The 231200-nt window shown below is 36.7% G+C and overlaps 2 protein-coding genes across 2 annotated transcripts; one reads left to right on the top strand and one right to left on the bottom strand.

The window, feature by feature from the left end:
* Positions 1 to 24747: 24747 nt before the first annotated feature.
* On the top strand, positions 24748 to 120656 carry LOC150077816 (uncharacterized). The gene is made up of 10 exons (XM_090384370.1): positions 24748 to 24801; positions 43050 to 43155; positions 53146 to 53200; positions 63364 to 63473; positions 73309 to 73348; positions 86541 to 87901; positions 100640 to 100688; positions 106461 to 106572; positions 113743 to 113884; positions 120487 to 120656. The coding sequence occupies exons 1-10, from the start codon at positions 24748 to 24750 to the stop codon at positions 120591 to 120593; spliced, it is 2136 nt and encodes a 711-aa protein (XP_090240496.1). The 3' UTR covers positions 120594 to 120656.
* Positions 120657 to 120852: 196 nt separating this feature from the next.
* On the bottom strand, positions 120853 to 230558 carry LOC150077815 (WD repeat-containing protein 48). The gene is made up of 19 exons (XM_090385297.1): positions 230505 to 230558; positions 205955 to 206095; positions 205780 to 205858; positions 200136 to 200218; positions 198508 to 198637; positions 195114 to 195304; positions 186728 to 186832; positions 186446 to 186565; positions 181248 to 181313; positions 174346 to 174433; positions 171261 to 171358; positions 170892 to 170999; positions 167212 to 167308; positions 158374 to 158454; positions 153981 to 154083; positions 144422 to 144536; positions 135210 to 135289; positions 128732 to 128939; positions 120853 to 121144 (listed from the first exon to the last, which is right to left on the bottom strand). Exons 1-19 carry the CDS (start codon positions 230556 to 230558, stop codon positions 121052 to 121054), a joined length of 2040 nt encoding a protein of 679 aa, XP_090241423.1. The 3' UTR covers positions 120853 to 121051.
* Positions 230559 to 231200: the final 642 nt, after the last annotated feature.

The following is a 231200-nucleotide window of genomic DNA, read 5'->3' as shown; positions in this document are numbered from 1 at the left end:
TCAGGAATCTTCTACAATATTCTACCACATTCAGGAGTCTTCTACATCTTTCTGAAATATTCCAGAATATTCTAGAAATTTCATAAATATTAAGTGTTTGGATTTTTATACATAACATAAAATATTTTAATAAAAATTTATGAACAAGTTGGTCCTATTTTAATAAAAACTTTGAAAATTAAGAAAAATGAAACGTGATTCCAAACTTTTAGGTGGGAGTGTATTTCAGTACTGACTGATACCTCTTGGGGCTCCAATTAACGACTGTTTGGAATTTGGAGACTTAAAAATTAAGGAATGGAGAATCCACGTGAAAGACAAAAGAAAATCCCAATTACAGTTAGCACTTCAATACCAATTTTAATTTCTAAAAAGGTTCGCAGCAACAAAAAGGGACACATATAAAATCGAGATCAGTAGCTCATCGTAAGGTAATTCATACAAACGTCAGATCAATGACCGCAAAAAGGCGCAACGAATATATTACGAAACTCCAGTGGCAACAGCCAATGACGAAATCACCTCTCATGGAGAAGTAACAGCTTGGAGGACAGCTGTTTGGAAGTTGTCTTCTGAAAAGGGATTTCGGTTGAGATTTGAACAAATAAGTACATTTTTAAAACGCTTTCTCCATATAATGTTATCGTATTTGTATAAAAAGTCATTAGCTGAGCAATTTAATGGCCCTCTGGATCCATGAACTTGGTCTATGGAAGCGTTTTTGATAGTGCTAGGAACGAGTTTCGAAAGTTAAGTATTGACTGATTTTAATTTCAAATGCAAGAACTTGGTCAAGGGTAGAAAGAAAACAGTTGCTTCTCCATGCTTAATTATGAAACTATTCTCTAAGGAGGACGCAATCTTCTTCCGAAATATGAATAAACCAGGACAAATCTCTCAATTTTGAACCCTAAAATACTGGTTGGAAACCAGTTGGATTGTGGGTCCATAGCAGTTTCTGCAAAATATGATTAATAAATATTGAACTTCGATATCTATACAACTTTTGAATCGAGATTCAATTGGACGTTGTATTATATGCTGTACAGAAAGCCATGTTTGATGTTCTGAATTCTGTTTGAGCGAAGATATTAGTCGGTGACAATACCAACATCATAGAAAAATGAATTTTTTTTATACAGTATATATAATTATTTTAAAACCAGAATAGTAAGGATGAGCCCATTTTACTTTTAAAAAAATGAGAACGAACTTGCAGTCTAGTTGGGACGAAGTCTGAGGAATTGATCTCTCAATCCAGGATATGGTGCAAAAACCCTAGCAACCGTCCTGACAGGTTTTTGCATCCCCCCCCAGAGGGTGGGTATGCACCCCACCAATGCATCACTTGATAGGTCAGTGAAGATTTAATTCGCACGATTAGGATTGTCAAATAGTGATCCAATAAAATGAAAAATAAAGAATTTAAAGAGCTTTTTTTCAAACAGTATATTTATGGTCAGTGCTGAATTCGGGGAAAGGAATGATTGAGGAAGAACTCCTATGAGCACCACCCCCCAACAATCCCAGAGTGCATAATGAAAACAGCTTCAACCAGAACTGAAATAATATTAACTTTAAAATCAACAAGTTAGTTAGTGTACAAAGTTTCCAGGCTTGTTGTCGGACAATCACATGGACTACAAGAAAGCAGTCGCAGCTGACTTGTTCGAAAAATTTACGCAGGATCCGAGCTTCCTAAGAAAAGTGGTCATTGGAGATGGGAGTTCGCTTACGACCCAGAGACCAAGGTGGAATCATCTGAATGGCACGCAAAGATTTCCCTAGGACCCAAGAAGTCTCGTGCAACAAAATCCAACGTCAAAATCATGCTGATCGTTTTTTTTTTTTTCGATGACAAGAGCATATCCACCACGAATTTCTAAGTGGGATGGGGGGGGGGGGGAGAAGCATTACTGCTGCTTACTACGTTGAGGTTTTGAAAACTGTGTGAGAATGTGAGGCGAAGGCGACCTCAAAAATGGAAAGATGGCTGGGTCCTACACCATGACAACGCACCCGGTCACACGGTGATGACAATTCAGCAGTTCTTGGCTGCAAAAATAAATCACAGTCATACAGCAGCCTTCCTACTCCCCCGACCTTGTATCGTCTAACTTCTGGCTGTTCCCTAAACTAAAAATGGGGATTCGGGGTCATCGCTTCGCTACAATGGATGACATCAAAGAAAACGCCGAAGTGGCTCTATGTGCGCTAAAAAAAATACGATTTTAAAGAATGTTTCAAAGCTTGGAAAGACAGATGGAAAAAGTGTGCCCGTGCGCAGAAGGAAGCTACTTTGAAGGTTGGACATTTAACTGCTTTTAAAGTACAGGCGAACAAAAAATTTATTTTGTTAACAATTTTATTTTTAGTAATTTAAAAACAATCATCGCTTGAGGTATTCGTTCAGGGATTTCCCCCTCCTCCCACCGCTGTTCGCATTGTAACGAGCAGTCAAATAAAGGAAGTTCATTGGGAGATAACCTTGAGGAAGACAGAACAATTTCTTCAACATGTGGCACTAATATAAGGAGGCAGATTACACAACCGAAGCTATGAAGCAACGTCTATCCGGAGAGAAAGAAAAAAGATAATAAGCATATCGCAGCTCAAGGCCTAGCACTTGCGAGTTGTCTCCACTCAGAGTGTTATCACAGGAAGCAGTTATCGAAGGGTTCTCCCCTCTTCCCCCCTCGGCACCATGTTGTTTTGTCTAGCCTTTTTGAGATGAGGATCGAGTGGCATAACTCGTCACGAACGCGAATGATAACGTTGCGGACGGAGACACCAAAGGCGGGGCAAGAGGGGCAGTGGCCCCAAGAGCAAACTACGGGAATGGAAGAATTTCCTGTTAACAAGTTGCTGCTGATTTTTTTTTTTACCCTCTACCTTTTACAAGATGAAAGGGCAGTGTTCAGCTTGGTGAGCACCTTTTATAATAAGGTAAAAAAAAAAAAAGTAATGAGACTGAATTTAAATAAGACAAAATGTGGATAAGGAAAATATTTTCCTATTCGTCTCCCTCAAAATAAGGGACCGATTACATTTGTTAGAGCCTTCATACAAGCTTTGGAAAGACATGGAAAACTCATCTGCTGTGATGGTATTTATTGCTGATGTCACATTTTTCTGAATGTCAAACTATATCAAATCGGAGTCCTTCCATTCTCAATTTCAACTTGGGAAACAGAAAGTCTGCTGGAGCCAAATCCTAGGAGTAAGGAGGATGACGAAGAATCCATGCGATCACCATGGATTGTATAAGCGATCATACTGGAAGCACCAACTCTCGTTCCCAGTAATAATGCGGTTTAAGAAACCAGGTTCATTATCAGCTGTTTGAACAAAATCCTTGCAAGCATTGAATCGTTTGAGTTTTCCTTCATCACGCAAAGAGTGGAGAACTCACTGGAACTTTTCTCCCAGCTTTACACAACTTGACGTTGATCTGTTGTTCCATTCTTTATCCAATGGTGATGTTAGACACTATGCACCTTAAAGCCAACTGGTTGGGGTTGGCGAGACTACCAAGGTCACAATTCTCTGCTTCTCTAGTGCCCATTCCTGGAGCGATACTCGCGATAGATATTTTTTTTTTTTTTTTTTTTAATTCAGTGATTACTTCTTTTTCCGCACTATAGTTGATGTCCAAAATCTAAGAAGGGTAAATTCCGTGTCCTCACCAAATTTATTATTTAAATAAATAATTTTAACAATATTATTTTTATACTTTGATCATAAAAGTAACTACAACTCAAAATGGAAATGTTAAAAGCCTTACAGTGAGAAAATGTCCAATTCCTGTAAAATTTCCTCAATCAGAATTATTTATTCCCCCATCTCCTCACGACTGAATCAATTTCTGCGAATGCCCCTGAATTTGATATGGTAATAAACTGAAAAAATCACTCACCTAAAGACTGGGTATTCGAGTTTTGAACATCCAAGTTGGGCACTCCATTAAAATCCGGATCGTCGGGATCGGGGTCAAAAATAAATACTTCCGCGTCGTAGTTAGGGTAGACAGACCTTCCTATCATCATCATCAGGTCGAAATCGAGTTAAAACTAAAACCTCGGCTTAGTTCGCTTACAGCAGCAACCTCTGATACTGTCAGATTTACTGATTCGATGGAAAGCTAAAACAAAACAAGGTAGAACAAATTTATCCAGTCTATGGTAACAGGTGGACAATAGCTACATATTGAATGCAATTCAACGTATACGAAGGTAGTTTACGTCATTTATTGTGAAACGCAGGCCAAACTATTACAAAACATTATGAAATGTAGCGTGTTTCGCATCCAAATCTATAAATCTTCATAAATCTATCCATAGGATGGAGACAAAAAGTAAGTGGAGTGTCGTTTTGCTCTATCATTCTATGACAATTTGTTGGTTTTATTTTAAACATAAGCAAATATGTTTATAAAACTCTACAGTGTTTGAATCCCAATATAGAAATGGGATATTCCTAATAATTTAATTTTAATAAATCAGTATAACTTTTTTTGTATTCCAAATAATGTGTCAAAATCGTGACAAATTAAGTATATTATCTTTCTTCCCCTAACTAGCAGTTTCCTTGACCCTTACAGTATCCTCAGTGATACTGGCAAAAATCCTTACACCACCTTTGTTCAAAAAAAAAATTGTGACAAATGAGGTATATTTTGAATTATAATTTAAGGTGATTTTTTTCTCCAAAATGGGAGAGAAAAGTAACAAATTGAAAGCGAACAGTTTCAGTTATATTATTTTGAAACAACTTCTAATATTCTTTCATCTAAATTGATAACCCAGTTGAAAAAATAAAAAGGATTATAATAATAGGTGAGATCACATGAGGCGTCTGTATAAAAGTATCTGTAAACTGCTTCTAGAGACACTTCATATCGTACACTGCTCGACAGAATTTACAAAACAAGTAGAAAACGTGCTGTAACTCGTACAGCTTGCGATAAAGCTGGACAAAACATGGTGTACCACAGAATAACGATGAAATGAGAAGACAGTGAAAACTTCGGACACGAATAAGGGAGATTTATAGAGGTTGTATAAGAATTACCAAAAAGGTCACATTGCAAAAAAGTCGACAGAAGATGCTCGAAAATATGGTCACATCACATCAGTACGGTGTATGATCCCTTCCAGAAGCTAAACAGGCCTGGCAACGGTAAGCCATCTCGATATAAGGGTGAATACAAGATTCTGTGGCAACCAATCCCATTCTTCCACCAGCGCAGACCTTAGTTGACCAAATGACCAAGGAGTTGGCTGTCGGCGTACAATGTGATGCCCAAGGATGCCTTACACATGTTCGATTAGATTAAGTCTGTGGTCGTGCTGGCCACGGCAGTCGTTGAATATCTTCAGTTTCAAGATATTTTCTACCAATTGGGCTCTAGGTGCAGTGGTGTTCTTGTACATATAAAGAAATTTTGGGCAAACCACGCCCCTAAAAAGTCGCAACATGAAAAGAAAAATATGGGTCAACCGCACCCTTAAAAAGTTGCACATAGGGTTCGAGGATCTGATCTGCTCGGTACCTCTGCGCAAAAACATGAAGAGGAGTTCGGCCGTTGATCATTATTCCGCCCCACAAGAGAACACCGCCTCCACTGTAAGTCTCCCTTTCTCTGATGTTGGAGGGATGGTATCGCATTTCTCGTGGTCTTCGGATGAAATAACGTCTAGAATATGTTTGTAGGCTAAGACGGGACTCATCAGAGAACAGAACTATTCCATTTGTAAGGGCTCCAAGTCACATGTTCATGGCGCCAGTTTCGACGAGCTGTCTGCTGTTTGGTTTTAATGGAATACAAACCACTGGCATTGAGCCTTCTTAACACAGTCCGGTTGGAAATGTTTTTACCTATGGTCGCTGCAACCTCAAGAGACAGTTGATGACAGGGCACTGTAGAGTTCCATCTTGCTGTTAGAGCTAGATAGCTGTCTGTTCGGCCGACCTTGGTGAGACCTTCTTGTAATGGTAGCTGTAAAAATGCTTCCATAAAGTGTAAAGTGGAAGCAATTTTACAGCTACCATTGCTTCCATAGTGCCAAGGCGTGTGACACATTAAGCCAAAGTGCCACCTCCGCCTGCAACCACCCGGCTTCAAGTCCTCCAACGGTCCGCCATCTCAGAGTCATCTAAACGAAGATTACTTGCCATCCTGCGTACCGGAGATGTGGCTATCCCACTGAGCAAGCCAAAAAATGGGAATGAAATGATGTGGTGTTTTTATAGGCATGAATAATTTGCGGCTATGTAAGTGGTAGATCAATTTCTATTGGACACTCTGAATTTGCATTCCAGGATGCCTATGATATCAAATATTCCCCTTCGGCGACGCCGTTCAAAATAAAATATTCATGATAAATATTTTATTCTGTTAAGTTTGTCGAGCAGTGTAGTTAAGAAAAACCAATTAATTTTTTTTTTTTTTTTTTTTTACTTGTGTTATTGGAAATAAAACAGAAGGCACAAGCAATTCAAAAATTTCTTTGGGGAACCTAGAATTTATAGTTATGATCAGCGGCGCGTTTACTGCTTCAAATTTATGTATCTGGACGGTTAAAGTTCAGAATATTGTGTTTACCCATGGATCTTTGCGACTAGAAGCAATCAGCATGTCAAGCTCCGCCATTATTGGCTTCTAATCACTGTTACTTTGAGTTAGAGGGAATGCCATTCTGCAAGCGTGTAGAGCAGACAGGAATACGCTGGACAGGCAAGGAAATCTGACCTTCGTTTGTAGTTGAAGTTTTTTAAGAGACTTTCATATCGACTAGTGGAAAAGAGGTTAGGTTAGTTACGTCACCAATTCGGGACGGATTCAAGCGAAAAACGGTGTCCATAATCCAAGGATTACGGACACCTGTGGAATCAACGTAATCTAAAGAGACTGTTTTTATTCTATTCTGGTCATTCTGTCCAGCCTATTCCTGCAGCCTCTACTCTTTTAGAATGGTATTCACTGTAATGCAAAGTCTGTGATTAGCAGCCAATCATGGCGAAGCAATGGGAGGAACTAACCGTGCCTATCACTTCTGGTCACAAAGATCCATGGGAAAGCACCATATTCTAAAGTCAACCATTTAAAATGTATATTTATTCCATCCCCCACTCAAATAGGCGGAATGGACTTTCGTTCTGGGGCCGCCCTACATTAAAGATTTACGGACGATTTATCCCCCCCATCTTCGCGGATAGCAAAGCGGTTATAATCACCATTCTCCCACACCAGGTAGAAAAGGCCCAGGTTCGAACCCTGTCAATGATGCGAGGAACTTATGGGCTTTTTTCACTTCGTGGCTGAGTTAGTCGTATGGCCTCGTATATTTTGGTCCACCAAATATACGAGGTAACCGCCTAGTGCGTCCATTCGTACCAGAAGTTAGGACTATTTCGAAAATTAAATACTCGCACTTGTTGAACAACAACAGAAGTACAGTATCGTCACTGATTAAACACCGATTTATTTTCAGTAAATGAGGAATATGAATTGGTTAATCTACGTTCTTTCATGAGAGATGAGTACTAATCATAAAATTAAACAGTTATGATACCGTTTAAAATAGAAATCGCGTCTGTCACTTTGTCAGTATCAGTTAGAGTTGTTTCATTTTCAGATGGAAATAGAGGATGGAATACAATTTGATAACATTTAATACGGCTCCATAAATGACGCTGATCATCATGAAAAACAAACAAAACACTCCAGGCATCAATTACGACGGATTTTCACTAGCCAAGTCGACTGGCCAATTCACAGCTCTTTAGGTATCGTCCTGTTCTAATATCAGTTCCTGTGTCCTCCCTAAACTCCTAGTTGACAATATTTGATGAGGGCTGATGGATTTACTTCCCACTCTTTTTTAACTTTATTGATAAACTCACGTATGGTGCAACTTAACTAAGATTTCAGTCTTATACAATATCAACAGATGTTTATGTTCCTTGTATTTATAAGAAGTTGCAGTCTCATAACACAGCAGCGACGCAGCATAGTGGCCCGGCTAACTAACCATACCCAATACAACGTAGGAACAGCAAAACCAATATTCATATGGACTATGCAATAGACATTAGCTCATATAGGCTATGGCAGTCATGCTTACTGCGAGATACAAAAGAGTGCACCTTGCATAGACACGTCAGCACCAACACCGGACCACTGAAATATGGAAATCTGTCTCTTGGTCTGTCGAATTTTGTTTCTAACTTTGTCATGCTGATGTGTATCTGCATTTTTTGAAGAAAGAAACGAAGCGATGGCACCTGAATGCACTGTTGGTGTTCTGCAGGCTAGAGGTATTATGGTTTGGGGACTGTTTGCATGGTATGCCCTGGGTTCTCTGATCACAGTTAATCAAGTGTTCGATGGGAAGGCTTGCCTTTCTATTGTTGCCGACTAAGTACACCCCTTTATGATGATAGGGCAGTGTATCTAGACAACATCGGCGTTTAAGAACACGACAACGCAACATGCCAAAGGGCCAAGCAAGTGGCAACTGGTTTCGGGAACACGATAATGGTTAATGAATTCTTCATCCTCCCATGGCCGCCCAACTCAGCCGATCTTAACCCCAATTGAGTGTTTGGAATCTACTGGAAAAGGACATTCGATGTTACAACCATCCACCAGTCAATGTGCGGTCATTATTGGACACAGTGCTAATCATGCGTTGCACAAATACAGAACACTAACAATAGCTTGTGGAGTCCATGCCAATTAAAGCTGTATTAAGGGCAAAAGTTGGCCCCCACGAGGTATTAGGCAGGTGTTGCTAATGCAAAGCCAGCTCAGGATATTTTAGCTGGCTGATCGGTCGATTGAATTCCTTTGTATGGATGAATATACGTTTAACTTAAAAAAAAAAAAAAAAAAAAAATCAACTGACTTGAAAGGTAGGGTATCACTGCACTGGAGAGCAGAGCGCCAATATTTGCTTTCAAAAATTATCTTCACTTTTAAGATCGGCTTCAGCAAGTCCCAGACAGACATTTCAAGTGTTTATATTTCTGTCTTCAATGAGAATTGATAAGGATTAAGAAACATAAATATCTATTTGTATGAATGGTATTAGCAATAGGAGGCCCAGTCATTATTAATAATGACGCATCCACTGCCTGAAAACGCAGGTCAAATATTGCAGGCTCGGATCCAATATGTGGAACTATTCACTTTTATCTCTATACCTGCACAATACTCCGAAGCAGTGATTGGTTCCTACTACTTTATGAAAAAAATTCACGCGTAGTGATATGTTAAATTTTAGATGAATTGCGGTTGAAATAAATCACGCGCACACAAATAATCGCCACATGCTTTTGCTCTTATCTTTGAGATTAGCTCTTAATTGATATGAGATCATTCAATGATAGATAAAAATCATATACATCATTTTAATCAGTTGTTTAATATGAACAATAATGAATTTTGGGTTATTTTTAAGTTGCAGTGAACTGTGTAAATTGTCTGTAATCATTGGTTTGTTTTGGGGGATGAAAAACTCCATTATCGAGAAAGGAGAGAGCGGTCATACAAATCTGTTGTTATCGGGTTTTTGGAGCATCAAAAGGCCATATTGCTCCGTATTTGCTGTCTGTAAATTGCGTGTGTCCTGTGGTCGATTGTGTTTGCTGTATGAAAATACCATGCTACCCTGTCCTGAGAGGGACCACTCAACCATGTTGTGAAAAAGGCCACTAAAATTCCTCTCGTCATCGATGAGACTCGAACTGAGGTCTTTTCCACCCAGTGTGAGAATGACTTGATTCTACCAACTGTGCTACCCATGAGGGCTGCAAATCTGTTCGAGATTATTATTAGCCATATGGCGCAAGGAAATCTGAAGCTTATGCTGAACAGCAAAAAAAATTTCCTGAGTTACTCAGAGAGAGAGAGAGAGAGAGAGAGAGAGAGAGAGAGAGAGAGAGAGAGAGAGAGATCACCAAGAAAATGAATGATCATATCCAGCTCGGGACCCTGGGTGTGCCAAGCCCATACTCACCAGATGTGAGCCCCTGGGATTAATCACGAAGGGGGCGATTCACCAACACATCACAGTCTCAAAAAGAATGTGAAATGTTTGCTGACTTCCTAAAACAGGACACCTTTGTGTGTGCTAGGTGTTTAGAATGCAAGAAATTAGGCGCCAACTCAGCGTTCTGATGGGCGTCTATGAGAGCTTGAGGTGTAGGGTTAATGCCATTGAAGAAATTAATATGAGGGACCCATGAAGCTCTGAGCTGCCCAGCTCAACGGCAGAGCTCACCCCTGTGCATCAGGCAACACAGAGGCAATCTCCAAGGCAAAATGCGCTGGTCCCAAAGGAATTAGTTATCGTTGGTGACTATGTCAGGGAGACGGGGAAGATATAAATCGTCAACACAAATATTTATCGTATTTAGTAGTCACGGGCTTGAACACCGGTCCACTCAAGGAACACGTGCTATGCACTCTCGCTCCTGACCAGTCGGCTACGTCAGGCCAAATCTGCAGATTTACTCAACAAGTACAGATCAACGTTGAAAAAAAGTCGCGAGTTAGGTTTGAGTGCGAGTGTCTGCAATTCTGCCCAAACACGATAGGAGGGAGTATATGATGACAGCCTTGTCGATCAATTCGGCCCTGGAGAGACTGTGCAAGGCTCAAGGGGTAGAATTTTTTTCAGCCTGGTCTGTGCTTGTTGACAGGAGAGACTGCTTCTACAGGGATGGGGTACACTTAAAAAGAAAGGGTGCAAGAATATTTGCTGATGCTATGGAGGCAGTGTTAGGTGGGTCGGAAAACTGCTAGCTGGGGGGGATACACAGACTAAAAAGGTTAACAGTGGCTGCAGGCAGAGTGATTCTAATAGACACTGCTTCGATTAGAATGAGCATTCAGCCAGCGAGTAGTTGATTGGTGGAATAGACTTCCATCTTTTGTTGTGGAAGTTGATAGCCTAAATAAATTTAAGGCTGAGCTGGACAGGCATTTGGAAGGAATGGAGGGATGAAATGGGAGGGTTTTTTTTTTGGCTGATGCTGAATAAGCTTGCTTTCTTGCATCGTATGCCTCTAGTAATGCTAATGCTCGGGTCGCATGCCACTGCCCTATAATGGATCTGAATCCAGTTGGATAACTATTTCAACATTTATTAAACCATTCTGTGAGTTATGCCTATCACCCACTGATAAGCAATGTAGAAACACATATTATATTTATTTTATTTTTTTTTGCATAGAATTCTTATTAGAAACAATTTCTCAAACAAATAAGTAAATATCGAGAAACTGGTAAAATGTTTTAATAAAATTTAAGCAACGTTTGGTGCGATAAATAAAGTATATTGCACTGCAAAGCTATTTCAATCACATCAAGAATATGTATAGTTATATCAAAAGGCAGTGTGCAAATAAGTAAATTTGCATTACTTAATATCGCAAACAGGAAAACAGTTCCCTATTTTACTGCCGTCCTCTCCACACCGGGTGGAAAAGACTTGAGTTCGAGTTCCGTCGATGAAGGGAGGTATTTTTATGGGCCTTTTTCACAACGTAGTTGAGTTTGTCGGTCTCAAGCGAGGGTATCATGGTTTTAACTCCGGGAAACAAGAAAATCAAAACAGCAAAGAAAACATCGACCTCATAAATCGACCCCAGAACACACGCAATTTACAGATAATATACACGGAAGAAATGCCTTAGTTGCTGATGCTCCTAAAACCCTACCATAACTACAACAGTATTTTCTAGATCATAAGGAATATGGATTTATAGTGGGTTTGCCTCTTTTCGGAGAGAGAGACTCTGGAATAACTCACTTGGAAAACCCCCACACCACCGCAATAAGATTGGCTGATCCAGACTTAAAACTCCACTAGGGATTCGAACCCAGACTGTTCCAAATGGGTCAAAAGTGACTAATCCATTATACCGATACGGAGCCTTCGTGGGTAGCACAATTGGTAGAATCGTCGTCTTCTCCACACTGGGTGGAAAAGACTTGAGTTCGAGTCCCGTCGATGATGTGAGGAATATTTATGGGCCTTTTTGGCAAGGTGGCTGAATTAGTCGATCGAAGGGTTGCATGGATTTTTCTCCCGGAAACTCGCGTTTTTCGTCCTGCAAATACAAAATCGGCTACAGAACACACGCAATTACAGAGAGTATATACGGAGCAACATGGCTTTAGTCGCTGATGCTGCAAAAACCCCGCTGCTACTACCAATAAGGAAGCCAATATCCTATAACCTCCTAATGAGTAATATTTTAATTAAGGTAACGTATTTAGGAATTCAACTTTTCCGTTGGCTCATGTAGCATTTTACTGCAGTAATCAGTTTGTGGAGCATTCGAATTTCTAGTTGAATTTCATAACACAAGGTTACAGAGTGCCATTAGATGTCGCATTCATCTGATATCGTCCTACTTTATGGTAAGTTCTCCAGATGTCTCTAAACAGATGAAGTCTGCGATAAGGCATCACAAAGAAAAGACATTTAAACAGTCAAGGTTAGATTATACTTAGTATTCAGTAACGTTGTTCTAAAGCAAGTTCCCAATCCGAATATGGACGAAAGGTAAATGAAATGAAAGATTTTTGCTTTCTCTGAATCAGCGGCGATTTAGCAGTTAAACCGATGGCATGATTTAAAATGGTATAAACCCCGATTTACGCGAAGGGTGTGTCTTGAGATGTCCTCGTGTGATTATATATATCATGTGAACTAATAATACGTAAGAAAAAGAATGGGGAAGCATTTCACACCAACTGTCCTCTAACCAAGTTTTAAATTACAGAAACTTTATACGGTTAGGAAAATTCAAGGCAATTGCTTGTTTAAGCAGGTTTTTAATTGTAGTAGTAGGGTTTTTTTTGGAGCACTAAGGCCATATCGCTCCATGTTTTTCTCCAGTTTCCGGGAGGAAAATCCATGCTACCCTCGCCTGAAACCGACTAACCCAGTCACGTTGTGAAAAACACCCATAAAAATTCCTCCCGTCATCAATGGGATTCGAATTCGCATCTCTTCCACCATATGGGGAGGACGACGATCCTATGAAAATACAACTACTTTTCGAGTAGTGGTATTTTCACAGCTGACTGCCGTGAAAGCATTATTTTTTCATGGTGAGATTATAGCCAGATGCTCGATTAGGGACGAGGTTAAATCTAAATTTGACAGATTTAATTAGAATTAGCAATGGCAAATTTACGGGAGAAAAAACCAAGCAACCCTTGCCTGAGACAGACTACTCACCACGTTGTGAAAAAAGCCCATAAAAACTCCTAGACAAAGTAATTGAGACGTTAGCTGAACTATTGAGTTCAGCTTCAGTTATTGGAAGTATAGTGTTAAAATTAGTCTAAATCTGAGGGATGTAAGTAGAAACTGGCAATGTACAAATTGATGTTTCATAATTGTAGTACGATCTTTAACCAAATAAAAAAAAAAAAAGCCAATTTTCAGACTAAGGGCAGCTACCAATCAGTGTGAAAAAAAAATTCTGATTATATATGAAAGTTCAGAATACAATTTAACACCAACGAAAACAAACATAACAAATGACAAGTTATCACCGTTATATCAATAGATAAACTATCAATACAAAATGTACTGGTCTCGACAGTAGCGCCTTATTGCGGCCATTCCTGGAACTTTCTACCACCTCTTATAATGCGTATTATTATTGTTACTGGAGAGAACTCTTGAATAATCAGGAACTTTAGCAACTTCCTGATTATTCAGTAGTTCGTCTCCAATTAAAGATACATTTTTGGCGCGAATATCGTACTATGCAACTAGTAGAGCAATGGAATAGAAGGGTTCAACTGTGATAAATAAGTTGCTCGAAGGTTCTGGGCAGGTTGGCATATTTTTTTTGTTTTTAGTAAGGATATAACTAATTTAAAACTGCAATCGTAATGGTATATTTTGAACTTGAAAGCATATGGTATAACGTAAAACTTGATAGCATAATAAGTATCGCTACATTTAGGAAAATATTGGCTTAGCGTAGTATTGTCAGTTAATCAATTAATGTTATTAATATTCACTGTTGATCGTTTAAATTGAATTTAAATGTAAAATCTTACCCCAGACTATAGTAGAAAAGCAATGGACACAAAGCCTGAGTGCTGTGGCTTGGGATATTATCGAAGGGGGAAATTCTCCAATGAATCACAGCCTAACAAAATGTGCAACTTGTGAATATTCGCCGATTCTTCTGGAACAGGACATTATACAGCAGAGGTGTATAAACGTGTTCGGTGCAGAGAGTATGAAGAATTTAGGCGCAAACTCGACGTTCAGATGGGCCTTTATGAGAGTTTGAAGAGTAGGGTAGATGCCTCGAAGGAATTAAAATGGGGGGCATCAAGCTCTCAGCTGCCCAACTCAATGCCACAGTTCACACTTATGCATCGGGAAACACAGCGGCGATCTCAAAGGCAGAATGCACTGACTCCAGAGGTGATTATTGTCAGGAAAATGGGAAATCTATTGTGCACGGATAGGTGTCTGCACGGATAGCACAGTGGTATCGTCACCATCCTTCCCACACAGGGTGGAAAAGGCCCGAGTTCGAATCGCGTCGATGACGCGAGGAACTTTGATGGGCTTTTTTTCATTCCGTGGCTGAGTTAGTCGATCTTAGGAGTCGATAGCAAGTTCCCCCCAGAAATTGGGGGGGATTCGTCCAGAGAACACACGCAATTTACAAACAAAACAAATATATGAATAGATCTAACCATTTATGGGTGACCCTAATATCAAAATTTGGTCTGCAGATAAAAACTTTTAATGGCATATAAAAGGAGGTTAGGCAGATTACGAGAAATCTTCGGGGAAGGATGCAAAGAAAAACATCTAATCCAAGACTACTTTATTTATGTAGACACTAGAAGGAAGGGGTTGAACCGAATTGGTCCACTTGATATTGATGGTTCGATGTTGATAATCCTGCTCACAATGCGGACAAACTGAATGAGTATTTTTCATCTGCATTCCACACAAGAAATTCTTTAGGGAAGTGGATGCAAAAGGTTTATCAAATTTCAACAGAGCTAAATGATTTTGTGATAAGTGAGAAGAAAGTGGAAGAGAAATTGTTAAAAGTTAAACATAAGAAAGGCACCTGGGGATGATGGGATCTATCCAATCATATTAAGCGAGGCAGCAAATGAGGTAAACAAGCCTTTAGCCATTTATATTAAAACATCCTCGGGTACACAGGAGGTCCCTATGGGCTGGGACTGTGCGAATGTATCCCCAATTCATAAAGGGGGTCAAAAGGTGATACGAGTAATTACAGATCCGTTAATTTAACATCTGTTCCTGGCAAAATAATGGCGACACTGGTTAAAGAAGTAATGGAGGACAATCTGGACTGGAATGAAATTATACTAGTAACAGTATGGATTTGTTAAGAGGCTGTCTTGTCTAACCAATCTGACAGGTTACTATGGTACAAGTCACTATGATGAACAGGATGCAAAAAATAATTTTGATATCATATACAGTACTTGGATTTCAGGAAGACTTTTGATACTGTTGCAAACGAAATACTGATGTATAAACTGAAGCAATATGGTATTAAGGGCAAGTTACTGCTATGGATAAAGGGATGGTTAAGTGGAAGAAGACAGTGGTTATCAACGAGCACCGCTCTTCGTGAACTAATGTTATTAGTGGAGTCTCAAGGTTGGTGACGGGTCCCATGTTGTTTTCAATAATTATTGCTGATATCTATCAAGGTTAATGTCAAAGTTTGTAGATTATTATTAATATTAGCCATATGGTGCAAGGAAGACCGAGGCTTATGCTGTGCCAGCCAAAAAAAAAAAAAATTTTTTTGAATTACCCAGAGAGAGAGAGAGAAAAGTAGAAGGGAATCACCAAGAAAAAGAAGAATGATGATATCCAGCTCAGAACCCTAGGTGTGCCAAGCCCATACTCACCAGATGTGAGCCCCTGGTGTTAAATATGATGCAAGATCTAAAAAAATTATGTCGATGGGATGAGAAATGGCAGTTGAAGTTTAACACTGAGAAATGCAAGGTACTGCATTTGTCAATGATATACAAAAAGTTTTTTTAGCCGGATACGGAGGTGATCACCCCTTTTGTACACGGCCATGGTTAGGCCGCATCTTGAGTATTGTATATAGGTTTGGAGGCCTCCCTTTAGGAAGGATGTAGATCTGCTGGAACGGGCGCAGAGAAGGGCAACGAGATTGGTGAAGGGAACAAACAGGCGCTCTTACCTAGAAAGGCTCCAATTCTGCAAATTGCAGCTTCTGGAGACCAAGCACCTGTGGGATAATCTGATTGGGGTGTTTAAGACCTTGAATGGATTAAGTGTTTTGAATGTGAATTTCATTCTTCCTCTTGCTTGACTGCACACAAGAGGGGGCATAAATTTAAAATTTAATTGAGGAAGGATGGTTGAGGATAGATGTGCTGAAGTTTGTCTTCAGCTGGGGGGGGGGGGGTCGTTGATTATTCGAAGAGGCTTCCACCAATTCAAGGAAGACTAAATAAACGCGTGGAGAGTACGGATGGGAGAAGTGTGTAGTTTTTTTTTTTTTTTTTTTTTTGACTGATGCTATATAAGCTTGTTTTTTTGCATCATTTGCCACTATTACTACATCAGTTGTAGTTCAGCATTACAAATGATTGCCTTTTCTGAGGAAGGCGAATAAGTTGTCAACCTCTTTATATAAGGCCAGTTAGTTGTTCTCATATAGACAAGTTCCAGCAGAAATGGTTTTTCCAATAAGCATTATCACTGCCTTCTAGATGCTGATTGAATCCGTGCCACGAAGTGCACAAGTAAGCTTTTAGAATAAAGTTGCAAAGAAAACAAGAGAAACTATCATAGAATTTGTAAATTCATTAGAATAATCAAATTAAGTTATCGGTATTTTTTCTATCGCTTAAGAAATTAGTCTACTGTAATGTTTGTAGGAACAGCCAAGGACGGATGTACACATCATGTGTACATCCGTATATATCTCCAAATATATTTTTTAAAGAAACTGTGGAGCTCTGTTGTACCTTCTCTAAAAGTAAATCGGAAGCAAAGAACACTATAATAATGATAGAACACAAGCACTTAGATAAAATTTTACTTCGTCCAGGATTATTTGAAATCACTAAAAATAACGTCGCAGAGAACCCCCCCCCCACCCCCAGATGAACAGTAATTGTACTGTTCTGAGGATGGGGAGTGAATACCTGCAACCTTGGAGGTTCCTAGAACAAATACGCCACTGCACTTCATTAAATACTGAAGTTAAGATTTATAATTTCATCAAGCATTGAAAAATGCTTTTAAAAGAGATCAAACTTAAAACCACATATTTAAGTTACACTGTGCTCCTCCCAAACTAAAATTCTACATTAAATCATTGGTGAGGAACAATGTAAATTATAATCCACAAAATTCATTACGGAAATTTTACCGTTATAAAGATACGAGTATATCAAAATAAGATAAACAATAGGAAGAGTGGAAACCAAAATCAGCCTATAAACATAAAAGTAAAAAAAAAAAAAAACTATATTAGTTATTCGAGAACTTCATACACCCATGTACCAGGAGCATTTGAAAAGTTTGTGGCCTGAGTATGAAAGGTAGTGGTACAGTGTTAATTTCAGTACTTAATGTACAATACTTCAAATAGTAACCTTCAAGTTTCATGAAGTTTTAATAACGTATGTTTTTTTCAATTATAGGTTCTGAAGTCAACAAACTTGCGTGAATGAGGAAAGATCGGCAAAATAAGTCATTGTGCAGTCATCCAGTAGTTGGAGAAAAAGGGACTAACCCCAAAAGGCAATACAACATTGGGGATAGATGCCCCTTCTTTCATGGTTAAGAACTGGGCAGCAGAATTCAAGTTGACCGTTAAAGGTGTGGAACACCTTTAACGGTCAGCAGTCTAGAAGTTGTTGATAGTGTGCATGACTTGAAGATGGGTGATCAACGAGTGTTGTTTGTTATTTGGTTTTTAGGAGCATTAGAAAATAAGGCCATATTGCTCCGAATCAACGAGTGACAGTTCGGTACATTGCCAGACTCTTGGGCATCTCATTTGAAAGTGTGTACCACATAATACAATGGGTCCCAAAAGTTGATCACAACAGATCAAAAAGGCACACACGAGTTGATAACTCAAGCGAAAATTTGCAGGGTTTGTTATCAATGGTGAGACGTGAGTCCATCACTTTCAGCCACGAACAAAGGAGCAGTCCAAACATTGGAAATACAGCTCTTCCCCTCGAAAGAAAGCCAAGTCGGTTCCTTCTGCTGGCAAAGTGATCGCATCGGTTTTTTGGGATGCTAGTGTTGCTATTGGATTATCTTCAGAACGCCATAAAAGAACATATTACACACACCTTGTGAGGCGTTTGTGAAAATATCAAAGAAACGCCGAGGAAAACTCAGCAAAGGAGTCTTGTTCCACCAAGACAACGCGCCTGCTCACAAATAAGTCTATCTTTGCGACATGGCTGCACAGCACGAGTTCAGCTTTCAAATCTTGGAAACATACCTCATATTCATCAGATCTAACAGCATAGGACTTTTATCTGTTTCCTAATTTGAAAAAATAAGTAGCTGGCATCCATTTTCCCAACGACAGTGACGTCATTGCTGCAGTGGTTGCATTCTGGAGGCCCAAGAGAAAACGCAGCTAGAACGAACACATCGCAGCGTCGATGGCAAAAGTGTATTTTGAAATGTAACACGTTACCAGACTCTTCAAATAAGCCCTTCATACTCGGATCAAGAACTTTTCAAACGCCTCTCGCATATTATGTTCATAAATTGCGTGCATTCTGTGGTCGGCTTGCCTGTTTTTCTGGATGAAAAATCGAGTTACCGGGCAGGGAAAAAAAAAAAAAAAAAAAACCTTTGCTGTTCCTCGTCTGAAACCGACTAACTCAGCCACGTTGTGGAAAAAACCCATAAAAGTTCCTCGCGTAACTGACGGGATTCGAACTCTGACATTTTTATACGAAGTATGGGGAGGGCAGTAATTATAACCACTATGCTACCGAGAAGGATGCCCATAAACGTTAGACGAAGGGACCGCTATCAAGATGGACCGAGTAGTCGATGATACTGAGCTCCACATCTTCAAAAGAGGAACTGCCTATAGGATCGAAATCACTGAACCACGGTTTACATTTCAGTGGTACAATAAACTTCGCCCAGGGCTGAATTTTCACCTGGATAAATAAAACTATTTTTTATAGGCCAGAACTCAATAAAAATCCCCACGTTCTGTTGCAATAATTTGATCATTTTTAAGTAACCCCCCCCCCCTTCCACTGAGGTAACCTTTTGTAAATCCTAGTGCGCATGTATGGGATGCTCTTGGGAGACAAATTGCGATTCGTCAAGAAACTCCCAGAGCCTTCACATCAATACACCAGTGCTCTTGAATAAATCATTGGCAATATGAAAGTTCATCGCATACTGCATGGGGTTAGACCCTATCCTAATACTGTAACTGCTATGATGGATTTTCGGGAAATGCATCACCAGATTTACATAATATACAAATATACAGTTTTAAATTTACAAATGAGGCAATGCGTACAAATGGTACGCAATAATAGAGTATACACTTTCATGACTTGAACTTACTCGTACTTGAATCATAATAATCATTCTGCTAATTATTGTACTTTTTTTCTCCATTAGAGTTCGTTCATGAACTCTAATGGCGAAAATTGAGCAAAGCAAGAGAGAATAACTAGTAAAATATGGGAATTAGTTGCACGAATATCACTCAATAGATTATTCATTAAAAAAATATCATTAAAAAAAAAAAGGGATTTTAACTGAGAAGTCAAAAATTTAAAGTATCATAAGGCAATTTGTGACTGGTCCCCCTGTTTTGAATATCTGCGTAAAGTTACAAAACGAAGAGAACAGCAGATAAAATTACGAATTTCTAACCTAAGTACCAATGCACAGAGTTTTTCTTAAAAAAAAAAAAAAAAAAAATTTGCATTCTTTTTAAATAAAGGTTTTGGAACATTACTCGTAGAAAAATTCGAAAAAAATAGTTCTATACGCGACTACGATTAGCCACCACGAGGTGGCGCTCAGGGCGTATCATTCAAAATCTTCGTTTATTTGCATAGCGTTAACAAATAACTTTTAACCACGAGGACTTGTTTTTTTGAAACCTTAGTGAACTAGTGCATGGAAAGTAAAATCCAGAACATTCTACGGTGTAGTCTAAATTCGAATCGAACGGTACAAAGTTTTGTAAACATCAATTAAACGAGCATGTTAAAATGGTGTTTTTAAAAGCTGCTGGTTTTTGTAAGCAGTGCCAAAATTAAAAAAAGGAAAACTACTCTGAAAAACAAAAACTGTTCCGAGTTCTCTAAAACAGGACAATCCTGTTTATTCAGGATGTCTAGTAAATAACCTTAGGAGAAGCGAGTCAAGAACTAGTTGAACTATGACTAGCGAGTGATAAACAAACCTAACAAGTTTAGGCCAAATTAAAATGCAAAAATTTTATTGCATACGTTTCTTGCATATAATATATGCAAGAAACTTCCATATTAAATAAATACAGACTCCAGTATTAAAACCAAAATCTATTGGAATATTCCTGAATTACTGTACTTTTATTTTATTTTTTTTTACTATCTAAAACTATTTTATTAATAGATATCAGAGCTGCAATGGCTCAATATGTTCTACGTTACATATCAATGAGATAAGAAAATGAGGAATTACCTCTATGTTGGCTCTTAGAATATTTCTGTGCTGATTGATACTCTCCATTTGAATCAACTATACAAATCATTTACATGTATTCCCACACTCGCAGACAAAATTAATGATCGAATGTACCCCGTAACAAAATCCTTTTTGTAAATTGGTTTCAAATTATTTGTTGTCTTCTTATTGTCTTCTCTCACTCAAATTATGGTTGGTGGTTCGATGTATTTTGGGAGTCAAGCTTGGGGTCCGCGGGCTTCTGATTCAGGAGTGCATTCGATTATTAATTTTGTCTGCGCCTGCAAGGAATACACGTAAACTATTTGTATAGTTGATTCGCAACGGAGAGTATCAACAGTGTTCTACAAGACATCACTGAGGTAATTTCTCCTTTTCTTATCTAATATATATACACAACCCAAAATCATTTATTCCGTTATTCACTGAAATAAAATGTTTCCTCATTTACATTATACGATTTTACCCTCAGCGTCTACACAAATATTACTACAAACCATCAAATAACAAGACGGATACTTACCGCTTGATAATCAGCACACTTGAATCCCTGAAGATAAACCGAACAGAGGTAACTCCACCGTCCCTTCCTGCCGGGTCACCTACGTACGGTGATATGACGGCATGTAAAGAAGTATAATAACACGTGTAATCCCTAGAGCAGACAACAGGTGTTACGCTAAAAAAAAAAAACGATTTAAGGACTGCGATTTTCAATCACGCGTTCAAAGTATGGTGCTGATATGACGTCATTGGACGCCACTAGGTGACGGTAGTTATCGATGCACGGAAACTTAGTTGTTTTCCTATAACGGGATTGGAGAAAAATGTCGCCGTAGACGGTTTCTGACTGCGATTCACAAAAAGAAAGTTTAGTCAAAGTTAGTGTGGAACGAATGCCAATATGTTGATGTAGTAACATAAAGTGTGCATATATAGAAATAGAATAACAGGAAAATGGCAAAAAAAAAAAAACAGCGAAACGCCCTTTGCAGGCGGCTTACGGTTTCCAAAAATGAAACGCTGGAATGAGCGGAAGGAAATTTTTCAGACGACAACTCCAGAACGCCAGTGAGACGATCTCCTGGCTATAATTGTCGCAAATTGAAATAAATAATAAATAAATAAAATGACGAATAAATGAAAATACACTTCTGTGGAAGTACTGGTAAATGGGCAAAAATCTAAAAAAATAATTTGTGTTGTACATTTTATTTATTTTTTTCGTTTAAATAAACAAAGCGAATAGCGACACTAATTTGAAATAGATGGCGCAATTGTGCAATCCAAAATTATTGAATAATACTGTATTTAGAAACAGGAAGTACAGTATTTAAAATTTGCTCTTTTATTTCTTTCTTTGGCAATAATACCGATTATTTAATTTTGAAAATTCTCCCAAAATAGTGTGGCATATATTTTCCGCAGAATTGAATATGTCATATATGTTTTGTAATACATTGAAGTATGGGCTTGGCACATCCAGGGTCCTGAGTTGGATATCATCATTCTTCTCTTTCTTGGTGATTCCTTTCTACTTCTCTCTCTCTCACAGGAGAACTCGGAATTTTTTTTTGGCCGGTGCAGTCTAAGCCTCAGATACAATTTAGCATTTCTATTAAGTGAAAAAAAAAAAAAAAAAAAGCAGTACTGTTTTGATAAAAAAGATTTGTTTATGCATGGTTACTGCACTTGCATCATTACTACTACCCAGTGCAAGTGCATCAATTCTACTATGCATTATTCATACTATCTGGCCCCTGGGTAGTAGAAATTATGAAAGTACAGTAATTGCATCATTTCTAGTACCCAGTGCAAGTGCATCATTTCTGCTACCCAGGTAGTATGAATGCATCGTTTAATTATATCTCATATTGTGAATCAACCTTCACAATATGAGATATAATTAAACGATGCATTCATACTACCTGGGTGGCAACAATGATGTAAGTGCAGTAACCATGCATAAACAAATATTTCACACTCTTAGGCATTTAGCCAAGAAATATTTTTAGATGTTTTGATATACTTTGTTATTAGTTCCCCTGAAAGGTAAATTTTGTTTCGCTAAATACTGAATTATATGAATGATTCTTTCTTTCTTTTATTTATTACTTTATACCAACTTTCTTTTTATTTCTTCTACAAGTAATATTTGATTTAAATTATCGATTGTATTTCCGGTTTTTCAAAGAAGATATTAATTCTATCTGTTTTCTATAAAACTCAAGATTTTGACATACAGATTTTTCATATTATTTTATAATACATTAACTTATCAAAATAAACTATTCCATAATTTATTAATACATTTTATATACCTTGTTCCCAGAACTTTTTGACCTACCTTCGTGGATCATTTACGTACTCTCCTGCCAAAAGCAATTTTTGCATATCTATCCTGCAACCATCTTTTTTCAATTTAAATGTATATTCAATTGCGGGGCATCGCCTGATAAAGAGCAAGGATACCATCAGCATTTATCTTACTCAATCTGCATAAAGTCTTGAACACTTCAGTCAAGTTACCTAGGTTGTAGACGCTGCAGTTTACAGAACCTAAGTCTTCATTGGTAAGACTAATCTTGTTGCTCTTCTTGCACCTGTTCAATCAGATCCACATCCTTCTAAAACGAGACTTACAGAGGTGTATGAAGTACTCAAGAAGTGGCCCAACCATTCCCTTATATCGCGAGAGAATGGTTCCTTGTTCTTGCTAACAAAGTTACTGTATATTATGGACAGAACTTCCGTCAGCTATCCTAGCAGCCTGCTACACTGCTCAGAGAACTTCGTGTCTGAATTACCGCTAGGTCTCTTTCGTTTTTCACTACCTTAAGTGTGATATTACTAGTTGGTATGTTCTTTTTGAGGTTACTGAAACTCGAATTAAGTACATTGCATTTATTATTGTAAAATTTGTTTTTTTTTAAAGTAATTAACAGTATTCTGATGGGGAAAAAAGAATATGCAGTACAAATTAACATAGCTTTATCATACAAAAAAAAAAAAAAAAAAATCTTCATTCTTTTACATACGTAGGATTACGATAATAATTTGGTAACTCAAGATGTGTTAGCGTATTGTCTTCTCCATGCCCGTCAGTTTGTTCACATGTAATAATTAGACTCCCAGTAAATGATATTAATGTTTTAGGAGCATTAGCGACTAAGACTGCATTGCTCCGTGTACACTGTTTGTAAATTGCCGGCGTTCTGTGGTCGATTTTCTGTTTGCTGAATGAAAAATCGGAGTTTCCGGGAAAAAAAACATGCTACCCTCTCCTGAGAACAGCTAACTCAGCCACGTTGTAAAAAAGGCCCATAAAAATTCCTCACGTCGGGATGCAAACTTAGATCTTTTCCAGCATGTGCGGGGAAGACGACAATTCTGCCAACTGTGCTAACCACTAGGTCCGCAATGGATGTGTTTTCTTGGACTTTTATATTTGACTCTTTTGGAACCATTTTGTGCTCATTCAAATTTCATTCAAATCACCAATAGAAATGTGGGAAATTATTATTTAAATTTTCGTGTGTCGGAAAATTACTTTTATATATTATCAGTTAATCAATAAGTAATTAATTGGTAACAAGGTTAGATACTTTTCATTCTTATTAATCACAGAAGAGAAGAAAAATTCAATTTTTCCTCTTTTTTGTGATTCAATTAAATTTTTCTTCTTTTTTGTGATTAATAGGACTAGAAATAGGGAAGACCTGAGTTCGAGTCCCTTCCATGCCATGAGGAATTTTTATGAGCCTTTTTCACAACATGGTTGAGCCAGTTGATCACAGGCGGGGAAAGCATGGGTTTTTCTCCAGGAAACTATGGTTTTTCGTTCAGTAAACAGGAAAAATCAACCACAGAACACACGCAATTTACAGACAGTATACAAAAATTCTGTCCAATTAAAGTTATGGTACGTTCATTCTGCGAATAAGTGATTAATCTGTGTATAAAAAACGAAGCATACATGAGAGATTCACATGCACGCTACTCATGTGAATTGCAACCATCTGACTGCTGGGTAAGTGAATTTAGAAATATGGAATGTACTGTATAACACAAATGACTTTGACTTACGTTTCTTTTGTACATTACAAACTGGTTTCTATTGGGAACAGATGCTGAATCAGCAAACATTATTTTATTATGATTCTGTTCTCTAGATACTTCTAAGCTGAAACATTACGTGTATAATACGTCTTACTTATAAATAAAATTCCAGAGACAATAAATTATGTGTTTCAGTTACAGCAGTGTCAATGATTATTTAATGTTGTGCAATGAATTCACTCAAAATCTAATAAAACTGAAAAGAGTATAAAACATATACACTAACTGATCACTAAATTATGACCACCCATCTGTCACATCTAATACTGTATTGGGTCACTGTACACTCGCATAGCAGTCACTATTCGCCAAGGTACTGACTCTATTAAATATGAGAAGACGTCCGTAGGGATCTGTAGCCATGCTGCCTGCAAGGTTGTCTGCAGTGTCGGAAAAGATGAAAGCTCGTGTCCATATGACTCTTTTCTCCTTCCAAAACAATCCACAGATGTTCGGTTAGATTGAGGGCAGGCGAATTGTAGGCCAATCTCCTGGGGAAAGAATGCAACATAGCAGAGTGCTCATAGTCTCATAAGAGCTGTTGATGCACTTCACCAGCGAAACGTTGGTCCGTACCCACCAGGGATCCTAATAATTGCTAGAAAAACATGTGTCATATTAACCAACCACCGCCACCTGCTTGGACAGTGGGCACCAATGCACGATGGATTCAAGTTGCTTGCGCCACACACTAAGGCATCTGTTGGGGTGTTGCTCCAGGTATCTTTTTGGGAGCAATGTCCCAAATTGCACCATCGTCGTTTGGCATATTGTTTTTGCAGTCAGTATATTGTATTTGAGAGGTCAACTGACGAACAGTAACCTACCATTGAGCCCGTACAACGCGCTGTACCCTTCGATCACCACGAACGCCACCTTATGTAATCGTTTACGAATCTGTCGGCGGAAGTTTGTTTGACACTATTCTTTGTACACCTTAACCACACTGGGCTCTGAGCTACCGACAAGACACAAGGAGTACAGTTTCGGATATAGAAGCGCCGGATCATGAATCCCACAATCATGCCCTTTTGAAACTCCATGATATCTTTACTACGTTCCATTACTACTATCTTATTACTTTGACTGCACGACCAGTTGTAAATTACTGTTGTTTTACCGTACGAAGCTGTTTGGCATTTTACACTTCTAGCTATGCAGCATAACCCATTGTGGATGCGATGGTCACAATTCAGTGATCAGTGAGTGTGTATTCTAAATTTTTACAAATTTTAACTAGATAATTATTTTTATTATTTTTTTTTTAACTAGACAAAGTAAAAATCGCACAGTGCATTAGAGATCAAAGTGATCTAAATGCCTTACTGGCCTTAGCATAATTAATATTATCACACACATCAGTAGAACATTTCATAACGTGGGGCAAAAAGTATGTCTAATAATAAAATAAGAGTTGTGGTTACGTTTATTACTAATTTATTATTATTTCTTTTTATTATCAATGAAACATATTTTTCACATAATATTGCATCGGATATGTGTCAAGAATCTTGATACCTTTCGCTATACCTGTGGAAATGTTTTACGATGAGATGAGTTGTTGTTGTAGTAGGCTTTCAGGAGAATCACCGATTAAAGCCATATTGAAAAACCGGATATTCCGGCATAATAAACCATGCAACCCTCGCCTGAGATTGACTAATTCAGCCACGCTGTGAAAAATGCCCATAAACATTCTTCCCGTCAACGACGGACTCGAACTCAGATCTCTTCCACCCGGTATGGGGAAGACGACGATCGTACCAACTGTGCTACCCACAAAGGCCATGAGATGAGAAAAGAATCATTGACTTTTTTCAAGATAACATTCAATTTTGTTATCAGCTATTCGTGTTGTCCTCCAAAGTGAAGGTTGCCAACTCCAGCAGAACCTTAGAACTTTATTATTTCCAGGAGAGACTGTGGACTGATTGTTCCCTATGGAATCATGGTGAATTTAAAAGTACTGCTCAAGTACTTTTAAATTCTAACGTAAAAGTACAGCCACGTAAAAGATGAGAAATTAATTTACTCAAGTAGAAGCGAACGAAGGTGTCGAGGATTTAAAGAAACAAGTACGTTCATGGAACAAATAACTACATTGGTTGTGTAAGGGTAGAAAAGATTAAGAATAAGTACATGAATACTTGAATGCGCACTAATGCTAGGAGCATAGTAAATAAGTTTGACGAATTTGAGATACTGGTTAAGGCATCGAATGTGAATATTGTAGGGATATCCCAGACGTGGTATCTCCTAGATATAAGAAATGCAGTATTTGAATGTGGCAGGTACAATGCCTACAGAGAGGACAAAAAATCGGTCATATTTGGACCACCAGGGAGCAACTATTTTTCTGTGTGTAAGAAGTCCATAAATTGCATGTGTTCTCTGGTCCATTTGTCTGTTTTGTTTGGTAAAACCAGAATTTCCGAGAGAAAACCTTGCTGACCATTTAAAGACCGACTAATTCAGATACATAGTGAAAAAGTACAAAATAGTTCCTTGTGTCATTGATTGGATTGCAACCCGAACCCTTTCCACCTGGTCTAGATAGAGACAGCGATTATAACCACTGTGACACGCAGACTACAGAAACAACAGACAGGATATGAGAAAGGGAGGGATTATTTTCTTAGTGAAGAAACATTTTAAATCTAATGCGTTGCATCCAGAATACATAGATGGGCAGTGCAATTTTGAATTAGTTTGGTGTGGCATAAGCACTGGGAAAACAAAATTGAGCGTAGGAATGTTATGTGTCTATTGACTGTGATGAGCATAACGATCAACTATACAGAAAAACAGAGCAGGCCACAAATTAAGAATGTCTTATAATGAGGTGTCTTAACTTTCAAGATGATGAATGCAACTTGTGGTTGGTCACTCATACACTAGAAAGACTTTTGTAGATTCATTGGATGACGTTTTCTACAGCAACAAGAGAGACAACAAGAAAGAGCAATATTCTTGATCTGATTATCAGCAGTGATTAGTAGTGGCATGTGATGCAAGAAAGCAAGTGTATGAGCTTATGCAGCATCAGCCAAAAAAAAAAAAAAAAAAAAAAATCACACCATTCCCTCCAAATTCCTGTCCAGTTCCTCCTTAAATTTATTTAACCTATCAAATTCCACAACGACAGATGGAAGTTTGTTCCATCAATTAACCACCCGCTGGCTAAAGGCAAATTTCTGCACATCTATTCTACATCTGTCCTTTCTTAATTTGAATTTTTGCCCCCTTAGGTTCGTAATATGAACAAGTGGAAGGATCCCATCAGAATTCAGCACGCTGAACCCATTCAAGGCCTTATACACCTCAATCAAATCACCGCGTAGGTGCCTAGTCTCCAGCCACTGCAATTTGCAGAACTTAAGCCTCTCTTGGTAAGAGGATCCCTTCATTCCCCTCGCCAATCTTGCTGCCCTTCTCTGTACACGCTCAAGTAAATCTGCATCCTTCCTAAAATGAGGCCTCCAGACCTGTACGCATCAAGACGTGGCCTGACCATTGCCTTATACAGAGGGATAATCACCTCCTTTTCCCTGCTAGCAAAGTTCCTATATATCATTGACAAAACCCCATGACCTGCCCTGGCAGCCTGTCTGCATTGCTCAGAAAACTTCATATCTGCCTGCACAATTACTCCCAGGTCTTTTTAATTTTATATCACCTTAAGTGTAGTACAACACAGTTGGTACGTTTCTCTGGGGTTACTTCTACCCATATGCAGTACTTTGCATTTGTCAAGGTTAAACTTCAGTTGCCACTCCTTAGCCCATCTGCCCAAATTATCTAGATCCTGTTGCAGTAGCACACTGCCATTACTGTCATTAACAACCCTGCCAACCTTTTTATCATCTACAAACTTCGACATTAAGCCTGATATATCTTCATCAATATCATTAATAAATATATAAAACAACAGTGGACCTAACACCGAACCCTGTGGGACTCCACTAATAACATTAGTCCATGAAGAGCAGCACCCATTGATTACCACCCTCTGTCTTCTCCCACTTAACCATCCTTTTACCCATTGTAGCAACTTACCCTTAATACCATTCTGCTCCAATTTGTACAATAGTCTTTCATGCGTAACAGTGTCAAAAGCTTTCCTGAAATCCAAAATATATGATATCAATATTATTTTTTGCATCCAGTTCCTTTGTAACCACATCATAATATCCTATCAAATTTGTCACACAAGTCTTTCCCTTAACAAACCCATGCTGTGTCTGAATTATTTGCTGCAGTCTTGTCTAGATGATCCTGCAATGCATCTTTAACCAGTGACTCCATTATTTTACCTGGAACAGAAGTTAAACTAACTTGTCTGTAATTACTCGTGTCACCCTTCGATCCCCCTTTATGAATTGGGGATGCATTTGCACATCTCTAGTCCGTGGGAACGTCCCCTGAGTCCAAGGATGCTCTCATAATTATGGCTAAGGGTTTAATTATGAGAGTATCCTTGGACTCAGGGGAGATTCTTCAGGCATTATGAATTTGTAGATAAAAGAACCATTAGGTGGCAAATATCAAAGTGTTTTGATGTGGAATTTACTTAAAGATGCAACTAACCTCAAAGATAAATGGAAGAGTATTTGCTTTCATAAAGGTTGTTATTGCTTTCTCAGGCAGGTTTCAAATTCTATGCAATGGGGCTAACTGCTGAAGTTATCAATAACATTAGAACTAAATAGAGGTCAAATGAACTTATGAGGCTCGTGACAGAGATGAAAAATGCACGTGATGAATTTAAATTCATCACGTGCATTTTTAAAATTATAATATAGATAATTTTAAAAAGTTTATGGTAGATGTGAACTAGCCTGCAATCAAGTCAGAGAGCAGGTTCGGTAGGCTATGAGGTAGGGTGTATTGAGTTTCTCAAGAATGCAAAGAATCAATACAAGCAGCAAAGCCTTCGTTACATATATAACAGTGCAAACTTATATAACTTATACACTGTGCTGCCACTTTATTAGGTACACCCCTGCTGTGCACACAAATGGTTTGCCCACAGAGTTGCAAGTTACATGACCACAGTTGTGGATATAAATGCAGCAGAACAATCTTTCTAGTATCAGTTAAGTGTACAAACCGTAACAAGAATGGGAAATGGAGTGATCTAACGGACTTCGAACGTGGCATGGTAGTAGGTTAAAGATGTGCTGGACAAAGCATCTCTGAAACAGCAGTTCTCCTGAACTTTTCACTCACCACGGTTTCAAGGGTGTTGAGAATGATGCAACAAACAGAAAACATCCTCTCAACGGCACTCTTGTGGAAGAAAATCGCTTGTTGATGAAAGGGGGTCAGAGGAGGATGGCTAGAATTGTGCAAGCTAACAGATGGCCACAATGTCGCACATCACGTCAGAACCTTGATGCGCAGAACAAAATATCGCAACGGACCATTAGTCGCACTTTTTTGTTGAGTGGTCTAAATGTTGATGGCATTCTTCCTCTTGCTCAGACTATGCATACGAGGGAAAATAAATTAAAATTGAGGAAGTATGGTTGCTGACTATATGTGCAGAAGTTTTCCCTTCATCTGTTGTGGTTGAAGTGGATAGCTTGATAAATTCAAGGCAGAAGTAGATTAAGGATTGGAGGGGATGGACAGGTGATATTTATTTATTTATTATTATTTTTTGTTCTTTTTTGCTCATGCCGTAGTAACTTGCTTTCTTGCATCATTTTCCACTACTAATATTAATACGAATCTGTACTGAAATTGTATGTACCAAAGATTTTTGCACAGATGATAGGCTCCACATTGACTGAGAAGAAAATGTTTACATCATGCACTTAAGTTTCTTGGTACAAGTATACAGAAAAATAATTCATTCCCTTTTACTTCAAGGAGGGATCCTTGAGCTGTATACTGAGATAAATGCTTTAATGAATTACTTCTTACGTATGACTTTTCCATAAAATGGGTTTTACTTATGATCAATCGAAATGGAGATTTTTAATTGACCACTCAAAGATGACTAGCTTAGAAATAGTTCTGCTACGTAGGAAGGTGGAATGCTGAGAGCATGATTAGAAATTTGCAGTAGTCAAAAGACTTAGCATTAGCATTAGCATTAGCAGAGGCATATGATGCAAGAAAGCAAGCTTATTCAGCATCAGCCAAAAAAAAAAAAAAAAAACCCACTCCCATTTCACCCCTCCGTTCGTTCGAAATACCTGTCCAGTTGAGCTTTAAATTTGTTTAGGCTATCAACTTCAACAACAAGTGATGGAATTCGGTTCCACCAACCAACCACCCGCTGGCCAAAGGCAAATTTCCGCACATCTATCCGACATCCGTCCTTCCTCAATTTGAATTTATGCCCTCTGAGGTGATTATTCTGAGAAAGATGAAGAATCCCATTGGCATTGAGCATGCTCAAACCATTCAAAGCCTTGTACACCTCTATCAGATCACCTCGCCGGTGCCTAGTCTCCAAACTCTGTAATTTGCAAAACTTAAGCCTTTCTTCGTAAGAGCAACCCTTTGTTCCATTTACTAATCTTGTTGCCCTTCTCTGTACCCGTTCCAGCAGCTCTACATCCTTCTTGAAATGAGGCCTCCAGACCTGTATACAGTACTCAAGATGTGGCCTTACCATTGCCTTATACAAGGGAATAATCACCTCCTTATCCCTGCTAGAAAAATTCCTGTATATCATTGACAAGACACCATGAGCTACTCTTGCAGCTCGTCTGCACTGCTCAGAGAACTTCATATCTGCCTGCACAATTACCCCCAGGTCCTTTTCATTCTCCACCACTGTCAGTGTAGTACCGCAGAGTTGATACGTTGCTCTGGGGTTACTGTTTCCCATATGCAGCACTTTACATTTGTCGATGTTAAACCTCATTTGCCACCTCTCAGCCCATCTGTTCAACCTTTCCAGATCCTGTTGCAGCAGCATAGCGTCAGTATTGTCCTTAACGACCCTGCCAACCTTTGTATCATCTGCAAACTTGGACATTAAACTTGATATCCCATCATCAATATCATTCATAAACACCGAAAACAACAATGGACCCAACACTGAACCTTGAGGAACTCCACTAATAACATTAGTCCACGTTGAGCAGTGTCCATTGATTACCACTCTCTGTCTTCTGCCACTCAACCATCCCCTTATCCATAGCAGCAATTTGCCTCCAATGCCACACTGCTCCAATTTGTGCAGCAGTCTTCCATGTGCAACAGTATCAAAAGCCTTTCTAAGATCCAAATATATAATATCAAAGTTATTCCCTGCATCCAGTTCTTTTGTGACTACATCATAGTATCCAATCAAATTGGTCAGGCAAGACCTGCCCTTAACAAAACCATGCTGCGTCTGAGCTATAACTGAATTCTTGTCTAGATGATCCTGCAGTGCTTCTTTAACCAGTGCCTCCATTAATTTACCTGGAACAGAAGTTAAACTAACAGGTCTATAATTACTTGTGTCAGCCTTTGATCCTCCTTTGTGAATTGGGGTTGCATTTGCACATCTCCAGTCTATGGGTACCTCCCCTGAGTCCAAAGAAGCTCTCATAATTATGGCTAGGACTAATAGACTCTATATATATATATATAGAGAGAGAGAGAGAGAGACTTATCACTTTAATTTATCAGTGTACACTCTTAAGACAAATTTGGATCGATTAATAGCATGGAACGTAAGATAGTACTAATCACAAAATATGTATAAGTATGAAATGCATCAAGCAACATTTATCTTGAAATAAATAAATATAGTTATAGAAATGTACACTATGACAAACCAGTGAATGATTAATTACTTATATATTAACCATTAAAATCCATATTAAAACATTTAAAATTAATCATTCTTAAAAATTGAAAGATTAATTTTTATTGTCACGTGATACCATCTGAATGTATGTCACAGAATTCCTCGATTTGGAGTTGCATAAGAAACGCTATTTGTTATGAAGCAAATGGCGGTAATTTAAAAGGAAATGGGTTGTATACAGCTGTAAAAAAACAATAAGCGTTTTCCGAGGAATTTTTGAGTATATTATCAGCACAGGGAATTAAAAACAAGTTGAGAATGATAACTGCGTGATTATTAAATCCCAGCTATGCGCTTGAAACATGACTCATGTTTGTGTATCATTATTATGGTTGATGGCTATGTGAAGTTGTTTTTAAAGGTACTTGTTATGTTTCATTAGTTTTCTTGTGTTACGTAGGTTCGAATATTTTTATATACTATTTCGTATATTTTGCGACGATTAGTTGTCATCTGTAAATATTGCTAAAAGATTTCCCTTTTAGTCTAGTTCGATGGTGTGTGTTTGTAGCGATTTGTTTTGTTAATCTTTGGTAATTGAATTAGTTTCCTTTTTCTGCTTTACAACAAAACTCATGTGGTTACACTCATGTGTTTTCACATAATCAAAATCATATAAATATCTCGTTTTAGGAGATTAGTTGACACTACCATCAATGTGCATAACAGCTGTCCCACAGAGTTAGTCATCTGTGAAAAAATCAGAGAATGAGAAAGTGACTATCTATGTATTAAGGATAAGCAGAGGTAATAGAATACACAGTGATGATTAAATTCAATGAAAACAATTGATTTTCCAGCAATATAAATTTAAAAGCTCAGAATTTTCACAGTATTATATTAGAAATCTGATATTTCACTTCAAGGCACACCCAGGGTCCTCAGCTGGATATCATCATTATTTTCTTTCTTGGTGATTTCCTTCTACTTTTGACTCTCTCCCTCTCTCTCAGAGTAACTTGGGAATTTCATTTTTTGGCTGGTGCAGCATAAGCTTCAGGCTTCCTTGCACCATATAGCTAATAATAATAATAAGCTAATATTAATAAGATATGATTAAAATAAGGTAGACACAAAATCAAAGATAATTATCTATGATTTTGTGTCATCTGATTTTAAATGGGACAAAAGTATCTTAATCCATTAATTGTAGTCAATCAGATGATGAATGCAGAAATGTAGTGATTGCATTTTTGAGGGTATTAAGAGTGTGGAGAATTTAAAAAACAGTTGAGAATGATAACGTGAATAACAGAAATGATAAGAAAGTATACTCAACATACTTTTGAGTTTCAGTAATTGGAGAGTTCTCCGTACTGTGGGTTGAAAGTTAAATAAATGAAATAAATTTTATGTTTTAATTTTCTTTGAGCATATAAATTTTATATCTAAAGGGTTGGTTTCTAGTCTTTGGTAGTGGGGTTTTAAGGCTCCATCAGTACCAGACAGGTATTTCCGTGTCCTGGGCAGAATTATATTTCAGTGCTCTTTACTAAGTATATATATTTTTGCCTCATTGTTCTTCTGTTTTTGTTGCCCCTTAAAGAATGGCACCCCAGGCTAGGCATGGCCTTTGTTGCTAGCTAATTTAATGTGTCAGTAATCTCCCACCCCCTGTTTTTGATAGATTGCACTCTAACTTAATTCATAAGAATCCAAAATTCAGATAGTTCTGTTTTTTTTTTTTTTAATCTATTTTTTTTATCCTGCTTTTTCAAATAATATTCTACTTGCATCTTTTATTCATGGATCAGTGATCTTGTCATTTTCATAACTCCAGGGGCTTGCATCTGGTGAGTATGGGCTTGGCACACCCAGGGTCCTGAGCTGGATATCATCATTCTTCTCTTCCTTGGTGATTCCCTTCTACTTCTCTCTCTCTCTTTTAGGGTAACAGAATTTTTTTTTTTTTTTTTTGGCTGGTGCAGCGAAAGCCTCAGGCTTCCTTGCACCATATGGCTAATGATAATGTAATAACTTATGTACATAAAATATTTTTTTTTATTTCATGATTTTTAGAAGTTGTTTTTAGCTGCATTTCACTTCCTTGAATTGGCAATAATGATCTAACTAAATGAACTCTTTTTCTGTGATCATACAAGTAGGAGATATCTGGAATCTAATCTCCAAGGATCATGGTTGAGGAAGAGATGCCGACCGGGCTAGCCGAGTGGGTAAAGTACCTGCCCGGTAACCCAAAGGTCGCGGGTTCGATTCCCGCTTCGGGCTTGGATCAAAGTACTGCAAAAACCTTGGGAGGTGCAATATGGCCACAGAAGCCGATGCGCCAACAACTACCAAATCAAAAAAAAAAAAAAAAATCAAAAGAGGAAGAGATCTATGATTCCCTAAGTTTCAGCACTAGTTTATATACTTATTTGTTGCATAGTACAGGTCTATTAATGGAGCTCTAATCCTTAGCATTCCATTAATTTATCAGTAGTTTCATTAACTGTCAAAAAAAAAAAGAAAAGAAAATTAGTGTGAATTTTATTATTCCTCAAGTATAGTACTTGACTCCAGTTTACATCATTAATTATCATTTTTTTTTTCGAAAAATATTGCCATAAAAATTTCCTAAGGCCCCATGTTGGTTGGTAGTAGATAACAATTTGATCAGGCTGTCGTGGGAATGCAATTAGCTGGTTAAAACATTGACTTTGTCCATGTTTTGTACACAGTGCTACACAAGTCAGCTGACAAATGGGGAAAAAAGACAATTTCCCTGAAATCTTTATTTTTGAACTAGTGAAAGTGGCCAAAACGTTTTCTTTATTGTGGTTTCCAGGGTGTGTTTCGAACATTTCTACTAGTTCATAAATGAAGACTTTAAACAAACTGTTTTTTTCCCCCTCATTTGTCAACCGACTTTTATATCATATACTGTAATAATACACTGCAACAAGTATGAGGCTTTAATAGCTTTATCTCTTATTAATTTGTCTAAATGTTATATTCTATTACACTATGGATTTTGTAATAGAATTTAGCATGGAATATAACTTTCTGGCTTTAGCCATCTTGAGAATGAATGAAAATTTATTTTTAACTTCTACCCTATTATTAAACATTTATGAAAAATTTAAAAATTCCTTTTGGTATTGATGCAACTAGTAGTGGCAAAATATTATTTTAATAGAAAGCAATTATTATTTTATCGAATCAAATTATTATTTGATTAATCCTATCAACTTCACTTTGTGCCATATATTGTTATTAGTTGTATTGTTGTATTATCAGTAGTGTTTTATTGTGATAAAAATTTCATAGTTATCTCAGTTTAGGAGATTAATTGACACTACCATCAATGTAAATAACAGCAGTCTCACAGAGTTAGTCATTTAAAATCTGGAAAAAGCAGAGAGTAAGGAAAAAGTGCTTCTAGCTATGTATTAAGGATAATCAGAGGTATTAGTATGCATAGTGCAGCAATAATAGGAAAGAGCCAATTTTTAATGTTTAAATATCAAAATAAAAAAAAACAAATTACTATTTATTCTTGTGACAACAGAGGTTAGAACAGTTTACATATTCAGTGCAACTGTATATACATATGGAATTAAAGGGAATCAGAATTTTCTGTGACTGTGTTCCATACAACTTGCATGGTCACACAGGCTTGAGCCTGCAACTGCCTTACTTGTGACAGCAAACTCTAACAAGCGAAGCACTGGGGCATGATGTGTAGACTGCGCATAAATAGTAGTGTTTGAAAGAGGGAAAAAAAAATTTTACGACTACAGCTTTTTGTAGTCATAAAAATTGTACTTAATTGATAATAATAATTGATTTCATTGACTTAATTGATTAATAATTGGTTTAGATAACAATCATAGTCACATTTATAAAAAAAATAATAAGTTCAGTTATTCTGAGCCTTTAACTCAGATGGTGCTTATAGCTGGTGCCACATTTGCCCTGGTTAAGTTAAATCAGTGAACAGTTAAACCTGTTCACTGATTTAAAGAGGTTTTATGAAAATATTTCCTTACTTTCATTCTTGATATCAAGGTTAATCATTTCACTTCTCCAGCTAGCTGCAATAATTTACAGATCTATAGAGAAAATACGGCATGAAGAATGGAATGTTTATTCTGGCAACTTTCCATCTGTAGATGCAAGACGTAGATGATGGAACATTTCACATCATTTATGTCTTGCTGATGTAGATGGGAGGGATTTTTTTTTTCAGATATCTTCCTGGAGTTTTTTCATCCTGAATAGCCAGAGTAGTATTAGAATGCACAGTGCACTGATGTTTGTGATCTGAATGGCATTGACTCTAATCTGCAACAACCTAATTTGATTTAACCCAACCTGTTTGTCTTTCCTACACAAATATAGGAAAGGCTGAAACAGTTATAAGTACCATCTGCATCAGATGCTAGTATCATAGATTTTCTTTTGGATTATTAGTAATGGCTATATGGTGCAAGGATGCCTAAGGCTTATGCTGTACCAGCCAAAATGCTTTGTTGAAATCTAAATAAACAATGTCAAAATTATTCCCTAAATCCAGCTGATGAGTAACCCTGTCAAAATAGCTAATCAGATTTGTTAAATATGCTTTTCCTTTTATAAAACCATGCTGTGTATCCTTCAGAATTCCATTTCTATGTAAATGATCCTGAATTCTATCCTTGATAATTGCCTCCATGATCTTCCATACTACTGAAGTTAGATTGACCAGTTGGTAATTTCCCACTATGCCCTTAGAACTCTTATAGCACAATACACTGTATTGTGAAAGTGAGCACCCAGTATATGAATGTAGCTGTAAATCCAGTTTCATATGTTTGTGCATAGCTAAATGTAATATCTGAAGTGCCAATGATTTCTTAACAGATTGCTAAACTGACATTATCCATGATAGTTTTCTAATTCTTGGTTTATCTTTTACAGATACTGCCATAAAAAGTTATTTTATCCTGTATGAGAAGGTCTTTTGATGGAGCTGCACATTCAAAGTGTTGCTGAAGTATTGTCCAAATGTAGCCAGTAGTTTTATCATTGTGGGATCATATGGATTTAAGTACTTAACACTGTGTTCTTTGAATTGTATAAGCACTAGTATTATGCATTTTCAACCTAGGTTAATAGGAAATTTTGGCCAAGTCCATAAACTGTAGTATAGACAGATTTGAGCTAAAAGTATCTAGGTTAGTAAAAAATTTTATTTTTTATTTTATTTTTTAATTTTTAAAATACAGGTAGTCTTATGGCAGGTTACATTCTTACAAAAGGGCTATAACAAAAGTTCTACGTTTACTCATAAAAAAATTATGTAATAGGAAAGTACATTCCTGACCAAATGACCAATATTCAATGTTTTGTGGTTATGAATACATACTGCATGTTTAATCAGTTTGCAACCATATATAAAGTAAGTAGTAGTGCTCATTATAATTACTTGGACAACTACTCGTATTAAGTGTTATCACTTTTCGTTTCACTTCTAATGTAAATGGCCTTGTTATTATATTTCTTTAAAATTGTCATCATTGTGGCACTAACTTTTCCTTTTATCAGCCATTTTTAAATGTATTTGCATATATGTGTACAGTTCCGTTTGTCTTCACAATGTCTGTCTGCATATAATAACTTGACTCTTGTTGGATGGATTTTCATAAAATTGTACATTTGCTTCCTTTAGAAAGATCTGTAGAACTATCCCAAATTTCACTAAAATCAGATCAATAGAAATAAAAAAAATTTCTTTTTCTCTTACATATCACATACACAATCTATGTACTGTATGTTGGAACTGAAGTACTGGATGTTTGTTGCACTGATTTTTTTTCTTTTTTATGAATACCCAAAGTATGAAAGGTATTTGAACTTTTATAGTACTTAGTACCATGCAGGGGTTAAGGACAGAAGGTACTTGAATTAAACCTGAATTTCTGTAGGTTGTAATTTTTGGAAGGTTGTTCAGAAGTAGAAGGGATAAAAGGGCATTTGGTAGATGCCCAGAAATGAATTGTTCTTGGTTTGCATGTAAAAGTTACTTTTTGTTGTTTTTTATTATAAATCACGACTATTACTATTTTCTAATATGCCTGAAAAATAACTTGTTAATCCCCTAGTGGGTGCATTTTAATCCTTTAAAACAAAAAAAAAAAAAAAAAACTTAAAATGTCTATAAGAATTGTGACACTCCAAATTTTAGTATTCTTACAATATGGTCTTTATTAACTAACTTGTTAATTCCTTAGTGGGTGCATTTTAGTACTTAAAAAAAAAAAAAAAAAAAAAAAAAACTGACTGGTAACCAACACACATGAAGCATGCCTGCCAGTTTTTTTTTTTTTTTAATATGCACTTTCTGTGGAATTTAAGCAATAACTCAAATGCCATCACATCAGTCACATCACCAAAAATTTATTGTACACAGATATTTAGCCCTGGAGTACTTCGGGAAGCAGACTCACTGTGTGACATTTGTTTCTTTGTGTGCAGAACTAAGTCAGCATCATGTCATAAATGTACATCAGTCTACTGTTATTATATTTTTAAAAATTGTTTTTGTCTATTTGTTACATAATATGGTTTGATTTGTTTAAAAAAGACTTTCACATATAAATTTTGCAATTTAATATCAAAACAGGGTACTTACTGTTTCAATGCAGGTATTGAAATAGTTTGAAAAAATAATGCTACTTTGCATTATGTTTTTTTGTCGTGACTATCTCGGGACACTTTTATCTCTCTAGTGATAGCTTGAGCTTAGCATTATTTTCTCAAGCTATGTAAATTTTATTCTTATTTTTCTTGTACTAGTGCTGTTTGGTGAAATATAATGAAAATAAGTGAGAGTCAGACTGCTATAAATAATAACATACCATAATAATAAGGCTATAATAATAACATAATAATATGGCTCTAAGTGGGGATAGTAAAATGTATGAAGGCAAAATTTTCACTCTTTTAATTCTAGAATTAGAGGCCATAAATTCAAATTACAAGGAAAAAGATTTAAAGATTTAGTGGGATTGTAGGACATTTTCTTTTAACCAATGAGTTGTTAATTATTGGATTGGGGAATTTCAAAGGTCATCTGGAAAAACGCAAGTTGTTTATTTTCTTTTTATTTTTTATATATGTATTCCTTATTTTTATTATTTTTTATATGTTTTTAATTTTATTTATTTATATTTTTTGGCCAATGCAGCAAAAGCCTATGGCTTTCTTGTACTGTATGGCTAATACTGATGTGGGTGGCAATTTCACTAAGTGCAGATTGATATAAGTTGAGGATCACTTGTATGATCTTTGTGTTGGCAAGTGTAATTAGTGTAATTTTATTTTGATCTGGCATCCTGAAAGAATATTGAAATAGGTTTCAACATACACCATGTTGAAAGAAACATTTTGATTATTTTCATTGCTAAATTTTTATTTTATATTGTATTAAAGTACAAAAATGCTTAAAATTCTTGATATTGTGTGGTTAATGGTGTATTAAAATATGAAAATCTTTTGAGTAATACCAATTTGATGTCTTTAATGTAATTAAATTTTGGTATTTTCAATTATGGTACTATAATTCAATTTTACCTAAGTAATATGATTTGTAATTTTTTAATTTTTAAAAAAAATTACAGTATCACGTTGGAATAATTTTTAGAGTAATTGTATTTTAACATTTCAATAGATTTTATTCTTCTGAGTGGTGGACCAGAAGGGGCTAAAATTTAAAGTAATTTTGGTTGCGTACTATAATAAATGTGATTCTACTTTATCTCAACTTGAAATATACTGAAGGAACACAGAGGCCTTATATTACCGTAGTATTTGTAACAAACAAAATAGCAGGTTGGACTTTAAACCAACTGATAAATCTTAATTTATAGAATTTGTCTTTTTATAGAAGAGTTTTATTTTTTTTCTGTTACTCAGAGCAGTAAAATTTTATATTATATTATTTTATATTTATTTTTTAAATATCACATTTTAGCATAGAGCCTTCTTCCTGTTCATCACTTGAGTACTGAATATTGTTATAAAAAAAATCTCTGTTTCTGCAGAGTCAACTGGTGAAATACCACCACTTTGCCTATTGGAGGCTTGAAGTGGCGAAACCCATGTTTAGTCTCTAGAGCAAAGTTTCCGGCATCCCCCTCCCCCATACTTCTCCTTCAACCCATGCACGGTACTAAGTACTATAGGTTTTGATACCTTTCATATTTGGGGTTTTCATTAAAAAAAAAAAAAAAAAGTCCTTCCCATGAAACGCTTATATTTTTTTTGCTTATATAGACCAGAAATATAGATATTTTAATACTGAAGTAATAAACAATAAAATTTAAAAGTACTTACTAAAAATTTGTATAACCAGCAAGTTGCCATGATTAAGTAAATGCTAACTTATGGGTGTTGTCAACCTTTTTAGCCCTTGTGGGTAGCACAGTTGGTAGAATCGCTTTCCTCTTCCATACGGGGCGGAAAAGATCAGAGTTCGAGTCCTGTTGATGATTTGAGGAATTTTATGGGCTTTTTTCACAACATGGCTGAGTTGGTCAGTCTCAGGTGAGGGTAGGATGGCTTTTTCTCCTGGAAACTCAGGTTTTTTGTCCAGCAAACAGAAAAGCAACCACATAACACTTGCAATTTACAGACAGTATATACAGAGCAATATGGCCTTAGTCGCTGATGCACCTTAAAAACCCTATTACAATAACAACCAACCTTTTTAACCACCTTCTTATTGACAACCACTGCTCTTCTTATTACTTCATTTTTTTTCATTCTTCTGGCACAATGTCATGTTAGTTTTAATCACATCGAGAATAACAGAATAATTGTGGATGGGATACAATTTGGTCCCATTTAATTTTCTTGTGTTTTGTTGTAGGTGTTTGTTAAGTACAATACAGTTGAACTTCTCAAATCAGGCAGTCATTGCCTTGCCAACAATTTTCTGTCCATTTTTAAGAAAAATGAGGAAATCCAGTTAACCACCTGAGAATTGGCAAGTTTAGGTTTCAGCTTAGTTATTTGTCAAAGCAGTTCATCAGAGATGATTGTGCAGGGCTGAGATTTAACCTTAAAAACATAAGTTTTTTTCTGTGCTCTAATTTAAAATGTTATTAGAATAAAATTGGCTATTTGTGAATAAAATTAGTGACTCATTGATAAGGATGTTTATAAGGATTAGCTAGATTACATGAAGAGTTTCTGCAGTATTACTTCTTGCAATTCATACATGATGCATTCAGCTGATGTAACCCATTCAGTGGATATTAAAGAACATTCAGATTGTCATGTTTGTAAACAATATCAGCATGGCAACTTTCATCCATCTGTATTTATTTTCAATCAAGTATATCATCTAAAAAAACCAAGTGGCCTAGAGGATTTGTGGCAGTTCAAAATGCAAATAGAGATTATTATTTATTGTGGGAAAGATTTCATTGTTCAAGAAATATGAGAATGGTACTCAGTTGAAGCAAAATAATTATTTTTATTGCATTTTACTATAATACTTTTTCATTACTATATATTATCTTTTTCTTGTGGAGGATATGCCAGTAGGTACTGTATACAGCAAGTTTGTGTGTGTATGTTTTTTTAATGACTATATTTTTTAATGATGACTCAAAATCTGGAGGATTCAAAGAATTGGAAAGGACCAGGTCCTAATATTCCAAGATTTTGAATTAAACCTGAACCACAAATATGGAGCTCCAGCTTGAGAAAAAAACAAAACAGGCATGAAGAAGTAATACTGGCAAGATTGCGCATAGGGCACACACACCTGACCCACTTGTTCCTGCTCATGGGTGATGACCCTCCTATATGCACACATTGTTCATATAATAATATGAACAGTCTGACAGAATATGTCAGACTGTTCATATTATTTCCATATCAGAAATACTACCTTCCTCTCTCTGACTCAAATGCAAGAACCTTTATCACTAACCCACCTATTGGGAAACAATGCCAATCTGGATGAGCTTTTTGCTTATCTCAAACAAATTAGACTTTATAAATATATCTAATATCAAATAAGGCAAACTCTGATACCATTTCAAATATTTGAATAGGCACATTTTGGCTTCAGTTACCCTTGTGTCGCTAAACGTCTACACCACCACCAAGATTTTGGAGGTCTGACTCTATACACATAAGGAAATTAAAAGCAGTTAATCATCATGTCCATAAATTTGAAAAACACAGATACCTTGTTAATAATAATAATAGCAACATATAACAATTTTTATTAAATTAGTTTTATAATAATAACTTTAATACAATGCAACAGAAATTTATATCAGCAAAACGTATAATAAAATAAAAATTTATTAGTGATTTAAAAATTAAAAATTTTGTTTATGTAGATGTCAGATAAGGCTGGAGTAAAGAAAATTCCTTCCATTGTGGAAGCACCTTCGGTGGAATTCCTTCTAAAGCAAGTGTATGTGGCTCATCGGCAAAAGGTTAAAGGTAAATTTTTTCCAATTCTTAAGTAGAAATTGTTGCTTATATAAAATTTAAATGGCTATTATTAGAGCAGCTATTTTGGGTGCACAGAATTAAATGTGAAATCATAAAATAAAACAGTATAAATGGCAGTTTGATAATAACGGTTTATAATACCCTTCTAGCATATTAATGTGTCTTCCTTGTCGAGTAGTATTATTATTTAAATGACATACATGAAAATTATTAAAGAAGGAAATTGACCGAGTCACATAAACAGTGTAATTTTAGAATTTGTTTTTGCCAATGACATATTTGTACACACCTGTAGCTCTAACTTTACACTTTGTACAATTGGCTTTTTTTTTTTTTTTTTTCATGTTTTGTCCTGATTACAGGATCTTTACTAGTTCCTGTTATATAAAAAAAAAAAAAGAAGGAAAAAAAAAAAAAAGGTACAGTCGATTCTGGTTAATTGGGACACATCGGGACTAGTGCATTTTGTCCCGATTAAGTGGCTGCCCCAATTATCCGAAGTTTCATGTAAAAAAAAAGTTAAAAATACAATGGACCCCTGCTTTACAATTGGTTCACTATACATTCAAATCACGTTACTATGGAGTCACCTAAGTAAAGTACCGTTCACTATAAGATGTGTAGTAAGTGCTGTTCATTGTGATCACGTTTGTGAATTGAATTTTAGCTATTAAACAGCGATTCTAATTAGCAAAAATAGGAGGAATATTATCCACAGGCTATAAAAGTAAAGATATATTAAGCAAAAATTTACCCTTTATTACCTTACCAATTAAAAAATTAAATGATACGTGAAAATTGGAATTAATATGTACTGTAATATGTACATACTAACTAGTTGACATTTCTGTTCACTGACATAAAAATTTAAAACAGTAAAAAGATAAGCAATCAATAACAAAGAACACGTCACACACAAATTGCAAGTAACACGATACGCGCAAGTGAGAACGGAATAACAAGTTACGAATCTTTAAAAATAGGAACGAAGAGAAGATTATGAAAATTAATTTTTTTATATGATTGAAGATTTCATGGAAGTGTAAACACATTTTACCATAATAACCCACAGAATTCCAGCTGTCGGTATTATCACAAATTCAATAAGAGAGTTTACTATCTGTTTATGATAGATTGCACTAACAGAAAGCCCAATAAACAGGTGGCTGCTAATTGTTTTTATTGTTTTATGGTTGTGACCTGCAGAAATCGGACTGAACCACGTGGTAAGGTCGGAGACAATCGTACGGTGATCTCCAGTGCTGCGGTCTCCTGCTCCGATTAAACGGCATGTTGCCCCAATTAAGCGAAGTAAACCCTGGCTATTTTCTTGATTGGGTTCTATTTTTTAAGATTTTCCCCAAATAAATGGCTTCCCTGATTAACCAGTGGCCCAAATAACCAGAATCCACTGTATATGTTCAGTTAATTCCGGCTCTGATCATATCTCACAAAGAACTGAGGATTTTTAAATTTTTTGTGTTCATGATAAGAGTTAACGTTAACTGAATATACTCCATTCTTCTTTTCTAATATCATCATTCTTATTTTCCTTGGTAATTCCCTTATACTTCTCTCTCTATCTCTCTCTCTCTCTCTCTGGGTAATTCAGAAATTTTTTTTGGCTGGTTCAGCAGGCTTCCTTGCACCATATGGCTAATAATTGTACTAATTTTGGAGTTGTTATAGAGCTTGAGGTGTGTATGAATACTTCATTAGTAAACACAGTAATTTCATAAGTTTATTTATCACTATTAACATGGATATACATGGCTTACCTTCTTTAATCATTAATATTGTTATTGTTCTTATTAGTAAGAGCCAGTGGAAAATGGTTTCAATTTTTTCAGATTAAAGAGAATCCTCACTTTGTGTTAGTGATGCAGTTGAAATTATCAGTTAAATAGTGTTGATAATTTTGACATCCAGTGAAATAAAGTTCCACCATTACTGCTCTCTATTTGGTCTGCTACTACTAGCACACGTGTGCACACACACACACACACACACACACACACACACACACATGGGTGCCTCCGTAGCTAGGTGGGAAGGAACAGCAGTGCGTAGCACACGCTTCTTGATTAGACCGGGGTTCGAGCCCGTTGCCACCAAATACGGAGGATGCGGAAAGGTCAGGGAATGACCACCGCATATCCCCGAGCAATATGGCCTTAGTCGCTAATGCTCCTAAAAACCAAAAATAACAATAAATAACACACACACACACACACACACACACACACACACACACACACACACACACACACACACACACACACACACACACACACAAGCATTGTAAATAAATTTGATGAATTTGAAGTACTGATTAAGTCATCAAATGCAGACATTGTAGGGATAATTGAAACATAGTGTCACTCAGACGTAAGTGATGCTGAATTTGAATATGGGGAGTACAATGTATACACAGGTGACTTCGTAGCCAGGTGGGCAGGAGCAGCAGTGCGTAGCACACACTTCTTGATTAGACTGGGGTTCGAGCCCATGACCACCAAATATGGAGGATGCGGAAAGGTCAGGGAATGACCACCGCATATCCCCGGAGCAATATGACCTTAGTTGCTAATGCTCCTAAAAACCAAATAACAACAAACAATGTATACATGAAGGACAGGAGAGGTAGAGGGATTATGTCTTAGTTAAGAAGCATATTAAATCTAAGGCAGTGCATCCAGTTGACATGGGCGATGAGTGAAATGTTGAGTCAGTTTGGTGTGATATAAGCATTGGGAAAACAAAATTGAGTGTAGGAGTCTGTTATAGGCTTAATGACTGTGATGAGTATACCAAACAGCAATACAGAGAAATATAGTGGACTAGCAAATCAAAATGTCTCATAATGGGAGATTTTTACTTTCTAGATATTGACTGAAATTTGTGGCTCATTTTTGGTCACTCACATACTAGTGGACTTTTGTGGATTTCTTGGATGACTGTTTTCTACAGCAGCATGTTTGAGAGGCAACAAGAGGAAGGAATACTCTTGATCTGGTTATCGGCAGTGATTCTTCATGCATTAAGAATCTACAGGTAAAAATCTCATTTGTTTTTTACCTGTACATTCTTAATAGTTGCAGCTATCATAGTGTATTAATGTGGAATTTAATTAAAGACATAACTACTGTCAAGGGTAAAGGGAAAGGCTTTTGCTTTCATAAAGGTGACTACAGGGGTCTCAGACAGTTTTTAAGTTCTGTGCAGTGGGACCAACTGATGATGTTAAAAACAGCAAATTCTAGATGGCAAGTAGTCTGGGAAGTAATCAAAGAAGTCACTAGGCTTTTCATATCATCGAAGAAATGCAGTTCATGGCTTAGACCTAAATGGATGTCAGATAAACTATTGATACACATGGCAGAGAAGAAAAGTGCATGGGATGCATATAAATTATCAGGTGATACATAAGCCTACAGTAGATATAAATTAGCCTGTAATCAAGTCAGAAATGAGGTTAGGCAAGCTAAGGCAGATTATGAGAAGTCTCTGACAAAGAATGAAAAGAAAAATAGCAAAGACTTCGCTTATATTAACAGTAGAAGAAAGGGATTGAATCATATTAGGTCACTTGATGTCTATGGGTTAACCTGTTGAACTGTTGGTAGCCCTGCCCAGGTTGTGGACAAATTGAATAGGTATTTTGCATTTATATCACACATGAGGAATTCTTTAGGGAAGGTTGTTGTTGTTACTTGGTTTTTAGGAGCATTAGCAACTAAGGCCATATTGCTCCTGGATATGCAGTGGTCTTTCCCTGACCGTTCCGCATCCTCCCTATTTGGTGGTCATGGGCTCGAACCCCGGTCTAATCAAAAAGCGTGTGCTACGCACTGCTGCTCCTGCCCACCTGGCTATGGAGGCGCCCTTTAGGGAAGGGGATGCCATAAGTTTATGAATCTCTTAATGAGGAGGAGCTAAATGACTCTGTGATAACTGAAAGGAAAGTGGAGGAGAAATTGTTGAAGCTGGACATAAAAAAGGCACCTGGAGTGGATGGAATCTATCCAATTATAATAAGGGAGGCAGCAAAGGAGGTAAGCAAACCCTTAGCTATAATTATGAGGGCATCCTTGGATTCAGAGGATGTCCTTATGGATAGATGTACAAATGTATCTCCAATTCATAAAGGGGGAATCAAAAGGCAGTGTGAGTAATTACAGACTTGTTAGCTTAACATCTGTTCCAGGGAAAATAATGGAATCACTGGGTAAAGAGTAATGCAGGACCATCTGGACAGGCATGCAATTATACTGCAATCACAGCATGGATTTGTTAAGGAACAGTCTTGTCTAACCAACCTGATAGATTACTATGACGCAGTGACCAAAGAACTGGATGCAAAAAATAATTTTTACATCGTAAACTTGGATTTCAGGAAGGCTTTTGATACTGTTGCACATAAAAGACTGCTATACAAACTGGAGCAATAAGGCATTAAAGTCAAGTTACTGTTATGGATAAAGGGATGGTTAAGTGGAAGAAGACAGAGAGTGGTTAACAATAGGCACTGCTCTTCGTGGACTAATGCTATTAGTGGAGTTCCCCAGGGTTCATTGCTGGGTACATTATTATTTTCATTATTTATCCATGTTATTGACGAAGGTATATCAGGTTTAATGCTTAAGTTTGCAGATTATACAAAGGTTGGCAGGGGGGTTAGCGACAGTCATCAGGTTGAGCTACTGCAACAAGATATAGCAAAATTGGGATGATATGCTGAGAAATTCTGAGAAAATTTGGCAGATTGAGACATTTTTGGCAAAGGATGCAAAGAAAAACAGCAAAGACTTCTTTACTTATATAAACTCTAAAAGAAAGGGGATAAATCAGATTGGTCAGCTCGATATCGATGGTTTGACTGTAGATGATCCTGCTCAGATAGCTGCCAAACTGAATGAGTATTTTCCATCTACATTGACACATGAGGAGTTATTCAGGGATGGGAAAGGCCAGAAGTTTATCAAACTCTAACAGAGTTAAATGATTTTGTAACTGAGAACAAAGTGGAGCAGAAATTGAACGTAAGAAAGGCACCTGGGGTGGATGGGATCTATCCATTTATATTAAAGGAGGCTGCAAAGGATGTAAGCAAACCATTAGCGATAATTATGAGAGCATATTTGGACTCACGGAGGTCCCCACGGATGGGAGATGTGCAAATGTATCTCCAATTCACAAAGGGGGATTAAAGAGTGACACGAGTAATTATAGACCTGTTAGAAGAATAATGTTCACGGGAAAATAATGGAGTCACTGGTTAAAGAACCATTGCAGGATCATCTAGATAAGACTGCAGTAATAATTAAGACACAGCATTGGTTTGTTAAGGGGAAGTCTTGTCTGACCAGTTTGATGGTTACTATGATGTGGTACAAAGGAACTGGATGCAAAAAATAATACAGGTAGCCCTCGTTTTGCGCTGGTCCGATTTGCACTGATTCGCAATAGCGCCGATCACTAACCACAACGCCATTTTTATTTATTTATATTTGCTTCTTTAACCAGTGCCTCCATTAATTTTTCAAAACAGAAGTTAAACTAACAGGTCTATAATTACTTGTGTCGCCCTTTGATCCTCCTTTGTGAATTGGGGTCACATTTGCACATCTCCAGTCCATGGGTACTTCCCCTGAGTCCAAAACTTTTCATATTTTTCGGGCTTAATGTCCATGTTTGCAGACGATACAAAGGTTGGCAGGGTTGTCAAGGACACTACTGACTCTATGCTGCTGCAACAGGATCTGGAAAGGTTGAGCAGATGGGCTGAGAGGTGGCAAATGAAGTTTAACATTGATAAATGTAAAGTACTACACATGGGAAACAGCAACCCCAGAGCAACGTATCAACTCTGTGGTACTACACTGACAGTGGCAGAGAATGAAAGGGACTTAGGGGTGGTTGTGCAGGCAGATATGAAGTTCTCTGAGCAGTGCAGACGGGCTGCAAGAGTAGCTCATGGAGTATTGTCAATGATATACAGGAATTTTTCCAGCAGGGATAAGGAGGTGATTATTCCATTGTATAAGGCGATGGTCAGGCCACACCTAGAGTACTGTATACAGGTCTGGAGGCCTCATTTCAAGAAGGATGTAGAGCTGCTGGAACGAGTACAGAGAAGGGCAACAAGATTAGTGAATGGAACAAAGGAGTGCTCTTACGAAGAAAGGCTTAAGTTTTGCAAATTACAGTGTCTGGAGACTAGGCACCAGCGAGGTGATCTGATAGAGGTGTATAAAGCCTTGAATGGTTTAAGCATGCTCAATGCTGATGGGATTCTTCCTCTAGCTCAGAAAAATCACCTGAGAGGGCATAAATTCAGATTGAGGAAAGACAGATGTAGGATAGACGTGCGGAAATTTGCCTTTAGCCAGCGGGTGGTTGGTTGGTGGAACAGACTTCCATCCCTTGTGGTGGAGGTTGATAGCCTAAATAAGTTTAAGGCTCAGCTGGACAGGTATTTTGAACGAACAGAGGGGTGAAGTGGAAGTGGGTTTTTTTTTGGCTGATGCTGCATAAGCTTGCTTTCTTGCTTCAAATGCCTCTACTAATGCTAATGCTAATATTATCAACAAAAAAGGGCAGCTGTTCCTGACAGCCACTTTCATTTTGTTGTGGTAGACATTATTATTTGGATTTATAACTGCTTTATATAATTAATAAAGGAAGCTTTAAACTAATACCTTATGGTAACCTTGTTACCATAAGGCATTATATCTTTACATCAGTAAGTAAATCCCACATCAGTACACTGTGATCACTGCCACCTAGTTTTTCTTTTATCTGCAAATTCTTTATATATGAATAATCACTGCTGATAAACAGATCAAGAGTATTACCTCTCTGGTTCCCTCTCGAACATGCTGCTGCAGAAAACAATCATCCCATAAATCCACAAATGTCTTGCTAGTGTGCAAGTGACCAACCCAGTGCGTCCGTAGCCAGGTGGGAAGGAGCAGCAGTGCGTAGCGCACGCTTCTTGATTAGACCGGGGTTCGAGTCTGTCACTACCAAATACGGAGGATGTGGAAAGGTCAGGGAATGACCACCGCATATTCCGGAGCAATATGGCCTTAGTTGCTAATGCTCCTAAAAACCAAAACAACAAACAACAAGTGACCAACCCACAAGTTCCAGTCAATATCTGGAAAGTAAAAATCCCCCATTATAACACAATCTGATTTACTGGCCCATTCTATTTCTCTGTTAAATTGTTCGTTGTACTCATTAGAGTAAGCGTATAACACACTCCTACTGTTATTTTTGCTTTCCCAGTGCTTATGTCACACGAAACTGACTCAACATTGCACTGTTAATTTATGTCAACTGGATGCATTTATTTAGATTTTGTTTTTCTTAATAATCACAAGTTTTAGGAACTTCCTTAATTAACAGTTTTTCTTAATTAACAGCATAACCTCTCCTCCCATCCTATCCTGTATATCCTTTCTGTACACCAATTCATTACAGAGATTGACCATTGTTATGGTCAGTCTGTGTAATGAATTGGTGTCTGTGTAGCGAAAAGCAAGGCATACACAAAATGATATGCTACAATGTTAAATGAGAGTTACTGTGGTATACCACATTACTCCGTAGCCGAGTGGGCAGGAGCGGGAGTGCAGTAGCACACGCTCTTTGAGTAGACCGGGGTTCAAGCCCCTGACTGCTGAATATGGTCGATCTGCCAACCCGCACTGGACCAGCGTGGCAGATTATGGTCCATTTCCCTCAGCATGAATTGTTGAGGAGGCTTCCACCCTGCACTGGGTTGATAATGGCTGCACTTTACTTTACTTTTTACCACATTACTGAGGTAATGCGGTGGCATCTATTGACAAATCTTAAACTGGGTCCACATGCCGAAACACAAGATTACCACATTTTCTTCCCTTATATTTTTTTCTTTAATTCCGTTTATTAGCTCTGTTAATTACAAGCTTGCCCCAGGACAACTAATGAAACAGTTGTAAGGGCTTAAATTATATGAGAACAAATGTACAAAAGTCCAACTCATAGGAAAACAAATAAATTAATGACACATGCAATGGCTAATACATAATATTGCAGATGTTAACATTGCTGATGCAATCAATGTAGTTCATAAGCACATAAAGCTGGATTATGGTATGTGGAGCCAATTGCTGTTGAGTCAGACGACAAGATCATTTGTTCATTGCTGTAGCTTTATGGCTTTTGGAAGTAGTGATTCCAGTGTTCTTTTTCTTCTTCAGCTCTAGGATTGTAGATGTGAATTTGAGATTTTCATAATTTTCAATTTAGAACATTGTTGGTTACCTGGAGGAGAGTTTTTGCAGAGTGGTTGATGGTTTGCAAGGCAGCAGAGTCTGGTTCAGCAAGGTTTGTCAGTAGAAGGTGCCTCCGTAGCCAGGTGGGAAGGACACGCTTCTTGATTAGACCGGGGTTCGAGCCCATCACCACCAAATACGGAGGATGCAGAAAGGTCAGGGAATGACTACCGCATATTCCCGGAGCAATATGACTTTAGTTGCTAATGCTCCTAAAAAAAAAAAAAAAAAAAAAAAAAAAAACCAAACAAAAAAAAAAAAAAAGTCAGTAGAATGCTACGCTTAGCACTACCAAGTGGGACAAAGCAATTAGGCTTGAAGGTTTGAGGATGAGCATTCCTTTATATAGTAGACTCTCAATTTTCTGGGATAGATGGTAAAAAAAAATTCCCAAATAATCGATTCCTCGGTTAATCCAAAAATACAGTAAATCCCCGACATACGTAAGAGATATGTTCCAGGAATTCTTATGTAGTTGAGTTTTACGTAACTCGGGAATGACAAATAAAATATTGCTACTATATCCCTGATATGTCAAAATTTTAAAAACTGCATAATACCTCCAGAAGAAAAATAGTTATATATTTTTAATTTGTTCAATTAAAAACTTTATCTGGAGACAGTGGTGAAGTAGCCAGAGTGGCACATAAGAAAAGAAAACATAAAAGGAAGAAGAAACACGATTTTGTACTGTCTTTTGTCTATGGTGTTTTTTACACCGATATTTTATATTTTTTTTTGGTACTGTAAAAACTGATGTATATTTCGTAGCCTTGGTTATTATAGTTGATGACTTCATTGGTGCCGATCGATTCACCGCTTCTCGTATTCTGTCTTTCTCCTTTATTGTGTTCACCGTTGCCACTGACAAATCTGAATTCCACACGATACTGTTGGCCATTTTCTTACATCCTTATTGTTTTAATTTTCTGTGAAGACAGCAGGGGTTGCAAGATAATAGGCACACAAATCTTCCAATGCTGACAATCTTCCAAGTTATTACTTGAATTTTATGATTTCTGGTTGATTGTTTTTTTTTTTTAAATTTGGAATCTTGAAGTGTCTGGTTAATCTGATCCCGGTAAATCGAGAGTGCTCTATTTCAAAACAGTACTTGCATTATTTCGCCATCAACTTACAGGGATATAAGAGCCATCAGAACTGCGCACTTCCATATATTTAACTATTAACATCAATTGCATAGCCACGTAAAAACTGAAAAATTTAGCATGATGGGACACAGCACATATAAAAAAACCTCCATAACAAACTAGCGCCATCTGGATTTATTCATTAATCCAAAGAGAACTTATTCCAAGCATATAAAGCATATTATTTATTTGTAGTTCAACACTGAGCCAGTTCATTTCAATAGTCTCACAAAGTGAGAGATCAAAGACTTATGAAAAAATATATATTTTTTGATGGTATATGGAATAAAAACTGAACCAAGTTGTGCTGTTTATAATTTCTTTGTATAAATACAATAAGAAAATTATAATTAATAATAGTAAAAGATAAATAATAATGCATCTGAACACTCATGTAAAATATATATATATATATATCAATACATGCATGCATGATTATTTATTTTTTGCTGTTGTATGTATTTATTTATTTTTATTTTTTAATTTTTTTCTCCCCCTAGATTTAGAAGCTGAGATTCAAAAGTTGGAAGCAGAATTAAGTAATGAGAAGAGCAGGTAACTATGAATATAATCTTAATATATAATTTTTTTTATGTGATTGTATAAACAAAGGTGTGATGTTACTCTGATGGTATTTTTCTCATTATTGATGCTCAGATGGTTTTGATATTTATGATGAATTCTAATTATCTTATATCTTGTCATCTCTATCCAAATGGGTTGGGGTTAATTAATGGTTACTAAGGCCACGTTAACTGATGATCCCCTCCCTCTCTTACAAACTGATTCCAGTCCTTTTCGTACAGAATTCAGTTTCTGCAGCATGCTTTTCTACAGATATTTCCATGGGCACTATTCATCTGAATAGCATCTGTAGTGCCACTTGTTTCTTCCAAACCTTGGTCCTTGAGGTTGTCACAGACATTCTCTCAGATATGCCAGACAAGCTGTACTTGCTACCTGGGAGTCTAAAACGCTGATGGAACTGATATTCGGGTGACACTCAAGTCAAGTGGACCCAATTTCGGCGAAGTCCGGACGGTCTGTGGTCAGCCAAATCCTCTGCTTGCACCTTCATGATGGTGGGACTGTTAGTAATCCTGGGTATAACCTCCATACACAAGTACATGGTGGGTGACCACCCAGGTGTGAACCAACGTAAGCAGGGGTCGAGGTGTGGCGTCCACACCACATGGAGGAACACCGCCCCTCTATGTTACCAGGCAGTACTAGGTGGTAGATGATTCTCATCAACCGGTGAAATACCACCACTTTGCTTATTGGAGGCTTGAAGTGGTGGAACCCATGTTTAGTCTCTAGAGCTAAGTTCCGGTCAACCCTTCCCTATCTCTTCCATCATGCAGTATGATTGATGACTTTTGAGGTTATGATGAACATCGTGGCGAGATCCAATATTCCTTACATTTCGAGGGTACAGCTCTAAAACGGTGTTCGCAGGCCGGCCACTAGTTAGTACACCGGACTGAACCTATTGGTAACTCTCTAATAAGCTTCCGGATCAGCTAGTGTATAATCTTGCTACCTCTACTCTGCCAGATAGTGACTGGAGGGAGTCCGAGTAGTGTGTATGTGGGGAGCATTGTCGAGGCCATGTTATGTCAAGGATTTGGGTACATTCTTACCACGTGTACGCCATATCCAAAAATTTCATTACTTCATACAGTATGTCCCACCCACTTTTTCTTACTATTGAATACACCATGAATTGTCAAACTAATAGAGCAAGCTTATCTGCGAAAAGGTCTAAACCTCCCAAGGACTTCCTAATTCATTTCACAAATATACGTGGTCTCAATTCTAATCTCAACGATGTCCATTTCCACTTGCAGTCTGCCAAACCCCATGTACTTTTTCTGACAGAATCTCAGTTATCGGTTGATTCAACTACTGTTCATCTCAGATGCCCAAATTATTCGCTGTATGATTCCTTTCGCCTCAAAGGTGGTACTTGTGCATATGTCCGTTCTGATATTCCCTGTCAGAGACTTGGAAATTTGGAATCTCCTCTCTTTGATCTTCTCTGGCTTAAAATCTCTCTACCTCATTGTATCAAATTCATCTGTTGTCTCTACCGTTCTCCCAACTCCACTAATCACTTGGATCTGTTTGACTTCCTCTCTTTGCAACTTGACTTTCTCCAGTCCAACTTTCCTAACAGTGAGGTAATTTTCCTTGGTGATTTTAATGTTCACAACTCCAGCTGGCTTCCGTTTTCTAGTCATACCGACCTAGCTGGTCGAGATGCTGAGGCTTTTGCAATTACTAATGACCTAGCACAGATTGTTCATTTACCTACAAGAATACCGGACAATCCTAATCATACAGCCAATACGCTTGATCTTTTTCTCACAAACAACCCTTTTAAGTACACGGTCGAAGTGAGAGGTCCCTTAGCACTTCAGTTCACAACTTGGTGATTGTCTCTTCTCCAATGGAACCTTTATCTCATGGCTATTCCCAACCTCATGTTGTTTGGCATTACAAGAATGCAAAATGGGATGACCTGCGAAACTTCTTTTCTTCTTTTCCTTGGTCGGATTACTGTTTCAAAAGTTCTGATGTCAACGTTTGCTCAGATCATGTCAGTGAAATTATTCTTGCAGGAATGGAATCCTTTATCCCACACTCCACTTTAAAATCTCGTCCCTTATCTAAACCTTGGTTTTCCAATAAATGTGCTAAGGCTGTTCACGAGAAGAATGTTGCATATCGTAATTGGCTTGTTTCTAATTCTTCAGTTTCATTTTCTGCCTACATCAAAGCTCGCAACAATTGTAAAGCAGTTATTAATCAGTCCAAACTAGAGTTTGAACAGGCTAAGAGGAAAAAACTTGCTTCTTGCCCTAATGGTAGTCGAGCATTCTGGTCGCTTGCCAAAGCTATTGGCCGCAACTTTTGCCCATCTCTGCTCCCACCTCTGTCCAAACCAGATGGTTCTGTTGTCACTTCAGCCAAGGATAAAGCTGACCTGCTAGCTTCCCATTTTTCTTCCAGCTCATGTATTAATGATCTTGGTAAAACACCTCCCACCATTCCCAACACGCTCCATTCAATGCCTCCTGTGGTCTTCCGTCAAAAGGATATCAGAAGGATTCTGATGAATCTTGATGCTAAGAAAGCTCCAGGTCCTGATGGTATTTCTCCACTTGTTCTCAAAACCTGTGCTCCTGAACTTACTCCTATTCTTTGTCGCCTTTTTTCACTTTCTTATTCCAAAGGTGTTTTTCCTTCTGCTTGGAAATTTGCTCATATCCAGCCAGTTCCTAAAAAGGGTGACAAATCCCTCCCATCCAATTATCGTCCCATTGCAATTACTTCTACTCTTTCTAAAGTAATGGAGAAATCAATTAACCGCCAACTCTTAAACTACCTAGAAACCTTCCGTCTGATCAACGATCGCCAGTATGGATTCCGTCAGTGTCGATCCACTGGTGATATTCTGGCTTATGTTACCCATTTATGGACTAATTCAATGGAAAGGTTCAGTGAAACACAAGTAGTTGCTCTTGACATCTCAAAGGCTTTTGATCGTGTTTGGCATAAAGGTCTTCTAAACAAGCTTCCATCTTATGGTTTGCCAACTGTTTTTAGTAATTGGTTATCCAGTTTTCTCTCTGATCGCTCACTGAGGGTGATGGTAGATGGCTCTCTGTCTTCTAACTTCTCCACTAATGCCGGTGTCCCCCAAGGTTCAGTTCTTTCCCCCACTCTTTTCCTTTTGTATATCAATGACGTTCTTCCATTGACTGGAAATCCTATCCATAGTTTTGCCGATGATAGCACATTGCATTCAACTTTCCATTTTGAGATACCTCGTCCTGCTCAATCAGCTTCAACTTATCAAAAATCTGCTACCAATTCCTTAAATGCCGATCTTCAGGTAATTCTCCAGTGGGGCAAAGACAACTTAGTTGATTTCAACCCCTCTAAAACTCAGTCTTGTCTTATATCTCGCAAAAAGGATTCTTCTGCTCCTATGCTTATCTTTAGTGACACTCCGATTTCTAGGCAAAATGATATATCTCTTTTGGGGATTACCCTGACTTCTAATCTCTCTTGGCACAAGCACATTACAAATATTGCTTCCTCTGCATCTAAAAAACTTGGTTTTCTCTTTTGCTCTCGTCGTTACTTTTCTTCCAAACAGCTGCTCACTCTGTATAAATCGCAAATCCGCCCTGCCATGGAATATTGTTCCCACATCTGGGGTGGTGCCCCCAAAACCTCTCTCAGGCTTCTTGATTCCATTCAGAAGAGGGCAGTTAGGTTAATTAATGATTCATCTCTAACAGCGTCTCTCCACTCGCTTTCTCATAGACGTACTGTTTCTGCTGCATGCCTCTTCTACAGATACTTCCATGGGCACTGTTCTTCTGAACTGGCTTCTATAATTCCCACTCTCTCTTTCAAAACAGTCCAAACACGTGCTCCCACCAGCCAACATCCATTTACTGTCCAACTTCAAACCCACAGAACCAACTTTTCATCTTCCTCATCTATTCATTCAACTGCCGTTTTCTGGAACAACCTTCCTTCATTCGTATTTCCTGAAAATTACAATCTACAGAAGTTCAAGTCCAGTGTCAACAAATATCTTCTTTCGTCTTCTTAACCTCCAACCCAGCACGGTACTAAGTACTATAGGTTCTAATACCTCTCGTGTTTGGGGTTCACATAAAAAAAAAAAAAAACATAGGCATCAGCTAGTCAATATTCATTCACAGTTCAACTCCTAACTCGTCAAAGTAAGTTTTCTTTGTTTATTTCTTCTACTTTTTTCCTTTGAGGAAGAAAATATCTTCCTCATATGTTTTCTAAAATTTTTCCTGATATTCATTAAGGATATTGGTGAATGTAGTATAAGTTTGATGTCCAAGTTTGCCAACAGTATGAAGCTTGATTGATTTTTTAATAAATTAGTTTTTATTCATTTTTAATAAATGAGTTTAATTTTCTAATATATTAGCATTAGCAGAGGCATACGATGCAAGAAAGCAAACTTTTATGCAGCATTAGCCAAAAAAAAAAAAAAACCCTCCCATTTCACCCCTCCATTCATTCCAAATGCCTGTCCAGCTCGGCCTTAAATTTATTTAGGCTATCAACTTCAGCAACAAAAGATGGAAGTCTATTAGTGGGTTTGAAAGCCATAACATTATAAGTGCTAACATTTCTTTTTTTTCCCCTCTTGTTTTGGTTTTTTCCCATTTGTAGATGACAGGTGATTAGTAAAAAATGTCACAACAAGCTAATTCATTATGACTTAAAACCAAAAAAACAAAGCAACCAGTAAGAAACAAATAAAATAAAAGATTCACAATTACGTAATAAATTATATACATGGTTTTTAATTAAAATGTTTATATTGTTAATATCTGCCATCACAGATATTAACAATATTCAAAGTTAATATCTGCTATCACAAATGCAAAGGAAGTGCATACTTGTTTCATCATGGAAACGAGAGTAGCCTTGTTCAGGCAAAGTTTTTACGACTTAGGAAAACAGAAAAGTTTTTTCTGTTTTATTAACTTAAATTGGCTTAAATTGGCATATTAACTTATTTTCTAGAGTAGCTTTATAATCCTAGTTATGATACTTAGTTTAAATTTTAACTTAGAGATTTTGTAGGTTATTACTGAGTAACGGTAAGGGTATCCAATCCACGTGGTTTACAAATTTTGCAGAGCTGGCGAATGGGAAGGTTTTTAGCTATATTTAGCTGCTTTATTGACTAATTGTTATATTAAATTATTTTCTATAAGTAGCTTATAGACCTAGTCAAGATCCTTGGTTTATTCTGAATTTAGACAGCGAGATTTTGGAAGTTAGCATTAGTAGAGGCACATGATGCAAGAAAGCAAGCTTATGCAGCATCAGACAAAAAAAAAAAAAAAAAAAACCCACTTCCATTTCACCCCTCTGTTCGTTCGAAATACCTGTCCAGCTGAGCCTTAAATTTATTTAGGCTATCAACTTCCACAACAAGGGATGGAAGTCTGTTCCACCAACCAAATACCTGCTGGCTAAAGGCAAATTTCCGCACATCTATCCTACTTCTGTCTTTCCTCAATTTGAATTTATGCCCTCTCAGGTGATTATTCTGAGCAAGAGGATGAATACCAACAGCATTGAGCATGCTCAAACCATTCAAGGCTTTATACACCTTGATCAGATCACCTTGCTGGTGCCTAGTCTCCAGACACTGTAATTTGCAAAACTTAAGCCTTTCTTCGTAAGAGCAACCCTTTGTTCCATTCACTAATCTTGTTGCTCTTCTCTGTACTCGTTCCAGCAGCTCTACATCCTTCTTGAAATGAGGCCTCCAGACCTCTATACAGTACTCAAGGTGTGGCCTGACCATTGCCTTATACAAGGGAATAATCACCTCCTTATCCCGGCTAGAAATTTTCCTGTATATCATTGACAAGACACCACGAGCTACTCTTGCAGCCTGTCTGCACTTCTCAGAGAACTTCATATCTGCCTGCACAATTATCCCCAGGTCCTTTTCATTCTCTACCACTGTCAGTGTAGTACCACAGAGTTGATACGTTGCTCTGGGGTTCAGAGGCGAATTAAGGTAGGTTGAGGCCCCGGGCGCAGAAGAAAATATTGGGCCCCTTAAAAAAGAGAGAGAGACAAGGAAAAAAAATACATTTTAACTATTTTTTTTAAATAAATAAAAAATATTATGTACTATTAATGTTTTATTTCCAATAAAATTTGAATATAATATATGTATAATATAATTAATAATAGCATAATAACAATCACAAAGTTTTGAACTAATAGTTGAACATATGTAAAAGTATAATTAATGATAGTATACGTATAATAGGAGTAACAATCAGAAATTTGAACAAAAAAATCATAGAATTTTACTTGAAATTAAAATTATAAATGTGAAAATATTTAAATAAATTAAAGTGGAAAGTGAAAAAGGCCTTGGGGTAATTGTGCAGCCAAATATGAAGTTCGCTGAGCAGTTCAGACGGACTGCCAGGGCAGGTCATGGAGTCTTGTCAATGATATATAGGAATTTTGCTAGCAGGGACAGGGAGGTGATAATCCCATTATACAAGGCAGTGGTCAGGCCACACCTAGAGTATTGTGTACATGTCTGGAGGCCTCATTTTAGGAAGGATGTAGAGTTGCTGGAACGAGTACAAAGAAGGGCAACAAGATTGGTGAAGAGAACAAAGGGGTGCCTTACCAAGAAAGGCTTAAGTTCTGCAAATTGCAGCACCTGGAGAGTAGGCACCTGTGAGGTGATCTGATTGAGGTGTATAAGACCTTGAATGGGTTGAGCAAGCTGAATGCTGATGGGATTCTTTGTCTTGCTTGTAGAATTCTTCGTCAAGTAGGTAGTTGATTGGTGGAACAGGCTTCCATCTTTTGTTGTGGAAGCTAATAGCCTAAATAAATTTAAGGCTGAGCTGGACAGGCATTTGGAATGAATGGGAGGATATTTTTTTTTTTTTTTACTGATGTTGCATAAGCTTGCTTCCTTGCATCGTATGCCTCTACTAATGCTAATGAGAATGATCAAAAATTCCAGACATCAAGTGATGTGTGATACAACACATTGTTTCATCAGATTGCATCTTGTGACCATTTTAAAGCTTCTTGTTAGTAGGCTGTATTAGCAGTGACACCTTGTGACATGAATTATAATAACACAATCCTTTTATTATCAAAGAATAGAACTAGCATGATCTTTATGTGTGATTTTGACTGCCATGCCTTTCTTATCCTTGGTGAGGAAGTTGTTTTCCACTGGAAGATTTGAATCATTGTTGCTGAGCCAAATCCATACACCTAAGACTGATCATATGCTATAATTTTTTTTAGATAGTATGAACCAGAGCTGTAATGCTCAATACTGAGGTAAACTTCTCATGAGAACTCGGTTTTGTTTTTAATTTCAAGTTAGAATGTGTAGAAAAAAATCGGCACTCACTTTTTGCATGCCAAATCCTCATTCAAAAGGGTCTCAGTTGAACTGAATGAAGGACCCCCTCCCCTCAGCAGTTTCTTGAATGATCAGTGATCAATCTGATTAAATAATGGTGTGGATTTCACTGATATTTTGGTGATATTGGGGGGTGACCACATCTTTCTTCATCTTCAATTTAAAAAATTTGTTGTGTGACACTTCTGAAACCACTTGAAAACAGTTTTTTTTTTTTTGTGATAGCATCATCTCCATGCATAATGAGCATTTCGTGTTTACATGGCTAATTTTCCAAATTTACAAAAAATTTAATGTTTTGATTAGCTTTTTTAGAATTTGCAACATCATGCTCAGACGATGTCTTTGTAAGCTTTTAGCTACTGCTATGCATTGAAGAATTATAAAATCATTCACTGAGCATTTTGATTGAAAAATATATTCTTTAGATACAGTCATGAGCCAAAACATTGACCACCCCTCTCCACGAGTGGATATACCTCACACCACCTAGAAGACGTCACCGATCACCGACAGACCTAGCATATATACTGACAACATGGGTAGGGCCTGTCAGTTCATCAGTACAAAGCCAATTGGGGGAAGGGAAGAACCTGACAGAGTTTGAATGTGGAATGATTTTTGGTGCTAGGAAGGTGGGGGTGGAACATTTCAGCAACAGCAGTGATTGTTAGCTGTTTAACGACTGCCGTAGTTATAATCTACTGGGAATGATCTGAAGAGAGAGGGGCAGACCACCACTGATTGACAGTTAAAGCAAATGGTGGTTGGCAGGACATGCTGTCTGGGACAACAGACAGCTCATGATCCCTCAATTAATGGAAGACTAAAACCAGGTCACATAAAGATACATTTCTGAACACACCATCTGGCAGACACTCTTGCAGATAGGCTTAGAGAGTAGGTGACCTGTTCATGTGCCCATGTCCACTGATCATCATGGATACTTCTGCCTGCAGTGGGTATTGGAGCACTGTTCCTTGACATGACTGGAAAAGAGTTGCCTGGCCTGATGAATCAAGTTTCCAGTTCCATCATGTTGATGGATGGCTGCATATTTGACTGCAAGCGGGTGAAGAGGTGCAACTAGAGTGCACAGTTGGAGGAAAGGCTGGCAGCAGTGGCATCATGGCTGTGGGATGTTTTCGTGGGTAGTTGGTTGGTGGAACAGACTTCCATCCCTTGTTGTGGAAGTTGATAGCCTAAATAAATTTAAGGCCCAGCTGGACAGGTATTTCGAACGAACGGAGGGGTGAAATGGAAGTTTTTTTTTTTTTTTTTTTTTTTGGCTGATGCTGCATAAGCTTACTTTCTTGCATCATATGCCTTTACTAATGCTAATATCACTGTGAAAAACCCCTTATCACAAGTGAATACACCTTCACTGTCAGATCCTACCTCGGCATTGTTTCGGACTAAGTTTTGCTCTATATGGTGACTGTATATCCAGATATCACTGGACTCCTTTAACAACACCCCATGTCAAAGGCCTAAATTCCACAGACATCAATCCTGCCAAACATTTGTGGGATGCAGTATTCACTAGTCCATACCAGTGCCTTGCTCCATTGCTCTGGGATATCCTTTTGTCCAGCCAATCCAGCATACGTGAGGACATCTTCTGCAGTCTTGGAGTCAGTGCCACACCAGGTCCAAATGGTTATCACAGCGAACAGCTGCGATAACCATTTGCACCCGGTCAGGCAGTCAGCTCAACACTCTACTAGGTATGGGGCATAATGTTTTGGTTTGTGGGTGTACATGTACATTATTTGATATATGGATTGGATCGAATTATTATGCAGAAATAAATTATTAATAAATGAAAACACTTCTTCTTGAAACTTTACAATTCACTGAAAACTAAAAATCTGCTCATGACAAAGTGAAGTCTTTTTCATTTATTGAAATAATAATTATGATATTGCAAATGCAATATACATTACTTTCAGAAAGATACGATTTTTATATTTTCACAAACACAATGAAAAGCTTAGGCAGAAACCTTAACTATTTTAATAAGAAATTTGCTGCTTTTTCTGATTAATACAGCATGTTCTTTCATTTGTATTTTACATGTTTCATCTTATGGAAGAGCTGACTTTACCAATTTATTAAAGCACAATACAGGCTGAACATATTTTAGATCCCAAGGCTTGTATAGGTAGTCCTTGCCTAATGTCATTTCACTTAATATTGTTTTGCCACTTTATTGCCAACCATTAGGAGATTGTATATTTGCCCGACATTACTGAATTCATTATTAGATCTGATTCATGCTAATGGGTCTCACCAAATAGCTTTATGGGTTGCACAATGCCTATGTGTTGTGGATTGAAGATTCCTACTTTAGAGTATTTATAATAAAGTTTTGGAGTCCTACATAAAATGATTGCTATTTTCTGCCTCTGTACCATTCTGTATCTGTGCTTTTCTGTATACAGTGGTGATATTGTCCTGTAGCCTTCCTCTTGTTGTTTTTGTAAAATCTTACTCCTCCCCCCCCCCACACACACATGCATATATAAGTGTATGTACTCAAATATTAGTGCAATGTGATTATAAAAATTATTTTTAGAGACATGCTAATTAAGTTTTTTAACTTATGGTCAGATTAATTAAAGTCTACAGTAATATTATTATATTCACTTGAATGTTATTTATCTTATTAATATTTACAACTATTTGGTATATGATTTAATATATGCATTTTATTTTAAAGATGCAAGGAAATCAGCAGTCAGTGTGAAGCGATAAAGCAGGAATATGAACAGAACAAACTGAAGTATGAAGAAACATTGCAAGAGCAAAGTCAGAAGATTAAATCCTTAGGTTGGCTTATAAGTGCTTAATCACTTATATATTTGATTATGCAAGCTTTTCTTTAATTGAAATGTGCTCTCTTCTATTAAAATTAATAAATGTGAACATCTTATCTAATTATGATCTAATTAATCAGTTGTTCCCTAAGGTTGAGATGAGGTATCATTATATCAGGGAAAGAGTGTTGACAAAGAATAGTTATAAAAGTTTTAAAGTAATAGTCAGATGCCAGTCATATATATGTTTCCATGATTATTCCTGTGGAGGTAAGAATTCTCAGTCAGATTCTCATCTACCAATATAACATAACTGAATAACAATCAGAGCTGGGAGCCTAAACCAGTGCTTTGCAACTTCTCTGATATTTTGCCACAATGACAATTTTATGACTTATTATTGTGCCTGCCTCTATGTGATGCAGAGGCAATATGCCCAGCCTGTTGTAACTTAACAGTTTGTATATTTTGCAATTCATAAATAGAACTTGCACATGCAGTGTTTGGCCATATATCATGTGGGATTCTTGGTTAAACATTTCATGTATATAAGGAAAATTTGTAAATTGTCACTGTGGCTAAAGATCATAGAACATTTCAAGGCACTGTTTTTTAATATTTAAAAATCCACAAGCAATTACAAGGCTTGTGCAAAAGTTTTGCCCTTTAATTATAAAAGCCGTAAAAAAGAAGGTCAGTTGAAAAACACTGGCAATAAACAGCTATTTTTCTGAATCCAGTTGGGAATTACTGGCTTTTAGTCAGATGGTTTTGAATGGAGCCATGAGGTAAAGTGGCCCCTCGACGTGGGCACCTGTACGTGGTGAGGGGACCTCCCAGTGACGCTGCTGGACTTCCAGACTAGCATCACTGGGATCCAACGCCCACAGCCTAGGTTCCGGGCTTACATCAATGGAATCCGGCGTGTTTGCCGTGCGCTGCGACCCGTGGAAATTCGGAAAGGGGGATCCTGGTGGTTGAGGGGCCCAGCTTCAATACACCACTTTGGCCCCTGCTTCGACAAGACGGGTGGTCCTGGAAGGCCCGGCTAGGATCAATCGGCTAGTAGGCTCGCCTGCGAGGGTCAACCGTGTCAATGCCATGCCCCTACCCTCATGGTCCGAGGGACAGGATTCAGGCTGGCGGCGGTGCGGGTACAGTGTCTGGGTAGCCCTGGCGTCCCACTCCCGAGCGCATTTATTGCATGCCGGGTAGTGGGCGTCCCTTTGGGCTCCGTGGTGGGTGGGGAGCCCGGGCACTGAACAAATAAAAAACCTCTATGAATCCTGAGAAACTTACTCCTTCAGGGGCCCCAACCCGGTCCCTATCTGAAAATTTAGACAGAGAATCAGATAGCATTATTGCTAATAAGAGGCAGCGAACCGAATTACCATCAGGGCCAGTCCCAAGGTTCCTAATCATGCACTCAACCGGTGAAAAACCGATTGGTAAAATGTCGCCCTTTTTCATTCAAAAAGGGTTAGATGGGTTAGTAGGTTCTCCCAAATCAGTTAAGAGGCTCCGTTCTGGAGACCTCTTAATTGAAACAAAAAATGACAAGCAATCCGAACATCTACTCCGAGTAACATCAATCGGAGGAATCCCTATAACAGTGACACCACACAGAACACTCAATTCATCGAGAGGTGTCATTTCGGAGTGGGACCTTCTCGACGTGACCGAGGAGGAAATCTGCTCCGAATTAAAACCACAGGGAGTCATTGCCGTCAAGAGAATCACTGCGCGAAGGGATGGAAAAATTGTTAAAACCAGGAGCGTAATCCTGACTTTTAACACTCCTAAACCTCCTGACGAGATTAAAGCTGGATACATCAACTGTTCAGTGCGTCCATACGTTCCGAACCCTTTACGGTGCTTTAAGTGCCAGAAGTATGGACATTCTCAAATGGCCTGCCGTGGAGTCCTTGCATGCGCTCGATGCGGTGCAAAGGACCACGAAACAACAGCTTGTTCAGCCGCAAAACCCACCTGTATTAACTGTGAGGGCGAACATCCGGCCTACTCACGAGCATGCCAGAGGTGGAAAGAAGAAAAAGAAATTCAACGGCTGAAGGCACAGCTAAATATATCATACCAGGAGGCAAGGAAATCGGTCAAACCCCTGAATATCAACAGACCTACCTACGCCCAGAAGGTAGCAGGGAGATGTTCCGTCGGAACTCAGACGGACATGACCATTCCTCCAAAGGAGTCTTTCACTCCCATCGTGCGGTATCTCTTAAGTTCGCAAAAACCTACACAGAAGGACCAATCAGCTGCCACTCCTATATCGGTACCTCCTAATGCTCCACAAATTACAAAGGTAGTTATGAAAGAAAAGAATAAGAAAGGGGAAGTCCCCCCTAGTACCCAAGAAAAGATGGATGTCGAGCAGAAGGAGGTACCCGAAGAGTCAGTCTTGGAACTCTTTGCGGAGGAGGAAATGGACACGGGACAGCGTCCTTTCTTCCCCAAAAAAGATAAATCCAAGACTGACAAAAGTAAGCCCTCAGCACCTCGGAAGCCGTCTGATGGACCCACCAAGCCAAAATAATGGCTAAATTCCTACAATGGAATTGTCGTGGATTCAGGCGAAATATAGATGACATCAAGGCCCTCCTGCAAAAGCCCGAGCCAGTTTGCTTTTGCTTGCAGGAGACATATCTAAAGGCAAATGATGATCCCACCATGCACAACATCACAGTTTTTCGAAAGGATAGAATTGCGGACGGCTCTGTACATGGGGGAGTGGCTATCCTTGTGGGTAACCATACCCCAGTGCAGCCCTTGCTAATTACAACCAGCATAGAGGCTGTTGCAATTCGCCTTTCAGTGGGATTCTTATTAACTGTATGCTCTATTTATTTGCCACCTGGGACTGACATCTCCCAGGCAGACCTTGATGATCTTCTAACGCAGTTGCCTCCCCCTTTATTACTTCTCGGGGATATGAATGGACATAACACCCTGTGGGGTAGTGCTAACATCAACGGAAGGGGACGAGTCATAGAGCGTATGCTCAATGACAATGACCTTTCCCTTCTAAATACTGGAACAAACACCTTTTTCCACATGCCTACCCGTACCTTTTCTGCCATTGATCTCTCTATCTGCTCCCCTTCTCTGCTCCCTTCACTCACTTGGGAAGTGGAGGAGAATCCATACGGAAGTGATCACTTCCCTGTGATAACCTTGTTACACAGTGGGAGACCATGTCTTCCCTTCAGGTTACCACGGTGGAAGTTTGATCAGGCTGACTGGACTGCCTTCCAACATCAGGAAAATTTTAATCTTAGTACAGTCAGTCAAGAGCCTATCAATGATGCAGTTAAGTACATCACAGAAAATATTGTCCAAGCAGCTGCGAATACTGTTCCAAAAACATCTGCCCGGTTTCCACCATTTCCCAAACCCTGGTGGAATTCACAATGCACAGCAGGAAAAAAGGCTCAAAACAAAGCGTGGGGGATATTCCGCTGATATCCTACCACGATCAACCTTATAGCCTTTAAACGTGCACGAGCCAAAGCACGCTACATCCGTCGTCAGAGTCAAAAGGAATCGTGGATCCGTTTTACATCATCTATTAACCAGTCTACCAACTCTAAGGTAGTCTGGGATAAAATCCGGAAAATGAAGGGAAAATACACAGCGCACCCCTCATCGGTCCTTGAATATAATGGATGTACTATTGCAGACTTTACTGCAATAGCGAATGCTCTTGGGGAAACTTTTTCTAACATCTCCGCAACATCATCTTACTCCCCAGAGTTTCTGGTCCTAAAGCGCAACGCTGAAAAACAGGCCCTTAAATTCACATCGAAGGGATCCCACCCATACAATGGGCCATTTAATATCCATGAGCTGAAAACAGCACTCGCCCGTACAAAGGCTACCGCTGTTGGACCAGACAACATCATTATGAAATGATCAAACATCTTTCACCAGAATCCATGGACCGTCTGCTCCTCCTGTACAACAGAGTCTTCCTCGAGGAGCACTTTCCGGAAACCTGGCGCAAGGCAACTATTCTTGCTTTTGCTAAGCCAGGAAAGGATCCTAAATATCCAAAAAACTATCGTCCTATTGCTCTGACCAGCTGTCTGTGCAAAATATTGGAGAGAATGGTCAATGCTCGGCTCTTATGGTATTTAGAATCGAATGACCTTCTCTCCCGCTTTCAGTGCGGCTTCCGAAGAAATAGGTCCACATTGGACCACTTAGTTAGACTGGAAACATCTATCCGAGATGCTTTCCTAAAAAGAGAACATTTGGTGTCGGTGTTCTTTGACATGGAAAAAGCGTACGACACAACTTGGAGATTTGGTATTTTAAGAGACCTATACAATCTCGGTCTGAGAGGCCACCTTCCCATTTTTATTAAAAATTTTTTTATCCTGCCGTTATTTCCAAGTTCGTGTAGGATCCTCCCTTTCGCGGCCTTTTTGCCAAGAGGAGGGGGTACCACAAGGATCTGTCTTAAGTGTTACGCTTTTTGCCATTAAAATAAATTCTATTTCAGAACAACTTCCTCCAACTGTAAACAGTGCACTCTATGTCGATGACTTCAGCATATTCTCTCAATCATGCAATATGAGGGTTATTGAGAGACAACTGCAACAAGCTATTGACCGTGTTAACATCTGGGCCACGGCCAGTGGTTTCAGGTTCTCACCGGAGAAGACCGTTTGCGTCCATTTTTGTCGCAAACGTAACCTCCACCCTGAGCCTGAATTACGACTTGGACAAAGCACCATCCCAGTTGTATCAGAGGCAAAATTCCTGGGACTCATTTTTGACAAAAAGTTGACATTTGTTCAACACATTCGTCAGCTACGTACGAAGTGTACGAGAGGGCTTAACATCCTCCGCTCTCTCTCTTCTACCTCTTGGGGTGCAGACCGATGCACTCTACTACGTCTGTACCGTGCACTTGTACGCTCAAAATTAGATTATGGGTCTCAGGTGTATGCATCTGCCAGAAATAGCGCCGTTCGTTGGCTTGACCCCATCCATCACCAAGCCATTCGTATCGCTACTGGTGCATTCCGAACATCACCTGTCCAAAGTCTGTATGTCGAAGCAAATGAACCATCGTTGTCGCTTCGACGAATGCAGTTGTCTCTACAATATGCCTTCAAGCTGAAGTCCCTGCCGGACCATTCCACGTGGACATCCGTTTTCGAGCCACGATGGGAAAATCTTTATAACACACGGCGGACCGCCAATCGCCCATTCGGCATTCGTGTTCAAGAGCTACTCAATGAGCTTAACATCTCGGTAGACAAGGTCGCTCGATCACCAAAGGAGCCCCTTCCACCCTGGCATGCACAAACACCAGCATGTGACTTCTCGTTCAAACTTGCGACGAAGTCTAATACTCCAGCCTCTGTCTACCTTCAGCTCTATTCACAACACCGTGCAGAACATTCTGACTTCTTGCCAGTTTACACAGACGGCTCGAAGTCAGAATCGTATGTGGGATCTGCTGCTGTCTTTCCAAATAATACTGTATCAGAGCAGATACCCCTTGACTGCAGCATTTACACTGCAGAGCTGCATGCCATAGAGTTAGCTCTAGATCACATAAGAAAACACCGTTACGCATATATAAACACCGTATTATATATGCCGACTCAATGAGTGCACTACAGGCTTTATCAGCGATGTCACACACTAATCATCCAACCCTGTCCCGAATCCAGCAGATAATATACAGCCTCTTTGTAAGTGGATTCGATATCCGATTCTGCTGGATCCCCAGTCACATCGGGATTAGAGGAAATGATTTGGCTGACACTGCAGCCAAATCGGCAGCCCTGACGGATAATCTTGACCTGTTAGTCCCCTATACAGACTACAGGCAAGTGATCCGTAGTAACCTACAATCTCAGTGGCAAGATTCGTGGCATCGACTGATTACTACAAACAAACTATGTCGAATTAAGCCTATGATCCATCCATGGCGGTCCAGCTTACGCAGGGATCGCAAAGAGGAAGTTGTTCTTGCTCGGCTCCGCATAGGACACTGTCATCTAACACACTCCTTTTTGCTGAGGGCTGATGACCCTCCTATGTGCGAGCAGTGCGACACCATTTTATCCATCAAACATATTTTATGTGACTGTACCAATTTTAGAAATGCTCGTTATACCGCTTTTAACCATCTGACTGAGCCATATACACTCAGTCAGATTTTATCTGACAATGACCATGTGTCTGCTATTTTTAGTTTCCTAAAAACAGTAAACCTTTTTACTCGTATTTAAAAAAAAAAAAAAAAATCTTATTATTTTAAGGTTTACTATTGTTACTCGTTTACAGATATTTGTCTTTTACAGTTTACAATTGTTTTTATACTCTGACTTAGTGACCTAATTAATTAGGTCACTGAATGTTTTACTAATTTTGTTGACAAAGTTTTGGCGCATTATAGCCTAAGTTGCTGATGCGCCAATAAAACTCAACTAACTAACTAACTAACGAGGTAAAGTGGACAATAAATGCATTGGTACAGTTACTTGTATTACTTTACTATTAGGGTGTGCAGAACATTATCAATCTCAATTTATAAATGGTCATCGGTATTTCACATACAGTGCTCCATCAATTTAGTAGTAAATATTTTGATGCTTTCAACATGTATAATTTTTTTAACAAATTTTTTGATTTCATATATTGCATGAACAAAAAAATAAGCTTCCTGCATTCCAGTGGGTTCCAGCAGAAAAAAAAAAAAGTGTATGTGTGTGTTCATTTTTCTCTCTCAGAGCTTGAATATTCTGTGCTAAATATTTAGTATTCATTTTGAAATTATAGTAAACTATACATTACATTTAGATTACCAGATATTCAAGACCCCCCCCCCCCCAAAGAAAAAAGCTTCATGTTTTAGTCCTGCATTGAACATATCCTTTGTAGGCCATATCATAGCAGCCCTGGATTTTAATTAGGTTTACATAATACACAAATCAGTATGGTGCTTTTGTGTAATAATGTGGTGATGTGGAAGAGAATGAATGTAGTCTCTTTGTCCTTGTGCATTTTATTCGTAAAATTTTTACGTCACTAGATACGCACCCTCCCATCTGCTCGAAATAACTGGAAATGGGACTCACCAGACCAGGAGGCCCGTCTCGAATCATCCAAGGTCCAGTGCCGATGTTCTTTTGCCCAGTTGAGGCATAGAGTCCTGTGTCGTAGTAGTAGTAGTGGCATTTGATGCAAGAAAGCAAGTGTATGAGCTTATGCAGCATCAGCCAAAAAAAAAAAAAAATCGCACCATTCCCTCCAAATGCCTGTCCAGTTCCTCCTTAAATTTATTCAACCTATCAACTTCCACAACGACAGATGGAAGTTTGTTCCAGCAATTAACCACCCGCTGGCTAAAGGCAAATTTTCGCACATCTATTCTGCATCTGTACTGTCTTTTCTTAATTTGAATTTATGCCCCCTTAGGTTCGTAATCTGAACAAGTGGAAGGATCCCATCAGAATTCAGCGTGCTCAACCCATTCAAGGCCTTATATACCTCAATCAGATCACCGCGCAGGTGCCTAGTCTCCAGCCACTGCAATTTGCAGAACTTAAGCCTCTCTTGGTAAGAGGATCCCTTCATTCCCCTCACCAATCTTGTTGCCCTTCTCTGTACACACTCAAGTAAATCTACATCCTTCCTAAAATGAGGCCTCTAGACCTGTACGCAGTACTCAAGGCGTGGCCTGACCATTGCCTTATACAGAGGGATAATCACCTCCTTTTCCCTGCTAACAAAATTCCTATATATCATTGACAAAACCCCATGACCTGCCCTGGCAGCTTGTCTGCGTTGCTCAGAAAACTTCATATCTGCCTGCACAATTACTCCCAGGTCTTTTTCATTTTCTACCACCTTAAGTGTAGTACCACACAGTTGGTACGTTTCTCTGGGGTTACTTCTACCCATATGCAGTACTTTGCATTTGTCAAGGTTAAACTTCAGTTGCCACTTCTTAGCCCATCTGCCCAAATTATCTAGATCCTGTTGCAGTAGCACACTGCCATTACTGTCATTAACAACCCTGCCAACCTTTGTATCATCTGCAAACTTCGACATTAAGCCTGATATACCTTCATCAATATCATTGATAAATATACAAAACAATAGTGGACCTAACACCGAACCCTGTGGGACCCCACTAATAACATTAGTCCAAGAAGAGCAGCCCATTGATTACCACCCTCTGTCTTCTCCCATTTAACCATCGTTTTATCCATTGTAGCAACTTACCCTTAATACCATTCTGCTACAATTTGTACAATAGTCTTCCATGCGCAACAGTGTCAAAAGCTTTCCTGAAATCCAAATATATGATATCAAAATTATTTTTTGCATCCAGTTCCTTTGTAACCACATCATAATATCCTATAAAATTTGTCAGACAAGACTTTCCCTTAACAAACCCATGCTGTGTCTGAATTATTGCTGCAGTCTTGTCTAGATGATCTTGCAATGCATCTTTAACCAGTGACTCCATTATTTTACCCGGAACAGAAGTTAAACTAACTGGTCTGTAATTACTCGTGTCACCCTTCGATCCCCCTTTGTGAATTTGGGATACATTTGCACATCTCCAGTCCGTGGGAACCTCCCCTGAGTCCAAGGATGCTCTCATAATTATGGCTAAGGGTTTGCTTAGTTGCTTTGCCGCCTCCTTTAATATAACTGGAGAGATCCCATCTTCCCCAGGTGCTTTTCTTATGTTTAACTTCAACAATTTTTCCTGCACTTTGCTTTCAGTTATTACAAAATCATTAAGTATCCTGCTACAATTTGATAACCTTCTGCCATTTTCAAACCTTAATAATTCCTCATGTGTGAATGTAGATGCAAAATACTCATTCAGTTTGTTTGCTATCTGAGCAGGATCATCAACAGTCGAACCATCGATGTCAAGTGGACCAATCAGATTCATCCCCTTCCTTTTAGAGTTTATATAAGTAAAGAAATCCTTGCTGTTTTTCTTAGCATCTTTTGCCAAAGATTTCTCGTAATCTGCCTTTGCCTGCCTAACCTCCTTTGTCACCTGATTACAGACTAGCTTATATTTCCCATAGGCTTCTGAGTCGCTTGATAATTTATATGCATCCCATGCATTTTTCTTCTCTGTTAGCAATGGGACTCTGGTTGGGTTGGCTGCTCCCATAACCTATAGCGGCTAATGATTGCCTGATGGTCTTGGTGGAGATATTTCTGGCACCTTCCTTGTTGAAGTCAGCAGTGATTTGTGCCACTGTCGCTCTTCGGTTGGCTGAAACAATGTGAAACAGATATCGACGGCCACATTCATCCACCACGTTTCTCCTTCCACAGTGCTGTCTATGATGAGATGTTATTCTGGAAATGGTGTATTCCTGATACACTGATACTGTCAAATGGGGATAATGCAATTCTGTACCACTTCCACGATAGAGTTACACATGTGTCGGGCACCCACTGTCATCCCTCTTTCAAAGTCGGTTAAATCACGACATTTATCCATACTGGTAACAAATACCATCTATGTGAATGCAATGATGCACTGTACCTATATACCTGCCAAGTGGTGGGTTCGTCCACTAAGGAGAGGGGTGACAGTGTCGCATTGCCCAGGAACCAGGTATCCCATGAATTCTGTCCTTTCTGTGTAGTTGTGCTGAGAGTATTAATTTTTACCTTATTTTACATTGCTGTTTAAAATTTGCTTGGTGATGCTTAGAAGAAAACATTAATTTTTCCATTCTTAGCATTTAAGAAAATAAAATTAATTGTTTTTAAATAGAAGATTTTTGTTTATGATTTTTTATGGACTTGGTACTCAAATTTTTCAGAGGTTGAACTCCTGGCTCTTCGGGAAAAGAATATAATCAAGTAAGTAATAAAAACAAATTTTTTTTTATCAGTTTTATAAAATCCAAACAGTTTTACTTTAGTTTTCAGTATGAAGTTTTACTTGTTTGGAGAGTATTAGTATTAATATTGGCGATACCCTGCAAGGAAGCTTTTGTTGCTGCACCAAGGGATGAGAGGAAGAAGCTACCGATGTGTTTCCCTCCTCCTCCCATAGGTTCTAATCCAGCTGGCATTTCAATTTATCCAGGAAATTGGCCTCAATTAATCATGGGGATAACTTATTCCAGTAATTAACAATTCCCTCAGTGGCTGTGGGGAAAGAGTTATAGGCTAGATTGTCGGAATGCTTTTTACAATCTAGTCTAACTCTTTCCTTCTAGTTTGAATTTATGTCCCCTCGTTTTAGCAAAATTTAGCTTTGTTCACCTTTTGTTAATTTGTGATTTGTTCACCTTTTTTTAATTTATTATGCTTTGTTCACTTTTTGTTACATTGAAACAGTTGTCAGAAAGAGCCCATATAATCCTGAGAAACATTAATGGTTCATCAAAAAGAAATCTTGTTTTTTTAAAAAAATTACTATTGCTATATCATGAATAACAGTTATTCTTAAATCAATGTTTGAATACTGGTTTCTTTGAAATTTATTAGTTCTGGGAAGGATTGCTAGGCATGTGAACTAGAAAATTTTTATTACATGAGCCAGCATTTCTCTAGCTATGGGTCTTGAGCCAAACTTGGGTCACTGACACATTCATATTGTGCCATCTAGGACTCTGTATAAAGTTCAAAAACAGAAAGAAAAGCTTTAGTGATATAATTAAAAACATGTGAAACTGTGGTCATGAAGTTTTTATTGGTGACTATAACTTCACAATGTGATTATCACTAGTCATGCAGCATACATCCTAGTGAAAGTCGTTGTTCCATGAAATCCACTCTGATATGTTGGGTTGTACGTGATTTGTATTATCTTTAATTCTGGTCTTTGTATTTTATAAATTGGCTGGTAATGGTAGCTGATAGACTTGATCCTTAACATTTCCCAGAATCAAAGATCCAGTGGGTCGAGGTTTGTAGATTGCTTCACTTTGGCCATTGAATTGTACCATCTCATCCCATGTTTGAGGCATGGAAAGAAATGATGGGGTGTGTTATCTTGTTGGTATATGACTGATCTGAATTATTGTTAATGATCTGTTGATGGAAGAAAGTTTTCTAACATGTAAGATACACAGCCATGTTTTTCATTCAGTGTTTGGTGTTGTTTTACTAAGTTTAAAATACATAATGTTCTATGCTTAGAAAGTTGTGAAACTTCTTTTTTAATTGTCCTGTATGATAAAAAATTAAATTGAAATTTGTGCATGTGAGTGTTTTAAATTGCTAAATTAGATAGTGTTCAATCCAGTTTATCCAGTGCAATATATCTTAAGTACTTGAGTATAAGTCAAGAAATTTTGGAAATTTACAAAAATCAGAAAGTACAGGGTTGCCTTATATGTGGGCCATGTCAAGTTTCTGCACATTCAGAAAAATTTTTGTTAATAATGTAAAATAATTTGTAAAATTATTTTTCAAACTTTCTGGCAAAAATCCATTTTCTTCTCAGTTCTTTATAGAGTGAGTGTGATGCATAGATTATTGCATACCTAGTTACTACTAATTTTTATTATGCAGTTTTGCACAACAAATCCATATGACATATCTCAGCTTTTACAATACCTACATCTGTTGTTGTGCATTAGTCTGAAATTGATATTGAAGAGCCTTTGCTTCGGTACTATAAGCTGGTAGCACCGATAATCATGTAAAACCAGTTTTTTTAATTCTTTCATGAAAAGTGAAAGTATGGATGAAATGAATGTAATTGATAATGTAATTGAAAATGAATGTAATTGAAAATGAATGAACGCAATTGAAAATGAAAGTAATTCATCTTACAGTTGTTAATCATTTTCAGATAGTTTCTCTATTATTTAATATTAGGGTAAGTAATAAATTATCTTTCGTTTTATAAAATACATTAATGTAAATATTCCATTCATTTTCTGTTCAAAAAAAAAAAAAAAAAAAACTCGAAGTTAAGTTGTACTTAGTATGTATAAAGAGGAATAATGATAATAATTGGACTCAACACTTTTCTAAATGTCTATAAATTTACTGACAGTCCATAAAAAGATCTAAAATTAGATTCTCATAGAAAATGCTTAGATGTTGATGGAAATTTCATATTGTTTAAAGATTATATCTATTCAACTTATATTGTAGAAACTAGTTATTGTTGGTGACACTATTGTCAGGGAGATGGGGAATATACTATGCAAAAAGGCACAGGACCAGGGTATGTCGTCTGCCAGGGGCAAAAGTTGATGATGTTGTGTATCATCTTTTCAGGGTGCAAAAGGTGATATTGTTGTACATGTTGGAACTAATGACATTTAGAGCAAGAGATCTGCAGATTTACTCAACAAATACAGGTCAGTGTTGAAAAAAATCGCAAGTTAGGGTTGAATGTGAAAGTGTCTGCAATTCTGCCCAGACATGATAGGAGGGAGTATATGATGAGAGCCTTGTCAATCAATTCGGCCCTGGACAGTCTGTGCAAGGCTCAAGGGGTAGAATTTATTTCAGCCTGGTATGTGCTTGTTGACAGGAGAGACTGCTTCTACAGGGATGGGATACACTTAAATAGAAAGAGTGCAAAAATATTTTCTGATGCTATCGAGGCAGTGTTAGGTGGGTCAAAAAACTTCTAGCATGGGGGGATACACAGACTAAAAGGTTAACAGTGGCAGCAGGCAGAGACAAAAGTGATTCTTGCACTGCTTCTATTAGAATGGCCAGCATACTGGAAAGCAAGGTAATGGAGATTTCCAGGACTGCTGGGAGTCATAGTGGAACAAGTAAATACATGGACTTGTTAGGGTCGCTAGGAACAGGTGCATGTACACCAATGCTAGGAATATAGTTAATAAATTTGATGAGCTTGAAGTGCTAGTCAAGACATCAATTGTTCAGATATCAGAGATGTGGTGTCACACTGATATAGGCAGTGAAGAGTTGGAATTTGGGGAGTACAATGTGTATAGGAAGGATAGACAGGGTAGGAAGGGAGGAGGGGTTATGCTGTTATTTAAGAAACACATAAAATCTAAGGAAGTGCATCCAATTGATGTTGGTGGACAATGCAGTGTTGAGTCTGTTTGGTGTGAAATAATCACTGGGAAAGCAAAAATGAGAGTAGGTGTTTGTTATAGGCCTGATGAGTATAATGAGCAATGGCGCCTCCGTAGCCAGGTGGGCAGGAGCAGCAGTGCGTAGCACATGCTTCTTGATTAGACCGGGGTTCGAGCCCATGAGCCACCAAATACGGAGGATGTGGCAGGTCAGGGAATGACCACTGCATATCCCCGGAGCAATATGGCTTTAGTTGCTAATGCTCCTAAATAATAATAATAACAACAACATAATGAGCAATTGTGTAGAGAAATAGAGTGGGCCAGTAAATCAGAATGTCTTATAATGGGAGATTTTAACTTTCCAGGTATTGACTGGAACTTGTGGGTTGGTCACTCACACACTAGCAAGACTTTTGTGGATTTATTGGATTACTGTTTTCTACAGCAGCATGTTCGAGAGGCAACCAGAGGGAGTAATACTCTTGATTTGATTATCAGTAGTGATTCTTCATGCATTAAGAATCTGCAGTGATGACAATGTATTGATGTGGGAATTATTTAAAGATGTAACTACTATCAAGGCTAAAGGGAAGGGCTTTTGCTTTTGTAAAGGTGACTACAGAGGTCTCAGAGAGTTTTTAAATTGTGTACAGTGGGATCAACTGATAAATAAATAAATAAATAAATAAATTCTTTATTGCTAATAAGTACAGGACATGTACTAGACAATAATACTCAACACGGCGACATAGCCAGGAGTTTTACATTATAAATGAAATTAATTGGCAAAACCGTTACTTGGAAATGATGAGTTACAAACATGTAAATTATAATAATGAAAAATGAGGACTAAACGTCATATGGAGGAAATTATCCCAGTTCCGCAGATGGAATCCACTCGAGGAGCATGTGACGGTATTTGTAGTCGGTAGCTAATTTCTGAAGGTCGACTCCAAGACGGAGCAGTGCCTGAATTTTGGGCATGTAGGAACCGACTACACAGTTTCAACCGGTTGTATTTCAGGATTACTGTGGGCTCTGACCTCAAGGATGGCGTAGGATTGTGCCACTGACAGAAATCCCAGATGTTTGGGGCGTTTATTACTCCTGTGTACATTTTTACTGAAGTCATTAAACGCCTGCTGTCAATTAACCTCGGGAGCCTGGGTACATTTAGCTGCTCAGCCATGTCAGTTGTTCTCAATTGAGGGGGTCGGCGATGTTTATTTGTGGCCCATTTCAGGGTCCAGTATTCACACGAGAACACCGGTTTTTGATGTAAAGGCGACGCAGATGCCCAAATTTCAGCAGCGTATAAAATAGCCGGATAAACAGTGGCTTGAAGATATCTGGTAGTGGTTGCGGCATCGTTGGAATGAAGTAAGTGTTGTTTCGCTTTCCAGCATAGGGTGTTAAAATGCTTCCGGAGGTATTCTGTGTGATCATTAAATTTCAGCTTCGGATCAAAATAGACCCCGAGATCTTTATGGCAGGTAACCACTGGAATTAGAGTACCTAAAACTGAAGGTTGAATTATTGTTGGTTGCTGTTTCAATGAGTAAGTCATTATTGCAGATTTTGATGGGTTAAGGTTTAATCCAAACATCTTCAAGTAAGTTGAAAGAGTGGTCAAGTTCTCTGTGATGGAAGACGTAATTTCCATTGGGTTTGCAGACGGTGGGATTAAGGTAAGAAACTTTATATTGTCGGCATATATTAGAGCATCATCACGATGACTCACGAAAGGAATCAGAATCGCTGAGAAGAGAAGGCCAGACAGGACACCACCTTGTGGGACTCCTGCATTAATTTTTCTTGTAAAGTGGGTTTTTTTCAAAGTGAGGTGGACACTTCTATTCTTCAATAAGGCGGTGAGGAAAGCTAGTAGGTTTCCATTAATCCTGAAGAAGAATTGCAGGAGTCTGAGAAGGGCTGTGACGTCTAGGCTGTCAAAAGCAGCTTCAATGTCAGCGTATACTATAGCTAATTCAGATTAATTTCGAAGGCTTGAAGAATTGATGTCTGTGCAGCCATGAGGTTTGTTATGGTGGATCTATTTTCGACTGCGAAATGGAACTGTTTCGGCTTCTGTGGCATCAGCTGTTTGTTTAATGCTGGAAGGGGTACCTTTTCTAGAAGTTTGAGGAAGGTGGAAGAAGTTGAAATTGGTCTGAAATCTTTTAGGCTTGTTGGTGCTTTGACCTTAGGCAGTGGCCTCACAGAGTATTCATTCCACTGAGCAGGGAAAACTCGTGTGGAAAGAATAGAGTTGTAGATTGAGAGTAATGCATCTAGGATATAGGGGCTAAGGCATTTATTTATGAAATGAGGTATCTTATCACGGCCTGCGGTACTAGATGGTCGCAGGGAGTTAATAGCATATATCAGTTGCTGTCTTGTGATGGAAATTATGGAAAGGTCATCAGTAGGAGCAAATTGGGAGTTTTGGAGAGGAATTTCAGCAGAGGTGGAATTGGTATTGATGATGTTACCAACAGTGAATTCTAAATGGGAAGCCTTCATGGACTTAATATTGGAGGCTACTAGGCTTTTTATTCCACCTAAGAAATACTGTTCAAGGTTTAGGCCTAAATGGATGTCAGATGAATTAATGAGTCTAGTGGCAGAGAAGAAGAAGAATGTATGGGATGCATATAAAGTATCAGGCAACACAGAAGCTTATGGCAGGTATAAACTAGTCTGTAGTCGAGTCACAAAGGAGGTTAGGCAGGCGAAGGCAGATTATGAGAAATCTTTGAAAACAGCAAGGAGTTCTTTACTTATGTAAACTCTAGAAGGAAAGGGATGAATCAGATTGGACCACTTAACATAGATGGGTTGACTATTAATGATCATGCTCAGGTAGCTGATAAACTGAATGAGGATTGCGCATCTACATTCACACATGAGGAGTTATTCAAAGAGGGGAGTGCTAGAAGTTTATCAAACGCTAACAGGGAGCTAAGTGATTTTGTAATAACTGAGATCAAAGTAGAGGAGAAATTGTTGAAGTTAAACATAAGGAAGGCACCTGGGGTGGATGGGATCTATCCAGTTATATTAAAGGAGGCAGCAAAGGAAGTAAGGAAGTAAGCAAACCCTTAGCCATAATTATGAGAGCTTTCTTGGACTCAGAGGAGGTCCCCATGGACTGGAAGTGTGCAAATGTATCACCAATTCACAAAGGAGGTTCAAAAGGTGACACAAGTAACTAGACCTGTTAGTTTAACTTGTGTTACGGAGAAAATAATGGAATCAAATAATGGGATCATCTAGACAAGACTGCAGTAATAGTTAAGACACAGCATGGGTTTGTGAAAGGGAGGTCTTGTCTGACCACTTTGATTGCTTACTGTGATGTGGTCACAAAGGAACTGAATGCCAAAAATAATTTTGATATCATATACTTGGATTTCAGGAAAGCTTTTGATACTGTTATACATGGAAGACTGCTGTACAAATTGGAGAGGTATGGCATCAAGGGTAAGCTGCTACAATGAATAAAGGGTTGGTTGAGTGTGAGACAAGAGAGAGTGGTAATCAATGGACACTGCTCATTGTGGACAAATGTTATTAGTGGAGTTCCCCAGGGTTCGGTGTTGGGTCCATTGTTGTTTTGTATATTTATCAATGATATTGATGAAGGTATATCAGGTTTAATGTCCAAATTTGCAGATGATACAAAGGTTGGCAGGGTTGTTAACAACAGTAATGATGGTATGCTACTCCAACTGGATCTAGATAAGTTGGGAAAATGGGCTGAGAAGTGGCAACTGGAGTTTAACATTTACAAATGCAAAGCACTGCATATGGGTAACAATAACCGAAGAGAAACTTGCCAACTGGGTGGTACTACACTCAGGGAAGTGGAAAGTGAAAAAGACTTGGTGTAATTGTTCAGCCAAATATGAAGTTTGGTGAGCAGTGCAGATGGGCTGCCAGGGCAGATCATGGAATCTTGTCAATGATATAATGGAATTTTGCTAGCAGGGAAAGGGAGGTGATAATCCTGTTATACAAGGCAATGGTCAGGTCACACCTAGAGTACTGTGTACAGGTCTGGAGGTCTCATTTTAGGAAGGATGCAGAGTTGCTAGAACGAATAAAGGGCAACAAGATTGGTGAGGGGAACAAAGGGGTGCTCTTACCAAGAAAGGCTTAAGTTCTGCAAATTGCAGCGCGTGGAGAGGAGGCACCTGAGAGGTGATCTGATTGAGGTGAATAAGGCCTTGAATGGGTTGAGCAAGTTGAATGTTGATGGGATTCTTCATCTTGCTCAGACTAAGAACCTAAGGGGCCACTGTTTCAAATTGAGGAAAGATAGTTGTAGAATAGATGTTTGGAAATTTGCCTTTGGCCAGCGGGTAGTTGATTGGTGGAACAGGCTTCCATCTCTTGTTGTGGAAGCTAATAGCCGAAATAAATTTAAGGCTGAGCTGGACAGGCATTTGGAACGAATGGAGGGATGAAATAGGAGGGAGTTTTTTTAGGTGATGCTGCATAAGCTTGCTTTCTTGCATTGTATGCCTCTACTAATGTTAATGCTTACCTCAAAAATCTGACATTTTTGGAATGTTTCTCCAATGGTGATTGACTGTACAAGGACAGGAGGGGAAATAGGTTAGACATAAAAAAAACAAAAACACTGCAGGCATTTTTTTATGCATTATGTTTCAATGATAATTTCCAAACACCAATTTATGTCTGTTTTACATACAGCAATACCTCACACAGTGTGGTTAATGCATTTGAAAAAGATATTGCACTCACTGAATCAGCACTAAATGGGGAACAGTTTTAATGGAAAAAATAATGATATGTGGGTATCGTAAGGATTTTTTTATAGTAGAAATAATTATGCATGATTAGTTAGAAAAATAATAAATACAAATAGTAATGAGGTAGACTAAGAATGAAATTAATTGATAAACTTTATTTCGAAAAAAGGAAAACAATGACAATTTTATTTTTAAAAAATGAAAGCTAGAAAATTTTACCATTAAAGAAAAATCAATCTAATCTAAGTTGCACCATTTTGTTTTTCTTCTTTCTTTGTGGAGTTCTCGGTAACATTGAATGGCATCTTCTAATGCTCGTTGGACATCATTGCTACACTCTGTCTGGATCATGATTCATAATTAAGTCTGAAGCAGTTTCTACTGCCCTAAACATTTTTTCAAGTCCTTGTATGGGAAATTCTTTTTCTCACACTTTACTAGCTCCTTTGTTATGCTCTGGACTTTCTTCTGCTTCCTCATATGCCCGTTCTTGATCTAAAATCTCCAGATGCATTTAGGACGATCTTTTGATGACTCGTAACCTGGTTGAGTTTTTTCATTTTCTGATAGAAAAGTTCTAGAAGGTATTTTTTCCAAAACAAACCCGTTTCATCAACATTAAATATTTGGTTATAATTGTACCCACCTTTTTCAATAATTTCTATAAATTCTTTAGGAAATTTTTCAGCATCATCTTTGTTTGCACTTGCACTTTCGCCTACAATATGGACATTATGAATCCCTGAGCTTTTTTTAAAACGAAAGAACCAACCACGAATTGCTGAAAATGTTTCATCAGTTGCCTTTTCTCCGTAACTTTCTTCCGTTACATTTTCTTTAAGTATGTTGAAAAGACTTGTAGCTTTCGTTTGAATTTCCATTTGACTTAATGGAATTCACTTCTGATTGCAATCTTCTATCCCTGTCGATAGCAGATGTTCCATATTTACCATTAGAGAGCTCCTTTTCTTTATGATTGTTTTTAAGGCAAAAGCATTGGTAGTTATTCCATACTCCTTGTACTGATTCTTTTCTTTTACAATTATAGATAATTCATTTATTTCTTTGTCTCATGCGAGTTTGGCAAACAAAGTGCCTTCTTCATGGCATTTGGTGATTTTAAGTTTCTAGTTTCTCTTCTAATTTCAATCATTTACATACCACACAATGCACTATAGTGAATCCCATACTGATTGAAGCTGCACCATGTGAGGTATTACTGTATTTACTAGAATGCATGTCATTGTTTTTGCAACATATGAAATGATTAATTTTGCAAGATATTCAATACTATTTCACAGCATAGTACTTAGCAGTACAGTGGCATGTATTTGGTTAAAGTGATTCGATTGCTGAAATCAAATTGCACTATTTGTACTTCACATTAAAAAATATTGGACCATCGCATACTCATACCAGAGGCAGCATTCAAACCTGCAACCTTTATTTCTTAGGCAAGCATGTTACCTACTAGAGCAATCCAGCAGTATGGGTTAACATTTTAGCTTAATACTAGTGACTGTCATTCTGTGCACATTATAGGGATCAGTGCTATTGTATTATCTAATAAAATTAACAAATTATCTTTTAATACTTAAGCCAAACGAATAGCTTCAAAAATCCAACATGTGCTAGATCCCGAGGATGCTACATTTATGAGGTTCTGTGGTACGTACATTCTGATTTTGACTAAATTTTGAAAAGAATTTAGTCAAAATCAGAATTTGACAGAGCTGAATTGGGGTTTAGAAAATGATAAAAATGTACTGGAGTAGCTTTGTTTAATCATGTCTTTTTTACACATATTGGATGCTACATTTATGAGGCATTTATTAATACTCATGAATGAGTCACTTCCCACCACTGCATTTCAGCTGCCTTCTGTAGTAATATACATCTATTATCTATTTGAGGTAGTGATCACTACCACCTTCCATCACTTTGAAACAATTTTTATATTATATAAACATGCCTGTTAATTTTTGTCTACAAAAATCAATTTTAGTGGTTAGCAACCTTTGAACCCACTCTACTTCTTGCAACTATATTCAGTTGATATGATGTACACCTTGAAATCCAGCAGTATGGGTTAACATTTTAGCTTAATACTAGTGACTGTCATTCTGTGCACATTATAGGGATCAGTGCTATTGTATTGACTGAATTTTGTTCATTTATTTTCATTGTTATTAATTATTTAATCCAGGATGTCAGTATTTTTGTAATTTTATATTGGGTTAGGAATCTCTTCATTAAGCCATTTTATTATGATGGTTCTTTGAACCTAGATTTCTATAATGACCACTCTTACACCACGTGAATATTAAGATAGTTTATTTAGTTATTAACTAAATCACTATACATTAAGGCAATGTTTCAGGAACCTTGCTAGAACTCATCCTCAGACCATACATAGGCTGTTGCCTGGCCTCCTGCTTTCCAAATGTCTCAATTCTGACTCCATGTTCTCTTTCTGCAAGCAAGAGGCTGGCAAGAGCCTATGTATGGTCTGAGGATGGGTTCTGGCAAGGTTCCTGAAGCGTTACCTTAATGTAGCATTTCCCAAACTGTGTTTTGCGGAACACTAATGTTCTGTGAGATGTGAACAAGTGTTCTGTGAAAAACTTTAATTAATAATTAAAAAAATAGTAATAATAAAATAAATAAATTTTGTATATTTGTGGGGTACACTACTTTTGTATCATTATTATTTTTAACATTTTTTTTAATCAAATAGACCACGAAACACTTCACTTTATCCGTAGAGGTAATGACATCTACGAAAAGTAGCAATGTAGTGATCTAATATGCCATTCGTATGCGATTTAGCCTGGAGTACAGGGGGTTGAAGGAGAGGAGAAAGCGAATCGATATCATAACTAAACTCACTTCCTTGTATAAATTTTTTTTGATAATTATCATTATTTTGAAATATTATTATTAAAATAAATGACCATGGATTTGTGGTTGAAAAAAGGAACTTTAAAAGGAGAAGCGAGTACTTCTAGTATTGCAACTGTGTTCGATGAAAATGAACACAGTATTTTCAACACTTCAAAGTGAGGATGAACAATCGCAGCCTTTTGTTCCGCAAAAAATCCGAAGTGAAAAAACGGGAACCAACTAATAAAAGATCAAAGCGAAAGTATGATGACAGTTATTTGAATTTTGGCTTTACATGTGTTGGAAATAAAGATGCTCCTGATGCACAGTGCACTGTATGTAATAAAATAATATTAGCAAACAGTTCTTCGGCTCTTGCTAAATGTGTTTCATAAGTGTTCCGTAAATATATTGTGAGATGAAAAGTGTTCTGTGACTAAAAAAGTTTGGGAAACGCTGCCTTAATGTATAATGATTTAGTTAATAGTCTAGATTCCATGGAAAACCATCACATAATGTCTTTCTCTAACTATCTTTGTCTAACTTTCTCTAGTTCTTTGAGCTTTATTATAGTTAAACATATTCTTGAAATATACATATTAAGATATCTAAGATACTAAGTGCTATAGGTTCTAATATCTCTTGTGTTTGGGGTCTTCATAAAAAAAAAAAAAAGTTATATTTGTATGTATTTTAGCAGCATGTGTGTGTACTATATATAATGTGGTTATTACGTTTTGATGTATGTATTCTTTTAGATTTGTGAGTTCTTCTGTGCTGCGTTAATGCCATTGTATTTTTGCCAATTGTACATTATACGCGCCGGTATATATTCGTTTAATTGTAGATTGTTACCGATTATTGGTGTTTTTCATATAAGTATTAGTGTTCATACAAATTTGTAATCAAGTTAACCTAGTTTGGTTATCTTCATTCCATATGGCCTATACATTTTGAGTTAAGATAAAAAGTATAATGCTAAATGATAATGATTTTTCATAACATTTTACTAATAAAAACATTTTATCTGTAGCAAGATAATTATTAAATCTTAATTTCTGTATAAATTTATATAATAATATAACGTACTGCATTACACCATGTGGCCGTTAATCCCCTACTTCATCGGGGGCTTTGAGTGGATTGACAGCCCTTTTCGAAGTAATGCCTCATACTTACTCGTTTCTGTCTGTACCTATACCAGTTTTGCTATTTTAGTTTATATTTTCTTAAATTTTTTTTTTTTTTAATTAAATATTATTTATTTGCCTAATTTCTTCTATTTTTAGGTTAATTTTCTTAAATTTTTTAATTAATACTTAATTTTTATTTATTTAAATATTACTAGTTTATTTTTTATCAATTTCTTCAGCAAACTGTGATAGAGTACACAAAGCCCAACGAGTAAGTATTCTATATACAACACTATGTAAGTAGTAGTATTACAATATAATCCGATAATAAAAAATAAACTAGTAATATTTAAATAAATAAAAATTAAGTATTAATTAAAAAATTTAAGAAAATTAACCTAAAAATAGAAGAAATTAGGAAAATAAATAATATTTAATTTAAAAAAAAAAAAAATTTAAGAAAATGAACCTGAAAATATAAACTAAAATAGCAAAACTGGTATAGGTACAGACAGAAACGAGTAAGTATGAGGCATTACGTCGAAAAGGGCTGTCAATCCACTCAAAGCCCCCGATGAAGTAGGGGGATTGATGGCCATGTGGTGTAGTGCAGTACGTTATATTATTATATAAATTTGTACAGTCTTTAAGATTTAATATTATTATATAAATTTATACAGAAATTAAGATTTAATAATTATCTTGCTACAGATAAAATGTTTTCATTAGTAAAATGTTATGAAAAATCATTATCATTTAGCATTATACTTTTTATCTTAACTCAAAATGTATAGGCCATATGGAATGAAGATAAACAAACTAGGTTAACTTGATTACAAATTTGTATGAACACTAATAGTTATATGAAAAACACCAATAATTGGTAACAATCTACAATTAAACGTGTGTGTGTGTGTGTGTGTGTGTGTGTGTGTGTGTGTGTATATATATATATATATATATATATATATGTGTGTTATTATACATATATTTGAATAGCGTTTAAAATAATTGGAAATGGAATCTTTCATAATAAAATAAAATAAAAAGGGGGGCATACATATACATGTATGTATATGTACTTCATAATTGGTCTAAGTAATGTTCTAATTTTCTGTAATTTTAAAGATTATTATATATATCTTTTACTTAACAATTCAAATTCAAGCTGTTCTCAAACATTTTACCAAATGTTAGAAAGTGTTCCTTACTAATGTTTGTATATTTATTTTAGGAAAGATAACATTTACAGTAATTTGGGATCAGATGAAATTGATAGATTGGCAGATGATGATTTTTTTGGTGTTCATAAACCAGTCTCAAATGCACAGAACCAGTCTTTTGATAAAGCATTTCAGGAATCTTGTATCTTATCTCCTAAAAAGAAAAAAGAATCGAGGAAAAATTTAGAAAGGAATCCCAGTCGTTTAAATCACTGTCATTTTCCTAACAGGGAAGCTCACATCATTGTCCCTGAAACAGAACCAGTAGAGCTGGATGCATCAAATGAACAAACAGATATAATTGTTGAAGAAAGTCCTGAAGTTGTTCATATTAAATCAAAATGGAAGCAACAACAAACACGTAAGGTCCAAGAATGGTTGGAAACTGTGGAAGTTCCTGAGACTTTAGAATGTTCCATGCTTTCTACAGGAATAAATGAAGATGAAAATCAGGATTTAGATGATGTTTTTGAATGCAGTATGTCAGAAAAATGCAAAACTAAGACAAAGGAAAATATATCTCCTTGTGCCATGTCAAATGAAATCCCTAAACAGAAAAATATATTAAATAAATTTGTGTCAGGTTCTGTTGGAGACCAAGTGAATACTGAACATGGAAAATTGACTACTGATAAAAACATTTCAAAAGTTGACAGTACTTTTTTCCAAGGTTCATCACCATCACTCTTAGCAGAGTTTAAAAATTCTCCATCACATTCATCTGTGATTCGTGATAAACACCATTCAATAAGTGAAACTCTTTTATCAAAATCTAATGCTAAAAGCTTTCATTTTGAAAAATACAAATCCTCTTCAAACTCTCAGTCTTTGCCTCAGTTACTGAAAAATGTTCGGTTAGAAATTGAGCTTTCCAGTGGAAGAAGAAAACGAGTAAAGCTGAAGCAAACAACATTACCAGATGCAAACTTTAGCTCTGAAAATATGGAGTGTGTTGCTAATTTAAACAATATTACTAAAGTTGAGGGATTCCCTGATGAACTTTGCCTTTCACCACATTCTTTAGCAAACAAAAAGAAAAAATTTAGTCACTTGCAGTCATTACACAATAAACATCTTGGATCTCCATCATTATTAGTAGGTGCTGAAAAAATAAAGGAAGAAGAGAGTTCCAAGGTAGATTTAGATGAAACAGTTTTACCTAGCAGCTTGAAATGGAAACTTTTTGGTGATCCAGTCCAGAAAATAGTTGTCAGTAATACTCATGACAGTAATTCAGAGCATGCAGATGAAGAGGAAAGAAAATCTGTGATAGAACTGGGGGATGATGATGATGATGATGACTGTAACGAGGATAATTTCATACTTTCAGTATCGGGAAATCCCTTTTCAGAACAAAAAAAAGTCACATCTGGTAAGTTAGAAAAAAATACATGTTAATATTTTTTGTTTTGGTGTGTTTATTTTTTCTGTTAGTTAAATTTTAAACATATATATCCTAGTAAATGACTACACTTACTTTTGACTGCATTATGTTCTTTGTACTTTGCAAGAGAATGAACTTCATATACCCAAGAGTTTTCTCAAAATATATAACTTTTAAAGAAATAGCATTTTTGTATGAATTTATTCCTAAAGCCCTAATGGCTTATGCTGTATTAAGTTTTATATATATGCTTTATTATATTTACTTTATTAAGTTGCATTGCAACTCATAGGATAATCCTTTGTTTGCAGAATTTATTCCTTAGGCCATATGTTGATATTGTCTTTTTAGAATTCAAATAAAAGACTTTCATTCGTTAAAGCTGTCTTTAATGCAGATTTTAGAATTTTAATCAGAATAATAAGAATGTTATAATTATTGCTTGGAAGTTACAATGTTTACCTTATAATTTTTACACATGGGTTTCAAACTCTTGGGAAATTTCCTTTAACTTTTTAATTTCTCTTTAGAATTTAAAATTCGTCTAATTGAAATTAATTTCAAATTTTATAATTTCACGTAATATTAATAACTTGCAGGTACGTTATAGTTTTAAGAAATGAATATTTGTAAGCAGTGATTCTTCATGCATTAAGAATCTGCAGATAAAGGAACCACTAGGTGGCAGTGATCACTTGTACTGATATGGGATTTACTTAAAGATGTAACTACCATCAGAGGTAAGGGTTTTTGCTTTCGTAAAGGTGACTACAGTGGTCACAAAGTTTTTAAATTATATACAGTGGGATCAACTGATGATGTTACCAATGATAAATTCTAAATGGGAAGCCTTCAGGGATATAATGTTGGAGGGTACTAGGCTTTTCATACCAACTAAGAAATACTGTTCAATGTTTAGGCCTAAATGGATGTCAGATGAATTAATGAGGCTCATGGCAGAGAAGAGAAATGCATGGGATGCATATAAATTATCAGGTGACACAGAAGCCTATGGCAGATATAAACTTGTCTGTAATCAAGTCACAAAGGAGGTTAGGCAGGTGAAGCCAGGTTATGAGAAATCTTTGGCAAAGGATGAAAAGAAAAACAGCAGAGTTCTTTACTTATATAAACTCTAAAAGGAAGGGGATGAATCAGATTGGTTCACTTAACATAGATGGGTTGACTATTGATGATAATGCTCATTTAGCTGATAAACTGAATGAATATTTTGCATCTACATTCACACATGAGGAGTTATTCAAGGAATGCCAGAAGTTTATCAAACTCTAACAGGAAGCTATCTGATTTTGTAATAACTGAGAGCATAGTGGAGGAAAAATTGTTGAAGTTAAATATAAGGAAGGTGACTGGGGTGGATGGGATCTATCCAGTTACATTAAAGGAGGCAGCAAAGGAAGTAAGCAAACCCTTAGCCATAATTATGAAAGCCTCCTTAGACTCAGGAGAGGTCCCTATGGACTGCAGATGTGCAAATGAGATCCCAATTCACAAAGGGGGATCAAAGGGTGACACATGTAATTATACACCTGTTAGTCTAATTTCTGTTCCAGGGAAAATAATGGAGTCACTGGTTAAGGAAGCGATGCAGGATCATCTAGACAAGACTGCAGTTATAGTATAGGCACAGCATGGGTTTGTTAATGGGAAGTCTTGTCTGACAAATTTGATTGGATACTCTGTTGTGGTCACAAAGGAACTGGATGCAAAGAATAATTTTGATGTCACATACTTGGATTTTAGGAAAGATTTTGATACTGTGGCACATGGAAGACTACTGTACAAATTGGAGTAGTATGGCATTAAGGGCAAGTTGCTACAATGGATAAAAGGATGGTTGAGTGGGAGAAGACAGAGAGTGGTTATCAATGGATGCTGCTCTTCATGGAGTAATGTTATTAGCAGAGTCCCCCAGGGTTTGGTGCTGGGTCCATTGTTGTTTTCAGTATTTATCAGTGATATTGATGATGGTATATCAGGGTTAATGTCTAAGTTTGCAGACGATACGAAAGTTAGCAGGCTTGTTAATGACAATAATGATAGTGTGCTACTGAAACAGGATCTGAAAAGTTGAGCAGATGGTCTGAGAGGTGGCAACTGAAGTTTAACATTGACAGATGTAAAGTATTTCATATGGGTCGGAGTAATCCCAGAGTAATGTACCAACTGGATAGTAATACACTCAGGGTAGTGGAGAATGAAAAGGACCTGTGGTAATTGTGCAGTTAGATATGATGTTTTCTGAGCAGTACAAAAAGCCTGCAAGAGTAGACATGGTGTTTTTGCTAGCAGGAATAAGGGGGTGATTGTTCCCTTGTATAAGGAAATGGTTAGGACAAACCTTGAGTACTGTATACAGGTCTGGAGGCCTCATTTTAGGAAAGATGTAGAGCTGCTGGTACGAGTACAGAGAAGGGCAACGAGATCAATGTGGAACAAAGGTTTGCCTTACTAAGAAAGCATTAGTAAAGGCATATGATGCTAGAAAGCAAGCTTATACAGCATCAGCCAAAAAAAAAAAAGCCTAAGTTCTAAAGAAAGGCTTAAGTTCTGCAAATTGCAGCATCTGGAGACTAGGTACCTGCAAGGTGATCTGATTGAGGTGTATAAGGCCTTGAATGGATTGAGCAGGCTCAATGCTGATGGGATTCTTCCTCTTGCTCAGAATAATCACCTGAGAGGGCATAAATTCAAATTGAGGAAAGACAGATGTAGGATAGATGTGTGGAAATTTGCCTTTAGCCAGCGGGTGGTTGTTAGTTCGAACAAACTTCCACCTGGTGTAGTGGAGGTCAGCAACTTAAATAAGTTCAAGGCAGAATTAGACAAACATTTGGAGTGAATGGATGGGTGAAATGAGAAGGGGTTTTCTTTGCCTGATGCTATATAAGCTTGCTTTCTTGCATCATATGCCTCTGCTAATGCTTTAACCATGGTGTGGAAATTGTTTCATTTAACTTTATAATTTCTCCGTGAAAAAGGGTTGGTTGCATAATTGGTGTAAGATAAATGAAAAACAAGTGTTCAAATAGTAACACTAATTAATTTTAAAATTCTGTTCAAATAAATAATGCTCATTAAGCACTTTAAAAATAATTTGTTACTAAATACCATTAATTAAAAAAAAATTGTGTTCAAATAATTAAAATAAATGAAATAATTCTGCTCATTAATTTGTTGGTTAAAAATAATTAAAAAAAAAATAAATAAAAAGCCACACACTGTGAGGCTTTTTCAAAATAATTATGAAAGCTTCCTTGGACTCAGGGGAGGCCCCCATGGACTGGAGCTGTGCCAATGTGATCCAATTCACAAAGGGGTATCAAAGGGTGACAAGTGTAATTATGCACCTGTTAGTCTAACTTCTGTTCCAGGGAAAATAATGGAGTCAGTGGTTAAGGAGGAGATGCAGGATCATCTAGACAAGACTGCAGTTATAGTTTAGACACAGCATGGGTTTGTTAATGGGAAGTCTTTATGCATTTGGTAATTTAAAAAAAATTGAGTTCTAGTTGCATTCTAATACTAGTTTTGCAGTCTTGTAAGTAAATATCTAGGTAGATCAATGGTTAAGGCACTTGCCTTTAAGTTCAGAGACCCAAGTTCAAATCCCACCAAATTATTTTAATGAAAAAAAAAACACTAGCACTGTCCATTAGCAAAATTTAAAATAAAAAAATAAGTTCAACCAGTGCAGAGCATCATGGGAGAATCCCGTGCAAAGCATCTTGGGAGCTAGATATCGGAGTCTGGCCATATGTAAAGGAGCATGAGAGGTAGACAGCACCTGTGGCTGTGAAGAATATCAGAGCCTGTGAGAGGAGAGTCATGTGATTGAAGGGAAACATGCAGCTCCCCTGGTGACAAAAAGAACAGCAATGAAACACTCAACATTCACATTTGGATTTTTATTTCTAAGACTGATTTCAACTTAGTTTTCTGAGACTGAGAATCAGTCTGAATGGAAGTACTTTGCAAATTGTTTCAAAAAAAATTAACATTTATCTGTATTTTGATATTTTGATGTACTGTACTTTAAAATAACAATTACTTGTACTTAATATATCTATACTAAAAAGAAATTCTTGTGATGTAATTAATTTGAATTATTTTGTTTCTAGTCACAAACACAAAGATTCTTGTGCTGAAGACTGAGTGAAATAAAGTTTATATTTAAATAGTTTAATTTACAAGGAGTGATCAAAAAGTTCAGTGAATGTTGAAAAAAAATTAATTTTATTCAATGATAAATGTTTACATTATTTTTCAATATAATCTCATGGAAAATCATATGGTTCCATCATGCCTGCCCAAACAAAACATTTTTGTTTTGTTTTGGAAAGCATAAATATTAAACATTTTTGGATATCTTCTGTTATGAATGCCTTTATGCAGACTGCTTTGTTTGATTGAATTTCTTGAATCAACTGAAATCATTTTCCTGTTTTAATTTTGGGAATAGCCAAAAATTACATGATTCCAAATCAGGCAAATAAGGTGGGTGCAGAACAATGGAAATGTTTTGGTTGCTGGACAGTAAGTGATGTGTGGCACAGCATGTCAGTGAAGGAGCCAACCATTTAATTTCATATTTTGGATTGCTTACAGCAGATTACATCTCTTAATTCTTTTAAAACTTCGTGGAAGTAGGTTGCATTAACAGTAACAATTTGCTGAATGAATTCTGATAACACCATCCACTCATTATCCAAAAATACAAGCAGCATGTTCTTCATGTGTGATTCTGAATTCTGCATCTATTTTTTTTTTTTTTTTTTTTTTTTTGCCTTGGTAATGATGCTTTCCATATTGAGAGCTTTGAACTTTGGTCTCTGGGTCATATTCATATATCCAGTATGTTTGAATGTCACCTAGATATTCCAGTGTTTTTCTACTCAAAATGAATTGTAAATCACTGTTATGTGGGTGCTGAATTACCTGTTATAGTTTTTGTTGAAAATGCAGGATCTTGCACAGCTTACCTGAAACAGACTCGATGCTGTCTTTGATTTCAAGTGAGAATGTGCAGAACAGACTTCATGCTTTCTCACCTCATGCTCAAATCCTCAGTCAAAATGGTTTGAATGAAATCAAATGAGACTTCTTCTCAGCAATTTCTCAAATGAGCATGGGGCAGCGATTTAATCAAATGATGCTCTGGACTTCATTGATGTTTTGATAGTTTCAGATATTAATGTGCAGCCACTTCTTTCTTCATGTTCAAGTAAAAAAAAATTCCCTCACAAAACCTTTGAAACCACTTGAAAGCTGTTTTATCATCATAGCATCATCTTCATAAACTGTAACAAACATTACTTGTGTTTTCATGGCATACTTTCAAATTTTAAATGTTCTCACATTTTTAGATTTCATTATTTTCAGTACACACAACAAATAAGAAAAACTGCCAGTCTAGCTGAGTGTTCTTTGAGCGCTTTGAGTGTTCACTCAAAGTAGCTTTCAGTTAGACTGGCAGATGGCGAGAAGGTTAAACTTAATGTGTGCATGTTCATGCATTCAAGAATTATAATATCATTTAACAAACTTTTTAATGAAACTTTGTATGTACATATATAGTATTTCACCAATTTCTTACCATTCCAATGTCTGTCTACTCAGAAAGGGTTGTAAAACAGCATTGTATAGAATGCTGAAATTATTCCAACACCGTTATAAATGGCAAAAAATATTATACGTGTCTGAGAGTTGAGAAGATAATTATTAGTATTAGAATGGTGACGTGGTGTAAAGAAGTGGACTTTTTATGTCTGCTAAAAAACTTTCCTAGTGATTCATACATTTTTTTCTATCACCAAAAAGTTGCTGTCCATTTCTGCATTCAATTTTACCAAATTCTCCACTTTTGCTACATTGAGAGGCAACTTGCAAGGTGTGGCAGTAAAGGTCCCAGATTGTTGTTGGCACGTTCGATGAGTTTGAAAATAAACAGAAGTTATTAGCATTAGCATTAGTAGAGGCATTTGATGCAAGAAAGCAAGCTTATGCAGCATCAGCCAAAAAAAAAAAAAAAAACACTTCCACTTCACCCCTCTGTTCGTTCAAACTACCTGTCCAGCTGAGCCTTAAACTTATTTAGGCTATCAACTTCCACGACAAGGGATGGAAGTCTGTTCCACCAACCAACCACTCGCTGGCTAAAGGCAAATTTCTGCACGTCTATCCTACATCTGTCTTTCCTCAATTTGAATTTATGCCCTCTCAGGTGATTATTCTGAGCAAGAGTAAGAATCCCATCAGCATTGAGCATGCTCAAACCATTCAATGCTTTATACAAAGGGTACTAGGAAAGTTTTGCAATATGACGCAACAGTGAATCACAGGAAGCTGCTTGTTGCTGCATGTTGAAACATGTTCATACGTGCATAGTAGCCGCCGCGCCAAGTCGATGGGCTCAGTTATTCATTAGTAGTGAGAGTGTAAAGTGCTTGCGATGGCATTGTGGTCATGAAATGAGATAAGGACAGTTTTGCGGTATAATTTCGTGCATGGTTTAACCATAGACCAGTGCTTAGAAGAAATGACTCTTGCACTAGATGATGATTGTCCACATCGTACAACGATATTCAGGTGGTATAGAGAATTCCAAAGGGGAAATTTCACTCTGGAGGATTCTGAGAGGCCGGGAAGGCCACAAACGTCAGTTACGGAGGAAAACGTTACTGCTGTGAGGAAAATGCTTGACGAAAACAGGCGAGTGACCTACCAACAGATAGAGGATACTTTGGGCCTAAATGCACCAGCAATTCGTTCGATTCTACAAGATCATTTGCACGTGAAGAAACTTTGTTCTCTCTGGGTGCCGCATCAACTGACTGAAGAGCAGATGACACGACGTGTGACTTGGTGCCGGGAGATGTTAAAAAAGTTTGATAAGGGACAATCTCGGTATGTGAACAACATCGTGACAGGTGACGAGACTTGGTTGTACTATTACGATCTGCCGACCAAGGCTCAAAACAAAGTTTGGGTCTTTGATGATGACGACACACCCGTAATTGTCAGAAAATCCCAATCTGTATTTTTCAAATCGAGTGGAATTGTGGAACGTGTCGTTTTGGACACGCAGAAGACAGTCACAGCTAAGTGGTATACTGAACAATGCCTGCCTAAAGTCATTGGATCTATGAAGAACCTGCGGCCAAAGTCAAGAATGGACACCTGGTACCTCCATCACGATAATGCTCCAGCTCACCGCGCCAAAGCCTGCACCGAATATTTGACCACGACAGGACTGAAACTTCTCGAGCACCCTCCCTACAGCCCAGACCTTGCTCCCTGCTACTTTGCACTGTTCCCGCATGTGAAAATGAAGCTAAAAGGGAGGCGGTTGTCCAGTGATGAGGACCTTCTACGGGCTTGGGACAACGAGTGTGCTTTACTCCCTAGTGAAACTTGGCAGAACTGGTTTAAAGATTGGTTTTGGAGGATGGAGAGGTGTATTGAATGTAGAGGAAATTATTTTGAAAAAATTAAATAAACAAAGCTGTATTGCAAAACTTTCCTAGTACCCTTTGTACACCTCTATCAGATCACCTCGCTGGTGCCTAGTCTCCAGACACTGTAATTTGCAAAACTTAAGCATTTCTACGTAAGAGCACCCCTTTGTTCCATTCACTAATCTTGTTGCCCTTCTCTGTACTCGTTCCAGCAGCTCTACATCCTTCTTGAAATGAGGCCTCCAGACCTGTATACAGTACTCTAGGTGTGGCCTGACCATTGCCTTATACAAGGGAATAATCACCTCCTTATCCCTGCTAGAAAAATTCCTATATATCTTTGACAATAAACCATGAGCTACTCTTGCAGCCTGTCTGCACTGCTCAGAGAACTTCATATCTCCCTGCACAACCACCCCCAGATCCCTTTCATTCTCTACCACTGTCAGTGTAGTACCACAGAGTTGATACGTTGCTCTGGGGTTGCTGTTTCCCATGTGTAGTACTTTACATTTGTCAATGTTAAACTTCATTTGCCACCTCTCAGCCCATCTGCTCAACTTTCCAGATCCTGTTGCAGCAGCATAGTGTCAGTAGTGTCCTTGACAACCCTGCCTACCTTTGTATCGTCTGCAAACTTGGACATTAAGCTTGATATACCATCATCAATATCATTTATGAATACAGAAAACAATAATGGACCCAACACTGAGCCCTGAGGGACTCCACTAATAACATTAGTCCATGACGAGCAGTGTCCATTGATTACCACTCTCTGTCTTCTCCCCCTCAGCCACCCCTTTATCCACAGCAGCAATTTGCCTCCAATGTCACAATGGACCAATTTGTGCAGCAGTCTTCCATGTGCAACAGTATCAAAAGCCTTTCTAAGATCCAAGTATGTAATATCAAAGTTATTCCCTGCATCCAGTTCCTTTGTGACTGCATCATAGTATCCAATCAAATTGGTCAGGCAAGACTTCCCCTTAACAAAACCATGCTGTGTCCGAGCTATAACTGAAGTCTTGTCTAAATGATCCTGCAGTACTTCTTTAACTAGTGCCTCCATTAATATTCCTGGAACAGAAGTTAAACTCACAGGTCTATAATTACTTGTGTCAGCCTTTGATCCTCCTTTGTGAATTGGGGTCACATTTGCACATCTCCAGTCTGTGGCCTCCCCTGAGTCCAAGGAAGCTCTCATAATTATGGCTAAGGGTTTGCTTACTTCCTCTGCTGCCTCCTTTAATATAACTGGATAGATCCCATCCACCCCGGGTGCCTTTCTTGTGTTTATCTTCAACAATTTCTCCTCCACTTTACTCTCAGTTATTACAAGATTCTCTATCTTACTGCTAGAGTTGAATACACCTCTGGCTTTTCCCTCACTGAATAACTCCTCATGTGTGAATGTCGATGCAAAATATTCATTCAGTTTGTTAGCTACCTGAGCAGGATCATCAACAGTTGACCCATCGATATCAAGTGGACCAATCTGATTCATCCCCGTCCTTCTAGAGTTTACATAAGTAAAGAACTCTTTGCTGTTTTTCTTTGCATCCCTTGCCAAAGATTTCTCGTAATCTGCCTTCGCCTGCCTAACCTCCTTTGTAACTTGGTTACAGATCAACTTGTATCTATCATAGGCTTCTGTGTCATGTGTTAATTTGTATGTTCCCATGCATGTTTCTTCTCTGCCATATGCCTCATCAGTTCATCTGACATCCATTTAGGCCTAAATCTTGAACAATATTTCTTAGTTGGTATGTAAAGCCTAGTAGCTTCCAAGATAAGTTCTTTGAATGCTTCCCATTTTGCATTTGCTGTTGGTATCATCATCAGTTGGTCCCATTGTATAGAATTTAAATACTGTCTCAGTCCATCGTAGTCGCCTTTACGAAAGCAATAACCCTTCCCTTTACCCCTAATGGTAGTTACCTCTTTGAGTAAATCCCACTTCAGCACACTGTGATCACTGCCACCTAGTGGTTCATTTATCTGCAGATTCTTAATGCATGAAGAGTCACTGCTGATAATCAAATCAAGAGTATTCCTCCCTCTAGTTGCCTCCCGAACGTGCTGATGTAGAAAACAATCATCCAATAAATCCACAAAAGCCCTGCTAGTGTGTGAGTGACCAGCCCCCAAATTCCAGTCAATACCTGGGAAATTAAAATCTCCCATTATAAGACTCTCTGATTTATTGGCCCACTCTATTTTCCTGTACAGTTTCTTATTATACTCATCAGAGTCATTAGGACTATAGCACACTCCTACTCTCAATTTTGATCTCTCAATGCTTATATCACACCAAACTGACTCGACACTGTACCGTCCAGCGATGTCCACTGGCTTCACTTCCTTGGATTTTATGTATTTCTTAACTAATAGCATAACCCCTCCTCCCTTCCTATCCAGTCTATCCTTTCTGTAGACGTTGTACTCCCCAAATTCCAGTTCTGCATTCCTTATATCTGTGTGACACCAAGTCTCTGATATCCCAACAATATCTGCCTTTGATGTTTTGAGCAATACCTCAAATTCACGGCGCCTCCGTAGCCAGGTGGGAAGGAGCAGCAGTGCGTAGCACATGCTTCTTGATTAAACCGGGGTTCGAGCCCATCACCACCAAATAGGGAGGATGCGGAAAGGTCAGGGAATGACCACCGCATTTTCCGGAGCAATATGGCCTTAGTTGCTAATGCTCCTAAAAATCAAATAACAAACAAACCTCAAATTCATCAAATTTATTTACTAAACTCCTAGCATTGGTGTACACGCACGTATACATGCACCTATTTCTATTCTTAGCTACCCTAACACAACCCGTGTGTTTACTTGTACCGTAATGACTCCCAGCAGTCTCTGAAATATCGTGAATCTTGTTTTTCAGGCTTCTGCTCATTCCAATAGAAGCAATGCAAGAATCTCTTTCACCTCTGCCAGTGGCTACTGTTAATCTATTTGTCTTTGTATCCCCCCCCCAAGCTAGCAGTTTTCCGACCCACCTAACACTGCCTCGATAGCATCAGCAAATATTCTTGCACCCTTTCTATTTAAGTGTATCCCATCCCTGTAGAAGCAATCTCTCTTGTTAACAAGTACAGTCCAGGCTGAAAAAAATTCTACCCCTTGAGCCTTGCACAATCTTTCCAGGGCCGAAATTGATCGACAAGGCTCTCATCATATACTCCCTCCTATCGTGTCTGGGCAGAATTGCAGACACTTTCAAATTCAACCCTATTTCACCGCTTTTTTACAACAGTGACCTGTACTTGTTAAGCAATTCTGCCAGTCTCCTACAAAATTATTATTTTGCATAATAAATGTCACGCCAGGGGTGGGATTCGAACCCACGACCACAACAAGTGTGGACCAGACCTCTGTCATTGTGTTGTGGCTTTTACTGTATTGCACTTCTGGTAATATATTCGAATGCTGGTTCGGCAGGTTCTGGCGCCTTAACCACTCGGCCACCCTGTCACTTATGTTGTACTTCAAACTTCCTCCAACAGATGGTGGTACAGATTGTCCAGTAGGCTGGTAGGTTGTAAGTAACAACCAGTCTCATTAGTAGTTTTAATGTTCCATGTCAAGATTTTACAATGGAGCAACGAAGAATATTAAAATTTTGCTTTAAACTGGGAAATCTGCAGCAGAAATGTATGAAATGTTAAAAACTATTTATGGTGATGAAATGTTAAGTCATACCAAGTGTGTTTGAAAGATATAAGTGGTTCAAAGATGGACATGAGGATGTTGAGAGTGACTCAAGAAGTTGACATCGGTGAACCTCTCGAAATGAGGATAGAGTTGTAAAAGTTCATAAAATTGTGACAAGAGATTGTCGTTCAACGCTCATAATGATGGCTGATGAGTTGGATATGAATTTGGAGATGATTCGTTAAATTCTTTGATTTCAAGTGAGAATGGGCAGAACACAGAAGGAAGGCCTTTGCAAAATTTGTGCTGCACAGTCTCACAGATGAGTACCTCATAGAGAAACAATGAAGTGTCAGCATGCGAAGATTTCATTCAGACTTGTCAAGGTAGTCCTAATTTCCTTGATTGTATTGTCACTGGAAATGAGTGTTGGTTATTTCACTATGATCCAGAGACAAAGCATCAGAGCAAGCAGTGGACTTCAAGATCACCAAGGCTCAAAAAAGTTTTTACAGAAGTCCATGATCAAGATGATGCTGATCATGTTTTTTTATAACCAGAGTGTCATTCAAAGGAATTCGTACCTGAAGGGAGAGAGCCAGTGTGTACTGTTATTACTCATTTATGTTCTTTCAGCTATTATAACATTAGCTGCTAGTATATAAACAAAATACTGTATACTTCTCATTCATTTTACTCAACTCCTTCAGGGCTTAAGCACTTCAATCCCTCTCCCTCCTGAACAAAGTGCTTTGTTGTGAAGCTCTGCAGCCTACCTTTCTAAGTTGTTCTTCATAGGAACAATGATTAGTGCTCCTCACCAATCTGGTTACCCATCTTTGATTGTCTCTGAATATCCTGTGTCTTTTTATAGGTGTGGCTTCAGATCAGAATACAATATTTCAAGGTCAGAGGAGAGTGGTTTCGCTGTTGTCTTATATAGTGGAATAAAGACATTTTGTCCCTACTTATAAAGGTTTGATAAAGGATACCATGTGCCTTCCTGGTCACCTATTGACACTACATGATAAATTTCATGTCTGATTGCATCATAATCCCTAATTCATCTTTTTTTGTCCTGTATCATCTTTAACCTCCCTCTAAGTTATAAGCTTCTATTTCCCTTGTGCAAGACCCTATGCTTAATAGTGTTAAACTTGTTACTACTTTTCCTATATAAAAAATGGTAACATTATTCACATATAGTATGAATATACCACATTATGCAATATGCAACTGGTCCAAATCATTTTGTAACAACTTAGCCTTGATCTACTCATTAACCACTCTTTTGTTATGTCAAAATCAGTGACTTGATAATTAAATTACCTCACTAGATAACTGTAATATATTACAATCCTTTCAGTTAAATAATTTTTGAAGGTTTGTGTTTTTACGAAATTGAAGGGGAGGGGACTTTATTTTTAATTTTGTAAGAAATTTTTTTTTAATGTGTTCCATTTTTACTATTACTGCTGTTGTGAAATAACTATACTTTAATGTTACCAACAGTTATATTAATCAGTATGTAGAATAATATGTTTATTACTGTCTGTAAATAAATATCTTAATTCTAATTATGTAGTGGAAGAGGCATTAAAACAGTCGCCAGCTGAAGAAAATAGCTTTGATGTGTAAGTACCAGTTTTGGATGGCACAAAATTATGTCATTAAAATTGAGGCTAGTTGGGAAAACTATTAAAATGATCATGCTTACAAGCATGCTTTTTACGAGGTTGTATTTTTTGCTCTATGTGTTTTAAACTTAATAATGGTGTTTAACCTATCAACTAGGTGGGAAAAAGGTATCATTGAAATCCTTGTACCATCACTCCCCTAAATACAACCTTATCGTGAACCATGTTGATACAGATAAATAGATATTTTACTATTTGTATATTTCATATTTAAGTGGTCTTAGCAGCTGTTGTTAGTATATCCCCTGAATAGTGCTGTACTCAGTAATCATAACCTGAAATGATCTTAGAATATTCCCTGCCAAGAAAAGACAAAGTGATGTGAGCAGTAAACTAAATTGTATTTTGTTTTCATTTTGACATAACTTTGACATTCATCTCTTATTGTTTTTGAATATTCACAAATTGGTGGTTAATTAATTTTTGTAAGTCAGTTACTAAAAAAAAATAAGAAAAGATACATTATTGATTTTTTTTCTTACAAGCAATATTTTTGAAATTTAAAAATTTTTTACTTAAACTGAATAAACAATAATTCATGAAATTAAAAATTGGGATTCTGTGCAAAATACCGAATTCAATATTTGCTTTATATCAGTTATTACTATATACCTTCACAGGGCAGAAAATCTGAGTCAAAAAATAACATTGCAAGGTTATATTTTGACTTATTTGTGCTACTGCTTTGTAGTGTAATAGAAATTATAGCTAATGTAGCTCAAAATTCCTTTACCCATTTGACATTTTTTAAAAATTTTTTAAATAACTAAAAATTTCAACCACTTTTATTTTATATAAAGTAGTCCTTGGAAAAATGAAGTTCAGCAATGAGCAAAAGTGATAGAATATTAATTCAGAAATGACTGTTTCAGTGTGCATACTCAAAGTGCTTATCACCATTTCTGCACATTCAGAAATACTGTTATTTGGAGGCCTGTTGCCTGATTTTATGGCGAAGGTACAGTTGAGGATGCAAGACATAGTGGACAGGCAATCAATCAGATCTCCAGCAACTATTGAGTGAGTTATGGGTATGTAAATGTTGAAACATCAACTCCTACTTAGCTCAGTTATACAAAGATAATTTTTGCAGTGAATTTTGAGGGATTTAATTAAGGATTAGTACAAGAATTAAGGCCAGTAAAACAGACTAGAATTTATGCACACTCTTGTGGGTAGCACAGTTGGTAGCTTGGGCACTGGCAGCATGGGGCAAGGCACCACCACCTTTGGATTTTGAATTAATACACAATTTTTAATATTTTAAATAATTTATTGAAACATAAGATATTGCATGTATTTGAAAATTTATTCCCACATCACCACCACCACCTTGCAAAATATCCAGCTGGCACCCATGGAGTATGTTATAGGCCTAATGATGCTGATGAGTATAATGAACAGTTGTGCAGAGAAATAGAATGGGCCAGTAAATCAGAATGTCTTGTAATGGGGGATTTTAACTTTCCAGATATTGACTGGAACTTGTGGGTTGGTCACTTGCATGCTAGCAAGACTTTTTTGGATTTATTGGAGGATTGTTTTCTACAGCAACATGTTCGAGGGGAAACCAGAGGGAGTAATACCCATCATCTGATTATCAGCAGTGATGAAGCATGCATTAGGAATTTGCAGATAAAGGAACCACTATGTGACAGTGATCACAGTGTACTGTTGTGGATTTACTTAAAGATGTAACTACAATCAAGGGTAAAGGGAAGGATTTTTGTAAAGGTGACTACAGAGGTCTCAGACAGTTTTTAAATTCTATACAGCTAAATGGAAAGCCTTCAGGGACTTAATCTTGGAGGCCTAGGCTTTTCATACCAACTAAGAAATACTGTTCAAGGTTCAGGCCTAAATGGATGTCGGATGAATTAATGAGGCTCGTGGCAGAGAAGAAAAATGCATGGGATGCATATAAATTATCAGGCAACGCAGAGAAGCCTACGACAGATATAAACTAAACTAGTATGCAATCAAGTCACAAAGGAGGTAGTAGTAGTAGTGGCATGTGATGCAAGAAAGCAAATGTATGAGCTTATGCAGCATCAGCCAAAAAAAAAAAAAAAAATCACACTATTCCTTCCAAATGCCTGTCCAGTTCCTCCTTAAATTTATTCAACCTATCAACTTCCACAACGACAGATGGAAGTTTGTTCCAGCAATTAACCACCCACTGGCTAAAGGCAAATTTCCGCACATCTATTCTACATCTGTCTTTTCTTAATTTGAATTTATGCCCCCTTAGGTTCGTAATCTGAACAAGTGGAAGGATCCCATCAGAATTCAGCATGCTGAACCCATTCAATGCCTTATATACCTCAATCAGATCACCGCGCAGGTGCCTAGTCTCCAGCCACTGCAATTTGCAGAACTTAAGCCTCTCTTGGTAAGAGGATCCCTTCATTCCCCTCACCAATCTTGTTGCTGTTCTCTGTACACGCTCAAGTAAATCTACATCCTTCCTAAAATGAGGCCTCCAGACCTGTACGCATTACTCAAGGCATGGCCTGACCATTGCCGTATATAGAGGGATAATCACCTCCTTTTCCCTGCTAGCAAAATTCCTACATATCATTGACAAAACCCCATGACCTGCCCTGGCAGCCTGTCTGCATTGCTCAGAAAACTTCATATCTGCCTGCACAATTACTCCCAGGTCTTTTTCCCAGGTTAGGCAGGTGAAGGCAAATTACAAGAAATCTTTGGCAAAGGAAGCAAAGAAAAACAGCAAAGAGTTCTTTACTTATGTAAACTCTAGAAGGAAGGGGATGAATCAGATTGGTCCACTTAACATAGATGATTTGACTATTGATGATCCTGCTCAAGTAGCTGATAAACTGAATGAGTATTTTGCATCTACATTCACACGAGGAGTTATTCAAGAAGGGGAATGCCAGAAGTTTATCAAGCTCTAAGAGGGAGCTAAGTGATTTTGTGATAACTGAGAGCAAAGTGGAGGAGAAATTATTTAAGTTGAACATAAAAAAGGCACCTGAGGTAGATGGAATCTATCCAGTTATAATGAAGGAGGCAGCAAGGGAAGTAAGCAAACCCTTAGCCATAATTATGAGAGCATCCTTAGAGTCAGGGGAGGTCCCCATGGACTGGAGATGTGCAAATGTATCCCCAGTTCACAAAGGGGGTTCAAAGAGTGACACAAATAATTATAGACCTGTTAGTTTAACTTCTGTTCAGGAGAAAATAATGAAGTCACTGGTTAAAGAGGTGATACAGGATCACCTAGATAAGACAGCAGCAATAGTTCAGACACAGTATGGGTTTGTTAAGGGACAGTCATGTTTAACCAGTTTGATTGGATACTATGATGTGGTCACAAAGGAACTAAAAATAATTTTGATATCATATACTTGGATTTCAGGAAAGCTTTTGATACTGTTGCACATGGAAGACTACTGTACAAATTGGAGTGGTATGGTATTAAGGGCAAGTTACTGCAATGGATAAAGGGATGGTTTTATTGAGAAATGGCAGAGAGTGGTATTAAATGGACGCTACTCTATGTGGACTAATGTTATTAGCGGAGTCCCCCAGGGTTTGGTGCTGGGTCCATTGTTTTGTGTATTTATCAATGAAGGTATATCAGGCTTAATGTCGAAGTTTGCAGATGATACAAAGGTTGGCAGGGTTGATAATGACAGTAATGACAGTATGCTACTGCAACAGGATCTAGAAAAATTTGCCAGATGGGCTGAGAAGTGCCAACTGAAGTTTAACCTTGACAAATGCAAAGTACTACATATGGGTAGCAGTAACCCAAGAGAAACATACCAACTCTGTGGTACTACACTACTACACTCAGAGAGGTGGAGAATGAAAAAGACCTGGGGTAATTGTACAGTCAGATATGAAGTTCTCTGAGCAGTGCAGACGGGCTGCCACAGCAGATCATGCAGTTTTGTCAATGATATATATGAATTTTGATAGCAGAGACAAGGAGGTGATTATCCCTTTGTATAAGGCAATGGTCAGGCCACACCTTGAGTACTGTATACAGGTCTGGAGGCCTCATTTTAGGAAGAATGTAGATTTACTTGAGCATGTACAGAGAAGGACAACAAGATTGGTGATAGGAACAAAGGGATGTGCTTATGAAGAAAGGCTTAAGTTCTGCAAGTTGCAGCTTCTGGAGACTAGGCACCTGCAAGGTGATCTGATTGAGGTGTATAAGGCCTTGAATGGTTTGAGCAGGCTCAATGCTGATGGGATACTTCCACCTTCTCAGACTAACAACCTGAGGGGGCATAGATTCAAATTGAGGAAAGACAGTTGTAGAATAGATGTGTGGAAGTTTGCCTTTAGCCAATGTGTAGTTGACTGCTGGAACAGATTTCCATCTGTTGTGGAAGTTGATAGCTTAAATAAATTTAAGGCTGAACTAGACCAAAAATATTTGGTGACTGGATGGGTAAAATGGGAAGGTTTTTTTTTTTTTTTTTTTTTTGGCTTATGCTGTATAAGCTTGCTTTCTTGCATCATATGCCTCAACTAATGGTAATGGTTTGTAGGATCACTGTCCTCTCCACATCAGGTGGAAAAGACCTGAGTTTGATAGATGTTGATGATGTGAAGAAGTTTTATGGACCTTTTTCACAACATGGCTAAGTTAGTCAGTGTCAGGTGAGGGTAGCATAGTTTTTTTTCCTGGAAACAGAAAATTGATTACAGAACACACAATTTATAGACAATATAAATGGAGCAATATGGCCTTAGTTGCTGATGCTCCTAAAACCCTACTATAACAACTCTTGGGTATTGCAGCTGAAGATAATGCTTTCATATTGAAATTGATAATGAGTGTAAAAGCACATTTTCATTTTGCAAGGATGTTAATAAGCAAAATTGTAGATTATGGGTTATTGAGAACCACAGAATAATCATTAAATGACAAATGCAACCAGTCCATGCCACTCTTTGGTGTGCCATTTCTTCTCAATTATCAGTCCTTACTTCCTTGTGGCTGACAATGGCCATACAGAAACTGTTAATGGATAAAGTTACAGTACAATGATGTTTGGAACCCACTTTGCAACAGTTAGGCCAAGGAAACACAAAGTTTCAATGAGATGTGTCCACAGCCTACACAGCAAAAAAAAACAGTGAAGATTTTAAACATCTTTTCCCCAACAACCTAATCTCATTTAAAGGACATTAATGGCCAGCTTTATTTAACATCCCTTTTTCTGGGGGTTTTTTTTTTTTTTTTGCTAAGTTACCTAAAAGAATCTGGTTGGTAACTATCCACGAAACATTAACAAGTTAAAAGACATTATAAACAAAATTAACCAATTAACATGAGAGATATTAATATTAGTAGTGGCAAATGATGCAAGGATTTCTAATGAAGATCATAATTGTGGCTAAAGATCTGCTTACCTCTTTTGCTGCCTCCTTTAATATATTTGGATAGATACTGGCCACCCAAGGTGCCTTTTTTGTATTGACTAAAATTATGGAGGTGTTGTCATTAGAGCAAACATTTGTTGCAACAGTGATGGCAGACATTTAAATGTTATTTTTCATAAATTCTATGTAATAAAACATCCAATAAACAAAAATTATGTTCAGTTTTTGTTTTAATTAAAAATTTAGTTATTTCAAATGGGTAAAAGATTTTTGAGGTGCCCTGTATGATTATTGTAGAATTATAACCCCTCTTATAAATATGTTTTATACTATTTGAAGCATTCCTAAAGTGTTCCAGCAGATGACCAATTACAAATATAAAGAGGATCCTGTTAGAAAAAGGAGGGAGAGAAGACATTTGGATGCTTATCAATGTAATATGTGTGAAAAGGTATGTTACAACTAGCTTTTTTTTTTTTTTTTATAAGCAGTGTCATTTTTAAGTGACAACTTTCAGTTCTGTAATTTAGTTCATAATGAGTAGAGAGAGTGCTTTTTAATGTTTTCTCATGGGAGTGAAATGAATTGTATGGAAGCTTTTCCTATAGCCTTCCAGAGAAATCTATTTTGAAGGTTTATTTTCATGCAATTCAGTGTAGAAAAGTTATTAGTATTAAAATGGCAGAATGATGCTAGGAAGAAAAGCTTATGTAACCTGTGTCTTTAAAAAAATATATACGAAATGAGATAAAGTAAAATGTTGCCCAAGTTTTATATTTTATTTACTTCTTCCAAATATTTATTTGAACACTCCTTAAAAACTACATAAGAATCTTTCATCTCTAAAAACTTGTTCCAGCAGTTGATTAATATGACTAAAGGTCAACTTTCTTACATCCTGTCTACATTTGAATATATTAATAGCAAAATCTTTAAGTCTCAGAGGAAACCATCTAATTAGTGATTACTTTTGTAATTTTTTAAGAGATGTCTCATTTTTAACCAAAGATTTGATGCATTTGCAAAATTAAATACATTGCATCCTCAGGGACGTAGATGGACCTTTTTCGTTCTGATTTTTTTTTTTTTTTTTTTTTGAAGGTTATATATAATAGCCTAAATATTCAGGGTTATTTTTTTTTTATTTTTATTAGATAATACAGTAGCTCTGATCCCTATAATCTCCACAGTATGACAGTTGTCGTCATTAAGCCCAACTGTTAATCTGTACTTCCAGAGTCGAGTGGGTAATGTACTTGCTTAAGGTTGTGGGTTTGAATGCTGTCTCTGGTGTGGATGTTGCAAATGTCCATATTTTTTAATATGAGGTGTGCGGTACAATTTCAGCAATTAAATCATGTTAAATACATACTACTATACTGTTAAGTCATGTACTGTAAAGTAGTATTGAATGTCTTTAAAAATGAATGATTTTATTTGTTGAAAATACACTATAACAATGATCTACAGTCTAGAAAATATGTAAAACAGAAAGAAATTATTAATGAAACACAATGCATAAACTTGTTGCCTGCATTGCTTATTTCAAGTCTGACAAGTTTGCCTTTCTCTGCCTTTGAACTCAACTACCCTCTGAGAAATATTCAAAAAGTTCTCCATTTTTGAGGTTCTACTGTATTTTAATATTTTCTTTATAATTTATTTTTAATTTAATCATTCCGAATGCATTAAACATTATAAAAAAAAGGAAATGCTGCATAAAAATCATAGAAGCAATTGCCAAGCACTTATTAGTCCTATCTACAATTATCTCTCCTTAATTTGGATCTCTCTCGCTCTCATTGCTTGCATCATCATAGATGGAGAAAATATGCCTCTATCCAGGGACTGTCCCAGGCAAGAGCTATAGCCCCTCCCCTTATGATCAAAATAATGCAATTTTTTTACCACTACATGATGATTAAAGGTTAATCACTATGTAGCAGTAAAAACCAGGAATGCCGCTTTAGGTTCAACCAGGGCTGTAGTGGAGGGTATACGCCATATACCCTCTGGATTTTTTTAGGTGAATAGCTTCTGGATTTATATATATATATATATATATATATATATAAGTTAAATAAAGAAATGGTAAAGAGAATGAAATGTATAAAAGATTATAGCTCTAGATTACTACATTAATAGTAGAAAGAACCCGGCAACTATAAGGAATGTAGATAATAATATAGACTTTAAGTATGGGGTAAAGTATAGTCTGAGGAACCATCTGTCGAACCCATAGTAAAAAATGTACATCAGTACCTGTAAAGAAAATATTTTGAAATAAGTTAAGTGAAAGTACTTAGTGTTGCAAATATGATGATTTTGGCGTTTTCTTCAGGAGTCAGCCTCCAAAACCAAGGGAAATGCAACAAATAAGTAAGGCCTCTGTTTCGAACACCAGATATACTCAGAACATAGTAAATTATAAAGTTTTAAGAAATTAACGAAAGTGAGGAAAGCGTATAATAACTGATATATATCTCGTGGCTGACCCTACAGAGGCAGAGATAAAAAGTAATAACCAGTGTACAAAATAACGAAATAATTTACGAAGCAAGAAAGAAATGAAGTGGATTAAGTTTTGAAGAAAGAATGAAATGAAGTTAAGATAAATCAGTGAGCCAAAGTGGTACTTACTATCATGCCACGACGATGCTGGAATCTGTGCCATGAGGCATAAGCCAACACGCTGTGTAGGAGAATAAGAGAAATTTTCTGCTCTTGAGATAGCATATATATGTGGAGGTGAAGCGACCTCATGTGTTGGGAAGTGGAAAGAATAAAAAGTAGAATTATGATTGGATGAGAACGAATTAAACGCATGTAATATGCTTCCCAGGAAAGCATAGAGAATTGACTGTAAAAGTAACGTGATATGGATGCTGAATTTTTAGTGTAAGACGAAAACAGTAAATATAGTAGAATGTAGCATCTTGATTGCTTTCGAAAACCTAATTGCACTCCAGAAGGAAATGTAAATAGATGCATATGGAAGAGTGACAAAGGTAGTGCTTGGGCAGCACAACCTTTGTCACTCTTCCTCAAAAGAAGGAATAAGAAATCAATTGTGTGTTAATGAAGCTAAAGGTGTATCTGAACTTGGTTCAGTGGGAATACGACAAAAGCATGACCTCTCATAACACAGTGGGACAAATGCCTGAATATAATTGCTCAAATGCTCAACTTTCCCATACAGATACTTAGGTTTCATCCTTTGTGGCTTACAGAATTTTAATCTCTTCCTGTGTATTTCATTGCATCCACAGCTTGTTGCCCTCCTTCATCCCATTTAAAGCATATCTATATCATTCAGCCTCCAGAAATGCATACAGAATTTAAACTGTTGTCTAACCACTGATTTGTACAGTAGGATAATTACTCTTTTTCCATTAGTAAAATTTCTGTATATTGACAGCAGTGTGATGTCCTTGCAACCTTACTGTATTATTGTTGAGAACTTCATGTTGAATTGTATTGCAATACCAAGATGATTTTGGAAATGAGTTTTATTTCATATAGGTTTTAACTGTTAATTTTTTTTGGAGAGTGCGGGGGATAAATACACTTCCATTCATGTGGGCACTTTTTGACATTCCTTTAATGTAAGTCTGTCAGCCATGACAGACTTACGAGACAGAGTTGCTTTGAGTTAAATGATAGACTTGTGAGAGTTGCTTTGAGTTAAATGATTTAACTCAAAGCAACTCTCACAAGTGGTAAAATACTTGTGAATGATCCTGTATTATACACATAATGCTGTATATGGTTGCAGGGAAGGAGGCAGAGACAGACTGGGCTAACCTAAGTAGAGTTCTCCAAGAATTGGTACTGGGATCACTCTTGTTTCTGATTTTCAACAAAGAGATAGAAGGCATGGTGACAAAATTTGTGGATATCAAGATTGGTAGAGTAGTTAATGACCAGCACTTCTTAACTTCACAGATGGTCAGAAAAGTGGCAGATATCTTTTAACACAGCAAAATGCAAGGTCTTGAGGAATAGCAAACCCAAATTAACTTACACACTTGATGGGGCTGAACTAACAGTAGAGGAAGAAAGAGAATGAGGATTATGGTATGGTTGGATATGAAGTTTTCTGAGCACTGTAGACAGGTGGCAAGGAGGGGGTCATGGTGTCCTGTCAATTTATTGAACAATATCCTGTAGAGATAGGGAGCTCATAACACTGCAGTATAAGGCAATTGTGATTCCCCACTTTGAATACTTTGTCCAGGTATAGGAACAGCAACTAAAAAAAGACATTGATTTACTTGAAAGCATCCAAATATGGGAATTATGCTTGGTGATATCAAAAAATGGGCATCCATATGAGTAGATTTTTAATATGTGGGCTGCAGAGCTAAACACCTTAGAGGAGGTTTGATTCAGATTTTTAAGTCTCTGAGAGGTGAAAGCAACACGAATAAGGATGGAATTTTCACTGTTATAAATGGTTCAAGTAAGCAAACCCTTAGCCATAATTATGAGAGCATCCTTGCACTCAGGGGAAGTCCCCACGGACTGGAGATGTGTAAATGTATCTCCAATTCACAAAAGGGATCTAAGGGTGACATGAGTAATTACGGATCAGTTAGTTTAACTTCCGTTCCAGAGAAAATAATGGAGTCACTGGTTAAAGATGCATTGCAGGTTCATCTGGACAAGACTACAGTAATAATTCAGACAGAGCATGGGTTTGTTAAGGGAAAGTCTTGTCTGACAAATTTGATTGGATATTATGATGTTGTTACAAAGGAATTGGATGCAAAAAATAATTTCGATATCATATACTTGGATTTCAGAAAAGCTTTTGACACTGTTGTGCATGGAAGACTACTGTACAAATTGGAGCAGTGTGGTATTAAGGGTAAGTTGCTACAATGGATAAAAGGATGGTTAAGTGGGAGAAGACAGAGGGTGGTAATCAATGGGTGCTGCTCTTCGTGGACTAATGTTATTAGTGGAGTCCCACAGAGTTCGGTGTTGGGCCCAATGTTGTTTTGTATATTTATCAATGATATTGACTATATCAGGCTTAATGTCCAAGTACGCAGATATAAAGATACAAAGGTTGGCAGGGTTGTTAATGACAATAATGGCAGTGTGCTACTGCAATAGGATCTTGAGAAGTGGCAACTGAAGTTTAACATTGACAAATGCAAAGTTCTGCATATGAGTAGAAGTAACCCCAGAGGAATGTACCAACTGTGTGGTACTACACTCAGGGTGGAGAAAATGAAAAAGACCTGGGAGTGATTGTGCAGTCAGATATGAAGTTTTCTGAGCAATGCAGACAAGCTGCCAGAGCAGTTCATGGGGGATTGTCAATGATATACAGGAATTTGCTAGCATGGAAAAGGTGATTATCCCTTTGTATAAGGCAATGGTCAGGCCACGCCTTGAGTACTGCATTTTCACTAGAGGCCTCATTTTAGTCAGGATGTAGAAGGGCAACAAGATTGGTGAGTGGAACGAAGGGGTCTTCTTACCAAGAAAGGCTTATGTTCTGCAAATTGCAGTGGCTGGAGACTAGACACCTGTAAGGTAATCTGATTGAGGTGTATGGGGACACTGAATTCTGATGGGATTCTTCCACTTGCTCAGATTATGAACCTGAGGGGGCATAAATTTAAATTGAGAAAAGGAAGTTGTACAATAGATATGTGGAAATTTGCCTTTAGCCAGTGGGTATTTAATTGCTGGAACAAACTTTCATCTGTTTTTATGGAAGTTGATAGCTTTTAAATAAATTCAAGGATGAACTTGATAAACTTTTATAGGGAATGGATGTGTGAAATTGATTTTTTTTTTTTTTCCCTCCCTTGGGCTGATGCTACATAAGCTCATATGCTTGCTTTCTTGCATCACATATCTCCATTACTACTACTACTTCAAATTGGTGGGATGGGGGGAAGATTTAAATCAGATTACAGGAAGTTTTCTTTTAGCCAGCAAGTTGTTTAATTGTTGGGATATTGCTTCCATGGGTGGTTGAAGCTGACAGCTTGGGGGAACTGAACTGTCAGCCTCAACTTACTTGAGGAGGGATCATTTTTCCCCCTTTTCTTTTTGGCTGATGCAGCAAACGTGTAGGGCTTCTAATGCTACTAATACTATATATAACATACAGTATTAAATTTGAAGCCAAAATTTAATGATGGAGGCATATTTTCTCCTCAGATGATACAAACATATATTGAAATTAAGGAAAGATAACTGTAGACTGGACATGTGAAAATTTACCCTTTGATTTTTGTAATAAACTATTGAAACAAGCTATATATATATATATATATATATTCAGCATCTGAAAAATTTGCATAACAGATTTGCATATATATTTGCATATATAATTTGCATATATAAATTTGCATATATAAATATAAATGCATAAAATTTGCATATATAAATGGGTGGTCAAACAGGCTATAAGTTGGAAGGAAATATAACCTGGAGCTATTGGAGTGGTTAGTATGACAGTTGCAAAAGAAGACCAAATAGTGATGTCAGAAAGACCATTTAAGATGCTCAAATCACATGCACAAGTAGCATGTCTTGAATGAGGTAACATAGTTGGGTCCCATGAGACTAGCGGTCCACTCAGCAAATAGCTGTTTGTGTTAGATGAGATCCTAAGACAATTGGCCAATGTATAGCAACATATTTACAACTACTGTTCCAGGTTTTGGAGTACTGAGACCAAACACATGGCAGCAAGCTGACTGACTAAATTAAATGCAAAGCACTAGAGAGTGCTGAGCGATACTGGGTGTGTTGAAAGCCTTTACTGCATAAAGAGGCAGATGATCTTAGTCTCTCTACAGATTTGCTTATAAAGTTTGCCTCCCTGCAGATAATGTGGACATCCAGTGTCAAGAAGCACCACTGATGAGTGTACTCATGAAATGCATTTTGTGAAACAAGACAGATGAAGACACATTAGAACACTACTTTTCAATATTATATTCAGGCATTTGTCCCACTTTGTTACGAGAGGTCATGCTTTTGTTATAAAACGGGGACATTCCCAGAGGCCCAAATAGATGAAAGTCAGGAAGGACAATACTGGGACTTTGGTGAATGGGTAAGACCCCCCCATACATAATGCTGATGCACCACATAAATCCAAATGAACCATGCTATAAATAAGTCATATGCAGGGGTGGTAGTGTGAGATGCTTGGCCTTATATGAACTGATTGCTCCAACTACTTTTCTCTTGGATATAATTGTTGGACCATATGCAGCTTGCAATTACTATGAATTTCTTAGTTCCTTTGGCATTTAGAAATTTGATAACTGTGCATGTTGCTTCATTTGCCCGTCAAGTTGGGCAGCAATTTTGGTTTAGTCACCTAATGCAAACAAAGGTGTACAACCAGTAACAAGAAGAAAATGTTATGTACATGGTGAAATATTTCTTTCATACAAAATTTTCATAAGGGAAAATTAAGGGAGGAATTTTTTTATTATGATTGTTTTATTCACCCCTAGAATTAGTCTTAAACTTCAGTAAATAAATGTGCTTTAATCTTTCATGGTTGAATTTTATTTTTATACAATTAAAAATGAAAATATAAAAATTATCTTATTAATTGGATTTATTATTTTTTTTAAAGTACTTTAATGACCTCCCAGATGATGAAAAAAAAGCAAGGTTAAAACTGTGTTCCAGACACAGGGCCATCACTGCTCCTCCAGCCACACCTGAGCACTATTGGGAGGTGGATTTTCCTGACACGGCAGAATGTGAAGCTCGAGGTAAATGAAGGTGTTACTAACTGATGTATTTTAAACCTTTCTTATTCCTTTTTTTCCCTTTATTATCCAAAGTTGGCTGTAGCCTTGATTATGTGCAGGCATGAAATTCCACAGGCACACTTATTGCATGGCAAAAGTGCAGCCATTATCAACCCACTGCAGGATGGAACCCGCCTCAACAATTCATGCTGAGGGAAATGGACCATAATCTGCCACGCTGGTCCAGTGCAGGTTGGCAGATCGACCATATTTAGCAGTCAGGGGCTTGAACCCCGGTCTACTCAAAGAGCGTATACTATTGCACTCCCTCTCCTGACCAATCAGCTACGGATATATTGCATGGCAAACGGACTACAAAAATTAGTGTTTGATAGCAAGTTAGTCATTAATTTCCTCTCCTTGTTAACTGTTCCAAATTATTGGGACACAAAAACTTGATACCCCTCTCACTAGTAAGGAGTAATACTTATTCAAACTGCAGCACTCCTTATTAGTGGTATCATACAGGTAAGCTTTTATTTTTTTGTTACTTGTACTTATAAAATATGAGGTGTGATCAAATGTATCTCCTTTGAAGTAATCTCCTTGATGTTGTTCACACAGGTTCCAGTTCTTTGAATAGGTTCTTTTAGAATTGTTACTAATAGTTCTTGTGTCACATTCTGAAATAATTTTCTTAATCACTGCAAATCTGACTTTTCAAAGGGACTGTAAGCTTGCTAAAAAAAATGGAGGAAGCTAAATTTTGTAAGTATGTTGAACCACAATAATGGAGTGCTTTGTAAGAAATTCTTGATTGGGGAGTGCTGTTGTGATGTGAGGACCAATTCCCTGAAGTCCACTTTTCTTCTGAACAGTCACGCAATTGTCATAAAACTGTTTTATAATATCCTTGGTTTGCTGTTTAAACATATGGGGCATATTCACAATGCTCTGCTTGTCAAAAATATAAGCATGATCTTTGCATCATTTGATGAATGATATTAAGAGTAAGATACCGGCGGAATTACTTAACAAGTATTAGCATTAGTAGAGGCATTTGATGCAAGCTTATGTGCAGCATCAGCCAAAAAAAAAAAAAAAAAAAAAAAAAAACCCACTTCCACTTCACCCCTCTGTTCGTTCTAAATACCTGTCCAGCTGAGCCTTAAACTTATTTAGGCTATCAACCTCCACCACAAGGGATGGCAGTCTGTTCCACCAACCAACCACCCGCTGGCTAAAGGCAAATTTCCGCACGTTTATCCTACATCTGTCTTTCCTCAATTTGAATTTATGCCCTCTCAGGTGATTTTTCTGAGCTAGAGGAAGAATCCCATCAGCATTGAGCATGCTTAAACCATTCAAGGCTTTATACACCTCTATCAGATCACCTCGCTGGTGCCTAGTCTCCAGACACTGTAATTTGCAAAACTTAAGCCTTTCTTCGTAAGAGCACCCCTTTGTTCCATTCACTAATCTTATTGCCCTTCTCTGTACTTGTTCCAGCAGCTCTACATCCTTCTTGAAATGAGGCCTCCAGACCTGTATACAGTACTCTAGGTGTGGCCTGACCATTGCCTTATACAATGGAATAATCACCTCCTTATCCCTGCTGGAAAAATTCCTGTATATCATTGACAATACTCCATGAGCTACTCTTGCAGCCTGTCTGCACTGCTCAGAGAACTTCATATCTGCCTGCACAACCACCCCCAAGTCCCTTTCATTCTCTACCACTGTCAGTGTAATACCACAGAGTTGATATGTTGCTCTGGGGTTGCTGTTTCCCATGTGTAGTACTTTACATTTGTCAATGTTAAACTTCATTTGCCACCTCTCAGCCCATCTGCTCAACCTTTTCAGATCCTGTTGCAGCAGCGTAGTGTCCTTGACAACCCTGCCAACCTTTGTATCATCTGCAAACTTGGACATTAAGCCCGATATACCATCATCAATATCATTTATAAATACAGAAAACAATGGACCCAACACTGAGCCCTGAGGGACTCCACTAATAACATCAGTCCACGATGAGCAGTGTCCATTGATTACCACTCTCTGTCTTCTCCCCCTCAACCACCCCTTTATCCATAGCAGCAATTTGCCTCCAATGTCACACTGCTCCAATTTGTGTAGCAGTCTTCCATGTGCAACAGTATCAGAAGCCTTTCTAAGATCCAAGTATGTAATATCAAAGTTATTCCCTGCATCCAGTTCTTTTGTGACTGCATCATAGTATCCAATCAAGTTGGTCAGGCAAGACTTCCCCTTAACAAAACCATGCTGTGTCTGAGCTATAACTGAAGTCTTGTCTAAATGATCCTGCAGTGCTTCTTTAACCAGTGCCTCCATTAATTTTCCTGGAACAGAAGTTAAGCTCACAGGTCTATAATTACTTGTGTCAGCCTTTGATCCTCCTTTGTGAATTGGGGTCACATTTGCACATTTCCAGTCTATGGGTACCTCCCCTGAGTCCAAGGAAGCTCTCATAATTATGGCTAAGGGTTTGCTTACTTCCTTTGCTGCCTCCTTTAATATAACTGGATAGATCCCATCCACCCCGGGTGCCTTTCTTGTGTTTATCTTCAACAGTTTCTCCTCCACTTTACTCCCAGTTATTTCAAGATTCTGTAGCTTACTGCTAGAGTTGAATACACCTCTGGCATTCCCCTCGCTGAATAACTCCTCATGTGTGAATGTCGATGCAAAATATTCATTTAGTTTGTTAGCTACCTGAGCAGGATCATCAACAGTTGACCCATCAATATCAAGTGGACCAATCTGATTCATCCCCTTCCTTCTAGAGTTTACATAAGTAAAGAACTCTTTGCTGTTTTTCTTTGCATCCCTTGCCAAGGATTTCTCGTAATCTGCCTTCGCCTGCCTAACCTCCTTTGTAACTTGGTTGCATATCAGCTTGTATCTATCATAGGCTTCTGTGTCATGTGTTAATTTGTATGTATCCCATGCATTTTTCTTCTCTGCCATATGCCTCATTTGTTCATCTGACATCCATTTTGGCCTAAACCTTGAACAATATTTCTTAGTTGGTATGTAAAGCCTAGTAGCTTCCAAGATAAGTTCTTTGAATGCTTCCCATTTTGAATTTGCTGTTGGTAACATCATCAGTTGGTCCCACTGTATAGAATTTAAATACTGTCTCAGTCCATCGTAGTCGCCTTTGCGGAAGCAATAACCCTTCCCTTTACCCCTAATGGTAGTTACCTCTTTGAGTAAATCCCACTTCAGCACACTGTGATCACTGCCACCTAGTGGTTCATTTATCTGCAGATTCTTAATGCACGAAGAATCACTGCTGATAATCAAATCAAGAGTATTACTCCCTCTAGTTGTCTCCCGAACATGCTGATGTAGAAAACAATCATCCAATAAATCCAGAAAAGCCCTGCTAGTGTGTGAGTAACCAGCCCCCAAATTCCAGTCAATATCTGGGAAATTAAAATCTCCCATTATAAGACTCTCTGATTTACTGGCCCACTCTATTTCCCTGTACAGTTCCTTATTATACTCATCAGAGTCATTAGGCCTATACCACACTCCTACTCTCAATTTTGATCTCCCAATGTTTATGTCACACCAAACTGACTCAACACTGCACTGTCCAGCGATGTCGACTGGCTTCACTTCCTTGGTTTTTATGTGTTTCTTAACTAATAGCATAACCCCTCCCCCCTTCCTATCCTTTCTGTAGACGTTGTACTCCCCAAATTGCAGTTCTGCATCCCTTATATCTGTGTGGCACCACGTCTCTGATATCCCAACAATATCTGCCTTCGATGTTTTGAGCAATACCTCAAATTCATCAAATTTATTTACTAAACTCCTAGCGTTGGTGTACACGCAAGTATACCTGCACCTGTTTCTATTCTTAGCTACCCTAACACAACCCATGTGTTTACTTGTACCGCAATGGCTCCCAGCAGTCTCTGAAATACCATGCATCTTGTTTTTCAGGCTTCTGCTCATTCTAATAGAAGCAGTGCAAGAATCTCTTTCACCTCTGCCAGTGGCTACTGTCAATCTATTGGTCTTTGTCTCCCCCCAAGTTAGCAGTTTTCCGACCCACTTAACACTGCCTCGATAGCATCAGCAAATATTCTTGCACCCTTTCTATTTAAGTGTATCCCATCCCTGTAGAAGCAATCTCTCCTGTTAACAAGTACAGTCCAGGCTGAAAAAAATTCTACCCCTTGAGCCTTGCACAATCTTTCCAGGGCCGAATTGATCGACAAGGCTCTCATCATATACTCCCTCCTATCGTGTCTGGGCAGAAGTACAGGTCAATGTTGAAAAAAAAGCCGTGAGTTAGGGTTGAATTTGAAAGTGTCTGCAATTCTTCCCAGACACGATTGGAGGGAGTATATGATGAGATCCTTATCGTTCAATTCGGCCCTGGAGAGATTGTGCAAGGCTCAAGGGGTAGAATTTTTCTCAGCCTGGTCTGCACTTGTTAACAGGAGAGACCGCTTCTACAGGGATGGGATACACTTAAATAGAAAGGGTGCAAGAATATTTGCTGATGCTATTGAGGCAGAGTTAGGTGGGTCGGAAAACTGCTAGCTTGGGGGGGGGGGATACACAGACTAATAGATTAACAGTAGCCGCTGGCAGAGGTAAAAGTGATTCTTGCACTACTTCTATTGAAATGCAATTGGGCAGCAGCCTGGAAAGCAAGGCAATGGGAATTTCCAGGACTGCTGGGAGTCATAGTGGAACAAGAAAATACACGGGCTGTGTTAGGGTAACTAAGAGTAGAAACAGGTGCATGTGTACTATTCAGGAAGGGGAATGCCAGAGGTGTCTCTGGCAGTAATCTAGATAATCTTGTAATAACTGAGAGTAAAGTGGAGGAGAAATTGTTGAAGATAAACATAAGAAAGGCACCTGGGGTGGATGGAATCTATCCAGTTATATTAAAGGAGTCGGCAAAGTAAGTAAGCAAACCCTTAGCCATAATTATGAGAGCTTCCCTGGACTCAGGGGACGTATCCATGGACTGGAGATGCAAATGTGACCCCAATCAACAAAGGAGGATCAAAGGGAGACAGGTAATTACAGACCTGTTAGTTTAACTTGTGTTCCAGGAAAATTAATGGAGGCACTGGTTAAAGAAGCATTGCAGGATCATCTAGACAAGACTTCATAGTTCAGACACAGCATGGGTTTGTTAAGGGGAAGTCTTGTCTGACTAATTTGATTGGATACTATGATGTAGTCACAAAGGAACTGGATGCAAAGAATAACTTTGATATCATATATTTGGATCTTAGAAAAGCCTTTGATACTGTTGCACATGGAAGAGTGCTGCACAAATTGGAGCAGTGTGGCATTGGAAGCAAATTGTTGCTATGGATAAAGGGATGGTTGAGTGGTAATCAATGGACACTGCTCTTCGTGGACTAATGTTATTAGTGGAGTTCCTCAGGGTTCAGTGTTGGGTCCATTGTTGTTTTCTGTATTTATAAATGATATTTATGATGGTATATCAGGCTTGATGTCCAAGTTTGCAGACAATACGAAAGTTGGCAGGGTTGTTAATGACAGTACACTGCTGCAACAGGATCTAGAAAAGTTGAGCAGATGGGCTGAGAGGTGTCAAATGAAGTTTAACATTGACATACGGGAAGCAGTAATCCCAGAGTAACGTATCAACTCTGTGGTACCGCACTGACAGTGGTAGAGAATGAAAAAGACCTGGGGGTAATTGTGAAGGCAGATATGAAGTTTTCTCAGCAGTGCAGAAAGTCTGCAACAGTAGCTCATGGTGTCTTGTCAATGATATACAGGAATTTTTCTAGAAGGGGTAAGGTGGTGTTATCCCCTTGTACTCAAGGTGTCACAGATTTGCCTATAAAGTTTGAAGATGCAAAATATACCTAACACTTCAGTAGATAAATGATTACTTTCCTTGTTTGGTGTCATTATAAATATCACCAATTTAAGTTAGGCAAACTGGAAAATATTTCCATACAACTATTTCTCCATATTCTACATGCAGATTTAAGAGTACATGTGTAGTACATACTCTTAAAATAGAAGTTGTGCTATATAGAAATCCTCTATAACTCAAAGCTTTTTTAACCATTTAATATACAACATGAATTCCTTGGATAATCCTCATCCATTGAGAGAGATTAAGTTGTCCAATATTTTTGCAATAGTGAATACATGTTCTTGATTGTCAAAATTTGCTGACAGAAATGGAAATCTAATCTTTGCCACAATGCCATACACAAAATTTGGAGCTCATGGGAGTCAGACTTGGCTAGTCCATTTTTGTCTTTTTATCATGCTGAAAGGGCATTGTGTGGTTTTGTGATATTTGTTGCAGGAATTAAGCTGTTAGCCAGATGGCAATCTTATCTTGTTTCAATAAAAAAAATAGTGAAGAACTGAAAACTGTTTTATTTTCTCGCCCAAATAAATAAAATATTTTTGTGAAATATGCCTAACCATAACATTCTTTGTGTTATACTTCATCTTTTCTTACTTGAATTAAAAGTATGTACAGTTGAATAGAAAGGGTATGCTTAGTTTAACATTCACAATACTTAACCCTGTTTAGTTTTCTCTTAACAAAACCAGTTGTTTATTTTTAGGATACCTCGACAAAACTCAGAAATTGCACCTGAAATCTCGCCGCCGCCGTCCTCTTGCAGGAGCTTCCACTTCTGTTGCCCAGAAAGTTTCAGACAAGGAAAATTAACTACAGTTGGGCTATGTCAGTTGTATCTGTTACTTGTGTGTGTGGACCAATACTTACAGTACATTTTCTCAGAACAAAACTTTATTTACATTTTGTACATAATTGTTTGAGCTAAAGAAACATGATAATGTAGTTTGAATTTTTTTTTTTTTTTTTTTTTTTTTATATAATAAATGAATTTACTGTTTTGTAGAAGAGTGTAATAAACACTATATACACATTGCTGAACTAATAAAGGTGATTTACACGAAAGGGTGGCACATTTCTGATGAGACTACATCGAAAAAAAGTCCTAGGTATTTACAACAGTATCCACCATGTGTACTGGAAAGAAATTAAGATTCTTGTAGAGGAATGCCTGCTACCAGTACACTGTCAGCTGATTTGCATGACCAAATTGTGATCCCTGTAGTCAATGTGATCCAGTTTTTTAGATTTGTCCTAGTGGAACACGTTTGTCACTTGATCGGCCTATAGTGTAATACTAAATCTCCTCCACTCTTCCAAATGAAATGTCTCACTGTCCTTAAGTCCATGTTAGGATCTAGCACCTAAAAAAAAAACAAAAAAAGCTTTAAGATATTCTTTAATGGTAACTCCAACACATACTGAAACTTATAGTACTGTGTATGAATGGGAGGACAAAAATGCTGGTTAATGTTTGGCTTGAATTTCTATACATTTATTTTCAGGAAATATTAGGAAGGCTATTCCAAGAACATAAACAGAAGGGATAAATGAAGAAGAAAAGTAGTTTGGAATTGTTGTGAATGAATATGTTTGGACTGGTCTAGAAGACATGGAACTGCAAATGCTAATTCAGAAGAATAATCCCTGTGGAAAAGGTCTACAGCAGAAACTAGGGATTTGTAAGGAAGGGCTAGTTAATCTGACTGCTCTCTTTTGGATAAAATTGGAGTTTTAAAGAGAGGATTATGGATGTATTCCCAAGAAGTGGGAATGATGTTCCCTGGTATAATGGATTTGATTTGCAGAGCATTAGTAGCTGTTTAACTTGCAAAGTGGGGTCGATGAGACAGCCAATGTGCTCCTCATTTACTTTGTCCACACAGCTGAAACTGTTAATAGCTGTTTTTGAAAATGTTTTCTTGTGATTTCTCCACTGAAATTTCCAGAAATTGTGTTAAGTACAAATTATGAAGAATTCGCGAATTAAGTTAAACCTAACGATATGCACTTTTTGAGTGACATCTGTCACATACAGCTATTGACAACAAGCTGACTTTATTTATGCACACTTTCCTCCAATCTGCAATGCAGTGGTTTCGTGACATTGAAGCATTGCCAGCTCAACTGTTGAAGTGCACAGGTTTCTCAATTTTGCTTGACAACAGGTCTAAAGGGAATTGTAACTTTAAAAATATAAAATATGGATTATTCAGAGAAGATTGAAAATAAGTGGCACTCAATGATGTGAATAATTTTGAATTATTTTCTGCTGATTTCTCAAATGTAGGTGTGTGGTGGGGTCTAAGTGAGCCCCTCCACTTGGATGCCAAACAATCCTTTTTGTGATGGCTGATGGGAAAAAAAAAACTTTGTGATATGCTATGCCAAAAACAAGGTTAGAATTCAAGGTTATTCCAGTAAAGATGTGTGTTCTTGTTTTGAAGATATTTATTGCAACAGGTGCTTCCCCCCCCCCCCCGAAATGATTTACTTTTAAAAGGACCGAAGTAAGTGTAATTTTCTTCTCTGGCAATAAAAATTGGCATTTAAAGTAGTGACACCTGGTTTTGCACAGTAAGGCTTTTGTTGAACTGGAAAGTTGAATGTAGCATATTTTGAATTCAAAAGCCCTCTTTCCTAACTTATATCACACAGTACACTACTAATCTAATATAGAGGCTGTGCCACTGAAATCCTCGGAAATTAGGTGGCGGGGCCTGACAGAGTGCCTGACCTGCCTCCTTGTGGGCAATGGTCAGAGAAACAACATAACATAACAAACCACTCCCCTCCACAGAATACAGTGCAGAGATGGGGGAGGGGAACCCCTGGTGCCTTAAGACAACTAACACACTTTACACTTAGTACACTACTAATCAACAGTAAAAATTCTAGTCAATCGCAGAAGATAGTATGCAGGAGGAAGAGAGTAAGTTAAAAGAATACAACAAGAAAACTTAGTTGAGACAGTAGAGTAGTCAAAGAAAACTGGCTCAACAGCAAAAGGCAGATGTGTGAAAGTCTGCTTAGACATTTAAATCCAATCACAAACCTGAGACAAGTTGAGAGTATCATAAGTTTTCCAATATCTGTCCATAAACCAAAATAATCACTGCTGATTGTTAATCTTCCAGATTTGAAGAAAATTGTAAAGATATGGGGGGGGAAGTTGGTTGGTTTGGTTTTTTTTTTTTTTTAGGAGCATTAGCAACTAAGGCCATATTGCTCCAGGATATGCGGTGGTCATTCCTTGACCTTTCTGCATCTGGTGGTGACAGGCTCGAACCCCGGTCTAATCAAGAAGTGTGTGCTGCGCACTGCTGCTCCTTCCCACCTGGCTACGGAGGCGCAGGGGGGGAAGTGAGGGATTCATCAATTTCTCTACTGATAAGAATAAGCTCGTTACAGCAAGTTTAGTTGTTAACTCAAAAATTGCAATGCATGTAACACCTACTAACTGGAGCTTGTAAACCCTTGCATGGAATGCACATTATATTTACAAATAAATGTTATTTATTATTTTTTTTTTTTGTTGTTGTCTTATGAACTGAGCTGGATAAGAGGTTCTTATCTGGGACCACAGTAGCCCTTGTTTGGACCAACTATGGTCCCAAGATAACACATGATCTTAGCTATGACTTATGAGGCTGAGTCCATATTCTATTATGAATACTGTACAGCCCTTTAACTGTTGTGCAGGTATACTGGCGCCTCCGTAGCCAGGTGGGAAGGAGCACTAGTGCGTAGCACACGCTTCTTGATTAGACCGGGGTTTGAGCCCATCACCACCAAATACGGAGGATGCGGAAAGGTCAGGGAATGACCACCACAATATTCCCGGAGCAATATGGCCTTAGTTGCTAATGCTCCTAAAAACCAAACAACAAACAAACAAGCAGGTATATTGGCTGCAATACCAAATTCCAAGAGAAATTTATTAACAAATCGTTCCAGTTCTGGCCTGTGATCACATTTTTAGAATTTCTCAGTTTGTCCTAATTATATGTAGTTTAGGTCAGTTTGAATATCTGCAGCATGCCTATTTGTTATCTACTCTTATACATGAAACAAAATATTTAAGCCAGTTCAGAAGAAAACCAACTGTATGTTTAACCATTATGTTACTTCATGCTCCTCTGTTAAATGTAACAAATCAGGGTCTTTTTAATTTTTTAAATGTGCACTGGAGGAAGCCAATGCATTGTGCAAAGTATTGAAAATAATGTAGTACACAACGTTAGTTGGTCAAAGGAATAGTCAACTTACTACACAAACTAATAAATCAAAATGTATATCAGCTTAAGTTAATTTTATACAATGATTTAGAAAATTCAAAATGGATACTGGAAAAATAAAGTATGTTGCAAAAAAAATTAAAAGACCCCTTCTGTTTGTTAACTTGGATAGGATAGTTGCTTTCTAAGTAGCGTCTCACCAGTTTTCAGAATGGATATGAAACACTGGCATTAGATAGCAGAGCAGTTCAATAATCTCTCTTATTAAGTTTGAATAATCTTAAATAGGAGAATAATTTGTAGTTCTCAATATGGAGCAATTGTGTTTATGTGGATAATTAAAAAGAAATAAAATGGAAAAGATAAACATACAAACAAAAAACTGGAAGGGCAGTTTACTCTTTTCACATGATCTTTATCAAAATTAGCAAGAAATTTTTTATAAAAATGAATTCCCTTATTTTTAATTTAAAAAATTTAATTTTTACAAAAAAATAAGCATATATACAATAAATTCCTGTTATAGCACTTTCTAGGAGGCTATCCCTAAGAAGTAGTACTGTGGACTACTTTTTCATATTTTGGTAGATAGCATTGATTTTTCATTTTTTATGTTAAGTACTGCACACTATTAAAAGACTGTGAAATTAACCCTCTGCTGAGTGTGCAATTTGCTTCCCACTGACAGATGCACCTTGGGATAAGGTATGCTGCTTTATAACCTAAAATCAGCATGAAAATTTTTAAATTGTTCACTTTTTTGATGCCACAGTTTATTTTCAATCGATTGTGAATAATTCATTTTTTATATTAAAAGCATATATTTTTTAAAATAAAATCCTCATCCATGCTTTAGACATGTTAAAAAATTGCTATTGCTTTGGGCATTATCTTTTACTCTCAGTGAGAGAGAGAGAAAAACTAAAATTGAATATCCTGCACTGCAAGATATAAGCAGCTAATCCAGCCAGCACTTCCATTAAGAGATGCTTGGATCAAAGGTAATTCAATTTTGGTAATTGGAAGGGAAAGATGGAGCTAATTTCTTGTTTTTCAACATGAGATAATTAATATGCATAAATAGTCTTAAGAAAACACTTCGTTTTTATTTTTTTAAACTTTAAAATAATTAATGATGCAGATCGACTGTGAATTGGTTTTGATGTCAACTCATATAGATTTTGTTTAAATTAGAAAAAATGGCTCTGGCATACTTTGTTGAGGGGTACCTCTGTCAGAGGGTTAAACCAAAGATTTTGGTTGCTATAAACACAAACAAAGACTGATTATTATATCAGAAAGAAAGTGGATGAACAATCTACTTTCTTTCTGATATAGTAATCTTTTGATGAATTGGGGGGGGGGGGGAGCCATTTATCACATGCAAATGCAGTGATAAATAGCTGGATGTAAAGAGCAACAATTCTACCTTTAAAGCTTTGAGTTAAAAATAAAATAAAACAATTCCTTTTAATCTCTAAGGATGCAAAGAAATCCACTACATGCAGGCATCATGATAATCATAACATCCCAGAACTCCAGGAAAAACAGTAGCATTAGGTAAGGAATGTCTTCACTGTACTTCTCAAGAGAAGTACAGTGAAGGCATTAACTAAGAAGAAACTGCATCATGAGGTGCAGTTTCTTCAAGGATAGCTGCCCTTGAACAATAATAACAAATCACTGTTCTGCAATGATTGAACTGCTTGTAAGGCCATGGGATAGATAGAATGGTTTGCATCTAAAATTCAGGGGTGCATTCATTCCTAGGTTGATAGCATCACAAGTGAATATCATCTGTTAAAAAGTACAGAATCAAAACGTGACATTTAGTAACTCCCATGCAATCTGGCCCATCTGAACAAGACCAAAAATGTGTATTTACAAGGGGAACTCTGTACATGAATACACTTCACTATTCTGCAGTCGTACTCAGCTATGTGCACATTCATGGTTCATTTAACATAGTTTATTTACCACTGATCTTCTTAATTTGGAATTAATCCTTGCCACGTTAGGTCACAGCAAATGTGTGCTGTTCACCATGAGGGAGTCTTTTCTTGTTGGACCAAGGTTAACATGTAAGATATTTTCTGAAGTAGTGAACTTTCCCTGGGTGGCCATTAAGAATGCTAGATTTGGCTATCCTTCATATAACTTACAGGCAACTGATACTTAACATTTAAATTGATGGTTGTTCCCACAGCATATTTAGGATTTGGAGCCCTGGTTCCCAACAAGCGACAGCAGAGACCACTGACCCAAGAGACATCCCAGCTGGTGAGTTTTGATTTTTTTTTTTTAGTCTACTGTGATGATTAGGTTTCAGCTTATAATTTATCATCTTGCTCCCATATTGACTGTCCATTCCTGTTTATTCAGCAGTCACATATATCTGATTTCCATTGGGACTTCACTTTCGCCTTTGCTGATTCTCCCGCAAGCCTAGCTCGGCAGGTGTGTGTGGTGGGAGGAGGCTTCTCCTCTTAGATAGCACTAGACCCTTTAGTAACTCAAGCAAGTATTAGAAGAAAGTGCATATTCTAGGTGGTTCCATCTCGAGTACACTGAAAGGACAGAATTCACGGGATACCTAGTTCTGGGCAACGCGACGCTGTCACCCCTCTCGCTAGTGGAGGAACCCACCACTTGGCAGGTATATAGGTAAATTGCGTCATTGCATTCACATAGATAGTAATTTGATTTCAGTATGGATAACCATTGTGAGTTAACTGACTTTGAAAGAGGAATGATAGTGGGTGCCCTATCGCGGAGGTGGTACAGAAATTGCACTATCCTGGTTCAACAGTATCAAGGGTGTATCGGGAATACACTATTCCCAGAATAACATCTCATCATGGACAGCGCAGCGGGCGGAGAAAGGTGGTGGATGAACGTGGCCATTAACGTCTGTTTTGCATTGTTTCAACCAACCGGAGAGCCACAGTGGCACAAATCACCGCTGAATTCAAAGAGGGAGGTGGTGAACATCTCCACCAAGGCCATCAGGCAATCATTAGCCACAATAGGTTATGGGAGCCACTGACCCACCAGAGTCCCATTGCTAATACCACAACACAGGACTCTATGCTTCCACTGGGCAAAAGAACATCTGCACTGGACTTTGGATGATTGGAGATGAGTCTCCTGGTCCAGTGAGTCCCGTTTCCAGTTATTTCAAGCAGATGGAAGGGTGCGTATCTGGCAGAAACATCACAAAGCTGTGCACCCATCTTGTCAACAAGCAACTGTTCAGGCAGGTGGACAGTCAGTAATGGTCTGGGGCATGTTCAACCGGCACACACCGGGACCTCGGTTATGTCTTGACGCATCTCTGAATGGTCCAGGTTATGTGTCCATCCTTGCAGACCATCTGTAGCCCTTCCTGGTCATCATGCACTCACAGGGCAATGGACTCTTCCAGCAAGAAAATGCACCTCACCACAGAGCCGTGGTGGCTAGAACATGGTTCGAAGAGCATTCCGCAGATTTTGCCACCATGGAATAGCCTTCCCATTCATCGGACATGAACCCTGTGCAGCATCTTTGGAATGCTGTGGATCCTCCACCCAGGAATGCGATGGAATTATGGACAGCAAGCATGGATGGAAATACCCATGGGATGCTTTTGTGTACTAGTGGACTCAACGCCTTACCGTGTGATTGTCCTTATCTGGGTGAAAAGTGGGCCTACCCATTACTAGGTAGGTATCCCATGATTTCTGTCCACTCAGTGTAAGCCACCAACATGAAATAGCATATAGCACAGAAGAACAAATGAATATGTTGATAAAGGAGCAATTTACACTACCACAGTGAATTGTAAACCCATTGGCTATAAACAGGTTCTTGTATTCTGTTCTATCTTGTGATAGAATAGAATACAAGAACCCACGATTCTGACCGTGTGGTTATCCCGGAGTATAAGCAGAAAATTTATTTTTTTACTACTGAAAGTAATTCTAAAAGGTAAAGATGGATAACATCACCATTATGATAACATCACCATTATGAAGTCCCAATCAGACATATATGAATACAAGTTATGCCGTTTATTGTAATCAGGCTTCAGTTTATTTTATTGACGTTTTGCCTTATGGTTTATGCATGTGCAGTGGAAGTGATTATGTAATATCTAGATTTGTTCTTGACCTCGACAGAGTTCAAGAACGAATCTAGATATTACATAATCAGTAACTAGCCAGGTGGCTAGTTACTGATTTTGCTTCATACAGTTCATATGGTTGTTAGTGTTGTTACTCCATGAAAGGAAGTACTGTATCTCTACTACTACCAGTCTGGCTGTTTTACAGTAGAGCATCAAACCCTTTTATAATTATTGATTTTAACTTTTTTTTTTTTTTTTTTTTTTTTGTTTTTAATGGTTTGTACAGATTTCCAAAAACATTATGGAAGTTTCATTTTTATTGATGACTTTCTTTGAAGAAATAGTGGACAGTCAAATTAAAGTATTTTGCACTCATTGATTTTCATGTTTTCTTTTTGTTTCCACTTCCACTTTTTTTATGTATACATTTCTGCTCTGCATCAGTAAACAACAGAACAGTTGCATTCCTGTTTCACTGCTTATTGTTATCACTTTAGCTGAGTCCCAATGTGATCACAATAAGCAGCATCCACTGTATTTGAAAATCTACCATTAGTTTTGATTTCTTTAAAGTACACAGTTTTGAAATATTTGCATAATCTTACCTGATCTTGGCACAGCAATTCTACTTTTTCTTCTGCTATAGATGCTCTTTCTTCATCTCTTTCTGGTTCTGGTTTCTCTTGACTTCCAGATCCTCCTGATTGACTAGCTGTTTGGGAACCTGCATCTGATCCAGCCCCTATATATTTTTCATATGCATGTTCTATAACTTTTCTTACTTGCAGCATATCACTAGCTGATAACCTCTCTCTATAAAATATAACAATTATTTTGTTATTTATGATTGGCACTTATTGCCAAACATTACAATAAAGGAATAAAAACAGTTTATAGCAAATGCCTTTTCAACCTTAACGAGTGCCACTATATATATATATATATATATATATATAAAAAACTTAAAAATCGTGCACTGAGTTCTGTAGTGTCTGCAAAAGTAAACTTACAATTCTAGGACTTTTCCAGGTATCCAGGATCCTCTTAAAATTCAGATGGCAGTATATAAGCAGGAATTCTTTAGCAGAAGTACATACAAAGTATTCCCTTAAAAAGAAAGAAGAAAGGCCTCCCGACTCCAAGAGACACATTGAAATTAGAATTAATGTTTAGTATTTTATTTTTTTTAAAATGAAAACTCCAAACATGAAAGTATTAGAACCTATAGTATTATGTGTGGTTGAAGGTTGGGAAGACACAAGGGTTGCAGATGACATAAAGATTGGAATAGTCATTAATTATCAGTGCCAAGCACTGCTCCTTCAGGATGACTTGAACAAGCTTCAAGGATTGTCAGAAAAGTGGTAGCTATGTTTTAATGTCTTCTACATGGGGAATAGCAACCCAAAAATAACATCACTTGGTGGGGTTGAATTAAAAACAGTAGAGGAAAAAAAGATCTGGGAATTGCGATATGGGCAGATATGAAGTTTTCTGAGCAGTGCAAACAGGCAGCCAGGAAAGCTTGTGGTGTCCCTGTAGAGATAGGGAAGTCAAATCCCACTGTATAAGGAAATTGTAAGATAGCATTTGCAATACTGTGTTCAAGTAAGGGGACCTCATCTGAAAAAAACAGAGCTTCTTGAAAGGGTCCAAAGATGTGCAACTTGCATGGTGAGATTGGTAAGAGGGTGACCCACACAAGGAAAGACTATGTGGGGAAGAGAGCTTGGCAGCGAAGCACATTAGAGGAGGCTTGATTGAGGTTTATAAGGCTCTGAGAGCAGTTAGTAAAATGAATGAAGGCAGCATTTTCACTGTTATAAAGAATTCCAGAACTAGGAGCCATAAATTCAAATTACATGTGAAGAGGTTTACACTAGAGTGTAAGAAGTTTTTTTAGTCAGCGAGTAACTGATTACTGGAACACGTCCACAAGTAGTTGAGGCTGACAGCCTCAAGAAATTCGAAGGTCAACTGGATTGACTATGCAAGGAGTGCATAATTTGTATTATCTACTTTTTTTGGCCAGTACAGCAAAAGCCTGTGGCTTCCTTGCACTATATGGCTAATAACTATTATTAAGATACTTGTTGACACTAGCCTTGAATTTCTGTGAATTGTAATCTTCAGGAAATACATGCAAAACAATTTTTTTTTTTTTTAGATTAACTTTGTTACAATCATTATATAACATCACATATTGTGAATCCCTGGTCTATCCATGCACTTCTTGAGGAGAGAAGGATACTGCTATTTATTCTCAGTTTAGTGCCAAAATGCAGATGGTAAAGGTTTGGGGATTACTGTCTTCCCATCAGTGGGTGGATAGGCACTCCGATTGTAAGATCTGACAACCATGTTGTGATTTAACTGATATATAATGATGCCTTTTATTCAAAATTCATTTGATTTCATTACAGCTATATACAATATGATGTTACTGTGCATAACTGTATGTTAGTTAAGTATTTTTTCCCTTCCTTGAAGCATTTGTGCTATTTTCAATAATTCAGGATCTTGGTGTTCTGATCTTGCTATTTGCAGGATCACTGTGCTTTGTTGAATAAACAGATCCTGATTGTTTCTTTCAAGTAACCTTTAATATTTACGAATACCAGATTTGTTTAAGGTTATCCATGAAGATGCAACATGTTTCAGTTCTAAGCTGTGGCATTATAATGGTGTCTGAAAGCAAAGGGCAATTTTTTCTTGATTGCTGCAAGAATGCAGAAAATTCTCTATCAGTGTTTCAGAAATGATAAACTAGATCTATCTGAATTTTTCAGGTTATCATATATTAGCTCTTTTTGAAAGACAATGTGAAGAATGAGCATAATGAACCATCACAAGCTAATTCTGAAAATATGGTCCCAATTCAAACAACGTAAAGGCAGTTTAATTCACTTGGGATTTCTTTGTTACAGCACTGTCAGGAAATATAAATGAAAATAATTCCCACGCATATCCGCTATTATCAACTGAATAGTGTGTGATTTTGTGGGCTTTATATGGTGTCTCACACCATATAGAATTTAAGCATGATTTGTCATTCAACACAAGACATGTTTAAAGATCAAAAATCAAAACCGCCGAAATTTTTGGTGGATTATGAGCATCACCATTTAACTGGATTATTTATTTCTTCTTATTATTTTTTAACCATAATACTCTTGTTGCTTCAATTTTACTGCACGAACTTTGTTTCTTTGAAAGGTTCATTGATTGAACAAATTAATATAGATGGTACATTTTAGTTCACCACACTTTCTGAATATTCAGAACAATGTTTTAACAATGTTTTGTTTCCAAAACTTGTTTTTACTTTTTTATGCTTTTTTTTCTTGCATGAGTGAACAGACTGTTATTTCCTATATTGCTAACATCATATCGAACATTATGTTGCATACAGTATAACACAATGTTGGATATTAACAATATGGGGGTGGTTCAAGGAAGGACATTTACTCGTAATTTACAGCAGCAGTCCACAAAGTTTACAAGGTCACCATTCCTTATGTCACTTTCAAGGAGTTGGGTGTGCATCAAATAACTTTGGTGCCAAGAACATGATTGTGTAGGGACATATTTATGGGATGACACTCTGAAAAACGTGTGCCAACACGCATATTTGGTCAAGTGGTGGTCACCTTACTTCTCCGATTCTTCATTAGGTTCCCTTCAAAATAATCCCCTTAGACTGAACTTAGCAATTCTACTATTTCTGGAAGCACGTCTGCAATTTTTTCCTGTACAGATCAGTTTTTTTTTTTTTTTTTTGTTTTTTTGCAATAGGTTAAGTTTCGATTAAACTGTGCCTCCTTAAGTGAATAAGTGTTTTAACCCGTTGGTAGAAAAATGAGTGATTGCAATTTTAGTGAAGCTCGGTAAAAATGGTTCAGAAATGTTGGAGATGTTATGGAAAGTGTACGGTGATGAAACCATGAGTCAGCCATGCATGAACAAAAGATACAAATGGTTCAGGGAGGGATGGGAAGATGTCCACAACAACAAGACCATCAACTTCAATGACAGACAAGAATATTGAAAAAATTCGAGAAATCATGCACCAAGACCACTGGAGGAGCATTTGGCTAATTGCAGAACAGTTACATATTGACAAAGAAACAGTAAGAACAATTTTGACATGAGGCATTTGGACATGAGAAAGGTGTGCGTGTGAATAGTTCCGCACATCCATCTTGACACAATCAGCAGAAATGTGGAAGTCTGCAGTTCAAATTTGGAAAAAATTCGTGAAACTCCTGACTTTTTGGATTTGGTGATAACAAGAGATGAATCCTGGGTCTTTCAGCAAGATCCACAAACCAAGCATCAAAGCATGAAGCGGCAATTTCTTCTCCCTGTTTAAAGAAAGCAAGTTAAAGAAAGTTTTTCCTGATTGCAAGCTTTTGCAATCAGGAAATAGTAATCCCAAAGTGACTTTTATATTAGGAGTCGAATTAAGAGAGCAGGAAATAGATTTTGGTGTTGTTATTATTGAGGCAAATGTGAAGTTCTCCAGTGTAGACAGGTGACAAGGAGGACCAAAGGTATCTTTTCAATGATTTATAGGACATTTTCTTGTAAATCTAGGAATACAATCCTAATGTATATGGCAATGGTGAGGCTGCACTTGGAGTACTGTGTCCAAATATGGAGATCACACTGAAAGAAAGGCATCAAGTTAGTTGGAAGATGAGCATTTTGTGATTATTCATCACATGGGACTAAACTACAGTAAAGAACACTGATCTACCATGTCAGAGATTAAGCTGGTTTATTAAAAATATTGCAATTAAACTGAAAACACCTCAATAGAAACACAACAGTTTTAACAAGTCAGTTTCTCATCATCCAAACTGTAAAGAACTGTAAACTTTAAGTGTTTCTACTGAGGTGTATTCAATTTAATTGCAAAATTTTCAATAAAACAGCTTAATCTCTGACATGGTAGATTAGTGTCACTTATTTTTTAATTCATTCACATAATAGACAAAGCTTTTTGAAAATGTCCAAAAGACAGGTGACTCATTTGGTGAACATGGCAAAAAGGGCATACTGATTGAACTTGTAGGCTATAAAAAAAGGGGGGTAAACTGCAGCCATTATCAACCCACTGCAGGATGGAAGCCTCCTCAACAATTCATGTTGAGGGAAATGGACCATAATCTGCCACGCTGGTCCAGTGCGGGTTGGAAGATTGACCGTATTTAGCAGTCAGGGACTTGAACCCTGGTCCACTTAAGGAGCGTGTGCTACTGCACTCCTGCTCCTGACCACTCGACTATGGCAAGTTAACTACCATGCCACGGGGAAAAAACCTAGTATGACTGCATAACAAATAGTACACACACATACCAAAATAAGGTGGGGAAAATGAACGTTTTCAGTCACCACAGGATATGGAGGTGAGGTACAATGGTATTTTAATCTGATACATATCCATAGGGCTCTGAATCTCCCATCACAGTTTGTTCTCTTTTATGTAAATCACCCTGTTTAATTAAAAATATTTAAGTACATAGTGGGCTATACAGCTTAGTAACTAGGCACCTTAGAGGAGGCCTCAATAAAGTCAAAAAGGCTCTGAGAGAGGATAGCAAAATGAATCAAGGTGAAATTTTTATTTATAAATCATGCTAGAACAAGGGGAAATAAATTCAAATTATGGAGGGGAAGCAGTATAGTTTGGACTGTAGGAAGTTTTCTTTCAGCTGAGTAATAAATCATTGGAATATTCAGAGGTCAGCTGGATCAACACCCATGTGATGCATACAATACATAAGGTGTTCATTATTTTTATTTTGTTGGTGCAGCAAAAGCCTATGGTTTCCTTACATATAGCAAACACCAAAACTCTGTGCAACTTCTTTATTATATCATTTTAAAACTGCACAGCACATACATTGTATGAGGTGTAATCAAAAGGTTCTGGGACTGATTTTGTATCTTGAAATCATGTTGCTGTAGCAAGTCGTGACAAATCATCTAGATGCAGATGGGTCATTCAGTAATGTCTAGTAATGCAAGAATTGCATGTTTATGTAGAGTGTATTACAATTCATCTAGACACAGCTGGATCATTCGGTAACTCATCTAGTAATACATGAACTCCATGTTTATCTAAAGTCAGTGTGAATTATCACATGTTGAACAGAAGGTATTTTATAAGTTTTGTCAAATTTTAGAATGCGCAATTTTACTCAGCAGCAAATCTGTCTTATATTTTGTTTCAAATTTGGGAAAAGTGGGGCAAAACCCACAGTGTTAGCTTTCAGAGAAGATTCTCTTTGTCACTTGAGGGCCACTTGTCTGCCAAAGATGATCTTTGATGAAAAAGATTAAATGAATAAACTAATGATTAAATCAGTTGTGTCTATGGTGTGATCAGGAACAGTCAATGTTTAACTACCCATGAAACTGACATTTCTTTTGAGACAAGTAAATCAATTTTAACACAAGAGCAGTGAAGATGCAAGAACATACGAACGAGTTCTGTTGTCAGGATCTTCAATGTGCTGCTGCATTGCTACATTTTGTTTCTTCCATCATTACTGGTGGTGAATCATGGGTATATGGCCATGACCCAGAAACAAACACCCAGTTCTCCCATAATGGAATATTCCGTCTTTTCCAAAGCCTTAAAAAGCAAGACATCATCATCAGCCATTTTCAATCCACTGCAGGATGAAGGCCTCTCCAGCAACTTTCCAGTTCCTTCTGTTTTGAGCACTGGCCATCATGTATAAATGTCAAGGATTATTTTGAAGGAGATCCATCTGAATAGCCAGTGGCTATAATTTCCCAGATATTACTTTGTCCCTGAATGTTTGATTACACCTTGTACATGTCTTCACTAAACAGCTTCACACACACAAAAGATTTTTCCAGCTATAACCACCTAGCTGGAAAAATTAGTATTGTTCTATGACCATTCTCATAATTGGTAGCACCACGTATCTAGATTTCCAGGTACTTCAAATTCAAAGAATGAAAGTTCAAATCAGTATTCTGAATTATATTCTATTAAAATAATTAAGAATACAAAATTCTTTAAATTTATGTTTAAGAAAAACTTACTTTTTTAATGTTTTTACTCCAGATGATGAGGAATGAGGCACAAGGTAAAAAGGAATCTTATTAAATCTTGGCATATTCCTCTACAAAAGATATTAACAATTAATATACATATATAAATAAACCAACTTCTTAATTGGTATTGATAGTATGAATCTTATCTATTATGGCAATTATAAGGACATGAAGAGATCTTTAAGAGAATTTATTTCTTGTTGGAATTAAAGATTGCATCGATATGTTCACTTAGGTCTAGTACTAAAAATAAATTTTTGTTTGAAAGAAAGAGTACAATTGAAAACTAAATGGATTTGCTTTTCCACTTAACAGAATGGTCAAAAAAAAGAGTTAGCACACTTTTCAATACAAGGAAAAAATTGAATGTTATTGGGAATGTGTATAAAATGTACGGTTGGCATTCGTAGTCAAATTGTATGTACAAACTGAAAGAGTAGATACTTTGTACACAAATTTGTAGTACCCATGCTAAAAATATTCTGTTTTAACTTTCACACTTTGTATAACTCAAATGTTAAATCATTTGAAAGTTTCATATATGCTATTCTTCACATCCAGCACAAAAATAATATGAAAATTAAGCCTTGGAATGTAGTAAAATTAAAACCTGTCAACATCACCGAATCCAATCATGAAAGCACTGCTCTTGAAATGTTGGGCATCATGATGGCATTTTATGGAGGAGGAGTAATCTTAATGGGAAAAAATTTTAATTTTATTAGATGTTTTCAAAGGAGATTACAGTAATCTCAAGTGGTTTAGATAATTGTCAGCTGTTATCCTGAGATCAAAGAACAATATTTTGATAAGACCACACAGGACTGATGGTAAACAGCATTCATCATAAATGCTGAGGAATATACTGTTTACATAACTATTCAGTTTAAAGCTTGCTTTGTCTTACAAGAGAACCTTGCTGTCTGAATTACTGTGGGGAACTGAAAGAGATAAGGAATGTATGGTTTCCAAGAAGGAAACCATATAATAGGATAAGGATATAACAGAAGGTCTTTAATTTACTTATCGCCAAATTCACTGACACATGTACAGGATGCTCTTAGCTATATTTAAAATTCAGTAATCATTAGTTAGATTCAGTGACTTTCACACTTATCACATTAAGAACTGCAACGTATGCATACCACATTAAGAACAGCATTTAAACCTACATATTACATGTCATATCTGCAGTTTTTGTTTATTTATGGCACAGAGAAGCATTACTGATATTTCTTTTCTATTTGTGTGAAACTTTCTCCATTTCATCTTTGGGAAATTTGCTCATACAATGTATTCACTTGTGTAGTGAATATGAACATTTGTTTATCATTTAATTTGATTCTTTTTAATGTTTATTTTTAATTCCCTAACGTATGTTCTTGATGTATGATGCTAAATAATAGTGATGACATCAAGAAGTTAATTCAATTTTTCATTATCTTAGTTGATAAATGTGCATTTTTTTTTTTTTTTTCTTTTTATTTTTGTGCTCAGTTATTGCTATGTTCTGCTTGTTTATTTGTACTTCATATTATGACTAAGGAAAATAAGTTCCAAAATACCTTAACTTCAGAGTTATGACAATTTCACTTATAACATTTTAAGAAAGAAATTTTAAAATTAGCACTGGTATTCAAATTGTATGTACAAGTTGAAAGAAACATTTTAAGAAGAAATTAACACTATGAATATGACTTTCCTTCCTAGTCAACCATAAAAAAAAAATTAAAAAAAACTGTGTTGCAGATTTTAAGAGAGGTCAAAAATCTATTGCTATGGAGAAAGATCAGATACAAGATCCATATCACTTTCTACTCATGAAACCACTGATAATACTGTATAAGGAACTCCCGACTTACGTAAGGGTTGCGTTCTGCGCAACGTATGTAAGTCGGAATTACCCCCATGCTTGTGCAGCACTTGCAACAGTGCTTGCTGAATTGTTTGAATCAAAAAAGAAATGTTCGATGAACATATAAATAGAATTATTTATTGTATTTGTTAAATTTTTTTATCTTGTGAGCAGGAAAAATTACAAAAGCTTGCAATTTAAAAAAATTTCGAAATTATAAAATCACAAAAAAAGAGGAGACAGGCATAACGTCAGTAAGTTTTATCTCTTGAGCATCACTGACATCTTCAGCTGATAAGTACACTGCTGTGGAGGTGGAGGGCTGTGGAGATTTAGAAGGGATAGGCCGCTAACTCTTACGAAAGAACATATTAATGGATGGTGGCTTTTTTCTTTTCATCGTACATTTTTGTGGCAAGCAAGCATATCATTCACTCCTCTGTTAACTTTTTAATAATTGTTCGCTGTCAGGATCCATTTTCTGAAACCTCGCCATTGCCATCCCTCTGGTGATGAAGCGTCTCGGCTCCTCATTTGGTTCATCTTGAGCTTCGCCAGCATTTTATTCTTTCACTATTGCTGCCTGAAAGTCAATAAGTTATTCGTTAGATAATTCCTTCTCTTCTTCCTCTATTAACTCCTCCCTATCTTTGGCATCAATCTCCAACTGAAGTAACTCTGCAACCTTTACAACCTTATCTATAATCTCTTCATATGATTTGTCTTTTTCAAATCCTTCGAAGCCTTTTACGTGCTGCGGGCATATTTTCTTTCATGTGCCATTTAAACAACTTTTGGTAATTTCCACACAGGCCTTATTAACGATTAGGATGGCGTAGTAAATATTGTAAAATTTCCAAAAATCTCTTAACGTAAAATTTTTCTCATTGTCTACTACAGACAATGCCTGAGTAGATGTGAGTAAATAGTATACTTTTAAATTTGAAATAACAACCTGATCCATAGGTTGGATGAGTGAAGTTGTGTCTTGCAGTAGAATTATGACTCTCATGTTCGAACTGAAATCACCTAGATGCGTAGGATGTCCAGGAGCATCATCTAATAGAAGCAAAACCTTGAATGGAACTTCATTATCTTTACAATATTTTTCAACCTCAGGAATGAAGCGGCATTTAAACCAAGCCTCAACAAGAGATATTGTTATCCATGCTCTCTGGTTCAATCAGAAATGCACAGGTAGGGTGGCTTTACTGATGCCCTTAAATGCACAAGGATTTCCAGAATAGTACACAAGCAGTGGTATTAATCTGTAATCTCCCGCTGCATTAGCCCCAAGCAAGAGTGTGGCCCTATCTTTTGATGCCTTGAAACCTGGCATTGTATTTTCCTCTTTGGAAACATATGTTCGATCCAGCATTTTTTCTCCAATACAGACCAGTATTGTCAACGTTAAAAATTTGCTGCATTGAATAGCCGCCTTCATCAATAATTTTTTCCAAGATATCACAAAATTTCTCTGCAGCTGCAGAATTGACACTGGCAACTTCACCGCATACTTTTAAACATTGTGGAAAGCAGCGCAATGCTTGAACCTGTTAAACCACCTGTTGCTTGCCACGAACTTTGGTTGGGGTTCGCTGTACTTATCCTTAATATCTTTATAAATACTTGCTTTTGCTTGGATAGTCATTAGAATCAGGGGCACTTGCTTCTGAATGTGATTTTCCATTCATATTATTAACAGCTGTTCCATCCTCGATACAGCACCTGAATGCTGTTTTGTGATCACTGTTGATCTTAAGTGCGTTGATTCTTTGACATGTTCTTTTATGCGTGCACTGTCCTTTAAAATAGTATTCACTGTTGAAGCAGTGACACCTAATTCCCTTGCAACAGATGACAAACTTTGTCCTGCTTCATACTTCTTAATCATTTTCACCTTCATTTCTTTGATTGAAGATTTCAGTGAAGGGGAACACATTTCACCATAATAGCATAAAAACCCACACAATTGCAGTTATCGGTATTATGGCAAATGCAATAAGATCGAGTTTACTACCAGTTTATAATTGATTGTGCTAACAGAAAAGCCCAATAAACCAGAAAGTGCAAATTGTTTTTATTTTTCTATGGTCTGATCTCCAGAAACGTGCTTTAAAAAAATATCCAAAGGTGTTAAAAATTGATTCTTATAACGGGAATGATGAAAGGGTAGTACAATTTCCATTATGAATATAACCTTTTAGAGAGATAAATAGCTTAGTAATATAACAAAATTTTCAACTTCGAGGTCTTGGAACAAATTACAAAAAAAAAAAAAAAAAAAAAACCCAACATAAAACCAACATGTTATTGGGTTCACATTACGATATTTTCACAATACCACCATTTATTCCTATGGGATGCAAAATATGTCTCCATGATGTTTTTAAGTTTGCACTGGATGGCAAAAACTTACGTAAAGTAGAATTTCCATAAGTCGAGTATTACTTAAGTCAGGGAGTTCCTGTATTATTTTATTTTTTTATTATTATTATTAACTGAATCGGCCTAAAGAAAACTTTGGAAGACACCATATACGTGCAGTCAACACTGTGCTGCGACTTTATTAGGTACACCTACTTAGTAGCGTGTTGAGCCTCCTTTAGCCTTCAAAACAGCCTGAATTCGTCTAAGCATGGATTGAACAAGATGCTGAAAACGTTGTGCAGGAATGGAGTACCATGCAGACATGAGTGTGTCATGCAGTTCCTTGAGATTCAATGGAGGTGTAGGCCTGCAGCGAAAAGCCCTTTCCAGCTCATCCCAAAGATGTTCAATAGGATTGAGATCCAGGGACTGAGTGGGCCACTGCAGCAAAGAAAAGTCATAGTCATGTTCCTGGAACCATTCCGTAGTGATTCGGGCTTTGTGCACTGACGCATTATCCTGCTGGAAGTAACCATCTGACTGAGGATAAACTGTCAACATGAACGGATGCACTTGGTCAGCAACGATGTTTAGGTACGATATGGCATTCAGACATGAATCTATGGGTATCAATGGACCCAACTTGTGCCAAGAAAACATTCCCCACCACCTTGCACAGTAGTCGTCAGACATGACAGGTCCATGGATTCATGTTGTTTTTGCCAAATTCTGAGCCTTCCATCAACATGATGCACCAGGAAATTCAACTCGTCAGACCAAGCAAATGTTTTCTAATCCTCGATATCCAGTGCTGGTGTTGCTGTGCCCACAGAAGGCATGCTCTCTTGTTCTTCATTGATAACAAAGGTACATGATTTGGCTGTTGTAGTCCATTTGCGACAAAGTGTGACTAGTGGTCCGTTGCAATATTTTGTTCTGCGCACCAAGGTTGTATTCTGATGTGATGTGCGACATTGTGGCCCGTCTGTTTGCTGGCACAATTCTGGCCATCCTCCTCTGGCCTCTCTCATCAACCAGCAATTTTCTTCCACAGGCGTACCACTGTTGAGAGGATGTTTTCTGTTCGTTGCACATTCTTGATATGCCCTTGAAACTGTGGTGTGTGAAAAGTTCAGGAGAACTGCCTTTTCAGAGATGCTTTGTCCAGCACGTCTTGCACCTACTGCCATGCCACGGAATCAGTTAGATCACTCATTTTCCCCATTCTTGCTACGGTTTGTACACTTAACTGATACTAGAAAGGTTGTTCTGCTGCATTTATATCCACAACTGTGGTCATGTAACTTGCAACAATGTGGGACATACCATTTGTGTGCACAGCAGGGGTGTACCTAATAAAGTGGCAGCACAGTGTATTTGCTGTACTTGTTTTAGCACTAGAAAAATGAGTTTCAAAATACCTCAACTCTGACCAGAGAGAGATCAATTCTTGTTCAATTTGAAAGTAATTCCAGTAATTTCTGGAATGACTGTTACTATTGTAAAACATGCATTCATCACTATCTTGAGTGCAACATCTCAGTTAATGGAATGGCGGCACAAAAGCTCTCCTCACCAGAAAAATTTTCCAATGAAACCACTTGCCAACAAAGTTATGACTTTTGTATTTTGCGATAAAATAATTTTCACCGACTACCTTGGAAGGGTAAATGTGTAAACAACTCAATTACTAAGATAGCTTTATGAAAAACTGAAGGGGGGAAAAAAAAGGTGTAACTTGAAAAGTGGATCTTGTTTCTCCAGAATTAAGCTCCAAATCACAAGGTTGGGTTAATAATGCAACACTTGCACAATTAAAGTTATGAATTACTTGAACATTCATCTTAATTTGTTATTAGCATAGGCATATGATGCAAGAAAGCGAGCTTATGCAGCATCAGCCAAAAAAAAAATAAATAAATAAAAATAAATAACCACTTCCATTTTACCCCTCCGTTCGTTCGAAATACCTGTCCAGCTGAGCCTTAAATTTATTTAGGCTATCAACTTCCACGACAAGGTATGGAAGTCTGTTCCACCAACCAACTACCCGCTGGCTAAAGGCCAATTTCCACACATCTATCCAACATCTGTCCTTCCTAAATCTGAATTTATGCCCTCTCAGGTGATTATTCTAAGCAAGAGGAAGAATCCCATCGGCATTGAGCATACTCAAACCATTCAAGGCTTTATACACCTCAATCAGATCACCTCGCCGGTGCCTTCTCCAGACACTGTAATTTGCAAAACTTAAGCCTTTCTTCATAAGAGCAACCCTTTGTTCCATTCACTAATCTTGTTGCTCTTCTCTGTACTCGTTCCAGCAGCTCTACATCCTTCTTGAAATGAGGCCTCCAGACCTGTATACAGTACTCAAGGTGTGGCCTGACCATTGCCTTATACAAGGGAATAATCACCTCCTTATCCCTGCTAGAAAAATTCCCATATATCATTGACAAGACACCATGAGCTACTCTTGCAGCCCTATATTTTGTCCCATCTTATTTCAATCTATTTTCAAAACTGGGGGGGGGGGGAGATCTTAAGTGTTGTCATTTAAGGACAATAATGATGTCATTCAGGTCTCATTGGAAGACCAACCTGTATTGTTCTTTTTGAAAGGTCTAGAAAAACTACAGGAGCACTTAAAGTAGGAGAATTTTGAGGAAACTGTTTTTTTCCATATTAGAGGAGAAACTTAAGTGATCAAACATCACATTCTATTTCACTCTGAATGAGATAAAAATACCAATGAAAAATTAAAATATAACTTTGTTTAAAAATTTGTAGAATTTTTTTTATTTTTAATCAGAATTTTTCCTAATAATCCAGTTAATGTGAAATAGAACCATGATGTACTCTACCTGACACGTCTAAAAACATTGAATTCTTCTGTGTCATGTGTTTCTTGGGTGGAACTCTGATGTCTCTCTAATTAGAGAAACAAAATAAAAGCAGGTTGAAACCCTCAATATCCTCTGAGGGTGATGATGTGCAATTATTTAAAACCATCAGTGATTCTACTTTTTACAATGTAGTAATTTGCATTTGGTACTATTAATGCTAAGTTGGTGCCTGCATGATATCTTGGAATAGTTATGCCAGACTGACCAACCCTACATGACTAAGATTATTTTCTGCTGTGATATTTTTAGCAATTTTTTTTGTCCTTTATTCTCAGAGTTGGTTGTTCACTCCACAAATACAGCAAGCTTTGCCCCAAATTTCCTGTTTTGGTCATATTGTTCTTTCGATGACTATCTGATGCCAATTCCTGTATTTGAATTAAATGCCATGAAATCCTGGCATATTACATTGCTCTAAAAACATCAGTTCAATTAAAATATTGTTTCTCATATGTAGTGCATATTGCCTATGCAATATCATTTAGAAATCATATTAAAGTAATGATGATGGACTGATGAAATAGTAGAGGCATTTGAAAAGTTCATGGCCTTAGTATGACAGATTTATTTAAGAGGTCTGGTAATATGTTACTTTTCAACATAGTCCACTTGCTGCTGATGCTGTAATGTGTTGATTCCAGCTGTGAAGAAAGTTTTTTCTTGGCCCTCCAGGAATGCATTCACTGAAGCAATTATGTCATGTGGTAGGAAAATGGATGCCAGCCAGGTATTTTTTCAGATTAGGAAATAGGTGAAGTCAGATGGTACTAGATCTGGTAAATATGGGGGATGGTCCAAGCTTTCATTCAAAGCTGCACTCATGCAGTGCAGCCATGGCAATGATAGAGTTGTGAGCAGACACGTTGTCCCAATGGAACAAGGCTCCTTTGCTGAGTTTTCTTCGGGGTGTGTGTGTCCTTGATGGTTTGTCACATAAATGCCTCACAAGGCATGGATAATATTCCCTTATGCCTGTCTGTCCTTTCTGAAGGTAATCCACCAGCAACACTGCATCAGCATACCAAAAGAACAAAACAATCACCTTGCCAGCAGAAGTAACTGATTTGGCTTTCTTCAGAGTGGGAAAAAGAGCTGTCTCCACTGTTTGGACTATTCTTTTGTCTCTGGCTGAAAGTAATGGACCCATGTCTCAATCCAAGGTCACAAACCTTGCAAGGAAGTTTGCTGGAAAACAATGCAAATGTTCACTCAAAAACTGTTATGCACTTTTGATTTGCTGTCCACAATTTTGGGATCCATTGTGCTGACACCTTTTTCATAATGAGAACGTCTGTTATTATGTGGTACACACATTCAGATGAGATGCACAAGACACCAGAAATGTACCAAACTATCACTCATCAGATCATGCACAATGTCAACAACTTCTGGAGTATTGGATATTGCAGTCTTCCACTGAGTTGGTCACCTTCAGACTTTCCCTTCGTTTAAATTCTGCTGCCCACTTTTTAACCATTGAATAGGAAGTAGTATTCTTCCAACATTGTAACCACATCCTCATGAATTGCCTTTTAGTAAGTCCCTTTTTCTCAAATATTGGATGACTGCACAGTGATTGATTTTGTCCACCTTTCCTTATTCACGCAACTTTGTTGATTCAGGACCTGTAATTAAAAAGAGACATTATTGAACTACATGACATTTGGCAGGTTACTATTTTAAATGTTATACATTAAGTACAGAAATTATTAACACTGTACCACTACCCTTTCATACTCAGCTCATGAACTTTTCAAATGGTCCTCATAATAGTCATATTGCTAAATAAAGGTAGCAGTGAAGATTCTTATTAAAAAAACTGCAATTCTAATTTACAATTTTCAATTAAGTAAAACATTTTAAATGAGACAAGTATTCACTGTTTGTAGTCAAAGGTGGAGTTGTCAAAACTTACTTTCTTGCAATAAAAGCATGCTTATCATTATATTTGTATATATACATTTTTATTATATCAAAAACTAAATAAAAAATTTAATTTTGTATGTTGGCTTCTTTCCAATTTAGTAAAAATTGGAAACTAACTTCATTAAATAGAATAGCTCACTTACAGATACCACCACATCTGTGACCCACGGAGGTACAGTTTCATGCAAAAGCAACTCTTCTGTCTCTCGGCCAGCATCTCCAACCAGTAACCTCAATAATGTTCGTCCACCAACTTCACTGCAAAGAAATAGTGTTTATAATTGGTTTAATTTGGAAGACTCCACTAATACTTTAGTAAACTACTTATTTAAATTTTTTAGTAATTATTTACTGAAACTATCTCAATAATCTTTATTTTCATTAATAAAATTACGAAACCTAGTTTTACACACATACTGTAAGCCAACCTTTGATAAGAAATTCTGAATAACCACGTAAAACATTTAAATTCACTATATTTGGGTAGCTGTAAGTGATAGAATTTCAACAAATACTGTGTATACAAATTTTAGCAGATGGTGACCAATCAATAAAATATATAAGGTACTGCCTAAAAGTTACAAGAATGATCATTGAAGAAGACTACCAATAATAGTAAGAATTTTTCTAGCCAGGCTGTTTTCACCAGTTTTCCCCATGTGATTTTACACTGTATAATTACATATATGAAGCTGCTTAGTGATGTTGTGTATGTACTCTTGAGATCTTTTGAAATGAGCAATTAGCATTAGTAGAGGCATATGATGCAAGAAAGCAAGCTTATGCCGCATCAGCCAAATAAAAAAACAATTAAAAAAAAAAAAAAAAAAAAAAAACCACTCCCATTTCACCCCTCCGTTCGTTCGATATACCTGTCCAGCTGAGCCTTAAATTTATTTAGGCTATCAACTTCCACAACAAGGGATGGAAGTCTGTTCCACCAACCAACTACCCGCTGGCTAAAGGCAAATTTCCGCACATCTATTCTACATCTGTCTTTCCTCAATTTCAATTTATGCCCCCTCAGGTGATTATTCTGAGCAAGAGGAAGAATCCCATCGGCATTGAGCATACTCAAACCATTCAAGGCTTTATACACCTCTATCAGATCACCTCGCAGGTGCTTAGTCCCCAGATACGGTAATTTGCAAAACTTAAGCCTTTCTTCATAAGAGCAACCCTTTGTTCCGTTCACTAATCTTGTTGCCCTTCTCTGTACAGTAAACCCCCGCTATTCGCGGGGGTTACGTTCCTGAGAAATGTCGCGAATACCGAAAACGCGAATACTGAGTTATGGCTCCCATAGTAATAAAGGGGTTCCGTTCCAAAGTATGAAATATATAAGAAAAACTAGTCTAAAATTTTGTCTATGTATGTATTATATGTACCTTCATAATACGACTATGTACATAGACAGTACACAGTGAAATGCAAGCATATGGCATCGACGGAGCAATATGGCCTTAGTTGCTAATGCTCCTAAAAACCAAACAACAACAACAACAACAACATATGGCATCGAAATGAAAATAAGAAACAATTTAATATTAAATGTAATATTTATTAGAAATTTCAAACAAATCTTTCAAACCAGCAGCGCCTTTGCTAGCAAAAAAACTTATCCCGCCAGTGCTATCACCAGTTTCGCTAAAGTGTTGATAAAGGAGTTTTGCCTTTTCACGAATGATGAGTGAACTTAACGGAATTTTATTTTGAGTTCGGTCTTCTATCCAGAGATTTAAAGCTTTTTCCATTTTTTCTAATTTAAATCACGAGTTACAGAGCAAATTTTTGAAGCAATTAGCGCGTTTTCACCGACACTACGGCGGATTTTTTGTTCCGATTTTTTGATTGATCTTACTGTTGACTCATTGATTTTATAATGTTTTGCCACTGAGGAGACACTTTCACCATTAGAAATTTTGTCTAATAACTCAATTTTTTCGCTAATGTCATCACCTTCTTTGATATTTTCACATTTCTCTTTTAGAGAAATGTAGGGGTTAGAAAGAACTTGTCCACAATAAAGTCACTTTCTTCCGTTAACACACTCGAAAAAGTCTGTTTTACACTGCAAAACGGTAGATTTATCATTTTTGTAAGCATATAAATTTATAAATTGATAAATTTATTCAATTTATAAACATATAAATTGAAAGCAAACGACGAAACCTTCCATGACAAACGCATAACACATACTGAACAAGGATTAGCGAGAAACATCCACGCTTGCGATTTTGTCACCCCTCTTCCCCCACTCACTGAGCACTGTTTTGACCGGGAAAGATAATTTTAGCCACGCCCATGTTTTTTATGGCGGAAAATATTCACGGCGCTTTAAAATTCACATTTTTTTAGGTTTCATTTTATATTAAATCGGCGATCGCGAATACAGATACCGCGAATAGCGGGGGTTTACTGTACTTGTTCCAGCAGCTCTATATCCTTCTTGAAATGAGGCCTCCAGACCTGTATACAGTACTCAAGGTGTGGCCTGACCATTGCCTTATACTAGGGAATAATCACCTCCTTATCCCTGCTTGAACAGTTCCTGTATATCATTGACAAGGCACCATGAGCTACTCTTGTAGACCATCTGCACTGCTCAGAAAACGTCATATTTGCCTGCACAATTATCCCCAGGTCCTTTTCATTCTCTACCACTGTCAGTGTAGTACCACAGAGTTGATATGTTGCTCTGGGGTTACTGTTTCCCCATATGTAGTACTTTACATTTGTCAATGTTAAACTTCATTTACCACCTCTCAGCCCATCTGCTCAACCTTTCCAGATCCTGTTGCAGCAGCATAGCATCAGTAGTGTCCTTAACAACCTTGCCAACCTTTGTATCGTCTGCAAACTTGGACATTAAGCTTGATATACCATCATCAATATCATTTATAAATACAGAAAACAACAATGGACCAAACACTGAACCCTGAGGGACTCCACTAATAACATTAGTCCACGATGAGCAGTGTCCATTGATTACCACTCTGTCTTCTCCCCTTCAACCATCCCTTTATCCATAGCAGCAATTTGCCTCCAATGCCACACTACTCCAATCTGTGCAGCAGTATTCCATGTGCAACAGTATCAAAAGCCTTTCTAAGATCCAAATATATAATTATCAAAGTTATTCCCTGCATCCAGTTCTTTTGTGACTCCATCATAGTATCCAATCAAATTGGTCAGGCAAGACTTTCCCTTAATAAAACCATGCTGTGTCCGAGCTATAACTGAAGCCTTGTCTAGATGATCCTGCAGTGCTTCTTTAACCAGTGCCTCCATTAATTTTCCTGGAACAGAAGTTAAACTCACAGGTCTATAATTACTTGTGTCAGCCTTTGATCCTCCTTTGAACAACAAAGACTTGATTTTAAACTTGGTGAAAGGCTTCAGAAACAAACATCTTAATAACTCTTATATTCAGTCACTTCCTGTATTCAACTTTCATAAGTTTAATTATTTTATCAGATTTCCCCTCCTTATCCCTCTCGGGGATAAGGAGGGGAAATCATACAACCATCAGACTGGTTCCCAGACTTTGTCTGATATTAGTGGAAAATTTCTTAAATTATCTCTGTTTAATTTCTTTGGTTCCTAGGTATTCTACTCTCCAGACACCTTGATCTCTTAGCCATTTACTCTGGAACTTAAGTTACAATTCAGAGGCACTCTCATCCATTGGCTGTCCCAGCATGTCACTCCTCTTCTGTGCTATATTTAAGGCCCGAGTTTTTCAATCCTTTCCTTTCTCAGTTTGCTGCTTCTTTAACCAGGCAAGTCTAATTTCAATACCTGTCAAATGGAATTAGCTGAATTTGTTATCTGGTTCTCATTGTTCTGCCCTTTGCCTTTCATCATGAATTCTATCTTTGTGATTTAATTAGTTTCTTATTTCTTGCACATTTCCTTTTGTTTGGCACTGATAGTGTCACTACAATTGAATTATCTCATGGTTAGTTTTCTTATATTTTTTACTTCCCACTATTCTATTTAATTGTTAAATCTTCTATAAATAATAATTAAATTTAATACTAGCTAAGTTGAAATCCTTTATTGTAAGCCTGTCAAAGAGAGTCAGAAGAATATTGAAACTATATCAATCTTATATTAAGTGTATATATATTGAAATGGTCTCAAATTTATTGTTGCAATAAATGACAATTTTAATACATGGTATAACAGTGGTATTTCACAATACATTTTTAAAACCAAAGTATTTTATGGGAAATCTTACAACCATGGCCTAGAGTCAAATTCTGAAATTTATTTGCTAATCAGACCTGTAATTCCTATATTACTAGTAAATTGTGCTCTCAATATTACCACTATTTAAAACATCGTTATAACCTCAAGATAAGGACTATAATCCCAGAGTAACGTATCAACTCTGTAGTACCACACTGACAGTGGTGGAGAATGAAAGGACCTGGGAGTAATTGTGCAGGCATATATGAAGTTTTCTGAGCAGTGCAGAGCAGATGGTCTGCAAGAGTAGCTCATGGTGTCTTGTCAATGACATACAGGAATTTTTCTAGCAGGGATAAGGAGGTGATTATTCCCTTGTATAAGGCAATGGTCAGGCCACACCTTGAGTACTGTATACAGGTCTGGAGGCCTCATTTTAAGAAGGATGTAGAGCTGTTGGAATGAGTATAGAGAAGAGCAACAAGATTAGTGAATGGAACAAAGGGTTGCTCTTACGAAGAAAGGCTTAAGTTTTGCAAATTACAGTGTCTGGAGACTAGGCACCTGCGAGGTGATCTGATTGAGGTGTATAAAGCCTTGAATGGTTTGAGCATGCTCAATGCGGGTGGGATTCTTCCTTTTGCTCAGAATAATCGCCTGAGAGGGCACAAATTCAAACTGAGGAAAGATGGTTGTAGGATATGTGCGCGGAAGTTTGCCTTTAGCCAGAAGGTGGTTGATTGCTGGAACAAACTTCCATCTGTTGTTGTAGAAGTTGACAGCTTAAATAGATTCAAGGCAGAACTTGACAAACATTTGGAGGGAGTGGATGGGTGAAGTAAGGGTTTTTTTTTTTTTGGCTGATGCTATATAACTTGCTTTCTTGCATCATATGCCTTTGCTAATGCTAATAAAATATTTAAGGGCAAAGGCTACAAGATAGAATGACTAACATGTAGGTTAGTGCAAAAGCATCATTTTAACGTAGTCATCTACCAAAGTAGTTAAGTTAATTAATTAAATTGGCATCGTTTCGGTTATATCTCATATTGTTAATGCCTTCACAACAAGTTGCCATGGTATTGCACTACCTTGAATAAATAACACTTCACCAGTGGAGAAGACTACTGTTATTTATTCTTGGTGGATACCAACCACCCAGACAGCACCGTTTCAAAGCTTGTTGGCTTCTCTTCGGTGGGTGGGCAGGTACCCTGGTGTTGCAATAGTGACAACCCAGTTGTGAAGTATAACTTCACAATATGAGAGATGCCTTAACTACTTAACTAATTTAACTACTTTGGTAGATGGCTACGTTAAAATGATGCCTTCGCACTAACCTACATGTAATCTCAAGATAATTATTTGGTTTTTGCAAATACAAATTCAGTAGTAATGAGATCTAATGCATCAATAAAAGATGCTCATTAAATTTTTTACTTATAATCTATGCAGAACTGTTCTAAATGTTTGAAAACCACAAATTATATGTTCCCATAAGAACTCTGATGTACTTTCTTGAAGTGGCATGTTTCCTGATGTCAAACTCAGATGGTCTGTTAGTAATAAAAATTCCATGTGTGTTTCTCATTATTTTCTCCCAATCAAGATTGACAGTTACTGTTTTTCCAACTGTTCATCATGTGAAGCTTTGCCAATAATTAGAAGTTTCTTGACTGCATGGTTATCATTTCCATCTCAATTTAGAAAAGCATGCAGAACAATGTTGCTAAATGAATTACCAGCACCAAATTCCAAGCTTTATTCATGAAGTGACAGTACTATCAGATTTGATTACTGAGTAACCTGGATCTTGGAATGTACTGATTATTTTTGCGCATCCGTTAATTTTTGCTCATCATTCCTGTAAATCTCAGTACCATACTTGTTATGAATGTGGAATTCTGCTATAACAATCCAGTAGGCACAACAGCATGCACTAGTTTAAAAAAAAACAAAAAACCCTGTTTTACTAAAATTATCCTAGTGTGAATTTTCCACCAGCATGGCATTCACTTTGTCTGCACCACTGATTATTTTATTAATTAGAAAAGCCTATCCATAAAAATTCTTTGCAGTTCTGTGTTTATGTATAAAGTGCACTGTGCACTCATGTTAATTTTCTGTAGGGTTTTGGTTTCAGATTTGGTTGCACTTGCTTTGCATTGCACAAATAATGGAAACAAGAATTATTTTTTTTGAATAACAAGACTGCCATTAATAATGATTTTATTTGTTAGGTGTGTTAGCATACAAAGGGTACTAGGAAAATTTTGCAATATGACGCAACAATGAATCACAGGAAGCTGCTTGTTGCTGCATGCTGAGACATGTTCATACATGCATAGTAGCCGCCACGCCAAGTCGATGGGCTCAGTTATTCATTAGTAGTGAGAGTGTAAAGTGCATGCGATGGCATCGTGGTCACGAAATGAGATAAGGACAGTTTTGCGGTATAATTTCGTGCGTGGTTTAACCATAGACCAGTGCTTAGAAGAAATGACTCTTGCACTAGATGATGATTGTCCACATCGTACAACGATATTCAGGTGGTATAGAGAATTCCAAAGGGGAAATTTCACTCTGGAGGATTCTGAGAGGCCGGGAAGGCCACGAACGTCAGTTACGGAGGAAAACGTTACTGCTGTGAGGAAAATGCTTGACGAAAACAGGCGAGTGACCTACCAACAGATACAGGATACTTTGGGCCTAAATGCACCAGCAATTCGTTCAATTCTGCAAGATCATTTGCACGTGAAGAAACTTTGTTCTCTCTGGGTGCCGCATCAACTGACTGAAGAGCAGATGACACAACGTGTGACTTGGTGCCGGGAGATGTTAAAAAAGTTTGATAAGGGACAATCTCGGTATGTGAACAACATCGTGACAGGTGACGAGACTTGGCTGTACTATTACGATCTGCCCACCAAGGCTCAAAACAAAGTTTGGGTCTTTGATGATGACGACACACCCGTAATTGTCAGAAAATCCCGATCTGTAAAGAAGAAAATGATAGCTGTATTTTTCAAATCGAGTGGAATTGTGGAACGTGTCGTTTTGGACACGCAGAAGACAGTCACAGCTAAATGGTATACTGAACAATGCCTGCCTAAAGTCATTGGATCTATGAAGAACCTGCGGCCAAAGTCAAGAATGGACACCTGGTACCTCCATCCCGATAATGCTCCAGCTCACCGCGCCAAAGCCTGCACCGAATATTTGACCACGACAGGACTGAAACTTCTCGAGCACCCTCCCTACAGTCCAGACCTTGCTCCCTGCCACTTTGCACTGTTCCCGCATGTGAAAATGAAGCTAAAAGGGAGGCGGTTTTCCAGTGATGAGGACCTTCTACGGGCTTGGGACAACGAGTGTGCTTTACTCCCTAGTGAAACTTGGCAGAACCGGTTTAAAGATTGGTTTCGGAGGATGGAGAGGTGTATTGAATGTAGAGGAAATTACTTTGAAAAAATTAAATAAACAAAGCTGTATTGCAAAACTTTCCTAGTACCCTTTGTATATGCATAAAGTTTATCTTTGCTATGTCTGTCCGTATGTAATAATCTATCTATTCCTATAGATAGATTTTCATAAAATTTTACTCTTTTGGAAAAATTTGTCAAGCCATCTCAAATTTTATTAAAATCAGACAACACAATTCCCACGATTATTTGTTTGTTTGTCCTGGTGGATGGAATTTGATGAAATTTTATATATAGCTCATGTAGAAAGACTGGCTGGGCAATCCCAAATTTAATTAAAATCAGATCAACAGAATCTGACAAATTAGTGTTTGTCTGTTCATCTGCATGTAATTACTCAAACTCTCAGTGGATTGATTTTCATGAAATTGTGTGTCAGGCTGATTTAGAAAGGTTTCCAAGCTTTTCACCAAACTTCCCAAATTTCATTAAAATCAGGCCAACAGAAATTCTATAGTTATTTATTTTTCCGTACATATCACATAGGTTACAGAGTAACTGGAACTGCACCCAAACCTGACCCCACACTGTTTGTACCTGCAATTCTACCCTCAAAAAGGTTTGTGGGATTTGACAATATTTAGAAAATTTGTCTTAATTTTTCTATTATCAATATTAATGCAATAAATCACTAAATCAAAAATACTGATTTTTATTCTATAAAATACACAAAAACTTAAAAAACATAAATGAAAAAAAAATGTATTCATAACATAATATTTTTGATAATAGAGAGCTATTAAGTGCTCGATAATTCCTATATTCTATTATATTATGAATCAACAGGGATTAACTTTATTTTAGATATAGGAAGCTTCTTTTCCAACCAACTCTCCTAGTCCAACTCGCTAATAATTCTTAGGGAAGGCGATATCAATTTTGCAAAACATGTGGGACATCTTCCCCACTGTCAGAACCGTAGTGTTCAGACCATACGGTCTCAACAATGAGCACTCATGACTTCTGTCTTCAAACACCATACCTCTGTCAGCAAGGAAACCATTATGTGGATTGACATAAAATTAGATATTTTGAAGGTCTAAACTGCTTAAATAAATATGGAGGGATTATTTCTTTTGGTCCTGTAGACTTTAGAGTTAAATTTAGGGGTCTAAAAAAAAATGGATATGGGGGAATTATTCTCTACACTCCTTAAGTCGGACTAGAACTTTTCAAGGCTAGAACTTTTCATGTTCACAGGAATAGAGCAACTCACAATTAATCTGAAATCTAATTTTATCTAATTTTATGTCAGTCCATGTAATGGTTTCCTTGCTGACAGAGGTATGGTGTTTGAAGACAGAAGTCTTGAGCGCTCATTGTTGAGACCGCACGGTCTGAACATTACGGTTCTGACAGTGGGGAAGATGTCCCACCTGTTTTGCAAAACTGATATCGCCATCCTCAAGAATTATTAGCGAGTTGGACTAGGAGAGTTGGTTGGAAAAGAAGCTTCCTATATCTAAAATAAAGGTAATCCCTGTTGATTCATGATCATAACATAATATATAGGTAATAAATTAATTTTGTACATGGTTAACAACAAGCATGAAATTGTGATTACTTACATTCAAAAACTGAAATCACAACCTGACTTGCAAACCATAAAATTATCTGAGACCTGACCCGATGCAGGACTTTAATATAGGTCACCCACATGATATATAATGAAACACTGAATATTATATCTGTTGCCTTGCACTGATTGGAGGAATGAATGGGCAATATGTCAGATGTGCAGAAATTAAATGCTTTTGATTTGTGCATAAAAAGTTGTTGCTTTTTTTGCTCTTTGTTTTTTATAATTTTATAAATTATAAATTCTTACTATCTGTTAATGAGCCAAAATGTAACATACTGCATACATTAACTTATTATTATTCATAAGAACAAAGAATAAAATTTAAGTGCATCATCTTAAAATCATCTTAAACTAATTATCTTTTATTAAAAAAAAAAAAAAAAAGAAAAAAAAAAAGCTAAATGGTATATAAAAGTAAGCCAGTAGTATCCCAAACTTATTTACCTGAATATAACAGGAGTATGTTCAGGAACACTGAAATATGTGTTACCAGGTTTTTGCCTGTCTCCATTCATAATGCGGTCATCTCCTGATCCTTGATGCACACCTGAAATAAAAAGAATAAGATCAAAACACCATGTAGAAAATACCCCAAGTTGTGACTTTATAATTTATAATTTTGGGTACTTCTGTTTCTTCTCTGTTTTTAATTATGGCTAAATTGTCTTAATTTACAAACTGGTTGTCATTAATTAATGTATTAATTACTTTTAATAACTAAGAATTCTTTAACAATATACAAGAAAATTAAAAACGTGTTTTTTTTTTTTTCCTTCCCTCTCTGGAAAGGATTTCTATCTGCTAACTGAAGAATAATTTGAAATCTTCATGAAACTTTCTGTACAACATGAAACTGATATATATATATATATATATATATACACACACAGGGTGTCTCAAAAATATTGGTACAAACGTTTAGGGGAGGCAGGTAACATCTAAAGGAATGTGAATAGCATAAGAACCCATAACCGGAAATGTCACCGTAAGTCGGTACATGGCACTGTTCATCAGTTCTCAAGAGGGAAAATTTCTGGTTTACTCATTCAAGCAGTAGTCGCCACACAAAGAGCACGCATCGATATACGAACTGTGAGATGGCAGACACGCATCTAGTGTATGGATTAGCAGAGGGCAATGGACGAGCAGCTCGACAAATTTATGGAGAACGCTTCCCAGACAGACATGTACTGGACCACCGTTTGGTTGCACGTGTGCATCAAAATTTGTGCGATTATGGGTCATTTAGAGGTAACAGGAGTAGTGCGGGCAGACCATGTTCGACGCGAACTCCCGCCATGGAGGAAAGTCTGTTGAATGCCATCCAGAATAATCCTACTACCAACACACGTGCCGTTGCCTCTGCCTTAGGAGTGTCTCGTTGCAGTGTACAGCATGTCTCGCACCACAATTCCTTACACCCCTTTCATCTCCAAAGGGTTCAGTTACAGCTCCCCCAAGATCATCCTGCACGTGTGGCTTTTGCGCAGTGATTTCTCCAAGAAAGTGTTCAAGACTTGAATTTTCCAGACTATGTTTTGGTCACAGATGAGGCTTATTTCACTCGGGGAGGCTTATTCAATCAGCACAATGCTCATGTGTGGGCTCACGACAACCCACACGGTGTGCATCCCCATGCGGCACAACATCGCTTCGCAATAAATGTGTGGGCAGGTATGGTCGGTGACTGCTTAGTCGGCTATACATGTTACCATCCCGCATGAACTCTGCTAAATATCGGATCTTTCTTGAACAAGTTCTACCAGGGTTACTTGATGATGTTCCAGCAAATGTGAGATGCAACATTTGGTTTCAACATGACGGGGCACCTGCCCATTATGGAAGGTGTGTTCGTGACCATTTGAACAGGCGTTTTGGGCGTCGATGGATTGGCCGTGGCGGACCCGTTGCCTGGCCCCCATGCTCACCTGATTTATTGAGCCTTGATTTCTTTCTGTGGGGGGCCCTCAAATCTATGATGTATGAATCGCATGTGGAGACGGAAATGGATCTCGTGGCAAGACTCCTCTGCAGTGCTGCTACTGTCAAAGAAACTCCAGGTGTGTTTGACCGTGTCTGCCAATACATGCTGCGTCGGTGTCACGCATGCATCGCGTCTCATGGTGGAACCTTCGAGCATCTGTTGTAACATCATGAAATGTATCCATCTTGTACTCCATTGTTAATATTATGTCAGATAAATGTTTGCCACTAATTACCATCTTGTGTCATTTCTGCTTCTTGTGCCTCTGCTACTACTTTCCTGTGACGTTTCCAGTTATGGGTTCCTATGAGATTCACATTCCTTTAGATGTTACCTACCTCCCCTAAACGTTTGTACCAATATTTTTGAGACACCCTATATATGAAGGTTACATATATTATATATATGTAACTTGAAGTTAGGAATAATACAAATATGTAATGTGTATGTGTCACTAACATGAGCTCTCAACGATACAGCAAGAAATAACTGATTGCTGCATGCAACCAGTCACACTGGAGTTACAGGAAAGTTTTCCAAAACTCTTTAGGTCTTAAAGTACACTTTAACCGATTAAGTTTTAGCAAATTTCCATGTGTCTATCCTGCAACCATCTTTCCTCAATTTATATTTATGTCCCCTCACACGTTCTCTAAGCAAGCAGAAGGATGCCATCAGCATCTCAATTACTGAATCCATTCAAAGTCTTAAAAATCCTCAAACAGGAGCTAGTGGCCTAACTAACAAACAAGGTGTGGCCTAACCACTGCATTATGGGATAATAACTTTCTTATTCCTGCTGAAAAAAATTTCCATATTTCATTAACAAAACACTATGAGCTATTCTGGCAGCCTGACGTGCATGTTCAGAGTTTCATGTCTGGCTGCAAAATTATTCCTCAGGTATTTTTTTATTCTCCACTGCTCTCAGCATTATACCACACCACGTTTGGTATGTTATTTGCTTACTGATTTTTAATGTAATCACCATTCATTTTTAATATAGACTCCAACATTGTACAGGCAAGAACTTGCCTGTACAATGTTGGAATTATTCCCTGCAAGAACTTATTTTGCATATCTATCCAGGTTTTCACTTCTTCCGTCACTTAGCCATCATGATAACTTTTTTTAGTGTCCAAAAACCCAAAGGAACAAGATTATGGAGAATATCCTGATTTCAAATACAAATTTTACAATGGTTTCATAAGTTTTATGGTATGTAGCTTAGCACTCGTGCTGTAATAAAATTCCAACTGATGGAAACAATGCAAATCTGGCTAGACAGAGTAAAGATTTCTTTTTACAAGGAATAAAAATATACAACACCGAAGTCTTCTATACTGAGAATGGGCATTGAATTAAAATGAATAAAAAAATAAAAATAATAAAAATTCTCATCCAACTTCTTTTTTTCCCCTCTATAGTAAAATTGACATTACTTTTCTGAATAATACTACTGTAGCTTTCCAGGACCCATTCCCCATCCTCAGCAATGTGTCTAAGTGGTGTCATGGACAACCACTTTTATGCTCCATTGTTGGATTAAAATGTATCTTAGCATGGACCTGCAGAATTGGTGTACAATAACACCTGTCAACTTCTCTAGACCCTGATGGTGGAAAATTCTTGGTTGTATTCTATCTTGATACTTCAGAAAAGACTGTTGTGGTTGGAGTTCTGGCTTTCTGTTAGTATTTGGCTGTTACAAATACTAACTGAAGTAATTATCTAGCATAGCTTTTGGAGGTCTTTACTTCATCACCTTGGTGTAACAATCAAGCAATTAACACGAGATAAAACCACAGCACAAAGAACTATTTCAGACAAGCATCAAGTGTGACAATGATGTTGCAGAGCTCTCAATCAGTTCTGTATCAAGACATGTTTCAATCCACTCCAACACAATTTGAAAAGCAGACAGTGGTGACATGGGAGTATGGATGGGTTGAGTAAACTAAATACTTATGGCATCCTTACTCTTTCTCGGATAACATATGTACAAGAAGGTGAATTTAAATTGGAGAAGGATGGTTGTATGGTAGACGTTGTGCAGAAATTTACTTTTAGTCAGAGTAACTGTTAAAATAAACTTATAAATGATGTTTATAGAAGTGGGCAGTTTTTATAAATTTAAAGAAGGACTAGAAATGGACAAATTATCAGAATGAATAGACAAATAAGGTAGTTTTTTTATATATGGCTGATATTGTATGAACTTGCTTTCTTGTATCATTCTGCCACTGCTACTAGTAATATCTTCAGATTATAGGGACAAAGGATTAAAATCCTCAAAAGCAATGGCAACAAAGTGTTAACAACAAGCATGAAAATGCTTAATTTTTTCCACTGGAGTTCTATGAACCATTCAAAAAAGCAGTGCTTTTTTTGGAGTGGCTGGTATGAAATAAACCACAGATGCACAAATGAGCAATACAGCAGATATTAGCCAGTCTTGGTGCCCATAGTGTTGCCTAATTATTAAGTGACAGTGTCACTAAATTGCATATTCTAGGGCTACTTTTTTCTGAATATTGGTAGGGAGAGAGAAAAAAAAAAAAAAAAACACCCAGAAACATACTGTATCTCTCTCTCTCTCTCCTCAATTTCTACATGAGACTAGTAAACTCAGCCCTATCTGAAAGATCTTACAATAAGTTCCTCTAATCACTGATAGGATTTGAACCTACCAAATGGACAGCAAGTGAAAAATTCATTCAGTCATCTGAACTGCATTATTTATATCATACAGAAAAAAAAAAAAAAAGGAAAGTGAAACAACCAGAACAAACCATCTACCTACGTTCCAGTAAGGCAATGTACCAAAAGAAAAATGTAAATTCTGTTACTTACCATTTTCACTGTCTTCTTCATTTGCATGAGTAGCTGGCCAATGTTCCAGCAAAGCCTGCAATAATAATCCACCCAGATTGACTGCGAGGAAGAGTATTAAAATGAAGATTTAGGATTCTTTTTATTAATTGAACTGTCAAATTTACAGGAATTTTACATGGTAAAAGAGTTACATTTAAAAAATGATGTCCAAAAATATTTATATAAAACATTAACATACTTGTATAAACACACTGGCCAAAACTTTTGAAACCTGTTAATTCATACACTTGCTTATCATATACAAAACAAAAGCAACATATGTCAGAGTGCAAGTATATGTTATCTTAGCTACTACCTGATAAACAGATATCAATGGGATGTGGGTCTATGTGCAGTTTCAAGATAGAAGAAATAACCAAGTTCCAAAGGAGGAGTTGCCTGTTATTTATTTTACAGAGCATCAGCACTTTCCATACTGCTGTCTGGTCTGTTATGTCTATAGAAGCATCAGTTGCTGGTGTTTGGTTATTTCAAGTAGTAATCATGAATATCATGGAAATTACTGGAATGCCTAAGAATGACATCTCAAAGATCTATACCTAATCTGGAAAATCAATGAGCAAATCATATCGAAATGAGAAATTTTGACAACCACTAATCCAGCGAGTGAGACTAGCAATAGTTCTTAAGGTTCGGTTTGCATGGGTGTGGTCTTTTGTATGCCAAAGTGGTCCAGGTTAATTCTCAATGCTGCTGTAGAGCATTAACCTTAATTGTATATGGCAATAAACTGGCTGCCACTTTCAAGCATATCAGATATATTCCACATCTATTTGAGCCATGTAGAGGAAATGGGTTAGTTGCTGGTACTATCTGCACTACATTATGTAGAAAAAAAAATTGCAACAGTGCAGAGACCACTGACAGCAAATGTAGGCAAGTGGAAAAAAAGTGCTGTATTCCGACACCACATTTCACAGATTGCGTGTAGAGTGCCAATCCCACAGCAGATCTGCAGATTGCCTCAATGGAGTAAAGTTTTGGTGTTGAGAATGTTCCTATAGTATGAGCTGAGCCAAATTCTTAGCCTGCTTGGCAGATAAAATGCTAGAGTTTCAGCATAGGGAAAGACCAAGTGCATTCCATTATACATAACTTTTTCCCTCCTCAGATAAGATACTTTTCAGAATTTCTGCAGATACATCCAACAAGATACTTGTCATGTTGGATGTATCTGCAAACAGTTGGTGAACATGGTAAGGCAAGCTTCTTCCATGACCTCCAGGTACAGGATCTCAACTTCCAAAGGATTTATGGGATAGCTTGAAAAGAGTTATCTGATCATAAAATCCTTTACCACTGACTACATCAGAAGACATAGGCCTCTGTAGCTGAGTGGTCAGGAGTAGGAGTACAGTAGCACAAACTCTGAGTAGACCACAGTTCAAGCCCCTGCAAGCTAAATATGGTTGATTTGCCAACCTGCACTGGACCAGTGTGGCAGATTATGGTCAATTTCCCTTAACAAGAATTGTTGAGGAGGCTTCCATCCTGCAGTGGATTGATAATGGCTACTGTTTACTTACTTTACATCACAAGACACAGCTGTCTTCCAACAATAATAGTTCAGTATCCATCCTCATTTTTTGGAATACTGGTGGGATCCATACTTCACTGAGTGCTGGCTGTCACCAACACAGCAGTTCATCCAATCTTATAATGAGGAAAGATTTAATATTCTGGCCAGTGCCCACTTTTAACAGCATTTTTAATAATTATTTCACTTTTGACAATGCAAATCCTGTAACCAAAAATATTTAAAATATTTTCAACTCCTATATCAAACAAAAACCATAAGGTTTTTGTTTGATATAGGAGTTGAAAGAGTTTTCATAGAAGCCAAAAGACACAAGTAAGCAAGGTATTGGAGAGAGAAATTATGAACACATGCAAAAAAAATATCCATATAGCTATATCCATTCTTTGTGTTTTTCCTGTTGCCAGAAGATGATACATTCAGCTATATTATAAAACTTGAATGCATTCCCATTAACTGTTCTCTTTTATTTAAAATTTTTGCAAGATTAATATTAAAATTACAGGATCCACACATTTCAAAACTAACTTTTTCTTTCTTCAGTAGCTAATGTAACTTTTTGGCCAAGGCCAAGTATATAATATTTGTATAATATTTGGCCAAGTATATAATATTTGTAAATACTTTAGTTAAAATAACAAGTACAGGCATACACAAAGTAGACAGATATAGGCACTAGCCTGCTGCTGTGAAAGCAGAGATTATTAATCTATGAAAGTACTGAGGAATGGCAGCTCCAAGTAACTGAAATTAGAAATCAGCAAAATAAAATAAAAAACTTCTTCTCTAATGGATGTCAGCTCATATTAACAAGATAATTTAAGAAAACTAAAGAAATATTTGGTTATGAACAGAATTGCCAAAAAGCATAGTAAAATTGTTCAACACATAGGAAATAGAAAACAGATTTCAGGTTTTGAATTATGTTTTTTTTCCTGTTCAGTCCTGACTAACATCAGATATTGGGGGTGGGGGCTGTTGTAGGTGCAACTTAGGTCATATTGTGGCACATATATCAGTAAATTGCACATGTGCTGTGGTCAATTTGCTGTTTGCTGGACAAAAAACCAGTTTTCAGGAGAAAAACCATGCTATCATCATCGTCTGAGACCGATTAATTAGCATTAGCATTAGTTGAGGCATATGATGCAAGAAAACAAGCTTATACAGCATCAGCAAAAAAAACCAAAAAAAAAAAAAAAAAAAAAAAAAACACTTCTCATTTTACCCATCGGGTCACTCCAAATGTTTGTCTAGTTCAGCCTTAAATTTATTTAAGTTATCAACTTCCACAATAGATGGAAGTCTGTTCCAGCAATCAACTATCTGTTGGATAAAGGCAAACTTCCACACATCTATTCTACAACTGTCTTTCCTCAATTTGAATCTATGCCCCCCTCAGTTTCTTAATCTGAGCAAACGGAAGTATCCCGTCAGCATTGAGCCTGCTCAAACCATTTAAGGCCTTATACACCTCAATCAGATCACCTTGCAGGTACCTAGTCTCTGGACACTGTAATCTGCAAAACTTAAGCCTTTCTTCATAAGCGCACTCCTTTGTTCCTCTCACCAATCTTCTTGTCCTTCTCTGTACTCGTTCTAGAAACTCTACATCTTCTTAAAATGAAGCCTCCAGACTAGCAAAATTCCTATATATCATTGACAAAACTCCATGACCTGCTCTGGCAGCCCATCTGCACTGCTCAGAGAACTTCATATCTGACTGCACAATTACACCCTGGTCTTTTTCATTCTCCACATCCCTAAGTGTAGCACCACACAGTTGGTACATGGAGTACTTTGCATTTGTCAATGTTAAACTTCAGTTGCCACTTCTCAGCCCATCTGCCTAACTTTTCTAGATCCTGTTGCAGCAGCATACTGTCTTTACTGTCATTAACAACTCTGCCAACCTTTGTATCATCTGAAAATTTGGACATTCAGCCTGATATACCTTCATCGATATCATTGATAAATACACAAAACAACAATGAGCCCAGCACCAAACCCTGGGGGACTCCACTAATAACATCAGTCCACATAGAGCAGTGTCCATTTATTACCACACTCTGCCATCTCCCACTCAATCATCCCTTTATCCATTGCAGTAACTTGCCTTTAATGCCATACTGCTCCAATTTGTACAGTAGTCTTCCATGTGCAACAGCATCAAAAGCTTTCCTGAAATCCAAGTACTGTATAATCAAAATTATTTTTTTCATCCAGTTCTTTTATGACCACATTGCAGTATCCAATCAGATTGGTCAGACAAGACTTCCCCTTAACAAACCGATGCTGTGTCTGAGCTATTACTGCTGTCTTGTCTAGGTGATCCTGTATCACCTCCTTAACCAGTGACTCCATAACACGGCTTCAAATAATTATTTGAAGCTGTGCTATGAAAAAGATCCATAAAAATTCCAGGGTTCAACCTCAGGTCTTCTTTTCCACTCAGTGTGGGAAGGATGGTGATTATAACCAATTGTGCTAGCCCATGAAGGAACTGGGAGATACTGTCCTTAATTGAAATAACTATACTAATCAGAACATACACAGAATTAGGTGAAATGATTATCTTATCTCAATGGCTGTCACTCTTTAACTGTATTCAAATCTATACAAAATAATATCAACTTGAATTTAACTTTTCCAATTAGGTGAACTCCACTTACGATAGCCCTGCAGTATATACAGTAAAATTTTGTTAATTTGAAGTTCATTTTGTCCATTAAGTCCATTTCGATTTAAACAGGGTCAAAGTATATGTATATGTTCAGAACATGTTGGTATTAATTAATCAAAAGAAATATAGTCACTCTTAAGACTGTGCAGAATTTTCATCTCTTTGAAAATAGACATTCATGAATATACAGTTAATGAGTTAATTTAGTGATGATGAGAAAGATAAGATTGCAAAATTTCATTTTTGCCTCCATTATAAAGTTTTACACATACAAGCTATGTGTAAAACTAAGTGCTGTTTTGTTCATTATGTATAATTGTACATTTATGTAGGTGGTAGATGATTTTCATCAACCGGTGAAATACCACCACTTTGCTTATTGGAGGCTTGAAGCGGTGAAACCCATGTTTAGTCTCTAGAGCAAAGTTTCCGGCACCCCCCCTCCCCCCATACTTCTCCTTCAACCCATGCACGGTACTAAGTACTATAGGTTTTGATACCTTTCGTGTTTGGGGTTTTCATAAAAAAAAAAAAATGTACATACTTTCCAAAGAAAGATGGAGTAATCATATTTTCTGATATTATCTGCTGTTTAATACTTGTAATCCAACAAAAAAGAGCAAACATCTCTCTCACTCTCTTTTTTAAGGTGTCAGTTTCAGTAAACTTCGATGAGTGTGAATTGCTCTTACTACACAAGCTGGTGATCAGCTGAGCATAGCACACAAAAAAGATTTAATTCCACACAACCAAGGATATAATTAAACATATATTTTTACCTACCCACACTAGGCACTCACTCAACTGCTCTGAAGTAACTCAAACTAGTTAACAGTTCACACAAGGGCAGAAAAATGCCCAGTGTCCAAGTACAGCTGAAAAATATTTAGCATTATCATAGGCATGCGATACAAGAAAGCAAGCTTATGCAGCATCAGCCAAAAAAAAAAAAAATATCACCACTCCATTCGTTCCAAATACCTGTCCAGCTCGGCCTTAAATTTATTTAGGCTATCAACTTCCACAACAAAAGATGGAAGTCTGTTCTACTAATCAACTACCCGCTGGCTAAAGGCAAACTTCTGCACATCTATCCTACAACTGTCTTTCCTCAATTTGAATTTATGCCCTTTCAGGTGATTATTTTCAGTAAGAGGAAGAATACCATCAGCATTGAGCATGCTCAAACCATTCAAGGCTTTATACACCTCAATCAGATCACCTCACAGGTCCCTAGTCTCCAGACACTGTAATCTGCAAAACTTAAGCCTTTCTTAATGAAAGCAAACCTTCGTTTCATTCATTAATCTTGTTACCCTTCTCTGTACTCATTCCAACAGCTCTGCATCCGTCTTAAAATGAGGACCTGTATACAGTACTCAAGGTGTGGCCTGACCATTGCCTTATACAAGGAGATAATCACCTCCTTATCCCCGCTAGAAAAATTCCTGTATATCATTATCAACACACATTGAGCTACTCTTGCAGACCATCTGTTCTGCACTGCTCAGAAACCTTCATATCTGCCTGCACAATTACCCCTCCTTTTTATTCTCTACCACACTACACTCTATACTGAACAATCGCTCGGTTCTTTTCCGCGTTCGCAACACAAATTAATGATCTGGTATACATTTCTTGCGGTGATTGCGACTCGTCTTACCAAGGTTCGACACGATTTTCTCTTAATATTCGTGTAAATCAACATGAAGCCTCAGTTCGTGCTTCTCTTTCAGCAGCGTCAGAATTAGCCTTTCATGCCATTAACGAAAAACATACTTTTTTATTTAACGAGGCCAAAATACTTAATGTTCAATGTAATTATACGCGACTATTAATTGCAGAAACTGTAGAAATTAAATTACACGAGAATTCTGTTAATGTTTGGCGGCCATATTTGATCTCCGATGCGTGGACCTTTACGTGCATCCGCGAAGACAAATAATCACTATTTAAGTTTCAGGTTCAACCCTATTCGGTAATTTTCATTCCTGTGATCACGACATACAGTCGAAAAGCGTTGTCAGCTTCAGGGAGGAAAATTGTTTTGAATATTTTCGTTAGATTCTTTTTAATTGCGTTAAACTGATTTTTAATTGTTTTAAATTGTGTTAAATTGGTTTTTAATTATTTATATTTTACTCTAATGTAAGTTGTTGATTTTTTCGTTTTAATTTCTGGAGAGTATTATACGGAAGTGTTCTACGTACTATATTGAGGTAAACTCCCCTTATTATTTTACAAATATTCTCTACCACTGTCAGTGTAGTACCACAGAGTTGATATGTTACTGCTTCCCATATGTAGTACTTTACATTTGTCGATGTTAAACTTCATTTGCCACCTTTCAGCCCATCTACTCAACTTTTCTTTACATCCTGTTGCAGCAGCATACTGTCGTTAGTGTCCTTAACAACATTGCCATTTGTCTGTAAACTTGAACATTAAGCCTGATATACCACCATCAATATCACGTGATTGCAGTTTCAAAATTTTACCTTGGTTGTGGAATTAAATCTGTTTATTTTTCTCTCTTTGTGTGCATAAATAAATCAATATTTACTGTGGAAGCTGTGCGAGAGGAAAATATTACACACAACTATATACTAAAACACATGCACGAACACACATAAACCCACCAGATTTTCAGGATATTAGAATGGTTCCATTAAAACATGGAGGTTTTTATATCTTTTTTTTCTCTTTGAACTTACCTCAGCAAAATACGAGTGGTATTGAAAATGAGAGAAAAGCTCCTGAATCAGTTTCATGGTTATCTCTTTCATAAATAGCAACTTAATTTATGCCCAAAAAAGATTTAATTCCACACAACCAAGGCTGTAATCAAATGTATATTTTTAACCAACACTGAGGGCTCACTCAGTTGCTCTGAAGTAACATCAAACTACCCAACGGTTCACATAAGCACTCTATGGCTAGCATAAGTAGTTGTAATTAGCAAGTGTAGTCGAGTGCTATGTTATGAAGTTTACTGAATGAACAGCAGTGCTAGAGGAAAGTTGTTACCTCTCTTCTAGTGCTGTTTTTTTTTTTTTTTTTTTTTTTTTTTTTTGCAGGATTACAAGTATTAAACAGCAAATAATATTCTAAGATACTCTCCTCTATTTCTCTCTTTAAAAGGTATGTGCAATTGTACATAATAAACAATAGTGCTGCTTGTTTTAATGTACAGGCTCATATATGCTAAACAGCAATGCTATTATGGCGGCAAAAATGAAACTCAGTAATCTTTTTAAATCCTCCAAATGAGCAAGTTCCCCCCCCCAATACATTTATTATCATTCTCTTAAAATTCAGCTTGTACATCTGGACACTTAAAGATGCATGGTGCCAGTTTTTTTTTTACCCAGGGTGTAAAAAAACTGGATTATATATGCACCCATAATGTGAGTGACAGTTATGTGAATTCTCCACGACTTCGCATGCAGTATTCAGGGGAGTGAATACAAATAGAAAATTTAAAGGTGTCGTCTATTGTATAACATGAAATTTTGCATGGCACTAGCAGATTTTCATTGTAATGATGTTTGCCTGTAGGGTTTCAGCAGTCTTTTCGAATTACAAAACTATTTACAAGTTGCCACACCCAAAAAAGAATGACAACCAATTATTGAATATACTACCAGAAGCCACTCAGTGGACATCACAAGAATGGCTTCTGGTAGTATATACAATGAAAATTTCAGTATAGCAACAATAATTATAGGTCTTGGCTGACTTCCCTTATTATTTAGCATTTAGTAAGTCTCATTTGAACAAAACAGTTTTGATGAAAAATTTAGTACAATGAATTATTTTCAATGTCTATTATGCCTAAAATGTACTGGTTTTTTAGGCTTTATTGGAAAGTCTAAATGGCAATGTGTAGCCCATGTTGTAGATATAGCGATGGAAGAATTAGTTTGAAAAAATATTTTTACTTTTGTAGTATGCTGTATTTTGTCATTTTATTAATTTTTTCATTGATTTAAAGTTATTTAATTTTTAAAATTTATATATTTTTATCACTGTTTATTACTACTTATAAAGCAATAATTTTACAGGAAAATTTTTATATTTGTATTCAGTTGAAGGATGAAATGGTAAATTTTATGAGTTGACAATATTTGAGTATATCATGCAGAAGAGGGTTAATGATTTAACTTCTATAAATCACTTGGGGAAGTGCCTACTGTCTCTCTAACAACAATACAGGAGATATCTGTTAAGTTATAGTTAAAATTTTGAATTTTCCTACCTGACGATACTGTCTTAAGGTAAAAGATCATTCACTTCTGATTTTATAACATCAAGTGTTGCATATGTTATTTAATGTTTTAAAGTATAAATTTACATCTAAATATTTATTTTCCACCAAATTACATAGCCAACGTCGCATTTGTTAAAACATCTAATTATGTTTAATTTTTATTAAAATTAATAACTATGCATGTTATCTCCCCACTATTTTTTTTAAGCGGTTACTTTACCTATTCTCAAGTCAAAATTTTCTTAGATCAAATCTGCTAGTACAAATAATAATTATTAATGACAGAACATTTTAAATAAAATTCACTTTTAGGGTCAGGTCCATCCGTTGGCCCTAGGCCAAACTCTTTGGCTGAAACCCATGCTGCAAAGCAGTCAGGTTCATCTAAATGAATGCACAGCATCTGAAAGAAGAAAACTACAGCTTTTTTATTAAATAAAAGTAACTTCATTAATTATATATGATGTTATTAGCACTCTTTATATTAAACATTACCTAGATTTTTTGTTATTTGTTATTTGGTTTTTTTTTTAGGAGCATTAGCAACTAAGGCCATATTGCTCCGGGAGATGCGGTGGTCATTTCCTGACCTTTCCGCATCTTCCGTATTTGGTGGTGACGGGCTCGAACCCCGGTCTAATCAAGAAGCGTGTGCTACGCACCGCTGCTCCTTCCCACCTGGCTACGGAGGCGCCCTAGATTTTTTGTTTAAAGATTAAAAATAAACTGAATTTTTTTTATAAAAGTCTGAAAAGAGTAAAACATACGACAAGTGGGTTTATTCTAAATACACGTTCTTAAAATGCTAACAGAAGGTAAATTTAAGATTTTTTTTAAAAACAAAAATCAAAATTTCATTAAGCCAGCATTTACCATGAATGATAAAATATAAAACAGTACACATCCAACAGCTTTTTCGGGAATATTTTACAGGAGTGAAAAAATAAAAAAATGAAATCAATGTCCAAATGTTTCAGCTAGATATGGCACCTCAGGAATTAAACTCCTACACTGTATTCAAGAAGCACTAGCTGTTACCATTGAAAAAATTTTGCAATTGGTAGCGGAGTTTTTCTCTAGCTGTCCTAAAGAAATGTAGTACCCATTGTAGTATCAATATATATGTGTAAATGTATTCAGGATTGGTCTTTCAAAATGATCCTGAATACATTTACAGAAACACAAAAAGGTGTGTTGCTCCTTTGCCGTAAGGTACATTCAACATGACCAGTCAGAGTAGCATTTTGACTGTGAAATACTTCTAAATCCTTAAATTACTTATCTTAAATAACCTCAAAACAAATAAACTCGAAGTTGATAACAATAACAATAAAATGAGTTTTGAATGTATTAAACATAACGAATGGCAATGAGTGTATGAGCTCATGTGCGCAACGTGGGGACATAGTGAGCTGTGATGGAATTCTAATGATTAGTTCTTTCTTTTAAAGTAGACAGTGCTAGTAGAGAATTTTGCAATTGGTAGCCAAGTTTTATTATTATTATTTTTTATTATTTATTTTTTTTCAGAACAAAGGACATGATTGTGCGAATGTACAAATTGTTAATTAGAAAAACATGCTTTATCAACTTAGACAACTGTTTAACAATTTGTTTGTTAGTTTGTTATTTGGTTTTTAGGAGCATTAGCAACTAAGGCCATATTGCTCCGGGATATGCGGTGGTCATTCCCTGACCTTTCCGCATCCTCCGTATTTGGTAGTGATGGGCTCGAACCCCGATCTAATCAAGAAGCGTGTGCTACGCACGTTTGTTTAACAGTTAACATCTTCCTGTGCTCCATCATCTACGAAGTGAATGTTGAACTATTCTTGTTTGTAGTACAAAATTGGCCCATTCTGTAAAATAAAACTATTTGGAATTTTAAAAACTTTCTGCACACCCAAGAAGAAATATCTTCAATTTTAGACCACTTCCAGTCTGACTGGTTAAGCCTATTGCTGACAGAATAATGAAAAAACGGCTTTCGTATTAAATATATGGATTTCACAAAACTTCATAACGATGGATATGAGTTAGAATTTATCTAACAGTATTTCTGTTACATAAATACTACATGAAATTTGATTCAAAGGTCTCTAAGAATATTCCAAATTCATAGTAATATTTGTGTGCAAAGAGGATGGGGTGGGAGGAGCAGTGGAAGTCCAATTGGATGCAAAACCTATTCAGGGACCAGCAAAACTTACAATAAAAATCTGGTGTGTTGATTCAACCTTTCCTTCTCAAGTAATGCCCAAAACTGATTTATATACTTTTCCCCCTGGTGGTATTATTAATATTAAAATATTATATAATAAATATTAAATTTTTCTGCTGATGATATTAAGTCAAAATTTGACCTAAAACTCCAAGAATTAGAACACAGTGTTTAAAAATAGTGTCAATCCAACTTTTCCTTATGTTCTAGGGAGTGAGTTGCCATATTCTATCTCCTTTATTTTGATGAAATTTAGGATGAATTAAAATCTTTTTAAAGATCAAAGTATAAAATTTCATGAAATCTATCTACTGGAAGTTGGCTATTACATGTATATATGAGTGATGGAAGACCAATGTGAAGGTGTGCTTTAGGCATTTGTGAAATTATCTAATAATGATCTGTTGTGGACTATATTGATTGTATGTCAATCAATCTAGTTGGTTGGGAGGAGTTGTGTACATCTTAAGCTGGAATTATGACATAATTTAGAGAAGATTAGTTCACCTGGGAGAATATGAACATTATCAGTGTTTGCTCTTAATTATCAGGCTGGCTTGCTTGCCTAGGGCTTGTTTTGCACATCAACTACTTTGGTGATTGTGTGCCATTTTATTATTATTAGCCATATAGTGCAAAGAAGCCTGAGGCTTATGCTACACCAGCTAAAAAAAATTTCCAAGTTACCCTGAGAGAGAGAGAGAGAGAGAGAGAGAGAGAGAGTCAGAAGGGAATCACCAAGAAAGAGAAGAATGATATCCAGCTCAGGACCCTGGGTGAGCCAAACCCATACTCACCATACGTGAGCCTCTGGGGATATATTTCATGACTTATTTGTATTATGTCTATATTAAGTTTGCATTCATGAGCTGTTTTGCATGGCAGGTGGAGAAAGCCTCCACTTCCTTGGTCTGTAATAACTACATCTTTGATTGAATTGTTTCTGATGGAACTCATTAAAATCTTTCTAAATGAGTGCCAAGTGATAGAACCTCTACAGCATTAGAGAGAACACCAGCTACAACACATTGTTGCAGTGTCGTTTCTGGTGGAATTGAATCATGGAGAGTTGCTGTTAGCTGGCAGAGAGCAGGAAACAGAATGGTTTGACGGAAAAAGTTATAGGCATTTTGTAATATTTTGTTTTTAAAAATAGAAAACCAATCTGGTTGCATATGAACCCTGTTTATTATCTCAATGTATTTGCTTTTTACTCTGTAAAACTGCAAATTTTTACTATTAAAATGCTGATATCATCTGGAGGTTGATCAGATAAAACATCTTTCAGGAGTGGTATGCTGGATTCACTTTGATGATAGTGGCAAATTTTTGAAATCAATAATCTGTGTAGGTTAACTACTACTGTTATTTTGTAACCATGGGTGCACATAACATAAATGGAGAGTTTCCAAATGCAACTAACTTGGAAGCTAAAATGGAACATGATATCATTTCTTTGTGGTGATTTATGTGGCAATGATGAAACTGCTTCTAGTGTCATTCTGAGTAGTCTTTAATGTCACTTGTATCATAGGTTTATAACTGCTGTAAGAAAATCATAAATAACATAATCTACAGTACTTGTAAATATTCAACAACATCCAACAACTTACGTGGGAGGGGAAGCATACCTTACTATACCATTAGTTTGGAATTACATTTCTGATCTGAAAATTACCCATTGATATGAAACAAAGTTAACTTTAGCAGTCATATGCATTAAAAGGCAAAATTTTGTACAGCAATCAGAAGTTAAAATCCTTACCCCGGTTTTTAAATCTACTGAGAACCAGTTTGGAACGTATACCATTTTGAATCTCTTTTTGATTTCTGATTCAAAATCCACTTGTGTGAGGTCTTCTACTTTACAAGCCTAGGGTATGCAAAATAAGAATATTCAGTATTAGTGAAAGCATGAATTCAAATTACAACTCATTGTTATACAACCTTGACTCTTGAAATAGAAGTTTTAAATAAAAATATATATATTTTGTTTATTTTCTGTTACTGAGATTTTAGTTATTTTCCATTTTTATTACATCTAACCAGCAACCTTGGAGAAAAAAAACTAAATCAAAAGATACAAAAAAGAAATTAATTTTTTTTTTCTGAAATTTGTTTTTACAAAACTAACCTTAAGTACATCCCACAAAGCAACTCTGTTATCTGTATCTTTTGTGAGAATATGCCTTTTATCATTGAGAACATTATAATGCCTGATGCTTGGATGCCCTAATTAAGAGAAAAATTAAACTTGAGCCTCATAATTTATTTATGTTTATATATTTATTTATTTTTTGTTTCTTCAACTCTGTGAAGAACTTGGCAATTTGAAAAACAAGGGGCAACATATTTCAAAAAGATAAATTCAAGTTTTATTAGCAGACAAATTTGAAAACAAGCACGAGATGCTATCCTGTTTGATGAAAATTCATGTATGTAGGCTTCACGGAATTAAAATGATTCATAGTTGGTGCATTGTGGAAGGTGATTGCTTCTCTGTTATTGCATGGCTAATGTTTTTTTAACTTGTGCAATATATGAACTTGACAATCAGTTAATGTATGGAAATGATCTGTTGTTTTATTGCTAAGGATTTTTTGCAGTATAATCATGGTTGACTGAGGGCTGTGAGAGACCATATTGGAATTTTAATGGTAAGGCTAAAGTACTTTTAGCATAGTTCAAAAAGTTGTGGTTGTTTAAGCTGCACCCCGAGTTACTACTGCTACTCTAAAGAATTTGGCAGAGTGACAATCAGAGATTAATAAAAATGAAAAGGTAATTATTGTTGTAGATCTTCTGACTATTAGTGAAAATAGTTAAAGTGATTGTGAATGAATTAACATTTTTGTTTACGATGATATTCTGGACTATCAGTATTGAATCAATTAAATGATAATCAGTGCTAAAAATAAGTGCTATTAAAGGGTTAAAACTCACAAAAACAATGATTTTTAGATTAGACTATCAGATTTTCCAACAACCATTAAATTTATATGCTTCCACAAAAGTTAAAAAATTAAAAGGTTAATTTTTCAGAAAATTCAGAATGTCATGTGAAGGCTGTAAATGAAAAGAAAAAAATGTAAGAACTTTTTGACAAATAAAGAAGTTTTTAATGGAATAGAAAGAAAAGTTCAAGAAGGTTGAAGTGTGAAAGAGGCTAAAGAAAATCTTGGGAAGATTTTGGAGGGATTGGAAAGGAAAAAAAATCTTAGCATTATCGGGGGAAAAAAAATGATAAACAAGGTGATCAAAAATAATAAGAGTAGAGTTAACTTTGATAATTTGTGAAATGAAAAAATTAGACATCACTGGACAAAATGAAAAGACTTGAACGGGGTAAATTTTGAATACCATCTCTATTGTAGAGGTAAAAAAAGGTCATGGAAAATAGAAAGCATGGAAAGGCAACATGTGTAGATGAAATTAGACTTGAAAAGAACAAACTGCCATCACACGCACTGCCAAAAAATTACAATCTACAGAAATTCAGTAATGTTAATAAGTGTCTTTCATCTTCTCAACCTTCAAACCCATGCATGGTACTAAGAACTAAAGGCTCTAATATGTCTTGTGCTTGGGGTTTTCATAATAATAATAATAAAAAAAAAAACACACTGCTACACAATCAGCCATATCTCTGCAAATTAATTTGTAATGAAGCAATACAACAGTACTTAGCAGTGCAAAGCTGTACGGAAAGCAGTTAGTGCTCCTAATTCACTGGTCCTTGAACTTTTGGCTCACACCTTGTCCTCAGGTGGAAAATACCACATATGATAAGGTAATAGGCACAGATGAAATTAAACCTGAAATGCTTGAAGCTAGAGGGGAAAAATGGTATCAAGTGGTTTATCATCCAGAGGTTTTCTGAAGGAAAAGTTAGAGAAATGGGAATGAAGTGTCAATACTGGTAATTGTATCAATATATAAAAATAGTAATGAAACTGAATGTGAAAATTACAGAGGAATTTACCTGATACATTCTTTAGTGTATCAGGCAAAATCTATGCAAGTATCTTAGAGGAGAGAGCTGGAAGTATTACTGAATGTAATATTTGGAAAGAACAGAAATGCATTATTTAAGGAGAATTTCACGTTAGAATTATTATGTACAATGATTTTGTTTTGATTATTATCATTATTTATTTATAAATAAAGTGCAGAAATTTTCGTTACGTGTACATGCTTTGTACACTTAAAAATCATAGTCAAAATCTATTATACCTAGTGGTTATATAGGTCACTATGGTAGTATAAATCAGTCCCTAGACTACCAGCCTTCTATTCATTATTTTCCTTCATAATCATAAAATATCCTATTTTGTGTTAAATCTTTAGCCTTAACAGAGAATATCCACTTTTTTTTAATGTTTGCTTGACAGCTCTTGGTCTGCATCCATGGGCTTATTACTTTTCATATTTGCTTCAGACATCTGTTTTAGTTATACTTCTCAACTGGATTCATGCATATTAATATGTTTCTTTTCCATATCAATAAAATTTACCTTAAAATAAATCTTCAGCATTTTCCAAATACAATTGCAACAGAATTTTAACAAGTACCACACATTTTCCAAGTACACTGTCAGTAGCTACTGCCATGCAAAACTAGAAAAAGGAAAGGCAAGTTAAGTTACAATGGTTAAGTTACACTTTCTCACATTCCAATAACACTTATTTCCATAACCAGACCTTAGCTGTAAATTTATAGGTTTATGTATAGACCCACATTTGGGCATCCCCAGCAAAAAGTTGTTTTCTATTCAGGTAAAATCCAGCTAAACAGTTTCCTTCCAAAACCCTCCTTTCCTACCTATACTTGGGTCCCATCCATAATTCTGAAGAATGAAAATATGATAATGCTTCAAGTAGCATCAACAATAGCTTGAAAAGCTATGTACAAGAAAAACAAAACACAACAGCTGCAGTTTTAAACATATAGTGAAAAGTTTCATATTTACACATATTACATACATTATTACCATAGAGTTTTTCTATATTAACATTACTAAAATAGTATGCTTAACAGTGCTTCTTATAGTGGACTTGCACTACATTTAGAAAATATAATGAATAATAATATTAGTCTTATTCTCAAAGACTAATAATATTAGTCTTGGGAATAAGATATTATATTTACAGAAGAATATAGAAAAGAAGAATATAGAATTAAAGCATTAATTTAAAAGTTTTCTATATTGCTCCCTTACCTCTGATAACAAGATCGGGATGTTGATTCAGTGGTGGCAGTGCATCAGTATCATAGTCATCTAGTTGAGAACTACGATTGTTGATTGGCTGAATTATAAATTTGTATTAAGATTTACTATACAAATTACATTATGTCAAAATTTTAAAAACTTTCAATTTTTAAATTTCCTTTAACATGAGATGAAAAAAAATCAGAAACAGAAATAGCAAATTATGTATAATAATTAAAAGAAATGATTTTAAGGAATATGAATAAAATTAAAACAATTAGTCAAGCAGTCTAGCTAAGCTGAAAGTTTTTCAGTTTATGCCATTTTCTCTGCATTAGGTATTAATGAAACCCACTATGTTTACTTTTTCTTGGTATTCACTCATAATTGTAATGCTTTTGGCTAATTATAACATAGCAGTTATGATACTTGAAGTTTTGGTTCCCAATGGAATTGGAGAAAGTGAGAGACATCCAAGGAAGAGTAAATATGCCTGGATTCCCACTGACAAGGTGCCAATTAGCAACGAAACAGCTATGTGGAAAGTGGCACACATTTTCATAATCTGGTGACAATTCCATCTTATTAGCTAATATATGGGAATTAATTACAGTTGAAGCTCTATATAACGACCCCCGAGGGGAATGAGAAAACAGTCATATCGGAAGGGCATTATACAGATTGTTCATAAAATAGTATTAGATTAATGAAAAATTGGCTGGGACCAACCACATAGAACATTATGTGTGGGATATTAAAAAGAAGGTCGCTATAAAGAGCTTAGACTGTATATTCTAATATTTTCCTATTAACAGGACAAACTGAAAGTGACAAAAGCACTGAGGATGAAAATAACTTGCATGACTGTTCATGTTGTTTAGAATTTATGTTGTGCCCGCTATGGGAAATTAGTAACTATTTGACAATTTTATTGCAGTTCTGCAGCTTGAAGTTTTTCTCATGGTGTACATGGTGGTTGTGAATCCTGGGATTTTTCTCTGTTATGCACAGTAATGATCTCCACCCCTTTCCCTCAGAATTTTCAGGGAATTTATAATACTAGTTTTATTTATTTTTTTTATTTAGCTTGAAAAAAATTTCTCCATTTAAATAATTTTTTATTTTATTAATTTATTACTGATGCAGTAACTAAGTTATGCAAACAGTATAGGAGGGTACAGAAATGGAAACAGAAACATACTGCAGAGATAAAACTGGATAGTAAAGGGGGGGGGGGAAGTGACTTTTTTCACTTCATTCTTTAAAAACTAAGTGCCAATGCTGTTTTGCCATTTATCTTAGAAAAAAAAAAAAATAATAAATAAATAAATAAAATAATTTTCATAACATTTCCTTACTTAAATATGTACTAACTTTATATAGAGCAATTCAAGAGCACTGTTCTGCTTAGAAAATTAAGTCCTTGTAATAAATGTCTATTTGGTTATTACTGCTGGTTCCAGAATATCAGTTTTTTTTTTTTTTTGTCTTTTTCACAATTTCTATTCATTTCTAGCACTGCAACGTTAGCATTCATGTTTTTGGAAAAATAGTTTTAATGTTGGCTTTAATTTGTTTCATTTTGATTTGATATATATCAGGTGGGATTCAATTTGCCTTTATGTTGCAATTTCAAAAGAAGTTCTTGAAATGAATGTTTCAAAATATGCTTTGTTGTTGTTATTTGGTTTTTAGGAGCATTAGCAACTAAGGCCATATTGCTACAGGGATATGCGGTGGTCATTCCCTGACATTTCTGCATCCTCCGTATTTGGTGGTCATGGGCTCGAACCCCGGTCTAATCAAGAAGCGTGTGCTACGCACTGCTGCTCCTGCCCACCTGGCTATGGAGGCACCAAAACATGCTTTATACCTTATCTCAACAATGGTAATGAATATTGTCATTTTCTTTCCTATTGGAAGAAATCACATTCATTATTATCAATGCATATTTTATGATTGTAAAATAACTGGTGAATTACACTGTCTGGAAATTTTTTCATTGCAGCAACATCATTTGCAGTTGTTGCAATCATATTGCTAGAAAATCTCAGTTACATCAGTTTAAAATTAACTGCTGTTTCAGTCAGCTGGACAACTTCCCTTGAGAAAGGGAATATTTTTTCATATTCACCATTTGAATAATTTGTAATTATCAACCATACATGAACTAATTGCTTTCATTTTATTTATTGTGATGAATAAAGTATATGGGAACAAATTTCACATATTTTTAGGAAGTTATTTCATTTTGTTCAGATTCATCATACAAGCAATCCTCTTATTATTCTGTCAAATACACCATCTTCCTCTATTTCATTTGATTTGCTTTTACAGTTTTCTTCATCTGCCTCTGCACCCTCCTTCTCCATTCCTGTATAGCATGCTATGTACTTATCACTCACAAGGATATGTTGTGAGAGGAGGGATCGCTCTAGCTAGAAAATTCCCTTGGGAGTCATTTTGGGGGCCTGCAGCCCAACATGAAAATTTGTATACAAGCAACTATATGGTAGTACTTACAGATGTAATGTGACAACGTTCGCATTTAGTTATTCATCATTTAGTATTTTTTTACTTAGGCAACTAAGACCATGAGGCACCAGCAGATGTCTGTGAACTGAATGTTTTCTATGGTCATTTTACCTGTGTACTGGATGAAAAACCAGGCATTCACAGAAGAAAAAGTAGTGCTGCCCTCACCTGAGATTAAATAACCTGACCATAGTGTGAAAAATGTCCATAAAAATCTTAATGGAATTTGAATCCAGGCTTTTTACCAACAGCAAGGGAGAACAGTGATTATAAACACTGTACTAGACGTAAAGGTGTTACATTTAGTACCATCTCCCACATTAACCAGGAACAATGACCAAAGTAATCAATGCACCAAAACAGCTTCCAAAAAAAAAAAAAAAAAAAAAAAAAACACCACAATTAATCTCTACATCCTCCAAAAACATTAAAATCTGTTGTTCTATTTCATTATCTTATGCATCTATTGCCCTTTTGCATCAAAAAAACTTGATTTTATTTTTTGGTCTCAGAATTACCTTTCTTCTAAACTACTCATTCTGCACAAATCTCAAATTTGTCCTACTGTGTAATATTGTTTCCACATCTGGAGTGGTTTTCCCAAAACCCATCTCAAACTAGCTATTCAAAAGGGGGCAGTCAGATTAATTCACAACCTGTCTCTCCACTGTCTCATAGACTTTTGGTTTCTGTTGCCTTTTCTATAGATACTTCCATGGGCACTATTCTTCTGAATTAGAATTTGTATTTAATTCCCCACTCTCTTCCAAATGAATCCAGAGACATGCTGCAACCAATCAGCATCCATTCACTGTCCAATTCTAAACTCACAGAATCAAAATTTCCTCTTTTATCCTTTCTACTTCTGTTCTCTAGAATAACCTTCTTTCTCATGTATTTCCTAAAAATTGTAATTACAGAAATTCAAGTATATTCGGTCTTCTCAGCTTTCAACCAATGCTTAGTACTAAGTACTAGGTTCTTTTGTGTTTTTGAGGCTTTAATAAAAGAAAAAAAAGTTTGTATTTTTCTGACAATAACAGTTGTATGTAACATTTAGCATACTTTATGTCATTTGTAGTATTCGTATATCAAAGTCACTATAGTAAAATTGAAGCCAAAGTATGAAAGATAATAAATTTTTTGGCAGCTACATTGTTGCTATAAGTCAATTATTCAAAAAAACATTAATGTGACAATAAAATGTTAAGTTTAATCCTGACTTGACTCGACAGAGTTGGTGTCTTGCAAAAACACAGTCTAACTCTTTGGAATGGTCAAGTGGACTACTGTAGCACAAATAAATTACTGATATTAACATGCAACTGACAAGCATATCCTTTAGAGCTCTGCAAGCCCCTTACATACATGACTCATACAGGCTGCTTTTTGAGATGCTGTTCGCTAACAGCGTTAGTGAACAAGAATGGTGTCTGCATGCATGAACACAGCATCGCAGTATTAGTATACAGTGATGCCATTTTTTTTTTTTTTTTTTTGCCAAAGCAGCAAAAGCCAGAAGCTTCTGCTTCTCTGGGGAAAAAAAAAAAAAGAAAAACAAAATAGAGAGAAAATATGAATTATGTACTTCCCTGTAGTAACTACTTAGTTAACCTTTGAATTTCTTCAAACTGAGGCTCAACTACTACCTCTGGATGCAATTTGTTCTGCGGCATTGCAGTTCTTAAACCATTAACATTTATGCTGATTTAAGTGCTATTTAAGAGCTGCAATCATTACAGCTCTAAACCATTAAACTTAAACATTAAGCTTTTAAACAAAAAAGAGGGGGATAAATGAACAAGCTTACATTAAAAAATGGCTCCCTGCTTACTTAGAAGCAATATCTTCCTCTAACTCTACAAAGTCTGGAGACTTTCCACAGAAAACATGAAAATAATTCATTCAATTGTTTGCTGTGTTGATATCCTCTAATCAAACTAAAGTCCCTTTCTTACCAGAAATTTGTTTCAATTTTGTTTCATTTCCTGCCAGCACTTGGACTTTCCATTGGTCCCTTTCCCTTCATCATTGTAATATGTAAATAGGAATGAAGAGAAGTTTCTGAAAATTTGTTTTTTATATGATTGAAGATTTCAGTGAAGGGGAACACATTTCACCATAACAGTGTAAAAACCCACACAATTTCAGTTATTGGGATTATCGCAAATGCAATAAGATAGAGTTTACTACCTGTTTATAATTAGATGCACTAACGAAAAAGCCGGGAAGTGCAAAATGTTTTTATTGTTTTATTGTAGTGACCTTCAGAAATGTGTTTTAGAAAAATATCACAAAGGCGTTCATAAATGATTCTTATAACAGAACATATGATAACAATGAAAGTGTAGTGCAATTTCCATTATAAAAATGACATTTTAGAGAGATAAATAGCTTAGTTATATAGGAAAAAATTTCAACTCCTGTGTGTGTGTGTATATGTATATATATATATATATATATAGAGAGAGAGAGAGAGGGGGGGGGAGGTGGCCATTATGTTTAAGTTTAGTTTGTTTCTTTTCATTCTGTATTTGGATTATAGGGATGACTACTGACATTTTGCTGAACGGTAGTCAACTGAAATATGGTCTTTGATGGAATGCAAGAACATTAATATTTCCTGAAGAAGTGGTGTTTGTAGGTTCTCTGCATTTTAATTAATTTATTGCTGAAGTGAAGCTAGTCCTTTGATGAGTTTGAAGGTATCTCCTGTTTGGTGGGGAGTCTTGAAAGTCAAGGTAACGAAAATCAAGCCTACTTTGGCAAGTAAAGTTGCATTAATTTGCCGCATTTAATTACATGGTATAATTAGTGTTCCTATTTCTACAATAGCTTTTTATGCTATTTTATTTCCATTATTTGCAGTAACTGGAGATGGAATGTCTGCGAAATATCCAATGCACAGATATCTGTTGGCAATAGATTCAGAATTTGCATTGTGTGCTTTACTAACTTTGCCTTAAAGGCATTTTATCCCAGAATATACAAATACCACGACCTTCAACTTTCATATTTTAAACCACTAAATTTTATTTTTTCTCCATCTTTCCTCTCTCAAGTGTTCTAATGTCTTTTCTTATCTCTTTGCATATGGGTAACAGTGCCCATATGCAAAGTATACATATGGGTAGCAGTTGTTGGTTTTTAGGAGCATTAGCAACTAAGGCCATATTGCTCCGGGATATGCGGTGGTCATTCCCTGAATGACCTTTCCGCATCCTCCCTATTTGGTGGTGACGGGCTCGAACCCCGGTCTAATCAAGAAGCGTGTGCTACGCACTGCTGCTCCTTCCCACCTGGCTACGGAGGCGCCAATGGGTAGCAGTAACCCAAGAGAAACGTACCAATGTGGTACTACACTTAGGGAAGTGGATGATATATAGCAATATTGTGCTAGCAGGGATAAGGAGGTGATTATCCCCTTGTATAAGGACATGGTCAGACCACACCTTGAGTACTGCATACAGGTTTGGAGGCATCATTTTAGGAAGGATGTAGAGTTGCTAGAATGAGTATAGAGAAGGGCAACAAGATTGGTGAGAGGAACAAAGGGGTGCACATACAAAGAAAGGATTAAGTTCTGCAAATTGTAGCATTTGCAGACTAGGCACCTGCAAGGTGATCCGATTAAGGTGTATAAGGACTTGAATATTTTGAGCAGGCTCAATGCTGACAGGATAGTTCCACTTGCTCAGATTAAGAAAATGAGGGGGCATAGATTCAAACTGAGGAAAGACAGTTGTAGAATAGATGTGCGGAAGTTTGCCTTTAGTCAGCGGGTAGTTGATTGCTGGAATAGACTTCCATCTGTTGTTGTGGAAGTTGATAGCTTAAATAAATTTAAGGCTGAACTAGACAAACATTTGGAGTGACCAGATGGGTGAAATGGAAATGTTTTTCTTTTTTTTTTTTTTTTTTTGGCTGATGCTGTATAAACTTGCTTCCTTGTATCATATGCCTCAATTAATGCTAATTCCAGAACTTTCTTGTTGTTTACTTCTCTCTATCTCCTTTATTCAAGATATGATCATTGACAAGCATATACAAAACCACTCACTGCATGCTTGTTCCTTTATATGTTGATTCATTCAGAGCATATCATCAAATGAAATGAATAAAAATATCTTGCACAGGACAGCCTCATAATTTTGTTGAAAGTTTTAAATTTCATTTTACAATGAACTTATTTATCTTTGAATAGTTCTTTTCAATATGTGTTTACAGTTAACCATGCATTCACATACTAAACTACAAAAACAAAGCAATGTGAATTACTGACCCATTATAACAGTATGATTAAAAGCCAAAATTACATTTATATAAATTTTACTTAATATAATTTAATTATGTACATGTCTAATAAATTTTCTTACCCAGTTTTTTATACATGAATCTGTGGTAGCAACCCAAAGAGATGAGTGATCAGGAGTGAGAATCATCTGTATCAAAAACAAAATGTCACAATTTTCAGCATATTTTTAACCAGAAGGCTTTCTGAAATATATGTAACAATTTTAATGTTAATAAGCATTATGACACTTTTAAAAAACGAGGAAAACCTGATTTTACTATCAGATTAATTAAAACTTGTAAATCACATTTCTAATTCACAGCTAATAAGAATTAATTTTTTTTAAAAGAATGAATGCATTTTTTGCTAATAGTGAATCCTAATCATGTTTCAAAATGTACATATTTATTATAAAAAACCTTTGAAGGAGATTATGAATAAAATAAGATGACCAGACTATTATAAAAATACATACATTAAAATGGAATATATTCTATCTCTAAAACAACTAAAACTATATACTTAAGTGTATTATTTAGAAGACTAAATGCACAAGCATAATAATATGTTATGGGTTGAAATTAATTATATAATATTGGTATAAATACACCATAGTTTACCCATAAGTTTAACTACATAAGTAGTGTTAAGGCATCATTTGATTTTGTCTCATATTGTGGCTACCTGGTATCTCATGAAGGTGGCCACAATATGAGATAAAATCAAATGATGCCTTGGTCCTTGAGGTTGTCACAGACATGCTCTCAGATATGCCCGACAAGCTGTACTTGCTACCTGGGAGTCTAAATCACTGATGGAACTGATATTCGGGTGACACTCTAGTCAAGTGGACCTAATTTCGGTGAAGTCTGGACAGTCTGTGACAGCCAAATCCTGTGCTTGCACCTTCGTGATGGTGGGACGGTTAGTTTTGATTTTATTGGCACAAAAACGACTAAGGTTATACTGTGCCGTGGGACGGTTAGTAATCCTGGGTATAACCCCCATGCACAAGCACACTGTGGGCGACCACCCAGGTGTGAACCAACATAAGCAGGGGCCGCGCCCACACCTCGGCCTCATTTTCTGCCTATACCGAGGAATGCTCTGCCTCTCTGTATTACCAGACAGAACTAGGTGGTAGTTGACTCTCATCAACTGGTTCAATACCACCACTTTGCTTATTGGAGGCTTGAAATGGTGGAAACCAATGTTTAGTCTCCACAGCTAAGTTCCAGTCAACCCTTCCCCATCTCTTCCATCATGCAGTATGATTGATGACTTTTGAGGTTATGATGAACATCGTGGCGAGATCCAATCTTCCTTACATTTCGAGGGTACAGCTCTAAAATGGTGTTTGCAGGCTGGCCTGCTAGTTAGTACACCGGACCGGACCGAACCTATTGGTAACTCTTTAGGAGGCTTCCGGATCAGCTAGTGTATAATCTTGCAACCTCTATTCTGCCAGATAGTGACTGGAGGGAGTCCAAGTAGTATGTTATGTGGGGGGGGGGCATCGTCAAAGCCACGTTATGTCAAGGATTTGGGTATATTCTTACCATGTGTACGCCATATCCAAAAATTTTATTACTTCATACAGCATGTCCCACCCACATTCTTACTATTGAATATACCATGAATTGTCAAACTAATAGAGTAAGCTTATCTGTGAAAAGATCTAACCCTCCCAAACACTTCCTAATTCATTTCACAAATATACGTGGTCTCAATTCTAATCTCAACGATGTCCATTTCCACTTGCAGTCTGCCAAACCCCCATGTACTTTTTCTGACAGAATCTCAGTTATCGATTGATTCAACTACTGCTCATCTCAGTTGCCCAAATTATTCGATGTATGATTCCTTTTGTCTCAAAGGTGGTACTTGTGCATATGTCCGTTCTGATATCCCTGTCAGAGACTTGGTAATTTGGAATCTCCTCTTTTTGATCTTCTCTGGCTTAAAATCTCTCTAACTCATTGTGTCAAATTCATCTGTTGTCTCTACCATTCTCCCATAACTCCTTTAATCACTTGGAGCTCTTTTACTTCCTCTCTTTGCAACTTGACTTTCTCCATTTTAACTTTTCTAACAGTGAGGCAATTTTCCTTGGTGATTGCAATGTTCACAACTCCAGCTGGCTTTCGTTTTCTAGTCACACCAACCCAGCTGGTCGAGATGCTGAGGTTTTTGCAATTACTAATGACCTTGCACAGATTGTTCATTTACCAGACAATCCTAACCATACAGTCAACATGCTTGTTCTTTTTCTCACAAACAACCCTTCTAAGTACACAGTCGAAGTGAGATGTTGTTGTTGTTATTTGGTTTTTAGGAGCAATAGCAACTAAGGCCATATTGCTCCGGGGATATGCGGTGGTCATTCTCTGACCTTTCCGCATCCTCCGTATTTGGTGGCTCACAGGCTCGAACCCTGGTCTAATCAAGAAGCATGTGCTATGCACTGCTGCTCCTGCCTACCTGGCTACGGAGGCACCATCTCGTCGAAGTGAGAGGTCCTTTAGGCACCTCAGATCACAACTTGGTGATTGTCTCTTCTCCAATGGAGCCTTTATCTTACGGCTATTCCCAACCCTGTATTGTTTGGCATTACAAGAATGCAAAATGGGATGACCTGCGAGATTTCTTTTCTTCTTTTTCTTGGTCGGATTACTGTTTCAAAACTTCTGATGTCAACGTTTGCTCAGATTGTGCCAGGGAAATTATTCTTGCAGGAATGGAATCCTTTATCCCACACTCCACTTTAATATCTCATCCTTTATCTAAATCTTGGTTTTCCAATAAATGTGCTAAGGCTGTTCAAGATAAGAACGTTGCATATTGTAATTGGCTTGTTTCTAATTCTTCAGTTTCATTTTCTGCCTATACCAAAGCTCGCAACAATTGTAAAGCAGTTATTAATCAGTCCAAACCAGAGTCTAAACAAGCTAAGAGTGGAAAACTTGCTTCTTGCCCTAATGGTAGCCGAGCATTCTGGTCTCTTGCCAAAGCTACTGGCCGCAACCTTTGCCCATCTCTGCTCCCACCTCTGTCCAAACCAGATAGTTGTGTTCACTTCAGCCAAGGATAAAGCTGACCTGCTAGCATCCCATTTTCCTTCCAACTCATGTATTAATGATCTTAGTAAAACACCTCTCACCATGCTCCATTCAATGCCTCCTGTGGTCTTCCATCAAAAGGATGTCAGGATTTTGACAACCTTAATGCTAAGAAAGCTCCAGGTCCCGATGGTATTTCTCCACTTGTTATCAAAACCTGTGCTCCTGAACTTACCCCTGTTCTTTGCCACCTTTTTTCACTTTCTTATCCCAAAGGTGTTTTTCCTTCTACTTGGAAGTTTGCTCATATCCAGCCAGTTCCTAAAAAGGGTGACAAATCCCTCCCATCCAATTATCGTCCCATTGCAATTACTTCTACTCTTTCTAAAGTAATGGAGAAATCAATTAACCACCAACTCTTAAACTACCTAGAAATCTTCCGTCTGATCAACGATCGCCAGTATGGATTCCGTCAGTGTCGATCCACTGGTGATATTCTGGTTCATGTTACCCATTTATGGACTAATTCAATGGAAAAGTTCGGTGAAACACAAGAAGTTGCTCTTGACATCTCAAAGGCTTTCGATCGTGTTCGATTCTCTGTCTTCTAACTTCTTCACTAATGCCGGTGTCCCCCCAAGGTTCAGTTCTTTCCCCCACTCTTTTCCTCTTGTATATTAATACCTTCTTCCGTTGACTGAAACTCCTATGCATAGTTTTGCCGATGATAGCACATTGCATTCCACTTTCCAGTTTGAGAAACCTTGCCCTGCTCAATCAACTTCAACTTCTCGAATATCCGCTACCAATTCCTAAAATGCCGATCTCCAGGTAATTCTCCAGTGGGGGAGACAAATTAGTTGATTTCAATTCTTCTAAAACTCAGTCCTGTCTTATTTCTCTCAAAAAGGATTCTTCTGCTCCTATGCTTATCTTTGGTGACACTCCAATTTCTAGGCAAGATGATATATCTCTTTTGAGGATTACCCTGACTTCTAACCTCTCTTGGCACAAGCACATTACAAATATTGCTTCCTCTGCATCTAAAAAACTTGGTTTTCTCTTTCGCTCTTGGCATTACTTTTCTTCCAAACAGCTGTTCACACTTTACAAATTGCAAATCCACCCTACCATGGAATATTGTTCCCACATCTGGGGCGGTGCCCTGAAAACCTCTCTCAGGCTTCTAGATTCCATTCAGAAGAGGGCAGTTAGGTTAATTAATGACCCCTCTCTAACAGAATCTCTTCACTTGCTGTCTCAGACGTACTGTTTCTGCTGCATGCCTCTTCTACAGCTATTTTCATGGGCACTGTTCTTCTGAATTAGCTTCTATAATTACCGCTCTCTCTTTCAAAACAGTCCGAACACGTGCTACCACCAGCCAACATCCATTTACTGTCCAACTTCAAACTCACAGAACCAACTTTTCAACTTCCTCGCTTATTCATTCAACTGCCGTTTTCTGGAACAACCTTCCTTCATATGTATTTCCCAATCACGATACTAAGTACTATAGGTTCCAATACCTCTCGTGTTTGGGGTTTACATAAAAAAAAAAAAACTTATGTAGTTAAACTTATGGGTAAACTATGGTGTATTTACACCAATATTATATAATTAAAATAACAGAAATATAGTATTATAGATAACAGAAATATAAGACCTCAACCCAATCAGGATTTGATGTTATATATTACAGCTGCAATATATTTCTTATATTATAGCTGATGGGGCTAAGATTAACAATCAAAACAATGATGATCATAAGTTTTCTGTATGGCATGTACCTATTCCTTTTAATTTTTCACATACTTATTCCTGCCAAAAATGCTTTTTGCAAAGAAAAATCAATCAGTGTTTCATGGACACATAGGTAAGCCACCAGATGTACATATATAAACAACACTTAAATCATGTACATACTTTGCACTTAGAAGATCCAAGGAGAAAAAAATCATGAAAAATAAGATATAATGTGAAAGACAGAAACTTGGAAATTCAATAACATATTCGTTATTGAATACGTTATCGATTTTTATTATTGCTGTTATTATTCCTTTTATTAAAGGAATAATAAATCTGCAGGAACTTGAAAATATGCTTTCCATTTCAACAAAACCTGCTAACCTTACTTTAATTCCATAATCTGTGAAACATTTTGCTATTAATATATTAAAAATTAATATATTAAAAAGTATTAAATATTTAATACTTTTACCTTTAATATTGGGGCATCTTCCTCACATATCAGAATTCGATTTTCTGGATTCCTGATATCTGTCATAAAAATCTTTCTGTCTCTACCTCCAGAAAACACTGTAGTGAAACTATCATTAGCCTAAAAAAAAAATAAATCAATAAATAACCATTTCAACTTTTGATGCATAAAATCATTCAAAGTAGCTTTAACTTAAGAAGAAGGAAAAATAAAGCTGTTATATTTTCAGGTTGGCCATGATGGCTTAAAATAAAGAGAATGATAATTACCAATGGCACTAACCTGCAGTGCCCAAACTCCTTCTTCATGGACCCTTATAGTTGCCATACACCTTTGTTGACCTAGTGACCAGAGTCTGATTGTGCCATCTGAACTGCCTGACAGGCACTAAACAATGGGTTAGAATAAAAGCAGTATAAATGAATTATTTTTAATTTCACCAAAAAACTGCAATTTTAAAACTGAAAATGATGATTTCCGTAAAGAGATATCAACATTTGTATATTTCGGAATACAATAATAAATCATAGTCTAAGCAAAAAATACTTCTCAAAAGAACTGTAGATATTGCAGCAGCCACATTTTTGATTTTTAAAAAGGTTAAGATTCAGTTATTGTAAGCAGGTGATTTTTCACAAAAAGCAGAAGGAAAGCGAAATTTTAAAATCCAGACTTGTGACTTGAAATTAAATTTCACTGACAACTATGCATTTCATATTAAGACAATGCCATATGATTATGGTATGCTTTAAAACATTAGCCACCAACACAGAATTTTTGTCTGTATATTTCTTTTTGGATTATCTGTTAGATGCCAACTGATTAAGGCAGCTTGCAAGGGTGATACTGTTTTAATTTTGCGCATTTCAGAAGTGTTCAGTAAAAGTTTTGTTTATAACAACTTGCTGTCTAGACTTAAGAGACAAGAGCATTTCCAAAGTTTCACCACAAAGAGAACAGCTGAAGTGCATTTTTTTCACCTGGCTGAATATCCCTCTCATTCTCAGTATTACTATAAGGAATTGTTAAAGTGCTAGGTTTTACTTGGAGAGTTTTCTTTTTTAAAAACTTCTTTTGGATCACAAATTTGCCATATCATGCAAGAAAGCCCTAGCTTTTGCTGTGCAAGCAAAATTAAATAAAAAATAAATAACAATAATAAAAATAAAACCCTCTGTACATATTCCACACATCATGTACAGCTGATCATTATCCAGATGATTTATGAATTTTTTCAGACCTCAGCCACCCACAGAGGTAACTAATTCCAGCAATTTACAAATAGATGTAATTCAAATTTATGTCCACTAATCATAATATAATTTATAACTATGAATATTTCACTTTCATACATTTTTACTGTCCACTCTCTCTAAGGTCCCTAGTTATACCAAGTTCTGCAGCCTGCACTTTTGAGGTCTTTCCTCATATGGGCACCCTTTTTGCTGATTTTGCTAAGATAAGTTGCATGTCTTTGGATCTCTCCAAGAAGCTTGTTGACTTTCTTTGCATGCAGTCACCATACTTGGGCAAAATGTTCCAAGTGTGGTCCTCACAATTGCCTTATACAATGGGATTACGATCTCTGCTGTATAAGGCAGAGTAGAATGCGTAACTTTTTAACTAAAAGGACATATCATAGTTCCAATAAAGAAATCTTAGACTAGCTTTGAGAGTTTAAAATGTAATCTATAAATAAAGCTAATCTTTTATAATAATAAAATTATAATACTCAAGATGTGGCCTGACCATTGCCTTATACAATGGGATAATCACCTCTTTATCCCTATAGCAAAAATTCCTGTATATCAGGCATGTCAAACACACGGCCTGCAGGTTTCATGTGGCCCTCCAACAAGAAGTCTGCAGCCCGCCAAGATTTCTTGAAAATATATTTTTTTTAATTAAAAGAAATGGAAAAAAATACTAATCAAGTTTATTTTTATTTTCACATAATTTATTTCAAATTTTACATTTAAGCAATTTTCAATGCAGCTCTCAAAAAAAAGAGAGAAAAGATAGGATATAATGTTTCATTTTTAAGCCTCTGCCTGCAGCTTCAGGCTACTACAGACTGCAAAGTGTTTGCTCAGTTGTATATTTGTGAATTATATTTTTAAATGTGTGCAGTTAATTTTGTGTTTTATTTGTATTAAATTAAAAAGACACATAATAATAAACATTATGACAACCCCTAATACCAGTATGAGCAAGAAAAGAACAATCGAAGAAGAATGTCGTAACTTCCAAGAGAAATGGGAGCTAGACTATTACTGCATCCAGAAAAAGAGCAAAATAGTATGCTTAATATGTAGTAAATCTATTTCAGTCTGCAAAGAATATAATATTAGGAGACATTACGATACACATCATAAAGAAATTTATGATAAATAAGTTTAGAAACATCGTGAAAGTAAGTTGTTAGAATTGAAATCAATTCTTAAAAAAAAAAAAAACCAGCAAAACTTGTTTACCAAACATTCTGAGGAAAATACAGCACCTGTAAAAGCTAGTTACTTGTTATCACATTTAATTGCAAACAAATCAAAACCTTTTACAGAAAGAGATTTTATTAGTGAGTGTTTAATTAAAGTAGCAGAAGTGTTGTGTCCAGAGAAAGCAAAAACTTTCAAAAGTGAAAGCTTAAGTAGAAACACAGTACCTAATAGGATCGATGAAATAGCTGAAAATTTAAGAAATCAGCTCAATTCAATGATACCACATTTGAAGCTTATTCTATTGCAACTGACGAAAGTACAGACATTCGAGATATTGCTCAACTGACCATTTTTATTCGTGGGTGTGATGTGAACTTGAAAGTAAGTGATGCGCCTTTAGAAATTATTCCTATGCATGATACAACCACTGGAGCTGATATTTTTGGTGCACTCATGGAAATTCTGAATAAATATAAATTACCACTGAACAAGTTGGTTTGTCTTGCAACTGATGGCACACCTGCCATGACGGGTATTACTAAGGGTGTCGTTGCAAAACTAAAAGAAACATGCAAACAACGTGGTAATAATCATTTCAAGCATTTTCATTGCATTATTCACCAGCAAGTATTATGTTCCAAGGTTTTAAATATCAGATATGTGCTAAAAAAAAAAAAAAAAAAGTCTTTAAAATTATATTCGAGCACATGGACTTAATCATCGACAATTGGTTTCAATTCTGGAAGACATAGAAAGTGAACACACTGATTCTTCGAGCTGCTGGATGAAATTATAATGTACTTGGAAACAAAGAATTATGAATGTACTGAATTAAAAGATGTACAATGGATAAAGGATCTGGCTTTCTCAGTTGACATTACAAGTCATCTTAAACTTCAAGGAAAACATAACATTGTTACAATGTTATTTGATAATATTAATATATTCAAAGAAAAATTATTACTTTGGCACAAACAAATAGAAAAAGAAAACTTATCTCATTTTAAAAGTTGCCAATCTCTGTTGTTAAAATCACCTGACTTAAAATTTACAGAATATACACACCAAATTAAGTTGTTAGAAATGGAGTTCAATAGAAGTTTTTCTGATTTCAAAAACTGAATTACAGTTTCATCTTTTTACTTCATCTATGTCTATTGATATTGTTGATGAGAGCTTACAAATGGAATTAACTGAAATCCAATGCGAGTCTTTGCTAAAGCAAAAATATATGGAAGTTGGAATTCCAGACTTTTATGCTTATTTACCGGCAGATTGATTTTCAAAAATTTTATCTTTCGCTACGAATATATTGGCTATGTTCGGGAGTACATACTTATGCAAGCAACTGTTTTCTTCGATGAAAAATAACAAAACTTCAGAAAGGTCAAGATTAACCGATCCCCATCTATCATCAATCTTACATTCAACCAAATTTTGATGATCTGCTTTTTGGAAAACGATGCCAAGTGTCCTCTAAAAATGATATAATAATAAATTGTGGTTTTATTGTTTATTTTTTATTAAATATTGTAAAGTATTTTTAATTTAAAAACTAACGTAGGATACAAAACAGGTTATCTATATACTAAATACAGTAATTCTAAAAATTGTATTTTGTTTATTTTTTGAGTATTGAAGGCATGTGACCCTCAGCCTAATGCAAAATAGCTTATAGGGCCCATGGTGCAAAACGAGTTTGACATGCCTGCTATATATCATTAACAAAACCCCAAAAGCCTGTCTGCATTGCTCAGAAAACTTCATATCCGACTGCACAATTACCCCCAGGTCTTTTTCGTTCTCCACTTCCCCGAGTGTAGTATCACACAGTTGGTAAGTTACTCTGAGATTACTGATACCCACACGTAGTACTTTGCATTTGTCAATTTTAAACTTCAATTGCCATTTTTCAACCCGTCTGCCTAACTTTTCTGAATTCTGTTGAAGTAGAATACTGTCATTCTTGTCATTAAACCACCCTGCCAACCTTTGTATCATCTGCAAACTATCATATGCCTTCATTAATATAATTGATGAAGGCATAGCAGGCTTAACATCCAAGTTTGAAGGTGATACAAAGGTTAACGAGGTGGTTAACGACAGGAATGACGGTATGCTACTTCAACAGGATTTAGAAAAGTTAGGCAGATGGGCTGAAAAATGGTAATTGATAAATATAGAAAACAACAATGGGCCCAACATGGAACCCCCAGGGTTCCGTGTTAGGCCCATTGTTGTTTTCTATATTTATATCCACTAATAACATTAGTCCACAAAGAGCAGTGGTCATTGATTACCACTCTGTCTTATCCCACTCAACCATCCCTTTATCTGTAGCAGTAACTTTCCCTTAATGCTGAACTGCTCCAATTTGTACAGCAGTCTTTTATGTGCAACAGTATCAAAAGCTTTCCTGAAATCCAAGTATGTGATATCAAAATTATTTTTTGCATCCAGTTCCTTTCTGACCACATTGTAGTATACAATCAAATTGGTCAGGTTAGATTTCCACATAACAAACCCATGCTGTGTCTGAAGTATAATTGCAGCCTTGTCTAGGTGATCCTGCATTTCTTCTTTTACTTGTGATTCCATTATTTTCCCTGCAACAGAAGTTAAACTGATAGGTCTGTGATTCTCGTGTCACCCTTTGATCCCCTTTGTGAATTGGCGATACATCTGCACATCTCCAGTCTGTGGGGACCTTCCACGAATTCAAGGATGCTGTCATCACTATGGCTAAGGGTTTGTTTACTTCCTTCGCTGCCTCTATATATTGTGGGGTCTCGACTTACGATATTCTCAGGAACCAATATACCTTCCATACGATCATTTATTTTAAGGACCAATGATATTTGTAGGTACCGATGGCTTTCTGATATAGCTGGAACAAAACATGGGTGGAAATTTTCAGACGCATGGAGCACGGAACATAACTTGTACGATTGTTCTCAACCAATTAGCATTTCTTTTATCTGTGATTCCATTATTTTCCCTGCAATAGAAGTTAAACTGATAGGTCTGTGATTCTCTTTTTTACTGTTCAACACGTGGCGCATGGAACATCACTTGCATGATTGTTTCAGATCTATGATGATCTGAAACTTAAAGCTCCATCAACCAGTGGCAGTGCTGTGCAGCATGTTGAAGACTTTAAAGCCAGCAGAGGCTGGTTCAAGCACTTCAAAAAAAGGGCGAATGTCAAAACTGTTGAAAGGCATGGGGAGGCATCCAGTACTGATAAAAAAAAGCAGCTGAGACCTTTAAAACTGAATTCCAAGAGTTTGTTGATCAGGAGGATTATCTTACCCACCAGTTTTAACACTGATGAAACTGGCCTCTTCTGGAAGTGAATGCCCAGGAGAACATACAATCACTAAGGATGAGGCCTAGTTTACCTGGGAATAAGCCTATGAAAGATAGGCTCACTCTCCTGTTGGGTGCCAATGCCTTTTGGATTTTATGCTGAAACCTTTGCTTGTGTATCACTTAATACCCCCCAGAGTATTTAAAGAACAAAAGGTTGGCAAAATCATGTTGGGAGAACTTTGGCACAGTAACAAGAAGGCTTGGGTTATGGGATATGTCTCCAATGAATGGGAGCTTGAAGTTTTCTGTCCTTCAGTGACGAGTTATCTTGAGAAAAATAAGCTTCCTGTGAAGGCACTGCTCCTGCTGGATAATTCTCCAGGCCACAATCCCAACCTTGTTCAATTTCTTGAGGTGCAATTTGATTTTATTCAAGTCTTAATTTTTGCCACTCAACACCACTCTTCTTCTTCAACCAATGGACCAGTAAGTAATTGCAACCTTCAAGAAAAACTACACCACGAAAATGTTCGCAAGCTGCTTTGCAGCGGCCTCTGGTGAAAATGCTGTCACCCTCAAAGATTTTTGGAGGTCGAAGTTCAACATGCTGGATTGTGCGAGGCTGATTGTAAGTTCTTACAATTATGTTTCCACCAGGTGCTTAAATTCAGCCTTGAAAAACATCTGGCCTTTAATTATCCATAACATTGACGAATTTAAAGATAATGGTGCTTTGACAAATGATATTGTCAATCTTGAAAAATCAGTGGGTCTGAAAGTTAGCGAAGAGGATGTGGAGGACCTTATTGATGCTTATGGGCATAAGCTAACAACAGAGGAGCTACAAGAGTTGGAGAAAATTATGGAGAGTGACATTGGAGAGGAAGAGCAAGAAAAAGACGCCCAAAAAGTGTCAGCTAAAGACTCATTGCTTGTTGGGAGTGTTTAAGAGAAGTGTTAAAAAAAAAAACACCAACATTGAAAACACTGAACTCATGATTGAAGTCATTTCTTACTCCAGAAAGCTACAAAAAAGTCATAAAAAAAAAAAAAAAAAGTCCACTTAGGACAATTTCATTGCAAGTAACAAAAAAAAAAAAAAAAAAGACTGAAAAGACACCCAACACTTGATATAGAGTCCCACCACCACCACCACTATCTACCACTGATTTCATCAGCTCTGCACTTCAAATCGAAGGTAAATGCTAATTTATTGTCAGTTTTTTTATTTTAAAATGTTTTATGCTTATTTTTATCACTAATTTTTAACATGTAAGAAATACCTATTTTATGTGTTGTTGGGGAATGAATTACAGGAAATCAATGTATTATTGGTTTCAACTTACAATATTTTCAACAAACGATGGGTTTGTGGAACGAATTACAAATCGGATGTTGGGACCCCACTGTAACTGGATAGATCCCATCCATCACAGGTGCCTTTATGTTTAACTTTAACTTAACAATTTCTCTTCCACTTTTCTCTCATTATTACAAAATCATTTAGCTACCTGTTAGAGCTTAATAAACTTCTGGCATCCCCTTCCCCAAGGAGTTTCTCATGTGTGAATGTAGATGCAAAATACTCATTCAGTTTGTCAGCAACATGAGCATGATCATCAACAGTAGAACCATCGATATCAAGTGGACTAATCTGATTCATCCTCTTCCTTCTAGTGTTTACATAAGTAAAGAAGTCTTCGTTTTTCTTTGCATCCTTTGCCAAAGATTTCTCATAATCTGCCTTTGCTTGCCTAACCTCCTTTGTAACTTTACAGACTAGTTTATATCTACCATATGCTTCTGTATTGCTTGGTAATTTATATGTATCCCATGCATTTTTCTTCTCTGCTAAAGTCTCATCAGTTAATCTGACATTCATTTAGGCCTATACCTTGAAGAGCATCTCTTAGTTGGTATGAAAGCCTAGTAGCTTCTATGGTAAATTCCTTGAATGCTCCCCATTTAGAATTTACCTATGGTAACATCATTAGTTGGTCCCACTATACAGAATTTACAAACTTTTTGAGACCACTGTAGTCAACTTTATGAAAGCAAAAACCTTTCCCTTTACGGTAGTTACATCTTTAAGTAAATCCCAAATCAATACACTGTGATCACTGCCATCTAGTGGTTTGTCTATTTGCAGGTAAAATAATTTATCTACAGATAGTACAATTTGCTATTGTTTCACTCCAACACCACAAAACCTATTCAAATAATTAATCTAATAAATCTTCTTAGGTTTTCCCATGATTTTCTTTCTTTTGCTAAATTTCTACTTATTTACATTAATATTCACATTAAGATTTTACTGTACAAAGGAAACAGTATTAATCATAGGAATTGAGCTTAGGTAAAACCAGCTGAAACCACCATTAACTTATTCAAAATTTCATAAATATTTTTTGATGAACTACTTTATATAGCAGTTATTTCTAGTGATTAAATCATAGCTGATTAAAGAATAAACATACTGCAAAAAAAAAAAAAAAATTAAGATGGATAATTTTATTAATTTTTAATAATTTTATTTTTAACTTTTTTGCAGAAATCAATTTATAATGTTATTCAGCAAATATCAAATTAACTCAAACCGAAAGATTTTACTGTACAAAGGAAACAGTATTAATCATAGGAATTGAGCTTAGGTAAAACCAGCTGAAACCACCATTAACTTATTCAAAATTTCATAAATATTTTTTGATGAACTACTTTATATAGCAGTTATTTCTAGTGATTAAATCATAGCTGATTAAAGAATAAACATACTGCAAAAAAAAAAAAAAATTAAGATGGATAATTTTATTAATTTTTAATAATTTTATTTTTAACTTTTTTGCAGAAATCAATTTATAATGTTATTCAGCAAATATCAAATTAACTCAAACCGAAGAACTCAAAGATGTTAATGTTACCTGTGTACCTTCTCTATTTAACACCAAAGCTTTCACATTATCTGCATGACCCTTCAGTTTTGTAAGCTTCTGACATGTCCTAGGATCCCATGCCCTGAGAACTTTCTCAGTAGAACCAGAAACTATGACCGTACCCGGTGGATTCATTGCTAAACTATAGATACTATCTTTGTTATCTGTTAAAGAAGAAGCTGAAAGGATGTATCAGGATAAGCTAGATTATTAATGATATACTGTATTGTTTAGATTAAAAAAAAAAAAAGAAGAAAGTACGATAAATATTTTACTAAATATAGTGAATATATTAAATAATCTGTCTTCAACTAATGCAATTCAGTTTTCTACAGCAAAATTTATTAATACTTTATCTGTTATTATTTTTAATATTATTATTATTTATTTTTAATTTTTTTGGTCAGTGCAGAAAAAGCCTATAATTTACTTGCACTGTATGGCTAACACTGTGTTTCTAAGAATGATAGATATTCTAACCCACTGGCATCCACATGATTTTTCTGTCTGTGGATTTCTGTTATATATCAACTCATTATGATATTTTAAAGGAAGATTTTGTTCTCTTCAAAAATGTTCTGCCAAAGTTTTGTTTATAACAATTGCCCTCCTGCCTAGACTTGGATGTCAAGATCATTTCTATAACTTCACCAGAAAGAGAAGACTGAAGTATAGTTTTGTTTATTTCATTTGGCTGAATGTCTTTTCACATTCAGCCAGACAAAAATTGCAATGAAAAATTGTTAAAATGCCAAGTTATTTTCCTTGAGAAATTCATTAGTTTGTCTTTTTGATTAAAACGTTTTGTAGAAAGACAAATTATGCAATTGTAACTTTACTAAAATTAACTTGTTTAAGTTTCAGAATCCACATTTTTTTTATTTTTGCTATTTCACTATCAGGAAACATTTCTGAACAATGCAGTTGCATGTAATAAGCAGAACTCAGAGGAAGCTTAGTTTATGATGAATGATGCAGCACATATTACAGTATCATTATCATTTCGAAATGTTACATTTATTTCTAAATAGTGCAAAGAGGCTATCAGCTTTTACTGCACTGGCAAAAGAAAAGAAAATAATAAAAAAAATAATAAAAATAAAATAATAATAATAAAAAAACATAAATCCATAAAAAAAAAAACCAACCTATGTTTCTCCCTGCCTCATGCAACTATCCAGCTGAACTTTGAATTTCTCAAAGCTGCTAGCATCAAAAACTAACCCCAGAGGTAACTTATTCCAGTAATTATGACAAACTAGCTAAATGAAAACTTCTTACAATCCAATCTAAATCTCCTTCCATGCAATTGGGATTTACTACTGCTAGTCCTCGAGTCATTTATATTAGGTCCCCTCTAAGGTGCACAGCTGCCCACATATTTGAAGTCTTTCCTCATACAGGTTCTTTTTTTTTTCAAATCTCACTAAGCAGGTTAGTATTAGTAGTGGATGCAAGAAAGCAAGTTTATAAACTATCAGCAAAAAACAAAAAAACTACTTACCCCACTCATCCATCCCTTCCAAGAATTTGTCTAGTTTTTCCTTGAATTTTTTAGAACTACCCACTTCCACAACTGGCTGAAGGCAAATTTCTGCATGCCTATCCTTCCTCAATTTGGATTTATGCCCCTTCATGTGTATAGTTTTTAGTTTCAGCAAGAGGAAGAATGTCATCAACATTGAACTTACTCAATCTATTCAAAGCTTTAAACACCTCACAACCAGGAACTCCTCACAGATGTCTAGCCTACAGATGCTGCAATTTGCAGAACTGAAGCCTTTCTTGGTGAGAGTCCAAGGGTTGCTCCATCTTTGGACCCTTTCAAGAAGCTTGATGTCTTTTTTTTTTTTTTTTTTTTTTTTTTTTTTGGTACAATCTCCATATTTGGACACTGTACTCATGCAGTCTTAACTGTTTTACACTGCAATTATGATCTCCTATCTCTACAAGAGAATGTATGATAAATAATCAATAGGACACTGTGGGCATTTCTTGCTGCCTGTCTGCAGTGCTTGGAAGACAATGTCTGGCCATATTGCAACTCCAAATGCCTTTCTTCTTTCACAGTTTTTAATTCAATCCCATTAAGTGTATAAGTTATTTTGTGATTACTATTCCCTAAGTGTAAGACCTTGCATTTTGTTGCATAAAAACAAATGCCACTTTTCTGACCATCCCTGACGTCTGTAAAAATCATCCTGATGGAGCACTGCTTCATGCTGATCATTAAACATTCTCCTTGTCTTTACAACATCTGCAAATTTGACATCATACCCTTCATTTCTTCATTAATGTCATTTATGAAATCAGACAACAGTTGTCCCAAAACCAATCTTTGGGAAACCTTCTTCTAACACTAGACTAATCTGAAGAGTAACCATTAATCACAACTCTCTGCCTTCTGTCCTGCAGCCATCTAGTGACCCATCTTAGAATCTTACCCTTGATTACAACATATTCTAGCTTATACAGTAACCTCTCATGAGGGACTAATTCAAATGTTTAGCTAATTTGTTTGCAAATATCAGGTCAGGTTACAACATATTTCCCACCACTTGAAATTGAAAATACAGTACACAAAGCACTACATACAGTACACAAAGCAAATGTGTTTTACCTTTTCCATTTTACAATACAAGGAAAACCTTGCATACGCATGCTAAAATTTCTATGATATTTCATCCTACTGAGGATTCTGTTTATCAGCATTTCAATCCTCCCCCACATACACGTAATAGAGAACAAGACAGCATTTTGCTGCAAAAAAACTTTTTTCAGATATTTTATACAACGTAGACCAGCATATGATGGCTAATTTGTTAACAAAAATAAGGGGAAATTGATTTAATTTAAAAAAAAAAAAACTCTGGATTCAATGACAAAATCCATACTTTAAATTTTTTGTGAACAAATGGAGGAAAACTATGCTAACAATGAGAGAGAAGGAGGGTCAAAATAAGTCAAAAAGATAACGTCTCCATCATAAAATCTGCAGAGTTGTCAAGTATGTTAATGTATATATTTTAATTTTTGTGCAAAAGAATAGTTTTGTATATAAACAAACAATGTATGAATTTTCAATAAAATTCTTTTGTTCAAAAAATATAAACTGCATTTGTCTTTTTTTTAATTCATTTGTTCACAGGGATAAAACCTTTTGCACTACCATTACCAGTATTTTTCAAAGTGCTGCTTCAAAACAAATTCTAAAATACATTTCTACATTGCATTCTTTGTTAGAATTATAATCGCTGTTAATCGTACTTTGAAAACTTAAAAAAAAAAGTCTGAAAAAAAAAAAAATAATAACTTTTTAAAACAGTTAAATGTGCAAATAAGAACCATTTAAACATGTATAAAACACATGAATAAGGCTTACTTGTGACTGTATTATTGGAAGCAGTCAAGGCAGTTAAAGTATTGACATCCCATAAAAAAATCACCCTATCTAATCCTGCAGAAGCAACTTGTTCTCTTTCTTTTGCATATGCTAATGCTTTGACATAATCCTAAAATAAACAGAAAAGCATATTTTACAAAGTTTGACCAAAGGCTAAAAACTCAATAGTTTAGAGCTCATTTTTATTAAATTTTATATTTTTCATACTTCCATTAATGGCCATTTATCTTGAGTTCTAGACTTTTCCAACCATACACTACTATTCTGTCAGTCTTACCTTGTATTTTGTCAATTAGCTAAATAGTCCCTCTACTTGATTTATATATACCATATTATCAATGCAGTATAATATAATATATATACTACACTGCACTGATATCGAATGAAATTATTTTTAGAAGCACTTATGTAGGTACATCAGAGTTTGCTGAAACTATTGAAGGTTCCCGATTTGCAAAATAAAATATAAAAAGAATAAAGAACAGAAAACAGTTAAACAGACAAATCCAGCAAACCTTTGAAAGACTAGATGCAGAGGAGACAATATTCTCAAAAAGCACTGATGTACAATGTTACATTGAGATTGAATGAAATTAAAAATAATTTCATTTAATCTCAATGCAACATAGCATAATCTGAGTCTATTTGTAATCATATGTATTTTTGCCCTTTATATGGTAATAGGCTCTATTTTCTCCATGTTATCTTTTGTTTTATTTTATTTTTTAATCATTGTTGGTATGTTATAATTCTGCATTCAGTATGTGCTTAAAATTAAAGTTTAATTAAATGGAACTGGGTAGTTTATTATGCATTCATTAAGCTGAGTTTGGTTTCATGGTGGTAATTCTTATAACTTTAAGCATTGAACAAAAATGAAATGTGTTTAGCAATTTGTAATCATTCATATTTTAAAAATCCTGCCCCCACACCTAACTCCTTAATTTTTTTTGTCATTGCTACACCTTCCTCCTTTGGCTTGATGTGAGGATAACCATAACTTGGTTATTTACTCAGAAGACAGTACTTATATTGGGACCTTACAACAGTTGAACTAACGTATTTACTGTCAATAAATTTAATACAGTTTATATAAATAATGTGGTGTAAAGTGAGTTATCATTTTTTAACTTCTTTACTTCCTATAAAAAAAACATTATGGAAATCCTATTGTCTCAAAAACTTGATATTAAGACACATTGGACAAGACAAGACAACTCATGAAAGACCCACTAATACCCACATTTGTTAGATTTTACAGATATTAGTAGGTCTTGATTACACAAGTTATCTTGTCCAACATGTCCTTCTTTACTTCCATAAAATTATGTATTATTTTAATTTAGTATTTCCTTTCTGCAAATTACAAACTTCTGCACCACAACTACAGCAACTATACTATTTATTTATAAAAGATGTATTATTACCTACTATTTCATTTTAATTATATAAGGGGGAAAAAAAGAAAAGAAAAGAAAAGAAAAAAAGACGTTTATGCTCGCTACCTATACTTAGAGATAAGATGGTTCTTAATCAGTAATACATTACATGAAACCATTCCAACAAGCAAATGCAACTTAGGATTTATATAGTAACTTAAAACATACCTTATGGGTCCTTAATGTAGACATGCAAAATCCTTTGTAGGCATTCCAAACTTTTACTGTTGTGTCACTGGATGCAGATATCACTGAAAATAAGGAAAAATAAAATTATATACGTTAAAAATAAATTATATAAATTAATATTACATACTTCAATGCTATTTAAAATAACATTCCTCATAAAATAATATTTAATTTATCAAGTTAACATTGTCTGATATTATCTCCTACTCTGCTAATCTCATTCGCAATTCTGGTATCGATTGTAAAATCACAAGAATTGGGAAGTTCGTTCCTTGAACCTGTCCTATTGGAATACATACTAATGACTTGGAAATCAGTAGAAGCACAGGGTTTATCGGGAATTTTTTACAACACTAATACAGCCATAATTATCTGTAAGGCCATGGAACTGCGAAAAGTAAAGGCAAACTTTAGAACAGTTATGCAAAGAGTGCTAAAATCAACCTAATATTCAATTGGAAAATTCCTAGAGAAAGCAATAATTATAAACTACATAGGATGTGTCAGAATCACAAGAAACCTTAAAAATAAATTCTCATATGTTTGCATGGAAATTCTGGGATTGTGGTTTAAAAAAATGTGATTAATTTACACACTGGTTCCATCTTGAAGCTATTCTGCTCGCACTGGAAGAAAAATAAGTAAATCCACTTTGTATCTCTATCAGTGATACAAAAATAAAAGGCTTATTGCATCATCAGCAATAAGCCTTTCATCTAGCCTACCATTTTGAAAAATATGATTTATAGTTTTAAATATTGCACATGATCAGATACACAAGACAACCAAGTAATGGACTCTCCATGCTCAATCCAATGCTGTAATTCACTGTGAAAATCTAGCAATGCACTATTATGCTGAAACATGTAGCTGGTTTTTTTTCCTATGGCCAGATCATCAGTCACAATCCTAGAATATCATGACAAAAAATACTACTGGTTGCTAGCCAAGCAAAGAATGAAACCAACACTCTCAACAGTAACACAGAACAGGTTAACTTTAGATTAACCTTACAATAACTATTATGATTCCAAAGCTTAACATGTTCAATGTAGGTATCCGATTTTTTTAATTTCAACACATGGACGTCATGTCCATTTCAACTTTCCAATAAAATGAAAAGTTGCCACATCACAAATATATTTTCAAATTTTTTCGGCAATCATTATCAGCAAGATCTGACAGAAAAATTCATAATTTTTAACTTCATTAATCCATGTAATGTGTTATATTACATAATTTTTAGGGTAAAGGACACATTTTCTTAGAACACTATGCTGTAAGCTGAGAGAATTTTTTTTAAAAGCAAAATTGACTTTTTGTTGAAAAAAGCAGCACTGCAAAAAAAAAAAAAATACAAAATTACTTATCAACAACAAATAAAAGACCTTTGCACATATGCAACCAAAAGGCCACCTATTATAAAAAAATTAGTGTAGGCCAAAAAATAAGATTTTTTTTTTTATTCAGTATTTATACATTTTTAACAAATTTGATCCCAAAACTTTTTTTGATCCTACATTGTGTATTAATGGAGAAATTGTGCAGTCCTCATATGGCAAAGTTTTTCACAGCATGACCTGTGCTTGTTAACAAAATCCCGTTTACTGAATTTCTAGATAGGACACATTTGAATAAAAGAGATGCAAAAATATCTGTTGATGTTACTGAGGTAACTTTATTTTGGAAAACTGTTAATAGTAGTTAAAAAAAAAAAAAAAAAGGTATTTAAATTCTTGCACTGCTTCAATCTACCTTGATTGGACATATACTAACTTAGAAATCAATAGAGGAAATACAGGGCCAACTGGGAGAGTAATGGGAAATTACAAACCAGTTGTTCAGTTTCTGTTGTTGTAGGGTTTTAGGAGCATGAGCAACTAAGGCCATATTGATCTGTTCATACTGTCTGTAAATTGTGTGTTCTATGGTCAATTTTCTGTTTGCTGGACAAAAAACCTAAGTTTCTGGGAGAAAAAAAACCATGCTACCCTTGCCCGAGACTGACTAACTCAGCCATGTTATGAAAAAGGCCCATAAAAATCCCTCACGTCATCAACAGGACTCGAACCCAGGTCTTCTCCACTCTGTGTGGGGAGGACAGTGATTCTATCAGCTGTGCTACCCACGAGGGCCCAGTTGTTCAGTGTTAAAACTAACCTAATATCCAAGTGGAAAATTTTTTGAGAAAGTAGTTATTTAAAGCATCATAAGCAATAATAACACCATATGACCAAAGGTATTTAGAAGTAGGTAGTTGCAAAAGAGCATTTAATTCAAAAACCTAGGGCAACATTTGGCCAGTAGACCCCCTAGTGGGCATACTTCTACCAATTTCTGGTAGGTGTTGGCCAGACTTTGCCACCATTCATTCTGCAAAGCAGTTGACAGAGCCAGTTTTGGAAGGCTGTTTTTACAACAGCCTAATTTGACACAGACCCCAACCAATCATCCAATCCAACTTTGATGCCACTGTCCACAAAGTAACCTGTACGCTTCATGCTGCATGACATGGGAGGTGATTATCCCTTTGTATAAGGCAATGGTCAGACCATGCCTTGAGTACTGCGTACAGGTCTAGAGGCCTTATTTTAGGAAGGATGTAGATTTACTTGATCATGTGCAGAGAAGGGCAACAAGATTGGTGAGGGGAACAAAGGGGTCCTCTTACCAAGAATTAAGTTCTGCAAATTGCAGCAGCTGGAGACTATGCACCTGCGAGGTATCTGATTGAGGTGTATAAGGCCTTGAATGGGTTGAGCATGCTGAATTCTGATGGGATTCTTCCGCTTGCTCAGATTACGAACCTAAGGGGGCATAAATTCAAATTGAGGAAAGACAGCTGTAGAATTAGAATAGATGTGCCGAAATTTGCCTTTAGCCAGCGGGTGGTTAATTGCTGGAACAAACTTCCATCTGTCGTTGTGGAAGTTGATAGCTTAAATAAATTCAAGGAGGAACTGGACAAACTTTTAGAGAGAATGGTTGTGTGATTTTTTTTTTTTTTTGGCTGATGCTCTCATACGCTTGCTTTCTTGCATCACATGCTTCTATTACTATTACTACATGGAGCACTGCCGTGATGAGGCGTCTCTGTAGCCAGGAGCAGCAGTGTGTAGCACATGCTTCTTGATTAGACCGGGGTTCGAGCCCGTGACCACCAAATACGGAGAGGTCAAGGAATGACCACCGCATATCCCCGGAGCAATATGGCCTTAGTTGCTAATGCTCCTAAAAACCAAATAACAACAACAACTGTCATGATGATACTGATAGGGCCTGCTTTTATAGAATTGCTAGTACAATCAGTGTAGGTAGCACATAATTATCCAAAATGTGTGTTATGGACCTCATGTCTTTAGGTACTACCAGCAACAGACTAAGCCTGAACCAGCTAAAACAGCCTCATACCATCATACTGCCTCCAACAAACTTCATAGCTGACACATGTTCCAAGAAAGCATTCTCTGGGAAATCTTTATACTAAAAAAAAAAAAAATGTCCAGTGGATTAAAACATTGGCTGAGTAACCTCTCTCACTCTTCTGGGATCCATGAATGTTGGGAACACTACTCTAACTGCTGTCTTGATTGGTGATTGTGTTTCTGAGCTTATGCACAGATGCCCTACTGCTCAATGTTTGACATACTGACAGATGTTCCCTGGTCTCTTTGGACTTGCTTTTAGCATTAGCATTAGTAGAGGCATTTGATGCAAGAAAGCAAGCTTATGCAGCATCAGCCAAAAAAAAAAAAAATAAAGTAAAATAAATAAATAAAAAATAACCACTTCCACTTCCCCCCTCTGTTCGTTCGAAATACCTGTCCAGCTGAGCCTTAAACTTATTTAGGCTATCAACTTCCACGACAAGGGATGGAAGTCTGTTCCACCTACCAACCACCCACTGGCTAAAGGCAAATTTCCGCACATCTATCCTACATCTGTCTTTCCTCAATTTGAATTTATGCCCTCTCAGGTGATTATTCTGAGCAAGAGGAAGAATCCCATCAGCATTGAGCATGCTCAAACCATTCAAGGCTTTGTACACCTCTATCAGATCACCTCGCTGGTGCCTAGTCTCCAGACACTGTAATTCGCAAAACTTAAGCCTTTCTTCGTAAGAGCACCCCTTTGTTCCATTCACTAATCTTGTTGCCCTTCTCTGTACTCATTCCAGCAGCTCTACATCCTTCTTGAAATGAGGCCTCCAGGCCTGTATACAGTACTCTAGGTGTGGCCTGACCATTGCCTTATACAAGGGAATGAACACCTCCTTATCCCTGCTAGAAAAATTCCTATATATCATTGACAATACACCATGAGCTACTCTTACAGCCCGTCTGCACTGCTCAGAGAACTTCATATCTGCCTGCACAACCACCCCCAGGTTCCTTTCATTCTCTACACTGTCAGTGTAGTACCACAGATTTGATACGTTGCTCTGGGGTTGCTGTTTCCCATATGTAGTACTTTACATTTGTCAATGTTAAACTTCATTTGCCACCTCTCAGCCCATCCGCTCAACCTTTCCAGATCCTGTTGCAGCAGCATAGTGTCAGTAGTGTCCTTGACAACCCTGCCAACCTTCGTATCGTCTGCAAACTTGGACATTAAGCTTGATATACCATCATCAATATCATTTATAAATACAGAAAACAATAAAGGTCCCAATACTGAACCCTGAGGGACTCCACTAATAACATTAGTCCACGATGAGCAGTGTCCATTGATTACCACTCTCTGTCTTCTCCCCCTCAACCACCCCTTTATCCATAGCAGCAATTTGCCTCCAATGCCACACTGCTCCAATTTGTGCAGCAGTCTTCCATGTGCAACAGTATCAAAAGCCTTTCTAAGATCCAAGTATATAATATCAAAGTTATTCCCTGCATCCAGTTCTTTTGTGACTGCATCATAGTATCCAATCAAATTGGTCAGGCAAGACTTCCCCTTAACAAAACCATGCTGTGTCCAAGCTATAACTGAAGTCTTGTCTAGATGATCCTGCAGTGCTTCTTTAACCAGTGCCTCCATTAATTTTCCGGGAACAGAAGTTAAACTCACAGGTCTATAATTACTTGTGTCAGCCTTTGATCCTCCCTTGTGAATTGGGGTCACATTTGCACATCTCCAGTCCATGGGTACCTCCCCTGAGTCCAAGGAAACTCTCATAATTATGATGTTTTCATCAGAAAACAAGTGTGGTACAAACTGTCTATGATTCAAATATATTCTGCAAGTTTGTGAGGACAGTTAATACCTTAGTGGATTATGGAGGGTTCATATGAGTCACAGTTATGTGCCTTTTCCACTGAAGAAAGATCTGCAATATATTCCTTTGTATTCCAGAGATTCCAAAATTCCTGTTTTTCAGTGCTGTAAAAGGGTATACCAATAAGTGTAATGTAGTTATTTATTTAGGCTTATTAAGCACAACTGTAATCTTATAAAATAAATAAATTTTGTAGCTACAGGTTATAAATAATCTGTAGCTATAAAATTATAAAATAATGAAACAAAAAAGATTAAAAACTACATTTATGAGAGTCAAGAAAATTATCCTATTAAGTAAGCTATATAAAAATTGTGAAACTTAAATGAAAACCTTTTTATGTATACTCACAGTTTTTACCTCCACAGCACAAAACAATGTCATTCACCCAATCTGTATGGTGTTCCATAGACTGAACATAAGGGTGGTCCTAATGAGGGACATAAAGTCAATTTTGAAAGTAACTCAGAAAAAAAAAAAAAAAAGAAAACCACATATGAGAAAGGGTATGAAAGGAAACATTTACCTTCATATTACGTACATTCCATATGCGAATAATCGAGTCTCTACCTGCTGAGTATAGACGGTGTAAGTATGGATCATATTGTAGTGAATTGACCCCTGACCTATGGTACTCCTCTAACTCATCTCTGATTACAAATGAAACCTACAAATATTTATATAATGATTATTTTATGTTTATATGAAATATATGAAAATTCTCAAAAGAAAGCACACAAAAGAAATCACTCTTTTCAGATACCAGGAATGGTTGTGAAATTATCTTCTGAAATGACCTAATGTCCACTTGGTGTCTATAATACGATTAAGATACTCTTTCCCCCCCCACACACAAAGGACTGTTTCAATCAAATCAGAAGAATTTCATGAATGAATCATACTAAATGAATATAACAACTTACAATATGGCATGGCACAATCCATTACACATTATTAAAGATTCTTAAATGCATGTTTGTCCTAAATCTTACACTCAAGTTTTGCACCTACAAAAGCATTCAAAAATCATTATTATCCTGTCTTGATGAGGACTGAGTCAGTTATGTGGGAGATTAAGCAGAGAAATTAATTTCTAATTAAGAAATTATCCCATTCAATAACTTTTGTTGTCAAGTTGTGCAGTTCAACAGCTTCAATATCATGGTGTAGCAGCAGATTTCAGTAAGGGTATTTAAAGCAGCTCAACAATGCATAACATGGTTTTTCCACTGTTTCTTGGTGTGCACAATCTAATCCAACTGTGATACCAAGCATTCTCCTCACCACTTTTTTTCTTTTTACAAAAATATAAGAATGAATAAAGAAAGTAATACAAATAATAAAAATAAATGAGGAAGTCTATTACTGGGAAATAGAATAGAGCTTATGGATTAAATAAATTAACCACTAAATAATATATATACAGTAAACCCTTGCTAATCCAGATTAACTGGGGAGAGAGGTCATCTGGATCAAGCGATAATCCAGATTAGCAAAGCAAAAGATAGCCTTAAAAGACAAAAAACTTAGAACACAAATAAATGGAAAATTAAATCATATAGGTAGTGCTATAATGAAAATAAATTTAAAAATATCACTGTAGAGCCTTTATTTAAAATCTATAAAAAGACAATACATTTAACCATCGATAGAAGACAGAAGTTGTACTTGTTTTTGAATTTAATAATGCAGGTTTGGGCACTCACCAAAAGAATGGAAGAGAAGCTGAGAACTACACAGTGAAGAATGGAATGAATTATATCAAGAATCAGCTTGTTGGATAAGAAAAGAAACACTTGGATCAGGCAGCACACTCGAGTAAAGGACATTCTTATCAAAACTAAAGAACTAAAATGGTCTTGGGCAGGACAGACAGCTGGTCTAAGAAAATAACAGAATGGTAACCAAGAGGAGCTAGATGAAAACCTGGAAGACAACAACGGAGATGGACAAATGAAATTTACGAGTTCGTGAGTAGCAAATGGATGGAGTTTCTGGAAAGGCCGTCACCCTGCAATGAATTGAAAATGACTGATGATGAATGCAGGTTTGAAGAAACCGTCAAGTTTTGTCTTGATTGTATTATTATTTCATTTAATTTTTTTCTAAATGGCTCAGCACCTTCAACATCACCACGTAGGACTTCACCACAAATTTTTCTATTAGTGATATTGTGCCTTTGTCTGAATCATCACAGCCATTCTGAACTGCAAGCAAAATTGTATAACTTCAAATGCTTTACAAACTTTTCTGCTTCTGGCTTTAGTTCAACACTACACATGCCACTTGATCGTTGCAATGAACATCACTAAAAAGGTTTCAGGGATAAAAACCTCAGACTACGGAAAACTTACTAATCGAACAAGTTATGTGTAGCATCATGTTAGTTGGTAGTAAATCACTGAAGTGGGCAAAATGGTATCGTATTTGTTATATTATATTTCATATTGTGAATGCCTTCAGAATGAATTGCCCTGATATTGCACTATCACGGCGGATACCACCAATATCTCATATTGTATTAGTAATGGCCACATGGTGCAAGGAAGCCTATGGCTTATGCTGCAAAAGAAAAAAAAAAATATGAATAAAATAATAAGAAAATTAAAAAATAAATAAAATAATAAAAGAAAAGAAAACAATCTATGCATTCCCTCTTCCCGTAGGTAACTATCCAGCTGACCTTCGAATTTACCCAAAACTGTCAGCCTCTACCACCCATGTACCATCCATTCACTGTGAAGGCATTCACAATATGAGAAACAACAAAAATGACGGCATTTCACCTACTTCGGTGATTTACTACAAGCTAACATGATGCTTGCACTAACTTGTTCGATTTGTAAATACCACTTAAATATACATTCTTCCAGCAACACTTCTTTTGGTTTTTTTTTAATGTATGCCTATTTAATACACTGCTTTTATCACTCCCCACATCGAATTTTAAAGCAAATGTCTTTATAGATTCTTTTTGTTTTCTAATATCTGACAGTCTGTTTGCCAATACTTTCAGCAATTTTTTTTCAGGAACACCATTTTAAAGTTGTTCTTTCACTTTGAGCTTGTTAATGATAGTTAAAGTAACATGGTTTTTTTTTATTCCACTTTTAAAACCCATAATATATAAAATATGTTAACTTATGTACATATACAGGGTGTTTCAAAAATGATGGTCAATAATTTAAAGATGAAAAGTACAAACTAAAATAAGCAAAAAAGTCCCAGTGAACATTGGGCTACAAATGAACCGTTTGAGATAATGCACATTTTCTGTTAAGATCTGCCACTGACTATGGGAGCACTAGTTTAGCAAAAAGTTGTGAACCCTTGGCTAAGGGTGGTTTTATTAAACATAAGATAATAAATACATTTTTAATTTTTGGTTTCAACACCACAGGATTTTACAAATGTTACATGTTACAGGACATTACAAAAGATGTTCAAAATGTCCTTGCATCCATACGCAGCTTTGTAGTCTTTCTCTGCATTGAGTTGTGAATCCTCTCAGGCATTCCTGGGTCATTTCTGATTTTCTGAAAGGCTCCTTAAACCCGATGCAGCAATTCCTCAACTGTGTTAATGTCAGAAGTTTACACCAAACTTTTTACATGACCCCAGATACAAAAATTCATAGGATTTAAGTCTGGTGATCTGGGAGGCCACATTACAGGCCCACCTCTACCTATCCACTGGTGACCAATACCTTCTAGTTAGATACCGAGTCACAACTCGAGTAAAATGTGCCAGTGCACCATCATGCATAAACCACATGTTCTGGTGTTGCTGAAGTGGAACATTATCATAATTAAGGAGGTGTGGAAGAAGATTCTGCAGGAACTGAAGGTAAAGCCCTCCTTTTAGCCTGTTTGGAAGAAAGTGTGATCCAATTAGATGGTCTACTAGTAGGCTTGCCCAGACATTCAACGAGAAATGTTTCTGATGTTGTGACTCGTGAATTGCATTAGGATTTTTAAACGTGACAGTTATGAAAATTAAAAATACCATCACGAGCAAACCCAGCTTCGTCAGTGAACAAAAATGTTCAAAAATTGGGGGGTTTGGGACACACTGCTGTTGCATCCACTGGCAGAAGTTCACTCTGGAAGGGCAGTTGTTGTCCTTTGTTGTTGTTTTTTTTTTTTTTTTTTTTAGGAGCATTAGGAACTAAGGCCATATTGCTCTGGGGATATGCAGTGGTCATTCCCTGACCTTTCCACATCCTCCATATTTGGTGGTCATGGGCTCGAACCCCATTCTAATCAAGAAACGTGTGCTACGCAGTGCTGCTCCTGCCTACCTGGCTACGGAGGCACCCCGAAAGGGCAGTCTGTTTTGCTGAGACCTTGTACACGCTGGATATGTTAGGGTACAGTAATTGGTGACATAAAATTCGCACATACTGCTATGACTCAGTACATGCTCTTGCAGACAACCTTCCTTGTCGAAATTTCTGGATTTTGTTCTATTCTTTCTAACACCCTTTCCTCAACATCAGGTGTTATGCTTCTGGGCCTACCTGCTTGTACTCCATGTGTGAAGTGCCCATGTTCTCTAAGGCACTGATGTACCCTGATGAATGTGCTCCTGTTGGGGTGCCTTCGGCAGGGAAATGCTTCTTGGTACAAACGTGCAGCCTTGAGTGCACTGCCGCTGGCTTTACCGTACATGAAGTGCATGTCCGCATACTCTTCATTGCTGTAACCTCTTTCCATGTTGACTATCCTTTGACAAGTACTAGTTTGCCTGCTACATTTCAGAGCATTGAGAGAGGGGAAAGGGAGAGACTGAGCATAACCTAACCTAAACAAACAAGTCAGTGGTGGATAACAAATAGAAATGTGCAATATTTCGAAAACGATTCATTTAAGGACCCATGTTTACTAGCCTTTTTTTGCATATTGTAGTCTGTACAGTTCACCTTTAAATTATTGACCATCACTTTTTAAACACCCTGTATATATGTATAAAGAAGTGCACAAATGAAGCGATATGAGCAATAACATCCATCCAACTGAGGGTCACCAACGATACTGAACAACACTTAAGATATTGTAATGTATGTTACATCTCTTTTGCCGACCGGGCTAGCCAGGTGGGTAAAATGCCTGCCTGGCAACCCAAAGGTTGCGGGTTTGAATCCCACCTCGGGCTTGGATCAGAGTAAAACGCAAAAACTTTGGGAGGTGCATTATGGCCACAGAAGCCGATGCGCCAACTAACAAAAAAAAAAAAAAAAAAAAAAAAAAATCTCTTTCCACTATTATAATCACTTTCCTAAAACAATGTGACAGTACGAGTGGCAGACCCACCTCTATTTTGGGGTAATATGAGGGGTTTCCAAAAAGTATGGTAACACATTTTTTTTCTTAATAATGGTGAAAGGGAATGAGGTGAAATGCAGTGGACAGATAGACCTATTAATAACGTTCAAAAAGACCGCCAATGCAGTGGTGCAGTACTGTTGCCTCACAGCAGATTCCAGTTGCAAAATGGCAGCTACCCTGCAAGCATGGTCAGAAAACAGGTGTTTGTGAAGTTATTCACTTTGCAAGCAAAAGGATCTTCACCATGAACTGGTTGCTGTGTATGGCAAAAAGGTGATGACAAAGGAGCAGGTGTGTTTTTGGTGCAAAGAATTTAAAGTGGGCCAGGTTGACATTGAAGATTGACACTGGGCGGGCAGGCCTTCGGTCATGGCCAGTGTTCTTCGGTCATGGCCAGTCAACATTTGATGCAAACGACCAGGACTCCTGACAAGTGGCATGATTTTGTTGCACGAAAACGCAACTCCACACACCACTCGTGAGTGGTTGCGCTGCAATCGTTGGGAAACTCTGTCACGTCCCCCCCCCCTACAGCCCATACTTAGCACTTTCAGACTTCCATTTGTTTGGCCCTCTGAAAAAACACCTTTCAGGAAAGCATTTCACCACGGTTGAGCAGGTTCATCAGGCGGTACGATGTTGGTTACTGCGCGTGGGGATGGACTTCTGCAGTACTAGTATGGTATTAATAAACTGATCCATCATTGGGACAAGTGCATCAATAAAACTGGAGACTTTGTGGAGAAGTAGTGCATGTTCACTTATTTCTTGGTGTGTAATTTAAACAACTTCGTATAATTAAACATCATCGAGAGAAAAAATGTGTTACCTTACTTTTTGGAAACCCCTTGTAAATGTAGAATAAGAATAAATAGAACCAGCTTACTTTGAGGTAATTGTGCATAAGCCAAATGAATGTAGAGAAAAACAAACTATAAAGGCAAATATAGACAGTGCCAGAAAATCATATACTCTTTTATCATGAGGGATTTTAATTTCCCAGACTGGAACTTATGGTTAGTTACTCACTCAGTAAAAGGACATTTTCAGGATTTGATGGATGGCTGCTTTCTAATCAACATGCTGAAGATGCTATAACAGAAAAAAACCAACATTCTTGATTTCTCAGCAGAAAGTCAATGTATTAAGAATCTTCAGCTAAAGGAACTGCTGCAGAACAGTGATTGTGGTCTTGATGTTGGATTTCTTTAAATAAATTCCTATCGCAGGTAAAGGGAAGGAATTTTATTTTTACAAAGGTTTAACAAATACAAATGCAAAATGGGAAGTATTTAGGGAAGTAATTCTAAACTACTTGGCATCTTATACTAAGGGGTGTTATTCAAGGTGTAAACCACAATTTATATCAGCTGAATTGATAATAATAGTGGTTGAAAAGAATGAGGCATGGCGTAAATTGTCAGGGAGCACAATTTTACAGTGAGTATAAATTAGTCTAATTTACTCAGCAGGTCAGGCATGCTAAGGCAGCCTTATAAGAAGCCTTTGGCTAGAAGCACAAATAAATGGCAAAGTATCAATGATCCTGTAGACAGTGTAGAGAAGGAGTGAGCAATTATTTCTTCTTGTGGGCTGGTCTCCTATCTGCACACCTGGTTCAAGGGCCCGTGTGTGTGAAAACTTCGTCTTATTTTTTCATTAAGTGTGTTTGCATATGTAAAATAGTGCGGCATTGTTATATAGCATAATTAAATATAGCATAATTATTTAGCCGTACCATTCCCAATTTATTTTTCTTTGAACAGAAAAATTAAACCGTTTTGCTCTCCAGTAACAACCTGTGGTTGTAGCTAAGCCACGTACTTATGTGGAAATTTGATTTTGATATTTTTAAGATTCGATTGAAAAAGGGCAAATTCAATGAAAAAATACATTAAGTAAATAATTTATTTTTTATGGAATTTATTTTTCATAGAGAAAAATACATAATTCAATGTTGAAAATGAATTCAACTTTGAAAAATAAATTAAAAAAGCAAACACATTTAAGATAATATCAAATTTTAAACATTTTTAAACATGTTAAGGCAATCTGCGGAAATAAATAAGCTTTATTATAAATACTTAATGTGATCTGTGATATTGAAGATTATGCTTTACTATTTTATCTAAGTCAAAGTTGTTGGCGCCTCCAGAGCCAGGTGGGCAGGAGCAGTGCATAGCACACGCTTCTTGACTAGGCCGACCGAGGTTCGAGCCCATGACCACCAAATACGGAGGATGCGGAAAGGTCAGGGAATGACCACCACATATCCCGGAGCAATATGGCCTTAGTTGCTAATGCTCCTAAAAACCAAATAAACAAACAAATGTCAAAGTTTGTTTGTTAAGAAGAAAATTCTTAAAGAATTTGAAGAAAATTCTTAGAAGTGCTTGAAGATTGGAGTCCGTCATTTGTGATTGATATCTGTTTTTGTTAAAATTCACATTGGAAAATGTTTTATTCACCCTTCAGAGTATGAAGGGTGAGTAGAATTCTAGTAATAAAGATAAACTGTCTTTATTTTATAGTTCCTAGTGCTTTTCAAACCTCTTTTACATTTACAATCTTCAAATCTCTTTAACTAGACTGAGCTACGGGATTTTTTGCATGCTCCCAAGTCCCACGGGCTGGATAGAATGCCTCATTGGGCCATATCTGGCCCGTCGACTGCCTTTTGCCCACCCCTGGTGTAGAGGATGCTTGTAAATTGAATACATATTTTGCATCTACATTCACATGTCTTTATAGATGGATATATCAGAAGTATATCCATTTGTCTAATACCGACAGGGGGTTAAATGATTTTATGATAACTAAAAGGAAGCTAGAGGAGAAATTGCTGCAGCTAAAAGTAAATAAGGCACCTTGCACTGATGGACTTTATTGTGTTAAAAGCAGGAGAAAAAGTTGTAATCAAACCTTTATTTATAATAATGAAAGCATCCCTGAATTCAAGGGAGGTGTCTATATACTGGATATATGCAAATGTCCCTTCTATTTACAAATATTGTTCAAATGAAGTAAATAATTACAGAAATGCAAATTTGTGTTCTATGCCAGGAAAAATTATAGTCCATAATTGAAATAAAAATACAAGGTTATCTGGATAGGAAGAGAGCTATAAGTCAATCACAGATTTTAGGGGAGATTATGGCTGACTAATCTGATTAGCTACTATGATGTTCTCACAAAGCAACTGAATGCATAGAATAATTCTTACATAATATCTCAGTAAATCTTTTGATACAACTGCTATATAAGTTTGAGCTGTCAATTCAATTTGAAAAGCAGTCGTTTGTGTAAACTATCAATGAGGGAATCAATGTTAGAATAGAGATGTGCAGAATATTCCTAGAACGGCTCACAGGGTTGTGCCACTGATATACAGAAACTTTGCCAGCAGGGGTAAAGAAATACTCATATAATTGTATAAAACAATAGATAGACTTCATCATGAATACCACATACAAGTTTGGAAACTTCATTTTAAGAAAGGCTGAGTATCCATTGGGATGTGTGCAGAGAAGGGTAACAAGATTAGCTGGAGGATGAAAAAGAGCACTATTACTAAAAAAAGATGGAAATTCTGTAGTATATATTAGCTGGAAGCTAAGTACCTGCAGTATGAAGTAATTGAAGTAGTTAAGAATTTAAAAGGCTTGATCATACTAAATTCTGATGGAACCTTTACTCTTTCTTAGGTATCACCTACAAGGAGAGATAAATCTAAACTGGAGGTTTGTTGCAAAATAAATATGCAGAAATTTGCCTACAGTAAAACACAATGTTAAGTAGGATGATTTACATGAGTTCTGTTCCAGTTTATCTACAGTAAAAGACTGAATGTCAAATGGGATAATTTAAGTGATATCTATTCCAGTTTGTCTTAGCTGGATTACTATTTTAAATCAGCTGATCATAATGTTTGCTCGGATTGCACCAGTAAAATTATTCTTGTAGGGATGAAATCCCAAAACCACATTCCATCATAAAATCACGACTATCATCTAAACCATGCTTTCCCAGTAAGTGTGTTTAGGCTGTTCATGATAAAATATAGCATACTGCAACTGGCTTTTATTAAAATCTACACTTTCATCTTCTACCTATACTAAAGTTCAGCAATTGTAAAACAGTTATTAATCAATCCAAACTTGATTCTGAACTGGCTTAGAAAGGAAAACTTAATTCTTGTCCAAATGGCACATGAGCATTCTAGTATGCTGCCAAAGCTATTAGCCAAAACTTCTATCCATCTATACTACCAACTAAGTTACAACCAATGTTTCCTCTAAGCTGCACAACCTCAAACACCTCTGTTCACGAGTTTCATCACTATTCAACAAACATGAAATCATGTATTTGCATCAACCTCGAACTCAAACTATTTTTGAAATCTTCCATCTGCCAATATTTTATTTAATTTTTTTTTTTGCTAGTTGTTGTGTGCATTGGCTTCTGTGGCCATAATGCACCTCCCAAAGTTTTTGCATTTTACTCTGATCTAAGCCCGAGGCGGGATCCGAACCCATGACCTTTGGGTCGCCAGGCAGGCACTCTGCCCACCTGGCTAGCCTGGTCGGCATCTGTCAATATGGATTCTGTCAGTGTCAATTCACTGGTGATATACTGGCTTACATTAGCATCTGTGCAGATTAATTCAATGGGAGGTTTGGTGAAACACAAGCAGTTGTTCTTGACATTTCTAAGGCTTTTGGTCATGTTTAGCATAAAAGTTTTCTAAACAAGCTCCCATCTTATGGACTGCTAATTGTTTTTTGCAACTGGGTATTCAGTTTTCTCTCTTGTTGGCAAGGTGGTTCCATCAGTTTTTTGGGATGCTGAAGGAGTGTTGCTAGTAGATTACCTTCCCATTTGTGAGACAGTCGCAGGAGCATATTACACAGGCCCTGTGATACATTTATGCGAAATCATCAGAGACAAACAAAGGAAAACTCAGCAAAAGAGTTTTGTTTCATCAGGGCAACGTATCTGCTCACAAGTCTGTCATTACCATGGCTGCACTGCATGTGTGTGGTTTTGAAATCTTGGAACATCCCCCATATTCATCAGATCCATCACCATCAGACTTTTACCTATTTCCTAATTTATAAAAATGCCTGGCTGGCATCCATTTTCCCACTGATAGTGATGTCATTGCTGCAGTGGATGCATTTTTGGAAGGTCAAGAGAACTTTCTTTGCAGCTGGAATTGACATACTGCAGCACTGGTGGCAAAAGTGTATTGACTCCAAAGTGGACTATAGCATGTTACCAGACTCCTCAAATAAACCCTTCATACTCAGGCCACAAACTTTTCATATATCCTCATATTAAACATATTGAGCTGCTGAAACACCCATACCAAAGTGAGCAATGCCAGAAGCAGCATTTAAACTCACAGCTGGTCTGTTATTTAATAAAAAATAATGAATTACCCCTGAATATGTTGACCACATGCATAACCTTAATCAGAGAATTCTCAGCTGCTGGAAATGGATAAGCTTTCGAAAAATTTTGCTGTTTTTTCTGACCTAACTCATATTTAATCATACTATATAAGTATTTTATAGTCCTAGTCACACTTAGAGTTACAGAATTCCAAAGAAAAACCATGGTTATGCTTTTAAAGAGTAACCCGAGTTTGCCTAGGCCACCTCTTGTATGCTGTGGGGGCATCTCCCTTAGGTATGCAAGGTGTGTCAGGTATTTGGGTTTGTATCTGGAAGAGCATTTGTTTTTCAGACAACATATCAAATATTTGAAACAGAAAATTAAATTATTATATGCCAAGCTTCGGAGGGTTAATAGAGTGAAATGGGGACTTAAGGGCCGACCTTTAAATTCATTATATGAAAATGTTTTTTGTCCCCATAATCACTTATGCCTCCGGAGCTTGGTTTATGAAGGCTGAAAATTCAATAATAAAGCATCTTCTTTCGGCCCAGAGATTCGCTCTTTTGGGTATTACCCGTGCTAGTAGCACTGTATCTACGGATGCTCTTCCAGTTTTGTCTGGAAAATTGCCTGCCGACCTGTTGATCATTCGTGCTGGACTTATGTATTGCCCCAGGCGAGGTACCCCTGCGGAGATGTTGGGTGTTCGGTCCTGCCAGAAGGTGGGAATGGGCTAGTGAGGCAACGGATTGCAGCGGAGGGGAGAAGAATCTATGATGAGCTTGTAAATATATGGCAAAATTGTTGGAACAGCTCTGAGAAAGGCAGAGAAACGTTTTTATTTCTGCCTTCCATCTCTACTGTGAATTATAGGATTAGACCCTGGTTGCAGTTCAGTTTGTATGCCTGTTTCCTGCTGACAGGCACAGCCTAATGTCTAAGCTAAATCAATCCAGCTTGCTCCCTTCTGGCTTTTGTTTTTGCGGGGAGATGTAGACTGCCATTCATGTGCTTCACTGTCCATATTATGTTGATTTGCGAAGTGAGCTTGAGAGAGGGGGGGGGTCTGTATTCTAGATAGAGATAATTCACCAATTCTATTTGTAAATCATTATAATTAAGTTTTTTTTTGTTATGTGCAAAATGTTTTTAAGAGAGGATTCCGGTTACTGGACCAAGTAAACGGAAATCGGTGGCACTTTTTGTACTGATGGACTTGCTATTGTTTTATACATGTTGAGATCGCTCAAACAAATTTTTAAATAGATAGACAAATGATTAATTGAAATTAATATTATGAATATTGTTTAATGCTTTATGGAAATTTAAAATTTTATAACTGTTTTTAGTGCATATGGGCTTATTGCCCTGGAGGCACAATAAAAATATATATATATATATATATATATATATAAAATAAATGTCCTAGTCATACTCATTAGTTTATTTTTTAAACTAGCTAGAGATTTTGTAGGTTAGTACTTAATATACACAGATCCTGGTATCGTTCAAACCTTGCTGCCATTGTTATTGTTCTAGAGTGAGTGATAGGGAAATTCAAATTTTTTTAATTGTGGTAAATAGGTTGCTCTAAAGTTCAAATCACTTAGGTTGGCAGTAGCTGGATAATTTTGTTATATATTATAATTAACATAACTTTCAAGCATAACGGTATAGCCTATATGGAAATTTCCAAATGGAAACTTGGTAGCATTATTGCTACATCACTGGTGAATTGGAGTAGGATTGTTATTGCATTTAACTTCTCATTTAGAATCAGAAGTGTAGTTATTATTTGGGATTTTCTGATTATGTTGGTGAATTTGTTTGTTACTTATAGTTTATAATTGCTTAAGGAACCATATTCCACTTCTGCCACTACTGTTTTCTATTGATAAGAACATTCAAATTCTGATTATATATAATTAATAATGAAAACTGCATTGGGTACAGCAATGTAGTTATATAAGAGTTGTTAAGTGGCGATCCTGTTAGACCAATCTGATTGGATACTATGACGCAGTAACAAAGGAACTGGATGCAAAAATTAATTTTGATATCATAGATGAGAGGTGATCATTAAATTTGAAGACTGGTGCAAGATCTTATCTTAATTGTCATCATCTGAATCTTCTGTGGATTTCTCCTCAAAATACTCTCCCTTGAAATTTACACACTTTCACCACAGTCGAACCCACGCATTAAATGCTTCCTGCAAGCTATTTTTCGAAAGACTGAGAAGTGCTTCTGTTGTGGCTCTGCAAGCGTTGTTGTGTTGGACATGAAACGTTTGCCTTTCAGAGCCTTTTTTAGACGTGGAAACAGGAAGAAATCACATGGGGCTAAATCTGGTGAATAAGGGGATGTGGCAGAACCTTGGCACCTATGGCAGCGATCACTGCCTGCACAATATTAGCCATATAGGGTCTGACATTGTCTTGATGGAGAAACCACTTCACACCATAATATTCCTGTCTTACCAAGACTCTCATTTAACCCCAGGGGCTCACATCTAGTGAGTATGGGCTTGGCACACCCAGGGTCCTGAGCTGGATATCATTGTTCTTCTCTTTCTTGGTGATTCCCTTCTACTTTTGACTCTGACACTCTCTCTCTCTCTCTCTCTCTCTCTCTCTGGGTAATTCTGGATTTTTTTTTTTTTTTTTTTTGGCTGGTGCAGCATAAGCCTCAGGCTTCCTTGCACCATATAGCTAATAATAATAACCATACACTTCATTCATCACTTTAACTGTTTCTGATGCATTTCAGTCCCATCTGACATAACAAATCACTTATCGCTGTTCAATCTATGTCCGACATGGCACTTGCATCAAAATGATAGTCAGTGACACATGGCTAAAAAACCCTTCACACAATACTAGTTCCACAAGCACTGGCATGCACACACAGAATCTGCTCAGTGGTGATCAGGGAGAGTGCCTCTAGTGGCAGTTATGGAAAGTTTGCACGGTAAACAAAATCTTGCACCAGTCAAGTCATTGAATTAAACGATCGCCCTTCATACTTGGATTTCAGGAAAGATTGTAATAATGTTGCAAATAAAACACTGTTGTACAAATTGGAATAGTGTGGCATTTAGGGGTAAGTTACTGATAATGGATAAATGGATGGTTGAGTGGGAGAAGACAGTAGTTATTAATGGACACTGCTCTTTGTAGATTAATGTTACTAGTGGAGTTCCCCAAGGTTCAGTGCCCATTGTTTTCTGTATTTAATAATAAAGTAAAGTAAATTTTCTGTTTATACTCCGGGACGACCAAACGGTCAGAGGAGTTAATGATATTGATGAAGGTATATCAGGCTTAATGTTTTCAGATGATACAGAGGTTGGAAGGGTGGTTAATGACAGTAATCAAGGTAAGCTACTACAACAAGATCCAGAAAAATTAGGCAGATAGGCTGAGCAATGGGTGCTGAAGTTTAACACTGACAAATGGGAAAATGACCTGGGGGTAATTATGTAGTCGGATATGAAGTTCTGTGGGCAGTGCAGACAGAATGCCAGGGCAGCCGATGAGTTTTTTCTATGATATACAGGAATTTTTCAGCAGGGGTTGGTTATTGTTGTTATTTGGTTTTTAGGAGCATTAGCAACTAAGGCCATATTGCTTCGGGGATATGCGGTGACATTCCCTGACCTTTCCACATCCTCCGTATTTGGTGGCTCATGGGCTCGAACCCCGGTCTAATCAAGAAGCTGTGCTACGCACTGCTGCTCCTGCCCACTTGGCTACGGAGGCGCCGCAGCAGGGATAAGATGATTATGCCATTGTATGAGGTGATGGTTAGGTTGCATAAAAGTCTGGAGGCCTGATTTTAGGAAGGATATAGATCTGCTGGAATGGGTGCAGAGAAGGTAATGAGATTAGTGAGGAGAACAAAAGGGTGGTTTTACCAAGAAAGGCTTCAGTTCTACAAATTACAACATCTGGAGACTAGGCATCTGTGAGGTGTTTAAAGTTTTGAATGGATCGAGCAAGTTCAGTGTTGATGGAATTCTTCCTCTTGCTCAGACTACACACACATGAGGGGGCACAAATTGAAACACTGAGGAAGGATGTGTAGAAGTTTACCTTTGGCCAGTGGGTGGTTGATCGTTGGAACAAACTTCCTTCTGATGTCGTTGAAGTGGGTAGAAGTAGACAAACTGTTGAATTGGATGGAGAGGTAATGTAGATTTTTTTTTTTTTTTTTTTGTGATGCTTTATAAAGCTTGATTTCTTGCATCATTTGGCACTAATAATTCTAATTCTTAAAAAAACAGAAGTCGGGAATATATCTCAAATGCTTGAAATAAGAAATAAGAAACAGTAATCTAATTTTAAAGATATTTCTTGGCTAAATGCCTAAGAGTATGAAGGAATTTATTTATGCATAGGTAATGCACACACATCATTTTTCCTACCAAAGTAGTTTTAATGCATCATTTGATTATATCTCATATTGTGAATACCTTCACAATGAGTTGCTATGGTATTGCACTACCTGGAATAAGTAACGCTTCACCTATGAAGAAGACTAACGTTACTTATTCTTGGTGGATACCACCACCCAGATGACACCTTTGCAAAGTCAGTAAGCTTTGAATCGGTGGGTAGGCAGGTAACCTGTTGTTGCAATAGTGACAACCCAGTTATGAAGCATAACTCCACAATATGAGAGATGCCTGATGTGCATGGTTTAATCTAAAGATATTTCTTGGCTAAATGCCTAAGAGTATGGCACTTCTGTAGCCAAGTGGGAAGGAGCAACAGTGCGTAGCACACGTTTCTTGATTAGACCGGGGTTCGAGCCCGTCACCGCCAAATACGGAGGATGCGGAAAGGTCAGGGAATGACCACCGCATATCCCAGAGCAATATGGCCTTAGTTGCTAATGCTCCTAAAAAACCAAATAACAAACAGCCTAAGAGTATGAAAGGAATTTATTTATGCATGGGTAATGTACACACATTTTTCTACCAAGGTAGTTTTAATGCACTGTTTGATTATATCTCATATTATGAATACCTTCACAACGAGTTGCAATGGTATTGCACTGCCTGGAAAAGTAACACTTCACCTATGGAAAAGTGTTACCTAAATAAATTCCTTCATACTCTTAGGAATTTAGCCAAGAAATATCTTTTAGATTAAACCATGCACACCATCAGGCATCTCGCATATTGTGGAGTTATGCCTCATAACTGGGCTATCATTATTGCAAAAACAGGTTACCTGCCCACCCATCGATGCAAAGTCAGTAAGCTTTGAAAAGGTGTCATCTGGGTGGTATCCACCAAGAATAAGTAACGTTAGTCTTCTTCATAGGTGAAGCGTTACTTATTCCAGGTAGTGCAATACCATAGCAACTCACTGTGAAGGTATTCACAATATGAGATATTATCAAACGATGCATTAAAACTACCTTGGTAGAAAAAATGATGTGTGTGCATTACCCATGCATAAATAAATTCCTTTACTAATCTAATTATTCAGTACTGCTTTTGTGGGACTGCCCCAACCACACAACCTCATCTGTCTCTGAAAAATGAAAGTCCTCTATGATGATACATTTATCTTTACATACTTTGTCTACTCTATTTGTCTATTCAATTTATTTCACAACGTGAAATAAATTGTCACCCCTGGTCTTTTTGTATACCCGGGCTGATTTATGCTTTCTGAACACCTATGCCACTCCGGACTGACTTAGCGAGATACTCTTTTTGAATCAATGTGCTTTTGCAATTAAAAGCATAATGCTTCCTCTAGAATCCTCTGCGAGTCAACTGTATTAGACCCGAATTCACAATAATTGGAGTTGGACCTGAATCCAACTTGCAAAAAAAAAAAAAAAAAAAAAATAATAATAAATAATAATAAAAATAAATGACATATTAATAAAATTTATATTAAATTTGTTACATGCCACTAATAATGCAAAAGCTAGTTTTTTCAATGAATTAAAAAAAAAAAAAGTATGAGATTATCTCAATATTTTTTGTGGAATTCTTCCAGTCAATTCTCTCCAAATGTAATGAAAAAAAAAAAAAAAAAAAAAAGAGAATTAATGACAAATAAGAATTAGTAAAAATTTCAGAGCTGCAAGTTTTTTTCATCTTATTTTATTCGTTACATTTGGAAAGAATTGACTGGAAGCATCCCACGAAAAAGATTGGTGTAATCTCTTACTTTTTTTTTAATCTTCTTTGGATTAGAAATTCAGTTGCAGAAAACTTTTGCTTGCTGCATTGTTGGCAGAGATGAAAGAGTCAAATCCTTCCCATTCTGCAACAGAGGGAAGAAATGTAATTGACAAAGACAGGATGAAATTGTATACCATAAAATGTTACCTGCTATATCTATCTAGTTAATAACTGTATAATTTATGCTGATCTCTTAATCAACCAAAACTACAATCACTATTCATATTGGTGGGGGGTGTATTCACCCAAATCTTTCCCAATTTCTAGCCTCAATTTGAAACTCTAAATACTTATTATTCTTTCTTAATTATATATTGTATTATTTTTTTATTATATCCTTCATTTGGTGAATCATGGCACATCAAACTGGCCATCCATGATATCAAATCTTTATATCCATATTTATAAACTTATTACCTTGAAGGGATCTTTACATGAATGTACACTTTGTAAAAAAATATTTTTTAATGAACAGTAAGAAATTAAAAATGCAGATGATTCTGTATGTGACACAAAAAGCAACTCAAATTACACAGTAATTTTGAATTTCCCATGATGAATGGGATTCTAAAAAAGTTAGTGCTCTTTTAAGCTGCAATTTATAGGAAACTTTTACTGTTGTTCTTCTTTCAGCTTTATACTGAAAGATTTCATTTTTAGCATTGATTCAGTTTCTAATTTTGCAGCATTAAGGGCAAACTTCATAATCAGAAATGCAGCATGGCCTTAAATACCAATGTGCTATGTAAATAATAACAACAATAACATCATCAGAAATAATAATTAGGAAATAAAAAAAGGTCTATTTTTCTTCTTTTTATGTTCTCTTTAGAGAGGGGGAAAGATTTAAAAAATAATAAGTTTTAAATCTAGAAAACTAATCAAACCATTTAAGTGAAGTCTGCAATTTATAAAGATATCAGCAGTAGAGTACTGTTGTGTGTGATTTATTTTACAAAATAAAACTGCTTTTTCCTTTAGTTTTTTCCCTAAGTCATCATCATCAGCCATTTTCAATCCACTGCAGGATGAAGGCCTCTCCAGTAACTTTCCAGTTCCTTCTGTTTTGTGCAATGGACATCCATTTACTACCCACAAACTCGTGAATTTCATCTGTCCATCTCCATTGTCTTCCAGGTTTTATTCTAGCTCCTCTTGGGTACCATTTTATTTTCTTAGTCCGTCTGTCATCATGTCTTCAAGCTATGTGTCCTGCCCAAGACCATTTTAGTTCTGATAAGAATGTTTGTTTGTTATTTGGTTTTTAGGAGCATTAGCAACTAAGGCTATATTACTCCGTGAATATGCGGTGGTCATTCCTGACCTTTCTGCATCCTCCGTATTTGGTGGTGACGGGCTCGAACCCTGGTCTAATCAAGAAGCGTGTGCTACGCACTGCTGCTCCTTCCCACCTGGCTACGGAGTCGCCTTTTGATAAGAATGTCCTTTACTTGAGCTTGCTGCCTAATCCATGTGTTTCTCTTCTTATCTAACAGTCTGATTCCTAATATAATTTGTTCCATTTTTTGCTGTGTAGTTTTCAGCTTCTCTTCCATTCTTTTGGTGAGTGCCCAAGTTTCACTTCCATAAGTGCTGGTGGGGAGTATACATTGGTTCATTATTTTACATTTCAGGAAAATTGGGATATTGCTACTCAGTATGTGACTATATTTCCTGAATGGTATCCATCTGAAATTTATTCTTCTATTCTTGGCTTCCAGCCATTTTTCATTGTTACAGCTTGACTTGTCCAAGATAAGTATATGAATCCACCTTTTCAATTTCTACAACTTCAACAATTACATCTCTTTCTGTGGCATATTTGTACATCATTACTTTTGTTCTAACTCTGCATAACTGATTATGGTTTTCCTCTAATCCTTCAGGATCGTGGCTTATAATCACAACGTCATCTGCAAATCGTAAATGGTTTAGGTACTCTCCATTCACATTAGACTGGTCGCAGAAAGGAGTCAATCTTCTGAAAGCTTCCTCAAGGGAAGCAGTAAACAAATTCGGAGATATTGTCTCCCCTTGCTGAACTCCTTTCTCAATTTTAAATTTGCTACTGTCTTTGTCTAGTCTAATAAAGGAGGTAGTGTTCTCATATATTTTCTTCAAAATCAATCATAATGTAGGGGTATCTATGCCTCGTCTTTCCAGTGCTTGAAACATTGGCTTATGCTGTATGGAGTCAAATGCCTATTCATAAACCACAAATGTGAGGCATAATGGTGTTTTATATTCATTTGCTTTCTCCATTAGCTGTGATATTACATGAAGGTGCTCAATAGTTGAGAATCTTATCCTAAAGCCAGCTTGCTCTTTTGGTTGATTCTCATCAAGTATTCTTTCTAATCTGTTAGTAATGACCCTTGTGAATAACTTGTAGATGTGGGATAACAAGCTAATTGGTCTATAATTTCCAATTTATCGCCTTTCTTATGCATTGCATTACTTAGGGGGAAAATAAAAACTAATAAAAATAGTTAAGTTAACTAAAATAGTTAATATATAAATTTTTTATTTATTATTTTAAATTATTTACATTCAGAAACTGGGACCACATCCAAACAGTGAACTGCAAAATTACTGAAAACCTGCACTGCAGGTATCCAACCTGGTGCAAGTACTCTGCCTCCTCTCCTACTTAATCTATTTTTTTTTTTTTTGTACATATTGTATGTTTACCACATTTGAATTTTGCATCTAGTATCAGAGTGACACCATGTTTTTAGTAATTCTTTTAGACAGCATTAGTTGATTTAATCAGTGTTTCAGATTCATCAAATTTATTGACTGTACTTTTTTCAAGAAATACATGTGAAGAAAGTTTGTTCCAGAGAAGAGAAGTAAGAGGGATAAATGAGGAAGAGTTAATTCTTCAAGTCTGTGTGCTGCCTGACTTTGCAGCATCCATTCACTTGCATTGTTTGTTCATATTGGTTTGGAAGGGAGTTGGGGAATTACATTTCCAATTCAGAAGAATGGTGCCCATAGAAGTATCTATAAAAAAGGCAACTGAAACAATGCCTATGAGATAAAGTGGAAAAACAGATTGTGGATTAACCTGTTTGCTCCATTTTGAATAGAATCAAGAAGCTTGAGTGAGGTTTTGTGGGCACCACCCCAAATGTGGGAACAGTATTCTGTAGTAGGGCAGCTTTGACCATTTGGAAAAGTAATGCTGAGAGCTAGAAAGAAAATCCATTTTTTTTTTTTTTTTTTTTTTTTTTGGTGGAGAGGATGCAATATTTGTGATGTGCTTAAGCCAAGAGAGATTAGAAGTCAGAATAATTCCTAATAGAGATACAAAAATCTGTGTATCATCAAAGATAGGGTATAATAGCAGTACTCTTTTTTGCAAAAAAAAAAAATGAGATAACATTGAGTTTAGAAAGATTGAACATAACTGAGTTTCCTTCACCCCATTGGAGAATTATCTGGAGATCAGCATTTAAAGAGCTAATGATGGATATTCAAGTTGAAAGTGTTTGTACAGTGAAGGTTTCTTAAACTGGAATGTGGATTGTAGAGTGCTACCATTTGCAAAACTGTGGAGTGGACAGTAAGCAGAAGGTTATTAATGTGTAAGTGGAAAAGTAGGAGACAGAATTGAACTTTGGGGAATACCAGCATTAGTGAAGAAATTAAAGGACAAAAGAGCAATCTCCCATAACTGCAGTGAACTAGGAAAATGGGAGTAAGAGTATGTTATAGGCCTAATGGCTGTGATGAGTATAATTAACAACTATACAGAGAAATAGTGTGTGCCAGTAAATCAGAATGTCACACAGTGAGGGATTTAAACTTTCCAGATAATGACTAGAACTTCACTCACACACTAGCAAGACTTTTGTGAATTTACTCGATGACTGTTTTATATGTCAGAGAGGCAACAAGAGAGGGCAATACTTTTGATCTGATTATCAGCAGCAATTCTTCATGTATTAAGAATCTGCAGATAAAAGAACCACTAGGTGGCAATGATCAGTGTATTGATGTGGGATTTACTTAAAGATGCAACTAAACCCAAAGATAAAGGGAGGCACATTTGCTTTCATAAAGGTGATTATACAGTGGATCAATGGATGAAGTTACCAACAGCAACTTCTAAATGGCATTCAGGAAAGTAGTCGTAGAAGCTATTACCCTTTTCATACCAACTATGGTAGATATAAAATAGTCTGCAATGGAATCAAAATATAACCAATGAAATTTAAACAATGTGCATGGAGTTAGACTATCCTGAAGCCTATAATATTGCATGCATTGAATTTTAAGAGTACTGAGTCTTCGGCTAAGAAAATTGAAAACAGATCTAATTGAGTATGTAACTATGTCATTCTCACTTAGTTTGTGGATTCATAATGCACTTACACTGGAAAAAAGAAGAACATTATAGTATAGAAAATAGTGACCCAGGGGCTCACATCTGGGGAGTATGGGCTTGGCACACCCAGGGTCCTGAGCAAGTTATCATTCTTCTCTCTCTCTCTCTCTCTCTCTCTCTCTCTCAATAATTCAAATTTTTTTTTTTTTTTTTTTGCCTGGTGCAGCATAAGCCTCAGGCTTCCTTGCACCATATGGCTAATAATAATAATAATAAAAAAAAAATAATAATATGAAAATGGAGGCAAAGAATAAGGCCGAAAGGACAGCAATAAGAAAGGCTGCATCAGCATATATAATTTTTTTTTTCCAAAGTTAATTTTTCTATATTACAACTTACTAAACTTTCTTTCCAGTATTAGACCAGTTTGGTTAAGACAACAGTAATAATGATCATTGTGCTTAATGTAAAACTAGATAAGCGTACCAAGCATAAATAAATAAAGCATTAATAATCAGAAGAACCAAAGTTGCTAAGGATGGCTTTCCGTCATATCAAATTTCATAAGGTTGTATCTGAAAATGCCACATACAAACATACAAGGGATTTTTTTTTTCGCTGACTGATGCAGAATAAGTTCATTCATTTCCTTACATCCTTTTGCCACTGAAATATTTCAGGGACAACAAGAACAGTTGGAAGATGTGTAATTATTTTATAAGCTACTGCATTTCTCTCACCTATACCTTAACTTTTGTTTATGTTTATACAGGGTGTTTCAAAAATGATGGTAAATAATTTAAAGGTGAAAAGTACAAACTAAAATAAGCAAAAAAGAAGATCCGCCACTGGCTATGGGAGCACTCTGGAGGGTAGTCTGTATTGGTGAGACTGTGTACACACTGGATATGGTAGGGGTACAGTAACTGGTGATGTAAAATTCGCCACACACTGCTATGACTAAGTACACACTCTTGCAGAGCAACCTTCCTTGTCGAAATTCCTGGATTTTGTTCTATTTTTTGTAACGCCCTTTCCTCAACATCAGGTGTTATGCTTCTGGACCTACCTGCTTGTACTCCATGTGTGAAGCACCCATGTTCTCTAAGGCGTTGATGTACCCTGATGAATGTGCACCTGTTCGGCTACCTTCAGCAGCGAAATGCTTCTTGGTACAAACATGCAGTCTCGAGTGCACTGCCGTTGGCTTTACCATATGAAGTGCACGTCCACATACTCTTTGTTGCTGTATTGTTTGTTTGTTATTTGGTTTTTAGGAGCATTAGCAACTAAGGCCATATTGCTCCGGAGATATGCGGTGGTCATTCCTTGACCTTTCCGCACCCTCTGTATTTGGTGGTCACGGGCTCGAACCCCGGTCTAATCAAGAAGTGTGTGCTATGCACTGCTGCTCCTGCCCACCTGGCTACGGAGGCGCCTTGTTGCTGTAACCTCTTTCCATGTTGACTATCCTTTGACAAGTACTAGTATGCCTGCTACGTCTCAGAGCATTGGGAAAGGGAGAGAATAAGCATAACCTAACCTAAACAAACAAGTCAGTGGTGGATCCCAACTAGAAATGCACAATATCTTGAAAATGATTCACTTAAGGACCCATGTTTACCAGGCGTTTTTTTGCATATTGTAGTCTGTGCAGTTTGCCTTTAAATTATTGACCATCACTTCTGAAACACACCCTGTATATTTGGTTTATTAACTCTATTATACACTAATCTATCTGTGCTACGCAGTGATCACTTTTGAACACTTTCCCCCCTCCATCTAACAGTAATTTACTTCTGAAAGCAAGTTTTTCCCCTCAGTTCGTCTATTAAAATTTCACGAAATTTACAATTAATTAGGGTCAAAATGGCTACTAATTATAGTTTTTGCATGTCTGCCAACAAGTTAAACTGTAACTAGAAATTGCCTACATGAATCGATTTTAATTAAGAAAAGAGGCAGATTTTTCTGCTCCACCGGTCATATAATCACTTTTATCTTTTACCTAACTTTCAAAAAATATTTCTTGTCCTTGCATTAGTTTCATATAAACAGAATTCTGAACATTGATAACAGGGCTGTCAAGGTATGAACAAATGGGGCCGGCACTTACACATTTCTGCTACAAGTGAAAAGGAAATAAGTTGTAGGTGGCACACAGCATTAGAAGGGGGAAGGAAAAAAAAAAAAAAAAACCTTATAAGAGGGGTCACGTTTTTAATGGGTTTTCATTTTTGATTATTGATAAAAGGTTAGATTTTTACGTGACTTGGGGAGGGATTCAAGCAAAAACCAGTCGTTGGCCATGGCTGGGGGGGGGGGTTTACAGTGTTCTAAAGTTTTACCCAATTTGTTTGCTATAAGCACATAGTTAACTATGCATGGCCCTACTGACAAATATATTTATACCTCATGGTACATTAGAGTATAAAGAGCAAATTCGAATTGCTGTACAAAATTTCAAAAAGTTGCATCAAACTGGCTTAAAGGGGAATAAAATACTTCACATTTGGGTTTTTCCTTCTAAAAATCTTGAATAAAATCAATGAAAATCATTTTAGCTGTAGTTAAATTTTGCTCTATTGGGTAAATATTTTAACTAAAGTAAAATAAGTTGATATATGCACTAACATGTGGGTGGTGCTAACCTTTTAACCCTGACTGGTTAAAATAACTAATAAAACATTTTAGTTTCATTTTAAGTGGCCACTGGATTCCTAAACAGATCTAATGTCAGTTCCACAATAATAATATTATTTGTATTTAATGCGCAAAATTTGTCAGGAGAACTCTGAATTTATTAAATGGCTAATTCTATTCTAGAGTTTCCAAAATTAAGAAAAGTTAGACTCGTATTTTTGATCCCAAGCAAATTTATTTCATCCATTTTTTAACAGATGGCAATCAGAATACTAACTCAGTCTTCAGAAAAAGGGTGCTTCACTGTGTACTTACAGAGGATATAAAAATAAAATTTAATACCTGCATGGTCACAAACAGGAAAAACAAATAGAAAATGGTGAAAAACTAAGTACTGTACTTCAAATCTACATAGAGTGTAGATTTGAAGTACTTAGGGACAACAGATTATTCTCAAACGTTTTGTGATATTTCCTGTATCACTTCTTCAGTGGCTGAATTACTGCCTTTATTTGACCATCAACTTCATTTAATTAAATATGGTTTTGGCCAGCAAAAACTATACTTATGAAAAAATTAAGATTAAAATTAAGATTTAGAAAATCTTAATTTTTTCCACCATAGGAAAGATGGAAATATGTATGGGCCAGAAGTGGCACATACATCTTTCCATATTTTCTGAGTGTGGAGAATAGTGACTGAACTATTAAAATCGTTGTTAAAATGTAAGACCTAAGTGCAAAATATATGAAACTAAAAATAGTTTCCTGAACAAGAAATGTCTGACAGTATGAGAATAAACTGTTCAGTGAATTAGCTGAAATTATCCTGGGGTTAATTAATATATATATATATATATATGTTACAATAAAAGCTGTAATAAATTGCCAATAAACGAAAACACAGTATTACTTCCTCGTATAAGATAACCATATCTCGCATTAATAATCAGCCAGAATGGCTGAGCTCATTTGCACCTATCGTACACAAATTAGCGGTCAATACTCCAAGTAAATGACATCTAGTGATATGTCAGTTACTAAATGCATCGATATTTTCCTACAGCATCCATTTTTTTCTTGTAACCAGTATACTAATGGTTTCATAGAAATACAACGTTCCAAAATTTCGCTTAATAACACTAGCGAATTAATAATTAACATGCCTGAACTTTTTTTCGAGTTCCATGTCCACTTGTTTGTCTATGGTGGGCAGCCATGCTGGATCACGGTTGCGTTGAATAAACGAACCGCCTCCCTATAACCGTATTTATGAAAATTTCCCTATAGACAGATATTATTTTATTATCACTCAAATCAAATAAGAACTGAAACTCTACTCCGAATAAATAAAAACAAAAATTATTTTTATTACATTCGGTACCACCTATTCAATAATGCGGTCGTTTCATATTTAAAGATCCAGGACAATAAAGGGGGGGAGGGGAACATAAGAATTTCGTCAAGAGATGTGCTCTAAAAATGAAAACGAACAACAGTATTTATAAAATAGAAACTATGGTTTAATACACGAATTATTAATCAGTGGGTTTGATATATCGTGAAATAAATACACTAAAATATTTAGAGAATTAATATTAGTAAGGCCAAATAATGCAAGGAAGTGGCCTTTTCAGCATCAGCAAAAAAATAAAATAAAATAAAATATAATAATCAATAAATAATAAAATAAATTATTCATACAGTTGCCATTCCCAAAGGCAACAATCCAATCCCACTTTGAACTTAACCAGACTCCCTGCCTCTGCATTTTAGGAGGCAACTTATTCAAGTGTTCGAAACCAGCTACTCATAGGAAACTTCATGACAACCTCCCTCCTGCTGTTCCATGTGATTTTATA

The sequence above is a fragment of the Mastigoproctus giganteus genome, chromosome 11, assembly GCF_048544385.1.
Source record: "Mastigoproctus giganteus isolate SK-2022 chromosome 11, ASM4854438v1, whole genome shotgun sequence".
In the NCBI taxonomy this organism is placed as follows: domain Eukaryota; kingdom Metazoa; phylum Arthropoda; class Arachnida; order Uropygi; family Thelyphonidae; genus Mastigoproctus; species Mastigoproctus giganteus.
Note: the sequence above shows the minus strand (reverse complement) of the source record. Positions and strands in the feature narration are given on the sequence as shown.

Bases quoted from the DNA above. Each gene is read 5' to 3' on its own strand.
- LOC150077816 (XM_090384370.1), top strand. From the start codon at position 24,748: ATGAGAGATTCACATGCACGCTACTCATGTGAATTGCAACCATCTGAC. The intron at 63,474-73,308 runs GTTGGCTTATAA...CAAATTTTTCAG, and splicing joins TCAGAAGATTAAATCCTTAG to AGGTTGAACTCCTGGCTCTT. The intron at 106,573-113,742 runs GTATGTTACAAC...TTTTTTTTAAAG, and splicing joins AATGTAATATGTGTGAAAAG to TACTTTAATGACCTCCCAGA.
- LOC150077815 (XM_090385297.1), bottom strand. From the start codon at position 230,558: ATGGCTGCCCACCATAGACAAACAAGTGGACATGGAACTCGAAAAAAA. The intron at 167,309-170,891 runs GTAAGGATTTTA...TTCTTCTTTCAG, and splicing joins CAGTAGATTTAAAAACCGGG to ATGCTGTGCATTCATTTAGA. The intron at 128,940-135,209 runs GTAAGTTTTTCT...TATATTTTATAG, and splicing joins GGAGTAAAAACATTAAAAAA to AGAGAGGTTATCAGCTAGTG.